The sequence below is a fragment of the Leptosomus discolor genome, chromosome 2 (genome assembly GCF_034619465.1).
Source record: "Leptosomus discolor isolate bLepDis1 chromosome 2, bLepDis1.hap2, whole genome shotgun sequence".
Lineage (NCBI taxonomy): Eukaryota > Metazoa > Chordata > Aves > Leptosomiformes > Leptosomidae > Leptosomus > Leptosomus discolor.
Genome location: NC_141392.1, coordinates 66,365,825 through 66,649,154, shown reverse-complemented (window position 1 = coordinate 66,649,154; position 283,330 = coordinate 66,365,825). Strand labels below are relative to the sequence as shown.

The window sequence follows — 283,330 nt, the reverse complement described above, 5'->3', positions numbered from 1 at the left end:
TCTTTGGTACATTTCACCTCCTAATGTGTGGTTATAATGCACAGGTCTTTGTTTTTATCGTATATTATTGTATACCAACTATTTATTGAATTTTTAAGTGTTCAGAGAATGCAAAGCACATTTCTTGACAGTTATTACACAGCAGACCTTGAGAGTTTAAGATCATCCAGATGCTTAATTAGTTTTTCATCTAGTTCTAGCCTAGTTTTTAACTTAAAAGAAATGTCATCCTTGTAAGTATATTGAAATTGCATACAAATAAAATGTAGAAAATTGTAAAGCAGTAACTTTAAGTTTCCCAGCCTCTAGAAAACATGTCACCCTAGTCCTTACTTCCAAAGGTAAGGATGTTGACAACTTAAATAAGTAATGAGGCATATCTGTTAAATATTTTTAAAATTTTAATTGTTTATGAATTAATACTAAATAAATTCCTACTCCAAATTGAAAAAATGCCCCTAAACATACAAGTTTCATAAAGCAACCACTATCTTATGATCAAATACTGTGTCTTTAAGAAAAGAGAAACACTATATACAGAATTATACAGAGAATGTATTTTTCCTAAGATAATTTGATAGTTATTTTTTTCATTCCATTTCAGCATCTTCATTTCTAAACTGAAGTTTCAGAAGCAATGGAGAAAAACCTGTTAGCTGTCACCTGATAAAGTTCATTAAATGCCTTGAGATCCTTTCAAGTGAACATATCTATGATCACATATCTCTGATCTTCTAAGATAGCTTCCTGAATTATGCAGACCCTAGGACTTGTATTCACTCCTACAGGTATAATGTAAAATTATGTTTCGAAGATTAATATGTTTTGGTAATAATAATAGTCTTGCTAGTGCAGAACACTTATTTTGTGATTTTTTTTCTGTGATAATATAATGACATTCCAGATGTTTATCTGGGCTTTTATTTTTTTAAAGGGAAATGTGGGACATCGGGACTAGACATCTCTATGCATCAAACTTGAGCAACTACTTTGGCAATATTGTGTGCTTGCTTAAGAAGATGAAACTGAAGATGTTTACTACAGTCAGTAGAGTGATGAGTAAAACCAGTTTTTCTTTTCTATAGACTCCAGATTGTCTTGCATTTTCTCATTCTAGCTAGTGCTTTATCATGTCATATTTCTCTTTCCCTCTTTCTTAACTTCTTTGTATCTTTCTAATTTCAATGGCCATTTTTTACTCCCAACTCTCTCTTTGTTGTTTCATTTTCTTCTCTGACAATTCCCTCCATCCTGCATCTTCAATTCTTTCCTTTCTTCTGAAAAAATATAGCTAGAAAGCAGTCATGAGAAAGACAGTGACTGTAAAGAGCATTGCTACCAGTTTCATACTGTCCATCTTTAATATTCTGTTACATGATGCTTTATAATGGAAGGATCTGTGGCTGCATTTTGCTTTTTGCTATTAAAGCATTCCAGTTTCTGTGTTGGGAGTAGACTGTTGTTATATGCTGGTAAAAGGAGCAGTCTAGGTACAACACATGTAATGAGTTAAGAATTTTCTTGCCCTTCCTCCAGTTTGGCTATCAAATATTTGAAAGTAGAAATGTGTGTTTAACTGACTCCCCTGGTAAGACCTCTATAGATCTCCAAACTATGATCCATTATGTACGAGTGATCCAAGTGGAACATAATTACTCTAGTAATTCCATTATTAAGTAAATACACTTGGACATGTAAATATGGGCCCTAACCCTGCACACTTTTGTGTGCCCTGCAAGATCCTATGCTGAATTTCCCCTGAGATCAATGGAGTTGAGCTGACAGCAGGTGAGTTTAGATGTTTTACAGGACTTCTTGCTATGTCAATCAAAAATAAATTTAAAATGGAAAAATGAAGACCAAGACTATGAAATATTCCCAATGCAGGTATTCATTCAAATGTAAATCCATGAAAAGTGGCCTTGCATAAACGAAGTGGTAAGACATAGAGGACTGGAGGCAATTTTTCACTGTATCAGATCGGCAAGCAGAGAGTATGGACTGCATATAGTGAAGCATTATATCAATGGAAAAGAAGACAGTGTTTACCTCTTTGAATGGTGACACCATATTCACAATGGGAATGAATTTTAGCGAAAATAGTAATAACTAATAGAGAAATAGGACTTGATTCTGAAGAAAGGTAAAAGGAATTATGTGCGTGTAGGCTGGTTACAGGACTGAGGTAGGGGAAATAATAATTGCATATTCATAACTAAAAAGAAAAAGGAATTATTTGGAGAACAACTAAGAATGAAACCAAAACCCAAATGTATACGATACTGCAAAGTTACCAAAAACATTTACATTTTGCAAAGTTTGAAAGAGACTTGCTCATTTTATTTATTTGCCTTTATTGAAGAATCTTTATCAAAACTGGTTATTGAGTGACCTTATCGTTGCTGTGGATTTTGAGGATAAAGTTGGATAATGTTCTTGACAAGTGATTCAAAATTAATAAAGAAAAAAATGAAAAGAAAATATATAGACTATTTTATAAGTCCCCATTTTTAAATTAAACTCAGTTGGCAGGTAAGATTGCAGTGAAAAATGTAAAACATAAGCCAGCTCTAAAGTACAATTTCCCTTTTGATCTAGTTTGTTATATGCTGGTAAAAGGAGCCCTTATTCAAAGAGGCAATGACTCTGAGAAGGGCTATAGATGAGCATTAGCTCATACTGGCTTGTTTTTATGAGCTTCTCTTGCAATATTGTGATATAAAACAAGCCCTTAAGGCTTTGGGTTTTAAGGTGGAAGAATATGAATAGAAATAAGGAAGAAGTATTGCCTCTAAACACAGCACTGGGAAGACAAAGTGGCATCCAGTACAGTGCCAGCGATTTTTAAAGTAAGTTAAGAAATTAAGGAAGTGCAGAGAAGAGCCACAAAATGGAGCTGATGGTCAGAATTTATCTTTTTTTTCATTAGTACTACAGTCCTAAAGAGGTCAATCTGTTTAGCTCTGAGGGCTGATTTGATTATGATGGATAAGTACCTTTGCAGGCAGAAAATACTAGGTACTTAAGGGCTCTTTAATCTGTCAGAAAAGCCACAAGAGGTAAACAGCTGCAAGTTATAGCTAGACAAATTCAAAAGATTCGTGAAGGACATTTTTAGCTGTACAGGCAATTAGCCAATGGAACAAACTGCCTTTGGAAATAATAGATCCTTCAAAGCAAAACCAGATGCCTCTCCGGATGAAGCTTTACTCAAACATCTCTAATGTTCACTTCTGGCCTTAGTTCTTTGAATGGTTGTGTGGGAGATAGCATATTTATGGAACCATCTGACATTGACGGAAGCATGGATCCTGTGAATTTAGCAAACTATGTATTTTTATATTGCTAAATATTGTAAAGTGCTAAACATTGAATAGTGCATCTATCCCCCACAAGGAGAGAGGTCAAGGAGCTTTAGTTTTTAGTGTGATAGGAGAGAAATCTATCATGCCTGTACAAACTGGTATTTGTCAATACGTAAATGTCCAGAACAGTCTTACTCTTTTCTTCTTTCCCTACATCAAAACAAAGCCAAGAAAATCTGAGGACAATTAATCTCTTCAGCCAGGTTGGTCTGAGGGCTAAATACAGCTTTCCCATGTCCATTGTCCTTAGTCTTATTCTACATGAAAATTGGCCTAATAACCCGTTTGATCCATTCTTTTCCACAGTGTACCACAGTGTCACTGTAATGTGAATTGACTACGATGTCACATGCAATTTTGACAGCCATACTACCTCCTACCCCCCTGCAAATATCTCTAAGGATTGGAAGTTTAGTCTTTGGCATGTTTTTGGTGGGAATAATTTTCATTTCATTGCTCTGAGCAGATGCACGTTTCCTGTAATTCTCCTTTATCTGCTGCCCCTCCTCTAGCAACTGCCTCCTTGAAGCCTTATCTGGTCTATATGTAGATTTGTATTGTAATAAAAGTGGTGAGACAGGACTGAAGTGAAAACAGAGCTGAAGGATGGCTGTGAGCCGATGCCCTGATGACCTCTAATTACAGTAGGTGAATTCCTAGCCTCTCTTCAAGTCAGCAACAAACTTTCATTGGCGTCAAAGGCCCAGGATTTTTCTCTTTGTACACAGAATATTCTTAGTTCCTGTCTTAGGGATGTAGTGATCTATTAGCTATAGCATTCTTTGCTCAGTCAAGTAAAGGTAAGGAAACGCATGAAGCTCAGTGCTAGGAATGTACTCTTAAAAGAATTACATGAAAATGAAAATCCTTTGAAAATTTTCCAGTTTTATCACGTTCTACTTCATTTTTTATTTGATCTTTCCACTGAAATGTAAACTTACATATTTTTAAAATATCAGAATACATTTTATTTTCAAAGTATTTTTTCCCTTTCTAACCCATCAAATATTTCAAAGCAAAAACCAGAAGTTAAAAACCACAGGGTTATTTATTATATTTTAAAACAACTTACAATATTTTAAGAATACACAGGTGTCATTAAATGTAGGATTTTATTAGATGCTTCCAAGAATTGTATTTCATAAATGGAACTACATCACATATTTTGAAATCCTTTTTACAAGGTGTACTTTGCAGTACTTACTACCAGCACTATAGTATAAGGTATAAGGTCCTTTTCAATTTGTTTTTTAGGAAGAGAACGTTGGAGAACACTCTTACTCTAAGGAGGAAAGCAACTGCTTTTTCAAGCCCCACAGTAGCTGTCTAATTCTCTAAATACTGTCCGGTGACATACAACACTATACAAACTCAATTCACTTTACCTTGGTTTCAGCAGTTTTGACCTTGAGAGCCATGGACACATGATGAGTGAAGAGAAGTGCTGTTGCTATATTCTGTATGCCAACATCAGCAGGAAGAAGCAGCTGGTTTTCACCCCAAAAAACATTCTTGTAGGTGAGTATAGGCCAGAGTGAGGTGAGTTGATTGGATTAAACTGAATTGAGACAGAAGCCATCTGCGAGCTGTCTCTAAGCTGCTGAAGAGCAAGAAGAAAATCCTACTAGCTCATTTAATGTTCATTCTTTTGGAGCTACAGTCAGCCAAAGCGTATCTATAATATAACTTGGCTATTTAGAGAAAACATTAATATTATTTTCTACCTTCTATTTGCTTTTTTCCGTATTCATTTGAACACAGTTCCTTGGGGTTATTATATTGACTATAGATGTGGAGTGGTACATTCTTCAAAATGCTCTTTGCTAACATTTTTCTTCTGACTATCACTTTATTACATCAAGTATAATTCACATAAAATTACGTATAATTAGTTTAAGAAATGCCAGACTTATGTTATGACTCTTCTGCTTTTCCTGAGCCATATTTTGTTCCTTCAGCAGAATGAAATTTAGCATGCTTTCGATCAGATCTGACTTCTACTGAGCAGTTCCTTAATGGATTCAGATTTGACTTTTTACAGACACACGATTCAGTATGCTGTGTTATTTGGAAAAAGGAGATCATACAAGGGAACACTTCTGAAATTGAACGAAGAATCAACTTACTTTCTTTTTTTGCTGTCACTGACATAATATGTGCAAGTTTAATTAGGGGTTTTTATGCCTTTTTAAACATGCAAAATAAATGATACCTGCTTTAAAATACAGTCTGCACTCAGCAAACAAGAGCTTTTGCTCATAGATTTGATAGCTCCAGACTGTGAACACTGCCAGGGAAATTACTGGTAGTATTGTGTGAAATTCCTTCCTGTGCAAAATGCTAGCACAAAAATCTGTACATCAGTGAAGTCCTATTTTGAGGGCTGAAGTGATGTCAAAAGGATAGACTGAAACAAAATTAAAAAAAAAAAAATAATTTGCTTAAATGGTTGTGATAGTCACAAGTAGCAAATTAATGAAGAAATATTTGCTTTAGTAATTAAAAAAATATTCGAAAGGGAACAAAAGGTTTCATTCAAAGAGCATCCTACTACCCCAGAGTATCAGCTGAAAACAGCCATGACCTAAAATTAATTCACAATAAACTTCGCAGTAACTCTAAGTAGCAAGATAATTGAAAGAGTAATGGATTGCATTAATCTAAGACCATTATTGAACATAACAAGAGTTTACATTAACTGACTGACTTCTTCACAAAGAGTCAATTTAACCAAAGACTGAGGATAGAACAAAAGTCACCGAGTTTGACTAAAATGTAATAGAAGCTGTAGGCATCGATTTGTTGGGGAGACTAAGAGGTTCCTTCCATTCCTATTGCACAGCTGAAAACTTTAAATATTGTAAGAGAAAGGATAATATATCTGTTGAATCCTTGCTTCGAGATTGGAAGGGCCAAAATTGTGGTTACCCAATGAACAGGAGCAAATCAAAATTGGGAGTGGTAGAATATATGTGACCCAAAATACTGACTAAACCACTCAATAATGAATATTAACAGAAGAGATGTTGTGTTGCAAAATGCCAAGATAATGGAATAATCACTTTTGGTATTTCTTATTTTCTTCAAATTCTTTCTTACTGTTCAGCTATAGGAAATATGACAACTATTCAGCAGAGGGAGACAGAAGACAAGTTTCAATAAAGGTTAAAACAAATGATCTATTTTGGTTTCAACAAGCCCCACTTTTAAATACAGACTATTTTCTGAAGCATTACGCTATGGAATTTTATTAAGGCTCTCAGGAAAAACAGAACTCCATTACTTTTGAATCCCTGGAGTTTGTGCTGGTTTGCCTTTCAGAAACACCCATGAAACAGTTACTTTGGCAGGATATCAATACCTTACCCTCACGTGTTTAAGAATAGTTAATAAATACTGTAAGCTGGAATTTGGCTGCACCCATGTACTTTGTTTATAGTGATATGCAATGGACAAGATTTAAGAGACAGTGACAAAAGCAGAAGTGCAGACAGTTGCAGAATGGAGAATAATTGAAGACACCTTTTAAAGTGAAATTAGGGATACTTCTACAGGGCAGTATCTCTTTTAAGAAACTTATAAATGGCACTTAATACTACCCAGGCAATACCTAGTGCCTATCTGCTACCCGGGCCAAAACAAAAAGTCAATTTGTAATAATGAACTGTGAGAAAATTTTTATAAAATCTTCCTCCTAGGTTTGCTTCCTAAGCTTGTTACTTATGCGTTTTTTTTAGAATATTCCCATTTAAGCCCACAATTTATAATGCTGTTGAATAGCATTGCAAAAATAATTAACAACAATCTGAAGAACTGTATCATAGAGCAATATTACATGAATATTTCTCGTAGAGGTTAACAGGTGATTTGTGTTGCTGTTATGCTGATTGTTTGCTCTGCAGCACACTGTGCCTTACGAAGTAGAGCTAGATGCAGAATCACGTTTCTTAGGTAATTCCAAAACCTGAAAAAACAGTCTTAGAATCAGAGAAACTACTAAACCTCAAGGTATATTGATTCATTATTCTGCAATCTTTAAGAAAATACAAAGATCAACAAAATGGATGCTGTCTTGGATGAGAAATTCTTAATTAACTGGATGATGACATCAAAACATGTGTACTCTGTCTCCATCTGCTGATAGGGAGGAACTATACTTACATGGTGTAGGAGGATAGAAGAGCTTGGAAAAAAAACCAGTGACCATTATTTTTGTTCTTTTACTGCAGTGACTGGAAGACTGTCAATGCAGTGAAGTGAACTTGATGAAAATGTATTTTTAAAACAAAAAACCCACTAAAATCTATTGACTTCCAATGTATTACAACTTTAGCAAATATACCTTAATTGTATCGTATGAAAGATAGCCCATACAGTTTGGTGTTGATAGCATATGCATTATCCAGCCTTAATATGACAGCTTGGCTCCCATATGGAAGCAGCTAGAATTGTGTGAGGTCTAGGCCCTACCTCCATGAGGATTAGGCAATTAGGTTCTTTCGTTCTTTAACCACAGTTGCAGATGGATAAATTTTGAGGGATGGGAAATCTGAGAATTAAGTGGAAGCAGGAATGTGCTTTGAATGCATCAGTCTATTATTAGTTCCAAAATTCGTTGGATTGCTTTTAACAATGCCTTCATTCCTGATAATACAATGTAAAAGAGCTTTCAAAATAATTGATTAAATAAGAGGTGAATTTTAGGGACTTTCATCTCCTGAAAAGTTGTCTCCTTGAATTTCAGTGTTAAAGCTCATGAACTCTAAAATGTTTATAGCAATGATAGAATTCAACTCAAAAAAGATTGCTATAATACTTTCTGATTTGCAAACTGCAAATGAACTGGATTCTTTTAGAGATAATTAACTCCAATGAGCTACTTGTATCTAAGGAGCTGGCTTAATTAATAGCAAAAATAGTAAACAACATCTTTTGTTTTGTTAACTGACACTGTTGGCTTTGTGAACAAATTCAACATAAAGCTTGAAAGTATTGGCAAAGAAACCAATTTAGTAGGCTTTATTTATTCAAACTAGAAATTAATTTTATTGTTTGTGAATGGTGTGGGATTGATAGAACTGAAAATGAAGTCTTCTGTTTATCCAGACGAAGCTATAACACAATTGCAGCAATGTAAACTTTCCACCCTGGCCCCACTGTATGTCTAAGAACCAAGTTTAATTGTCTGTATTTAAAAAAAATCAATATTTGGCCTTTCTGCTGAGAAGCTTAATGTGCTGATTACTACAAGCCTACGTTTTGAATATATTCTGGCATCTCCACTAGTGTTGGTGGGGATTTTTGGTAGTAGAGTGAAGCACTGAAAAATCTCTCTAGGACTAGACCCACAAAAACTGAGGAGTGGGCTGCAAAAGTGCTGCTACTGTTAGAGGAAAATATATCGTGCTGGATCAAGCAGTCTGAGAGAGGCAAGGATGCTTCAGCTCCAGGTCCAAACAGTAGAAAGGCTTATGACGTATTCCTGGTAAGCACACACATACAGAGCATACACATATGTCACATATATGCGTACATATACATATACACCACACAGATCACAGACAGGCACACAGAGTACTCGCATAGACACAGGCGCCAATGGTCTCATCCCGCTCCCCTCTCTGGCTGAGTAAGTTGGAGGCCCATTAGTGAAAATATATATTTATGCATAGGTATAAGGTATATCCCTCCAGTAGCTGGGCTCACTCAGTCTGCCCAGTACCGGGGCCCCTGGATCTTGGTCTCGCCCGTTGCTGGGACCTGATATATGAGCCCCTGAGGCTGCAGCCGCACTCCAGTTGCTGGTCCAGACTCTCACACACAAACACACCTTTCCATACTTGTTCCTCCCCAAATCACCCAAATCCCGCCTTTTCCAGCCTTTGGTTCCTCCCCAAAACATTTGGTAATATATCCTAGGCAATCCCCAAAACTCTCTTCCCCTGCATCCCACAATGTCTCCCACACCCCTAGGCAGCAGCCCCCTTAGCCTGAAAGGTGATCCAGAGAGCTGCTCCCAATGGCTCATCTTGATGGGTTTCATACGTGGACAACGCAGCTGAGGCTCTCCTGGTAAAAACCTGGAATGAGACCGGCCAAGGTGTTTCCTCCTCAGGAGGCTGTAATTTGGGTCCCACCTGCCACTGTGTGCCTGTGCTCCTCTGGGCTTGTGGAGATGGACCAATGGCTCTTCTTGACAAGAGATACCATCATGGTATTATTCGGGCTGCCCCTACAGCATTGTCTCTCTGTGCTCTTTCATGAGCATGCAGATGGGCTATTAACCACATAACCTAACAGCTACCAAGCCTGGTTTTACACCTTTTGAAAACACCAAAATCTAGCTGACAAGGTGCAATGGGTGATTTTGGAATAATTGAACTCTTTATGGGATTATCTGTTTTGTAATTGATTCAACTATAAATTGTATATGTTACATGAAAGCTTAACAAGTTAAAATACTCTATGTGTATGTTAGTACCATAAGAGCGCCAGGAAGGCTCCTGGGCCACGTGGTGTGACATGAGTGGTGTGTACTCTAGAGACAGGGTTGCTGTCCACAAGCTGCCCAGTAGCGTCACCCGGGCCTGCCGCAGCCTCCCCAGTTGTGCTCACTGACGTGGGCGAGAACCTTTTGCATCATCATTTAATTTAATATGCAGTCCCATTTCAGTGCCCAAGAATGTTCCCAGTCACTATTTTAATTTACTGGGGTAGATGAAACCTTAGAGTCTCTATGAAATGACCCAATGGTCTCATTTTTGTTCATTGCTGGCAGGTGTCCCCAGCGCAGTAATACATGGCACTAATTAGCCATCCTTTTCTGGCGCTCTAAGGAGAGATACCAGGATTGATTGGGCATGGAAACTGAACTCCTCGTTCATTTGCAGAAGTGTACCTCCTGATCAAAGGGCTGATTCAGGCACTGGCAAGGTAGTAGAAAGAAATTTGCACTGCCAACAGCTATCATAAATGTGTTAATACACAGCTGGGGAAGGACTATTGGGACACTTACACATTCACACATTTCCCTTCGCTCTCCACAGAGAGAGTTTAAATAAACCTGCCTCAGAGCTTTTGCACTGGGTTCTTAGAATTGCAATAAGTTATTCTGCAGGCATTTTGTCCTGTTCACGGAGCACACTTTCACTGTTTACCGATATTTGCAGAAAATGATTGTTTTAAAAACTGTAAGCTTGTGAGGAAGAGATGTCTGTATAGAGGAGTTAGGATGTATTTTCTTATTAGATTGAAAAGTGCCACAAAATCATGGTTTTTGTTAGTTTGCACTCGTCATTTTAATATCAGAAAATACAGAAGTTCTAAAACTGTAGAATATAGCATGTAGAATAAACCACATCCAGAGTGTATTTCCATCTACAAAATTTTCTCATTTATCTTTATTTTTCTACAGTCACTGGTACACTGCATTTGCCTAGAAAATAAAAATGTGTGCTGTTGAAATAATCAAGTTATTCACACTCTTGAGTTCAGCAGGTTTGAAAATGAGAGTACAGACGGCTCTGGGACATTGTCTATTTTCAGACCTGACATTTCTAGAGAAAAATTTCTTCCATTGACAAGTAAAAAAGTGTTTTTCCCAACTTTTCATTCCAAAAGCAATTTTGAATCGTCAAGTCAAGCACTTTAATACAACAGACAGCTTCTGCTCTCAGTTACACCTGTTGAACTTCATTATCTGCTGTTCTGCCCTAATTACATATAGATAAACTCATTCACTTGACCTTGTTGACCCTACCATTAGAACTTTAATTAACTCTTGTGATCACGATTCATGGCCCAGAACAGAATGCAAGTCACTTTATTGCAACTAGGTTGGCAATTGGGGCTAAAGTGTATTTTCAATGAATTGAGCATTTGTCTGTGATCACTGAATAGGAGGTTGAATACAGATACATTCAGTACCTTGGTGAAACAGCTATGTATATTTATATTTTTTACTACTACAGTGTAAGCAGTCATATCATTAAGCTCAGAAACCTGGTAAATTCTCTCATCTAAAGAATTTTTGCTCAGTTCTACTGCTCCTCTGACATTAGATCCAGCTATTTGTCAGAAAACAAACTAAAAAAATGGTATTTATGACATCTCCAAAATGTATTTCAACAGCTTTTTAGTACAGCTCCAGTTTAACAGAATTCATTATTAAATGGTTTTCTGCGGGATAATAGCTAATGACATCCTAATACAAATCTAGCAGCCTAGATCTTCTCTAAATCAAAATTTTCACATCACATTGCTCAAGTTTTCAGTGTTTGGGGGATTCCCCTGTCAATTAAGGATACTCGAAAATTGGAGGACTTGTGTTCATCTCTGACCTTTTGTCACCCTTTGGTTCCTGTCATTCACTGCTAGCTATTTGGCATGTCTTCTAGACTGACTGACATCAGTTGGCTCTCAAGTATTTAATCTCCATCATTATGGAATTGGGTCCCAGTAGAATTTAGACATGCAGGGCTCATAACATTTTACTATTTTAAAATCAGGTCTAGGGACACTGTATTCTGACATAGGGTTTAATATGTTTTAAGCTTCTTATGAAATTTATGGAATTCCTTGTACAGAAGGAAGGGCAGAAGTCTTTGCCATGCGGAGTTTGACACAATGAGACATTTATGTATATAATAAGCTAACAGCACTTCCCCATGTCAGATGCATTTCCTGTGTCACGATACACACGGTAATAATAGTAGAGCAATGAACAGTATAGTAACAAAGATCATTTAAGTACTACAAGTAGATAAATGTCCAGTTACTCTCAAGAATAGCTAAATTAGCATTAAAAGCAGGGAAAATAAACCCACTTACTTAAGTGCGTAAGTGCTACCAGGCCATCCACCACCAAAAAGTACATCTTTTTTGCATTTCCAGAGCAGATTCTGGTAGCCGCTTTGGGTTAGGAGGTATGACTAGTTGCGACTGGTCTCTCTATTAGTAACTCATAACCTTAACACAAAAAATCTGACTTGGCTATGACTTTGCTTTTCCCACAGATGCAGCTGCCACTCCAGTCACTGAAACTACTCAGATAAGGCGACAGTGGACTGTGTAAAAATTTTAAGTAATGCCATTTCTTTTAATCCCAGAGAGACTGGTGGAAGGGGGAGGTGAGTGAATTAAAAGCTGTCACATCATCAGTATTTTGTTCCATCTTTTTTCATGCAAAGTGCTACAGGTGATATACATCCAGCCACACTGTACAGAAAATATTAGCGCAATTGGAAGTGTTTTTGTGTTGGATAGTCTGCTTGAGTCAGGAAATTTTTCCTGTTTGAATGTACAATGCTGGGTATACATGCAGTTACCCTTTGAGGCTTTAAAATATTTTTTAGATGATAATGTAAGTTTTCATACACCTCAGATGATTTAATACACCCTGGTATTTAAAATAACAGCTAGTTTTAAATTACTGTCTGTATTCAAAATAGTTGCCACTAGATGGCAAACTGATTGTATGCATACATCCACACAAAGGGAATGTCTCTGCTGTGTGCTAGGTGACCAGGTGAACGTGTAGCCTCACATTTATCCTGCCCTCATTCCGTTGAAACCACTGGAATTATACCAGAGAAACAGATGGCTCTTTAACCTTAGGTACTGAAAGCACCTACAGTAAGTAAATACCATATTTGTTTCTATTTCCTTATCTAAATCAAGTCTGTTATAGTAAACCTTTTAAAATCACACAGGAAAAATGCAAGAGTTCAGGCCCTTCATTCAGTTTTAGGTACCAATTATGTTCCACGGTACTTCAGAGGTAGTGACTGGCACATGCTGACAGGGACAAAAGAGACCTGAAAATCAAAATCCCCAGTTGTACAGGACCCATGTAAATGCTCACATTTTACAGCACCCAGTCCTTCATGTACCACAGATTTCTGATTTAGAGAGTTTTGCATCCATCAGTTCACAGAGAGCCTCAGCTAGAGTCAGGACCTCTTATGATGTTATCTTTCCTTTTCTCTCACAGTACTGCAATAATGAAAGGCTTTCCTAAGTAGAGGCTGCACGTTTCCATTCACAAGTGCTATTTGTGGTCACTTATAAAAACACATTAACCTACTCAAGATCTTGTTTTTACCAGTTTCACACCAGTGCCACTTTACTGTTGCTATTATAATGCAAGAAGATATTTTATGGTCCTACGTTAAAACCAATTTGGCAGGCAATTGTCTGGCAATTGTCTGACAGTACACTCTTCTATTGTGCATTGATCTGACATCACCAGTCAGAAACAGATATTCCTTCTAAAAGCAGGAGTTAGCCAAAACCTATCTTGTTTGCTGTATTTTACTTTCTTACAGCAGCAGATGTGTATATATACAAATGTATACCTAAATATTATGTCTTTGCTCTGCCATTAATTGATGTTGGTATCCATCTTTCATTAGTTTCTATTTGAAATCTGAGTTTTCACCCACGTCATTTTGTGAGTTAGCTTGTTTAACAGTTCTTAAAGGCGAAGGATCAGCAGTTGTAGTGTTATTTTCTTATGGAAATAGGCTGGAAATTCTGACTTGGGATTTATTTTTAACACTAGTTTACCTTACTGGTGCTATGCTACCAAAAATAAAACTGGGCTTCTGATGTAATTTCTACTGGTGTGGCAAATTGACAGTATTTTAAAATGTGCAGAGGGTTTAGGACACATGTCAGCATCTCAAGTGAGATTCATTCTAAAAAGATTTGCTTTAATCCAGTTCCTGAGAAAAAGTGTAGTAGGTCCACTGGACAGACTGAATAGGTGTGCAGCTCCCTCTGGTTTTACTAAGTTTGTATCTAGTGAAGTGATGTTTATCTCCATCCTTCACAAGCCTCAGGGTTATTGTAGCACGCTTGTTAAATTACAGCAATCATTACAATCGGATCTCATGCATAGGCCATTAGTCATTCATCACCAAGAACCAGTCCGGTGTTTTTCTGCTTCATGAACAGTTAGCAACATGTAAGCAAATTATCCCAAGTTTTTTGATATACCTCTGAAGTACCAGAGATCAACCACACCTGGACATGGGACCTCACGCAGAAAGAATCCATGCTTTAAGGCTGTGCCAAGGATCTTTGCTTTTAGAGTCCTGCTTAATGTGTCCTCCTCATATATTCAGATTTTCACTCATTACCAGATTTGGAAGTGGAAAGGCCTAACCTCCACATTAGGTGTGCCAAGTACTTGAGAGGACTTTTTCTTCCTCCATAGTGCAAAGTGTGGTTGATCTTCTGAGATCACATCACCTACTGGGCCGTCAGCTCTTGCCGTGACCTTGAGCACAAGCGTCACCTTATGTGTCCTGTTTTCTGACAGCAGCTAACAAGTCTCTTATTCTTCTGGGCATTGAACCCTTACTCAGCTAACTTAATAGCTTAATTTTAAATGTTATAAAGTAACAGATCTGGCTGAAACCAAATAGTTTGTATTATATAGGAGGTAAGACTTTGGGGTCTAACACCTTCTTCTGGCTGTAGGCTCTGAAAATAAAAGGTCATACCCGCTGAAACTTGCAGGGTCACCTTATTGCGATGCCAAAACCAATGTTTTTATATTTTTTGGCCAAAATTCTGGACCATTGACCTGAGTATACAGTTATGACTTTTTTCTTGCAAAGTAATCTTGAAAATTTAGGCCCTTCATAGGCTTTTCTTTCATGTAGGAGGTAAGGGAATCCAGTTCTTACATTAAATCATCTCTTTTACAGTTTCAAGGGATTCTTTTAAATAAAACTAAATGAATGTTTAAAAAGTATTTAGTGTCTCAGATTATTATCTCATGAACTTGTTTTCAATACAAGACATTGTCTCACTCAAAGGAAAATTGCTTAGAGAAAACTCCTGCAATATTTTAGACCTGTAATCCAAATGCAGTAACACACTCACAGCCTGGAAGGCTAAAGTCATTTTTCTGTAAGAGATTGTTAACTTTTCCTATAAAAAGGAAATTTTTTTTGAGAAAGTGTGCATACATCCTCATACATGTTTAAAATAGCAAAGAACATTCATTATTTTTGAGTGACCTTTTTAGAAGGGAAAGGATTGTCTCTGTTGTGTTAAAACTTGTGTTAAGAAACAGAACAGGGTCTCAGGAGTTTGCGTATTTCTCCCATAGACTTCCCCTGTGGATTTTAGAAGGCCTGAGCCTTCATGTGCATCTGCCAGAAGTCTACAGTTATGTGGGAGAGTAGTATTTCCTCTGCTATAAAGTTATTTGGATGTTTGGTTCATGGGGAGGTGATATTAGACCTGTCAATGCAAGGCGTCACAGTGCGTATGTCCAAAATGGAAAAAAAAAATTAGAAAAAAAAAGAAAAAACATAGCACATACTTAGCAAATAACAGGTTCTGGTTTTAGTTTTCACCATTCAATACTCTGAGAAAAAACACATTTAAATTCTTCTGTGCTATCTCTAGTTCTGATGTTAGTGAATTTGGAGGGTTTTTTCTAATTACAAGATCATGAGCTGTAAACATCACTCCGGGATTGGGAGTGTACTGAGTTTGATTTCAGCTGAACCAAGCACACTTATGCTTTCCCTCACGTAACCCTTTGCTTTCAGTGCTCTAGCCTGAGAAGTTACATAGCAAGCTGTTCTGCTGTTAGGCACTCATCTGAGCATGTAATACCTGAGTCACTAAAAGATATAAAACACTCTTCTGAGCTTCATCCACCCACACTACTACAAAAAATGTTCCTTTTCTAACCCCAAGTTTTTGGCTTTGTATCTTCCTATATTAGCTGTCATTTAATAAACTCTACTTGGGTATGAAAGAATTACTGTCCGGGTTTCCTGAGTTTGAAAATAAAATGAATGCAACGCTTCAGACTATTGTTCCACTGAAATTAATTTGTCTACATGATATTTTACTGTAACTCCAAACGGTTCTCTGGTTTCTATCCAAAAGTGGATGTTCTATTTTAGTTACAAAGCTTAACCACATAGGTTTTTATTCAGTAAATGCAAGCTACAATGTTTTTCTCATTCCAGAACTATTGTTTTTTTCTTCCTATGTATTTGATTCAAGAACCTAGTTGACCCCTTGCATGATATGAATCACAAGCTAATGACAAAAGTGCCAAAAGCCCTGTAGGACTGAACTAAATGTTCAAATTGAAACAAAAAAATCCATGTAGTTTTGCATAAATAAGAGAGTTAATTATTGAGGTATCCAACTTGAAATCAATGTGGAATAACCAAATTAAAGTACGTTTCTCTGTTTGGAGGGACATCTAGACCCAAGGAACAGTTTGCAGTGAGAAGCATTAACTGCCATAGAATGGGAAAGCGAGAACTTAAAGTCAAAACTGTTTTGTAATATCGAGTGTCCAAGGTGCCAAGGGCCTGGCTTTTCAAGTCCTTATGTCTGAAGTGTCATTCCAGCAGAACTCAACTATGACTAGCCAATAGTATTTCAAACTAGATCTCAGATCTCCGTGTGGCTCTCTGAAAATGTGTCATTAGTGACTATCTGGAAAAGTTAGATTATAATTCTTGTTTAGTATCATATGAGAATTGTCAGAGGCAAAGAAGGAACCTAATTTTCAACATCTCCATGCAGGTGGCTTTCCTTCTAGCAATCCATTGCTTAATGCATTTCACACCTTCTGACTGCCAGAGCCAACGAAGCAGAAGTTTTGTAATCTTCAATTTATAACCTTGTGGAAACCCAGAGGAGATTTCTTATAATGGGGTTCCCTGACTAAGGCTGGGTTTCTGTAGAAGAAGTAGTCTGTCATCTGTCATCATGCCACAATAGTGTATCATGATGCTTGTGCCCAAGGGTTCAAATTAAAGTTTCAAAAGCGGTATCAATGTTGGCATTTCCTATGTGTTAAAAGTTTGCATTTAACCTTGCATTGCACCTTTAAAATGTTGTTTTAATGTTTTGCTTGACTCTTATTCACAGTCTTCTTTACGTCTTTTATATCACTGTCTTCTTACCTACCCAAATAATTTACCTTAACCACTGACCAGATCTCAAACTACCAGTTAGCCCTCTTGTGCTATCTAATCACTGGTTTAGCTGTTCATTTTCGACCCCAGTCCCTGAAATCCTCATCCAATTCTTTTCACATATTTGTCCTGGTCCCTTTGCTCAGCTAACATCAGTTCTCTTCCTTTGTCCCCCCTGGTTGGTTGTCATCCTCTAAACCTCATCTTCCACACAAGGTCCCGGTCCCCATCTCCTGCATATACACATGGCAATTCACAGTCCCACCCTCTCACTCATCATACTCCTTCCATTTCTTTCTCCATGTATATAGTCACTAACTCTTAAATTCCACTTTTGTCTACACTGCATTCAAATTCATTTGTTTTCTCCTCTGCATTCTGTCAACAGAAAGGTCCCCAAGAGGCACACATTTTGTGGTGCTTGGCTGTAATCACAGGAAGAATTATTTCTATGCAGCCCTGAGTAGGTCCACAGCAGATGCACTCTTCAGAGTTTTCATCTAAATCTCTAGCAAGTCTTTTCTGAACACTGGCAAAATGGGATTTTTCCAATGTGGATAGATTTTCAGAAGAACAATGCGAATATTACTCTAGCATAAAGCCCCTCCATTCCTGTCAAATTTAATATTTTTGCTTCAATGACTGGATGGAGTAAAACTTCTAAGGTAAAAACCCACAACATTTTCAACATGGGCAACATAACACATTTTTTGTCTAGCCCTGTTCTCATAAAGTCTTACATTATTTTATCCATGAACTGAGAAACAAACAAGAAAATAATCAGGCTAAGGAAAAGCATCTGGTAAGAAATTTTTCAGTCCAAAACCCATTTGGCAAAGTTCTAAGTAACTAAAAGAGGTGTCTTGAAGTGAGAATCTTTACTACAGATTGTGCTACCAGATCCAATCATAATATATACAGTTACAAACACTCTGTATTAATTGTCTCCAGTGGAATAACTTCCAAGGTGCCAAACCTCAAAGCAACTTCAAGCGTTGTGTTTATAAAGATGAAGAATATCCAAACAAAAATATGTGCATAAAAATGTTCTTCCAAATACATATTACCATCCTCACAGAATTACTTAAGCCTAAGGCCCACCTTTCCAACAGCGTGCAAAACTACATTGTATATGGTATATAGGAAAACTATGTTATGTATTCTTATACATATAATACTTACATGCATACTAATGACACGGTTGTACTCCTGTCTGTTTTAATTTGGACTGCTCCTCACTCAACTAGCTCCAGGTTCCTTAGTAGTTACTCAATTTCAGACAAGTGGAATTTGGGGAGTTTTTTTAAATTCAGCTTCTATACGTAGGAATGGAAAATTATGTTGAAAAAGTGAAATGTTTTCTCGCCTTGAAGATCAGAATTACCAATTTTTAAGCTCAGTATGACTTTCGTTTTTTAACTCGAGATACCTGAACAATTCAAATTTTCAAAGAAGCTAGTGATTCCCATACCAGTGGATGTTGTTGTAAAATGTCCTATGTGACTCCTTTGATACCTTTTCCTACATTAGCAGTGGAGAGCTGGCTGGAGGCTCACCAGGAAGAGCTCTCTGCTCAGGCTCTGCTGAGTCCAAGAGCACCAAGACTTCCTGTGCCTTGGATCTGTGGACATTGAGACTTTACTCTTTTTTTCCTGCTGGTAAAAGACCAAGTGATTCATATCCTCACAGTCAATGCAGCACGAGTTTGGATTGGCAGAGGGGCATGGGAGATGTTTGGGTTTGTTAGGAAGCAGTGATTCTTGTCAACTGGTTTATCAAAAACTACTTTCTTCTTTGTGACACTGCCTGCTGGGAGTAATTACTCAGCAGATGAACTGCAGTCAAAAGCTAGGTTCAGAAGTCAAAAAGGGAAACCTTTGAACAAGTTGCTTATATTCTCAATCCCAATGAGCTATCTGTGGCCCACAGAAGCTTTTATATGTGGATGACAGAGACGTCTTAAACTTGCCATCCGAGTCATCAGGATCTCTTCAGTTACACTGGGATTGGAGTGACTGGGGTGAATGAGTGGGGATGGGAGGTGCTGCTGGAGCTGGGTAAATCTCCCAGCTGTGCATTCCACACCTGGGTGAACCTCAGCTGCTCTCACGTGCTGTACAGTTGTGCAAAGTCACTTCAAGTTCAGTTCCCTGGGCTGGCATAACGCTATATCACACTGGGTGTGCTTCTAGGGATGACAAGCAAAGGAACATTTGAGCTGACATGGAGCCCCGGAACATTTGGAAGCTGAGAACAGATATGGCCAAGGAAATTAATTTTTTGTTATGTGATCTGCAACTTAATAACCCTGCGGTAAATGGCCATCCTTACAAAAAAAAACTTTGCAGACACCTATTTGAGACTTTGATTAAAGTTTGAGCAATTGAATTCCTCTCTTCTCCAATTTGAAAACTATGATTTAAAACAAAAGTTCCTGTTTTCCTGTTGCTGGATATGGGATTAATTGCAGGTAAAGTATAAATCAGTGCAGTGAAGAGTATACCCTGGTAAGCTGAATCTGTCGATACAAATCTCACTTTGCTTACAGGTCAGTTTTTGAAATGTTCCGTTTAGAAAGTTCTAAGTTAAGACCACAAAGCCATTGAGTCCAATAGGAAAGGTGTATATAAGATCAGATGAATCTGTACTGCTCACTGCAGTCCGTAGAGACGGCTACACTCAACAGTTTGATATAATTACTACTGACGCTTTGTTTAGTTGCTTAATTTACATAGTTTACTTTTGGTCACATAGATCAGTCTTTCCTGATGCCAAGCGTAGGTAAAACACAATGAATTTTCTTTTTTTCCTTAATGTTCTTAGTGTTAGAGGTATTTTCACATCCTGAAGTTTCAATGTGTAAACACAAGATCTGCTAACCCCATGAGGTTTTGGCTCCAGAAATATTCAGTTGGTTTTAGACGTGGGCAAAATTTTCAAAATGATCTAAAGGTTTTTGAGCCCAGTTCCCACTGCGAATTAATGTCCTATTAATTTCTGTCGGCTTTTGGCTGACCAGTCACCGAGTGGGTTTAAAAGTACATTTTATCATCTAACTTATGATTTTTACCTCATTTCAGATACAGATATAGTGACCACGCTGTTGCAATCTCACACGGATACATAGAGAACAAGGCTGTTACCTTGTTTGGGGGGTTGATGCCCTCTTGTCTATAATGTTGCCCTTTTTTCAAAATCAGCATTGCTACCCAACCCACTAAGCACCTGAAATATTGCCATGATTTCCTGGTATACAGTCCTGGTATCCGATCATACGTGCTAACTGGAGAATTCATCAGTTATTATGCAGATTTGATCTACTACATATTCTACTGATCTTGATCTACTGCAAATTTCTGCAGTGGATTTCTTTTCTAATTTGGTCCATCTTGGAACAGAAGCAAGAAAAAATTATTTTGATGGCTCTTCAACAACCAGTGCAAGATGACCTTGCAGTCTTGAGTAGTTTTTGGAGAACTGAGCTCTCTATCATGGAGAACTCTTAGTTTTTGCTCTTATTGACAGAATCAGCTGAAATACGTTTAGGTCTGCGCACGCTGAAATGGAGCTATCTTTCAGCTAAGCTTAGGTGGCAGCTGGAGCCTTAGTTTCCCTCAGGTGGCTACTTTTACATCTGTGTGAAGGCAGAGAGGCTAACCAGCATAGAAAAAAGAAATCCAGTTTTTGCCCTTTCTATGCTGTACTACATTGATTAGATTTATATATTATTGGTTAAGCAACCAGATTTTCTATGCTGCAGAAACATCCTCCCATTTATTATAAACTCTATACTAGAGCAAAAAAGAGGCACATGCAACAAGGTTAGAAATGGGTTTCATTCTAATTCCCTGTTTTCAGTTATTTTTTACTGAAAGAAATATTTTAGCCTGAAATTTTCCGTGCTTAGCTTCTACTAACATTTATTTTTCACCTATTAAAATATTAAGAAGAAAAACAGTCTCTGTTATGAAAGAATTCTTGCCTCATTAAAAAAAAAGAGTAATGTTATAGACAATAAAAATAAGAATTTTAGATAGAAATTGGCATGTAAATATTCATTATTTTGTGGTACATCGTGCTCTTACAGTGAGGAAAACTAATTCTGAGTTAACTAAGCTTTAAGGATTCCTAAGTTAGCTTTGAGCACCAGTAATGGTAGCTATAGTTAAAGAAAGGGGTTCTTATCGCACATAGTCTGTTGGTTTAGGAACAGATATTGCTTGGTAAAACTAGTCTGCGAGTACTGCGAAGTATTAAATATTCATAATTACCATGTTATACTTTCAGCTTTTAGCTTTGAAGAGAACTACAACTTAAATTATTTGGAATATACTGTGGCAGCTTGTGAATTTCCAAGCTGTGCAAGAGAGGGGTGGTGGCAGTAGTTGTAAACACGCATCGGTTTGAATTCCAGCGAAGCACCTACCTTGTCTGCGATGCACATATGCATGTGTCTGTTTCTATAAGCGTGTCTTGACATATCAGCTATTACAGCAGCAGAAGCAGCATGTGCAGTAAGTTTGTATAATGTTTCCTATCCTATTCAAATCTGCAGCTGCAGATTCCCTGATGTGTGCAGAACTCTGCTCGCTAGAGCCCTATTCTGATCAGTTGTAGTAGCGTAAACAAAACTGCACCCTACTGTGGGCTATTGCAGAAATAAAAAAACCCACTGAATATTTTTGTGTGCAGCATCTTCTGCTCAGACCATGTCATCTTACATCAATCTTCTGACACAAAGGCAGATCATGATACTCAGAAGTGGATGCTCATCTTCCCTGCAGAACGGCATTGCACCAGGAAGACAAACTGTTCATGTTTTGGCTCACATGCATGTAAACCATCCTATTGCAAAGCTCCATGAATGCCTAATATAGATCAAATACTACATGGCTTTCTTTATAGAAGTCCATTTATATAGGTGCTTTCTGCCTTCAGGAAATTATACAACAAATACAATTTCATTATAACGTGATCCCGTTGTTATAGATGTGGGTCAGTCTATTTTTATGTGTGCTTATATAACTCAGTTATTTGTTCCCAGCTGAAACTTGGCTTACATTCCATAGAGAAGACCAACCCTGTTACTTGCCAAAACATTAAGTATTTTAATATAAACAAATATATATAGAGAGAGTATATACTCTTTCTCATTCAGATATGTTTAGGAAATATCTCTTTTTCATTGAATTGGTGCTGAGAGCTATCTCATCCAAGACAGGTGAAATCAGAAATATTATGAATGGAAAGAGATCATCATCATCATCATGCAGGAGACAGTTTTTGACAAAAGTTTCGGGAATGGAATTGCAATTCAGATATTTGCATAGTCTATAACATTAGGTGTGTATGTGAATTCACTGTATAGTTACTTAAAAGCAATAAACTCTTAATGTCTATGTTTGAATTCCACACTAAGGAACATTCTTCACTCCGTTGACTTTATGGAAAGCCTTAGCTCCAAACTCAGCATGTAAGAGAGATGCCAGAAGTTAGCCGTTAAGAAGACTCCTGAGGTGAGGTTTGTGCACTAACAGTACCCCTGCACATCATCATCACTGTGATTACTTCTATGAGTAAAGAATACGCATGGTGCTCTCAGAATGATCAAATATTTATGAAATTGCTAGTTACATCCATGCTTACCCAGATGAGTCGTGAGAGGGGAAGACACTTTCTCTTTGGAGCCAGAAAAGTCCATCGTCAGTTCTTAGCCAGCCATCTCAAAGTTCTTCTGTGCTTTCTTGAATGCTTACAAGTTTTAAATGTTCCCTGGGAACCTGCCAACACCCCCAAATGCAGTATTTGTGCACTGCAAATGTAAAAGTCCTTCAATTTTAACTTAATTTTTTCAGTTTAAATATTTGGAGGTTAGGTAAAATAGGGTAGATATGCTTCCCAGTACAGTACTATAATGATTATATGGTTGATGTTCCCATACCGCATTGTCTTCTTTCTAAAATTTAAGGCACAAAGGATTTTTGGTTTGCAAAGAATTCCCAGGGGGGTAAGAAGCTAGGAGGACTCAATGTAAAATGTTAGGTGAAGCTTGCCTTGGAACATGTGAAAATGAACTAGTTTCAGCAAATGTATCTTTTCTGAAGTTCCGTTCCTCTTGAACGCTTAAGAGCACTCATCAGTTCTGTTATCACTGGTTACTGAAATCAAATCATGTTGTGGGAAACTGTAAATGTAAACCAACATGAGTAGATTCTTCCACAAATAGGCATCAGCCTGCACAGAATACTAACATATACAGTTCTGTACTCAAAGCAAAAAGAATATCCTGCCTGCTTTGTTGTGGTAGCCAGGAGACAGATCTCCATTAAAATGTGTTTGTCGAACCTTGAAATCTATAGCAAGCAGGTACTCCCACCTCTTACTACTGTGCATAATTATTTTTCTAAGAATATTACTTCACACTCGTCATTATTTTCTAGAATAATAAATGAGATTTTGGCAGATTAATTTCCTAGCATGAGGGGTTAGCACATGGCTTAAAAGTCCAGAATAAAAACTCTCTTTTACTTACTGAAGCCACTATTTACATTTACATATACCAATCCATGATAGCAGGCATATAGCCACAACTCCCGCTATTCCAGCCCAGGAACTGTAAGAGTTGACTCCACAAAGCCTCATGACTCAGGATCGGTGACAATGGAATATAAATTTCTCTGATTCTGAATAATCCGTTCGTTGTCGGTCTCAGAAACAGGCCCCATCAATATTCTCTGTCGCTTGTCAAGGAAGTGGATGCTATTGCTGCATGTCCACATGACATGATGTCACTGGAAAAATGCCATAAAGGACACACTTCTTGGTTTTGTACAAGTGATGTTGGGCCTAGCAGCAAACAGAAGATGCTTTGTCTATTGCTTCAATTGCAGTCACATTTGGTAGGCCTAGTGGATACCTGTTCTGCTGTAATCCTAATTCTGAATTCACAGGTGAGGAAAACCTATTACCAATGCCCAAACAAGCTTTATTCATTGTTTGCTACAGCCTAGCTGCATTTCTGTTTTCCTTCTACTGCCTTTAACCATTGGCATCAGGCTTTTGCCATAGCCACTTCAAGGAGAAAACTGTTTGCTCGGAGTAAACCCGTGCATTATCCCACATACATCAAGCATGTATTGCTGTTATATGCAATCTGTCTTACATCATCAATACCCTTTTAAAACACGGGGTTTTATTTACTTGTTGGAACACACTATTAGCAAAAAGGACTTAAATTAAAGCAAGAAGAGCCCGCATGAATACTTTGAGTCATCTGATCTTATGTCTAGTACAAGAAATATTTGGGATTCTTTCCTCTTCATCTACTGCTGGACCAATTTATATTCTACTAGGAATGTCCACACGTGGTTGTGAGTCACTAAGTCTGACACATGTTACTCTAAAAACTCTTCTATTGCTCTCCAGGGAGAGCAAGTTAGAGCAAGTTCTTACTCTGCCATTGTGTCTTAAGGACCTTGGATGGGACTTCCTCCTCCTCTTCCCATGCTGCCAGGCTTTGCCATCCAGTCAGACCCACAGGATGAGCTATTTATTCACTTCCAGATATTTTTCAGCAACAGTTATAGATCTAGAAATTCTACCAACAATTATTAAAATTACCCCTTCATTTGTTGCCTATTTCCCCAGAATTGTTTTCCATGTAAGGAGTGCAGGCTGCAACCCTTTCTTATTCAGATTCTCTTCCCAGTGGTGTTTGTTCCTGTGCTGCCTCATCCACTTGCCTTCTTTGTGCATATTTAAAAATACAGCCTTAGCTCTCAGAGTGACTACTAGCTTTTGGATGACAAGCCTGGAGTATCCAGCTTGAGCAGGCTTTCCAATGTAGTGCTCTGCTGCAAGGCTGCTGTAATGTTATGCATGGTTGGAGCCGAAGCCTTCTGCTAAGGGAAATGATAATGGCACTTATAGGCAGAGTGTGCCCACACACCTTAGGAAAGAGCATAGAGCTCCAAGTCAAAAAGAGCCCTGTGGTGGTTGCCCTTCTCCCCAGTCATAACCAATATTGTTCACTACTACCCCTTCAACTTCATCTAGTAAACTCCATTTTTAATGCCTGCAAATCTACTGCTGTTCCAGCTTTGCCTGACACAAGTTCCCTCCCTTCTCCCCCCCTTCCCTTCCTCATCCCCTCACACTCTATTTGCCGCTTTCCACACGACTTGTCCTCCTCTGTGATAAGTCTCTCTTTTACTACTCCCCACCTTTCCCATCTCACAGGACCTTTATTCTTATCTACTTCTTTTGGCCTATCATCCATTCCAGATCACACAGTCTCTGCCGTATCTTTGTACCCCTTCTCCCTACTGCTCGAAATGGTGTCCTCTCCTGCTTCCTTCAACTGATTCAAGATTTTGCCAGTGCTCCAAGCCCTTCCCTAATACCCAGCCCACATGTCCAAACTTACAACTTCAGTCTTTTCCTGGCTCAAGAGCCCTTGTCAATATTCCCAACAGAGGTCCTAATTTGCATTTGACCCACACTTACAAATTACTTTTTCTGCTTTTACGCCTCATTATTCTAGTCCAATGCTTCACAAACTTCCCATAGGCAATATTGCTCTGGATTCACTTCTGCACTGACAATCCCATAACTTCCATATCTGCCTTTGAATTTCTTCAAGATGAAGAACATCTCTGGAAATCTTTGTAGTCTTGCATCATTGATGAAATCTTTGAAACACTCCTAGTTTCTAGAAACAAGCTCTCCAAGGCTGCACATAGAGTGCATCCAGGTGTGTATTGGGCTGAAACCTGGCTGGAAAAGACTGCAGTTTCCTTCAAGTACTCATGCTCAAGTTTCCCTCCCAGGAAAAAAGACTGTTGTGCACCTGAGTCTCACTCTGGTATGAAGTTGGGATGCTGCCAGGGCACACACTCAGATTTGAAATCTCAGAAGTATTACTGGTTCTCCACTTTAGCGTAGCATCTGATTCAACTTTGATAATTATTCTGGGATTAGTGGCAAAAACCAGTGGATTCTATTGATAATGAGTTGGTTGTTATTTCTTCACATCTGTGGGGACATCAAGTTCCCTGGAGAGGGAGAGAGCACTGTTGAGGGGAACATGGACTGCAATTTGCCCGTTGTTCTTGCTAGACAGGCACATACACCATCTCTCTTCATCCCCAATTTCTTAAAGCTTTTACACTTCTATTTTCCTGGCCTAGAGTTTTACATAGTAACATGTAAAACACTTTTTTTGCCAGTGATTGCCCTCAAGCCCTCTTTCCTGTCCTCCTGGTTTGGCTTGGGAAAGAATCATGTGGCAGACTGGTGACTGCCACTGGTGAGAAGGGTCACAGAATGAGCTGCATAGGTTGCTAGAAGAAGGGTGATAAAATGTCACATGCAGGCTATTTTTGAGAAATAAGGCCTTTGTTAAGGCATCTTAGTCTGTATTGCAGAAATCAAGATCCCAGAAGCACCAAGTAACTTGGTAAAATGTAAATATTGATTCTCCTGCACTCAGTTTATGTTTAGGTATTTGCTGAGGAGCCGTTAGATCACATGATGGTATAAGCCCAACATGCAAACTGAAACGATACTGTACATTACTTTCCTCTCACCACCTTAAATGGTATTCAAGATTCGGGATTTGGAAGCCATCTATATAGATGTTCATGCGCATGCTCTTAGAAAAATAATCAGTATTTGGCTACAGCACAAACACCTATTCAACGAGTTACAAGAATACTCAGAGAGAGACCAAATTTAGCTACTCCAAAATCTGTCATTAAACATACTGCCAAAATCATATTAAACGCCATACTTACACACAGAAAACAAGTGTTCAAAATTCTCTGTCTTCAGAATACAGATGGAAGTCTAGTGTTAAATAAAATGGCAACAGAACTAATGTTTAAAGAGCGTATTTGAATAACATTTAATCTATTTTTATTCAGTAATTTTTTATTGATGAAATAATGGGTTTATTATACATCATGGGCTGCCCCAATATGATTAGGGCAAAGATCGAAGAAGAGACGGAGAACAGAAGGTATCTTTATTAATTTCCCAGGTCCTTTTACTTTAATCAAAGAGCTATCCATTTGAAACTACTGATCCAATAAAGCAGCTATGCTCTGGTTCTAATACTTGGATACAGTTCCAACTTCCAATATATATCCTTCCAGGAGCTCTTCCACCTGTGTCACCATTTTCTGTAAGGGGTTACACTCCTATGACTTCTGCAGGCAGATTAGATGGATTAGAATATAACAGGGTTTTACAAGTTCTATGTTTCTGTTTAAGATTTTCAAAGGAAAAGGGACAAAGTCTTTCAAGCATAAATAAAATAACTGCAGATAACTCATTATTTGTGTCCTTGGAAATGCATCTTCATAACAGGGTACGGTACACCCTCCCCCCAAACCTCAACATCTTCTCGAGAAATAATCAGTACAGGTCAAGCATTCTAAAGAGTTTTAAATAGTACCAAATTGTATCATTCTGTAAATGTTTTCTGCACAGCCGAGCTAATTTAATGCTACAATAGAATAATCTAGTTATTTGGCAACTATCTGCATAAAAACATTTCAATAACATTGGGAAATAATTTTCAGAAAAGCGCTGAATGACTTCAGTTGCAGTTTATTCTTTGTTTCTAACCCATAAATTTCCTCAACTAAGAGTTCACTGGTGGAAAGTAGGAATTTTCTCATCCTTTACTGTTTTTTGCATCTGTGTTTTAGAAGAGTTTAAATGTATGTTATCACTAATTATTACAATTAGGTTAATACTGTTTTCTGTAATTAGTTTCTAATGAACGTATGTTCATTGATGAAAACTGCAGCCTATATGCAATGCCATTTGAGCTGAAGGGGCGTGAGAAATGCTCATCGTAAAATAACTATCATGCACTGCACTTAGGCACCAATCCTGCAAACCCTCTAGACGTGAACCCCAATTTACTGCTGTGAGAAAAATTAATTCAAATAAATAGAAACTCTTAAGATAGTATGGTAAATGTCCCACGTCTAAATTGTTTGAGCGTCGGCACGGTTTAAGCGAGGAGAGTTGTCAGGTTTGATTCTTAAACATTTTAATAGACAGTCTAAAGTAAATATTCTACTGAACAGAAGCTGAGACTGGGAAGTCCTGTCAGAGAAGGGCCACCTCTGTCCTGTGTCCACTGCAATGCTGTCCCCATCGTGGGGATACTGCTGCAACACAGTATGTATCTATAATAGCAAAAAGGTTATATTTGGTTTTGTATAAACCATTTTATTAGTTATTCTGACTTTGTAGGTGAGCATTTTTGCCATGTATTTACTTCTATTAATATTTAATGCTGATATTTATTCCTGGATATTTATTAGTATTTCTGTTCTCCTAATTTGGGCCAAAGTTGTCACTGTAATTGTAGAAGGCAGCGTATTTAAATTCGAGAGAAGGTTTGGCCATTGATCATTGCTGGGATTAACAAAAGATATATTGAGATTCGAGAGTTATTTTAAGAGACACATAATAATATGCTAAACTATTAAAAACACAAAATTCACTTTGACAGTTTTTGCCAGTCACCTTAGGGAGATATTCTGCGGTCTGAAAAAATATTTAGGATTAGTATTATGTTGTGTTGTTTTACACTTTGCCTTAAACTATATACACACGCACACACACATTTTTTAAAGTATCATATATACAACTGATCGCAAGCCTCCATCCTCCCTCTTCCCCAGTCCAGTTAGGCCTCATGGAGGTCTATTTTGCTTAATGTTCTTTTTGCATAATGAACCTCCTTGGAGGTGATGGAAGTCCACCCTGGCCAACCTCATGAAATAACAAAGGCCTTCAGTTTTTACTGTTTTCCAAACAAGTGACAGAAAATAAATGCTGAAGACAGTATTTTTCTTTGGGAATACAATTCAGGCAGGTGGCACCCTGGGAACTACTTCTGATTTGCAGGCTGGCTAGTTTTCCAACGAGAGGAGGCCCACCGTGAGGAACGTCTCCGTGGGGAATGACCCCCGTGTTTCTGGGGGGCAGGAGGAGCGCTGCTCCACGCCGCCGGCCGCAGCGCTTCGTCCCGGTGACCCCTCACTGAAGCCGCGGAGGGCTGCCCCTCTCCCGCAGCCCCAGCGACCCCCGTACTGGTGCCCAACTGCCCCACCTCTGCCTCGGCGCTGGTTGATAGAGAGGACGGGGGGCCGAGAGCCGCAGAGAGGCTCTCCCCGGCCTGCCGGCGCCCACCGCCCAGCCTCACCGGCACCTGGCGGCACCGACGACGACCAGACACACACACACACACACCCCGCTCCGCCTCCCCGAAAAGCGCACGGCATTATTTTCGAAAGCGCCCAAAATAGCGCGCGGCTGCTGCACAAGTCTCCTTATTATTCCTCCAGCGTCGGCAGTCAATCAGGGGAGCTGATGCACCTCCGCCCGAGCCGTTGTTGGCGGCGGTATTTTTGGTGAGGGCGGCGATCGCCGCCGGTTGCCGGCTGCCGGCGGCCGGGGCGCAGCGGCAGCGCCGGCGGGGGGAGGAAGAGGAGCGGCGGCGGCGGCGGCGGCGGCGGCAGCGGCGGCGGCGGCGGCGGCAGTTCCCCCTCTCCCCAGCCCCGGCTCCGCGGGCGCATGCTCACTTGTGCCCGCAGCCCTGGACCATATTTGTCAGGACTACTCGAGAGACGGAGAAAGAGAGAGAATTTGGGGGGGTAAGGAGCGGCGGGTTCCGATCTGATCCGCAAGCCGTTTAGGGAGCTGCAGTGGCAAAGGCTGGTGATGGGTTTTAATTTTCCCCTTAGGTGAGGATGAAAGTTGGGGAGAGCGCGAGAGATAAAGGGAGAGGCGCACCTCCTCTCCCTCCCTTACGAAACGCATCGGGGGAAGGGGAGGGGGCTTCTCCCCCACCACCTCGAGCAGGAGGGATGGAAGTTAATGCCGGGGAAAGTGGGCAAGTGACTCGCAAGTGGCTGGGGAGCGGCTGGGGCCCCGGGGACCTCACTAAATCATAAGTGTACGAGTGTGAAAGAGGAACAAAAGAAAGAGAGAGGTGCTTGGTATTTCTTTTTCTCTTCCCAAACACATGAAGGGAGTACATGCAGATAGACAGGCGCTGTATATTTATATACATACACAGGCACGCACGCACGTATGTGTATGTACATATATATATACGGGGGAGGGAGCCGTGGAAATGTGTTTGGGGGCGCCTTTTTTTTTTTTTTGGGGGGGGGGGGGAGTGGGTTCCGAAGGGAGGGGGAAGGGAAGGGGAGAGACATTTTGCAGACTTGCCCCACCAATGAGCTTGTCAGTTGGCTCCATTTAATGACACTTACGGGGCACCGCCGCGCTGTTGGGAACAATGTGATGCGGGTGCAGCGGCGGGGCGGGGGGTGCGGGTGAGCGCCGGGCGTGGGGGGGGGGGGGGGGGGGGAGCGGAGGGTGGGGGCTCGCTGCCACCCGAGCCCCCCCCTCGCCAGCCCCGGCTCTTTGTTCACACAGGCTGAAGGACGGGGAGAAGTGCGGGCTGGGAGGGGGCGATGCGGAGCGGAGAGGGGTGTGAAAAAGCCCCGGGTTTTTTGGTCGGAAGCGGCGAGAGGTGGCGGCTGCCGGGATATACCGGTTGAATGTGCCGTGGGTCCCCGTGTGCGAAGGCCTCTTCAGCGCGCAGCGGAGAGAGTTTGTATTTTCCGTCGCTCCTGCACTTTGTGTGATTGTGTGCGAAAGATATTTAAAATATAATCATCTCCCAATTTCCGCCATTTTGGGGAAAGTTTGCACACACATACACATACCAAAAAAAAAAAAAAACCCACTGCTAGCAAATTTTTTTTTTTTTTTAAAGAGGCGAAAAAAAAAAGTCTTTTGCTCGAGTGCTCAGTTCCTGCCTCTGTGCGGTGCGTGCGCCGCGCTCGCTGCGGCAGACATGTGAGGCGGCGGCGGCGGCGGCGGCGGAACGGCCCCTGCCCGCTCCGGGCTGCGTGCGGCGGCGGGGGCCGGCGCCTGTCACCGCCGCCGGCCCCGCGGGCTGGCCTCGGGGTGTGCCGGGGGCCGGCCCCGGGGCGCCGGCGGTGTATGTGAGCGCACATACACGTGAGTGCGTATTTTGCTGAGGATGGGGGGGGGTGGGGGGGGTGGGGGGGGCGGGGAATAGGACACGGCTTTTCTGTGAAGTTGCGCGCTCTCGCCCCAAGTGCGGCCGGGGTGGGGGAGCGGCCCCCGCGCACACGCCCGGCTCTCCCTCCCCGTCTCTGCAGCCGGTGCATATAACAACAGGATATAGGCACACTTGTTCTCGCTAACGTGTGTGAGGCGGTGTTTTTTCGGCGGAGGGAAGGGGAAAAGCGATTTTGCGGGGGGCGGGGGGGGGGGGGGCGGCGGGCAGCGGCGGCCGACGGGAAGGCGCTCCCGCGGAGCGGCCGCCCGCCCCCGGCCTGGGCTGGGGAGAGGCCGGCGGGGCGGCAGCGCCCGGCGCGGGGGGCGCCGCGTAGGGGCCGCAGCGCCGCCCGCTCCCCACCGCCGTGTTGTTCCACCCCCCCCCCCCCCCCCCCCCCCCCGCCCGGCCCATTCCCCGTCGGAGCGGGCGCACACGAGAGCGTGAGAGAAAAAGTTGCAGCGCGGGGCCGGGCGCTGGAGGCTGCGGGGCCGGGCGGCGGCGGAGCCCTCCGGCGAGGCAGCGTGTGCCGGCCCCTCCCGCGGGAAGGGGGGGGACTTCTCCGCCGAAGGATGCCCGCTGATCGGCTGCGAGCGGCCGGGGAGCAAACGCGCGCAGTCCCCTAGGAAAAAAAAGAGCTCGCCCTCCTCCTCCTCCGCGCTGGGGGAGGGGAGGAGGGAGGAGAAGGTAACATTTTTTTATTTTTTTTTTCTTTCCACTCGGAGACAGCCTCCTTTTCCCGGATCCTGGTCTCGGGGGGTGGAGGGGAGGGTGGAAGGAAAAAAAGAGCAAAGGACCCGGTAAACAAGCAGAGTCCCTCTCTCGTTGTGCAACTTCCTCAGGAACACTTAACACCCAGTTCCTCTCCCACCCCCGCCCGCACCGCGCTCGCCCCCGCCGCCGCCCCCGCGCCGGGGCAGGGGGGCACTCTTCCCCCGCTCGGTTTAATTGCCCGGGGCGTGGGGAAAAAAAAAAAAAAAAAAAAGGCAAATTCAGGAGAGATACAGAGCGGCTTGAGAACCGCTTTCCCCGAGCGCCCCCCCGGAGGAGCCGGCCGGGGCGGGCGAACGGGCGCTTTTGTCTCGGTGGTTCTGCCCGAGCCTGATGAAGACGCGGACCTAAGCCCGGGTTTTCTCCAGAAAGTTTCAAGTGCAGCAAAAACACGCCGCAAAACTGGCCAAGGAGGGACCTCTGGTGGTAGGCCGCCGGCTGCCGGCGCCGGGGAGCGGCGGCGGCCGCGCCCGCCGGGCCTCGCCGCCGCGTTCCGGCTGCCGCGCCGCGCCGCTCCGCCGCGCCGGGCGGGAGGACGGGCGGGAGGGCCGGCCGCGGGGCGGCCGCTGCCGGGGCCCGCCGGCTCCCCGCTGCGCCGCCGGCGGCCCGCGGCCTGCGTGGGGAGCGCTGGGGGCGCGCCCGGCGGCCGTGCCACTTGTCCCACCCGGGAGCGCGGTTTGAGCCCCGCGGGGTAACTACCGCCTCTTGGCAGGGAGGCCCCCGGAGATGCGGCAGCCGCCCCGGGTGGCGAGGGTCCCAGCCTCTTCCGTTGCTTTTAATTACCTGTGCTGCGTAGCGTGGCGTGGGTGAGCTTTGCGGGGAAAGGCAGCGTGAGTTACATTTTCGGTTTTGTTCTATTTTGTTTTTAATTTCCCTCGTGGAGTCGAGTGGCGTTGGACTGACCGTTTGTGCTGTTTGTTTCTGCTCAGGGATGGATGCTCAGCGGCAGGCGCTAAAAATCAGGCGGTGAGCGTAAATAAAACTCAAGACACAAAAACTTCAGCTTGTGTTGTTTTAGGACATAGTCTACGTTCAGGATCGTAACAATTTTTTTTTTTTTTTTTTTTTTAAATCCAAGTTTAAAAGCTGTTCAGGAAACCAGTGCTTTTTACCAAGGAAGTTATCACATTCGCAGAAGTTTATGTGATGAACATCTGTAAGAGATGAAACTAGTGGCTCCCTGAAACTAGTGGCTGAGGGCAGTAGAGCACTCTACTTGAAGGCGGGTGGTGCCGGGTGCTTGTTCTTTCCTGGTGTGACTTCAGCAGCTTTGACTGTGGTCCAGTTGGTCTTGTCATGAGCTGGTGAAGGTGGCTGAAGCAATCATCTTCTGGGATGATTTTTGTTACCAGTTGGGCAATTGCAGTGAACCCAGTTTGTTTCCGGTGTGTGTTTCACCTTCAGTTTAATGACTTTTTCTAGAGTGTTGCTTTTAAAAGTTGTAATAAGAAAATTATTATGTGATGAGTTCTCTTCACCTGACTTGTTCAGTTTTGTTGGGCATCACCTGTTCCATGAAGAGAGATGGTTGACCTTTTGTGGGCTATTCCATTTAATCCTTGGGGTTTTTAGTACTGCTGGTAAGTAGGATGATGAATGGTGAGTGATTGTGAGGAACCAGTGAGTACCTGGCACAGGGCTTACTGAAGAAAGTGGTGGCATGTGTGTAGTTGTAGCTTATTAGTGCGCCAGTAGTAGGACTGCTCGTCACAGTGGGTGATAGAAGCTCTTTATGAATTGGAGAGAAGGGAAAGTCTGTAAATGCAGTAACCTGCCAAGTGTATTTAGAAGCTAGGAAAAGGTGAAGTAATTGTTAAGCACAGCAGAGCTCATGGAAGCCACTAAGAACCGGCAGAAGAGGAAGAAGAGGGAACAGGTCAGACAAAAGGAGTGTTCAGATGTATATTGAAATAACTTGGGGTAAGAAGTAACAATTTGGAATGGGTCAGGTGGTAGTGTGAAGATTTAGTGCGTAGCAGTTCTTCTCAAGGAGGTGTCTGCACAGGGGAGGGAAGAAGGCACAAATAAACAAAGGCAGAAGTTCTGTAACTTCCTGTGCCTGGTTCAAGGAATTAAGAGAAATTAAGACATAGGATTTCAGAGTTTTGTACTCAAGTCTTACTGTCTGAGTAGGTTAAACCTCCACTCAGGACTGCACAGACGAGCAGGAATGAAGGAGTCATGCAAACACTGCAGAGGTAATACTTTGGTGGGAGGTACAGGTTCTTTATAAACGGGGTAAAAGTTGTCAGTGGTAAGTTTCATTAGATGATGGTGTAGCTTTGGTATTGGGTAACTATTGTTATTATAGTGTTCTGTGGATATTTGAAAGTGAGGTAGTAGATGGAGTCTGTGTTACCCAGTTTCTAGCAATGATATGGTAATACTTGTGTTAGTTCGCTGACAGAGACCAGACTCAGGTGAGGACAGCATGAGCCTCCTTTAGTACTGGTGCAGACTCTGGCTTTACAACATTTCATAATGTGTCTGTAGCCAGATTCTTTCTGTGAGGAAAAAGATTTTAAGCCGAAGTATTGAGAATCAAGAACAAACATACACAGTACCTCTGGAGAATCTAGCAGGCAGAGGAGTAGCAACAGATAAAGGAAGAGGAAATAATGCTGAAGGGGCATCATCAATAGGAAAACTGGTCCATTTTCTATTACAAGTGTTCATAATGGTGAAGAATTTTAAGCTGTGGTCCCTTTGTGAATACATATATAAGCTATATCTCTCATCTTTAAAATAACTTACTTGTAATAAACTTCATGAGCAACAGGCGAAATAGTGACATTTACTTGAACAGCTCTTCAACACACAGGATAGAAACATGGCAGAACTGGTAAAGTATTCCGTAAACAACAAAAAAAGAGTCTTTGAAGAAAATGTGTAATCTGCAGATACTTCTTTTAATTAAATATTAAAATAATTGAATGATTAAACAGGTACAAAACAAAGCACGCATTAAAATGTGGTGGATAGCCTCAAAGCGTTTTACCATTTCCTGCGCTGTTCCTGTTGTGGTTGTTTTTCTTTAAGCAAAGAATCAGGTGCAAAAAGATGAAGGGTGAGAAAGAGACAAGTGTGGAGTGCACCCAGCTCAAAGCAAGGATTGTGAGAAGAAAAACAGGGCTCACCTTATTTGATTTACAGTCAGTTGTCTTTGCTTTTGCTGTCATTATGAAGCTAGCGTAATACAAAGTCTGAGATAGAGGGAGCTTACATTGCGAGGGGTAGTTCTGCTTCATGTGGCTTGGGCGGTGTAGCAAGTCAACCCTAGTAGTATTCACGTTCTTACACGTTAAATAAAGCTCAAGCTGAGTATCCACTTGTCTCCTGCTGTCTAGAAGTTAGTGCATTTGCAGCTCTGGTGCACTGAGTTCTCACCTTCTGATCTACCTCGTTTTCCTGATTTATTATGTAGGGAAAATGTCCCTTTAGCCCAGGGGTGCTATGCCAAGCAGCCTCCTCCTTGAAGATGCCCAAAATAACCATCTATGGTATTAGGACAAAAAACCTGACCTGTTGTCTTTGTTTCTGAATGTCCGTTAGCGCTGGTGTTACCCAGGCCTGTGTGGAAGAGGGACCATGGCTTGGCTCCATGAGGACATCACCTCCCTTGGGACTTCTGTTTGTCCCTTTGTCACGGATGAGTGATTTAGATCGCTTGAAGAATCACTGACAGAGGTATTAGCAAAAGTGATTTTAGTATGAGTTTGTAAAAGTGCAACTTGAGGATGGCAAGATTCACTTATTTCTTACTGCATGGAAGAAACATATAAAGGAAAATAGAATGGATTTAGAATGATGTACACAGCGACTGGAGATGCAGAAGGGTAAGGGAGACCCTTCTGTTGAGTTACAAGGTTCCAAATGGACCCCCTTGCTTTCTAAACTCCTGATGGAACTTAGGTGCAGCTAGATCCAGTCTTAGTCCCAGGCTTGGTCAATGGTTTATGTCTAATGAAATTAATACAAAGGGTAAAGAAAACCTCCCGTTGAGTCACGAGGTTCAGAACGGACCCGCTTGCTTTCTAAACTCCTTCTCAGAGACGAGTCTAGGTGCATCTGAATCCAAACTTAGTCCCAGACTTGGTCATCAGTTTGTATCTGAAGGATTTAGACACATGGTTTTCATTAGTATTAATTCAGCATGCTGTCAGTCACTAACTGAGGATCTGTTGCAAATAAGGGGTCTCACTGCCTTGAGTAAGGAAGGATCTCTTAGTCTCAGGTAAGGAATCTCAAGCCTTGAGAGGCATCCCTGGTCAAGGGGAGAGTCGCCCAGTGTGCAGTCCAGTTGCTGTCCAGGGGGAACTCAGATTTGGCTCCTCCAATGATCTGTCATTGGTGAAAGATCTCATTGCTTCAAGGAGCAACCTTGAGAGGTGTCCCAGCTGAAGGGGCAATCACAGCTGTGGAGCCACACTGCCTAGCAGGGACAGCTCAAGGAAGGCCCACTTTGGCTGTTGTATTTATAGGATAAAGTGGTTGGCTCATAGTCAAATTGCATACTATGGGAAAGGTATGCATGAGACTCCTTGTACCCGCAACTTTCTTTGTTCCTTGATAAATGAGCCTTGGAGGAGCCGCCTGATACTCACGCATTAATTGCATGATCGGTGTTCCAAGCTCATAGGCATTGGTGTTCACTACATCACTCTGCTCCTTTGTGGGTTTCCTAGAGGAATTCTTGGCCTGGTTACGACTCAGGCCTTCACCTCCTTTGGAGGTTTGTACCAAACTACTGTGAGTTTGGTTAAGGGGGGGGGGGGGTCGAGTGCATCCATCACGTGCTTGGACCTCACCCTTGGCGCCACTTGCTGAGATCTCCTGCGGTTCCACATGCCCAGTTTTGCCTCTCCTCGCAGGAGCTGTCAGCTGGGAAGAGGAGCAGCATGGGGCAAATCTGCTAGGCTATCCTGTCATGGGGGCTACAGAAATCCTTAGAAGTAAAAATAAAAATACACAAGGATGTATAAAACCAAAAGACACAGTATCACAGAGAGGTTGTGCCAATCTGGCAGTGCTGGCTGGTGGCTTTATTGCTGAAGTCTCCTCTCTCTGCTGCCTAGTGACCCAGTATTGAGTTGTCCCTGCTGGTTAGAAGTCATACGGACGTTTCACAGGTGACATCTTGGTTTTTCAAAATTTGGGTAGGTACCAGGTAGTCTTTTAAAGCACTGACTGAAAGAAAGAACTCTATTATTGCTTTTTGACATATTCAGTACATAACCCTGTAATTATTTCAAAAACTACTTGTAAGTTTAAATGGTATATTCTCTCCTATTTCTTTGCTTTACATCTTTAGAGAGTCTTTCACCAGATGAAACTGTCTCATTTTTAGTGCTGTTCTTCTCATTAAGTATCTCCTCTGCGAGTTACTCATTTGCTGCTGAACCAGTTGGTAAAAAAGAAGTTTTTTCTAAAGGATATGTCTGATCTTATTTTATATGCTTGCTTATTTGAATGAATTCATTGTGTATGTCTAAAACAAAAGCTAATGTTGGAATATTAACGTGCAACACACTCCTCGACAAATGTTACAGCTTATGGCAGTGAAGACTGAGATACAGTTACATCCCTAATAGTGGATTTTGGAGATGCTTTTGGAAGATGACTGTCACAAGTTCTTACTATTACGTCCTTTCCTTCACATCAGATGGCATTCAGTGATAGGCGTAGGGACAGTACTGTGGTTACTTTGCCCCTTATTCATCTAATGTTTTTACTGCTTTTCTGGAAGTGTAGCACAGAAATGATAGCAAATGAAATCATTACAGAAGAAGTTATACTAGTTCAAAGAACTACATCAGAACTTTAAAAACGAAGACAGATAAGACATTCTGTAGTTTTGTTTGCTCTGTGATTTAGATGTATATATTGCAATGATTTCATCCTTTTTTTAGTACCTCATTGCTGTAACAATTTAATTGGTCTCTATCTCCCTCCTTATTATCATTAGTAGAGGGATATAGCCCTATCTTTCATCTGTTCAAACTCAGCAAAGCTAGAAACAGATACTTTGTTAAATGTAATTCCTTTTGGTAAATTAATTTCTATCTGCATTGCCCTGTGACCTTTTCATCTTCACCAAGAACACTTCTGAAAGCTGCAGAATGTGAAAGTACAGATTGTGCCTTTGATGTTGAGTTAATTTTAAAAGGAAAACAATAATGAATACCTTATCAAACAATAGAATATATCATTATTGCTGAATGTTACCTGAGGAAACTTTGTTATGTGTAATTAAGTTAAAATCTCTGTGTTTTCTTGAGAGAAATATGCACTGAACATTTCTTACCAATTCTGTTTTTTTTACTTTCACAGTTTACGTGCTGCCTAAGTAGGCTAGGCTGTAAGACTTTTTTTTCCCCCATGTGTTTTTTTTCCAACTGTTTCTGTTACAAAGCCTGTCTGTAGCGAGAGTGGTACTATCAGCGATGCCAGCATCTGATGGAGCGGCTGTCCACTGTCTCCCAAGTCTCTTCCCGTCTTCTGTCATGCCTTATGCAGAAACCATTGGAACATGTTTTCTATGATAAATAAACCACAAGAGGGTTGAGTGAAGTGTCCTCTAAATAGGGTGGTAATTTAAGATTACTTAGAAACTTCAGTTAGTACAGAACACAGCTTTGTGTCTGCTTAGCCAGGCTAGTTGCGGGGAGCTCTTTACACCAGTGTGCTTAAACCAGCATATTTTGATTCCTTAAAATTTCATGGATTTCTGGATAGCTCCAATTTTTCAGCTACTCCTTGGCAGCTTGGGTCTTGTGTTCTTGAGAGAAGGCCTGTGCCTCTGCTGTTGTGCTGCAGTTCAGTTTGGTGGAAGCCTGCTTGAGCTGGTCTGTTGCGGTGTGGAAGGCTGGATGCTTGGTGGTCTTGAGCTCTGGGATGTACTGTGCTCTCAGATGAAACAGAGGTCATCCAAGTTGTATTGCAGGAGCTGCCCTGAGGTAGGGTGGTGCATTTTCCATGGGAGTGATTAGGAGATAAGGTCTGTGGCTTTGGGGAATTTCTCAGTTTGCACTGAATTTGTTTAGATTTATGACATATTTTAAAATTAATTGTTGTGCATTGATGGTATCGTTTTCCATACTTTCTCATAGAGGATTACTGAAATTAGAGATGGAAAAGACATATTGAATCATGTGGTTCTTCTTACTTCAAAGTGAGTGTGAAATAAGTGAAGTTTTCTCAAAGAGCCTTCTGTGAGCCTACCCATCATGTGAAATAAAGGGGAATGCAGAAGCTTTCACTCTAAGCAGTGGTTACTGACTGAGGTCCAGCTCCTGTTATCATGTTGATATTGTGTAGTGGCTGTAGTGTAACAAAGTACTCGTGGAGTAAGATGTTGCTGGGGGGGTTAAAGAATTCTGCTAGAAATGAGGAGGAAACCAAGGAGAAATACAAGGGAGTCAACATTGCAGACCCAAAAGCAGAGTAGGATGTGTCTGTAGTGGTGGTGTTACAGTGATTGGTACAATTTATCTGGTGAAAAAAATGTAAATCTGATTCTTTTTCATGCAACAGAGTTAACTAGCTAAGCATTTTTCTCCTCAAACTCTCAGTAAAAAGCTTTTAGATGACCTGAGTTTACTTCTGCTTGGTTTGCATCTTTTTCTGTTATCTGTGAGTAAATGAATACCGCTCAGTCTTTTTTTCTGTGGAAACTCCAGATTTCCAGAGAGCATTACTAGATATTTGCAGATTTTTGGGAGTGGGACCCGGATTAGAAATTAGATTTTAGAAAACAAGGTCGAGCACTGAGAAGTTCTCTACCTGTTTGAATTTCAAATACTAATACCTGCAGCAAAAGTTTGCAGTCTGCAGATGGAGTATGAGGCTTATAAAGTGTTTGTTAAAGACTTCAGAAAGTGTAGATTTGAAAAGGGGTGAGCTTTTGCTAATAGATCACAAACCAAAGATGGAGCTAATTTTGCTGCAGATTATTTCAACGGCTAGGTATAGTGCAGAAGTTCTTCAGAAAGAAAATGAATGAGTGAGATTTCACATTGAACAAATAGTAAATTAGGTGCCAGGCCACAGATTTAAAGACTGCTGGGTTTGCAAGAAGTGGAAAGGAGGAAGTTGATGGTAGTCACAACTGGCTGCTAGAAACATCTGCAGTTCAGCGCAACTGATGCCATCTTTATGGCAGTGACAAGTGGTGGGCCAAAGCTGGAGATCAGTGGCAAGTGCTACATACTTCTGTTGCTTGTGCAAATTATTTGGCATAAACTCTTACCTCAGAAGACGATGTCCAAATCCAAACTATTTCTGAAGATAAATATTCTCTCCTCTCCTTTCGCTGTTCTGAAACAGAGGGATCCAGTAAAATAAAGTCTTGCAAAGCAGTAGTTTTCTCTGGTGTATATGTGCTTCTGTAAACATAAATAAATTTTACAAATGCAAATCAAAATTTAGTGAAACTGTATGGAAACAGACAAGGAATATTTGGTTGTTCTGAGTCAGGTGGTGAAAATGAAAGGCAGTTTCAAGTTCATTTTGGAATTTTACTTTGAACTTGGGTGGAGCATTCACATCAGTGTGTTATCAGATATTACGGAAAACATTCTATTCGTTCTAACATTCTAAATGTTCTGTTACTCAGTGCTTAATGTATTTGTTGCAGGCATGCACTCATGTCTTGACTTCCCCAGAACAAATGTTTTTCTTAGGTGTACTTGAGGTATGTTTTCCCCATGTCAATTTATTTGCAGTTGGAAATATTTAATTTCTTTCCTATACAGCCTCATTAGTAGCCTTCTAGTGTATGAAACAGGTATTATTTTTCAAGGTTTTCCAAAAGATTTCCCCTTGCTTTTATTACATTAATTTATATTATCAGCATTGTCATCAGTTGTCTACATTGCCAGTGTGCTGAGGGAAGCATTTGATAGTAATCTATGAAGTGCATTTGAAGAAATGTCTGGTGATACACGCATTAAACCACTTATAGCATTTTCAGATAAAATCTTTTTTTTTTTTTTTTAGTACATGCATCATGAATGAATCTGCCTCTAGTGGAAATGGTCAAGAGTTTGATGTATTTAGTGCTATGGACTGGAAGGATGGCATAGGTACTTTGCCAGGAAGTGACCTAAAGGTAAGATATGTAATTTTTTTAATAAGTGAAACGAAAATGTTACATGTCAAAAGAAAGTATTTCACAAGCTGGTGTGTAGGTATCTGCTTTTATGAATAAAACATGAATCTGCAGCTCTGAGTTAAGAGACTGTAGCCTGTTAGCTTTTAGTTCTGGAGTTTCTTGATTCAGTTTCTGGTGCTGGCACAGACAGCCGTCATCCCTGTAGGAAGGCATAAATTAGCACTGCCTCACTATATAGACAGAAGTAATCAAGTGCACAAAATCCAAAAGAAATCGCAAAAGTTAAGTGTGAAAATTCAGTCCACTTAGAGGACTGTTATTACCATATCACTAAGAATCTTTACACTGTCATTGACTGTTACGGTCTCATATTCATAGTTCTTTTTATTTCTAAAAATAGTTTATTTTTGCTGTGCTTTTGTCATGTGGGTGTCTAGAAAAATGAATAAAGTGAGTATTTCTGAGCTTGGTATAGTTTAGAAATTTGAATGATATTGGAATAGTACTTTTATTTACATTTTTCACACTGGTTGTATTTACTGAACTAAATTATAACAATTTTGTTTTGTTTTCAAAATACTTTATGTATTTTTTTTATTTATCTGATACTTTTCACTCTGTCATCAGATGTCCTCTGCTGTGTTAGCTAAAAATATGGTTTCAGTATTAGAGACTTTCTTGCACCTATTTCCTGTTGATTATGGTGAATATTTTTGTGTCATTCCATTTAGACTAACATTGATGAGGTTTTCTTATATTTAATTTTTAAAAGGAATCTCACAAGAAAATGCATGTTTTTTGAAAACCATTATATTGCTTGTACCTGATAAAATTTCTGTTGTTAGAATTCAAAAAATGTTTGAAATTCAGGGCATACATGTTTCAAGTGTGGTTTTGTGTGTTTACATTTTTTTGTTTGTTTGTTTTATTTTGTTTTTTAAATCACAGAACCATAGAATAGAATCACAGAATAATTTTATTTGGAAAGGATCTCAGGACGCTGCCTCTGAGCACCCCAGACCTCATGCCGACTTAGATCAGGTTGCTTAGGGCCTTGTCCAGTACAGATTTGTTTATCTCTAGAGTTGGAGATACCACAATCTCTCTGGGTGACCTATTCCAGCATTTGACCACCCTCGTAGTAATTTTTTTCCTTTTACGGATATTTTGTTGGAATTTCCCCTGTTGCAGCTTATGCCTGTTACCTCTTGTCCTTTTACTGTGCGCATCTGAGAAGAACTTGGCTCCGTCCCCTCTATATCCTCCCATTAACCACTGGAAAACAGCAGTAAAATCTCTCCTTCCACTCTTAAGACTGAGCAAACAAGTTCGCTCAGCTTCTCCTTGCATGTCACCTGCTACAGCCCCTACTTGTTTTGGTGGACATCTGCTGGACTTGCTCCAGTATGTCAGTGTCTTTCTATAGTGGACACAGTGTTCCACATACGGTCTCATCAGTATTAAAATAGAGGGGAGTAATCAGTTCTCTCGACCTGCTGACTACTGTCTTGCTAAAGCAGCCCTGGATGCTTGTGGCCGCCTTTGTTGCCAGGACACATTGCTCACTTGTCGTTCAACTCGTAGGTCTTCTTCTCTTCTGCAAAGCTGCTTTCAAATAGTCGGCCCCCGGGCTATAGTAGTACAGGCAGCTCTTCCATCCAAGGTGCAAGGCCTTGCATGTGCTTTTGTCGACCTTCAGGAGATCTTGTTAGCCTATTGCTTCAGCCTGTCAAGGTCTTTCTGGGTAGCAACCCTGCCTTTCAGTTTATCAGCCACTCCCTCCAGTTTGGTAATTTGCTTTTGCTGCCTGTACACATACAGAAGCCTTTCTTGTTGCCTTAGCTAATTTCTTCTCCAGCTGAGCTTTGGGTTTCATAATTCCGTCATTGCACACTACAGCAATATCACACTATAATTTCTCTAAATAACATTTCCCGTTTCATGTTCTGCTGACTTCCTTTTCCATTTGAACTAGGTCAGGAGTCCCTAGTTCATTCATGTTGGCCTTCATTCACATTTGCTTAACTTCTTGTGCATTGGCATGCATCATTCTCCTGGTGTGAAGTCCCTGGAGAGATACCCAGATTTCCTGGGCCTGTTTACCCTTTAAAGCAGTGTCCTGTATGATCCTGCCAAGGAGATCTGTGAACAAGCCAAATTTTGCCTCTCCTGAAGTCCAGCGTTGCTGTTGCAGTATTTGTTTTGCTCGCTTGTTTCAGGATTTCAGACTTCACCATGTCACGGTTGCTGCTGCCAAGGTATCATCAGCCTCCACATCCCTGACCAGCTCTGTATTTTTTTTAAAAGTCTAGGCTTTTGAAATGCCTATGTATTTTAATAAGCAACATTGTGTGAAAGGCAAAGATAGTATTGAAATGTTTGAGGAATACAAAAGGGAGCAGTGCAGGAAAATATAATAATCTCTTATAAATCACTGGTACGTGCTTTCTTCAGTTCTGGTTACCCCATGTCAAAAGAAACAAAACCAAAGCAAAGGTTGGATCATTACTTAGTAGAGAAATGGGAAAACTTCCATACAAAGCGAGGGAAGGGCCTGGGAGGTGTAGCTGAGGGTAGCTTCAAGAAATCATGTAAAAAGATTCTTAACTGTGTCCTATTCAGGAAGGCATGAGCTTCATTTTAAGGTTGCTCTTCTGTTTTTATTTATTTACTTTGATTTGTAATCAAACAGGTATTTGATTTTTGGACAGAAAGTCTTTCTTTGGTCCAGGCACTAGGGAAGACGCAGTCAGAGGTGCGATGGTAATGTAAGCAGAATGATAAAAGATACCTGAGAGAATTGGCCAAGCGGCTGATTCTGGTCTTTTTTTTTTAAATGCAAAAGCAAGGGGTTACTGGATAAAATTGAAATACAGCCATTCTAACACTTCCTTCAGGAAGAATATTTTCTAACAATGCAGAATTACCTTGAGCTGGACCAGGGAGCATCAAGACTCATGAAAGACTAGGCATTGATATAGATACCAAAACAATTTAAGCTGTTAGTATAGTAATAATTTTTAAGCTTTCGAGATAATTGTAACAACTTATTTTTAAGAGCTACTTCTGAATACTGGTGGTTAAAAGAGTGACTGCTCCCTTGAAGCTGTAAATGTGATTGTGGAAGATAATGTTATGCTCTTTGTGGAATTCTCAGAATAGGATTAATGTGGATGGTTTACCTGAACTGTCCTGATAACAGAGCGTTTTAATTCTGTGTCCTGAACCTGAAGAAAATGCCCTTACATAGCAGTTGCTTCTTGTAAGCTTGCATGTGTCTTTCAAAAATTGTAATAGACTTGTTCCACTAGAGATACCAAACCATTGCCATGTGTTTATATTGAACTGCAATTGAAAAATCTGGTGAAAACACTGTAGTAGCAACGTGCACAGATCCAAAAAATATATTTTTAAAGCTTGGTAATGAATTAAGAGTGTTTGTTTATTTTTTTATAATAAATAATAAGCAATAATGGAACTATTCATTGCAGACAGTGTATTGCTTACATTCTCACACTGAGTCTTTCATAAAATGTTGGGGAAAATTGTCTTTGAACACTCAGATTTGGTAAACTATATTGTATGAGCATGTTTGTGTACCAAAATGTTGAAGTCCTGCTTTTTAATGTAGAAATTTTGAGGAGCTACCCACTTGAGGTCTTTATTTTTAGTCATATAAGTCATAGAATCACAGAATCATTCAGGTTGGAAAAGACCTTTGAGATCATTGAGTCCAACTGTTAACCTCGTACTGCCAAGTCCACCACTAAACCATCTCACTAAGCACCACATCTGTGCATCTTTTAAACACCTCCAGGGATGGTGACTCCACCACTTCCCTGGGCAGCCTTTTCCAATGCTTTACACCCCTTTCACTGAAGAAATTTTTCCTAATATCCAATCTAAACCTCCCCTGGCATTTGCTTCACTTTACTACTTGCATGATGAAGTTCCATGCTTATTTTTACATATGCACTTTTTAAGAAATCTCTTTTCTTGTGTTATATTAATATCCAGCCTCCTCAGATTATCAGGCAAGCATATCTGAGCAACCATTCTTTTCAAGAACCACTCCATATTCATGAATACAAGTTCCTCTATGACCAAAAGCTTGTAAAAAACTGTTGTAAGTAGTGTAAAATGCTTGAAACATTTACAAGTAACTTTTCTTAATATTTTCTTATTATTGCTAAAATTTAGCTTTTATTATTATATAGAAGAACAATTAATCAAAAATAAAAACTTGCATTATTTATTTTCGTTACAAAGTCCTATGAGCAGTTTCATGACTATGAAACTTTACTGAGATAGGCTGCACCAGTGGGCAGTCATATCCCAGTCTAATCAAAACAAGGGAGCCCAGTCAGATACCAAGCCTCTGTTCTCAGCCATGCCATAGTGTCTTATGTCTATGTCTATTTCCACACTGTTAAAATACTGAAAATGTTCTTTTTGTATGATTTTGGGCAGTGTTAGTTGTTAAGTTTTTGTCACCCGTAGGTGGAAAAGGCTGTAGGAATACATTGTTAAGACTCTTTAGCAAAAATAGTCATAAAATAGTTAATACTTCTTCAATGCTGCTTTGAGCGTGCTGTGTGACAGATAAATAGTGAGTGGTTGTCGAAAAACTCTAGAATTTCAAATTTTATAGGGGATAGGGAGAATTACAAATTGTACAGTATGATGCACCAAAGACTGAGAACAAAAATTTTAGCATTGTATATTAGTTTTTTCAAGATGTTTAAATAAAACAGAAAAGTTGAATTCCAGTAGAGTTTAAAATAGTTTATTAAAATTACAGAATGCGTTATGTGACAAGCTAAGTAATGTATGCTCATCTGAGAAACATCATTGCTTACCAGTAACTCTGCATGGTGTGAATGTAAATGTGAAATACTCTTCTTTTTTTCTCTTTTTTCTCTTTTTTTTTTTTAAATCTCTGCTGAGTGCAGGCAGTAACACCATCACTTGAAGATTTAAATGTACTCATTAAATTGGAAAAGCTGTAATAATTTACAGTCACTTCCTACTGCAGTGACAGAAGTTTACGAAGTACTTCGTAATGAGTTTTCTAGTGCTTGTGTTTGGAAAGTGAGCTGTTATATACTGCATGGACAGAATTTTGGTCATTATTTCCAGGTTACAAATTGTGCTTGAATGGAAAAAAGAAAAGTAAATAAATTTGATGAAGAAATTAACCTGTAAATAAAGTTGGGCAGCCAGTATTGTAGGAAACCAACTGTAATAGTGGAACATGAATGGTGGAATAGTGGTCAATGGTGCTTGTTATTTCCAGCTGTACTGTAAAGAAACTAACAATGATTCAGAGTGCTGTGTCTCTGGATGCATAGGTGCAGCAACTCAAGGCTGTAGAGCACATCCTTCCACCTGTCCGTTCTGAAATTGTGTTCAAGCTTGCTTGAGATAATTAACATTTTGAAAACAAGTTTGTTTTTTTCCTCACATGAATATATGTCAGAAATACTGGTAGTGTCTCAGGCAATGACTAAATACAGTGCAAAGCTATTTCTGTCCTCACGCAGTGGCACATGCTGCGCTTTGAATCTGGGAAGGCATTTCTCTCTCAGGGGAGAGTCCCTGAGAGTGTCCGTGGGAAACATCAGCTACCGGGAACTGGTTAAATCACTGCCTCCAGCGGGAAGGCATTATTCCAGAGAGAAGATAGATTCCCTTCAGGGAAACTGGTAAGGGGTGGCGCAGGGAGGAGAAAGCAAGGCAGAATAGACTTTCTCTGACCACGTGTGAGCCCCAGCAGATGTACCTAGTGGTCTGGTCTTCTGAGTGGAAGTAACTTTCTTCTGCTGTGACCTAATGTAATTAATTAGCTCATGCTGTTCTTCATCGCCATAGATTTCTGGTTAAGACTTTGCATTGTCATAGAATGATTTTACCTTATTTAAAAAAAGGAAAGACCGAAAAGGAAATTTCACTATTAACATTGCTAAAACTCCAAAGCCAGGAAATGCCAGAATTAGGTTTGCCTTTGGATCTTTAATTTGGCTTCCTCGTGTAGTCACAGTAGAGTCTTCACTGAAGTGATCACATGCTATTTTACCACAAATTCTACTGTGCCAGTTGCTGTAGATGCTGTTAGAATTGTAAATAACTGGGCAGAGGATTTCAGGAAGGAAAAGGAGTAGTTTGTGATTAATGCAGGTGAATCCCACACAGGAAAGCTTAGCCCTGCATTTGCTTCTACCACAGCCTTCCTGTGCAGTGCCGAACAACTCACTGGAACCAAAACTTTGGCAGGTAGCCATTCATTTTTATTTGTCACTCACTTGAGTTCCCCATGAGATACTAGCGTTTGATATTTAGAAATACTCTGGCCAAAATAATTTGGAGCCAGGGTTGCTTTGTAGGTCAACTTCTGGATCAATAAGCGTCATCTTGGCAGGCCTTGACTTCTGACTCTGTCACTGATTTATGTGTCACCTTAAGAAAGTCTGTTTAGCTGCAATTTCCTACTCAAGTGGAGATAATAAGGCAGGCTGAGTTTGCAGTGGAGAAAAATCATTGAGAAGCCCTCTGGTACTAAGATAATTCTTGAGCACTCAGGGCAGAGGAGGGGATTGGAAGAGCCTGAGGAGTGTCTAAGAATAAAATAGTTGAACGTTACTGCAGACAAGACTGAGGTATTGGTGGTTTGCTGGGGAAATGTCAGTCTCTTTTGCTAAAGGTATATGTTTTCTGATGGTACCTAAGCTTTCAGTTCAGAAGTGATGAGAGAATGTTCCTGTTATTTGGGTTTTTTTGGAAGGCTGTAATTTGATAGTAATCCTTTCCTGCTTGTGACTGCCCAGATAGGAAAAAACCTTTCCTTTTGGATGCAAATTGTTCTGTCTTCTTCTGTGCTTCAGGATTAGCCTATTTCAGTGTCACTGAAGCACCTTAAAATCAATTGAAGATTGCTTGAAGTGCTTGACTTTTTTCCTGACAGCATCATTCCAGTGAGAGGGGGTCTGGCCCAACCCTTTGGTCATGGTGTGGAGTTTAATCTCTGCTGATTATGATTTAGGGAGCCCTAAATAGCCTGGGATCCTGCTTAAGTTGTTTGTCGTTTGCTGTACTTGCAGAGCAGCAGTGTGCAGGCAGGATCCCTTCTCATCGTCAAAGGGGAATAGTGAGGTGCAAGGACACGTTCCCCTAGCTGTCTCTATCGCTGAAAGAGTCAAAATTTTGTGACCAGGCAAGCGTCAGGGGTCACGTGCTTACCGAGTGCTTTGAAATAGGCTGGGAGCACAGTACTCAGAAGGATGAAGAGCTAAGAAGAGATGTATATTTTTTTTTGTAAGTGGCTGAGAACAGAGGTTTTGTTTCAGGAATTACTTTGCACTGCATTGTAACAGTAATTGCTAGAGTGCCTAAAGCTTTTTTAGATACATGCTCTTTGTTATTTCAGTGTTGAGTTGGTTTTTTTTTGAGAAAATAAACAATCATTCTGCTTTCAAACTGTGTAGAGTAAATAAGACTGGCTTTACTGCTTGAAGAAAGAATATAAAAATACCCAACAGCTGCCTCATTTTCTGAATGCGGTTCAGACCTTGCCTGGAGCAGGGGTTCTGTGGAAAAAAATAGTATGTGATCGTGCACGTAAAGACTGTATCGCACACACAGAGAAGAGGAAAATAGTTGAGGGGACAAGTTGTGGCATTTACTAGCTTATTCAACTTAAGTAATATGTAAAAAAATAGTTTGGCATGTAGCAAGATGTGGTTGGACAGTAGAATGTCAATAGGCGATTCCTTTGCTTTAAAGAGAGGAAGAGCTGTGAGATGCCAGAAAGGCTCTGATTTATCTGAGCAGTCCCACTGCAATCACTGTGATTAAATGTTGATTAAAATGATAACTCTTTGCTAGCCAGAGATCTGAGTGCAGTTCTTTGGCTGGCATCACTGGAGTCCCAGGTGTCGGTCCTCTTGACAGACTGCTGTATAACTCTGATACTTTAAGTTTAGTTCATAGGCATAAAGAGTGTTTACTCAATTTACTTTTGTTTTGGATAGGATACATTTTGCAGGTTTCTTTTGAGCTGGTCCACAATCACACTGTTGTGGGGTCAAGATAAGTTTCGTTCCTGAAAGTTACTGTCAGACTGCAGCAACAATTGTCTTTATTGCAATGAACTCTTTGTCCTTATCTTGCCCAGTAGATGGTAGTGTTGGCTGTTTTTTCTAATTTATTTTAAAGCTGTGCATTAAGATGCATGGGGTTTCTTCCTTCTTTTTTTGCCCTTCAATTCTACTTCTTTTTGTTCCTTTTTATTTCTGCCAGTTGTCCCAAATAATATTTTTACCTTGTATGAAACAATAGCAGCTTTTATTCTGATTTGCTCTCTGCTAATGAGATCTTGTGCACGCTTAAAACGGCACAAGTAATAACAAACAGACATAGTCTGATCTTTGTTGCTGTGAATTAGACACCTGGAATAGCAGGAACTTAATTTGAAACTAGATTGTATGTATTTCTTCCCAGTAGGTTTGAGTTTCTAAGAATTAATGTGCAATATAATTTTGCATTGTTTTTTATCCGCACAGCAACAAATACGTAGAGTATTTTTATGAAATGTGGAGGAAGAGAACTGACAGACCTTTTAACAGAGAATTCACCCTACATAAAACTACAGAGTGCCTTCCAGCCTGCATGCTAAGGCAAAGAACTTCCATTGGAAATGGAAAGGTCCTAAACCCACTGGAGGGGGTACAGCAGAATTCCACCTGTGGTGTTATGCTTAGTCACATTCACTGAGAAAAAGTGAATTTCCATAGTTAAGCCCAGCATATGGTGGGCAAAGAATGATGGGCTGATCAAGAAGGTGGAGGACCATTTTCCGAAGAAGAACAGAAGGAGCTTGTGCTTAGCGTAATAAGATCAAGGTTGGGGGTACATAATTCCTTGCTTCAAATGTATATCCAGAGAGTAAGCGCCACAGTACTAGAACCATGTAATCCATAGGGTAATGCTGGGTTAAGAATAAATGGGTATAAACTGACTATGAATGGATTTAGGTGAAAAGTTAGAAGGTTTTTCAAGAAAGGAATTCAGGAACGGACTTTCAGTAGAGGCGCTGGTAGCAGAAAATCTGGCCACTTTTCCTTTGCAGCTGAAATATTGATGAAATACTTTGTGTGATGCTATTGCCTGCAACAGAAGAAGGCTCAGTGACTTACTGTACTCGTTCCAGTCCTGTGCAAATGTTAATGCAATTTTAATTTTTTTAAAAAATTTATAAATAGTGATTTTGATACCTGTAGAAAAACTTAGCATGTGGGCAGATAGAAATGGTTCAGAAAGTGTTTATGGTGTTTGATTATTGTTTATTTAAGCCTTGACTTCCCTAAATGTGTTCTTCATTGGTTGAATGAATATTAAAATGTTCCTGGTGATTAAATTAACAGTCGTAAAAGCTGAAGCCCTGGTGTATTGGGGCATCGTTTCCTGAGAATGTGAAAATGTATCTCGGCTCTGAGTGGAAGGAATCTCTAATGATGTTTAGATGGAAGCTGCTCTTTAATTCCCTATTGATCCTTGTGGAAACTGCTAAACAAGGCAGCTAAGTTAGTTCTGTGTTGTATACTTAACCGCTAACAGTTGGATCAGTGTATGATACATTTGTGTTAGAAGAACTGCAGTAACTTGAAAATGTGTATCTTTGACCTGTTGCTCACCTGTACATGAAACTTTGAAAGTTATGTTTTCTATCCAGATATTACATTTATTCCTATTCTTCTTTGCCCTCTGATCTTTTAAGACCATTGGCTCCATTGGGTGGGATAGAGAATTATCTTCTTAAGAGGTTACTTAAAGTTTGCAAACAGGCATTTGCCAAAAGTGAAGTGGATTAAATTCAAACCCAACAAGCTTTATAATTTATTCTCTTTTAAACACTGAAGTGACAAAAATCAGGTTTCTTTGTGAGGTTATTTAAAAAGTACTTGATAATGGACAACTTTGTTTCCATCAATGGGAATTTTACTGTTTGCTTTAATGAAGACAAGTTTAAGGAAAATTGCTTCATCCGATGCAAAGGAGTTTTGTGACTTAAAAACAAATTTTTACTTCTCAGAAAGCTATGGATCCATCTTCAGAAGTTAGTTCAATGGCACTGTTTCCTTTCCTCTGTATCACCTGCTGCAAACTTCCAGACTGTCAGGACACCCAGGGAAATATGTGGGAGAACTGCTCTGAGATATTTTAGCTTGGATCACCAAAACCAGAGGAAATACTATGACAGAACCTTTCAGGTTTTTTTTGTCACCTACTTTCTAAGTAGTAGAGGCTTACGAAAGTGTTGAATTTCTTCATAGACACATAAACCACCATTAATCAAGATCCTTTTTTGTCATGCTTCCAATGGTAGACACTAGTTGGCACATTGCTCTGGCAGCTCTTATCCTGTGATGGCTTTGTGCAGCCTGCTGCTCTGTACATCTCTTTAGCCCATTTTTAAGCAATTAACCCCTGTCACAAGTTTTTCATTGCTTTTCCTCCCCAGCTAAAACCAGAGTATGACTCCCCAGGTCTGAGGTGTTTTTCTGGTCAGCTACAGAGAGCTCAGCGTGCACAGCAAAGCTGAAGCTGTAGCTGGGGAAGCAGCGAGCGAAAGCAGATGTATCTCCTTCCAGTTTGCAACTGAACGGGAGCTGGAGGCCTCTGACACTGATGAAAGGGAGGCTGTGGGCAAAACAAGGGGATGCGGAGGTCAGATGAGGCAGCCTCCCAGAAGTGTTGTTGTGCCCTCCTGCCTGCTAAGGCAGTAGTAGCAAGTGGTTACTCTCCACCACTGAGCCCACCTTAGCGTGGTGGCCTGCCTGTTGAAGAGCTGCTTCCTTAATGGTTTGGCTCTCGCTGCTGTGAACAGCCTCCAGTGAAAGGGTAGCTGGGAGCAGCCTTCCCCACAGTCATCTGTCTTTCATTGTTTGATGCCTGTCAGTAAGCCCTCTGAAGCCAGAAAGGCTGGACGGTCACTGTACTCGCTAGGGTGACATCCTCGCATACCACAGGAGGCCCTGGTGGAGGAGGAACCTGTGTGTAGTTTCAGAGCTGACCGTCGGTCGGATCATGCAGAAATGTCCTAGGTATTAATTGGGCTGTTCAGAAATACCTTTGGCGTATGGATGTTCTGGCTGATACTGTATGAAGGTGCAGGAGAGTGTTGCCAGAAGCTGGTTCGTAACCTCCCTGTGACCTGTCAGTTGGTGGACCACAGCACCGTGTTTTGGTCTGTGCTCGCAGCCTGCTTGCTAAGCCAGCTGTTGCAGAGTTAGAAGGAAGGTTTTTCCCTCTGGCATGCATCTATTGCGGAAGCAGCAAAGCACCAATAGCAAAAATGAACTTAACCAGAATAAGAACCAGGCTGGGTGCGTAAGTCAGCCGTAAGACACAAGGATCCCCTTCTGAATGGTAACTCCACTGCTTTTCTTTGGGTGGAACAGCGTGAATGTCTGTCCACAAACTGGAGTATGAGCATGTGGTGTTACTGCATTTGATTGCCTTTCAAAGCTGAGCTCCTGGTCTTTCAGTCCAGATGGACTTACTGACAGTTTGTCCACACTTGCGCTTCTGTGTGAGCATAGCTGATTGCAAGTAAAAAATCTTGGCTCTAGAAGTCATACAACTGTGTGAGGTTCTTCTTCCTCTCCCTTCCCTCAGATTATTATTTCTGAGCTGCTCACATTACTTAGGACCTGGTGGCTCTTTGTAAATGCTGAGGCTGGAAGGACTGTGTTAGTGAAAGCACACTGTTGTGGTATGTACATGATTGGACTTACCTTTGCTTTCAGTCAGAATGGCTTATTTTCAGTACCATACCGTAGCAGGGTCCAAAGTGAGTGGACATGATTCATCCTGCAGCCTCTGGAGGCACAGGAAAGAGCAATGTAGTGCCAGGCAATTGTTCCCCTTCTCATTTTCCCAAGGTAAAGTTACCTGACCAGAGAAACAGAAATAGGCTTCATGCTACTGCCTTGAAGGAATATTATCTCAGGTGGTGCTGGGGAGCTTTGAGAGACTCTTTCAGGTGTAATTTTTCCTGTTGATCTCTGTTGGTGAGAGCACCTCACTGCTAGAGACCTGTCCTCTGTGGCAAAGCTCAGAGAGTTACACCCCTTCACTCTTCAGAGCAAATGATCAGGGACAAAACTCTGCCTTGAGTTCAACCTATGTAACCAGCTGGGCCTGCAAACCACATAGTGACTGGGAAGCTGAAGTTTATTTTCATCTGGTAGTGCTGTAATCATGACAGCATTTGGAAGATACTTTTCTGGCAGGAGGGTTATAACTCCTGGCGCTCCTGTGTAAGCACAGCATGTGGGATATTGTTGAGCCTTGCTTCTGGCTGACAGTAATATCACATTTAGTGTGTAATTAAGCAGCTCATAAACTGCCTTGAGGTGTTTGTTTATGTGCGCTTTACAGTGGAGAAGTACTGTGTTTTCGTAGGATGCTGAGATTTCTGCACTCTGTGAAGCATTTGTATTTGACGTTCAGTTCCCTTTTCCTCAACAAAAATACTTGGTGACAGGAGTGTGTTATTTTTGCTGGCAATAAAAAGTTTACAGTTAGGAGATTTTCTCATGAATTTCTGTTACTGATTTTTTGTTTCTTGTGTGTAAGTTAGATGTTGATCTGCATGTGGAGGCATCTGTATCAATAGCTATTGCAAATTAATATTTTTAGATAACAAAATGAGTTTGCATTTTGCTTGATAGAAACAAGAAAGGCTTGTTTCCAGTTCCTTGGGGATAAGTAGAAGCACACAGAAATTAGATAAAATGGTGAGGACATCGTGTAAAAACTGTCTTGATGCATAGAAGAAGATGCCATAGTAAATTTTTATTATATGCCATTTGTTTTATCTTACAGTTTAGAGTGAATGAATTTGGGGCCCTGGAAGTGATTACAGATGAAACTGAGATGGAAAGTGTTAAAAAGGCAACTGCTACTACAACCTGGATGGTTCCAACTGCTCAAGAAGGTCAGCTAAGAGACAGTAAACATTTTCTGTGGAGGACTGTGTTTTGTTTAATGTGTCAGTTTCTCTTAAAGATTGCCCCCAAAACAAAAAACAACCACCACAAACTTCCTTGTTTTAATGCACAGAGTACCTCTGATGATTTTACCTGTTTCTTGGGGTGTGAATAAGTATGAAGATAAATGCATTTTAAGTTAAAATGAAGTAATTCCACTGTTAAACATCTGAAGTTCAATTACAGCCACAATTTTTTCTAGCAGTAATTTTTTTCTAAGTTTAGAATCAGTATTTTCCCTGTATTTAGTTTGCAAAATAGTCAATTTCTGACTTTAAATGATTGAGAATTTTTTAGTTATTTTTGTTAGGCTAGTTCTCCAGGCTGTCCACAGACTGTACTAACTGCCTGCAGTTCATTTCTGACTGAAGTACCGCGCACTGTAAACTGCCTTCACATGATACTGGCTACTGCTCAGCTGCTACCACTGATGTCAATGTGTGTCTGCACTGTTGCTTTGCTCCTGCTGACTATACTTTTTTACAGTATTAAAATAAGTGTGTAGTAACCATTTATGTTTATCTTCATAAAATTCTAATAGTTGCAGTATCTGTCTACCAAATAAAGTGTTTCCTGGATTTAAAATAGTGATGTAAGGAAACACCTTTTTTGTTCAAGGGAAGTTGGTTTACATGGTCAAAAATTCTGAAAATCTTGGTACCCTGACTCCAGCAATGATGGAATAATGTGAAAGAGACTATTACAACTGGGTTTGTGGTTACTTATAACTACTTATGTTTTTTTCCCCTTGTTGATACTGTATTTTATCAATTATCTTTTAAAATATGCATTCTGTTAAGTCCTTTGAAAAGCAGACTTCACAACTTTGGTTTAATAATCATCAATATCAGCACGATAAGCAAACTCAATTAGTTTTCCATTGCTACTCCTCCACCATTAAGTCTTAATTGCATGTGACTTTTGTGAATAGGTGAAACATTTATGCCAGTGGGAAAGTAGTTCGAGCCTCAGCTGTGAAGTCTGAAGCTTCAGACCATAGCTACTGTGTTCTGTAGGTCTGTCTCCCAAGGCAATGATAGTTATTCAAATCTGTGATGAGAGTGGCAACAGTGTGATAGTGTAGTAGCACAACAGGTTCTCTCCTTAGACTGAGAGATCACAGTTACCTACAGTAAAGCCTACAATTTCACCCGCTATGGTCTGGTAAACCTGAAAAAAATAGAAAGTTGCTACTGAGTTAAAGTGTGTTTATGGACACATAAACATACCAAATAAGCATCCTACTACTACCTTACACTGTCCTTCATTAATTTAATGCTCCTCCAAAATAAAAATATTGCTAAAATTTTCCATTGTGAGAGGAAATAATTGTTTTGAACCACTAATGATGCTGGAGTGTAAATATAGCACATTAATTATATATTCTTCTAGTGGAGACAGTGTGCACACAAGAGTTCATTTGACTCCGCTTTCAAAGACAGTGCAGTGCTCAAGCAAAAGAAATAGTTTGTGACTTAAAATTTGCCTTATAGGAAGGTGCAAAGTTGACCTACTCTAGAAGCTGGAGAACTTGTCAGTGCTTCATACTTGCCTGTGAGAGAAAGAAACAGCATCCTCTCCTACACACCTCTTGTGGGGAAATTGTAGCTTAGGATGAGTGAGTAACTTAGTATTTCTGTGTTGCAAATTAGTCATTTTTTACTTCTGGTAGACCTCAGGCAGGTTGAGCAATAGCTACAGCTGTGAGAGACTGTAGAATGTAGTCAGTGATTTACTTCCAGAAATAAGTTCGCCTATTGAAAGGTAACTCTCCCCCAAACCTTTTTCCCAAATGACCCTATATATAGGTCAAAAATGAGGCACATCAGCAGGAGAGGAGGTGATGGACTCTGTGCAGTGGTAACTCTGTGTACAGTCAGCACGGTGCCTGTCACAAAATTCATTCCTTCCATGGATAGCCACAAAAACAGTGTCGATATGCCACTGATGACAGAGCCATGAAATCGCTGGAGTCCTCTCTCTTGTGTTGCAGTGTGAAAACCCAGCTTGCTTGTCAGGAATGCAGACCCCATACAGACACTAACTCCCAGTTTGTTCTAACAAGAGTGATGTGACTTTGTTTCTCTGTTTGCGTGGCAAGGCCTGCTGGGGATTGTTGGAAATGTATCACCTCTACCTAAGTGAAGTTACTTTTTTCATTGTACAGCCTTTTCAGAAAAGACAGGGATCCCCACAAGGTTGAAGGAAACTGCAAAAATGGATGGACTTGTTTTCTGTGAAAACTGTTACCGCTATGGTACCATAGAAGAATTTGTTCCTGAAGGGAAATTTTGCAGCCAGAAATGTGCCCAGCAAGTAAAAAACAAGTAGGTGCTATTGTAAAGCATAGAAACAAAGAATTTGGTATAAATGCAGCATGAGATAGAAGTGATGGGCTAAAACATTAATGGTGGGGCAAAGGGAGATGCCATGGTTTGGTGAGCCTGCATTGGTTTATAATGTTCTTTCACTGTTTTTCATGTAAGTGCTTTAACAACATTTGGTTTTGTCTAACGCTGATGTTGAAGGCAGTCTTTTTTTGCTCAATGTGCTGTGTTCTGCTGTCAGACGCAAGTGGTAAAACGAGTCTATGGGATGCATGAATCAGTGTCAGACTCCCACCCTGTCTCAAAATCATTGGGATTAAGATAATGAGTAATGAGATGGTTGGTGTGCTAAGTTAATTATAATTAAGTGCAAGAGCTGTGTTATAGATGACAGCGAGTGAAAACATGAGCATAGTGTAGTTCCTCTGTTCTTTTTCTTTCAGCTAGTGCAGTTCATCTCATCATGAAAGAAGGTTCGTGTTAGTATGTCCGTTCTGTATTGCATATTACTGCATTATGGCAGTTTTTAACATCTATGATTTTGTGCATTTTCCTTCATTTTTAGCTAATTGCTTCAAAGTTTTCTGTTCTGATTGCTTGTTTAGCAATTTGTACAGTCAAATACCAGCTTTTTCCAATTGGATTTGCCAGACTTAACAATTATCTTTGCTTTGCTTTCTGTAAAGTGCCCTGCAGTTCTAAACATTTCACAGTTTGCTTCTCTGTGAGACTTGATGGTACATGGGAAAAGACACACTGTGTAAAACATGCAGAACTTGTTCAGTGTAAGCTGACAGCTTTCGTTTTGCAGTTGCTATTGTGTGTCTTTCAGATTAATTCTTTTGACAGATGTAATTTTCAGTAGTATTTCTAAGAATATATTTGGTATAATACCCTGGGACCTACAAACACTTGACCTTCAGATTTACTCACTTTTTACTTGTTTTGTGAATATGAGAAGTGAAATAATATTGGCTTTGTGTCATTGTGTTACTCTTGTAATAGAGAACCAAAGGAGGAAAAGCCCAGCGTGGAATGCAATGGGGAAGATGATTCCAAAGGCATTCGGAAAAGAAAAGCAAAGTTACCTCTCAAAGAAGAGTCCAGGGATAATGGGGAGAAGAAAGAGAATCCCGATGAAACTGTCAGTATGCATCATAAACCCATTCCTGCAAGTATTTTGGTGGGAGTTTTGCCTTATATTGCAGTATCAGTAGCTTTGTCAGCCTGCAAAGAGAAGTGATGGCATCATTCTATCAGAGCCACAATAAGCAGTTGGTTCACTTACCAATTTAATTATACTTCATCAGTAAATTCTAATTATTGACAATGAACTGATAAGAGGTTTTATAAATCTCTTTTCCCTCCTTTTTTAAGAACAAACAGAACAAAAAGAATTTAAAGGAAAAATTATACTAACTTAGACTTTCTGTGTCTTCAGCACAGAAAAATTATCGCAGTACCTCCCTATAATGTTTGATTTCTTGTAATATTTGTTTTCTTGCCAATAGCTGTGACGCTACTGGGAGAAGCAGTTTTGAGGGGGAAGGGGAGAGCTCCACAACTGCTGAGTTGTCAAAACGCTGAAGACACTAGAGCTGTCAAAAGGGAATTTGTAGCTCTCTGTATAGAAGTATCCTAGGCAAAAGTCAGGGGACAGCTTTGCCTCCGTGCATCTGCCCTCCCAAATGAGTACTTACTCTGTTCATCTCTTCGGGTTAACAAAACTGTTAATACACAAACGATGGAATAAATGAAAAGGATCAGTGCCATTTTATATTTAGTAAAGCAATTGTACATTTGAAAAAAGGAGACTAAATCTGTAAGAGGTTTACCTTTAATTTGGAAGCATGAACGTATCAAAGATACTGCTATTTATCTCTGGCTTAGCCAGGCCTGCTGAAGGCTTTGTGATCTGTCCCTGGTTTAGGCAAGGCTGGCTGGCTGAGTGATGTGTGTTGAGAGTCCTTCTGCCTGTCATTTTCACTGTGTTTGATGTGATTTGTTGCTTTGATTTTATTAGACATCTGCAGGTTTGTTTGAGATAACAGAAAGCTATGTCAAAAACCACTTAAATGAAGTCACAGTTAAACCTTAGGTGTCTCCATTTTTACTGTACTGGACTTCTGAACTAATGAAGTTACTGTACTTTTTTTTTAATTTAGGAAGACAAACCTGAAGGAAGGATCTTGAGAGTCTCACAGAGAGCCAGGAGAAAAAGAAAAGGGGACATAACAGTTTTGAAACAAAGTAAGTGAGATCATGAAACAAAAATCTCAACTATCAGTTCTTTAGGTAATATCCATCTCTTGCTGTGAATTGTCAGCATTGTTTCACTGAGTTTGTATTCCCTGTTGAATACTTTTTTTTCAATTCTGTAAAAAGAGAGTGCAAATGATATTTATAGCAATTAAGTTTTAAGGGTTGAAGAACTGAGAGCCAAGTGAAAACTGGCGAAAAACCCCATCACTTGGAGACTGATTACTTTTTACAAAGACCCAGTGTATATACCCCTGGCAGCATGGAGGTGGATGTATAGTGAGTGTAAATGTAATTGATGTACATTTTAGGATTTTTTTTCGTCCCTCTAAAGAGTGCCAGTATTAAAGAGAATCAGGCCTGTTGAGTTCCCAGATGTTGAAAGACATGTATTAAGCAGAAGTGAAAGTTTACTTTTGTTTTCTCAGGGATCAATTTATCCCTGAGATTTATATCTACAGTATGTGCTGTATGTATAGGCACATTTATGGAACTGTTTAGGAATAATTGCTATAGTCAGTACAAAGGGACATACACTGCGTCGAGTGCTATAATAAAACATATTTTAAATTTTCAAGCTATTTGTATGATAGATAACTTTTAGGTTGAATCAGAGAATCAGCAACTATTATACCTCAGTGGTACACCAAGAACAAACCTACATCTTGCCCTCCAATGTGTTTCTTATGGTAGACTGGGACCCGTTACCAGAAGTTGCAGGGCCACTAATCAGCACAGAGCTCCAAGTAGCTCTGCTGCACACTTGGCAGATGAAATACTGATTGAAAACGCAACACATAAAAGTTACAGAAGATCCCCCTCCTGAGATAGAATTACTGCTGAAATGTAAATATTATTTCTACAGTTGGTTCCAAAGCTGAGGTGATAAGAAGTGCGTGAGATACAAGCACAAAGCCAATACTCTATGGAAATCACTGCTGTCCGCTGACAGAACAATGTGTACAGATTTCTTCTGGGTTTTTTTATTTGGGAAAATGTCAGTTCAGCACAAGAGATTTGGTATAAAAGACAAATTTATATTCAGAACCAAGCACATAACTGTGTATTACTTTGCTGAGCCACACATCTCTTAAATGGAATAGATAAAAACTGAGTAAATCACAAATAAAATGAATGTGCTTTAATAGTGTTGAGCAATCGCTGTCATTCTGAAATTTGTTATCTTTTGGTTACATTACCAGCTTTCTTCAGAAGAGTTTGGCATTGCTATTGTTATGGTTTGTGTTTTAATCATAAAAATGCTTAGCCAGACCATTACTTAAGGGACTTACTTCTCCTGTGAGTAGCCTACACTCAGGATCAGGCCAGAATCATGCTGTGGACTGTGAGGAATTCTGGCAGCATGAGCTGATGCTCTGAAATGCTAAGCTGCATGTGCAGAGGAGACATTTTAGGTGAAGTTCAACAGAGCAGAGTGGAGGTGTATGAAAGTAGGTCCATACATGGCCAGCCTCACAAGCCATCTGTTTCTAAAGTTCATGGCTTTTGCTAGTGCAATTAGTGCCTTATTTCACTGGTGTGACTGTAGCCAGTATTACCATTACTGTGCAAGTGTATGCAAGTGTTCATACTATATGGGCAAACCTGAAACTGGAGGTTTCTGTTGTATGCTAATGACATGATGGGGGGAAAAAGCACTGGTGACAGTTTTGATGGCTTGGAGAAATTACTGTTAAATCACTGCTTCTCAGCCCAAAACCATCAAACTAAAAGGTGACGGAATAGGTTAGAAACATTCTGAATACTGTTAAAGAATAAAGTATTTCAGCGGTGATTAAAAAAAAAATGTCATGAGTGCTATCCATTTGAAAATGCTTTCCAGGAACAGAAATTCTTGGGAAAAAAAAATTAAAATATTGAGCTACTTCATAATTTGAACTGATCTTTTTACACATTTGCAAATTGTATATCTTAGTGTTTCTTATGACCAATAAGGGAAAAGGAATTAAGGGGCAAGACTTCGTAAGTTGTTCTTTTCACCTTTTTCTTCTACTATTCGAGATTTGAACTTCTGGAAACTTCACAATACAAAGCAGGAACCTTCATGTTCCTGGTGCTTTTAAACATACAGAGCTACTTCTTTTCCTGAAATAAGTCCTGAGAAATACCGTGAATGCGTTTAATAAAATGTAGATTTGAGATAGATGTATTATAAACTTCAAAATGTTGATTTCAGTGGGTTTTTTCTTGATAAGTTAACAGTTGGAGAATTCTTTTGCTATTGTGTGCTTCTTTATAGCTGTACCCTCTAAAGGAAGGCAAGCATGGTGTTGGGCATCCTATCTGGAGGAAGAAAAGGCCATTGCAGTACCTACTAAGCTTTTTAAAGAGGTATGACCTTCTAAAGTTTGAATCAGTCAACCACCTAAGATCATGAAATTTCTAGGAAATCAGTTTATAAAAAAACTTGAAGATTTTACACTTCTCTGGGGGAAAACCTACATGATTAAAATAATGCTATCTATCAGCAATCATCAAGATAGTTGGAAAGTATGAAATTAGTTACCTTTCTCTGCTTTTTCAGAGAATTCTGTAGATGTAGATGGATGCTGTCAGCTGAGACTACAGAATGTACAGAAACTAGATGCTTTTCCAAAATCTACAAGTTCTAGCCTTTTCTTCTGATCTCTGAAGCTAAAAATCTGATACATACCCTCATTTTCATGCACAAAGATGATCAGGGGGCTGGAGCACTACTCCTGTGAGGACAGGCTGAGAGAGTTGGAGTTGTTCAGCCTGGAGAAGAGGAGGCTCCGGGGAGACCTTACAGTGGCCTTCCAGTACTTCAAGGGGGCCTACAGGGAAGGTGAGGAGGGACTCTTTACCAGGAAGTGTGGTGACAGGACGAGGGGTAATGGTTTCAAACGGCACGAGGGTAGATTGAGATTAGATATTAGGAAGAGATTCTTTCCTGTGAGGGTGATGAGACACTGGAACAGCTTGCCCAGAGAAGCTGTGGGTGCCCCCTCCCTGGCAGTGTTCAAGGCCAGGTTGGATGGGGCTTGGAGCAACCTGGTCTGGTGGAAGGTAACCCTGCCCATGTCAGGGGGGTTGGAACTAGGTGGTCTTTAAGGTCTTTTCCAACCCAAACCATTCTATGATTCTGTGATTCTGTGATTTTTTCATGCCATATCATTCTTTTTAAATATGTTTAGAAGAGTGGTACAAAGGTCATCTTTTGGCTTGTTGCTTTGATTATGTTACCTGTCTTTTTGCAGCTCCTGCTGACATTATGTTACTACATCAGATACTAGTTTGGCTTGTTTCCATTTTGCCTGTCATCTGATTGGATGTCACATCATCATCGCTTGCTTGTCCTTTGCCTGCTATGATAGTCTTTGTCATTTGTCATTTGAGTGCTTTCTCTAGTGACATCTCTCTTGCTTGGAAGAGAGCTCTGTATGCAAATCCACAAAGCTTCCATGCTCTTCTCTTCTCTTGCAAAACCTGACAAAACACGTGAACATGTCTCAGCTGCTGTACTTCTGCTATGTATATGTGGTATTAATTTTTTTATAATTCTGTTCTTACTTGTAGTCTGTTTCTTGCATCCATTTCGTTCTGTTTGCTTTATACTTCAACTAATCAATCTTTTGTCCAGGGATTAGCTTTTCAGGTTACATGTGTGTGTGATGCTGACCTTTAATTGATGCTTTTAGACGTTATTGAGGTACAAAAGTGAAGAACTAGGGTTGCACTGTAGAGAATCCGTAGATCTACAGGTGCAAGAACAAGAGTTACCTGACCATCTTTACTTATATTCCCCTGTGCTACATACTGGTTGAAAAATTAACAAGAAAAAAATCTGGTTAAGTAGTGGCTCTGAAAGGTAGATTTTCAGAGCGTTGCTTTGCCTGCGTAAAGGTCCATGAAATGCTCTTGTGTCACACAGGCATACACCAGCCTCTCTGGGCCCTGCACATGGTGGTAAAGTCTGGAGTTACGTGATGACGTACTGTTTCTTTTATTTTTCTCCAGTGTACCTTTTTCATTCAACGCATCTTATTTAATACTTTCTTTTAAAGTCTTTAGCCCCTGGGTAACTGTAGGGTTTTATTTAGTGTGCACTATTTAAAGCCTGTAGCGGAGAGAGAATTCTTAATAATACTCGGAAGTAGCAAGGTAGTATTTCTCCATTTTATGGGCAGACAAGTGAGCCACAGGAACAGTAAGGTTAAAAAAAACCCCAAACATCACCACTGATTTTGAATCCTTGTTTTCTGTTTGGATTGTGACAATTACTCTTTTTCTCTCTTATTTTTCCAGTCCAGAAGCAGTACTTTTCATTGTGTTTTTTCATATCCTTGATTGGGAACGGTAAAAATAATGGAGAGTCCTTGCCACTTCCTGGTACTTAAATCTTAGATTCATTTCCAGGCTGTGACTGACAAGCTGTTACTGCTTCAGTAAAACAAAATTATTGATCCTTGAATTTTATTTTTTTCAATTTCCAACTCCCCAAAGGTAATCTTTTGGGTCTTGTGTACGTTCTTGCACCATACATAAACATTTCTAATCCTCAGTCTGGCATCTGCTCTTTGACTCCTTTTACCCTTACTCTTATTTTGTTCTTGTATCTGTCCTTAACAAACTATCTTTAAATTTTTGTTGTGAAGATGTGTGATTACTAAGTTTCTCATAGCTTTGACTTGGGTGATGTTTTGAGAATAATGCACAAAATTGAAATTAATTAGTCTTCTAAAGTTGCCTGTTATTTTGTTGTAACAGAAATCAAACTAAAAATTGTGTTGCCTTAGAAGTTTTAGATTTGACAACGGGAAGAATAGTGAATAATTCATGTCTTAAATTTCAGGAAATACCTGTGTGATAATTGCTTAATTTTTAGTGTTTTGCTTGCCGAATTTTGTACTGTTTGTACAGTAATGTTTATTGTAAGAATGAAAGAATAAACAGCTCTGTGACTTTAGAATTGTTTCCTTTTGTTGTAATTTTATTTCTGCTTGGTTTTGCAAAATCTTAGTTACATTTTTGGCCACTGTTCCTCAATGTGGCAGTATTTCTAGCATTTCAGTTTCCTACTGAGATTTTTTTATCTGTAAGCTATTTATGATATTGATGGCATTAAATGCAAGTCCGTGCATCAAGATGAACTTTAAAAATTTCAGTTTATTGATTTAAAAAAAAAAAGCTCTGCTTTTACATTCTTCTTGCGGAAGTGTCTAGAATTATGCACAGTGTAACTTCATTAAACTTTCATTGATAATAAAAATGTTAAGTGAGGTGATGTTAGGATGAAATGACTTTTCAAATGCGTGTACTACAGTCAGATACTCTGATCCCTTAACTGAGGTCTACAAAATGATCTAAGCTATTTTTAGATAGGGACTTCAAGCTGTAGGTAGACATCTAGTAGCTGGCCACTTTAAGCTGATTTAAACTGGTCTGGTTCTCCATTTCCCTTCCCTTTGACTGTATATTCCTGCTCTTGTGCCATGCACTGCATTTTTTCTCTAGGGTTTATTATTCAGTTGTATCAGTTGCAGCTAAAGCTACTGAAGAGAGGATTCCTTCCCTTCCGGGTAGGTGAGAGCTCTCTGAGTACCTCCCTCAGTGCCCTTCCCTTTCCACTGGTGGCAGAGGTGCTGCAGATGGCGAGGGAGCATCTGTAGCTTTTAGACAGGAACAGAAGGAAGGGGGAACATATAACATGCTTCTCCTGTGTTTTGTCTGTATCCGTTTGGGACATAAAAGCTGTCTGTTTGTGAATTTGTTAACCTGGGGAAAATGCTCTTCAGTTTTAGTCAGTTATGTTTCTAATATTCCCTCTAATTTAACCTTAATATGTGTTAGCTTCCTTCCCTCTGTAACAGAGGGTAGGGAACATGAAAATGGGATGCTGATGCCTTCTGATTGAAAACATCGGTTCTGCTTAGCCTTGTTTTCACTTTCTGTTTTTTGAAAGATGTTCTTCTGGGTTCGTTGTAATGTGGTATGAGGGTAGTCATGTTCCTGTGATGCAAAAATATTCCTGGAAAACTAGCTGACCTGGACTCAGCATGTAAAGGAGAAAACTACATCAGAGGCCACTCCTTTGTACAAACAGTGTTTCCTATTTCTGCCTAACAGTTCATCTTTGGTGGCCTGAGGTGTGGAAATGAAAAGGCAAAAACAAAGTATCATTGTTGTAATTATTATAGGAATGATGGCCACCAGGAAGGTGCCAGAGTGTCACTGTACGGGCTGAAATAATTACATTATTAAAATGTTTTATTGACAATTAGTGAAAAATGTTGAGGGCAAATCATATCATCTTCTTTCGCTTGATTAACTTTTTTGCTAATTCATTATAAAGTTCTTACATACTCTTAAGTCATTCTAGTATCAACATGTTTTTCGAAAAATCATTAGTTTCTCTTTTCTGCTGTATGTTTTTAAAAATGTGAAACTTACTTTAAAGTGGTTTATTAGTTCTTTCAGAAACATGAAGAATAAATAATCATTGTTCTTTTCTTTATAAAGATAGCCTGCCTTTCTCTGGTATTCTTTCAGAAGTATTGAAACGATTCTTTTCTATTGCAGTATCAGTCTTTCCCATACAACAAAAACGGATTCAAAGTAGGGATGAAGCTGGAGGGCGTGGATCCCGAGCACCAGTCGATATACTGTGTCCTCACAGTGGCCGAGGTAAGGAGAGGCTGTGAGCAGCTGTGGTGTGAGATTACGGGAGAGACTGAACTCAAGCAGCAGCAGCTGAAAGTTCTTGCTCTTCCCTGACAAGCAGACAGAAATTATATGTAGGAAGATGGCTTTTACATTAATAACGCTGTATTAAATCTCCCTGACAGACATGTAAAGACTACATCCAGTGCCATGCAGCAGTGACTGTTTACATATATTTAACATATGCAGCTAGACAAAACAGTATTACGTTAGTTGGATATGTGCTTTTTTCTGTAATCCTGTAGTTCAATCTATATTTAAAAGAGAAAAAACGTAAGTATGACAACTGGTATATAGCAGTTTTATAGAAGTTCAATAGTATTTACAGTTGCTCCATTCACTGATAAAAATACCTAACACTTTTTTGTGTTTCAGTTGTGCTACAGTTTTGATAGCCTAGGCTTTTTGTTCCGATTTCTGGATCTTTTCATGGCCCGTAGCCATATCCCATTTCTGTGGATATCTCTTCCATTTTCTTGTGGGTGGTGTATCAGTGGTTGAGTATTTCCTGTGTACCTTGTGCTCGGCACTAAGTGATGGGTCACGTTTTACTGCAGGATGACCTGAATTCCACAGAATTCTGAGATGGCAAACTGAAAGCTATGTCAGAGTATAAATTGAATATAAATAGGGTGACCTTGATGTCAGGAGACTTTCACTGGTGACTGCAGGGAAGTTACGGCATTTGGCACTCAGGAAGATATGGAAAACTTTTGTACAGAGAGGGGGGTTGTGTCCTGTTTTTCTCTTCCTCTCGGAGGTTAACTTACTACTTCATGGAATAATGAAGTTCTGCAGGATACCTTCGCTGCATTCTCATCTTTAATAATAGTTCTCAGTATCTCTCTGGAGAGTCTGTTGAACATAGTTATTGTTGAGTGCTCTCTTGTATATTGATTAATGGGGATAGCTTGAGAGCATCATTATCTGTGCTTTGTCCATGATTGTATCAGACGTATTCATGCTCTTCTGTAGGGTTTCTGTTTCATTCTGGTGTTTGATTGAACAGTTTTTGAGTTTTTTAACACTAGTGACAATGTCCAGCTTTTAGTTAATTCTTTTCACCAGAAGAGGAGGCCCTCAGACTGAGAATTTTTATTCTTTCCTTTCTGTCAAATGCATTTATTCATCCAGTGTTCACTTGAGCAGAAGTAAAAGGCTGACTGAAAACACACTGTTATCATACATACTACTGAACAGAAGCTGTTACGTGTAGGGCAAACATCTTAAAGCACAGTGTTGTACATTTTACATTCTTGCTTTTAGGTTTGTGGCTACAGAATACGACTCCATTTTGATGGATACCCAGATTGCTATGATTTCTGGGTGAACGCTGATTCTTCAGACATTCATCCTGTTGGATGGTGTGAGAAAACAGGTCACAAGCTTCATCCACCTAAAGGTATTGTTTAGTTTGAAGCGTGTGCATTTTCTATAGCTCTGAGATCAAGATTATCTGTGTAGTGCTGCAATTATTTTTTTTGGCAGAAACATTTTTGTTCATTTAGTCAGAGTATTTGAACATGGCAAATTAAACTGTTCTTGAAGTCCTACTAAAATTTTGAGGTTGAAGAAATTTATTCAGTGGAAATTCAGAGAAAACAAGAAAACAAAATGAACCTTAGGAGTAATTCATAAGGCATTAGGAAAGAAAGAGGCAAACGTAGACCCCAAATGAATGCTTATTGCAAGTAAAATGGCAGCATACTGGTGACATGTATGCTTAAACTGAGGTCTCTCAGGCGGCTGAGCATCCTTTAGTGTAAGGTTTTAGAATATTTGCGTTACTAGGTATTGATCACTGTTGTTGTACATGTGTTGGCACAGACTAATAAAGATTGTGGTCCTGCCACAAAGAGTAAGCTTGAAAGGAATAAACGGATAGGGAGAAAAAAGTGTGAGATTACAAGCCTGAAAGTGTCATTTGTACATAGCTTATTTATAAAATGGTATACATGTGTTGAAATATCTGTAATTTGCTTACTTAATTATTCTACTTCAGATTATGTAACTCCTTTATTTTGGCAAGTGAAGTACAACTGCACTGAACTGTAGCATAAAAAAGGAATAGATGGACTCTCTTTTGGGGTAGGAAAGGGAATATGTAGGGATGAAGGGAGCAAGTCCTGAAGACAGGAGAGTGAGAAATAAATGAATATGGGATTTTGACATACAGAGTGAGGGTAGGATAATGTGGTTTTGAAAGGCTGCAAAATGGTGAGTGTACAGAGTCAAGAGGATGCATTAGGGAGAGTTATAAAACTGTGGCTCTAACTGCTGGGGTGTGGAAGGTGAGAGTAAAGCCACTGAACGGATACAGGTAGAGGGCCTGCCAGTGTGGGAGAGGGTGGCATTTCAGCAGCTGAGCCTTGGAGGTGTATGAAGGAGCATGTGCTGCTCTTCTGAATGCTCTGCAAGCTCCACTCTGGCTACAGGCAGGAGTGCTCTGTGCTGCTGCTGAAGAATGGGAGTTTCCATTGGGCATAGTTCTGCATAACTGGCTGTGCAGAAATAGCAGTTTCTTGAACATAAATCAGAATTTCTCAGAAGGCTGGCCTTCACCGAAGTAGTAAGTTACATGTAGCAAACTGATTGTCCCCAGTTATGGAGTTATTGACGTTATTACAGCATGCTTAGTAAAATTTATATATATGATGAAGGTTTGTCATCTTTTACATCTTAAATGCCTGGTTTAGAAAGCTTAAACTTTTGTTAATGAATCACTGCTACTGGAGAAAAGTTACTGTCTGTCTTTGAGTCACTTTCATGGAAAGTTTCTTCAGTTTCTCTTCTGGTTTTAATTTGGTGAGAAGATTGTTTATTTTTTTTCACCATACTGAAGCAGTGAGTAGGTCTCTTACTTAAGAAAAGTCATGGAGCCTATCAGAGGTGTCAAGGGAATATATGATGGTAATTCTCAGGGTTCTGGTTGTCAACCTAAACAGCTATGTATTCCTACCATCCCCAAGACAAATTCTTAATTTTGAATAGCAAGGCTGTTCTCTGGAATTTTTATCCAAGACCTGCAAAGTGCTGTGCCCTTTGCATTGCTTGGCTTTGTCACTGCACCTCGGTGGTAAACCGTTTCATCACTGATGAGGTATGGTGTGATTGGTGAAACCTGCTCTGGTGCTCGTAGGACTTCTTCCATTGTCCCAGTGCAAGTCTAGCTTGCACATGGGATGGAAGAGGAACAGGAAGGAACAAGCAGTATGGTAGAGTGATGCATTTAAAGGAGACTGAGGGCAAACAGCCATTCACCAGTTAAACATATTTTTTCTAGTTTTTCAGCACTACTTACATTTCACTGATATTTGTGGAGTTTGGTTATTCCGAGGGAAGGGAGGAGATGCCAGTCTTAGGTTCTTAGGGCTTTTTGTGCGTTTTTATTGGGTCAGACAGATTGCTTATGTTTTGCTGTGGTATGACATTTTAATAATGATTTCTTTTTAGTGCCCATTGCAAATCATACGGACACTAAAGCTGATGCTGCTAATGACATAGGGCACAGTATCTTATATAAAAATACCACCTCACAGAACTCGAAGTTTTGCATTAGTAGCCATTCATTTTCCAGATACAGTGCAAACTTACAAGCTTGATGGTGTAAAGCATAAACTGTTTGGAACGCAGTGGCCTGTGAAAGGCGCAGACTCTCATGCTGTCTTTCAGTGTAGCGCAGCCCTGGTTAATCGTTCCTGCAAGCCTGGGCAGAAGTGTCCTGCTTCACAAGGAGGGGGTTGTAAGGAGGGTGTGCTCCAGGGGGATTTTGGGGCCTGGTAACTGACTCCGTGTTTTCTGAGAAGGTTGAAGGCGGATAACTTTCCAAACAGGCCTACATCGATCTTTCCTTGTGAGAGATGGGAGGCTATTTATTCTGATGGGAGAGGGCTGTGGGGGATGTGAGGGACAGGAGAAAGAATATTGTTATAGGTATTTTCTGGTACATATTTGTGTTCTTGTTTATTAAAACAGGAGGAGCAGGTAATTCTCGGTTCCGCTGGGCCGGGCAGGCCTCACAGGGGGCTGTATCCCATCCCCATGGCAGCGGAGGCAATAGGCAGCTGCTGTTGGGCTTCCAGCAGACACAGGGGAACAGAGCTGCAAAACCAAACTGGGTGTCACGGGAGGAAAAAAAAAGATGGTGTTCCAGGACACTGTTCATTCTGTGTGCAAAGGACGTCACTTTTCCGTCTCTCAGAGGTGAAGCCTGCAGAGGGGGGATGGATGTGTGTTCCCAGAATTATCATGGACTCTGCCACGGTAGTACTGCTGGGGTTTTGCCTGGATTAAGCCAAGAATCATTTGGATACCAGAGGGAGAAGTTGGTGCAGCAGAGGCCGCCTGATCTTCTGAAATCACTTCAGAGGGCTCGCTCTGCAGTCATCAGAGAAGGGGAGCACCTTGAAAACTGTCTGTCACTGAAGGTCACAAAGTAAAAATTGCAATGTCTAATTTTTTTTAAAATAATACAGCTCTGCAGTGTTTCTTTTTAAACAAAAGCAAGTGTTAGTAAATCAACATAAATGAAAGCATGTAAAGAAAACAAAAGTGAATTTTAAAACTAAGACTTATGATCCTATCACTATCAAAACCAGGCATTAATGAGAAACATAAAGCATGAACTGTGTGTTGAGGTTCTGCTCCAGTAGCCCGTGTAGTCCTAATAATGGTGTCATTTCACGAACTCTTGAAAATAGAATTTCACCAACAAATCATTAAGAAGAAAGATCAAAGTGAGAAGCATATTCAGATTCACAAAAGATGAAAATGTATTGCTGTATTATAAAAAACCAAGACTCTTATCTACTCTCATCTGGAAAGCAGCCCTGCAGAAAGGGGTCTGGGGGTGCTGGTCAGCAGCAGACTCAATAGGAGTCAGCAGTGTGCCCTGGCAGCCCAGAGGGCAAACCACATCCTGGGGTGCATCAAACACACAGTAACCAGCTGGTCAAAAGAGGTGATTATCCTGCTGTGTCCAGCATTCGTGCATCCTCACCTTGAGTACTGTGTGCAGTTCTGGGCTGCACAATTTAAGAAGGGTATGAAGGTCCTTGAATCCATCCAGAGGAAGACAACAAAGCTGGTGAAGGGGCTGGAAGGCATGTCCTGTGAGGAGCAACTGAGGATTCTGGGCTTGTCTAGTTTGGAGAAAAAAGGAGGCTGAAGGGTGACCTCGTTGCTCTCTACAGCTTCCTAAGGAGGGGACTTGGAGAGGGAGATGCTGAGCTCTTCTCCTTGAGAGCCAGTGACAGGACATGTGGGAATGGTTCAAAGCTGCACCAGGGTAGGTTTAGACTGGACATGAGGAAACATTTCTTTACCGAGAGGGTGGTCAAACATTGGAACATACTTCTTAGAGAGGTGGTCGATGCCCCAAGCCTATCAGTGTTTAAGAGTCATTTGGACAATGCCCTTAACAGGCTGGCTTGGTCAGACCTGAATTGGTCAGGCAGTTGAACTAGATGATTGTTGTAGGTCCCTTCCAACTGAAATAGTCTAGTCTATTCTCTAGAAGAACAAATTACATAATTCCAGTTAGCCTTCACATTATGTGTTTGTAAATTCGCTGGAAATTAATGAAGCTGGTAGTTTTAGTTAGTGAATACTGTTCTATATCTACAGTGACTAAATCAAATTCACATTTGGTCCTTTCTTTGAGAGATGAGGAGGATCTAGACGTCTTCCTTTCTCAGTTGGTGACTGGAAGACCACTGCTGTCCAGAAACTGTTTCACATCTACTGAAACCATTTTTTTTTTCCCCCATGGACTTTGTCCCAGTACCAGTACCTGATCCCATCACACATGCAGTAGGTGGGAGTTTTGTGTTTTCAGCTGTGAGCTTTGAGCTAGGTTTGAATATCCTCTGGAATTTCAGAGGGAAAATTAAAGCCTCAATACCACATTCCTTTAAACATTATTTCAACTGGTCTACAGCTATAGTGTATCAAGACAAGAAGCAATTGGACTATAAAGAAAAGTCTCATTGTTCGGGCGTGGAGGTTAATTCATGTTAGTTGATATTTAAAATGAAAACTGAGAAAGGCAGATGTGGAGAAGGTGAAGTTAAAGGATTCTTTCCCTGTGGTTCCTTGGAAAATACGAGATTCTCAGGTTAAACAGAGTTGTTGTCTGTGACGTATTTGAGTAACACTTCAAATAGTCAAGAGGTGAGTCATTTCAGTAGTTAAGGCAATCACTCACTGAAATGGGTGGTGGTTTTGGTCATGTTTTACTGGGATTATAATGTATGAACTAAAATAGGATGTTCCTATAACTTACTTAACAGACGAATAAAGGAAAAAGACTACTTGCTTACAACTCTTAGCATTGTTTTATAGATTAGAAATACAAACAATTTCTTGTGGTTTTTTTTTATGCAGTTCAATATATTTTTTTGCTAAGAAACTAGAAGAGATGGACTATCAACAGAAATGTAGGTTTCTTTCCAAGTGCTATATGCATAGAATAAAAAATGCAGAAGGTCCATGCAGGGGACAGTTTACACTGTAAATGCGTAAGGAGTCCTAGGGCATTGATGGTGTAGGCAACAGTTTTGATATAACATATGGAGTTTGTTTTAAAGGTAGTAGTGATCATACTGTATTAGTGGTAGCCTGAGGACGTAGTAGGGTAAAGTCCGTGAAGGAGGGAATTTTTTTTATTAGGCTAACTGGCATAGTAGGAAGAGCTTTGGGGCCTGTAGGCCCTTTGCTGTTTCTGAAGTAGAAGCAACAGACTGAAAAGAAGCTGGAGAGCAATTGCCCTGAGCTTGTTGGTTTGTGTGTGTGTCAGACCACCAAAGGGAAATTAGTTGGTACCTACGAGGCAGAGAAGTGGTTTTCTTGGGGAGAAGCAGAGAGGTGATTTGTAGCCAGTGCTGCTTGGAGAGATTTGTTCAAAGGGAGGGAGATGATAGTACAAAACTGATAATCTTACCGAGACTTATTTTTGATACCTGGTAGAATTACAGATTTTAGTTTCTAGGCTCCCCTGAAACATCCTGCCTCTTGAGGACCTTCATTTCCTTGATGGTCAGAACTGCGAGGTCAGAGATCAGGAGTAGAGCAGTGATTTTGTAAGAAATGCTCCCCAATTTGTTTTGAAGGTGAAATTGAAACTGAGATGAAATGTCCTGAGTTCTTGCCTAGTGCTTCATTTATAAGACTGTTCGTTCTCCCAGGTGAAGTTTAGGAACAGTTCAAATGTCAGTCCTAGCCAACTATAAGAGACTCATAATGTGCAGCTCAAGAAAGCAGAGTATTTTGCTCAGTTAGTGTAAAGAAAGCTTGACATTTTGGTAAGGAAGCTCAGCCAGCCCTAAATAAAGAACATGATTCCTCTTTGTAATACCAGATGCCCAAATAAAAATAGAAAAGCTTCATCAACTTTCGTTTGAACTCTACAAGCTCTTCTAGAATGTGTCCTGCTAAAATTTCTAATAATCCAAGCCAGTACTCCCCAAGAGACTCATTGAGTTCATATTCAGTAGAATTAATAAATACTTTTAAAATAAATTTTCCCAGTGTAGTTTATATAAAAATAGAATGAACAGTTAACAGTGCATAATCTTTTCAGTTTTGAAGTTGTAAGAAACAGTTCAGAACTGGATGGAAAAAATAATTTCATCAGTTAAGATCAGATCACCTGCATGCACCTTGTGTCTCATGCCTGTCATTTGTTGCCCTTCTTTTATGACCCTCCTTTAGGATATAAGGAAGAAGAATTCAGCTGGCCGTCATACCTGAAAGCATGCAAGGCTCAAGCTGCTCCTAAATCACTGTTTGAAAATCAGAACACAGTAAGTACTCGCTTGTTGTTACTAATGGTGTGGAAGTTGCTAGTGTGCTCGTGCATGTGGCAGAGACTCACAGCGCATTTCAGTGATGGCAGACTTGAGACCTGAAATTTGAGATTAAAATGTTTGCAACAAATTCAGTAACAATCTCCACTTCAGTTTACCTCTGCATTTTGTTCCATTAATTTTTTACTAATCTGTTTAAATGTCTGATGTGGCACAGTCAGAAGTGGTATATTAAATGAAATTTAAGACTTGTTATTAGTACTGTGTCTTGCATCATAACATTGTGGAACAAGCATGGTCTTTCAGAGAGAGTATCTAAGACAGAGTTAAAACCAACATATTTAATTTTAGCAGCATGTTCAGGGCTTTTTTATTTCATAAACCGTGAGTCTCTGTGTTTGAGCATCTCTCATGTCAAGTAATTAGGCTGCTGCCACTCTGTTGGGGCAGCTAATTGGGAAACTTAGAGATGACGTGAACATATTGATTGTGGACACTGGGGAGATTTCTGGATTTATACTATTTATCTTCAATTAAATGTCTTTCTCTATGTAGACAGTGATCCCGTCGGGATTTCGAGTGGGGATGAAGCTGGAAGCTGTAGACAAGAAGAACCCGACTTTCATTTGTGTTGCTACGGTAACAGACATGGTGGACAATCGTTTTCTGGTTCATTTTGACAACTGGGATGAGAGTTATGACTACTGGTATGTGGTTTTTGTTTTGTATCCTAGTGAGACATAGCAGAAATGTGTTAGCTTTAAGGACTATTATCTGTGATACTTCTTGGACTGTTGATACAGTCACCTTTCCAACTTTTGCTAGCTTTGTAATCATGGCCACTGAGGTACATCTCAGTGGCAGACTAGAGGAACCAAGATTCCCATGTCAGGTTGTGCATAAAGAATTTCAAGGTTGTGCTAAATGAACGTTCGCGTGTGCTGTTACATCTGGAGTTGTGGATTAATTTCTCATTTCAATTACATAGTATCTCTGAGGTTGATATCTTTAGTGAAGAATAGGCACCATGGCAGTGAGACTAATTGTGCTTGGAATTAGGTTTACATATAGTTGTAAATTGAAAGAAAGGCTGCATTTCTTTTTCAGAAGGTTCTTGTTCTACTTATGTTTTGCAGACCAAACCTTAGCCATCTTCTATAAGGCATCAGGATATTGGCAAAACCTGGGTTTAGTCTTTTGTGTTCTACATTCCTCTGAAAACTGAGATTCTGACCTGTGTTAGAGATGACATTTCTGCATGTTTTATGGTGGAGGGGCTTTGTGTACCTATATAGAAAAGTCAGTGGATGGAGCAGGACATACTACAAGCATAAAGATACTGAGGGAAATTCAGGCTTTTGCTGTCACAGTGAAGGTTCGCATTTGCACTTGCATCTTTTGGCAGATCATTTAGAGCAAAGTAATATACCTTACATTCTTTGAAGAGTTAAATTACTGCAGAACAGGTAGAGCATTTTAAGCTTATGTCTTGCATTTGGCAGTGGCAACTTAATTGTATAGCTGAGCCTGTAAAATGACGTTTTCTTCATCTGTATTTGATGACTGCTTAGGCACTATGTCAATGAGAATGACGTGAAACTACTATGTAACTTCAAAACTTTGCGAGTCCATCTCTTGAAATAATAATTGTATGGTCTACATGACAAGTAAGCTGTAGGAGAACTAAATTACTGAAGCAGCAGTGAACAGGCAATTCAGTGAAGTCAAGAGCTGACTATCAAGATGATAGGCCGTATGAATTAAAGACCAGAAAGATTAGTGATTATTTCCATGAAGAAGTAACACAGCACATACATTTCCTCTACAAAGCAGCAGGAAACTGGGGTCTGGGAAAAGGTATTTTGAATTTCCTGATATCTGAAGGCTCACTAATAACAAATATGCCATTAATTAATAATGAAAACAGCAGTTAGACAAGGCTTTTAAGGCAAACACAGTGCAATATAACCTGTAGTTTGTTCAGAGGTAGCATAGATACCTCTCTAAAACATTGTACTGTGTATAGCAGACATACACTGAATTTCAAGCTTTTTAATATTCCCATGTCAACAGGAATTTTGTCCACCAATCTTCTCAGAAGAGGCAAAAGCAGTTTTTAAGTACATAACCAGGCTTTACATTTTTACAATCGTTGTATTCTGAAGTGAGTTCTCTGAATTTCATATGGAGAATACATGAAATAGTTCCTTCTTAAAGGATGAGGGAAAATTGGAGTGGAAAATGTATAGGTGTTTGAGAAATCACTGGAGCTGTATTTGTACTGAAGCCAAGCTGAAGATTTGTTCTTTTGGTGAAATTGTAAAATGCCTTTGTGGAAGGAGCAAGAAGACGCTGCTGGAAATACTGTGCATGGAAATTAAATTCTGAGTGGCATGGCCTACCTCTGCATTGCTGTGATTAAGAACAAGAGTGAATAGTGGAGGAAGGAAAAAAAAAATGGGAGAAAAGAACAGCAAATGAAAATAGCAGTGGAAGGTCTAACCAAAAGAGCCTGAAAATGCAGCCTGAATGCGTCCCACTTACATTTTTAATTTTAGATACCAGGTTTGTAGGGGCCTTAAAATATTTTAGGTGCATAAGTTTCACCAACTGGTGTCTGTAAATAAAATGAAAAGTTCTGTTGGGATTGCCCAGAGCAGAGCCTCACAGCTCCCCGCGCCTGCATATAAGTTTCAATCTCAGAATTATAATGAAGGAGAAATGATGCATTTAGTGCATGTAGTTGATTATTTCCAAACAAGAACCTTTTTTATTTTTTTTCCTGTATACCTTTTGTGATTTAGTTAGTTTGAGTAGATTGAACTTGTTCATTGAGGTAAAAATTCTTTCTCTTGTTTGCTAACTAGAAGACAGTTGACTTATTTTACTGGACTTCAGGCAACAGAAATCTATTACCATGGCCTAAGCATTTTTTATGCTTCAGGCTTTCAGCCTGAAGATACTCTTCCTGACTTTTACCTGAGAAATATGTCAATAGTTGAAAATAAATACCTTGGGTAGAATTAGTCGTTACTATAGCTCTTTAATGCATGATGACGGTACTTCCAGCGTATTAGAAATCCCATGAAATTGTCCTTTGACAGTAGCTTTTAGAGGGAGGAAAAGTGAAAAAAATTGAGAAATTTAAGACTTTCTTTCATGAAGCAGAATGTTGAGCTATATGACACAAGCCATCAGGTCCCTTCCGTCTGTCCTGTCTTTTTTGATGAAACGATATTTCTTTGAAAGCCAAAGCCGTTCCCTTTGAATGGAATTTCCAAATTTTCTTATGATAGTCTGAATCTAGAAATAGCATTTGGGAATCTTTGGGTATGTCTGAACTATGAATAACTACAGGTGCACTCTGGTTTTCAGTTCTCCATTCACGGAATCACAGAATGGCAGGGGTTGGAAGAGACCTCTGGAGATCATCTGGTCCAACTTCCCCGCCAAAGCAGGTTCAGCTACAGCAGGTCACACAGGAATACGTCCAGATGGCTTTTGCATATCTCTAGGGAAGGAGACTGCACAACCTCCCTGGGCAGCCTGTTCAGTGCTCTGCCACTCTTAATATAAAGAAGTTTTTCCTCATGTTCAGGTGGAATTTCCTGTGCTCCAGTTTGTGCCCGTTGCCCCTTGTCCTGTCACTGTCCTGTCGCCATTCTCTTGCATCCGTTCTGCTTACATACAGATTTACGTTGCCTCAGCTTCCTAATGTTTTTGTGACCAAACCCAAACACAGCCAGAGTTTGTGCAGGAGGTGAAGTTGTGCTAGCTTGTCGCTGCTTGCTCAACAGTGAGATGAGCAACGGCCATGCTGGACATGCTGCAGCCCGGACTCACTGGGTCAGAGGGCTCTGGCTGCCGTCATCCTTGGCTAGATCTGAACTTCCCCTGCAGAGAAGGTCCTGCAGTCAGCTTTTGGGATCAGCTTACCAGAGAGTTAGAAAATATGATGCCCCATGCTTCGCTCACCGTTCTTTTCCTGTCCATCTTGCATAGAAAAAACAATTTTTAAAGCGCCTTGTGAAGAAAAATCGGCTTTTGATTTTCTGAACTATTTTCTGATCTGTGTGAATTTTGGAACGGACAGGGTTTTGGTGTGAGGCTGAGTAATAGGCCATACTCTCCACAAGCATCTGCTACTTCGCTAACAGCCAGGTCCTTAAACATTGTGCTTTGCTGGTTTCATTTTTGAGATAATTGTCTTTGCTCCACTCTCTTTGAAAGGAACAGTCTTTTTGAAGGGGTTACATTAGATAAAACAATCCTAAAGAACCATGAGTCACAGTGCATGCTTTTAACTATTTAAATGGATAATGGACCGTTATCTGACCATAAAGCTCTAAAATTTCATGCAAATCACCATACAACTGTCTTAACAGACTTTAAATAGAAAATATGGTCATGTGGCTTGCTACACCACCTCCGGATGCATACCATAACCTCCATGTTTTGGGAATTCCTGACCTAAAGTTATACCAGCTTTACACTTGTCAATGGTGAAGTATTCTCACTTATGCACTAGATGGGGCTGCAGGATGGTTTCTATGGTTTTGTTTCTTTTTTTTCCTTCTTTTTTTATGTACGGTTAGGTGACTGACATCTTGCAATCAAGAAGTTGTGTAAGTAGCATTCTCGAGGGCCTATTATTATTTATGGATATAACGCATGTGTGTATGAGTGGTTTTTGATAGATAACATTTTCATTAGAGATTGTATCTACGTTTAATAAAGTGAAAATCAAAATAGCAAAAGGTTTGTGTTTCCCCAAAAGGGAAAACCAGAAATTATTTCAAAACATAAAATGACACGTTCAGCTTATTTTAAAGAAGATGCCGATTACTAAATAAAAACTCTGCCGAGATCTTCAGGTGAAGACCTATTTGTGAAAATAGTTTTCTAAATGAATTGAATATTCAGGTTTTTAACAGTGAGCTTTATCATCCATCCCTCTTGATCTGAATTTAATGATCTGTATATATGAAACAGATTTTTGGAAAAAATTGACAGGACAGCTGAAAGTGACCAATAGAAAAATATTAAGTCTTCTTTCATATCTGAGTCTTCCACTGGGATGTGCTCTCCTGCCATGAGTTAAGGATTGTTGAACTACACACATGTTCCTTTCATACAGAGTGCTGCAAGCACCAAGGGCTCACGTTGTCAGCTGCCCTCAGCTTTCCTTATTGCAGAACTTCTTCCTGGCCTTTTACATCATGTAGCTCTTCCCTGCTTTGGAGTCTTTTTCTAAGGTGTAGTTAAGCTGTCCATAACTCAGCAGAGTTGCCACTTGTTCCATCCCTCTGCGTGGTTCTCTAACAGGTTCAGCTGGCATGCTCTGCTGCTTTTGGCTTTGCTTCGGCTTCCTGGATTAGCTTCAGTTTCCAGTGTGGATAATAGATGTCTTTTTCTGTCTGCATGTTCTCACACAACAGAAAGAATGGATCACAAGTGGCATGAATTGTGTGGACATCATAGTCTTGCTTTATTAGTTGAACGTGCATGTGTCACCACTCCACTGCTTGATGGAAGGTGGTGGTGCTCTGCTGTGGTCCAGGGGTAGGTAGGTTTGGAGGTGCAAAATTCTTCAGCTCCTGCTAGTGGTGGTAACCTTTTTTTGGCCTAGCAAGCATCCTCACAATTTGTGGATCATTATGTTTTATGAAGCCTGTGAGCCGTGTGATCTGCCTTCTGTTTCGGAACAAAAGAGATAAAAAGCTGTGGGATGCGGCAAATTGATTGTGAAAAGTCAGAGTAGCCTTTAGCATTCCAGCTAAGTCTTGGGCTTAGTCTGATAGACTGTTGTTCTTCCAAAGTAGATAATATGTCCATGAAATAACACATATTAAAGCATAATAGTTTTACTTTGAATTGTATGTGACTTTTACTGATCTCTATTTTTTATTGTTAAATGGACTGTTAGAAGCTAAAGCTGTTTGAAATCTGTAGGTAAAGACAGACTGTGTGACCTGATTTTACTGGAACACAGATTTTTTTTTTCCTGAGGCCACTGCAGTTACAGAAGTTTCTTACAGGCTCATCTGTAATGTCTGGGTTTTACTTCTAAAGCAAATCAAAATGTTGTGTATGTTTTATAGTGCTATTTTGCAGTGCTGTGGTGTGTAGCACTCGTTGCTATGGGTTCCATGTTCACTCCCATTGCTGTAATGTCAGAGCATCTTCCAGGAGTGCATCTTTCATTGCAACATACTTTGGTCACTTGCTTCTTCTTGACTCTCCAAGGCAAGAAGTGCATGCAGTGGCATTTACTTTTCAGAGTTTTTAAAAAAAGGTGTGTTTAAAAAAAGATATGTTTAAAAAGGTATGCTTGAAAAAGCAAAACAGAACAAATACATTTAGAAGATTTGTCCTGATAAGTGTTTTTACACATCTACCTAATTTTAAGTATAATACTGATAATATCAGTGACTCATAAGCATGGGTCTTGTTCTCAAATTTAACTCAGGAGACTTATGAAAGTAATTTGCGGACTTTACTCCAAAACATTTGAAGAAGTAAGAGAATATGTCTTTCCAGTACAGCAGGTACCTCATCCATGTAAAATTCTGCCATGTAAAACTCCAACTTGAAAGGGATAGAAGAGAGAAAGGCAGCCCCCCTTGCTCATTAGCTTCTCTTCACAGTTACTGTAAAGAGAAAGGAGGAGGACAGAGGGAGCATGAAGACCTCACCTTTTCTCTGATTTGTTTGGGGCAAAGCATTTCTAGGAATCAGATGCTGAGTTTCAACAGTACAAAATTATCACAAAAGTTCTTTTGCTTCCTTTTATTGATGTCAGATTCAGTGATTTAGAGATTAGCTTGTGTGATACGATAAATACTAAATATATACAGTATAGCTTTATCTATTGTATTAGGACAAAAGGTTGGTATTCTTGAAGCGAGTTGAATCCTTGGCTATTGTCAGAGACATTAGAGTCTATCAAAGGTAGGTTTCATCTGCTAGAAATTGATCTGTTTGGCATCATTACAAAGAAATACTAGCAGAGCTGTTTCATATATAAAACCTCAAGATAATTGTAGTAGGTTGGCCAATATTTTTTGTCATCAGTGCTTGACTCTTTTTAGGTAGAAGGCTAGAGGAGTGCTTGTTGTGAGATAACGCTTCTGAGACACTCAACCTGCATGTCTGTTGTTGAAATACATCCATACTGAGTTTTAGATATGATTTTAGACATCATAAAATTACTTTGCAGATTTTTTTTTTTTAATTACCATTATTCTGTGTATTCCAAATATGATGTCCTCCTTCATTTTTATTTCATGCAGCACAGGTTCAAAACCGTGATGTGACAGTAGCCTGTCTACAGTCTTTTTTCTGTGCTGTGTTTCCTTTTGCAATCCTTAAAACATGTTTGTGTTCAAGATCTGCAGACCTAGCATTTTGATCTGAGCATTAAGACGTTAGGGTGCATGGTAATTTACCCTCAACTTCTTTTTCTGTCATGTGCAGTTCGTTGCACCCTCTTAGGTATTACAGATTATCAACGCAATAGTTTGAAAAAAATACATAAATTAGTACTGCTAATTAAGGGAACTTAATTAATAGGAACTTCCAGCATACTAATACTTCATGGGTAGATATAGATAATGATTCTATTCTAACAATCAGAGCATGAAGACCCACTGTTCAGATAGTTTGCAATAGTAACTCTTGGTTTGAGGGGAAAGGGAAAGAATACATATTACTCTCCATCCTAACCATTGAGACATTGACTTCAGTGGGGGATTAAATAGAAACTGGATCACCATGAGTGTTTCAATATTTTATACAATGATTATTATATATGAAGTACATGTCTTCATGTATGGATGCTCTCTGCTCATCTTCTTTTCTCATTAAATATTTGAGAAGTGTTGGGAAAGCAGCATTTCTTCAGCCGGAGGGAGAGAAAGTGTTTCTATCTAGCCTACTGTTTGGCTACTTAGGCTTGGTTTTTTGATCCCTCCGTGGGGAATGGGAGTGAAGGCCTTAGCTATTTCGGCTTACTCAGGCTGCAGTTTCTTGGCCTTGCTGGAGTAAGGCAGGCACCGGGCTCGTGGCCACTGGAGAGATGGAAATGCTGATGAGATTCTCCAGAAGAGAGGGGGCTTGTAGATGAAGCACCTTTAGTGTTAGGAAATAGTGGAAGAAAGAGATAGTGCACTGTAATATTGAATTTCTCTAACTAAAGAAGAAATTAGGTGGACAGGTTCCTAAGAGGAGCAATGGCCCGGAGGACAGATCTACATAGGGATTACATGGTGATATACGAGTTTCCAGCTAAACAGAGGCAAACAGTATGTTTGCATGGTTCAGTGCCATGCAGAGTAATGCTAGCTTTTTGTGTCAGCATGATGTTCCTTAGTCACCCTGACTACATAAGTACTATCAACTACTTTAAAAAATACTGTTAATTGTTCAGCCAACTCAAAAACAATCATTAAGTATTGATGCATACTTAATGCATATGATGCAGACATAGGGATGGTGCATGTTTCACAGCAGAGTCTGATGGCTTTTTACTTTCCTGTAGAACAGTCTTACTTTTTGCCTTTCCTAATAATACTGAATAATAATATAGTAATTGTAGTATATACATTATATACAGTATATGTTATATTGTACATAATGTATGTTATGAAATAATATAACAATATGTAGTAAAATTACATAGTTCTATATATAATAACTTAATTATACTGAATGTTTAAACACTTTTTCTCTCATCTGCTTTTATTTCAACTAGTGTGTGGGTTTTTTTGTATTGCTAACAGAACTTGATAGCCAGCACCCGGTGTCACTTGCTTCTAAGCAAAACGTAGCTGAACCAGTGAGCACAGTGAGAGCGACCTCTGCTTGCTTCAGACAGATGCCAGCACATGTCAAGTGTAGCCCCCCCTGCCCCTGTTAGTCTTCTGTGGTTCTTGTGGCATGCCACAGGCAACAGCATTAGTGCAAAATTTGAAGCACGTGACGGAAAATATGGAATGTTGTTAGTCTCTTGAGTGAGAGAATTCGATCAGTTTTTTTAGAGCAATTTGCAGTCATGAATCACTGATTAGTTCTGGATTCTTTCAGGAAATTTGGGACCTAAAATGCTATTTTACTCTCTTCTGCTGACAGTTTTTCTCAGATGCGCTTTGTTTATGTGATGCTGGGTTTTAACAACGTGTTTATAGTTCCATTCAGACCACTCAGAATCTGGGCTTGAATTTATACTTGTTATTGACAGGGCATTGCAGTTATGTATGATTTTCAGATCTGCCTCCAGATGCAACTTGGATCATTAATCAAGGTCTTTAAGCTTCTGGTTTAAAGTTTCTTTCTTGGCATTGCAAAACCCCTCCATCTTTGATGGGATTACTTGTGTTCTTGCAACCAGACAGTGTGTTTCTACCAAGAGTCTCTACTTCTGAATTTTTTAAGTCCAGCATTATAGCTTCTCAGTGGAGATCTCCCACTGACTTAAAGGCCTTGATTTTTTCGTCTTCCGGTAAAATTGTAAAAAAAGCCTTATGCTTCTTCAGGTGATAACAAGTCTGTGTTAAATGCAGTCATTATCTTCAGGTTATGTTTCCAGTTTAAGTGTAAGTTGAAGATGTTATAGGTTGTTTGGAATTTGTTAAATCTTTTTTGTATGTCTTGTTTTCTAAGCATAATAGGATTTCTGAAGAACTGCATTATCAATCCTGCTTTTTCTTCCCCTCCTCTAGGTGTGAGGCAGCTAGCCCACATATTCATCCTGTTGGATGGTGTAAAGAACATAAAAGAACTCTCATCACCCCACCAGGTTTGTATGTTATTACGCATCTCAAAGATTTAAGGAGGTTATAGTCAGCTAGCAACATTAAACTTACAATAAGCTTATTGTTACCTCTCCTGAATTTTTCTTTGTGTAATTAAGAAATGGTATTTGGGGAGTTCTAAAATTTTTCACAGGACGTAATATATTGAAAGTAGAGGTACAATAGACATTAGGTGTTAAGTATGCATGTGTATGCTGCTTTAGTAGAGACACATCTATCCACAAAAGATACCCCTTGGAATCTGAAGAAGTTTGTATTTTTGGCTGAATGTATTTACTTATTCTAAGACTTGTATTGTGGAGATGCTGATAAAAACCAAATTCCAGCTGTGTGAGATTGTTGTGTCAGAAACATGTCAACTAAATATGCAAGATAATGAGTTGATGAGAGGATTGCCTTACCATGATCAAGGTATCAGACTTGGAGGGGCTCTTTGGAAGGGAGGAAAACACAATGAAAGAGACGATATAGAAGAATGAAAAGTACAATACTAGTGTAAAACTGTTTTTCAGAAGTTGTGGATAACTGGGATCTGAATGCCCTGTTGCAGAAACTGTCATCTGTGGTCTGAGAATATGGAAAATTCTAGTTGGTTAAAACCAACTTTGACAGAAATTGTAATAGCCAGCAATCTTGAAAAGTCATAAGCAATCTGTCTGTCAGGAGGTTAATTACAGCCTATTATTCAGCGAAATCCCTTTATAAATCACTTTAAAAATGAATCAGAATTGCTTTCATTCTGTTCTAGATTATGAATCATAATGTTTAAACTTCAAATTAAACTTCTAATGAAGAGTAAAGGTGAAGGACAGGCACTGCCTTTTCTTTAAGAGCAAAGCTGTCTTTGTATTTCTTGCATAAAGTGGTTGTAAACATGACACTTTCTGAGAAAGGCAACATCTTCTTTGATGATGTCTGTAAATTATTCTCATAGTAAATGTCCAGGCTATTTTTATAGAAATTTAGTTAAAACAAAGTCACTAAAAGAATAGCAACTATTCAAGTGTGCTCTACTATGGTACAAAGCTATCACTGATTAGATTGTGTTGGCCAGTGAATTACTGTTTATAAAATAGAGGATTAGGCTTACAATACTTGAATTAATTTCTTGAATTAAGTGGACAGATTTTTCTGGTCCACCTGATTTATATTCTCATATCCAAAGTGATTGTGACTTTTTCTGCTAGCTACTCAGTATTGTGTCTGAGAAGGTTGTTGGGTTTTTTTAATGTACATGACGAATGTGTCAGAAACAATGGAGAATAGCCTTTCTTGTAAGTATTTTATAAATCTGAAGCATAAATCAGAATAGTATTATGAAAGTGTTAGGCATTCTGTAAATTAGACATAAATTTTATTTTTTGCACTGCTTTGTTTAACTTTGCTCGTATTTCTTCTGTGCCAGATTATCCACACGCTAAGCATTTTTCTTGGGAGAAGTATTTGGAAGAAACTAGTTCGTTACCTGCACCTGCAAGGGCTTTTAAAGTGGTGAGATAATGCTTATATTTTATTCATGCTTTTAAGTGCATATAATTAATTAGTTTGAGAAGACATACATGGTGTTCCTATGTTTCCAAATGTGTCCATTTAATTAGTTGCATAATAGGTGGTTTATTTTTATGCAAGTTTGCAGTTCACTGTTAGAAATCAGATGATTATTATTATAAATAACTATTACTTTATTATTTTAATCATTATAAATGGGATTAAATGCTACAAAATATTACTAATGAATGTAATTTGCTATGGGAAATTACTGCCTAGTTATTAGAAATAATGAGATAGCTACTGAGTCATCATAACATATTTTGAACATATGTATTTCTAGGCGTACATTTTAAATGATGCAATGAATAAAGTGAGAATGTAAAAATAATTGTAGGAGGTCAGTCTGGATGTCTTATGTAGTCCGCTGTCTCTGGCAGTAGCCAAGAGAGAGTTTGTATTTAATACCCTTCAGTAGACTTTCTCTTCTGCAAGCTAGTGACTAGGGCACACAGACAGCATCCAGAGGCAGCTCCCCAGCTTAACTACGGTGTTTGTGAGCAACATCCTGTTCTTGCAGCATTGTACTTGCTAGTTTGTTCGGTGACACCCGTTGTTCTTGAGCTCTTCGGATTTCAGTGAGGAAAGTGGACTGGTCAGTAGTGCAGAAAGGATTGCTGTTAGGAGCCAGCATCAGATGGCAGGTAGCTCCCAGGCTCTGGTCTCACAGTGTGCTGAAGCTGGTTTGCCTCGGCTTTTCAGATTAGGGTCACTAATTCTGAATAGCACTTTGCTAAGAGCTGGATTAACAAAAGCAGAAATGTGGTGCTTATAGCAGTTCCTGGCATCAGGAGATCACTAGAATTGACCTGCAGTTTGTCACCCCAAAATGCATCTGACTTAATAACGTGTCTCAATCGTACGTTCTCAGCAAGAATACTTGGAGCAACGATTAAGAAACTGTTTGGTTGTATCTGAGAGATACAATCCTTAGCAAAAGAGTGGAGGGCTGTGACCTTGAGTGCATCAAGCTAAAAGCAAACGTTTTCTTTTTCTCTCAGAGCACCCATGTTTTAATTTCCGGCCCTGTGTGTGTCCCCCCCCCGCCCCCGGGGTCAGGGAACAGCCATCCCGCAGGGCTGGGCAGTGGGAATGCCCCAGCAGTGGCCCACAGGATCCAGCTGGCTGTGTTTGCACTGGAAAACTGAAAAAGGACATGCCACAAGCATGCAGGTGTTGACAGCATTAAACTGGGAGAGCACTAGCTGTCATGGCTCAACACTGTTCCAGAAACCATACTAGCAGAGAGTGGCTGGGGATGGTGTAGGTCCCAAAAGGTAGCATAGACAAGGCCATCTGGCTTTGAGGATGGAGGGGAAGGAGAGCTTGACTGCGTGGGAGTCACCTGTGCTCTGCCTTTTGGTTTCACAGCCAGAGAAAATCCCCTCCCTGCTTTCTGTACTAATAAAGTGTTAACCATATTAATGCTAACTGTAATAAACAATAAGAAAGCAGATTTAACGGGAATAAAATGCTGATTGTGTTGGAGTTTGTGTGAAGTCTTCCTGAGACAGTCACAGTATTTTATCTTGTATTATGGGAGAAAATAGAGTTCTTAAGCTGCAGCTGAGGAAGAAGCACTGATGTTCTGGAAAGTCGTAAAGGGGCAGATACGTTATTTTCCTAGAAATCTAAAATAAAAAATATAACGTGTTGTACATATGTTCCTTTAAAATGGAAATATTTTTTGCTTTAAATTTCATAGCTGTAGATGGCAAAGATAAAATCTGATACTCCTAACAAAGATACCTTTTTTGCCAAAATAGTATTACAAAACAAGTGTTTGGTCCTGTTTGTTCTGAGTATTTACTCTTACGCTGTGGATTAGTTATGTTTTCAAGTAGGCGTCTGAAAAAAGTGTTTCATCCACAAAGCAAAAACACATACTAAAAAACACAAATATGTTTCCTGAGACAATTTCATGGACATTTCAGGCCACTGGTGTGCAATACTTCGTTCAGTACTCCGTTGAAACTGTTGGCCAGAATCTCTGGGAAAACTTTTCTAGACAATTTAGGAAAAAACCCAACTGATGTAAAATAAAGATCCCTACTTGCTCGGCAGGCTTGAATGGAGAACCTGAAATCCCAGAGTAGTTCCTTTATTTCTCTACTTCAGTAGCACAGGTTTGAATGATCTTTCTTTGCTTGTATTTCTTGGAGAGAGAGGGCAGATTTGAGAAAATGAAGGCAGAAAGTTTGCTATGTTTTTTATATACTTTACAATTGTGTGAGATTTTTGAGATTTTCTTGTTTCATGTAATATTGTTCTTCTTTTCTAGAAACCTTCTCATGGCTTTCAGAAAAACATGAAACTTGAAGTGGTTGATAAGAGAAATCCAGTATTTATCAGAGTAGCAACTATTGTAGATACTGATGACTATAGAATAAAAGTAAGTTTCTCTGTCTTACTTTACTGTCCTGCTTGAATGCCTCATGAGTGCTTTGTAAAACCAAAATCCTGTAGTTGTAAAATTAAACACAGGAAGAAATGAGTCACATTGCTGTGTCCTGCTAAGCTTTTCACTGATTAATGTGTGTATAATTCCTTTGGAAGGGGTAGTTCTATTATCCTCTTAGTTACATTTGCTGACGTAGGTAATTAGAGAGCAGAGTTGAATATGTTCAAAAATTGCTTTGGGAATAGTTGATATAAACCAGTAGTCTATTCTATCAAGAAATGTGATGATTTAATATCAAGTGTTGAAGGGCTGCTGTGATATTTGTATTAGGGCCCATAAAATATTTGGCCTAGGTTAATTGAATCTGTCTCTATAAACTTCCAGGGAGAGGAGAGAGATATAAGGGAGGTATAAAACAAAGAACCGTGATCTCTTGTGCCTTGTCAGTGACTTTTGCAATTCTGAAGTTTAGAGTAATTAGGGACTTTGGATTGGATTAGTCTCAGATAATGTATTTTTAAGAAATTGCAGTTTTCCAGAAATTGTATACCTATGTATTTTTAAATATAGTTAAATTTAAATTAAAAAATTAATTTTATATTATTTATATGTATAATATTTTATATTTAATTATAAATTTAAATATATTTTAAATATATTATTTTTCTTTTATTGCACAAAACCAGTTTATTCTCTGAAGTCCTTAACTGTTAGAAGGACTAGCATATTCCAGATATCCAGTTAGATGGATATGAACACTATTGTTTGCATATTGTGTTTGCATATTGTACAGATTTATTAGGCACACATGGTATTTCAAGCAGAAATGCAGCTGACATTTCATTTTGAATCTGAATTAACTGGTGGTAGAGAGTCATCAGACCTAGTATCTTCACACCTACACATTTTCTATCTAAACCTTAAGTTTGGCACGCAAAAACCAAAACCAAAACAAACAAAAAAACCCCATCTCCAGTCTCATTTATTAAAATGACAGGATTTGTAGCTTCCAGGGTGGTGATTTGTCTCTGTATATATCTGTGTGTACATGCATCTGCAGGTGCTCATGAGAGATCTGAGCTATTTACTAGTACAAAGGTCAAGTAAGATTTGAAGATATTTAGCTTTCACCTGAAAAAAATCCACGTACAGCCCATACTGGTAGTTTTCTGGGAAGTCACGTACTTCATTTTCTCTTCAGTTTCAGCTCCTTATCCTGTAAAGTCTGATCTTAGTAAAGTTGCTACATGTATGTTAGGGCTTTTTGTTTGTTATTTGTTATAGATAAATGCCATTTTTAAGGCCTTTACTTACTGTTCTGCTATTATTAAATCCTGCTCAAACAGGAGATTAAAAAATGTTTAGATTTTTGGGTTTTTTTGAGAGAGAAAAAAGGCAGAAATTCATGCTTAATGTAAGTAGTAATGTAAGAACTAAACTTGCCTGCTTTATTCCTAGGATTTGAACCTGATGATGCAACATACAGTAAACAACCAAATGACACCTCTCTCTTTACTTCAGTGAGAGTATGTCTGGGTCCAAAATCTAATGTACATGTATTCTCTGTGTAACATTGATAGTTCTGTTAAAGTGTCTTATCTAATGGATATGTCATTTTTGGAGATCACTTATGGAAACTGATTTTGTAGACAATTTTTCTGATCTAAAATGTTCTCCTTTTTTATTTTAGGTCCATTTTGATGGCTGGGATAGTATTTACGATTATTGGACTGATGTAGATAGCCCTGATATCCATCCTGCAGGCTGGTGTACAAAAACCGGACATCCTCTTCAGCCCCCACTTAGTAAGGGAAATCATCATTATAAAGTAATGATGTTAAAAGGCACATGTACCATGTTACATTCTTCCTTGCCAGTGCTGTCCAAGGAAGAGTAGCAACTAGGATATGCAAAATAATGTAAATGTGACAGCGCAAAATTAACCGTCAGTAATTAGTCAGTTTTTAGTGGCTAGCTTTATTGACCCTAACTGTAAAGGCAATACAATGTTTCTCTGTATGCATAAGAACCACAGTCAGAACCTGAAGTAATGGTAAAGATCTGTTGGATAAAATCCTGGCCCTCTCGAAGCTGTTGATGAAACTGCTGTGGCACTCAGTAGGGGTAGGGTGTCACTTAAAATCTTCTCTCCATGTCCTCTTGAAGGTTAGTGTGCTTTTCAGCTCGAAGGAGTGCAGACTGCACTCAGAAGGCACTCCTTTCAAATGCCTTGGCAAATCCTCAAAACCAGCTGACTTCCTTTTCTTGTTCAGCTGAGCAAAGACGGGTTAACGGTGCCCACGTTGAAGATAAATCTAACAGAAGCATGGTACCAATAATAATACTGTGTTTACTGGCTTGCCTTCTCTGGGCATTTGTTTTGCTTGTTGAAGTGGGAGGTCTGTCATAAATGAGACTGAAAGTTGCAGGGAGAAGAGACTTTTGTGGTAAAGGTACCCCTGCCTATGCCATTGTGTGGATAATGGTAGCGAAATCACTTTAGCCAAACTTTGAACAGGTGATTTTTAACTGAGTGCTCTTCTCTGGGATTGTTTTACACTGTGACTCTGAGGTATGGCTTGCACAAGTGCTCGCTGTTCACAGCTGTAACTGAGATCAGAAAGAGCTGTGCTTGGAAAATAAGAAATGCTGAGCAATGCCAAGTACTCTGAAAAAAAAGTAAGTGTAAAATAACTGGGATAAGGCACACACAGACTGTGTAAACGTGTTACCTGAAAATCTTAGTACCTCAATTCAGTGTCTCTAAAATGTCAAGAAGACATGTTTCCTATCAAGAGCGTGATCAGAGTACATTCATTAGTTTTCTGACCTGGTGATATAGCGATGACTGCCTGATAGGAAGTTAATCATTCTGCCTTGAAAGCAGAGTCAGAATAGAGTGCCCTAAGTGCCAAAGCACAAAGTGAATAATGAGGAGAAGATAGGAAGCTGCATATCGACTTCTTAATCTGAGATGTGCATCCTGTGTACTGAATGAAGGAGCACTCCAGTGGGAAAAAGTGGTCTGTGGCCACATAAATAAAAATTGTGTCCTATGGCAAAAGAGCGGAATAAGTTTGCAACATTTCTATCACCTGAGATTGAAAAAAAAACCAAAAAAACCCCAAAACCTTAGCCTAAGTGGGAGTATAAAAGACTTAAGTTAATTTTGTTTGAGACATTAAAAGAAACAAAATACAGATGCCCATCACATAAAACGTGTCATCTCCTCTAGGTAGTGGCGTAGGAGGCACTGTTCATTTCTTAGCATGCGACTGGTGGAAGTAACTTTTTGATACTAGTTAAGCTATGAAAACGAAGATGGACAATGTGACAGGAGGGCGCGTGACTGTCTGTTAAATAGGAAAAGAATAATGCATTGCACAAATACTATTAAAATAGGATGATTACTGAATAATATGTTCTTCCAACAATGCGACTTCCTATTATTATTGTAGAATATGGTATAGAATTTAGACTATTACAAAAATATTAATATTGTTTCCAAGTGAATTAAAGTGCATTTCAGGTTTTGTGAAAGGGTTTCAGAAGGAGGGAAGAAAATATTTTGCAAGACAGTGTTTTTTCCTCAGTCAGTAAGGTAGTCCTGTTAATGACGTGGTCCAGATCCCTGTCTTTTGATACTAGAAGCTTTGTGTGAATGCTGCACATTATTAGCAATATTAGTCTAGAGCAGTCATCGTGACAGTCTTATGTTCACAGAATTTATGTATTCATAGTGTTTTGTCTTCAGAGGTAATGAAGTAGTCATGATGGATTATCACCTTTTTGATAGCAGTTAGGGAATTGAGCCATGTATTGGTATTGATTTTAATATTGTTTCACAGTGACACAAGCAGCAGCTTCATGCATAAATATGGACAGCCAGTTGCAGCTCTTTTAAATTACATTTTGAGAGGGTTTGAATTTTTGAAGTGAAGGGAGAACATTTGTAGGGAGCTAGTTTTTACAAAACCAGACCATCAGTGGGGCAGGTCCTCCCTTTACAAAAGCATCCATATTAAATCAACTCTTCCTCCGAGTCCACTAACTTGTTATATTATAAGCATCAATTTTGCATAAAGGTAGAAAAGATAAAATTCTTTGTTCTCTCATCCATTGCACCATTTTAAAGCCTGTAGAAGTCTTTGGACTTCAGTGTAGTCATTGTGTTGTAACATTAGCATAGTTGCGATATTTGTTAAAAAATGCTTTTGGACTGTCCTAATTATGCATAATAATTCATCTTTCATTAACCATCTGTGAGAAAGGATCTATCTTTCATCTAGGAAAATGTATTTAAATAGACCTTTTAATGTCAGTATTGTTATCTGCAGGAGGAGATACTTGAAATGTACGTGAACTTGTAAAACCAGTACTAGAGGGACAGTGCATGTTTGCAGATGTGCAGGAGGTGTTCTCAGTTTCATATACTGCAGTAGGTCTGTCTCTCACTTGCTGTGAAACTATGGGTTATTTACTATGTTTGTTGACTGTCAAAGCTGGTTTTGACAGCTATGTACTTTAATGACTCTGCAGGCGACATTGTTACAGGTTGATGAGAATCAGCTAGACACGTAAGTTCAGATAAGTAAAAATGTCAGAAATCCCCCAATGGCTTGTTTTTTTTAGTAGTATTTTCAGCTTTTGTTTTCACATCTTGTTCACTGGAAAACTTGAGCTAAAAATGGAGGTCAGTACCCATTAAGAACAGATCCCTGTCTTCAGGAACAGCAGGGTAACTTACTTTATCTATGCTCTTACAAAACAACCAGGATCCAACTAGAGGTAGTTAACAGGAGAAAAATTCGAAATCCTACAGTTCCTCCAAGATTTATGTTCTTTATATAGATGTAGCTCTCCTGTAGAGATTTACTCACATAGAATAAAATGATTTCTCCAGTGGATTAGGTTGTTTGGATCTCCATCATGCATTTGCAGAATGCATTTTTAAAGTACTTCAGAATTAGGTTTTGTTTACTTATTTCTTCTTCATGTTTACTATGATACTCTAGTATTCCTGCATATTGGTATAACTTTTAAAGATTAAATACTTTTTAAAAATCTCATATGTAATTTCCCCTGACATGCAGGTCCCTTGGAATTGGTGGAAGCTTTAGAACATGGAGGGTGTCCCACAGCAGGATGTAAAGGAGTTGGGCACATTAAAAGAGCAAGACATATTGGCCATCATAGGTATGTGCCATGAAACTGTAATTTTATTCTTTCAATTCATGGTTTTTTTAATTGTTCACAAGAAAACATCCAAGCTGGAAAAAAACATGAAATCTCGTAAACCTAAATATGCAATGATTTCGGTTGCCATGGTGAGCATGCTGAAATAAACATTAGCAATCTGTAACTTCGTTTCACCAGGGTGTTCTGAGATAAGGTTTGTCAAACATCATTTTTTGTCACAATTGATAGATTCAACTACTCTGTATTTTGTTCTATGAGGATTCCCTGGCTTGCTGGTTGGATTGCAAAATGTTATAGACAGATATGTATAAAGCAATAACTTTTGAACCTTTTGAAATATGAGGCCACTAATTTTATTATGGCTTGGATGTTTTTGTTCTGCTTGGTTGGTAGGGGTGAGGATTTGCTTGTTAGCTTGGAAAAATGCTAAAAAGGAAATTCAAATTGATGTATTCCCAAATGACAGCCTGAACAACTTCCTGTTTGTACCTAGTGTTTCTCAAGATGCTTTTGTTGAACACCTGCTGAAATACAGAAATGTGGACATCCCAAGCTGTCCTAGAGCAGAGTTGACAAGGGAGAGTGTGGGAGAATGGAATGGGGGTGGAGACACAGTGACAGTAAATGGGAAACATTTACAAAGTCAAAATATTACTATTTTAAAAATACTTACAGTATGAGGTGAATCTTGAATATTTCAGTAAGGGATATACCGTTAATGTAACATGTTAAATTGAGAATTAAGTGTCATAAATTTTTTGCAAGTTAGAACTTCCAGAAGTTTTCTTGGAATTTTTCCATTGCACAGTTATACAATCCTCAAATGTGCTATCTCTTTGTGCTTTCTACTCTCATATGGTTAGAGGATTGATCTTTGGTTATTTGTCTATTCATGTTTTTAAAGTGTATTATTAAACTACTATGATCCAAGAGTTAGCTCTGCAATCCCTTCATGCTTTCGGTGGGAGAATTATGTCCCATTGGCTAGAATGATGTGACAAGGTTTTGATGGCGTATCAGCACTGGCTGAAGTCCTGACTCATCCCTAGCAAAGATACCTGCCAGCAAAACTCACTGTGCCGTTACATGTTTAGTGTGCAAAAGGCATCTTTTGCTACAAGAAGTTCTTTCCTATCTACAGCAGAGGCATTGTGTTTGTGTTGTTAGGAGGCAGAACTCCTGATGCTAGTACAAGCTCTTATCTCCAGGAAGGGATGTGGCTGGGTTAGCTCCAGTGACGAAACCTGTTGCAATATGAACTATGGTGGTGTTGTCATGACACAGTGTGCTGCACTGCTGTCTATCAGATTAGTCTCACCCGTTTCCTTTTGTCTTTTTCTGCCTGTGTTCTTGGTTTTGGCTTTTCTTCAGTTTTTCTGCCTTCACTTTTGAGAAGCTTTGTTGCACTCAATCAGCAGGATAATTCCTTAAACAGTCAAGTTAGTACTTAAAGAGGTTACCGTCCTTCAGTCAGCATATATGGTAACCTACTGCATTCATGTTCTTAGTCCACTGCAAATGTGAAGTAAACTAGACTGCACCTGATCTGTAGGGCAGTAACTTCCAACTCAGGGTATTATCTTCCTTACCATGTGTTATCCCAATTACTTAGACTCAGGTCACTATACCCATTCTTAGCCCAAGTCTGGAACAAAAAAGAAACCCCCCAAAAAAAGAACTGTAAGTGAATGTGTCAGAAAAAAGGTTTTAATTTATGATCTTCTCTAAATAAACTTTGGCACTAAAACTTCTAATGTTTCACAGGGAAGGGATGAGTAAGAGCTGTATGTCTAGTTAGTTCATGTAGCCTTTGCTTTTATAACTATATTTTCCGTGGTGTTTCAAGTTGTTATACCTACTCATTCTGAATATTAAGAAAAGAAATAAACTGATGGTAATTTATTCTGTTTTATTTTTACTGCGGCCTTAGCAATCCTATTATTTTCACATTAACTGATAGTTCGAGGGGATAAAAAAATATAACAAAAGAGATTTTGTTGATGATAAGACAGGTATGTGCTGTTTCATAGCAAATAAACACTGTTAAGTACCTTATTCACTAACTATATTGGTTTGCCCTCTGTGCTGATATTGTTGGTTTTTTTCTTGAACATTTCTGAGGAAAATGAAGAGATTTGTTATTTACCTGGAGTCTACAGACTTGAAGGTCCAGGTCACACCAAAAATTCATGCCATCACTTTTTTCCTGAATTAACAAAGACATTTTGAAATTGGTATAATTATCCACATCAGGTAGAAGTCCCTTAGCTCTTCTGTCTTGGCAACCTTGAAATGTATTTAACCATGCTTATCTTTTTTTTCATGATGAGGTACAACAGCTATCTACAGCATAAATGCCTGTGTGAAGAAAAGACGATAATTTAAAATGCTAAGTAGTTCTGAAATAATTTTGAGAGCTTGTTCCTTAGGAGTTAGATGAAAGCCTCAGTGATTAATTATGTAGTGGGTTTAAAGCATTTCCTTTTTTGAAAAGCTGATGTTAATAAGGACTTGCTGTCTATCACCAGTTGATCTAGGGGTTTTCTGCAGCACAGTTGAAGCTGAGACTGGTGCACAGGTTGGTAGCATTATGCAAATCACCTGCACATTTATTATTGTGAATTGTATGCTCTCTGTTTAATGCATGCAGTAATTTTCAAGTTCAAGCAGTAATGCAAAGCGGTCAGTTGTAAACAGGTCATTAGTGTTTTGGGTCAACTCTCCGTGAATAAGTATTTTTAACAGAAACTTTACATGTGTTATGTGTAAGTTGAAATGAAACTGAATGCGCCGTGGTGGAGGCCGTATCGTAAGAGAACCACAGCGCAGAGACAGGGCAAACCTCAGCTCAGCAGGATGTCGCATCTGTTCATTCAGTGTCTGCTGAAGTAGTTCTCATCTGATTTTGATGCCAGTCTCAAGTTTCATCTTAGCTTTTACGTAAGGTCGTTAGCCCCAGCCAAATCTTGAGCCAGGTTTAGACTGTTGAAGCAGCTTTCTCCTAAAACAGAATGTTTTGATGATAAACATGTGTTGCAAATTGTGAAAGGGGGCATTTGTGTCACTTGTTTCCAGACTAGTCAAAAGTGTTTCCGTAAAGTCAACTGAAGTAAAGACATCACTTAACAATAATCCAGCAGAAAAAAAGAATACACCCCCCAGATGTTGTCAGGACCTTTTTACTGGAGGTTTCTTGCTAATCACATGTCAGTACCAGCAGATGTGGTCATCTGGACATAGGCTGCTCTAGATAAAGTCTAATCCATCAGTTAGTTCTATCTGTTTGTTCAACCCATCAAGGAAGATAGTTTGAGCAAATCTGGGTGAATTTTCCTGGAGCTGCCGTACAACCTCATTCCCTGGCAGTGCTTGGCAATAACCTGCACTTGAAAGACAATGAGGAGCTGGGACTGGTAACATTTCCAACCAGTACAGCTAAACTAGAAGACCTATCTGTGGCTTCGCAGAGGTTTGTAAAGTATTCCAAGTAGTCATAAAGACTAATAATCTGTATTAAAAAATACTTTGTATTAACTTTCTTTTGCCAAACAGAGTACCACCTTACTCTTCTTCAGGTTAAGAGAGAATACTGCCTTATGTTCACTTCTGATGTTAGGTATAGCTGACATACTGGAGTAATCCAGTTGGACTCTGTGCTTCAGAAACTTTGTATGCTACTAGAAGACACGTGTCTGGTGAAGACTAAGGTCTGTGCCCAGCCATGAGTAGCGCAGTTTATCCTACTACCCTTGAACTTTAGAGAAAAAAAAGATATATCTACCTAGAGATAGATCATGAGAGTGATATAAGAGCAGTTGCAAAATAACCACAAATGGGATATGCTACTGTGATGTTTTTGTTCCATTGGACAGTTCTGGAAAGGGCTGGTTATGTAAAACCTCTGCTGACTTGAAAATCCCAGGCCTGTGATCCCAGGAACTCTTCAGAGGTCTTAATTGGTGCATTGAGTTTTTCCTTACTGATCTTTCCTGATCCCATAAAAACAGAAGCTTATTTTAATGCTCAATTTCTACTCAGCCTATAAAGGACTCTGGAAACGGTGTCTCCCTTTCCTCAGAAGACTGCGTTACGGGCACGTGTATTGCCAGCCACTCTGCTGCCGTTTCAGTAGGATGCAGTGTACAGCAGATAGCTAATGGCTGCGCTGTGTTGATCCTTCAACATTTAGAGATGGCTGATTGCTCTCCTGTGCGGGGAGGGGGCGTGAATATGAGGTGGTGTTAGCGTGAATATCTGTTTGCTAAAACATGGGTTGAGCCTACTGAAGTAGCTCCAGTGATAATTGAGTGTCTTTGTGTTGGACTGGTTTCAAAGCTGTGCAGCAGTGCTGGAGGGTGTACAGGCCTTTCAGATGTATAGTAGAGGTTTCAAATTGGGTACCTGCTACTGCTTCTGCTTCTTGCCGTGCTGCCTGTGCCTCTGGCAGACCTTGGTACACCCAAGTCAAGGATGTCGGATCATTTTGAGAACTGGCTTCTGAACTTCTGCTGCTTTAAAAATGGTGTGCTATGGCAAACTGCAAGCTGGAGCAGAAATCCAGGTTTAAGCTGACAGAAGAGTTAAAAATCCTAATTTAATATTAAATACCCTAAACATCAAGACTTCTGAACCCTTGAGATGAGTTGTCTCTTAAAACTTACAGTCCTGTATAAATCAATTACTTCTATTATGTAGAAATAACAAGATTAATTCTTTATTCTCTGATTAGACAAGTTAAATTGAACTTGTCTGAAGGCTGGAGGCATTTTGATTCAGGGGGGTTTGCTGATTGATCCAAAGCCATGTAACTCATAGACAGGTTCATTCCTGCCTTGTTTTGTTAAAACAAAGCTACCAGTGGAAACTTTGATGGTTCTTTTTGTTGCCCCAAGTAATAGTAACATCAAAGGACTGTCAAGGAGTTTTTAAAAAGTGATACAGCAACTCAAATGATTAATTACAAATAAAAACTGCTCTGAATCTAATGTTCTAAAGCATTGTTAATATTATAAATATTGTTGACTGAAGATGTCATTCAACTTCTGTTTTTCCAGAAAATACTAAAGGGAAAGGCAGTATATAAACAGGCAAATTCTAATGAAGGACTACATGTTGAGGCTTTTTCTTGTTTTTTAATTTAAAACATCTTAATGGTGTTTGTAAACAGAAGATGTGAACAGAGATGAAGTTGTATTGTCAGATTTCATTGTGGTGTAAGGCTTGTTTAATAATATACAACTGAAGTTAAATACCACATTGGTAGTGTTTAGTATTTCCTTGAGACAACCCTCTAACTGCTTAAAAATACGAAGCCTCAAAACACCCCTGTGAGCATAGGAAGCCAAAAGAAGATTACATGCTTTGCCTTATAGTAATGACAGAACTGAGATTAACAAATGTATTTCTGAGGTTCTGATAACTGTATTTCATCGCTGTGGTATTAGTTTGTCACAGCAAGAACTTATATTCCACTAGCATTTGCTCCTTAAAACCTTTTTTCTGAATAGAAGCCTGTGCCTTTCATCTTGTAGTTCATTTGAAAGGGAAAAAAAAAGACATCATTGTGGTAGATGCAGCAATGCAAAGAACTGAGAATATAAAACAACTTCCCCTCTTTCCTAGTGTCCTTTTTTTCTTCCTCATCTTTCAGTTCGTGTTTTTTTGTTCTTTTAAGATGTCTGGCAGAGGATAGTCCTAAGACAGACAAAACCAGTAGATTGAGAAATAAATGTAAGTAGAGGTATATAACTAAACCTAAATTAAAATGCCAAATTCTGCTGAGGAGAAATTAGAAATAAAACTTAAATACTCCAAGTTAAATTTTTCTTTGTATATTGTATTCCATGTCTTTAAAACATTTTCATTAACAAAAAAAATACCCTATTTCAAGTGTAGTGCTTTAGAGTCCAGCCATCCAGTTGGCTATATCTTACTCTGCCATGTAAACTTCTTTAAACAAAATTCTAGGACATGAGGTTTTTTACATTTTTACCTTTGTAGATGTCCTCATAATAATACAGGTGAGTAGGAAAGCATAGTTTTAGGTTTTAGTTAGTGTCATGGCTCATAAACCACAAATAGAGCATTATGTTTAGCACAGCCTCTCCTATATTTTAAATGGAGATTTGAAAACTGAGCATGCTGTTAATCACTGTGGTGGCATATATATACACTTTTCAGAATTTGTGATACTATATTTGAAGGGTGAGTATGTAGCCTGACTAATCGGTTGAACAGTGCATTGCGTTCTTGAAAACACAAAATCCTAGTTCAGCCCAGGGTGATTGTGTTGCTGTTCTTCCCTTTCCTACCCCTTGCAGGAGGTACGACTTTGATAGAGTAATATTTACAAGTCATTAGCAAAGCACACTGTCAAATTAGCTCTTTCTCTAGTTGGAGTGTAGTGAAATAGGGAGTGTTGAATGATAGGAGAGACTGTGGAAATATTGTGGTCTTTTAATGGAATATCACAAAACGATATTTGCAAAGATGGGGCGTTTGCTGCAGTAAGAGGATGTGCACCATTCCTCATACTATGCCCTTGCAATGCAGCTTCTATGCGGACATTATGTAATAGAAATACTCTGCTTTGCAGGAAAAATAACCATGGGAATGTGGTTTTGTTTGGAGAGGGGTGGGTATAGTCAAAGGCACCCTGTATATTATGTATAAAATACCATTAAAGGTATGAGAGAGCAGCCTAAACATTCATCAAGCAATTTTCCGGAATGTCTGCTGTAATATAAATTAATACAGTTTGTGTTACATAGGTTGCTGTCAAAAGAAAATGTGGAAAACATTCAGGTTGGGGTTTTTAATCAGTGGATTTATTAACATTTTAAAGTGTGGCTACTTACTGCATTTTTTTTCTAATCTTCTCTATATTAATGGATTGAATCTGCTTCTAGAGAAGTGGTCTCTGGTGTCATTTCACTTGAACTGAGTGAAGTCAGTAAGTGTCTGAGAATAAAGAGGCATTTCTCTTCTTCAAATTCTAGTGCAGTCAGCTGCCCGTATTCAGAGATGAACCTGCACAAAGAAAGCCTCTTACCTGACCGGTTGAGTGGGGAGATGCCTGCAGCCAGTCCTGTCCCCAGAAGCAGAAAAGTGGAAGCAAGCGAAAGATCCACCTCTCCTGTAATCAAGTAATTACCATTGAAGCGATGTCCGTGACTAGCAGCAGTACTTTATTTCACTGTTCTGCAATGTAATTTGTAGTTGTGTAATGACTGAATGGTTTCAGAAAGGCCTGCCTATTTATCTGCGTTTTCATTTACAGGGAAGAAACGGTTTCATCAGTGCTTATCGAAAAGGTCACTGAGTTGTCAAAGACTGATGGTGATTTTACTATGTGTGATTTAATAAGAGTTCAGTTTCATCTTCCGTGTAACTATCGACACTGCTAAGTGGTTAATTGGAATTTAAAATGGCTTGTTTGCCAGTTGGTTTCACTTAAGAAAATGAGTTATTTGTGTTTCTTTTGTTTGCTGGGGTGGCCTTATCAACGTGACTGTAAATTAATATTGCTCTTTGAAGAACAGCCGCTATAAATTCTGCTGTTATTGTGGGAGTGGGGAATCAAATCACTGGGAGTTTGCAAGAACAATGCTAAAGTCTGTAGCTGAAGCCTCTAGCAGGAGCACTGGGAAAAACCAAAGGGATGTGATACCAAGATGGTGATGATTTTCAGATGATGATTTTTTATCAGAAATGGTGGACATGGACTCCTGTGCGTATTTTGGGCTGTGGGGATACATAGAGAATTTAAGAAGGAAAGGAAAAGAAGAGAGGCTTTCCATTCTTTTCAAGGGCTACGTTAATGCAAATGTGAATGTTTGTAGGGAAGATTTCCAGTTCCCACTGTAATGACAATGTATTTTCAATAGATGGTATTTTAAATTACGTTCTCGGAGACAGTTTCAGCTTCACACTTTAAAAACCAAAATATTCAGCTGTCAAAGAGCACTCTCTGCTTCAATTGTTCTTATAAATGTAGGTTGTAGAAATCTGAAGTGACTTAATTACCCTCTAACAGGTAGCCTGGGTACCATCCCAGTGAAGCCAGTAACAATTTCAGCAGTGTTCTCTGTGGCAGGGACGGTGTCAAGTGCTGCCTTTTTCACTGTCGCAATTAAGAGACTGCATAACGTTTTTAAAGGGTCCTGGCTGCACAGCGGTATATCATGGAAGGGATAGGAGGAAAATGGTACTTGAAAGTTTTCTTGTGTTACAAATATTTGAAGTGGATAGCTTATTATCAAAAACGTTAGGCAAATTCTGTTCCTGTTGAATTGCCCAAACATTTTACCTTTGATTTCACGGGGAAGAGAATTCTGTATTGTGATTTCTGAAAATCTCAGGTATACAACGTTGTTGATGGCAGAAGAAAAGTTCTGTGTGTTTCTGAAAACAAACAAACAAAATCCTTGTGTATCTTCAGTTACACTGATGACTTTATCGGTAGAAAAAATAAGTTGAACAACTCAGCTGCTTTCAGTTTTAAACGTTTTGTTAATTTGTTTTAAACAGTGACAGAAAATGCCCCAGCCCTGGTCATGTAGGTATGAAATCTTCAGCTCACAATCGATCATCTGGGAAATGTATACCAGAAACAACTAAGCCGGAAGATGCAGAAAGTAAATCTCCTTGCAAGAAGCCCCTGTTATGTGATGTGAAAGAAAAGAAGGCACCTAGGTAACTATCAGTTCCTTTCCAAGTATGGGTTGTTCGGAGTCAGTCAGTTTAAAATGCACCTTGCCAGGCAATGCAGTACAGTGGTTTGTCTGTGGAACTCTTGGAAGCAGTGGGAAAGGAGATATAAGTTCTTCAGCTGTCTGTATATTGGAAATAGGGCGGAAAGGAAAGTCACAATATCTTTAAGAAATAAGAAATGCGTACTACAAGACACAGAAATTGCTGGAAGTTGAGACCCTTCTTTCATGCCTCCGTGTACAAATATGTTATTGTATATGTGCAAATAGGTACACATTTAAAAATGAAAAGTAATTCCTTAACTCTTAGGCTTTGGAGTATCTTTTTGACAAAAAATGACATGAGATAGTTTCCAAGCTTGCACTGGAAAATAATATTTATAGTATAAAAAGGCTACCTTTGAAACTAAAGAGATAGAATTCAGTGTTTTCATGGGGATATGTGAGGGAATAGGGTTCCGTACATATTTAATTAGTTACAGTATCAGTGCATTGTTTTATTGGCTGTTTTCATACAGAAATAGAAGGCACCCTGGAACAAGAAGTGTCATGTGTTATATATTTATCTCAGCTATGTTATCATGTGTTCATAATATATGAACTATTAGCAATAATAGCATCTTTAGAGACTTTGGAGAGTTAGTATTATTTGGTAAGTACCTCCCAGCTGATGATGGAAACTTAACTGTTTTATTAAGAACAAATTAAATCTTCTGAAACTCCTCTGCAAGATTTTTTTTTAAACTTTTTTTTCAAATTGGGTTGAAACCAGATCTGGCAGTGTTTTATGATTTGCCTTCCTTTTTCCACTAGATTTTTTTTTTTTTTCTTTTCTGAACTATTACTATTTGTTTTCTTTATTCCAAAAACCTATGCTAAATAAAAAAGAAAATAAAATTTAACCATGCAGCTTTTTGCATCTCTTAAAATTGGTCAGCTTTTCTTTAGAGCATTCTTTCACATTATTTCAATCAGGTGATGTTGTTCATATTGAACATATTGAGGTGATACTGTTTATATTGAAAACGATCGAATAGGAGCATCAAGCAGTGCTGATATAATTTCCATACCACAAATAAACAGCAAAAATACTCAAGAGAATTTAAACAGCAAAAAAAGACAGAAGATAGTTTCATGTGTAGTTTTGAAATAATCTGTGTTAAATAATAGTTGTCATTCATCACTTTTACCATAGTTGTAGTAAATCCATCTTTTTTTAGAAATAAACTTTGACTTTACAGACTACCTCTTAAAATAAATTGAAGAACAATTTCTTTTTTGTCTTTCACTTTTTTAGAGGATGTTATCTTTAGGAAGACCTAAAATAACAAATACGTCTGCTCTCTGTTCACTGTATTGAGTCGTTTTCATTAAGAGAGTATCAGCCTTGTGCCAACTTTCAACTACCCAGAGGCTTTGCAGTTTGTATTTGAACTGTTTGAATACGCTGATGACTATCTGCATTTTATCATCTATCTTCTTCATGTATCCAACGTAGTCAGAGAGGACTTTTAGTTGAGTAAACTTCCTTTGAAAAAGGCATGAAAAACAGTGTACACTACATTAGATATATATGAACTGCTAGACTTATAAAATACTGAGCATCTGGTTATTGCAGTACCCAGTGGATCTTTTTAGATATATATTCAAAGTACACATGCATAATTGAAGGCATAGATATGTATATTTGTGTGTTCCTTAGCTGCTGAGCTCATAGTGTGGATTTAATTATGTGTAACTTCAGTATGGTTGTGTATACCTTCATATTCCAGGTAATCTTTTGTTTTATAGAAGCCCTTGATTGAGGAACCAACCACATATGAAGCCAACCATGAGATTTATTTTGTTGTGTTAAATGTAAGTGGTACTCAGCTAATCTCCAGTTCCACTTACTCCTTTTCTTTCTTATTTTTTTAATTAGTAAGAGGTATCTGTGCATACAAACAGCTATACTAGAAAATTTTGGGTTGCAAAAATGTGTGTAAAAACTGCAGTCTGTCCCTCTGGAATGTTCCTGAGATTGAAATTCAAGATAAAAATTCAATGCCTATAGCATATTCGGTTTTAATTTGAAATTATCTTTATACTGTCTTCAGAGTAGCAGAATTTCACTGTAATAGGAATTACACTCTGGAAATATTTACAGCGAAGGAAGATGAATACTTAGGCTTGGAAATCAAATGGTACTACCTCTTAAAAGAAAATTCAGTTTTATCTTCCAGCCCCCCTTCCCCAAAACCTTCAATTCATTATACTATCTTTTATTTAACTAGAGAGATAAAATTTCTAGATGGATGTTGCTGTGAAAATTGTCCTCAAGAAGACAGGAAGATACATGTTTCCTCACAGGTTTTGGTGATCTCTCTTCCTTATGGTGAATTACAATGATCCTTTACTTTGGCTTTGGAATTAATTACACTACTTTATAGCATCTTACTTTAGAAGTTTTCTGTCTTTTTGCAGGTTAGGAAAGTAATTTTTAGGAAAATAAATGCAGGTGATATGTCAGAGGAAGATATTGTGGAGAAGTCCTTTGTGGCACAAGAAGGCATGCCTGCTGTATGCGTTCCACTGGCATTGCTTGTCATACTCGTTTGTGTCCTGCCGTACTACAAAGGCTGCATGTTCCAATTTGTTGTGTTCATTTTGCACCATTAATAGTGTGTTAAATATATTTCTGTTGATGTTGGTGAACTTGCAGCTCAGTGAACTTGCAGCTCCTAGCTGATTTGTTCTCCAATGCTTCCTTGTATTTAAAAGTGTAAATAGTATTTAATATATAAATTACATTTAATATTATAAATGTAAACAGTGGAATTAAACAGGTCTGTTTCTTCAGTGGATTTGTGTTTTGAGGTTAGCTAATCTTGATGTTCAACAAGGTGTTAGCTCTACTTCAGCTTTTTTCTGTGTTGGGCATGTGTAAGGGGGGTATTTTGACTGCTTCTCTGGTAGACAGTAAAGCTTATGTAGTGGGCTTTCTTGTAGTCTTGACTTTAAGATCATTCTGTCTGATGCCTATTTTTAGAAAATGTTTATTATGTACTTGTTGTCTCTGAGAGCTCTGCATCTGTGATGGTTTACTAAGAATTGGCCAAAGTATTCTCAAGTTCTTAAAAGCAGAAGGAAATAAAAACACACATAGTGTCAGAAAGCTCATGTAAGCTCCATTTCTGTAAGAGACCAGGCTGGAAATACCTTCTGAAGGCGGAGTTTGAAAAGGAACTTCCCAGGGGATGACTTTAAGATGCAAATGCACCCAGCCCTCTTTGACAATTTCTCATATTCCCACCCCTCTTGCCCCATTTTTCTCAACAGGGGGAAGACATTCCCTCTTGGCAAATATTTGAGGCTGGCAAAGCTGAGGGAGCAGCCACAGGCAGCAGGCAAAGAGCGGCTGTTTTAGCTGGATAAGATGTAATGCAAAAACAGTAAGAAATGAGTACAGGTATTTTCAGTGGCACCATTAACAGCTGCACAACAGTATGTCAGTATACTGCAGGAGTTGCGGTGGGGTGGAGATGAAGGCTGGGCAGAGAAAAAGGAGTAGATGTTGTTTCAGACAGCTGCTGAAAATGACCCGGCTAACCAGTAAGGCTTTGTAGGAGATGCAGCTATATATGTGTTCTTCACTCTTCCCATCTACTGCCGTGGACACATCCGCTGCCTTCGGTTGTATGTTTTCCAGTTTCAGTTGTGAAGTGTTCATATGATTTACATAATCTTAGTTTACACTGCTCTTGAGCCTTCATTGCAAAATTCATGTCAGTAGTCATGACATCTGTGTAAGTCAGAAATTAGATCCTCTCTTTTTTTTTTTATTTTATGATGGTACAACATCCTTTGTGCACGAATCCTGATGGGTTAATAGAATTGTTAGTGAGAGATGTCATCATGCTTAGCGATTTTTATGATGTATTAATAAAATGTGAACATCTTATTTTCCTCAGTGGAGTACTACAAACAAAGGACTCTATAAAGAACAAAGAGTGTGAAGAAGAGGAGACAGAAAATAAGCTGCTTATTTCAAATGAAATCCAAGGTAAATTGACAGTCCTTCATCTGTTTAATATTAAAAGCTGCAGAACTAAAGAAGTGTGGTATTCCTTGAAATTCTTCATGAAACTGCATTGCAACTTTTTTTCCACTGTCACTGTTTTGCGTCCAAGAATTTGTTGACAGCAACAATTTAACACTGTGTTTCTTTATCTTGTATTCATCAAAGGCTTTGCTAAGAACTTTATTACAGTTGTAAAGATGAGTGCAAAATTAATACTGGTAAAAAAAGGTTAATTTCAAGAATATTTTTCCACTGATTTTTAAAAATAGGTAATTAAACCAATCTGAGTTGTAAAGGTATAACATTCACTTATTGTTTCAAAAGTGTATTGAAAGATAGTTAAAGCATTTACATGTTACAGGCATAATGCAAAGTTAAGGTTACTCAACCCAACCTCAGTCTGTTGTGCAGTCTGATAATTTCCAGCATCCCATATGAGCTCTTTCTTTTTCATGAGTTTTAAAGAGGGATGGCTAAAATTTTTACTTCACTGAAAAACTGGAGACAGTCCAGTGGAGGGCCAAGATGATTAGGTGGTTGAAGGACTTGACATATAAAGAAAGGTTGAAGGAATTTGGGAAGGGAAGGCTTGGAGGAATCTGGTCACAGTAGCTAGTTATAGAGAAGATGGAGGTACCCTCTCCTCCAGGATGCAGTTGTGGGAAAAAAGGGAATGGACACAGGGTGCTTCAGCAGAAATTCTGTCTGAATATAGGGAAGAAATGTCTCACTGTGAGAACAATTGGAATATGTTGCCCAGAAAAGAGGTGGAATCTCCCTTGCTGGAAATATTTAGGACTTGGCTTGACAGGGCCCTGGAGAACTTAGTCTTATGCCCTACTCTTAACAGAAGGTTGCATCAGATGGTCTCCAAAGGTCCCTTCCTACATGGACTTTTCTTTGGTTCAGTGATTGTGTGGCTGTGTGTACCGCTGTTTCAAAACTCTTGGCTGTTCAGTGATCTAGTTGCACAGATTGAGGTAGCTGTTCATTATTCTTTTTTATCCTCATTGTTTAGAAAGAATACAGAATGTCACAGTCTTACATTTGATAATTATTTTGCGTGTGTGAAACCTAGTATGTCAGGCTAGTCATTGGACTGAGTCAGTGTATTGTTTCAGCGCAGCTTTTGCTGCAATAATTTTATTAACTCATGCAAGTTCAATGAGAAGCTAAATATCTTCATTTCATAATTTAATTCCTTAAATTTTTAGATTTTTTTCAGCAATTTGTTGTGCAACACAACATGTATAAGGCTTTTGGCAAAAATCTTGACACTTAAGCTACATTTCTTACCTTCTAAGTGAGCTCATCCTTATAAAACCCAAGAAATTCTTTGAGACTAGTAGAGCATTGTGTGAAGATAAAATTAAGGTACCTATTTTTAATTACTAACCTCTGATACATTTCTTTTATCTTAAAACATCATTTGTCTGCCAGCGTTTTTCAGATAGATCTAAGAGGCAGTCTAAAGAGCGTGTGAAGTATGAAAGATTCCATCTATTACAAGAGCTGTGCAAAAGGTGTAAAAAATCAAGGTTGTTACAGTGTTTTGAAACATGATACAGCTCAGAATTTTGGAGAAAAGGAAGCATTAAAAGAAGAACCTCTCTAAAGCAGGTGAAAGAAAGAGGGTTTGATCATTTGAAGTCTTTTTTTCCAATAGAATGGAAACAGACTCTTTTGATGTTGACTTTGCATTATATAACATAATACAAAAGATTTAAAATCAAATATTTCAGAGAATTTGTTTGTCTGCAATTCTTTTTTTATTCTAAGAAAAATGGCCTGAATTTGTGAAGCATTTTGAGCTTGACAGAGTTGACTTTGGATATTCAGATTTTTATCCACCAATACCCCAAGTCCTTCTCTGCAGGGCTGCTCTTTATCCACTCATCCCCCAGCCTGTATCTGTGCTTGGGGTTTGCTTCGACCCAAGTGCAGGACCTTGCACTTGGCCTTGTTGAACTCCATGAGGTTTGCATGGGCCCACATCTCCAGCCTGTCAAGGTCCCTCTGGATGGCCTGCCTTCCCTCCAGCGTGTAGGCTGCACCACACAGCTTGGTATTACTGGCAAACTTGCTGAGGGCACACTCAATCCCACTGTCCACAGTACCAGCAAATAGCACCAGTCCCAGTACCAACACCTGAGTAAGGCCAGTCGTCACTGGTTTCCACTTGGACATCAAGCCATTGACTGCAACTTTTTGAGAGAACACTTTCTTACGTTATTGTTTAATAAAGTTGTTTAACTTTGTTGTTAACAAAGTTGTTAAAAGTTTAACGAAGGTAGAAGCCTCCTTTTTATACACATCATTTTGTGCCATTATTTGTTTAAATGTGCCATAATACTTAAACTTAGGATGAAAGTGGATCATTGAGTTCTTGCTAGCATAGTTATGGAAAGCTCAAGCTGAAATAGTTGCAGTTGTCCAGACTTTCGTGAACTGTGACTACAGTTACCTGTGCTTGTTGCTCAGTTTTTTCTGCATGTCACTTACGTTATTATTCTTCAGCCTATTTTTGCCATACTCGCTTGGCCAGTTCTCTACTGCTACTTTATAAAACGTGTACTGCTGTCTTCCCTGTTCTGGAGAAATACTGTTTGGAGCTAAAGAACTCCACTGGAATCATGGCCCCTTCATACGAGCTTTTGTTACAGACACAGATTCTGTGTTTAAAAACCTGATACATGGTACGAACTAGAACATGCAAGAGGGAATGGACAGTGTTAATGGTCAGATTAACACCAGAATTGACGCCAGAAAGTGTTTGCCATTTAGCTTCTTGGAAACATTAGGTTGTATTTTGTTGGGTGGTAACTCAGACGGAAGTTAGAGATTAATTAAGGAAGATACGGTTCAGGGACAAGGGTAACAAGGTGGCATTAAGTATGAAGAAGAAGATGGAGGCAGGTGGGCTGATGCTGAACCAAAATGTCAGCAAAGAACGATGTTCAGGGCTAAAAGTGTGAACTTACTGCATCTGGCTCTGCTACCTCACATGGAGCTGACAGACATTTTATTTCTTCACTTACGTGATTCAAGGAGCTCTTTGTTGCTCTGTGATGAAACTGGCTAACCCATGGTGCACCTCCAGTTACAGTTCTCCTAAATGTCCAAATTGAGGCATAAATTGGAGTACATCATGTATTTTCTCCGGCCCACAAACGCAGTTTGTCTCTTTATGGGAAGCAGGGCTTGCAAAGTGAGGAATACCAGAGCATGAGAGTAGGGAGAACGTTCAGATGTCTGGTATTACATAGATTGTAGCCAAAAAAAAAATACCGTGCTTTGCGCTGTCTTTTGCAAGAAGTTACCCACACTAAACCTAAGCTTCCTTTTGTCAGGGATGTGGTTATACCTGCAGCAGGGTTGGGGAGTGTTGGTTTTTTTTTTTTTTTTCTTTTCCTCCATCTAGTTGGATAAATTGGCACTTTACATGCTCCTTTTGTGCTGTTCATCTTGCCTGTGAGGCAGATAACAACACAGGCTGAGAGAGAGAGGCATGTTTGCCCACCTCCTCAAAGGCATTGGGCACTGCATTGCTTTCCATGTCAGTAAATAGAGCTCTTGAATGTGAATAGATGGAGTACAAGGTTTGGCGTTATGCAGTGTCACGTTAGTGAACTTATTTTCTGTCAACCTCATTCGTAACAAGCTGACCTGTGATTGCTTGAATTTTTCAAAAAAAACCACAGCATGGACAGATGCTCAGCAGAGATTTTTCATCTGGAACTGTTAGAATGTGATACAGCTGTAAACTATTGAAACTAGTGGGGTGGATCGGTAACCTTAGCTATCATTGCTGCTACTCACTATGCATGTGCCTATGTGTTCTTATGTATACACATGTTTAAACATGTGCAAAAATGGAGTGCAATTTGCTTGGAATTTTCTTCACACAGTGTTGTTGTCTGCTATTTAAGTTACAGTATCAATGTTTTGTGAATGGAAAACAAAAAAAAAGATCTGAATACTTATGTTTTCAATTCTTAAGAGCCCTTTTTTAGAAAGAAAAAATCGGGTGGTAAGGATGGGGAGGGGCTTCAAGGGAACAATGAGAAAGATACTATTTGGTAAAACAGGCTTTACATTCAGCATGCTTCCTGCCTTGCAAGGCTCCTTTCTCCCTGAGATTTTTAGTAGTCATAGAAGCTCTAAGGAACATTTGAGGAACAACAGTGAAGTGTAAACAGACATTTAGGGAACTCTCACTTCCAAGAGTATGATGCTAGGAAAAAATTAAGGAGTCTAAAAATTTAATCAGTGGGCTGACAATACTGACTAAATGGCTTAAGAGTCAACTTCTGAATAATCAACATTGGTATAAAATGAGGATAAGTCTTGAAAGTAACAAAAATTTAAGCTAGAGGAGCAGAACACAAGCAAATGTAATCACATCCTGTATTGGCCACATTATAGGTTCTAGACTAGTCCCACTGTGCCGGCAAAGTCTGTAATAGGAATTTGTGCCCTAGTTGTTGGGCACAAATATATGAAAACTAGAACAGTAAGGATAAAGAGAACTGTGAATAATAGCAGTTTCTCAAAACTGGAAATAGAACGGACCTGTAATAAAGTGAGTGATCCAAACAAAAATAGCACAGGGATTTGGGAACGATTGTGTGAAGCCATGTCAGTAAGGAATATTAGGCATAGGTTCTCTGTTGGCTGTTTCATTCAGAAATGGATTCCAGAGGTTTTCCACAATTTTACCCGGCAGTTGGGAAGCATTCGGGCCTGAGTTCATAGTAGGCATGTTGCTTTTGCATTTGCAATGGATCTAAACGAACGTAGATGTCTTACGCAGTTTGACATCACTCTTTCCTCCTACACACATCTGCAGCTGCTGCTGCTCTCCAGACAGCAGCAGCGACAGCAGCATGTAGCTGAAGCCACCCTCCCACCAGTACATTACCTTAGAGGCTGGTGGGATGGGGAAGCTCATTCCTTCCATTATGGGTGAGATAAAAAGGGAAGTGACCTTGTCAAAAACGCCATAGCAGCACAGAGGAGTTGGATGTTATTTTCCAAATAAAACATTCAGTTAAAGTGGGAGCAGGGAATTTGCAGACATTTGTGTTTTTTCCTCAGAAGAACTTAAAAACATTTTGTTGTGGATGAGGCATAAATGTTGTGTGGGCTGGAACTGTACAACTGATTCACTTGGAATTTTATAGCAGTGTAGTGCTGCTTTTGTTGGAAGTTAAAACAGCTCAGCCCTGGAATTAAGTTAGTTCTTGTGCTGCTATACAACTATTAAATGTGGGTGTGATTTATGTATCAAATATTTAAAATTATTTGACCTATTATTTGACATTTATGTAGAGCCAATATAATCACAGTCATACTAGAGGAACAGTCATGGTACTCCTCTAATTCTAGTGTAAGCTAAACTGTACAGCTTGTGTAGGGAGGCCCATATATATATATATATATATACTCACTCTGTATACTGTGACTGGTCTCATCACTGACTGAGGGATTTAATGCTTGTTTGTTGCTTCCTGTTGTTGAAGACGTTGAAGAACCCAATGCACAGAGGCTTCTTTCTCAACCAGTTATTGTGTCTTCCAAGTTGCAAATCCCTGGCCTACCCTTGCGCTGGGAACAGCAGAGCAAGCTCCTTCCAAGTGTAGCTGGGATTCCAGCCAGTAAAGTTTCCAAGTGGAGTACAGATGAGGTAGGTTTCCCCTGTATCTTCTCTCTCACTGCCACTGCCCTCGAAGTCTCGGTTGATTCAGAGCTTTAGAGTAGCCCCCTAGATAAACTGTAATGCCTTAGTACTCAGAGGATTAGAGTCAGCCAGGCCTAATGTAACATCCCCAAAATGCCCATTCAGTTGCCATCCAGCCCTGGAAGCAGTAAGTATTAATTCATTTGTGTGTAGATAGGTATAGATATAGATAAATCTGTATGTGTGTGTATATATATATATATTCACTGGGGTTAAAAAGGGAAAGAAAAGTGCTGAATGTATGGCCCAGCAGATCAGGTGTTCAAGCTGTACACCAATAACATTTAGTACTCACTCAAACATTGTGGAGGAGTGGTTTAGGGGTCAGCATGGACCGAGGAGCTATTCCTGGTGTGTAGTTTAGATGTGGCACGCTGTTTTGGAGGGTGAGAATATAGTGCAGAGAGGAACAGTATAGATACGGGCAGGCCATGACACCCGATTTTAAGATTGGAGCCCTGTCACTGTTCAAATATGTAGTAATGCTTGGACAGACAGGGTCTAGTCCCTGCTTTCAAAAATACCTGTGACTAAGGCAGTCTTCTGCAGCTGGGACAGTCATATCTCCTCTAATCAGAGAAAACAGAAGCATGAACTTTGAAAAAAGGATTTGCTAACCTCTGTGCTGTAAAGAATAAAGAGGAGTAAGGCAGCAACAGTTTTGCTTGAAGTGATTCACCAAGAGAGGATTCATGGTTCTGGGTCTTCATGGGTAGAATAACCTGAGTAATTTTGAGGGAGTAGGCATATCCCACTCTTAGATGTCTTGTGGACAAGAGTGGCACATGTCTTTCAGGTCACAGATTTTGTGAATCCTGGTCTTAAACTTCTAGCTGCATCACTCCATGCACTTATAGACGAAGGTGGAACACCTAATACGAGGCTGTAAAAACAGTAGCTAAAAATCTTTAATGATTGTCAACCTTTAAGACTATTCTGAGAAAACACTGGTCTTACTAAATCTTTTGGTTTGTACTTTGGTGGCAGGTCTCTGAATTTATACGGAGTTTACCAGGATGTGAAGAACATGGCAAAGTGTTTAAAGATGAGGTGGGTGAATTTTGTTTCAAAGAGTACAAAGCTTGGTGGAAAGATTAATTTTATGTCATCATTGAAAATACATACAAAGCAGTAGGATGAAAGTGTATGTTTAAACTCAGATGCAAATGTATGGAAGATTAGGTTGGTTTGCAGGTCACGGAGTGGGAAGGAAGTAAAGAAGATTAACTTAAGTGTCAAGCCAGGTCTCTCGTGCTTCTCTAGCTTTGTTACTGCAACTGAAACTACTTAGAACTAGTGGTAGAAGAGGAGGAACTTTGTGATTTACTACTGGTCTCTCTTGATCTGGTTTGAGGGAATTTAATAATAAGTAAAATAAAGGAGAGCAGTAGTTCAAGATAAACACCTCTTAAATTTCTTTGCATCTTTTTTAATCACACTTAGCTCTTGATGCTCTTTCTCCTGGTGTAGCCAGTTTACGAATGTGATTTGAGTGAGCAAAAAGTGAGAAGGTCTGAAGGCTTCTGATGAGGTTCAAAGGAGTGTATGCTCCCTTTGTGAGCACGACAGGTGTGCATTTCTGGTACCTGAGAAGATGTTGTGCCAAAGTTGTCATTAGGAAGTGATAGGGCCTTTAGGTACAATAGGCCTTTATAAGCTAGGTTGGCTTTTTGTTTTCTTCTCCAAGGTTTATTACTCCTGTTGGTGCTTATGAAACTGAGCTGTTTGATCACAAATTGACTGACTGAATAGCGAGGTGCTTATCCCAACCTGAATGGGCAGAGTCTGATACTGTAATATCCCAAGTCAGCCAGCCTTTCAAGTGAAGAATAGCTGTGGTTCTTAGATTTGAGAAGGCACCCCCTGAGGGGAATGCATAGAGATGGCTCTGCTAATCTGCGGCAAAAGTTTTCAGGCTGTGCTGTAGATAGTGATGACTATTACAGCTGCATATCAAAGGACTAACAGGCTGCATCTCTGGGCATTTTGCACTTGCTTAGATGTTAGGCATTTTACAGTTGTAGCAGGTATGCAGACCTAGATCATCCCCGGTGTCACTTGAGGTGTCTCAGCAATGAATTTAAGATCAATAAAAGCTGGCGTGTTGCTAATCAAGGCAGCAGGTGGGAAGTGCCACAGAGATGGATGGATCCTAAACAGTTTCATTCTTAGAGGTGTAAGAAAATACTTCCCCTCTTTAGGATTCAGCCTCTCAGCCTTTGTGAGTAGTAAATCAAACCTCTCCCAGTGAGGCCAACCAGCATGGACTGGCTGGCATCAGTAGGTCTTTCAGTAGGTAGAAGGTGCTGGTTCAGACTTCTGCAGTGGAAATGAACCCTCATCGTGCTTATATTAAGATGCTGCAAAAAGCTGGGCACCCCCATGTTTGCACACTTCTGGTTCTGAGCCCACCCAGTCTGGTTTTCTGCTCAAAATGTGTAGAAAGTAACTGTGGTAACTGCATGATGCTGTTCTCACTGCAGTGTTCCTCAATTTACAATGCTGGGGTGTACCTTGCAGGCTTCCTTTACACCGTCTGATTCATAAGGCTTGTCTCCGGTCCTACAGAAACTTAATTTCACTGGTTTTATCTCAAATTAATGTCTTTCAAGCCTAAGCAGCGCTCCTGATTTAACCACAGTTGGCTTTTAGGCCTAGCTACTCTGCTTAAGTTACACTGAAAACTTAAGATAGGTACCTGAGTGACCTGAAATTTACAAAAGAAGTGTTGGCCCCATTGAAGCCCTTGGAAGTGAGGTCCTTGAGGCTCTTCATGTTTAGATTTAGCACTCTGCTGACAGAGCGATTTGCTTACAGGATAATACTGACTTTGTAACATTTGTTAAAATAGCAACACTACAAAGCTGGCAAAAAAAAATATGCAGTGTTTTGAAAAGCTGTGTTTGTGTCAAGGAGGCATTTTTGTGTAGCCTGGCCCCTGTTTACATCTGGGACGAAATTCATCTTAATTTGCTATTTAATGAACAGAAAGGGGTGGCCTGAAGGGGCTAGTTGGGAGTGAAATTCAGAAGCTTTCTTATGCAGGCTTGCATAAAAGGAGTAGCTAAGATGTTTAAAAGCATTGCTGTGCTGCAGAGCAGTTGAATTCTACTTCATTTACCCATTTTACTTTTCAATAGCTTTTACTTCATACTGTCAGTGTGAAAATAAGAACTGGTTAGCTAAAAATTAGCCAGACAGTTGTTTTCAAGCAGAAATAAGGTAATCATTCTTTTCTTTTGGACTAGCCGATGTGTCTGAAAGGTTGAAATGAAAGCTATCATGAAAGCATTTGAAACTGTTTGTATTCAGCCATTCCTTTACACTGTCTGAAATTGCTGGGAATTTTCTTTTCATGTTTTCTGAAACGTCTATACTGCTGCACTGTCAGACCTATTAATAGTTTTGTGTGTTTTTTTCTTTTAAAGCAAATTGATGGAGAAGCATTTCTGCTAATGACCCAATCAGACATAGTGAAAATAATGAGCATTAAACTGGGACCAGCCCTAAAAATCTTTAATTCCATTCTGATGTTCAAAGCTGCAGAGAAGAACTCACACAATGAACTTTGAAGATAATGAAAAATGTGTACAAGCCAGCTTTCTCCACTGGAGCTCATGTTTTATTCAAAGCACAAAGACTCGCTAGAACTGTTGAGTAAGGACTCTCAGAAAGGAAGAAACATACGTTCAGCACTGGTGGACTATTTATATTCTCCTAGAGCCAGTACACCTCTGAATCCTTCTGGGAGTTGTTCAAGCTTTGGGAAGGTACTGCGTAACAAGGGAGTCAGCTAGTCTTATTTACCAAACTAATGGCGCTAATTCTCTACGGATGGTTAGGATCCCTAACTTTCTCTGGACATCAAGAAAACCTTCATTAATTATTTATGCTGTATTATATAAGGGAACATTAATATTTTCTAAGAATTCTTGAATTCCACTTCATGTACCCATTTTACTTTTCAGAAGCTTTTACTGCATACTATCAAAATAAAAACTGATTAGCCAAAAATTAGGCTACAGGTAGCCAGATGAGACTGTTATGGCTAATACATATTTGTGCCATAGTTTAAAAATGAAACAATGTTACATATGTGGCACTTTATGCTACAGCATATAACTTTACAGATTATAAAACTGTCTGTTTGCTTGTAACAAAACAAAACAAACCTTGTTGGGGTTGAAATGATAATGCTTTTTTGATAACTGAATGTTTTTACTTTTGCACGATTACAAAAATGTTATGTGAGTTTTTCCACCAGCATCTTTAATGTATTCTACCAAAAGATCAGTATAGAGAAGGCTGCAACTGAAAAATAAAAGTTTGACTTCATAGAAGACTTTTTGTTTATGCTGCACAATAGTCCCAGCCTTTTACATGGGAGCCTGTTACAGTCCTTCAGCACATGAAGGAAAGTATGTGTATTTTGAGGTAAGGACATTAGCAAAAAGAGAAAATGTATTCATTCATGTCTGCACATGCCAGTCTCCTGTATAGTCACCACAACGTGTGCTAAAGCTAGGACTACTTTTCTGGCTTCATGTTCAACATAGGTTTGTTTTTCCAATGGTGGGAGAATTATTTCACCCACCACTTTCTAGTTGGAAAGTCTGATTTATAAGTGAATAAGGCACAAGGGGGAAAGACCAAGCACGGAGGAAAAGGATACTTAAACGCATACGGTGCACCCGCACATCCTAGGTGTAAAATGCATGCGTTTCACTGGGTCGTTAGCAGGCTGCAGATGCCACCAGCAGGTACTTCGGTGAGGCAACCTTCTTTCTCGGAGGATTATTATAACGATTTGTCAGGGAAAGTTGTTGCACTTGGTATATATACGTAAGATGTAAACCAGATGCACTTTAAATGGGAGAAAGCCTGGCTACCTGTATACTGAGGACTGTTCTAGAACGTTACTTTTGCAACAAGAGAAGAGTTTGATCAAGATTTTTGGCAGCCCTCTTCTTAGCGCTGTGGTGGGCAGTTGCTCAGCCTTTAGAGCTGAGAACAAACAGAGCATTTCCGTTTCACAGAGCTGGGAGAATTTTACATCTTCCCACAGATTTTGCTAGGCTCTTCTTTGGCTGGAGTTCCTTAAGATTTCAAGAGCTCCCTGTGCCCCTTCCAGATCATGTAGGTGACTGGTACCTGCCATAATATGAGGTGAAACAGGGTCAGTACGAAGTAAGTTGCATTGCTCTGTTAATTTCCTTCCATAGCATTGCATAAATAATATTTTTACATTATGTTCGATATTTGTACATTCAAATTGCACTCTTATTGTACTACAATACAAATAAAACCTAAACTGGAGCTGTCTGTTACATTTGTGTGTGCCCAGGATTCTCAGATGAACCCAGCTGTTCCCAAGGGTGGCGTGGAGTAGTTCCTCACCGTAACTCAATGTGGCCATGAGTTTGAAAGAGCACCTTGGCTACTGCTGTCTGCCCTCTCTCTAAACACTTACTCCTAAGGCTCACGGGCCACTTGCTGTCACAACCAGAATCCCATTTATGGACCTGGATTTTGTCACTGGCGGCAGCTGGAGTTGCCCAAGCAGATCAGTAAAATGCCGAATTCTTCTGTTTTCTTTCCTTCTGTCCTTCCACGTAGCTTATTTTCCCTCACCTTCTGTGTCTCTGGTGTGCCAACTCTGTAGCCTGCGGTGTGAACCAATGAAGACATTTGCTGCTTGGCAGAGATTACTTGGGGATGTTAACAGCTCCCTGAATTTTTGTATACGTACTTACAAAGTACTGTGGTTTAAGAAATGGGTTTGAATTAATACTGTTTACAAGATGTAGAATAAACCTCACCTAAATGATACAGAGCCCAGCTTTTTGTTCATGCATCTATCACAAAAGTGAGGACATGCATAGTCCTTACTTTTGTATTCCATGTGATGAGGTAGTGGGATGCAGCCACCTCTGTTACAAAAACTACACCAAACAAATTCACGCAGAAACTAAAAACACTCAGGAGACCTACTGAGTCTTTAAAACAGCAGTTGTTACTGTTTTGTATCTTGTGTTGGAGGTAGCCCAGCCCTCACACAGGTAAGGGTTGTCCCCTAGTTTCCATGGGAGCCACATGAAATGGCCATTAAATGCAGTGATCTCCCTTCATACTGCAGGGTCTGCCACTGTAACCTCTGCAGTCACCCCTGCATTGCCAGGCTTTAACAAAACTTCTGTGGTCTTCCAAGCTGCGTGTGTTTGAGTGTTTAAAGAATCCTGGTGACCACAAATGCTGCTTTGCCTACACAGTCATTTTTTAGAACTGGTGGGATATTGATCTCTTTAGTAGAAAGCAGTGTTTTAATAAAAAGCCATTTTAATTTCTAATTAATACCATGGGTCTTGTTTGCTGGCTGCTGCTACTGTCCATCACTAGGTGCTTGTCCGAAGCCTTGCCTGTCAGGCAGTAACCCAAGGGATTTCCAGACATGCAAGAGTTAAGAGGAGCATGTTAGGGAGAAGAGGAGGCTGTGGAAGAGGAGAGGAGAGGGCCTCCATTCTGCGGGGACAGACAGGAGAGTCACCATGTGGAGAGGGACGATTTGTTCTGGGGAATAAATTCAGAAAGAAAATGAGACATTCTCTCCCTGGTGCCAAAGCTGTGGTTACAAATGCACATGGCAGCATCCCAGATAAGTCATTCTTGGTACTCTGAGAGCTCCTGTCAGAATCCCTACTTAGCAAATTCTGGATTAATGTTAAAAAAGAAAAGAAGGTTTCATGCATGGAGAAAATAGTGAAAACTCATCATCCTGCAAATTAAAAATCAGGCCCACCATTTTAAAACACAAAAATTATTATAGTAGGCTTTCAATTATCATAACATAATGAAATTATGATAATAAGTAAATCTTTAATTTGTGCTACTTCAAGATGTTAACTATATTAGCATCTGAAGCAGCAAAGTGCTCACATTAGCTCACAGAGGGTTTTTATAAATTCTGACAGTCAAAATATTATCCAAGTTTGTTAAATGCTTCATATTTAAAAATACGACACGTGCAGTAATCTAGAAAATTTTATTAATTCTAATGCTGCTAGACCGCTCTAGAATTTCCATTTAAAATAATGAAAATGCTTAAGTTTTAAATTTTTAAAAAAGTAGCCAGTACAATTAAAAAAAAGCATTATTAAACATAACTGCTATAAATATACATACACTTTCACCAGAAAGAATGGGACTGATTTATTGTCACAACAAAGGGGTTTATTTTGACAGAATGTCAAATGCTCCGGAGAGGAGTGCTGTGTACACCATCAGGTACTGGGGTACTCGGGTGCCTCCAGCCCTCTCTTTACCTGGGTCGGCAGGGATGCTGGGCTCCTCACCTCAAAGACCAGGGACTCCAGGAAGTTCAGCGTCCTGTGGATTCTCTTTGGGCACGGGATATTGAACACATGAAATGCAGCCACCAGTGCAGCCAGGGCCATGGTGCAGTCATCGAGCTGGGCTAGCTCTTCTCTTTCTACGTACAGTGCAAACTCACATGAATTCACATTGAAGGGATTTTTTACTTCCAACACTGGTGTCACTGCCTTTACCTAAGGTAAAAAAAAGGATATTTCAAATGATGCCACATCACCAGGTGGACAGGTCAGAGAATTAAGTAAGCCTAATAACACTGCTTCAAATTTAGCTAGTATTTCTATGAATATTTGCCTTCTACCCAAAAGGCAGGCCAATGTCACCCTTTTCCAGGAACTAAGCTGAGCCACGAAAAGGCCAGGTAATGTGCCAAGGGAGCTGATACAAGGAAGAGTATCAGCTGGTGCTCCGTCTCCTACCTCCTCGTTCACTGCAGCAAACAGACTGGAGTCATCTCCAAAGACATCTGGTAGGAGTAAACATGCAGCAGTCATTTTCATATCTGTCAAAGGCAAGGATTTCTACTAAATTACAAATGAAAACATTCTGGCACTGCAGTATCATCCTGGAAAAGCAGGTTGCAGCCTATGTAATAGTTAACAGCTCAGCAGTGGAACTGTTGTTTAGTCCATTCTGAAGAGCAGTTTGTACCACAGCGAAGGCTTAGGCACCTCAGCTGGCAATGGTATTCAAGTAATTCATGACAATATTATGATTAAATTTCTCTCACAATAAGTGAGTAGGTCTTTGGGTTGCTTCTAGTGGAGTTGGTGAGTAATCCTCCTACCTCGCTGTCTATCCCCAAGCTCCTCTCTCCCCAGTAAATCAGATGTTTCTGGGGAGTCCTGTTGCCAGAGGACTCCACTTTGAAGGCTGCGGTACATGCTGGTGCTGCAGGACCTCCTGGGACACGGTACCTGCTACCCCTCTGGTTCAGTTATTATTGACTAACATCTTTTTGTTTGCAGGTCAGGCTTCTGGTGTCATGTGTTTCACTGATCCTATCTTGTCAGGCATTTATTATCTAGGGGCCAGGTCAAGTTGTTTGTGAAAAACAAGAAAGTAAAGGCCTTGGGACTTTATACTAACGTACGAGTCAAAAATCTTTGTGGCGTTTTGTACAAGAAAAGGGGAAATTGACTTAAAACATCCACAGCTTTCTAAGGCCGAAGGTATGAGTCAAAAGTTCATAAAGACTTTCTGGATTAGGCTGTTTGTTGACACTTTTTAATCAATCATGAGCTGTTATTGAGTACTCCTGGTTTTGAGCTTAAAGAAAGAAAACCCCAGTATTTTAACTTACTCTGCCTGCATCTTTAAGAAGTGGCCACATAATAAAAGGAGTGAAACTGCGATAGGAAACACGCGTGTTCATACTGTGTCACCATTGATTTGATAACCTGCTTATGCCCGTTTGATAGAAAATGACAGACCAAGGAGCACTTCTTACAGAGCTAAGCTTAGGCATAGGCATCGACAGCTGCAGTTTGGGAAGAAAAATGATTCTGAGTAACTGCTTCAAAGGTTTTGTCCCTGCAGAACCGCACTCCCCAGACTTCTCAGACTGAAAGAAGTTGAGTGGCAGCAGATGCTTGCTCTCTCACAGCCAGCAAGCCAAACACGTTGAGGTACATGGACCTCTTCACGTGGCTGAGGCACCTGCTTGCCAGAGGTACCAGTTTGTGCGCTTATTCCTGCAGTGGGTCTCTGCAGAGACGAGGTACTTGAAACACAGTTAGTGGTAACCGCTTCTTTTATTTCACTGGCATGAGGACTATAGAAGCAGTACCTCTCCTTCTAAAGGAAATTGTCTCTTTTTTATGGGATTATTTCTAAACCAGAAAATTAGTTTTCTGCATGTATTTTTAGAAAATAATAAGCACTCTTTTACATATCTACATAATTCTGCTCATCTAGCAGTACTTATTTTAAGGCAGTTGCTAACTTTATCAAACCTGCAGTCTTTTATTCGGTAGAAAAAAAAAACCACCTTCCAATACCTGACTGACTTAATTTTCTTAGTAATTTATTAGCTTTTATTCTTAATGCTTCCCCATTACTATGTATTTTTCAAGCAATTGTGACATTTTTAAAATGTTTTTGCAGTAAAATTGGAACTGGTTTAGTTACATAAGTAAGAACAATTAGCTACAACAACACTCTCATATTCAGAGCATAGAAGATTTGTACTGACATTTCAGAATGTCTTCTTCTGTGTGCCGCTTCAGATTTTCTTGCAGCATAATGTTAATTGGATTATTCCTCACCACATACAAAGATAATATGTTTTCTGAATAAATCTCCAGAATCTCAACTGTTTTCTTATAAATGTCCATATGTGTGAGAAGCTGGAACTCCCTAAAAAGCTAAAAGAAAAATATTTTGTATTATTGCAATCCTCAAAACCAAAACTGAAAACAACACATGAGCTGCACACTTTGAAGAAGGATAAAACTAGCTCAGTAAAATAAATTTATAAACTGGAGGGGACGGTTTCATTTCTTTTCAAAGCAGGGAAGAAATACATCAAGTAACACCAAAACACTTCAAATAACCCACTAGTGTTGTGTGTGGCACATTTAATACAGGACTGCTGAATCTTTTAACACAGGGTTAGCAGCAAAAATACAAGTTAAAGAGAACAATATTGATGGATACTTCACTGGAAATGTCCAGTAAATTATGTGGCTATGGTCATATCACATCTCTAACACAGAATTCAATATCATTATTAATAATAGCTCTGTTACCTGATAAGGGCATCTTAAGAATGGAAATAGTCTAAGAATATCTTTTAAAGGTGCCTTATCGCTGATCATCTTTCTCCGTATTTCTATTGTCACATTCATTCTGTTATCCACCTCTTTCCAGTTCCTCTGAGTTTTCATATATTCTTGCTTAAGCCAATTAATATGTACATCCATTGCACTGCCTTCAAGATGAACAGGTTCCTCCTATCAAGAAATGAAGAACAGAATTGTAACAAATCAGCTAGCCTTTTATCTGACGCAGCTTTTGCGTGATTTGAATTTAGCCAAAGTGTAGTCAAGCCCAGCAGAAAGTACCTGTAGTGTGGTTTCGGTACCAGCTCTATGAACCCACCCTAATATCCTAATAGTTATATTAAGATCTGTTTTCATGTAATACTATAGCAATCAGCCAAGTCTCCCAAGCTCAAATTACATATTTGAGGATATTCATGAAATTCCTGTGCTTGTGTCTGGCTTGCCTAATTGTGGTTTATTGGAAATTAGTAGGCAGTTCTAATGATGACTCAGTGTTCAGCAATATTAGCTCTGTGTTACCAAGAGAAATAGTATTTTCTTCTTACTCATACAGGTCCTAAAAGCAGGACAACTAACTTTCACATTGATGGAACTGAAGTATTTACCCCGAAGGAGACCAGCCAAACTAATAAAACTCTTAAGGGAAAGCATTATTTGAGCAGTATGACTGTTAGTTTTTTCAAAAAGTTATTTTGTACTGGAAGATAGTTAAGAGTCTTCCTCAAAATTACAGTTATTGTCCCTGCTGTAATTCCAAACCCAGTAATTACTAAGAGGAGTGGCTATCCAAAGCAGGACATCAGTGGCAATAGCCTGGGGCTGTTTAGTTTCTATTAGAGGATGCAGTGAATTTGTTCATTGAAACAAGCTGAGACGACGCACAGATACACTGTTAGTACGGTTACCACTCTCAGGCTACATTCACACTGGCTTTTCTCTCATCAGTATAGTCACTGATGCAGCTGCTGTCTGTGTCAATGGTGGCCTGTGGGTCAGCACCAGAGGGAGTTGAGACACTTTATCCTGTTCCCTAGAACACTTAAGACACAGAGCTGTGAAACACAACATCCAAAACTGCTTCGCAGTGCTCTGTATATGCAATTAAACTTTCCAGTTTAATTAACATCCTTTTTTACATTGTGCATGTGATATTCTAAGAATGGTTGTGCAAGGCACACAATTGAAAAGCTGGCTCCCTCCTAGTATACATCCATGGGTTTCAACAGCCACTGGGATCACAGAAGAAAATCAGCCCTGCATGCAGGAGAGGTACCTACTGTGACCCCTGCGAGTACTCCGCTGGCCCTTGCTGGGATGTTGTGTTAGCACAGTCTGCACTCTTTCTAAGAGAGGATTTTAGTTTTAATTGTAAATTGTATTACAACAGTAATGTTTGTTGGTGACCAGCTTGCTAGGCATTCCTGTCATCTTCCTCACTGCACAGGAACAGAGGTGGTGGGACAGACGATGGTAGTCCCATACCCTCCTTTACCTGGCTGAGAAGGGTGCTGGGAAAAAGTGTAAAGTAAGGATGAGTAGTGAGTGTAGTGGTATGTCCCCTGAGTTCTGACAAGACTCCATTGAGATGGGGTTTGTGGACTCCCACAGGTTATGTCTTTATATTTAATAGCCTTCAGTGGATTTTTTCCTTCCATTATTTCTCCCAATCACTTTTCCAAGTCTCATAAAAATGTACCTTCAAAAAACATCCTGTGTTAAATTTGGCAGTTTAACTATGCATGGTCAGAAGAAACGCATTCTTTTGTTTGTTTTCTCCTGCTGCTTCTGCCTTCTAATTATCGTACTGGGTTCAAAACCTATTCACCATCTCGTTGCCACTGTGCTTTTATAGATATGTTATATTCTGTCTGCAGCCACCTCTTTTCCAGCCAAGACTGTCCTAAGCTATTTAATCATTCCATGTATAAAAGCTGGTCCTTACTTTCAATTATCCTTGTTACTGTCTTTGCATATTTTCTAATTTCACTACAGCCTTTATGAAATGGGCACAGTAAAACTTAAAATGCTCATTGAAATGCTGGGACATTGCAGGTGCATACAGCGGAATAATGCACTCCCTTTTGTTTCTTTCTTCAGTAACTGAGCATTCAATATACTTTTTTGGATTGTTGCTTAGAATTGTGCCAAATTTTCTTTGGCATAATATAAAAATATCATTTATGAATGCTACAATAAGGTCAGAGCCCATCACTGTAAATGTGTTTAGGGCTGGGGTTTTCTCCTTGTGCCTTATTTTTCATCTATCACTATTGAATTTTATCTGCTGTTTTTTTGCCTTGTAACTTAGTAGCATGTGGTCCTTCTTCACTAACACTTTGTCTTTAGTACCCTTAGTAACATCACCAAACGGGGTTAGACAACTATTCTCCCTTTTCCACGTCATTCAGAAATATATTGAACAGCATAAACTAAGCAATAATGGTATTATCTGCTGTAAAAACCAACTACTTCTGCCTAGCTTTCTTTGTTCCATCTTTTAACTGTTCATCCATGCAAGGACCTTCCTGCTTATCCCCTCAGATTATATCCTGTAAGAGCCTTTGAAAGGCATGTGGTGAAATCTCTTCTGAAGTTAAACTAAACTGTATTAGCTGGATTTCCTGTGTCCCCAGGGTTGTTGAATACTTCAAAGAACTAGTGAATTTATGAAGAATTACTTCTGTTTACAGCAACTTTGTTGATTCCTTCCCAACATGTTCATCTCTTGGGTCTGCATTACAGTTCTTGCCAGGTTGGCCAATAAATACATTAATGCAACCCTCTATTGAAACTCTAGAAACTGGCATCAAATTAGCTACCTCCAATTTTCTTTTTTCTGTTTCATGAGAGAAATTGCACATCACAATTAGAAAATTACTTATTTCATCCGTGGATATATCTGAAAATTTTGCACGGATACTTGGGCCTGGGAATGTGTTACTGCTCGTTTTAGTGTATCATTCTGTAACCTCTTCACTGACACTGATCTAAGGCAGGTGCCTTGACACTGTCTATGTGAAGAATGGTCCCAGTAATACAATTGCCTGAACTCCTCTTCTGAGAACCCTCGGAAGTATGTCTAGTTTTTCTGGTATGGTTTTATATTCTACAAGCCCTCCTGCACCTAGAGTGCACCCTGAGCGCTCTTGTCCCTTAGCAGCATGAGGCTTCCTGCTTCTCATCTGGTTGAAAAAGCCTTTATAATCAGTGCAGAAAAGGCAGGAAACCACAAAAACAATTCTGTGTAAATCTCCAGCGGATCGTTAACAGTCATCAGAGTCCCATTTGCTGCTAGCATGTGATCTATGCAAGCTCCCTGCACCAGCGTTTGCCATTTTCTGGTAGCTAATTTATATTGGTTACTGACTGTGAATACCATTCTAGTATTCACACATCCCCAAGTTGGCCATTCAGCTTTTCCTCAACCTGCTAACTTGCACTATGTTGGATGGACTGTCTCTTGCTTCAGCATGAATGCTGCACAAAACCAAAAGGATTGGTCCACTCGTGTCAGTCTCAAGATGCTCATGCTTTCTCACGCATGCAAACACACACACACACACAAACATGGACAGTTGTTTGGAGTTTTACAGTTATATTTATGTTTTTTACTCTGGGCAAGAGCTCGTTTTAAGTCTCTGACTCCAAACAGCTGTGTTACTACTGGCTTCTCCCGTCGGTCTGCTTCCAAGCCTCCTGCCCGTAAAGCAGGAGCTTTTTCAGCCACCTGATGAGGAGCACAGCGGGTCATTTCCAGAGGGGCTGTCACCTTCAGTGCCTTACTTGCAGAGGGAGGAAAGCAAAACAAACTCAACCCAGTGTGCTGTAACCACTGGCTGGGTTGCTTAGAAACAAACATTGAGGAGAACAAGTTGTGACCTTTACTCCAGCTTATCCCCATCCTCTTGTCAAGGTAAACACCGCTTGAGTTGATGGACTTTCCACGTAGTCAGGTCTGTCCTTGAAAGCTAGTTTAGCTAATGATATTATTAATTAGCTAAATGAGGCCATTTGACACTTTTGTAAGCATCAATGGCAAGCCACTAACAGAAATATAGTAGTAGTATGAGGAAGAATTGCTGTCATACACATCTACAAGGAAAAAAAACGTGATGGAAGGCCAAACTACAAGGACGAAACACAATGGATTGTGTAAATCATCCATTACACAAGCAGAAGAGAGTGTTAGAACTGCTTTTCTTTCAGTGTTCATCCTGCTTGGAGCAATCACCAGCTGTGATCTTTTCATCTTTTTAAGCTGCACTTCCAGACGGAAGAAAGGTAGTTCCAAACTTTGAGCTCTTCAACATCGCTTGTTTAGACTAGTAGCGTATGTAATAGATATACTTACCCCACCATTAAACACAGCTTAAAACTTCAGTCAAGTAACAGAGCTCCAGAAATGCACCAAATCTGTGGTAGCACTGTTTGGATACCAATTAATGACAGGTTGCTGCTGCCCTTAGTAGCCGTTGCTGTTTCAGAGATTACTTCTTAGTTTTTAAAGTGCAGTGGAAACGTAACAAATAAAGCTTATGTACCTTGAGGATGGCCAATGGTAAGTGTGAGGTAAAACACTTGAGGTGGTGTAAAACTATGCTGCATGCAGTGAAACAGCAAGTGAATACGGAGTTCTAGGGTTGCTATGATTTTGGGGATTCTTTGGCTATATACAGTAGCAGGCCTGTGCCTTTTGAATCCAATTGCTTCATTTCATTTTGTCTCTGGACAGTTTCATTCCTGCTGGGGAATACAAACAATATATTGTTGTATATAGTACTATGTAAATATAGATTAGCAGATGATTGGGAGGTTAGATTTATTGCTTCATTGCACATTTCCAGTTCCAACTGATTTAGTGCAAGTGGTGTACGTAAGAACAGAACAAAGCAATGGGACCTCACCAGTACATTAAGTCGAATGGCAGTGACTGTCTTTAGCAGAATCAGTGTGGAAGTACAGAACAATGAATTTTGATGTTTGTGGATGAGTAGCTGTTTTCAGTTTCAACCTAGCTGAAAATCTAAAGGGCAAAAGCATTCTGATATATATTGTTCATTATTTCTAAGCATAGTTTCATTGACATAAAATCTGAAGTTTTTTGACAGAACAGGAAAGTTTGGCATCATTTGAATTTTACACAAATTATTTCAGACCTCAGGATCTATTAGACTCTAACATCAAAAAAGGTTTTGTTTTTATTAAAAAATTACAAAATACCATGTTTACAGCAGAATGTGTTTGGTGTGTAACTTGTTTTATAACTCAATTTCCATTATCTTCAGCCCTTCTTGCTATTTTGAAAATTTCCCTTTTTTCTAGTAAAGTGCAGTGAATGAATATTAACTCAGTCACACCTAAATGCAGGATTCACTTAAAATGTTTTCATTTTTTTCTTTTAGTTTTTAGTTCGTGAACAAGTTGATTTTCAAGGTAAGTGGAAAGGTAACTGAGTGGTGGCTTTCTTTTGGGGGAAAGAAGTTATGTCAGGAGGACACCATTTAGCAAAGTATTTTAAATTTTATTGGAGAATAATTCCGAGTGTGATTTAAAACCTTTTATAGTTAACTTTAACAGTGCTGGTATGAACAGGAAGAATCCGGGTTTGGAAACCTGGTTACTGAACCGGTCTATCAGCCTATCACATGCCAGTTTAGGGAGGACTTTAGATCCTCTCCACTTTAACATGAAAGTGAGAAAGCTAGTTACAGCACAGCAATATTCCAGTAAAATTTTGACAATAATGTTAAAGCTCAGTTTCAGCACTGCAGAAAAGCAAACCTATGTAGACCAAAGCCAGGATCTTCTGTCTCAATGTCTGAAGAAAAGAAGCCAAAGCAAACAGTTCAGCATATATGCAGGACAGAACTAAAAAAATAGCCTCTTTAAATGAGGAATCCTTCATTCTTGAGGTCATCCAACCTCCTCTGGCCAGATTTTCAGTTGTGTCACCAGTAACATCTGTTTCCCTTGCAGCAATAAGGAGAGTGTTAATTGGTGATTTTTAATTATATTATCTTATTTAGCAATGTACATACTTGGTTTATAATGCAAAGAATTTATTTTCTTCTTAAATAATAAAAAGTTTTTTTATTAAAAAAAAAGAAATATCTTTCTGGAACAAATGAGAATTTACCTCAATGTCTTTAAAAACCAATCTGCCTTTTCGTCACAAGCTCATGAGAAGTGCAGCAAAATAGAAAAAAAGGTCAAAAGGATGCAGAAAATAATTTAATGAGGTAAGCAGAGGTTATCCAGTACTTGTATGTCAGTGTAACCTAGACCTTGCCTGAGGGATGGTCCTGCCAAGGCTCTTCGCCCTTCTGTTGGATTCACACGCAAAGAGTGACAGCAACAGGGAGCCCATGCCCCAGTGCCCATGCCCGAGTGCCCATGCCAGCAACCACCCTTAACCTCCCGGCATCTCAGATATCTGTGACTAAAGCCACTAGATCTAGGAGCCACACTGGTTGTAAGGCTCTTTGCCCACTCTCCAGATGCCTTTTGGCAGTGACTCCCAATTGATATTCATAGTTCTACTTGGAACCATATACAAGTAGATTTGTGTTAAGATGCTCACATTAAAGCAAGAAAACATACATACATAAAACAACTCTACTCCAAATCCCTCATGTCTCCCACCTCCTGAAGCAAGAGGATAGTTAGTCATTTGGTTGGAGATAGGTTTTTAAATAAATGCCCAATTCCTTAATGTCCTTTTGATGGATCTTGATTTTTCCCAAGATACAAGATTATATTACCATATTCTCATAAAAAGCCCCAGCTAGCGGGGCACTTTTATGAGTCAGTGCCACAGCCAAGGAGTGAAGCTGCTATATCTCTTTGTGGGGAGGAAGGGAGCAATTCTTATGCATGGTGTGTATCTCCAAGGTCTAAACATTCAGTTACTGTTGGAAGCCAGCATCATAAATCCTAAAAGTCATTAATGTCAACACCAGAGTAACATGACTGCCTAACCACAGCAATGAAAGCTCCTCTGGTGAGGACAGCAGGCACCCCTTGCTCTTTACAAGGGTTTACACCAGTTCCTGAATGGTAAATGTAGCTTAGCTGTTGCTAACAACAAAGATCAAGATCTCTTTTTTGAAGAATGCCAACAGGACCTACTGACTCCTCAGCTAGAGAAACTGAATTCAAATAGGACCAGTAGAGTTAAAGGGATGGATATGAGGACACTGCACTGCATGCTGTTGGTCTGTTCGCTGCCAACTGTGAATTCAGGTTAACTCACCTGGGATGCTTTGGGAATATTCCTTTGAGGGATTTCCTTTGGATGGAGACTAATCTGCTTGCTGGAAAGCGTAGAAACCATGCAAGGGTAACGAGAACCATCTCCTGGCACAGCAGTGCCATGTAGACAGGTTCAGTAATGCCAGCACTGAATGGGAGCTCCTTTTACACCATACCTTGGGACTGGGTTGCTGATAAGCAGCAGTGTTGGTACAGTGGTCACATTGCCTTTCATTATTGCTGCTCTTTGTCAGCTCCCAGCAGCAGCTAATAATTTTTCCTTTGAAAAAAACATTTCAGATTTTCCTTGCTAGATGCCAATGCATACTCCAAGCCATGTTATTGCTTAGAGCATTGAAGCTTCTAACACTTCTTGATTGCTGAGTCTACCTGCATCAGAGCTGGCATCAATGCCAAGGTAAAGGTACTTATGCAAGAATGCCTGACAGTAGCAGTTTCAGTGTCTTCTCTGTATCTAAACAAAGAAAATGTGCTTGCGTACTAACACTGGGAGTATGGTGGGACCCTTGTTTGGGACAATCTTTTCCATTAACTGGGTTTTGTAACTTCTTCAGGATGAGAAACAGTTTTCACAGGTAGTTAATTCAGCATAATCTGAATCTTGTGTCTGCATTTTTGAATACTGAAAAGTAGGTCTTGCTATTGTGTCTAAAATTCATACAGACACAAGGTGTCATAAACTCAGTGTCCAGACCAGTTTTTAATACTACTATTGTAAGGGACAACCCTTTTTCTACAGTGACTTTCAGGTTCACCATAATGACATTTAGTATACTGAACACTGGAGCATTTTATATCGGGAGGAACGCTCAAACCAGGTTATGACCATTAGAAAGTGAAGATTTGCTCAAAAACAAACAAACAAAAAAGAACAAAACAAAACCCCTAGACACCCCAGACTGATCTGGAACAACTCTGAATCTGTAAGGTAGGCAGTAAGCTGGGCATCGCTCAGGGCCCATTTTCTTGCCCCGGAGGGTGGGAAAGAACTGAGAAGGCATCACAGCTGTGCCAGCTCTCGTGTCCAAATCTGAAGACAAAGACAGGTGAATCTGCATGGGAAGATTGCTTTCATGCAAAATAAGCATGTAACCTACTGCAGGATCCATGATGACTTGTACTCAAATGAGATGTTTAATTAAAGCAGACTCTGCTTTAATTACACATAATCACCCTTTTGAGCCAGGCAGACACTTTCAGAGCAAGTCTTACATGCCAATGCTAACTGCAAACTTTCAAAGCCACATAAGTCAGTTTATTTCTGATCACAACTGCTTTCTGACTTGTAAGCTGCCAAACACACAGCATAAGCAAAATGGGTGAAATCTGTTTTCCTCTGCCAAGCGACAACCTGTATTTCATTCTTTATGTTAACTCACAGAACAATGGAGATACTGAATGAAATAAATAAGAAGGTGGAGCAAAAGATGTGTACCAGGAATTTGTGTTTAAAGGTTTTGCTTTGACTCTGAAAGCTTTTTAAAATACTACCTAAGCAACACCACACACTATATATGCACATCAAAGTTTTAGCGGAAAAATCACATTACAACAGTACAGCTGTTGAATAATCATTGCATCATATAAGCACACTCACATTCTGGCTGTGCAGACATTCGAGCACTTGATTTGGAGACTTTTAATCTTAGAGGACAAGGGGCTATCACCCCTGCTTCATTTGTGTACAGCATTCACAGTACAGATGATACCTAACGCTGTACCTGCCAGTAGCGCCCCTCAACCACAAGACTGAGCCAGGAGAGTTTCTACATCTCATGCACAAGCTGTTCAAACTTTGAGAGTTTTACAGACATTTGAGTAGTTTGGTTTACTTTTTCCCTTGCTGATGCCTTTTTTCCTCCTCATTCCTCCCTTTTTCTCCAGCCATCGTCTCCTAAATCCTATTCTTTCCACACTCCTTGAAGCCTTGTTTCAAGTTTTTAATTCCTGCAGTGGCAAAATCTCATTGACAAACACGATGTTAGTTATCACCTCAAAGAAAAGCATACCCCTAGGAAATGTCTAACTTGCCTAATTTACCTAATTCGAGGTAAAAAACTCCAGCTCTCAGGACAGCCATCACTCAATCCTGATTCCTTCTTTTATCAGAAAAGACAATTTCCAGATCATGATGAACATAAAGCCAAGAGGGTAAACTTCTGTGAAGCACCCAAAAGCGGAAACTTTTGCATCATCATTTTTCTCCTCACAGCACTAAGACTACCCCAAGACCCACCTCCCAGCTTCAGTATCAGTATGACTTTGGCAAAAGATTGTGCAGGCTGAGGAAGGGTAAAGGCAAAAGAGACAGTGTAGATCATCTGCTTTACCCCATTAAATGTCTGGCTTCCTTTGACAATCAGCTCCCTCGTGTTGGCTGGTTCAGGGACTGTCTTCTACATCTGCCCTGAACCAGGTACTTTGTGCAGGTTAAGCCTTCCAGGCCTCATCATTAAATCCAGCTCCAAGCACCCAAGGCGATCTTAATATGGATTTTGGCAAAACTCAGGAAGCCCATCACACATGTTTTTCAACAACCCTTCTCCTGTTTAAAGCCAGGAGGCCCATCCATCCTCTCTGAGATAAGCTCACTGTCTGGGTCTCATTTTTAAGGGGAAGCCTCAGCCTTACGGCAAGGATGTTCTTACCAGCTTCACCGCTCTTGTACTGCATGATACCACCAAAGGAAGCACATACGGTGCCCAGCTTCTACCTGGATGCCTTCTGGGCTAGAGGTCTTCTCTGATTTTCATCTGGTCCTCTTGACAGAGGATCTGCACATTCACCACTTTCAACATTCCTGCTTATCTCCCCTGTACAGGAATAATATCGGCAGTTGTCCAACTTCACGAGTTTCAGTTTCTGCAGAATCCTTCTGCCTCTCCCAGTCTAAGTACTCATCAAAACATTTCTTATCTCTATCACATAGACACAGAAAGGAGATGGCCTGCTAGTGCCTCCTTTGTAAACTGTTTTCATTATGTCATTCCCAGCTCTGCTGGGTGTGGTAGATACACCCAGTTATCTGCAAACCTCTCGCACTATCCTGAACAGATGTCAGAGCCTATTTTTCTTTTTCACTCCCAACTCCAAATTTACTTGTGTGAGAGTTTCAGATAAGCCCTGATGACCCCACAAAGAGGCTGCCATAGGATGTAAGAAATTGTAGTCATTAGAAGAGGGACTGTACTCTCTCTCCTGTTTAAGATCATGAACTACTAACAGTCTCTAGCCTATTATATTGCCTAAAAATTCAAGCAACTTGATATATCTTTGAATAGTCCCTTTGCTGAGAGTTTTTCTCATACAATGTCTGGGATGGGTTGAAGGAGTTTGATTCAGTCACACAGATATAGCTATTTGGGATGTCATAAGGGTATCACGGAAACCTCTGGAAGTAGTGGAATATGACACAGGACCCACGCATTTCTGGATCGGCAGGTGGAGCCATGCAGGATATATGTGGGCATTTTTATGTGTATATTCAGCTAACTGAATTGATGATGAAGTCACACTTCCATGGACAGCACTGTTCAAGAGTGACAAGATTTCAAAACTTGAAGTTCTGAAAGGGACGATTTGCTTTTTGGTCACCACCCCTGTGATGACTAAGCTAGTATTTGAACCACATGTTTTCATCATATGGAAGCAAATCACTGGTTCTTATTGCACTTCCCTCTCCATCACTTTTTGCCTTTTGATAATCCTCTGGCCAAAGATGCACACCAAGAGTGTCCTACCTTCCAATTCCTTCTGGCTCCCCCAAGTCCCCTCCAGTTACCACTGTCAGGAGATGATTTCTCTCTAGCCTGAAGAATCATAAACCAAGTAATTCCTCAGGGCAGAGCTTTTATGGTGCCACTTTGATGCTAAGAAAAAGAATATGGAGATCAGTCAGAACAAGCCACTAGATAGCTGCTTCAGCAGTAATCCCAACCTGGCTACAGAGGAGAGACTGGCTTGCCTTTCTTATTTATTTTCACAGTGTGATCACCCCTCTCACGGAAAGTATCTTCCATTTGGAGCACATGAAGGTCATTATCATTACAAAGCACTCTCCCCTGGATAAGTGCAGCTCCAGAGTATTTGCATGACTGTGGAAAATGACTGAGGAGGATTCTCACTGCATAGTCAGAAAATTTGTTAATTAAGGAGGATTTCCTGATCAAGTTCTGAATATCCCTCAGACATGGAGGCTCATATTAATTTTTATGTCAGGCACAGTCCAAGCCTCTTCCCAATGGTGGCTCAACCTGATCTGTAGGGAGCATCATTTTAAGCAAAACCTTCAGCGACATCTCCAGCATGGGTTTACGTGCTTACCATCATCTTATAGCCCTGAACTCTGTACTTGCTCAAGACCTTTCCTGTGATGCTAGTCACTCTAAAATCAGTGTACTCTTCAATCTTGCTTGAATATAATGCTCTATAATGAGGAACACATCAGCAGATGTTTTAAAGACACTGTGGGAGAATGCCAGATGCTGCATCTGGAAGCAATGCCCTGCATGGGAGGCCAATTAATGCTCATGCATGTTTTTGGAGAAGGAATGCCTGCTGGCAGGTAACTGGGCTTGGACAGACGTCATCTGTGGCTCTGAACACATCCCAGAGCATCACAGGAAGCTTGTCCTTGCAAGCAACTGTTTTTTCACATGACAAAATAGAAAGAGTGGTTAAGGCTTTTATTAGTAATAGCTTTATTACTCTTTTTATATAAAAAGAAATGCCAGGTATACCAGTGAGGCATTTCCTATTAGTATATAATCTTTTTATCAGTTTCGTGCCATTAACAATCCAAGATTATATTGACACAAAACACATTTGACAGAGTTACATCTTACAAATGCTCAGAAACTGAAGCTCAATATAGAAGTCAGCTGTGTGGCTGGTAAGTAGGTCATCTGTTGGGAACAGATGTGCTCTTTCATCTGCACTGCTTGCCAGTCAGCTTTGACCTGTAATGCCCTAAATGTCCTACTCTGCCTGTCTAAGGGAGAGTGTGGTGGCACAAAGGGGCTAGGAATCCTTCACTGATTATTCTCCAAAGGTCTCCTTAACCTGGAATTAATTTCCTACCCTTTTACCTTAAATAATCTTAATGTATAGGCTTCTAGTCCACACAAGGCTGATCTGTTCTTCCAGACTTGGAAAAGGGATGAAGGCAGGGTGATCTGGCTAATGATAATTTGAGTATCATTTGGTTTTGCCTGTGGTATTGGCTTCTAGACTAAAAATTTATCTTTTGATGTTAAGACTCTTTGTTTAGCAGTTTAAATTTATCACAAAGTACTTAGTGGCAAGGATTGGCAGAAAGGTGCTTTTATGTGTGTTTCTAAATACACAGAAAAAACCCCCACACTGCATTTGTTTAAAAGAATATTAAACAAACATCTTGTTCAGCTGTGCACATTTATAGTGACAGAATTTAGGACCTCAGAACCAGACACACCTGCTTTCAATGTAGAAACAGATTTAAAACTAAGAAAGTTATGTTTCCCTCAGTTTGACGGGACTCATTCTTAAGCCTCAATAGGCTCCACAAGTGTTAATTCTTGCATTTATATTTATATTTTATTTATATATATATTCGGGATACAGGAAAAATGAGAGAAAGAAAGGAAAAGTTGTTTAGGGATACTCAGCATCCTCTCATCTCCTTCCAGTTTAACCCTTATTTGCTTACAACATTAAGGCTAGCAGAAAATGACTAGGACTTCAGAAGAGATGGAATTTACTTTCTTCTTCAATTTCTAAAGTAAAGAAGAGATGATCAGCAATGGCCTTGGGCAATGCAGTTGAAAAGAGTGGTGATTCCTAGTTTACAGGTACACAGCACAGTGCAGTTACACCTTCTCTACAGAAAAATGAAGTTGAGCGTACAGTCCCTACAGGATCACTGCAAAGCCCTTCTCAGCTAGCTGGTGTGACAAAAAAGACCTACATTTGCCCTTTCCAAGCATTAGTGGATAAAGGATGGCTAACCCTTAATGCATGCACAAAACCAGGAGCCTGTAATTTCTCTTCTACTGCATGCGAGACTGTTTATTGTATTGCACCCAAATTAAAGGTTTCTTACTTCACACATTCTGCAAACATTTCTAAGCAGGCAAAAGGAGGGAAGTGTTTATTCCTGCAACATTAATCAAAAGGAGATAAACAGAAATTACTGAAGCTTCTAAAAACTAAAAAACCGAAATGAACCAAAAAACAACCCCAAAACCAAACCAAAAAACCCAAACTTATCTGCGTTTTGGATAGACGTTTTAGAGCTGCCTTCAAATACAAGGGCTATTTATGCAGAAATGCATCCAGTAAACCGCTCTTGCTCCCCTAAATACATGTGTCTGGTAAATTGAAGTCAAATTTCTGCTTACATCTCTTTAACACATTCTTACAATTGTTTAAACTTTACCACCTTTTAATTGCAGCACTGAAGGAAGTGTGAGGAGCATTGGCAAAGCATAACTGAAACCTTAATGTATTTATGAAGCTATATAAATGAATTAGTATCCTTCAAACACTTACCGGACAGTGATAGCTCTCCAAATTCTCTAACTAAAGGGATAAACTGCAACTGCATCCATACAGTCATAAGCATCCCTATGTATATCACATATCAATACAAAAAGCTTTCATATAAAAAAGTGCAACGTGACAATAGGATATGGGCATTTGCTACCAGCTCAAATATCACTTCACATTTTTATTTGTACAGAGGTTTCAGCTCTTAGACCTAAGCCTCTACGGTTTTTCACTCTAACTGGAGGTGTACAACCTGAAGCAGAATGGGAATATCACATTTAAAAGGACAGACAGAATTTTCTGTCCAATTGGCAACAACTCTAAATGATGACAAAAGTGCAGGGCATCCAGTATTGGGTTTAGCTCTGCTGTTGTTACTTAATTCCCGCAGAAATGGAAAAAAAAAGTCAAGGGTCTGACTATAGGACAAACTCTGTACAAAATGAGTTTAAATAGGATGAGACCACTTCATTCTCCCCTTTGGTGGGGGAGAGTTGGTGGCCTTACCATCAGCAGAGGAGCTGAAAAACACAGAACTCAGTTAAACACCAAAAATCTTACCTCTCTCTGTACCTGGACGTCATGAGGTTTGTGTTCAGCAAATGAAGATTTCTTGGTCTGTCCTCGCCTGTGGCCAAACTTGCATTTGTTCCTCAGGACTTGCTCATCGTCTTCAATGGGTCTCCGCACATATTTGAAACGATCTTTAAGGGCCCGTTTCCATAGCAACTGCATGGAGGAAAAAAAAAATCTGTCATTACCTGTATTTTTCAAAAATGTGCCTCGTTCCTAAAGCAGGTCACTTTGTTTTATCTAACTATTTTATAAAAAAGTGCTTGCCACTAAGGAGAAAAAGACTGATTGGGTGGTATCAGCATACTGGTGGCTTCAGGACTGAAGGCAGCACAAGCGCCTGTAGTACATGACTGTATGGCAACTATACAGCAGGGCTACCCGCACTGGCACGGTTCGTTAAGGACGACAGTAGTTCAACATAAGGGTTAGATTTACCCAATATAACCAGGGATGTCAGTGAAACTGCAGTTTGCTTTCCTTTCCTCAGCGATACTTCCGGATGCTCCGTTGATGATACCTGGCCATGAAACTACATGGTGGATCAGATCACTGATGCCACAGAAAAATAATGGGGGTTTTTCTGAGTGGATTATTTTTTCTCTGCCTCTGTCTGATTTTGCAGTTTTATGATCATCACACAAGGGAGCAGAAAAGACACGGTGCGATGCTCCCTTTTGGAGGAAGCCTACAGTTACACTGGATCAAGTGTATTATTAAACTGAACTCGAAATTGCTGAATTTCAAGGATCATTTAAGTAGGTCCTAGCATTTGTGAGACTCCTCAAGGCATGCAAATTGCAACTTAAAGATAGTTCTGTGTTGTGAGTGGATGCAATCCCTGTTTGATGGAGCCACTCGTCACTGCTTGGCAGCTGAACTTCCTTGTGCATCCTTACAAACAGACGGCTGTTCACCCGCAATCCCCAGCTGGGCGTCCCACAGCAGGACCCAGCCATGCTAACTGCTGACACACAGGGAAGTTATTACTAAGTCAAGGTTGCTAAATATGTCTGCAGGCAAACGCTGGAGTTATGAATACTGAAAATGTTTTGTCAGATCCTCAAAAGCAACAGTTTATTCCAGTTATTGAGGGGTTTTCAACAGCCAGAGGGAAAAAAAATTAGTCAGAAAAATGACTGTAAGTGACAGGACATGGCAAGAGAGATTCAAATAGCTGTTACCTTGTTTTCTAAAATTGACTCCAATACTATACTCATTTAATGCTATACTCAAGCCTGTACTCACTGACATACTAAAAGACGATATAAACAGAAGAATGATTAACCCAGATTTCTTACCAAAATTCTGTCCTTTATAATCAAGGTCATATGGCTTTATGGGTTAATTTTGGTGTAAACCAGAGTTCAGTAAAAGTAGACTTAGTACAATATCTTTCTTTGCAGTGAGTCTGACATGCCTGCCTTTCTCACCCGCGGTATATGGGTGAGAGCATCTCTTAAAAGATGGTGGTGAATGGAGTGTGACCTCGCCTTTCTCCTGCTGAAAATACCACTCCCACCTCCCATGGGTACTAGCTGACTTACAGTTCCTCAATCCTAAAAGCAAGAGCTCCATGAATGGTGAAAAGTGAGAACAAAAGAGCTATGAGAATACAGCCCCTGTAGCGTCTACTTCAGCTCTTCTTGGGCAAACCTGGGCCAGCCAGGGCAGGTGAGCCCTTCCCAGGGGGACATTTTCTGCCACGCACCCACAGGTTCTTACAGAAGCATTCTCTCACTACCAGTCACATGTGAACATCTGAGAACTGGAAAGAAAACAAACCCATCTGCATTTCTAGTATGTAAGCTTCAAACTTATGATTCTGTCAGAACAGGAGTCACATCGTTACCAACCTAAATGTAACAACTAGTAACAGAGCACAACTGTTCACCCAGTTTTCTCACAAGGCTTATTTACAGCCTCAGTTTGACTATTACACCCCAGCACTGTTTTCAAAAGCAGTAGCGTGACTGCATGCCTCGAAAATCCCACATGGTATCTGCCTGAACCATTGAGGTTCCTAAATACATTTACAATTCTGGCCCAATGCATTTACATTTTGGTGCAAATACCCCAGTGTTATATGCCTAGAAAAATTTATTTGCAACATTGTTATTTTGAGGCTATGTGTTATGTTAAGAGGCAAGCAAACAAAAACCTTAGCTTAACATGTCTCTGAAGTGTTTAACAGATGTTAAAATATTTTAAAACATGATCATCCCAGAACATATTAGCAGCTGACAATTTAAATATATCCTTAGTTGAATTTTGTGCAGTTTCTTTCTTTTGAAAACCTTTGTTTGGCTAGGAGGCATTTTCACTTATTCTTTCACATGAAAGAATATGCTGACACCTATACAGTTCAAGTTCAAAATATTCAGCTGTTTCATCCTCCTGTCCTCAGATAAAGCAAGAGTTTTAACTAAATCTATTTCTGTAATAGGATTCTCATAAGCTTAGCCACATCCCTTTTCACATACCTATTTCATGAATGAGACTGTCAGCACATACATTTATGCGGTTTCCCTAGTGGGTAATGCATCTTCTGAAAAAGAATCTATTGTTAACATTTGAGCTGATAACTATTTTCTATTAATTCTGCCCCCCAAAAAAGCCCAAGCCACCTCAGAAAGGTTTATAGTGCTTGCAAGGGAGCAGAAGGATTAAACTGTGTCTATCTGACATAGGAGGGAAAGGATTACACGCAGATTAAAAGCAGTAATTTACTAGCGAATAATCATTTTGTGCGCAGCGGTTACATAAACCAGGCGTGTCAGCACTGGGATACCGGGTTTCACTGGCATCACAGCACTGCTCGGCTGCCCCGACCTCAAGGGAGCCGCTTACGTGAAGCCCACAGGCAAGCAGTGCGGATGAGAGAGCCCTCTCTCTTCCTTCCTCATGTACGGTTGTCTTGAAATCATACAATTTGTAATTGTTGGCTAGAATGAAATGAAATAAGGGCAGTGACTCTTTCCAAATGCTTGGTTGTAGCCCTTGTAAAAGGTATAAATACAAATAGAATAATATCTTGCAAGTGGTCAAGAAACAGTGTCATGCCAATTTTCTTTTGACAGCTGCAATTATGACCTTGGTTTTTTTGATACAGCCTATTTGTTACTACTTACAAATATTGCATTGGTTACATTATAAATCAGAAATCTGAAGATATATTCCATGATTAAATGGAGGTTATTTTTTTAAAACGTTTTATGTGTTACTTTAGGATAACATTTTTCTTTAAGTAGAAGAAAACATCACAGGAAAGATTCCTTAGGTAATCACTTTAAAGCACTTTTTCCAAAACGTAATCTTGGAACAGGGTGGGCAAATTAATTTCATTCCAAGTGCTACATAGACATCTTTAATGAGTTTTGCCCTTAGTATAAAACTGGGGTTTTTATTATTTAGATTTTCAGAGAGTTCTTTCTTAATTCCTGTTTCTAGAGTGACCTAGTAAATAACCTTATTTTTAAATTCATATTACATAAGTAGCTTATTCATAACTTTATTTGTAAAGTTATTCGTTTAGGATCATTATCGTCATCCTGACTATATTGCATTGGACATCCTTTACAAAAGGACTGATGGCACACAAGCTTATTTTTCCCTACTGCTAAATGAAATGGGAAACCTTTTAACCAAGAAAATAGAATTATGGATAATCTACTAATAAATCTTGAAACACCAAACCTTGAATGACCTCTCATTGCAACAGTACAAGATTGAAAATATAGACTGTTTCTACATAATGCACATATTGTTTAAATTACTTGTTTAGCGTATTTTTGAGTTGTAAATAACAAGTGTCCATTATTTTGGGGGGGGGGGGGGGGGAAAGAAGAAAAAAAAAGGAAAAGGAATGTTCAGTTTTGCAAGTACATTTTTTTTCCTGAAAATACTGGTGTGAATTTAGGTGCTTTTAGGTTTGTTATTTTTCGTTGTTGTTCCTCTATGTTTCCCAGCAGATCTTTCCCCTTTCCAATTTTCCAAACCATTTCATTTCCACGACAATATTGCAACAAAAGTGCTGACATTTCCAATTCAAAGATTCTCCAAGTTTTTCATTACATCAAGTTCTTTATGTTCTGATTTTCTCTTCTTGATCAGAAAAAAAAAGCCAATTCTGGAACGTCAAGATCCCTCACAGGATAAGCTTTCTGTTTTCTCAGCCAGAAAGCCCAACTGCCTGCCCCTGCCCACCCACACCATGCACAGACATGCATACTGGCCGTGGAAGAACCCAGAACAGTCTCCACTGCATCCTTCCAGCAGCCAAGACACAACCATTTCTGGTGGAGGGCTCCAAACCATGAAACTTGTAAGTTAAAAATAAAATCACACCACTGACAGATCTTCTCAGGACATCTCATTAAGAACTATGGCAGCCTTCTGCAGACCCCAGCAGAAGCTGTGGCAGCGCCTCCACCCCAAAGGATAAGCAATTGCTTTCTTTTTAAAGAATTTAGAATTTAACTGAATCTAGGCACTGAGACACAGGACAGCAAAAAATAAAGAGCAATAAATTAACATCGTTACCAATACAGTGGGATAGAGCATTTTGCATGGCAGAAAGGAAAACACCCGATAGCAGAAGTGACCTCCAGCATGCCAGAGGGAACACAAGACCTGGTACTCCAAACTATGTTCAGCCTTTTCATTTTTTGATATGCATGCAACTATTTCTTTTTCCTGGTCCAAATACTTGAAAAGCTGTTTGTTGGTATTCTAAGTAAACTCAAATAACTTTATGAATCTACCAGTCCTGGAAACCATTATTCTCAGAGGCCTGCCCCGCTGAAATTGCCATATGTGGTGTGTCCCTTTATCCAGCCTTACAAGACACCAAAAGGAGGGGGTCATTTATCAGGGACAGACACCTGTGCACAGCTGGTCACCTGAGGCTCCCTTTGGAATCCAGAGAAGGAAACAAGAACTTCCACATTGCTATTCCCCTCTTCCTAAGCACATCATATGAATAGCATCTCCAGAAGTTATATAAAAATGTTATTAAATAACTAATGTAACTAGCATTTTTGTTTAAAATACTACTCTCATCTTACAGTTTTCCTTTCCTACATTTGTCTATCAGTCTCCAAATAAAAAGCTTTCTGCGTTACCTCCATTATTTTATTGATGATTTTTTTTCTTAAGTGCTTTCAATGTATTATTCAAAAACTGTCTAATTTTTATAAACAACTTTAACGTATTCAAAACCTCTCAGTAAGCAATATTTTACATCTTACAAGACCTGTAATTCAATCCTGTTATCAGGAACAGCAAGCAGCAATTCTTACAGTACCGTGCTAGCCTGAGGAAATTCAAAAAAAAAAAAACCACAAGAACTTCACTTTTTTGAGCTGCTGAAGACACTTTCTCTGAGAAAAGACAAAAGAATTGTGGTTACCCATTTTTTTCTGTTATTAATTTATTTCTCAAAGGTATATGATTCAGTTTTACTGCAAGCCTCATACTAAATAGCTATGCATATGTTGTAGGGTTTGTTTTAAGCCGTTGCTCTTGTAACACACAACTATCTCGGATCAAGAAAAAAGTATTTATAACTTATGATCATGAAGGAAGAAAAGAATGCCTAATAGTAGGGCCAATAAAAATAGTAATTCATTCTCACCCCCTCCTCCAAACTTAAGTGTACAGACGTACACCTTTAGTGCAGTTTTTCCTTCCTCAAGCAATGGAGAGGGGCTGGCTCAGAAGCATTAGACTGGCAATATTTCAAACTGCTAATTCCAGCTTCCTTGCTTACTTATGGTGGCTTCTTCCAGATATGCTTTCTAGTAAGCATGACAGAGATATCAAAAGATAAAGAACAACAATTCTGAAGTCTCTGCCCCATCATGTAACTTCTGCACCAATTCTGGGACAGACCTGAGAAGTGATCAGCCATTTCCCAAAGAATGGAGTTATAAGTAGTTTCACTTGGTCTATGGTCCTGCTGCAAAGAAAGCCCTTTGAAAATCTAGCTTAAGAACTTCTGTTTAAAAAGAGTTTTTAAAAGATAAAGGCTGTAAAAAGCTCTTCAGACCAGTCTGGAACGTTATTCTGGCTCCCCTTCACAAAGGGAGCCAGATGAAGATGTAGCACTATCCAGGACCCCAACTGGGGACCCCCACTGGAGTATTCAGAGAGGAATCCTGATTAAAAATAAGCATGGACCATCACTCTCTGATCCTCCTGCTCCCTCTCTCCTTTCTAGGATGTGACTATTTTCTTTAATCCCTTCCGTCCTACAATGCCTGGGCTCAGGGGAGAACTGGAATAGCCACCCCTTAATCCTCACATGGTTTTTTTATTCTCAGAATTATTTTGCTTTCTGCAGTAACTGTACACGAGATATATATTTATATACATTTAAAGCTACCAATCCCCAATGACTCTCGCAAGCTTTTACAAGATGCTGTAAAAGTATCACATGACAAAGCAATGATGTGAAGTCAAAAGGTGAACACTGTCCTCTGGGACAACAGATATGTGTTCTAGGTCACAAGAGCGAAAAAAATGTGGTTCAAATTCAAGTCATCTCCTTCCACTGCTTTCTGTTATGTCCCTACTGAGATCCCAACCAGTGTTTCTAAATAACTTTTTTAAAATTAGCCCTAGATTCCCAACATACTTGAACCAGTAGTATCACTACATGCTGTAACACACAAATAATTATAGTGCATTGCAAAAGCATCAGTCATGTGTTGGTCCTCACACAGACAATTTTCTAAAGGCTTGGCTTCTTTGTTTTTAGAAACAAAAATAAGTAATATTTACTTAAATTCATCCTTTGAGGGAAATCAATCCAGAAAGAAACCATACCCAACAAGCAGGGATTTCACAAACAGGCCTGCATGATCTCACAGGGGCTTTGAGGAATGGCTGTAGCTGGAATAATCTTTAATTAATATAATGAAGTAAGAATGTGATTTGCCAAACGCATCAAAGTAAAGCTTACAGCTTTGAATACAGCCAGTATATAAGAGATTTATATTGATTTCCTCTGAACTAGGTTATTTTCTTGTGATCAATTATGTGGAAAAAAGTTATTTCTGTATTTTTCAAGACGGAGTACTATTTACAATACTCACAAAGCCATTCCCATCTTCATTGAGGAACGGGTATGTCTGCAGCAGAGCATTGACAACAATGTTATATTGCTGACTGTTTGGATACCTGTGCAAACAAGATAGAGACGTAAAAGAAATAGTTGGTATCCTAGGAAGTATTAGACACTGCCTGGAGTCTATACTGATACACATTAAACTGTCTGTTTCTTAGACCATTGATTCCCCTCCAAATAACAAAGGGAACAGCTTTAAGGTTTGCATGAAACCTCCCTGTTGGCTTCAACAGTTTTCAGGCCCTTAGTCTCCTTTATTTAAGCAAGCATATTAAAGAGAATGGCTTTACAACCATTTGAAAATTTACTTCTGCAGCCAATAGGTAATGCCCCCAGGTAAATCTAATGACGTTACTCACAGTGATCCTTCCAGGTATTTTGTCATGTCTGCTTGTAAAAATTCAATAATCCTTATTCTCATACTGTGATCAGGGCATTTTTTTTCTGACAATATGCACTTGACATCGTAAGGGAAGTCTGGCAAAGCATAAGAACTTGTCCACTGCAACGTCTTGTATCTTGCAAAAAATGATTTCAGATTTTTTCTGTAAAAGAAAAGATTATGCCATCATGATTACATCCTTCTTCTATGGTAAAGCACACAAGAAGGAGAGAAAAATACAAGCAAAAAAATCAACACAAAGAAGAGTTATTGCTACAGAAATTCAAAGCTTGCTCTCTTGGTTTCTACATAAAGAATACACACAAAAGCTGCAATCAAAACATATAGGGTTAAATTGGACGTCAACTGTGAAATGTTTTAATCAGCGAATGCTAGAAGGCGGTCACTAACAGAAAGCAGAAGGCAGAATGGAGAAAGCCACTGGGGACTTGCTACTGTGGCAAAATAAGTCCATCTTTCATCATTTATAATGTTTCCTACCAGTTCTGTGAACTTACTTGTGAAAGTAAGCTGAACAGCTTAATCGAATAAAATACTATACGTGACATTTGCTAAGACTGTCCCCCCAAAGGAGAAAGCATCAAAGGGATGAAAGTAGTTATCAGCAGCACAATATCTGGAAACAAAGCTGACACAGCCCACAAGTACCCACAGCTCCTGTCCCAAGACCATCAGCACTATTTACAGATGTCACACCCCAGCTGGAGTAAACCTGAGGCAGGATACCACCACTGGCTGCCCAAGTGCTTCCCGCTTCCATAGAGCCTGTCAAACCCTAATACTGAAGGAACCTGGGGAAAAGTAGAGATAAATTGTCAGCCAGGAAGCCACCTAAAAGGTGGAGTGGTTCTAGCAGCCCTAGACTGCTTCCCAGTCATAGTAGTCCAGACCCAATAAAGAAATTTCAAATGAGAGGTGCCAAAGACATCTATAGAGTCCTGTTATATACGTGGTATGACTGCAATTTACGTGGTTTTTTTACCTTGGTTTTTTTGTTTTTTTTTTGTTTGTTTGGTTTTTTTGTTTTTTTGTTTTTTTTTACTTTAACTTAAATTGCTCTCTGCAATCTGGAAACAACTATCAGACTTTTAGAAGAATTTTTAAAATGAAATGCTGTCATTATAGATGATAAATGTAGATGCTTAAATGGTATAAATAAACAGATATCTATAGCTGAATTAATTATCTGCACTTTCTTTATATTCACTGAGGAGGCAGAAGCTCTGCTGAAGGATGACAGAACAACCAGAAGACATCTAAATAAGAACAGATGTTCTCTCTCATCTATTTCTCTTCACTAATTATGAAGGAAATTAAGATAGTTACCATAGATGTTGAAATCTATACTGTACATGTCTCAAGTCAGGAACACCCCACTCGGTAAGTGAAAGCTCCCGCACAAAGACGTGGGGCTGCACTAGGCATGCTCTGGTGTCCCTTCCAAACTGAGCTAGTGTTTGAGTCTGTGAAAGTTACAGAGGAAAATATTGCTAGACTTCAGTCCACTCAACATACCTAAGTTTTCACTCCTAAAAGTCTCTATGGTAGCCTAGACTCTTGAAGTAGTGAAGAGTTTTAGCAAGGTCTTCATTGGGAGGTTTTGCTATCCAGCCTCTTTCAGATAAGGATGTAAAAAAAAAAATCCCATGGTAACCAATATCAACTGCAAGACCAATGGATGAGCATTTGCAATAGCTTAGTTTATACCACTTTGAAAGTTTACTATATATCTGAGAGGAAGATTATTTTGGGCACCTATAGCATTAGTTGTAGCCTCAATACCTTCTTGAGTAGGTTAGCTTATAACTCTTATAACCTTGTTGACCTAGTTATGCTGCCACACCATCTTGGCATTTTTTAATGTAGGTTGGTAGCTTGAAGGCTAGTAAAAGCCCTACAGCCATGATGTAACTTTGCCAATACCAATACTACTGCAAATTGCAATGCAGTGTTGGAAAAAAAAAAAAAATTGTTACTGTCATCTCGTCCTTGTAGATAAGTTAACAGCAGTAGCAATACTCACAGCACCACTGTTTCCCCATGCAAAATGGGTACAAAGTGGCCAGGTCTGCTGTCTCTCCAAGCTCACCAGATTTTATGTGACACATGTTTAACAGTAGATGCAAACTGTTGTGAACTTCTATTAGTACTTTCAGTCTCAAAAGACGGAAAAGCCGTGTAAGAAGCGACAAATATACCCATGCAGACACATTCATGTCCTTTTTTGGTGATAAATTAATACACAAGTGGGAAAATAAAATCCAACCCAGATTGTGAAATCACTTGGAAATCCCTCCTATGCAAATGAAGTGCAGATGTTAAATGTAGCAGCAATGAGGAGCCTCTAAGTTTGAATCCTGTACTTTCACCGACTTTACTGAGGAGTGTGATGTAGCAGACAGGCTGCAAGTTACCACATACTATTTTCAACATGCTATCATTTAGACTAGCTCAAGAATGTAAAGAAGTTTAAAACGTGCAGTAATTCGTAGTTGAGCAGCATTGATATTCCTGTTGTTGCCCATACCAGTGACACTGAATTTTGGAAAGTGAATGGTTTAGCAGGTTCAGTTCAGGCAGACTAAACTGCACTCATTTCCTTGAAGAAAATGAAATTTTCCTGGAGTTGGGATAGCTAATAACCATGAAGGGACGGTAACTCCCCTCCACCAGTCCCTTCACCTCCGTCAGTACAACAAAAATACTCAAAATTCCATTTCTCTTCAGCCCTACCAATACAGAAAATACTTCCTTTGCTATCCAAACAAGATCCAAAAATTCCTTTAGTCTCCACAGTGCAATAGATGAAATATTTTACTAGCTTTTGCTGAAATCATTGCTATTAGGCAGTCATGTTAAATACGTGCAGTAATATTTTACAATTAAATACAGGTTTGTTTGAAAAGGGACACAACTCCACACTAAACTTTATCCCCAGAAAGGCTCACATGCAAACTTGTTTAACTAAAAGAACAGTTCAGGTAAACTGTACGTGCACTGGGATTTATGCATATAGCCAAGGCCTTCCTTGATTGTGGAGAACAGCATTACAGTTAGAGATTTATGTACAAACAAATATAGCCTGTTTCTAACCATCCCTCTCACTTCTTCCAGCCAATCTGAGACACAGATATAAGATCAAGATCCTAAAGTACAAATTCCTACATCTTTTCTCTTCTCTCAGTTCTTAAGACATTCGATGCTGCAGCTACATCAGTCCAATGTCGACCTGCTGCCAAGTGTCAGTTCCCCTCTCCCCCCACTGCCACATATCTCTACCCCTTTCATGCTGGTACTGGGAAGCCTCTGATCCTGTAGCAAGTTACTTCAAGGAACTACGGTGATGAAATTCTTCACTTCTTGGTTTAGTCTTCTCACTGTTCAGATCCCCAAAATGGCTCCCCATAAGGTGAAACAAATAGCAGTGCAGATGAAGTAAGCTGGTCTTGTTTATCATAGAATACCAGGTTGAGAAGTTTATGTTTAGCTGCAATGTAGAACTGTGTCTTAAGAAGCATATCCTCAGCAAGGACACAACTAATCACACAGCTTTTGACCACTCAGTTTTTGTAGATGACCACTTTGCTTACTGTACTAAGTCACAGCACTGTTTCACACAGCTATTTCTTTCTTTGGCTCCATTACAGCCATACACTGCTCATGCACAGCATGTTTACTGAGACACAGAACTATAAAATAACATCATTTTGGGAGGAGCTGCTTGTCTCCTTCAGCTGGGAACCTCCCGACCCCCTCCCCCCCCCCCCAAAAAAAAAAAAAAAACAAACACAAAAAAACCCTACCCCCAACCCCCCCATCTATTTGAATTATATAACCCTGGAATCCCTAATCCCAGGGAATATCTTGTTTTACTGCCAAAAAGGCAAGGATTTTACACACTTGCATCAGATCATTCAATGAAGCTTTTAGCCTGCACAGGAGTGAAGAGTGGTGAGAGAACATAGCATCACAGTCTCCAAGCTCAGCGTCTTGTGCAACATCACACGGAGACAGAGCTGACTGAATTAGCTGTAAAAATTGTCATCAATATAGACAGCTCAATTAAGATAGATGTGCAAAGTGCAGCAGATACCTAGAAATAGGTTCAAATACTAGATCACATAATTTCATAATTTTTAAGCTTCTGATCATACTGGTAAGAAGGATCAGTTTCCTGCATCTATTTAGTTCATTTAGGGAAAAAAGTGACTTAAAGGCCAACTAAGCACATCCGTAAACAGGCTGTGTGCCACTTTGTCTACTTTACCTGAAGTCCATGAGTCTATGGCACCCATTGCTACATCTTGTACCAGGTCAGGCCCCAGTAACTGAGAGGACATCATGGCTGAGCAGAACCTTGCTGGCATCAATGGGTTTCCATTCATCCAGACAGAGCTCAGCACATGGGTGGTGCCTCAATAGAGTCTTGTTTTTCACAGGTGGAGGTCTAGCCTTTCATGTGTCTACACTGAACATCAGCAAGAGACTCCTGTCTGAATATTTGTAGGCTGGGAAAAAAGTCCACGTCTACAAAGCCAAGGAAGAAACAGAAGAGGAAAGAAAACCTGGACCTTGCAGATGGGAAGGAAGAAAAAGGCTATGGCTGTAGAAAATGTTCCTTTTCCCCAACACATTTATAATATGCTTTCAACTGTATGACACTATTTAAGATTGTAAAGGTTGTTTCCATCAAAAGGAAGAAATGGTGACAGATTATTAAATATCAAAAGAAACTCTTTTCCCCCTCTCAATAGTAGGATAAAATAGGGCTCTCTTTTCTATTCACAGTTCAGAGATCTGTGCCTGAAAGATTCTCATGCCTTTCTCTTCATGTGCTTCACTGACTTTTGCTACTTTCCAGCACAAATGCACAATTTCCTAGTTATTCGCTAGAGCCTGGGATTTGCAGTCTACCTGGTGCTTGATGATGTCTTTTACTTTTTCAGTTCCCACTAAATGTAGGGGCAGGTATCCTTTAGACTGAACAAGAAGTTACTCGCAGCAGTGTTAGCTTCAGCAGGGCTAGGACGTGGGAGCTGACAGACACCATAGCTACCCATTTCCCAGAGCAGCTCCTGTTTCAGCTTTCCCTGCAGTACCCTTGCTATAGAAATCACCGGGGTCAGCATAAGCATGAAGCTATAGACAAAATTAATCAGCTTTAAAAAAGTTTGTGAGATGCAGACACAACCTTCTTCCAGAGGGAGTCAAGACTTTTTTGACAGTTTCCATTCTGAGGAGCTGCGTCACATAAGTGAAGGCTCTGCACTCCCATCTCATGCAAGGGCAGCAGCTGTAGGTTACAGGCGAGGGGGAGCAAAAACACCCCTTGGGGAATCTGACTGACAGAACTGCCAGCTAAATCAGGCCATTTTAAAGAAACAGGGTTTATTTGCATTCACCCGTGTAAGATGTGTTATACTGTATCCAAGGGATTTTATATATTTAGGGTTTTTGTTCCTGTTGTTTTTATGACTTTGCTAGACCTTAACAAGGCAACGCAGTTAGTATCTCCTGCAAGTTATTTGTGTGACTTGGCTTATTTCTAGTGTGGGAGAAAGGAGATTTAACAATTATTTTTTTTCCTTGCAAACTTTTGTGGGAGTCTCACAGCACCATGTCAGTAAATTCAGCTCTGCTGACCTCAAGTGCTCCAAAACCATAAGTCCAGTTGCCTTGACTTCCAAAACATTGAAGCAACAAGCACAGAGAACATAATATTGAGAGTCTTCTAGTTTTTATTCAATTTAAATTGGTAATCTTAAGCTTCCTGATGCAATGACAGAGACACGAAATACTGACTTAAAAAAAAGTGGCAGAAATTCTTGCAACCTTATAAATTGAAAACCTAAATTTGAAGAATCTCCCCCAAACCCTATAAAAAATAATCAAAACCCCACAGATATAACAGTTTTTATGAAGATGGAATAACAATTGTAGTGAAATTATCAGGAATTATTAAAACAAAAAAGCAATTATTTTTCCGTTATGATACATCATTCAACAGGTGTATGTACTATTGAAACAATAGATTCAGAAGTATTGAGATAAATTTATAGAAGAAAGATTCAATCAATCGCTGTTAAAATTAATGGGCTAGATGCAATTTATGGTTTTGGAATCCCCAAACATTAGTTGTTGAAAAAGTATAACCAAAGGAAGCAATCGGTGTCAGTACTTCTGAACAAAACAGACAGACAGTACTTCTTTTCACCTACTGTTGACCACCATCAAAGACTTAACATGCTTTTTAATCGATGCTTTTCATCCCCATATGAACTAACTGAAAAAAAGATCATCACATCTACTAGAAACAATTCTGATGATATCAAAAAATAAGGTTTGTGCATAGAAACTAAGAAACTCTTCAGTTACATGTAAAAATGCACAGTCTAGCTGAGATGTTCTTCATAGGACTATAGCTGCATAGTGTACATATGTACACATATAAAAGTAGTATTTCCTCTCTTATGTAAAGGGAGCGAGATTGTCTGAAATAGTTGACTAAGTGAAAATTTTTCAGGCTAGTTACTCTCTCATTCCCCACCCCCCGCCTTTTCTTCTTTTTAAAGCACAAGCATAAGCGTGTTTCTGATAAAACACAGTAAACACAGACCAACAACACTGATGAATGGGTAACAGGGATACAAGCTGCCTGCAGTCCGACCAAACCAGATGCGAGGCTACCCTAGCTAAGGAGTTGTACAGCATTGTGCTCTGCTCGCCTCCAGTTCCGATCAGTGGGGTGTCACTACTTCAAACACTGCACTAGGGCACACTGGTGGGTGCCCGACCTTGAGAGGGCTTGCAGCAGGCAAGCCGGCTCCGCTGAGGAAATGAACGAACAGCTGTTTGCAACCATGCAGGCCAGCATGGCCATCTTGGAGATGGGAGCCAAGTTTATTTTCAAATAAATTTTCCAATTCATTGTCCCTGCTATCAGTCCCAACTTATATGGGCACCAGCACCAATATACTCTCAATGCTGGCAATGACTTTACTGGTATATGAACAATTAGGAGGCCCAGGTTTATTTGAGCACTGACCACATCTTCCGAATTCACAGCAAATACAGAAGTTTAAGGCTGTCAAGGCTGGCCAGAAGATCTGTTATCCTGCTTGTGCACACAACCCTGCTCTGAGCAAATTACTTCAAGGCGTTCAGACAGTAAATCTGTTACACAACACTCAAGAGCTACAGAACACGTTTTTATAGAAAGAATAAAAGTACAAATAAACTTGTATCAGGACGTCACTCTTGAAGGAAAACAGCTGGACCATCATATTGGAAACAGTGAAAAAAGGATACATTAGAGATGTCATTTGATAAACAAACACCTTGAGGAAAGGCAGACAGAACGTATAAACCAACCAATAAAAGGTTGGTTTTTCACAGCAGTATCAGGTATTTACAAGTAATGACAGCCTCTATCTTAGCAACAAGATAAACACCAGGCTGCCAGGAGCCATCAAACTGCTGGTACTCTGATACAGAAAAGCAGGTGTAGGGGAAATATATTTATTGAATCGTCCTCTGCAGTTATCTTACAGTTTTCACAGAAAAGCATTGCTGTAAGATTAATCTTTTTGGGAGACTAACAAAAAGACTGGCTGCTTTTACTTCTGTAGGTGCTGTCAAAAACTTATTCCCACAAACCCCATCTGGTTATATATATGCACAATTTCTATACGAGAAAAATAAAATTATACTATTGCTGCATCCACTTACTGTTTATTTTTGTGTTTAAACAGTTGTCTTTTATATTTTTGTAATATTTAGTAATAAAGAAGAATGTATTTAACACAGTTGTCAGGACTATCTACAAGGAAACATACAGAGAAATTTCGAGCAAATTCACCAGCACTAATAATCTATAAAAGCACTCACAAATTCACTTCGAGCAGAACCATGACAGTTATTGAAGCTGTATAGTTGCATGTGTCTTTGGGGGAAAAAACAACAGGAAAAAAACCCTAACCCACCCACAGACACACAAAAACAACCCAAAACAAAACAAACCCACAAAGTTTTAAGTTCTTCTTTTTCAGATTGGATGAAATAAATGAGAAGACAGAGGCTACAAGCCTAACCCTGGCCAAATATTGATCATTTGAACTGTACATGTACACCAACCTCACTGAATTAAATTAACCCCTGGCAGAACTGACTATAGAAGTGCTTATATGAACTGCTCTGCTGCCAAATCTGTGGGTGAGATGGAAAGATCCGTCAAGGAAAAGTGGAAGCTGTCAATTGCTCTTACCTGCTTTTCCAAAATCTAGCCTGGCTGATGAGAAAAGAGAAACCTCCTTTTTACTCAGAATAAGACAGCCTAGAGTGTTTTATTTGCAGAACCACCTCCTTACATAACTACAGCTTCCCTTTGATCAAACAAATATTGATTAACATTATGCCAAAATATGAGAAATGACCACCACTAATCTGAGGTGAAAAAACACACTTTTCACCACGGCACATAAATGCATAGACTGGAACTTGAGTGAAAAACAAACCAGCCAACCCACCTAGCCAGCTGAGAGAGCAAGTATATTAGCAGAATAGACAGGGAAGTTACTTTTACACTGTAGGCTAAGAATCTATCATATTATAGTCAAAGCAACTTTTTCTGTTCCCATAATCAAATTTCTGAAACAAATATCTTGTTCAACCCTTCACAACCTGCTTATAGCTGTCATAATCCCCTCAAGCATATAAAATATTAAAATTCTCTATCATGGTTGAAAATGCAATAAGTGAGTACTATAGGGAGAGGAAGGCAGGAAGAAGAAAAAAAAATATCGATTCAAACCTAACCTCTATAATACCATATTTATCTCTGTGGATCACGCCATAGACATATCTAAACAATGGCATTTACCTCCAGAAATAGCATTTAGCTTGGGACGAACCTAGTGCTACAGCTTTTGGATGCAAGAGCTATTAGTTGCATTATTAGTCTTAGTCTGTTAAAATAGCTGTTTCTGAGAAAGACATTTGCCAGCTTCTCAACTGACCTTTAAAGATAAGCCCTCATAAAATTTACTCTGGTCTTCAAGACTACAAATCATCACAGCTCCACTGACTTTTAGGGCATCTACAAGTTCACCAAGGAGGAGCAGCAAACTACACTACTCTTCTGCTCCTTTGCCCCACGGTGAATTGGCACTATTCTTTTGCAGTCCCTTTCCCTTAACAGGCCATTACGGGCCTTCAAAAGCTACTACTGACAGGAGTTGCTGGGAACATATCCTAAAGCCAGCCTATTCTGGGTTATGCTGATTCACACAGCACATGTAAAACTCTTTATACAGCCCAAGGCAAATTACTCATCATTAATTAAAAATAAGCATCCTTTAGAAGTACAGGCTAAAACCCACTATTGCAAGATCATTTTAATGGTTTATTCAGAGGGTTTAAGTGATTTGGGTTGGTTTCATTGGTAACAATGCTGACAGAGTCTTTGGGTTTGGTTTTTTGTTTTGTTTTGTTCTTTTGAAGCTCCTAATGGGATTTTATTTTAAAAGCATTAACTATGTGATTCACTAAGCCCTCTCCTCTGTTCCCAGACAGCCTATCCCTAACTCCTTGTTACTTTTTTAAAGTGACAAAATACACATTGCAAGAAGACCTTCTCTTATCGCAGAATGGTGAAGCACATCCAGAGCAGAGAACAGTAACATGGTGGGGAGAAATTATAGCAGGTGGGAATAAAGGGGGCTAACAAGCAGACAAAGCTTTGCAAACAAGAAAACAATTGCCTTGAAAGAGGAACAGGACTCCCTTCCAACACTAACTGCCCATCTCAAAGTAGGAAAGCATATATAGGGGAAAAAAAAAAAAGAAAAAAAAAAAAGAAAAAGAAAAAACCCCATCCATCTTGCCTCCAGTTTTTAGGGAGACTCATTTTGACAGCAAAGGAAAAAATGAGCATGCGAATGGGATCAGCATGCCTGCCTTCTGAAGTGCTGTATTTAAGGTGCCTCAAGCACACGATTTTCATAGCCATATTCCATCCTGTAATGATTAATTTACCAGATTGCTATTGAAAACGCATCTGCAAAAAGGGATTTTTAAAAACTAGACAAGACAAACCTGTGTCTTGCCCTCTGCATGAGGTAACATATGAGATAGTGAGCAAGGACTGAGGATGGAGGGCAGAAAAAACACCATTAAACTATTTCATTCCATCAAATCTCAATAAATTTCTGCTCCTGCTGTTTTCTAAATATACTTGGATATACCTGAGCCTGGCCTCCAATAATTAGGATCACTTTTTAGAAAGTATCTGTTTAGTCTTAACGAAGCAAAAAGAAATGGTTATGTCATCTTCAAAAGGTAAGGAAAATTTAGTAAACGCATTATACACTCACTTTTGTTTTAGCACTCTGTGATCAATTAGTCCTTCTTCATTTTCATTTGAGTACAGGTATTTTTTCTGCTCCACAGGACCAGGCAAATTTAACATTTGTCTGTCAGTAGCCCTGAAAGAAGAAAAAAAAAAAAAAAAAGAGAGAGAAAGAAAAAAAGAAAAGCGGTGTCTTAGGGTTCTAAAGCACCAGTGGCAGAAATATGAAAGGAGAAAAATTAACATATTGAATAGTCATGATTTTACTGATGCTGACATCTTTTAACCATTCTCAGTTCAATTATCAAACTCTGAGAAGTTAAAGGAAAACTGTAAGCAATACTGCCTAGTGATATTCTAATTACCACACAGTCACAAAACCCAAGAAAATAATTCTTCTCAGGGTTGCACTGTAACTGCCATCTTCATAGCCTGGGATTTCCTAATCTCTGGGAATAACCAGCCATTACAATATGCAAGGGGTGGGGTGAAAGAGCAATTTACACAATATTGTAAGGCTGTTTCTATTCAACTAGAACCTTGAATACTTGTTTTTTTATCTGGAGGCTAAATCCATCTTGAACCTTCAAGTCAGTTTTGCATTACTCCAACCACTCTAGAAGATCCCCAAATGCCACCTGGTCTCACACCCCACTGTTCCAGGTTATTTGCTCCAACTCTAGCCTGTCACTAGCACCAAAGGCTCCAGAGTTTGCTGTCTATGTGCTAGTCCAAACCACTGTTTTCCGTTTAACCTTTGCATCCAGCTCTCTCCATCCTCATTTTCCTGTTATTTGTTCTCCTTTGGTTGGTATAAGCCAACATCAACAGTTTTACCCTGCACTGAGGGAAAGGCAGAGCTAAGATAGGAGCTACTGTTGTGCTGTCAGACTTCATGGCAGTCACCAACCTTTTTTTTTCAGTGGGAGGTGGGGGGGGGGGGGAGGGGGGGGTGGGCAGCACAGTAGGGATAGCTTCCTTTCTGTACCTCATCTTCTCAGAACCTCTGAACTCCAAAGTTGCTTTATAAACTCTTCCAGCCTCAGATGCACTCACATATGAAAGGCTATTATTGGAAGTGACATTAACATTTGCCAAGTTCATAAGAGGAGATTCCCCTTTTCATGAATCAATACATCTTTTTTCAGCTATCCAGTTAAAACCAGAAAAATCCAGTATGTTCTCTACGTGGCTCTTAGAAACATCAATCCAGGAATTGGAAAGCATCTTGATGTTTACCTGGTAACATCTGTGTGAGCTCTTATATACACATAAACACAGTTTCTACTGCATGACCCATAAGGTTTCCACCTTACCAGTAAGAAACACAAGATGCTATTTTTGTGTCCGAATCCAAACTGCTGAAGATGTAAGTCACATTTGGTGTCCTTTCACAAGTCCATTATTTCCACACAGAAAGTGTTCACCTACCTTACTCAAAACTCCATGTCCAACCAATGACTTGTGTTCTGTTCCCAGCAGAGGGGTGAGCAGAGCACAATTCACACACAGTTAGAAGATGCGCTAAGGACAGCAGGATAAAGAGGTAGCCAGCCAGGAGTGCCCCAATAAGCACTGGGGATAGCATTCATGTGATAAATACAACAGGGAAATACTGCTGACAGCTCTTGGAGGCTCCACAGCTGTTTCAGCTGACCCAGAAGGAGGTGGCTATGGTGCTGCTTTCTCCCCTGCCCTGTGGCTGAGCAATGCCTTCTCCACCTGGTGCTCACAGGGTGAGCTAGTTCTAGGAACTGCCCTGACTGAGAAATAATTCTGCAAAAGAGAAAAGGTGGTCGGTTTTCACCTGGGATCAAGCACTACAGGAGAAGGGCTAGGAACACGCAAACTCAGTTTTCACAGTTGTCCCCTGCCGCTGTGGGACCACACCCTCAGCTACAGATGCTGCTAACAGTGAACCTCAGTGCGGTGAGTTTGCTCATGCGACCAAGACTGTAATTCAGCATAACATCACTGAGCAACAGAGAAAACATGAGTTCACTTCACATATGATGTGGATCTATGAATTTTTGTTTTTGTCACATACTTTGTTCCTCTGTGTCAAAGCAGCTTACAAAGAACATAATTTTATTACATTACTTCAAAAGTGTCTCATACACTTTATTCTAGTCTTGAGTCCCCAAATTAGGTCAAAAGAAAATATTCTTAGGGGACTTTGTTCAAGATGTACTGAACAGAAAAAATAATTTCAAACTACATCACTAAGACAAGCAGTCCAGAGTCAAGAAGTAAGTTACAGCTACCTGCATATGAGCACGGAGATTTTAGTTTTATAATGAAATACTATTTTTACTGCAGGAGCTTTTCATCATTCTATGCGCCAAACTGCATAGAATGTCTTGATTTTGTAGTCATCCTAAAATATATGACTGATGGCATTTCTTAAATGAGTTTAAGTTTTATTCTGTGGTCCTTGACTCTGACACACAAAATGTTTCAGAATCAGCAGGATATTTACCTAACTTCCCTGTAAATAGAGGAATACCAGCATCTTATTTTCCAAGCAAGAAGACTAGGTAAGGAAAGATTTTAAGGTAAATTATATCCACTAGTATTTAATATTTCCAGCATTTTTTTTTTTTCTGGGGGGGGGGGTCTGCAGAACTTCACAGAAAAGCTGTGCCCTCACACTACTGCAACTGCATGCTCTTTGTGAGACAGTAAGGCCTGACTTGCAGGACTTGAAAAGTACACAGGGAACAGTCACACCTGAGAAGCAGTCTAGCCAAACATCCCTACTAAAGTCAAGAATGAAACCCTGAATTTCCAAAGCAGCATTCAAACTGCCCTAAACATAAGAACAAGTTTTCCTCTTCTGAAATTCCCTGCTGAAATCACTATGTATCTACCACACTTTGGATGAAGTACAGAGCCCACATACAGTAGTTGTCTTCACAGTAGACACTTGCTCTACCTCCAAAGAGGGAGCTTCCTGTAAATCAAGTGAGGCAGGACCCTCGTGCAGAGAACAGAGACTGGCTGCGATTGCACACTTCAGGCCTATGATAAATCATACATGCCGTGGCACTGTCTTCTTCCTGAACACTCTCTTCCCTCCAACGATGCAGGACCATTTACCCAAGAGGTTTCATAAATACTTCCACAAGGGCAAGAGGATGTATCTATGTGAGCAGTATAGTCCTGCTCATGAGTGCAATTTTGTTGGAAATAATGCGACCAGCACATTTACCACACTTTGGTTTGCACTGTGGAGTCACCTCAGAGTGCACAACCTGGGCTCCTTTTGCATGAAGACAAATGCCACAGATCTGCTCCTACTGGGCTACTACTGTGTACCAATGCAGGCTTAGTGCTAGAGTCCTTTCCTTCGAAAAAGAGCATTTTGCATCTGTCACAAGACGTTCTCTACTGTCAGGATTCTTGGACTTAGAAGAGACCACTCTGAGAGCTCAGGATGTCTCTCCTCAGCCAAGACATCCAGCAAAAATAATCCTGCAAGACTTACAATAGATCAGAATGGAGAGGACAGATAGGGGGAACAAAACAAATCAACCCACCCAAAACCCCCCAAACAACTGACACCAAAACTCCCAACCAAAAAAAAAAAACCTAACCAAAAACCAAGCCACAACCAACCAACCTCCACCCCTACAAAAGAAACCCCGAACAAAAAAAGAAACTCCACTCAACAAGGAGCCAGAACATGATCAGTGAAGACAATCTCTGTGGAATTTGTTTTCTAAAAATCTATCTAGTTCCACAGTGGGATTATTAAATGTTTACACCTAGATCAAATTCAGAGCTTCCTTTGAGATATTGAAATTAAATACACCTGTGACACAAACACTGTCTCTGGCCAAATCATGATTTTACTCTACGGCTTGCAAACATTTAAAACTCAGTGCTTCAAAAGCTTAATATCGGAAATACAGAAAATTTTAGCTATGCCGAAAGTTTGATGATCCAAATGAAAACTAGGTCCTAGAACTGGAAATGAAAAGCAGTTTAAATTAATTAATGGTGGTGTTCAGGAATGTCGATGCCCTGTTTAAAACCACAGGGTAATAACCTTAATTTGTGTTTGACATGCTGTTAGAGATATTAAAAGTATAAAAAGCAGTTACAACTTACAGCTGTAGAGCTAGTGAACGCCAGTTTTACAGAACTATGAAAAGAATACAACTATACCCAGACTGGCATTTTCTGTGCCGTGTACTCACTCACCCACTGACTACTTCTGGAAATTTTGGAGAAGCTGTTTCATAACAGTGTGTAAGGGATTCCAGCCCACTGTTTTGTTGCTGGTATTTATTGATCAGGTCCATCAGCACTGCCTGGTGCCCAATCTTCTTCACCAGCTGTTGCACCATACGATCATTAAGAGCCAGAAGAGCTGCTCCACTTACTTCTTCTTCTGCAGATTGAAAGGGATTAAAGAATTACTGTAAAATAACTTCATAATTACAGTAACATTCTGTATGCCTAAAAACATTATGATAGAGGACAGATCAAAGACAAGGTTGCTTTCTGCTGCTGCCTGTCTTCTTCAACTGCTAAAAAGATGATATTTTAGCTACTGTCCTTTTGCAAGCAGTCCCAGGAGCTCTAGTCACTGGCCCGATACCTTCCCCTGACAAAAAGCCAAGTCTGAAACACACAGAAGCAGTGAGATGACTCTTCTAACACTTTAAATCAGGCCCTGCTTAGACCACAGCAGACTGTTAATGAAGGAAAGCAAGCCTTTTAAGAGTGCACACAACAAATAGCCTGTTCATATAATGGTTTCCGAGATGCTCTTTTGTGGAGTGTTTATATACTCAGATGTAAAACGTTTACACAGTACAGTTGCGTTATTTCAAAAGATCTATACAATATAAAATAGGCCCTGTCAAGCCTGTTAAACTGCCAGTTCTGATTCAAGAAGGTGTATCTATATACAGGCTTAATCTCACCCCCCAGCATTTCACAGAGACTTCAGTATAAATCTACCCACTATTTTGATTTATCAGATCTATGTCAGTTCTCACCCTAATAAATTTCTATAAAAGTCTGAAGTTAGCATATATATACACATGCCCCAAAAAAGGTAGTCAGTGCCAATGAAAAGAACAGAAAGAAATACTGAACAAACGCCACATAAACAACAAAAATTCTTACCACGAAACTTAGGAACTAGTTCTTCTAAATTTCTCTGTCTCAACCAGTTGCAGACTTGATCAACTGACCAATTTTCCATCTTCAAGTGTTGCAAAGCTAAATTTTTGCTGTGAAATTAAAAGAGAGGATTATTTTCATACCAAAATCCAACATTTCATAGGAAAAAAACGGACTCAGCAAATAACGTTACATTTGCATGCTCCAAATAAAAATAGTGCGAAATAATCCAGCTCATGCCTGTTGCAAGTGGCAGTTTCCTTGGATCCCTTTCTTCACCTCCTCTCCCTTTCCTGCTTTCACTCTGCTCTGAGACAGCCTCATTCCTTATAAAACACGACCTGCTCCAGTGCCATTAACACCCAGGTTTCCACACAGAGAAGAAAAAAGGTGTGAAATTCACCACCACCTCGCTCATCAGGAAATGGCTGACATTTTACAGAAAGAAAAAAACCACACCACCATCAGATAGGAGTCTGTCACATATGTTTATAGTAAATCAAGCACCTTAACCCTCTCTGCACCACCAAGCAGGTACTCAAGCAAATACTTAACCCTCAGTTACCAACAATTAGGGGCCTTAAAGCTCCTGGACAACGGAGGGGGGTGACTAACTCGCCCTGTTTTTTGCCAGTCCCACCCTCCATGCTCCAACCCTCCCTGGGAAGATGCGGTGGGCGCCCCGGGAAGGAGGGAGGCGATCCCCGGGTGGATCAGCCCGCGCTTACTGTGTGCCCCCTCCCCAAAGGGCTGGCCTGAATCGCGAGGGGGATATATCGCACAGCAAGATCAACAGCAACCCCACCGAGAGGAGGTTACTTATGAAGACAAAGCCTGTCCTACTCTGCCAACTCTTTGACAGCAGAAAACTCTCTCCGAGGGTGATTTTCATGTTAATGTGTTTTAGCTCTGCTACATAAAGGCGCACCAAGTGGTCCATGGCCATGCTTGCAATCCACAGCAGACATTAAGAGGAAATTATTCAAGAAAGCTTTTCAGATGAGAACGCGAGTGTCTGGCATCATTGGCCAAGATTTGCTTGCTTAAAAGACATCTATGCACATACCCTGAGCCTGCAGCAAGCTCCAGGATAACACAAGGATTCACCCGCACAAACCTCATCAGGATCTGTTCCACTGCACAAAAAAAACCCTGCGCACCATCTTTGAATAAAAACGGTTCTGTTTCCATCCTTTAACAGTACAGACCTCCAAATAGAAACACTTCAGATTATGCTCTTGTGCCAGTAGACTTCAGCAACTTAAAAGGGTTAAGTTTAAGAGGAATGTCTTTCTGAATTACATGAGTGGATTTAATTTGAGATGACAACAGTAGCCATACAACTCCTCCCCCAGGCTAAGCAGCAATAACAGGGTGTGAAAAGTCATTATTTGTTGAGAACTTTGGTGTAAATTAAAAATCACACCTTCCTGTCACACTTCTTACTTCCTTGCAAAGTGTAGGGCAAAAAAAAAAAGGCTCCAAAATCTTGAAAGATAAATCCGAATGCAAAGCAGAAAGATACTTGCCTTCTCAACCAAGCGGTGTAAAAGTAGAGAGATACATTAAAACGGTCGAATGGTCACTGCTTCATCCAATAAGAAGCCTAGTATCCTAGAACAGCCCTAAAGCAGACAGACAGATACCGTTTCAGAGTGTCAAGCGAACTACAACCTGGCACAACACCATGTACATTTAGCCCTGTGCAGCTAACTCTACAGAAAACTGTCCATTTGCACATGAAAATGCAGGCTGTATACTTTAGGGGTGGAAGGAATTTATGACAGTTTAGAGACTGTTTTAAAAAAACAGATTGTATGTATTAAGGGTCACTACACAAAAATACTTTGAAATACTTCTCAAAAGTGATTTCACTTACTTGCATATACTGTAGATAAAGGAGCTAGGAAAAGAGCGTACCAGTCTTCTAGCAGTATTGTGGAGGCTATGAGAAAGACTAAGCATGGATGCTGATATTTGTCTATTAATGATTCTATTTCTTACAGTAGCACCACAAGACTATCCAGTGAAGGGTTCCCTGTGCTCAGCGTGGTAAAACAAATTAATACTTATATTCTTCAATCAACTCCTAAAAGTCAGAACAACAAACAAACATTTTAAAGACAGACAGTATTTTACCGATTTATAGCATAACTTCAAGTCACATTCAGAACAGTTCCAAGTGTGAGCGATCCCTGTTTGTTAATAAACAGAGTCAATCACTGTGACCCATTTTTTCAAACACCCAGGCTGAATGTCTGTCAATAGGACTTAACCAGTCCTGGTTAACAAAATTAAGTAATGAAATTAATGAAAATTAAATTTCCCTAGGATGAGTGAGGACAACATGTGCTTCAACTGCAAAATCCTTCAAGACCAAAGGATGAAAATCTTGGTTTTAATCAGAAAGAGCTGAAGACCTACCTATGGTACAGATTTCTGCTGAAGTAAGCAGCTACACAATAGCAAGAGATGAGGTTCCTAACCAGCATGCCAGTTCTGGCAGATCCATACCACCAGTGCAGTAATTTACCATGCAGCTTGTTTTATGAGGAGATATAACGAGTTATTTGAAGTGACACTATATGAATAAACCTGTGTGTTGAAACATTTTAGACAGGAAAAGTGAGTTATTATATTTACATCTTGACTTGTGAGATAGTCTATGGCATCACAGATTCAAACACAACAGCCTTTAACAGGCTTCTACGTGGATGTCACTGAGGTTGGAATTAGGGTCAATTTTAGTACATTTTAGTATAAGAGTGAGGAATGTCATGCATGCACATCTATACATCACAGCTGTGTGGTGCATTTTGTACAGGGCCAGGTCTCAACGTTGCAAGCATGATGAGCAGGAATTGGTGCATACCAAAGATAAAAGCAAAGTACCCTGTGTGAATTTTTTAATGCTCTCCTAATTTGATTTTATCTTTGTATGCATCACAGAGACTTTTTATTTTCTTTCCACTTACTATAAATCTATTTTAAAAATAATTAAAATTATATTCAAGCAACTTTATAGAAGGCAGAATTTGTCATCTTGGATCCAGTGCTGAGCTATCATGAAAAGAACATCAGTTGTCCACAAACCTTTTCAATAACGTATAGAGAACGATTCCAAGAGAGTAATTCTGTCATCCTTACCACTCTCCGAAGCAAATGCCACCAACTTATTGCTGACATTTGTCAGGCACATGCTATCATGAAGCATTGCACTGAAAGCTCATAGAGATGGCTAAAAGAAGAAATGTGAGGGAAGGGAAAGAAAATTTGAATACCAATGTAGGAGCAAATCTTAAAGTGGACCTTTTGATTCTTATTTCTATGCTAGCAGAGTAAGACACATGCAGCTGCAAGAACAGGAGATACACAGCTGTACAGCAGATGCAAGAGAAAACATGTATCACCTAAAGAGTAAGGCTATATAAGAAGATCTAGGAAGAAAACATGCACAACGATTACTTAGCTGTAGATAAAGCCGAACAAGCCAGACAGCCCTTCTAAACCTTGATCAGAGTTAAGGAGAGTATCAAGAGTTCTGAACATGCCCATCTATTAAGCTTATCAAGCAGACAAATTCCTGTTCTGGAGGAATTAACTCTGAAGAGTATTATAGAAAAATAAAATCAACTCTTTCCTTAATACATGTGTTTCTGATTAAATATGGCATTTCTAGTATCCAAGTTTTTAGTAGATGAAGTTTAAAAATATTTTCATCTGTACTATCTACAATGCTACTTGAAAAATGAGCTGTCTCACTTCAACAACAGAATTCAACCCAAGTACTAAGTTCTACTCTCTGTTACAGCTGTACAAGTTATTTGGTAATTTGAAAGGAAGAAAAGGAAGTTAATTTGACTGTGTTTTAAGGTGATTTAGTAGTCATGCAGATGAGACTGTCGTTGCTATCAGTGGCAACAGTGCACAAGCTGTGAAATAATACATTTAGCTGTAGAAGAAAATGCCTATATATATTTTTTTTTAAGAACACAACTTCTAGAAATTAAGCCCCTGTAAAATCAAACCTTTTAATATTCAATTTTAAGAAAACTGTGTCAAATTAAAAATATAAAGTTACTGGATATTGAGAACAGGAAAAAAAAGTCAAGTAAAGGTTAAAAATTCATGAATCACAAAAATGAAATCTCATATACCACAAAGAAAGAAATCAGACTGAAGATCTTCAGTACAACACGGAGACTGCTTCAGAAAACTAAAGAAAAAAGTGTAACTTCTTCTAAGCGATATCACAGTGACTTTTCTTTCTCCCAGAAGTACAAATTTCTCATCAGAACCTTAACTCTCTCATCAGAAAGAACTTTTCTTTCTCCCAGAAGTACAAAGTTCTCATCAGAACCATCAGTAGTGTCGATCATGTCACTGTTTGCTGGCTTAGCAAAGAACTCCAGCTCCTGTCACTAAGCAGTGCAGAGACCTCTGACACTTAAGCCCTGCAGTGCAATTCCGCAGTAGCCTAAATCACAGCAGTCGTAATCTAGCCCTCTTCTTTGCAGCTGTCTATGTGGTCGTGCAATCAGCAGTGCAGGCTAAGCTGAAAACATGATTTTTTTGGTATGGTGTGTTTCGGAGGGATCAGTGCCTTTAACCAATTCCCTGGCCAATTGGGTGAAAAAAGACAGTGGAACCATATCCTTAGATTCATCAAGGCACAGATTGATCATTGTTAACATGCATTATAACAATGAAGATTTCTGTCTTAATGGAGCATTGATTTGTACAGTTACGCCAGAAACCCAAACTGTGAGCAGCAACTATTCCACCTCCAAAAAAACCATAGGAAATATACCCATCTCTTTTCCCTCAAATCATTTTGTTGGAATTATACTGGCTCTGCTTCTTGCAAGGTTACTTTTGCTCCTATTCAAAGCCCATTCAACCTTCCTTGGTGAATAAGACTAATAAGATGTAGAATACGTGTAATAACAAGGCTAACCTATTAATTACCGAGAAGGATGGGTGCAAGGTTCTATTATTTGCCTGCTCCATTCTTGATTTAAAATCATACACCAGTTCAGAGAACTGGACCAGCAGTCAGTCAGAGTGACCTTGCAAAAAATGGTTAACTGAAAATAACAGCTTACCAAATCTGTTCTGATGAAAAAGACTTCGTGGCAATTTGTAAGTGGTTCAGTTGGCAGATCCTCAAAGGTGCTAATGTTTGACAAAGCTGCTCTCTTTTGTTCCTAAGGGATGGACACAGAAACCTTTTTAGCCTAGGTAACATCTAGAAAGTGATGTATATTCTTAAGCGAGTCTGCATAGCTCAACTATGACATAAATTTGGGCTCCTATCTGGAACCACACAGATACACGGCATTTACATGCTTTTCCCAGCAAGTAAGTGATCTACACAACACTTACACCTTTGATACACAGGAAGTGTTCTGAAATACATCATTTGAATTTCATTCACATGCTTTAATTATTCTTATTCTGTATTACACCCTGCCCTCAAAGTAAGATGTTTCAGTCATGTTTAAACAGTGAAACAACACACCAGTACAGTTGGAATAAATACATTTTAAAGTGGAAAAAGTATGTAGGAAGATTTGTCCCAGATTCACAGGGACTGCAACAAACAATTGCACTTCTCTTTAAAACAAGTCTTGTATCAACGCAAGATTTTGTCAGTGTCTGACTCAACCATGCCCAATGTCCAGGTTTGACCTCTCACTGAGAAGGGCCTCCACTAGTGTCTCTGAAATGTACCATCATCAGGCATGTTCACATATCTGAGATAGCCTGACCTCAAAAAGAGCTACTAGCTAAATCCAGAAATGTTTATCAGGCAGCAAAGAAATAAGAATCTCAACAAAGTTCTTGGATTCTCCTAGCACTTGACAAGTTAGGTGAATCAGCCAGGTAGAGGAGTGAGAGTTATTGGGAAGATGTACAAGGAAACCCTGAAACTGAACAAACTGCCCTCATTGGTAAAGACAGGCGAGTACGTGCAATCAGTTTTGTGCAGCCAGTAAGAACCTCTCCAGAGGTCCCTTTTCAGGTGGTCACTGCATGACTGAGAAAACTAGAGCTTGCTACACCATATGAATAGTTAGTAGGATGCTCGCAGCTCATCAGCACTTTGAAAGAGTAAAGCAAGGGAACGTGTTTGAAGCACAGGAACCAGGTCTGACTAGCACAGGCAAAGACACCTCTGGGTTCTCTGGCTTGTGCTGAAGACAGATGGCCATGGGGGTGGCTGGGGAGTCGTTCTTCCTTCCTCCCTCAGCAAGCTTGGCATGATACCCCTGGGCAGGAGGAGTTGCGCATCTCCTTGGTATACTGATACCAAGGATACTGATTTCTTTTAGGAATCACTGATTCAAAGGGCAGAGCACTGCTGATAAGCAGTGTACAAAGCCACCTAGCACTCCTGGATTGCTGTTTTAGCATGATTGAGGATTACTGAATTGTATGCTTACTAACCACTGACAACACGTCTCCAGTTTATCCACCAGATGAATACGGAGACAATGATGAATAACTAAGTTAACACATTCCACGATGCACATTTTTTGGTTTATATTATTAAATCCTAATGATGGATCCAGTTAGTCATAGATTTTTTCTTAAGGAATTGTGTTGGCATATGAAGCCAGGTGAGGTGGGTATGATTGAGCTAGATAGTAAAACCAAAACAGGCTGTCTCATGGGCCTATTTTGTACACTAGAAGCAGCGGTTTAACTAATTTGGCATCCATTGGGATAAGGTCTTTATGCACAGGGTATTCTAAAGGATGAACTAAGTAATGCCGTATTAATCCGAAATAGATGTCCCCACAGGGTGAATGCATTTATTTAGTTCATTAATGTTTAGGGCATACACAGTCCACTTCTTACAATATTGCCACACCAAACTCGTCGTTACTGCCCCACAGCCTGTGTGTTACTGTCTATTTGTCATACTCAGATGAAGAAATCTTATAAACACTCCACATCCAATACAAGAATGTTAGTTGAAAACACCAATGGAAAGATAATCAATAATCTCTATCCACATGGTGGAGATAGGGAACTGGAAAGTTCAAACATCTGTACATTTCTATTTTGTTGTGATAGTATAATTATGACATAAGCAAAAGAATTCATAAACCCATTTCAGAAGACTGTTCCATCCTGCTTTTTGCCCCTCTCTCAGCTATGTTAATTTATGATGCCTTGCAGAAAACCCTACCCCAACACATAAGGACCAGTATATGTATAACCATTTGTTCTAGTGACAAGGGTGTAAGTCCATTTCCGAGTCTAAGGATCTACTGTGACTGTAGCCTTAGACAGTTTATCACTTAGGCAGCCACATTCCAGTTGATTGCTGTAATCTGCACTTTTCAGGACTTCCAAATTATTTATGTAAAGAGTAACCCCTCAGTTTCAGAGATTCACTGTGGATTGCCCCAGAGCCTCTTGGTTAGCAGGTAGGATACAAGAAACCTGCTCTTAAATCCCTGTTTCAGATTAGGCTGAGCAGGGATTTGGGAATATACTTTACACCTTCAGGCTGTCAACCATTACAGAATAGGGTGGGACAGTCATTTGGAGGGGAGGGCATGTCAGAAAAGGCTTGATCTCAGTTTAAACGCCTTCTTCAGGAGAGGGGTCAAGGGCAAGGATCTCAAGGGAAAGGAAACATGTTGCTCCAGACTGAAGATAGGTAGATATAGTGCATTCAAAAACAGCCACACAATGTTCATGCGGTGCTTGTATGGTGAATTAATGAAGTTAAACTTCTTTTCTAAAGTAGCTAAAAGAAATCAGCTTTGTGATTTAGTCTCAGACAGTTACAATATATGTGGGAACATGTAAGGGTTCACTGGTTTCACTTTGTTTCATTTGTTCTGTAGCTCCTAAACCTACGCATTTTATAAATAAATCTTTTCTGACTGTAGGCCTTGTTTGCATTGCAGTCAGACTGATGCACTACAACACCAAAAGAGGTGCGAAATTTTTCTGCACATCTTAAGCAGAGTGTTAGTGTCAAAACATCATTTTACTGTTAAAATGCTAATAATTTTAAGCAATCACATATCCCAAACAGCTATGCGCAGTGCGAATTACTTGTCTTTAGTTATATACACTGGCCAAATACAATGAAACATACTTTGGTATACATGGTCCAGCAGTCACAGATAAGCAGCATACCAAGATCTTTTTCCCCCGAAGTCACATTGGCTGGCTTTAACAAAACCAGGAATGAAGGCACTTTTCTACCCAGCAAATGGCACAAGGGTGCTTCTGCGACAGTCAATGTTGCCATATTCCGCATTTCATCCTTCTCTGACAAATAGCAGGAAAATTTTATTTTTAAATATTTTTTCTTTCCATAAATACCTAACAATAGTGTTGTCTTGATGTTTCCAGTCGTTGTTTTCTCATTTGCATTATCCTTGGGAGCATATCAAAAGAGAGCACACACAGCCAGCATATATATACACATTCACAGGTATATTAGTAAGCTTTTATGGATGCAGTCATATAAAGATAGGCATGTACACTCAAATAAGTATTTATGAACAGCATAAAATCATAGCACTTGTGATCACAATGCAAGAAAACCAATTAAAATTATTTTCCTTTTTAATGGAAGAGCAGAAAAATAATTTCCTCAAACATCTAAGGTCTAATTAAATATAAATACACTGTATCAACCTCATGTAAGTAAACTGCTTAGAATTCGTTACTCCTGTGTTTCACTGTATCTGTTACTAGTTATATTACTTTTCAGGGATACATTGAAAGATTTGACTAATGCAGCTGTCAAATACAGCCTAGTTGAATACTTAAAACTGGGCATTTATGAGAGACACTGTGATGTGAAAACCATGCTCTGTATAGAATCAAAAAACTTTCAGAGGTAAACATGGGGTTTGGTCCAAAACTTCATACTAATTAATGTCATTAAAAAATATGACATTTTCTTCCTCCCTTTTCTCATTGTTTGATTAAAGAAAAAGCTCCACGCAATCCCCTTGCCTGGCAGCTCCCTTCTGGATGCTCTGTTGCTTAGCTGATGTAAGCATCAGGGGTGCTGTTGAAAAACAAGCCACTGAAAGAAGCTGTCCGTGTCCCCTCATTTTCCTGTCCACACTGCTCCCATCCCTCCTGCCAGCACAAATGCTCTGTGGCCACATGAGCCAGATCAGGGGACCGACACCATTGAAAACCGAGAAGATGGTTAGTTTTCTATCACATCTTGTCCCCCATCTGGTTCATCATACCAATACTTGTACTGAAGAAAGGGAGACAGCAGCACAAAGATGGCAATGAGCTGTCAGGGGTTTATGGGGGAGGGCATTTTGGTAACAGTGTGTCTACATTTAGCCACACCTGGGGCTAAACTATAGCAGTTGCTCCGTCACCTAACAACCCCTCACCAGTCAGGGAAGGGAACTGGGAAGAGGAGACCAGACCCATGGGTTAAAGTGAAAACAAATTTGATAAAACAGCACTAATACCAACAGCAGTACACAAAGTTATACTCAGCCAAATGAATGTGCAGCTGTCACAATCAACAAGAGAGCAGCCCTCAGGAGCAGGGAGAAGCCAGAGAAGGAGCAGGAGGAACCACAGGAGAAACCCCATAGGAGCTCTCTTTCCTCAGCCAACCTTCCCCCTTTACAATGACCATGACACTATGGTAGGGGCTACCCCTGTAGCTAACTCAGGTCAGCTGCCCTGGCTGATTTGAAACTGCTAATGGCCTGCCTGGGCTGTGGTTCCATCTCAGCAAAACCAGGACACAGCGTTGGCTTAAAATATCTATTGAACTAGTGCCTGATTTAAATAAGGATGTAGGCAAACAGTCATTCTGGAAAGAGCTGTGCTGATACAAGGCGTTACTCCAGCTCCTCATTGTTTCTCATCTGGAAAGCTGTTAAAGCCAAGCTGTTTGGGTACTCCTGTATGCCAGTTTAACTATGCAGTAGGTAATCACTTGGCACAGTAGGCATGATACCTTAGATTACCATAGCTGCTTTTCACAACAAGTTTACGAAACTTCAGATGCCAAGTGAGTGAGTTTTATCATGTTTAGAGCCATGCTGATCTCTGTATTTGCAGCTGTTCTTCTAAATTATATTGGTAGGAATGTCTGGAAAGGGGCAAATGAGGGAAAGTAGGATTTCCTGCAGATTAGGGGCTAGCTTGCCTCTGGAATTCTCCAGACGTTTCATTTCATCTATGCCTTATTGCTCCTGGAGCCCTGGGCAATGGCTAGTACTGTGTTTTCTCTGTTTTTCTGAGGGTGCTATTGCTGTTGCTGTTCACTCAGGCTCAGTCTTCTGAAAACTGAGTGTTCATCACATCCAAATTCAGTGCAGAACAGATTCAGTCTCTGAGCTTGATGCGAGCCTGTGGGGCTCCGTTTACATGTTTGCAGCAGAAATGGCTGGGGCAGACACTTAGGAAGTCAGTGCTTCGGCCACGTCTTACTGCTGCTGGGCAGCTTGTTACTCCCTGGCCTCAAACAGTCAATGGAAGAGAACGCATTTGTGGCCACTTTAATATAAAGCCAGGGCTTGAATTCTCTTTGTTGGTTTAATTCAAGTTGTGGGACTCTGACGGGCAGATATGTTTCATTGCCATTTTGATGTGGATGAGATAATCTTTAGCAATAGATGAGGGGTGAAGGAGAAAATCAGAATTACTAGATTAAATCATCTTAAATTTTTTAAGACTGTTGGTATTTGGAATTTTCTTGCGTTGTACTCGCAAATCTTGTATTCCTTATAAGAGCAGACAGATACTTCTTTTTTCATATCTTCTTGCCTAAGTATAGTTGGGAGTTTAGAATCTTTAATAATATCCTCAAAATCTTGAGTCCTCCTCCCGTGATAGCATGAGGTCTGGGGTGCTGCAGTGCTGCAGATGATCTGTTGTAGCTCATACCGTTCCAGCACCATGCAAGGCTATGCCTAGAGCACAGCATAGCACAGGACAGGCTCTCCGTGTCCTTAGAAACGTTGTATGTGCCTCTGCAGAACATGGAAGTGGGTTGCTCTTCATTCAGTATGACCCAGAGACACCATGGTTCACCCTCCAGCCCATGCTCTGTGGTCCTGGGTGAGCCTGGGGAGAGCTCAGCCATGCTTTCATCCTGCTACCTGGTGCAGAGTGGGGAGATGGTAGGGAAAGCACAGCTGCACAAGTAGCTGCAAAATGGGTCCTAACAATTATTTGTGCTTTTTTTTTTTTTTTTCATTGAGAAATTTGACATCTGCAGGATTGCTTTGCCCTTCACATTGCCTTGTCCTACATCAGCTAAGGGTTGTCCATATTCTTAATTGCAAGTGATATACAGATGTTAAGATTAGATGGTTGAATCTATCTTTACAGACATAAAGTTTATGAAGTACCTAAAACTCAGCTATATCTTAGAGGGCTAAAAATAATCAATGCTGGCTGTTACAACTCAGGTAATTAAAAATGTAATTAAGGCAATCAAAGTGTAGCACAGTGACTGCTAAATGAAGTTTCAAATGCTATCATACAGCAATACTTCTATTACACTTATTCTATCATTTTTATAAAGCTTGTAAAGATACAAGGTATATTATCAATTATGTTTTGTAAAGGGGTCTGCAAATCCAGTTTTACTGAAAGGAAATAATTAGCTACATTCCTAGTTTTGACTATTAGGATCTCTTGACATTAAAGAATTACATCAAACTGCTCCAAAGAGATTAACAGTTTTTCATCAGTATTTCTATAATGCGTGTCCCTGCTAGGGTAATGAATCATGAAAGCAAGCCACAGCTAATTCTGCATTACTTTAAAATATCAAGTTATAAACTGAGTTAGTTTAAGAATTGTTTCACAACCACCTCAACCTTCTTTGCTGTACAGACAGCAAATTTCAGAAAAGAGACCCATGAAAGTCCCTCCAGCTGCCTGTGTTTATATGTGTGTATGTAATATCGTTACACAATCTTATTTACAGTATTTTTGGAAACAACTGGCTATTGTTCCTTATGTGGAAGGACAAAGTAAAGGAATTGAAGTCAAAGGAAATTTTGTGGCTGAGAATGTGAATTTTGAACCTAGCATATGAGCTGAAATAGCACAAATGAAACTCTTGTGGCTGGGGACAACAGGAATGAAAGGAATAATGCCAAATGTTCAGAAACTACAAGAACAATGCAGAATAAAACTGTTTTAAAAAGTTTATAGCCAAGAATGTCAACGTGCTCCTTTGTGCTGAGAATGTCTTAGATGTATTGTTGGTTTTGACCAAACAGTGATGAAATTTTATAGAATTTCAGCATGGTAAAAAGTATCATAGAACACTGTTAGAGCTAATAGCCTTATTCAACATAAGCAGGTGGTAACAAAACAGGGGTTTTATTTTATTTTTTATTGACAGTGAATTCTTGCTAGCTATTTTCCTGCAGTTGTGCTATTGTGTGGTTGAAGAGCACTCTTACGTCTTTGAAAGTGACAGCAACAACAAACTGCTGGGTTCCACAGACTTCCAAGCAAAAAATTAAACTATCTTCTTGTACCTGCCTGCTGGATCCTCTCCTGGTAGAAAACCAGGCCTTATTTTATAAATATTTTTAAAAATACAATGTGTAATTGCTCTGGTGAAATTTCCCTTGTTACTGCCGCTGTCAATTAGCAAAAATGTTTTGCATTCGGCTCTTGTCAAAGCAAGTGAAAAAGCCATGTTCTGTTACGCTGGTTTCAGACTAAGCTGTGTTAGAGAAGGAAGCAAAGGACTGGCAGTGTCATGTTAGCCCCTGTACTGTGTGTAGCCAACGGTTCTTACTTAACAAAATACTACTATCATGGGCTATTTTTGATTACAGCTGAGACTGTGTGGCAACACTGAAGTAAAACCATGTAGTCTTCATGACACAGGTAAGACTATATCTACATTGCTCTGTTAAGCAAGTCCTTGGGACTGTCCATATGTGCATGCCTCATGCACTAAGTGGAACAGTTCTGTATTCCCATCTCTCTGGTTTGGCTCCTCACTGTTTCTGGACTATGGGCTCCTGCAGCCTGACTGCAGGCTCAGTGCCTGCTCAGAAAGGGCCAGGCTGGTTTCTGCTGCTTGGTCCGAGCCAGTAGTGATTGCACATTGTAGCTGGTGAGGAATGAAATGGCATTAGTCTTGCCTATACATGCAACCTTGGTGTCAAGGCATCTTGTCTGCGGCTCTGATGCTGGTAGTTGCTATGCAAAATTGGTGGTTTCTGCCTTGCAGACGCTTGCCTGAGACCCCAAGACATCTCTGAAGATGTACATTTAGATGCCTTTGATCTGGAGGAAGAGAAGAGAAAGGAAGACTCTGCTGTAAGACAGACTGCGGCAGTTTCCAGGGCCAGGAACAGATAAATTGCTTGAAAGGATGTTCTCGTCTGGCCAGGAGCAGTATGAACGTGATGTTTTTAATTTGCTGACAGCTGCCTGTGCATATCCCCTCACTTCATACCCAGCATGGTATAGGGAACCTGGATATCTCTCTCATAACTAGGGATTTTATGTCACGGTAATTTATCTAGGAGTCAAGTGCGTAACACCTTGAAGTGGTGGTGAATTGGTGCACCTCGGTGTGAAACCATGGCAGTTGATAACAACATTTCCATGGGGATAGATTTTTTTATTTTTCTTTAGAAAGTTCAACCCACACTAAAATAATCTCTATCACAGCAAATCCAATATTTCAATGGCAGAAACAGTGTCTGGTGCCCTGATAATTACGCTACTGGTAAGCGTAGGTAGGTAGAGAGAGAGGAAAGATCTAACTCTTATAATACAGATGCTTCAAATATTCCCAAAGTAGAACTTTCTTTTAAGTCATTTAAGTTATGCTCCTCCAATAAAAGACATATAAGCTGTTGCTTGAAAGAACGGAGATTTGTTTGATAGCTTTATCAGTAGCTATAGTTAAAGCTATACATGAAACAATAGTTTTAGTTACTCTTACTGTCAACATACATGGGGGTCATCGGAACTAGTCCATTAGGCTGGTAAAAGAAAATGTTAACTAAGCCATCTGTCAACTTGCTCAGGCTTTGATGTGGGACTCTTGCCAGTTTTCCTTTCTATGACTGACATTTTCCTAATTCCACGCAAAATTATGCATTACTGTTTTTCCTATAATCTCACTGGGCTGCTGTTATTTATTTATTTATTTATATGCATACTAAGATATCAACTGCAGTCAAAATAATTTGTTACTAGCCCAGACTTCCTAGTGCTCCTGGGTTTTTAAAGCTTTGAGTCATTAATTTATCAGAAATTGTGATTCACCTTCAACCCAAGGATAGCATATTTAATTAGCATTTCAAACCTTTTCCAGTAACTCTATATCTGGAAAAAAATGTACACATTTAATATCTACCCCCAAATATTCCTTATGTTAATATCAGCCAAGGGATTAAATTTATTTCAAGTAAAAAAAAAACCCAACCCAAAAACTTTTGTAAACCCCTGATGGCTACTTCAGAAAATAAACTTGAAACACAGAATCACAGAAAATTCTGAGTTGGAAGGGATCTAGGAGGATCATCAAGTTCAACTCCTGACTCCACACAGGGCAACCTGAAAGTTAAACCATGCATCTGACAGTGTTGTCCAAATGCTTCTTGGACACTGAAAGCTTGGAGCCATAACCGCTTCCCGGGGGGCTTCTTTCAGTGCTTGCAAAGAAGTAGACATTAAAAGAAGATGATCTGAAATTTGACAGGATGGTAGTCTTGGTATTTAAGGTTTGCTTTATCCATCTCAGTAACAAAATGACTGCATTGGCAAAGTTACAAATTGCCTACAAATATCTGTTTGGGTTTTTTTTTCTTTTCTTTTCCCCTCTTGATAGTACAATTAATATTGCTTTTAGTCCTCTCATCATAGGCATATTAAGGAATTCATTACTAAATTTAAAGCAAAAATAGTCAGATGACAAATTGTGTTAAGCCTTGATTTTTCAGCTTGCACATAGCATACTCTTTCAAGTCAAACCCAGCCAGTATGGAGATACTAGAAGAGTAGGTGCTTAAACCAAAAGCATCTACCTTGTTTTCTTTGTCTTTGTAAAACATTTTATTTTGCTGGTGACAACCATAATTGTGCCTCTTTTACAGACATTTTATTACAAAGAGGTTTCTAAATTTATGACTTGGTTCTGTAGAAAATTTCTCATTCTTCTAAGCTTTATTATCAGGTTTTGCTCTCTGCATTTGTTACCAAACTTGTGCAAAATCTCAAAAATGATTACAAAATATTAACTGGTGAAAGGTATCCACTAGTCTCACACCTCGGAAGCAACTTCTGCTATTTAACATATCAGCTATGACATCTCTTTTAGCATGATGAGGAAAGATCATTAGAATCTAAGGCTTTGATTTTTTTTATCAGTTTTCATGGTTTAAATGTGCTTTAACCCATGAAGTTAAATTCTTCTGGGCAGAGCAGAAGTTACTGGTGTAGAACTTTGATATCATAGAGTATAATCGACTTTACAACTGGATATGACAGGAGGAGCATCGAAAATCATAACACACACCAAGAAGAAAATCTTTTTGTTGAAAAATAAAACCCCACTTACTGGATCCAGTGCTTATAAGCTTTCTGATTAGTATGCCCTTAAAAATCTTCTTGATACTTTGAACCCTCTAATTCCGTGGCACTGTTAAGTGGCTTTATGAGGACTAAGAGCAGCTGTCATAATCCTGTTTTAAGTACACTGTACCATTATTGGTCAATAGCTGCAAGCAACTTGCATGAAATAAAACCACCCAAATTTATACATTATGGAGAAAAAAAAAATCAATAAATAGAACCCACAACTTTATTTGCAGGACATATTCACATGAGAACGTTCAAGCTATGGGATCTAAACAGATCCTTGCATGGATATTTCTCTTCCCATTGCCCCTGCTGGTATCCCTGGTGCAGGGAAGAGAGGATCGTGGTAGTCTGGAATTAGATCAGTTTAAACAGATCTGGAACAGTCTCCTTGCTTGCACTGGGCACTGTTTCTTCTCACTGCTTGGATGACCCATTTCTGAGCATCGGGTAAGAAAGTACAGACCTTTGAAGGAATACAAACTTCACAGCATATTAAGTTCACATGCACTTATGTTCACTTGCAGTGCCTGCTGTTTTGGCAGCCTTGCATCCTCACGTGGCTGGCTGGTTAGTTTATCCGTGTGGCACCTACTGTCCTGGGGCTGACTAGATACCGTCTCCTGCTGAAAGCTTTCTCTGCAGTTGAAAGCACTTTAAATTTGAGGGTACATCACCCTCAAAATGTGCCTTAGAGCAATATACCTCTGGTCTCCTTGTTTTTTGGGAAGAGGTGATGATTTCTTCTTTTAAACAAACTTCATAGCAATGGTCTTTACAAAGCTGTCGCTACAGTGTTTGCTTAGCAAAGACATGTCTGCCCAGCAATGTGGGACCACAGGAAAAAAATCCAACACAGTCTCACAAGAATGAAAAGAAAAACGTGGTCCTCCAGCACTAGTTGCTCTTTGTTTATTATTATGTGGGGCTGGACTAGGCATTATTTGCCAGACACTTCTGCCTGGTTGTGGTTTTGAAAAGCGTACTGAGATACTGCAGTATGGAGATGATGCCAGCATCAGCATTGAGTTTGATAACAGTCACTTAAAAACCAGAGCTTCCTTGTTATGTAAAGCTCTCCAAGATGATTACAGACAAGACTCCTTGGTCTGCCAGATTTCTGGATGGGATTGCTTCTTTTTTGGGATGGGAATCTGGTAAGATTTGGTTTTTGTTATAAACATTTTGTTTCACTTTCTATTACAGACATTGAGTCCTTTTTACTCATAACCAGAATATCACTTATGTCAGGGAGGGATCATTCTTGCCTGTGCATTTAAAGATTTTCTGTACCTAATCAGGTGACCAGACAGAAACCATTCCTTTCTTGTTCTGCACTTACTCTTGCTTATGGGGAGCTGGATGTATGGTTGTTCTGTACTCACAACAGTGACCTCTTCTTCCTGCCTGCCCCATGTACAGTGCAGACCTTGAATTAAAATAATTATTTTATCTCAAAACTTGGTCAATGCTCTTCTAAAACTGCGTAGAAAGTTATAGAATACATTGTAAAGTGCTGTGGAAGAGTATGGTGAGAGGCCTTTCAGGTTTCATAGTGCAAAAGCACAGCATTTCAGCAGGACAACTGGATGGTTTTATGTGTCTGGGGGGGTAGTGGTGTCTCACACAAAACTCGGCAATTCTAGTGTTCTGCTTATTGAATGCCTAAGTGTGCACAAATAATAAGGCACTGGTAAGGTGACAGGCTCAGGTCACCGCACCTTCTAATAATTTCAGAAGTGGTGTAACTCCATTCATGTCACTGAAAACTTTGTGCATGTCTGCAAGGGGTACAAAATGTAACTTTTGTGCATAAAAATACACTGTTGTAGCTCCAGCATCAGAAGGAGAGTTGCTATATTTTTCGTTTCAGAACAGGTAGCTCTGGCCTTTCAAACGCGAAGGATGTCAGGTGGGACCATGCTGCTGAATGATGTCAGTGTGCACCTTGCTGTGCTCCTTTAGGCCTTTTGAAATAGGTATTTATTCTGATTCTTCATCAGTGATGTCTCTTCTGACATAAGGACTGCCTGCAGAGCTATAAAAATGCAGCCGCTAAATGCTTCTCCCTCCCACCTCACTGCCCATGACTTGTGATGATAACATGACCCTTATTAAGCATCCAGCATCTGGTAAAAGACAGGAGCAGAGTGTAAAATGAGGGTTATTTGGTGAGCTACTAAAAGATTGGATAGCACAGAAGTGTCTGAGGATTCTTAAGGCTGAGAAGGGGAAGAGCAGAAAGGTACCATGACCACGTTGCTGGCAACATGCAATATCCAAGGAGACTGGACAGAAGGGTTCACAGTTAGGGAATGAAGAAATGTGATTTGTGGGAAGTGTGAATAGCCTGAGAACCTTCTGGAAAACATGTAATGCTCCCCCATTTTTTCCTCTGAAACCGCTCCCCTGCCTTATGTGGTTCCATCTGATGTGGCACTGAATACCTCTTACTCACGTAAGTTTTGTTAACCACAGGTCCTCCTACCCAGAAATTTCACTTAAATAATGACACATCTGAGCTGCTATACCAATGCTGATTTCTGCTGTCTTTCTATCTCTCCAGTGTAATCGAGAGAAAACTTGCAATGATATCTCCCTGAGCTCTGTGGCCCAAAGACCTTCTCCTTCTTCTTTCTCTCAGAATAGTAGCATTGGACCTACATTACCAGATACCTCTGGCAAAAGTTGCTTTTAGGAACTGGGGTAGGACTACTTAGAAATAGTAATATGGCTTGGATTCAGATTACATGCTTTCACCAGAGAAGGAGTAGCCTTCTTTCTGCCTCAGTTTACTTGCCCTTCAGCCTCCTCTGTGCATTTGCAGTGTAGAAAGGATTCTGTGAGGTCTGACTGATTCTGTGATCTCATATGATTGACTATTCTCCCTTTTCATTCCTTCAGAGGAATCTGCAGAAATGCCACCTGAATTATATCATTAGGTAACTATGTGACTGGCACCTTCAGGGTGACAAGCATATCTTTGTACTGTACCAGAATCTCCATCGAAATGTCACTAAAACTTTACCACCAACAACACAAACGTCTCACCCAGACAAGACTCATCTTTCTTCAGGACTTTATACTTGCAGTACCTCCAGCAGTCACCTGCTCCTGCTGCTGGGCTGCCAAATGTTGACCAAATGTTGTTGTTGATTCTGGAGGTGGTCTTGATCATATTTTTGGAACATTAAAAAAAGACACCAGCTTTATGCAGCAATGTGGCTTGATACTGTTAGAGCAAGATCATTTTACATATCACTAATTATGTATTTCAAGGAAACTGATAATGTGGCCAAGTGTGAGCACTATCCATAGGAATTATGCCCCTGCAGAACTGCATGTCACAGAAAATGTCTGTGTAAGACATCACTGTTAATAAAATAACATTACTGTGGATGCATTCTGAAGTAGCTCACAGTCAATTGAGACATCAGGGGATGTGGCATAACTTAGGCTTTCTGCTTGGCTATTGCTGCTAATTAATAGCTTTTCGAAGTACAAAAGTAGCTCTAAACTCTCTGTAAAGCAGGAGATGAATGTCATACTGTATGGGATTATTATAAACCATGTCTTTGGTTCACAGGATGTCATATAATCCTGCATTTAGGATTACATACCGCATTCTGCTACTGATTTACCAGAAATAAAAGCAGATAATTGCCTACTGGAAAGTGGCAGGTCTAGAAGAGCTTGCATTATGTACTGAAGGTTCCCAAATGTTTGACAAACTACATAAGAATTGCTCATTCTCCTATTCCTGTTTTTAGCTTCCTTGAATAGAAAAGAGCAGCCTTTGTTCGCAGGAGCCTTTCTTCAATATTTCTTAATACCATAGCTACTCTTTATCAGCAATAGATGAAAAATAACTCTACCAGTTGATACCTTTGTTAGTATAAATTCTAGGATATAATGATTAGTAACAACTCTTACAAAGAATGAACTGCAAAGTGCTTTAAAGACTACAGTGCTCAAGATCTCCATTTTGCATCCAATCTGGAAAATCAAATGCTCTTCAGACTTAGTGAGACAAAGGTGCATTGTCTGGCTATGCCCTGTGCCTCATCAGTGCAGCCTGAACTGGCTTCTCATTCAGCTCCATTTCCAATTATTTTTGCCTGGAGGGCTGCGGGTTGGTCTAAGCGCCAGCAGCTGGAGCAGGACCATGGGTCATAGGGCCATGTGTCTGGGTGCCAGCAGGGCAAGTGGCTTGGGAGCCAGAGGGAGGTGTGTGTGTCCATGTCTGCGTGCATGACACAAACAGGGAGAGCAACGATCCGGGTGTACGACTGAGTGCATGATGCACCAGCTAAGCTCAGTTATTGGAGGCATCCACGGCGTGTGTGTGAGTACCTGTGTGTGTAAAGGGGTCCCATGCACAGGTCCCAGCAGCTGGGGAGACTGAGGATCCAACGCCAGGTGGACTGTGCCCAAGCCCAGCTACCAGAGGGATCCCCGCTGCATATGTACGTAAGTATTTCCCACTAGCAGACCGACACCTGGATCAGCCAGAGAGGGGAACAGGATGAGGCTGATGGTGCTTGTGCGAGTGCTGTGGTCTCTGTGTCAATCTGTGTGGCTGTCAGTGTGTTTATGTGTATATGTGTGTATGTGCATGTGTGCACACTTACTGGGGACGTGTGTATGCCTGTGCCTACAGGGGACGTGCTACTGGTCAGTCCTGGGTGCACGGAGCTGTAGTAGCCTTGCTGCTGTTGGGCTGCTGGATTTGGCAACCCTGCACATGTTCTTTTGCAACTGATGACATTTACTACTGAGCTGCATGACTGCTACGATCAACCCAAAGCAAAGTTGACCATTTAGTCTAACTCCTGCTATCACCACTGCCAGCCAAATATTCCAGAAACTTCAGCACCCAAAATAGTCTGCTTCCCTAAAAATCTGGCCCTAATGGAAAGTTTTAAGCACTCAGATTTGGGTCCAGTAGTGCTACTTGTGGATAACACAGCCCTAAGACTAATCAAACATCTCTGGTTATGTAGAAGCACTTAGATTAGTATAGTGAGAATTTATTTAGGAAATAAAACACAGGGGCAAAAATATTGGATCAGCTTCTGTCAATCTAAATTTCATATAAAGTGCAATCTTACTCAGGCTTCAGACTGTTAAATCTCAGGCTGGCTTACACTCCCCCATTTCTGAGTGCTAACTTACTGTAGGCATGCTTGCAGTACTTATAGATTATATATGCATCTCCAACATGAAATGCTTTTATTGTGAGCCACAGATGTGTCTACACTGATGTATGCTTTGATGAAACTTGGTCTGGGGAGCTACACACCTGAACTCTACCTACTAGGATTATGAGATGAGTCAATGACATCCAAATTTGTATTAACCTTCCAGCATTTTAGACCTGTTCACCCTATTCCTTGTTCATTCATAGAATCATATAGAATCATAGAATAGTTGTGATTCTGATAGTCCTTTATTAAATGAAAAACATAGATTGACAGTGTGCAATGACTTATCTAGGAAGCAGATAACCTGGATTTAGACCATCTTCAATCTGAGGGTGGTGGGACTACCAGATTGTGGAACAGCCTGATGTGAGACTCTTCCAAGACACGTCAGCTCCAGCTTCAGTGGCCGGAGTGGACTGCTCTGTGCAAAGTGGAACGCAATTTTATGGAGACAAAGAGCAAACGAGGCAACCCTAACCACAGGCTGGAAACAAGAAAATTGGCCCTGAAACAAATGTATATTAAACACTCCTATGATCAACCATTTGACTTTATTTTTGTAGGCTTATTTTGATATGGTATAGGGAGAATAAGCATATGGGTGAGTTTCAGGACATATTTCTAGGATTTGAATAGGCATTAGAATTGCACAGGTGCTATGTAATTATTCACTTATCTGGGAAAGACTCTAAATGTTAGAAGACAAGGGGTTATGCCATGGATTTCCTTATGGAATGCTAATTACTGTTAGCAAGAATTGATTTCACTATGGACCAGCTGCTGTTGTTTCCCAGTAATAATCATTTTACTCAGCATTTTCCTGTACTAAGATGCACAGCAGACAAAAAAAAAAAATCCAAGCCTGCTGAATATGTGATTTTCTTAGATGAAATCCAAGCAGTCTTTCTTCCTTAAAAAATTGTTTGCAAATAGGGGCTGATATGCTTCTTGGGCAGATGATTTCTATTAAAAACAGTTTGGCAAACATATGGATTAAGTCTTGCAGCTACAGAAGAACCCAGTTCAATTAAAGTAAATGGCAAGCGCATTGATTTTAGTTGTGTAGGAACAAACCCAGGACAGGCAGTAAAATGGTGACGTTTTAACCATTAGAGAGAACACAAGATTGAAAGCAGATGCTTACAAGTACAGTGGCCTTAGACTTTATTACGATTTTTTTGAATTTTGTAGAATGATCCTACAAGAAAAGGATATTTAACGACTAACAACAATGCCCCAGCTCAAAGCACTAGCATTATAGAATAGTTGTTTCTGGCTATTTTAAACCAAATTTTAAAGAAAACTGTAATACATTTTATAAATTTCTAGCCTCTTATTTTATTGAACCACTTATTAAAACAAAGCTTTTTCTGCCCTCCAAAAAAGGAGTTAAATCCCTTTATGAACAGTATTACCAGAGACAGTACAGTTTCACTAGGTGGCAGCATAGTTAGCAATTTTCTGAAAAATCTACCTCGTATTCCATGTATGTTTTAGGTACTTCTTGGCCAAGATGGATATGAAAACAGGTAGAAAAATAGTCTCTTAGAAAGCTAATATTAATAAAGCAAAACAAAATTATGGTAATATGCCATTCTTTCAGAACATGTATTAATTTAAGGCTATGCTCTGTATCTGAGATAAATGACATACATGTACTATGGTGTGGTAAAGATCCAGAATAGAACATAAAAAAATGAAATTCCTAAAAAAGTGTTCAACCATAGCTTTTAATCAAGCCTATAGCAGATGAAATCTGAATTGCAGCTTCAGAATGGAAAAAAAAAAAAAAAAAAACAAGAAAAAAAGAAAAAAGGAAAAGGTATTATTCATCTGTTAAAAGGTATTAGAAGTAATCAGAGTTGGCCCTAACGAAGAGAGAAATCTAGTTAAAATTGCACCTCAGGAGATATAACCACTGTCTGTGCTTTCCAGAACCAGGGCAAATGCCATGGTGCCAAACAGAACAAAATGAGCAGAGAAGGAAACTTACCTCTGTGGCTGACCATTTTACAAGCTATGCTGATGCTGTGAACTTTTAGCTGAAGTTGCCTGGTTGGATATGAGACTGCAAATGGATCTTATCTCACTGCAAGATCCTCTCTGATTTCATGGTTTTACTGTAAATGACAGCTTTTTTTCCTTCTCTTTAGAGGAAAAACTAGGTTAAAACCTTCTCAGGAGGGAAAATGGATATGAAAATACATTGGTAAATGAACTGAAATAATTCAGTCTTCTCAACTTCAAAGATTCAGATGAACCAATTGGCCCTTCTCACCTCCATACACACCTTACAATCGACAGTCATAAATTCAGAATGGATAACGATGATTTACTAAAATGTTCTGTAAGCAAGCTCTTTCCTGGTACAAATCAACACTATTATCCAATAGTCTCTGTTCTGCAACGCTGCTCTCAGCCAGTTATGCTTAATGCGTGTTTGCAGCGTTGATGCTGCTAACTCATGGGGAACCCAGCCATGCAGTACTCAGTCAGGCAACGTTTTCTTTGTCTGTTTAATTTCCCCTCGTTAATGATTGCGAGGTCAGTTACTTTATATCTCAAACTTTAGGACTAATACCTGCCCTGCTCAGTCAAGCATTTTTTTCTTACCAGTTTCTCTAAGGTAACTTTGCAGTGTAGTTCAGGGCTGTTTCTTGTGCCTTTGGTAACTTTTTTCCCCTAGGAAAGGAATAAGCGTGGTGGATGACAGACAGCAATGCAGTCCTGAGCTAAATTCCAGTGCTGGTATTTAATCACAGGGATTGGCTACCATCCACAAACTGCTTCAGCTGTGCACTTGCTGTTTAGGATCTCAGCATCATCCCCTGATGAAACTACAGTTGTGTTCAATCCGGATTGACGCATGCTTTTAGACTTTTGGCAAGCAGAAGATCTATGGCTCAGAAATTACATGTAACAAGTTGTAGATGTTGCTGTTTATAATGAAATGGAACAGATTTTGTAGTTTTATAGTGCTTGTATATATTTCAAGGGACAGCAGTAACAGAAAATACTGTACTCACAGAAACTCTAGTAACTTTAATTCAAATTAAGCATAACACAGCCTAGTAACTAGCATAATCATTTCTGAAGTCCAGTAGGATGAAGATAAAATATAACATCTAAATATGTGTATTTATTTCTAGAAACTGTACATGTTGGTGTATGATATACAAACACCTATTCATTTGTTCGATGCAGTTTTCTTGGGGACAATCTTCAGCCTTTTTTCCTGAGTATGGACTAGAGGATCAGCTGCCAGAATTTTAGGCCTTGACGATACTCTCACTGAAGTGCATGAAAGTCTTGTTACTGTTGTTCCATGGGCATGAAGTTTCTCTAGCTTCTTTGAGTGTTCTCTCAGTCATCAGGACTTAGACATCACCTTGCCTTCTGCATCTCACAAGACGATATTCTGAGATGTCTGTGTTTTAGCCGTAGAACTGATGTTTCCTTTCCGGCAAGGCTAATAGGGATTAGGACAGGACTAGTGGTGCACATTCCCTATCATGTCAGGTGTCAAACCTAAGTGTGCTTTAAGGCAGCAGAACCCAAATTGTGCTGAAAACTAGACTGGAACCATACTGAAGTCTTCTGCCTTGGAGAGGGGAGAATCAAGGAAACATGATTTCTCTATCAGCTGCTGTGAAAGCAGAATAACAGCATGCCATCCGCCTTGCAAAAGGCTTGCCATCCTCTAAAACTGTATAAACAATTTGGATTAAGAAACATTAAACACATTCACACCTGCTTTCAAGCTCTAAACCTGTAGCTCTGCAACATGTCATCTCTTTGAAGAAAAGCAGATATTTTTCTTTCAGCAAGGAAAGGATAAACTTATTTTCTGCTATTAGTTTTCCTGTCTCCATTACCCATTTATCTTCCTGTTACTTGAAATATATCTCATTGATTACCCACTGCACAATAGCCATAAATAACAATATTAAGTTATTCCCTTCTTTGCCTCCTCTCCTTGGCCTATAAACTGAAGGCTTTTCAGATAATTCTACATACTATTGCAGAACTTTAAAACACAAACAAACTGAAAACAAACAACAATCTGCTACTAAGTATTGAGAACTGGAAAATATATTATTCTGCTTTACTGTTAAATACAAGAGACTTTCAGTTTCATTCAAACTCAAAAAGTGAAGGAAAGGCAAATCCTTTTTTAAATTGCTTACATGATTTAGAGACCAATGAAAAACAATCCACTGGACAAGAGTATTTGAAGTAAGATTTGATTCTACAAGTTATTCAGTTATAGGTAAAGTACTACAGGCTTGATTTGAATCTATCTGTAATTTAGAAGTCCCAAAGATTACAAAAAACTGAGTTCATTCAAACATTCACATGAGGAAAATATCAGGTGTTCCTTTAGAAAAGAGTGGACAGGGTAGGAAATCAATGAGGCATTCAACCTGTTAATATTTGACGTGTACTTCAAACGTAAGGTTGTGATCCTGGCAACATGTTCCAATTCAAGTAACATTTCTGAAGTCAAGGGAGTTGTTCGTACAAATAAAGGTACTTGATCAAGTGTTAGGTTCTGTATTGTTATATGCACAGCCATTGGGATTGGAAGTTGTACTTAAACCTTCGTAAGGTATATTTAATGGAATGTAGAATTTTCCTGTTGAAGTTCCTGCAAAACCATCAGTGGTGCGGAAAGTGCTAGACGGTATTCCATAACCGTTCTTACGTACACACATATGCAATAAGCCAGTGAAAGTGGTGTACAGGTTTTGAAGGAACCTGAGAAAACAATAAGGCAAGAGATAATAGAAGATAAGAGGAATATGATAATTAAGCTTAGAAAGCAATGGAAAGGCAAATGGGTGTATCAGTAAGGTGGATGCAACTGCATTGTTATAAATGCATTATATATTGATAAAGTTCACTTAGGGAACTTGGTGCATCCATTCTGAGTACTTGACATTAACATCACTTGATATAAAAATGTGTGTAGGCCAGCCTGTTGGAAAACAGATCGAGTTCAATTTACCTTCAATGTTTTTCCCTAGCTTTTGCAAAGAATAAACTCTGGCTTGCTAACTCAAGATGAAAAGCCTTAGCTAATATATGTTAAGAAAAGCATCAGCCTTGCTCTGTAACAAAATTTAGTTCTACCCTCCTACCATCTGATAAATCCTCCTGCAACGAATAGCCCAAAATTTACTACAAGTCATAGCTATAGAATCACAGAATGGTTGACATTTGAAGTGACTTTCAGAGGTCATCTGGTTCAACTGTCTTGCTCAAGCAGGGCCACTGAGAGCCAGTTGCCCAAGACAATGGCTTTTGCATATCTCCAAGGATGGAGATTCCACAACCTCCCTAGGCAACCTGTGCCAGTGCTCCACGATCCTCTAAAAAAGTGTTTCCTGATGTTCAGAGGGACCCTCCTGTGTGTCAGTTTGTGCCCATTGCCTCTGGTCCCATCACTGGGCACCACTGAAAAGGGACACCACAATCAATATATGTTTTGCAGTAGCTCTCCATGTTGACACCCTACAGTGAATTCAGAATAGCCTTCCTTTAGAAGAGGATTAAGCCGAATGCTATAGAGGTCCTAAATCCAAATAAATTTGTTTATCGGGGACTGTCCTTAAAACAGCAAATGAATTTTAAATTCATGCCCTACCCTGTTTCACATCAGCTTTTCTATGGACATGTGCCCTGCGACTGGTTTCTTGGCGAGTTATTTTGATGTTATAGAGATAAGACTTCAGATTGCTCCACAGGTCAACAAACCAGAGTTGTTTAAAGGAATCCAGTGTTTTAAATGTCTTCCAGAATGTCTTTCACCAAAAGGCTTTCCTACTTTCAGAATTTGCATGTCTATAGAGTTCATACACATCAGTACAGGACTAAAGTCAGGTACTTTGCCAGTATTTCTAACATCCCCTTTTTGACACATTACGGGCCTGAAAAACACATTTGTAAAGAATAGCTTTGTTATTTTTCTATTATTAGAAACATTGTAAGAGCAGTTTCAAATTGGAATGACACAGATGTTGGAGACTCAATAAGCCTGAGGGAGTGGCCATCAAACTCCTGTTGTCTGTGGCATTATGCTGCACAGACTGCTGAGCTATTCTTCTGTGGAGCTTGTGCTCCTGTGAGTCTCTTTTCTGCACTGCACCGCCATTTCTTATCTAAAATTTGCACTGATAATGCCATGGGAGGTTCATTGCCCTTAAATAAATGAGTTCCTCTATTTACGTAGTAATTTTTACTCCAATGCATTTTCATAAAATTGGCATATTTCCTATACCAGCAAACCGCTAACAACCGTTGTTGTTCCCTGTTGTGATACTCTGAGCAACTGAGGGCAAACATAATTCTGCTGCACCCATTGTAATGCTTTTATGTTTAGTACTGCATTTTCAAGCATTGCCTTTTCATTACCTTTCATTCCAGAATGCTCATTTTCAACCCAACCCCCTTCTAATTAACAGTATGTGTGAAGAACTTACACTTGGACTAACAAACTCCTACATTTTGGTAATGAAAGTTTATTACTCCACATGGTCCTGAGCGAGCATGCTTGAACCCTTCCTCTGTCATGAGACTGTGTCCCCTAATGTAGGGAGAAAAAGGCCCTGACAATGAACAAGAAAGCATACTCATGAAATCATACTCTACTATGTTCTTCCACCGATGAGAGTCCCTGACTCCAGAGGATCACAGCCTAACCTCACAGGGAAAGACACCGATTAGGAAGTAATACGAAACATGCCTGGTCAGCATGCCTGGCATTGATCTCAGAATTGTCAGGTGCTTTCAAAGACATCACATGGCAGCTAAGGGGATTTTAGTTGAATTAAACTGGTTACCAGCAAAGTTTATAACAGAATAGATTTTAAAATTTATTGCAAATCAGAAGTATTTTTTTTCCCACTGAAGATATGGATTTAAGCTTCCCTCGATGGAAGAAACTCTACAGGACTAGTAAGATGCTTCAGATCCCACAGTAAATAAACTATAGAGCTGAAACACAACTGGTGACTAAATGAAAAATGGAGGCTCCCACGTTTCAGTCAGCAGTGTACAACCATGCTATTTAACAGCTCTGGCAAGAATAGGAGTGCTGTGACAATTGGAAACAGTAGAGGGAAATTAAATTTAAATTAAAAAAAAAAAAAGAGGAAAATATTCATGTTGGAATGTAACTGGGAGACCAAGGTTAACATCAGTAGTCTTCTTGGGATGAAGAAAATACCAGAAAGAAAATGTTGTTGCCCTGTGCATTTACATGATGGCTTTCACTAAGAGATAAAACGAAAGTAAGTACTAGGCAGTACCTCCCTCTGCCATCCGGTGCACTAAATTCACACTGAAGTTAATAAGAATTTGAGTGCAGATGGGTACATAACAAACTGTCTGGTTATGTATAAATAACTGTAACAGAACTGCTCTCCTGAGGAAGATGTTACGCAGCTTTGGTCAAGCTGTGAAGAAAAAAGATATTTTCGGAAGAGACAGTGAAATAAACAAACGGATACTGACAAAGCTCCTTGTGCTTCATTTCAGCACAAAGAATGAATTGATATTTTGGCAAACTTCATCAACGGAGGCCCCAGCCAGCCTGCTGTGTGCTCGTCTGCAGATGTGCTGAAGCAATTAGCAATATGCTAAGGCAGTCAAGCTCATTCTGCAGAGCATTTTGTTCCAGAGTATCTCCTTTAACTTAAATACGTTTGGAAAATTGCTTAAAAGTATCTTTAAAAGAAAGTTCTGAAGAATTTTTCTCCTAGTATCATGTTTTGGCATGATCCCTTTCCATCTTTAGCACCTCAGTGAAGGTATCAATACTTCCCTGAAAGTAATTCTGCTGTACTTAGGATTTTGATATAATGAATCCTGGGAGACATACGGAAATAATGAATAACAGGCTCCCCTTTATCAAGCTTCTATGTTAATTAGCATTTAAGCAAATCTGATATTCAGAAATAACTATTCAGTTATAACCCACTCATAAATGAGATTTCAGACAATATTGTGATAAAATATGATGAATGGTAGATTGATATGATTGTTACATAATATTAATAATGGAAATTTAAAACATTAATGAATGTCTCCACCGCTATTTTTCTTGCCCTCTTAAGCATCTTACAGCAATAATTTACTGGAAATAGGCAACTGGTTACATGTTCATATCTAAATGATCCCTAATAAGCATTTACAATTCTTTAAACAGAAGAGAGACCATTAAAAACATAAATAATATCCTTTAATGTTACCTTTGTATAGAGGTTTTCCCTATCCCCTAATTTTTCCTTTTACATTTTAGCATAGCAGCTACCTCAACAGTCTCTTCTAAGACAATTTCCTGATATAAACTATGCTGAGAATCTGCTATGTTCTGGGTTACTGGTTCAGAAATGAAAGTGTTGTTTACAGGCTTCTCGCACATGACTAGAAAAATAATAGTAGAATGCACTTTTAAAATGGGCTCAACATTTCAAGGGTTTCTTTCAATTTAATTTTTTTAGATAGGACATATCTTTCCATTTGATTTGCTTTAGTATACAGTCCTCTAAAAGTAATGTACCTCCCAGTATGTCTTGATTCTTGTGGGAAAACTTAAACCCCTGAGCATTGCAAAATTTCTGTGGAAGGAGGGAAACCTGAATGTAATGCGTTTTTTCCAAGCAGTAATTATAATATATATAATATATAATATATATTTATATATATATATAAAAAATATATTTATATATATATAATATAATATAAAATATGTATGTATGTATGCATTAAAAATCCACTATTTTTAAGTACAAGTTCCACTCCAGAAAAAACCAACAAAACGTTTTCTAAGGAGCTGGGGAAAAGAAGTTATTGCAACACATTACCATGCATGTGTTGAGGGGACACGGGAGTACAGAAATAGCTCTCATGTAAACCCAAATGAAAAAGTCATGAAGTCACTCTGTCTTCTTTCCTTCAGGGCTTAGGATATTTCTCCACTGTTTCAGAGCACCTCCTGAGGAGGACAAGCAGAATATCTGAAGACCTTACTGCTGAGCTAAACAGAACTCTGAAAATTACATTTTTTATCTAATACTTACATTTTAGTAAAACTCCAGTACGGATTAAGACTCCAATCTTATTCTTTTTATCGCATGAAGACCCCATAATCGTCACGGAGTCAGTTTAGCAGGACACTGAGAACACTGTCCAACAGCAATATATGGGTTTTTCAGTTGCATTTTTCATGTTTAAAGTTAAATACGTCTTGAAATGTTTTACTTTACAGAGGCAGAATACCCTGCATCTCAAGGAGGCTCAAATCACACTTCGCTAAGAGAAGTATTTGGGGTACTGAATTTAAAGAGAGTATTGCTGTTATTTTAAGCAGAAATGGGATCATTCCCTTAATGCAACTTATACACATTTATTTACATTTATTCCCTTATTTATGCTTAGTTTCATCCTATTGCTCCAGTTTTAATCAAAGAAAATCACTCTCTGACTCCATACTCTAGCTTCTAACACCACTGAAATGTAAAAATCAAAATCAGAGCAATCTCTCTTCTCCAAAAATCTGCCTCAGGATTCAAGCAGTAAAATGACAGTCCCTTCTTAAATCTTCACTGGAATTTAAAAAAAGAGTGAGCAGTGGCTAAAACTGGACAAGAGGACTGCTGAGACAAAATCTACAGGGACTAATCATTTATGCAGGGTTAAGTCCTTGAAATCCCAGGTAACATAGACTATAGATTTGTGTTGTGTGGAAACCAAAATGTTGGATTAGGCATAAATACAATTTTCATAGTTATTCTCATAGTAAATGTTAATTTCCTGATGTCATCAATTAGTCTTCTTTAATTGCCTTTATTACAGAATTATTCAGCATTTGCCATTCAGAAACAGGCATAAAAAGTTACAGAGCAACAAATCCCAATCTATTTCTCAAAAGCTCAGAAGTGATGACTGACATTTTAAAGTACATTCTCATGAAGACCTGATGCTTAAGATTGTGTGCACCTTCTTAAACTATTTGAATAAAAGCCAACTTCTATCTAGACTCTCAGTGGGACACAGTTTCTCAGGGGACTTGCATAATCACGTCACACAGGAAGACCCTCATGACATCAGACTAGACTTAATGAAAATGCACTTTTTCCCTCCAGAATATGTTCCAGCGCTCCACTATAATGTGGCATCCTAAAAACCCATCCTGACAATCTTTAAGCAGAACGGAAATCTATAAAGATGATTTTTGCGCCAGTTTTCTATGCTGAAGATGTTTTAGCTACTTTCCCTGGAACATCAATATTTTTCTAAAGTATTTCCTATAATTTAAGCATTAAGATAGAGCTCTTTAATCAAGGATAGGCAGTAATGGCACATGATTATGGTGGATAGAACGCTAATGACTACGGAAGAGGCGCACTTTCTTTGAGGCACCTGTCGCTTTGTAAAATTCATGCTTTAGCAAAACGTGCATATCTGGTCATGTCACAGGAGGTTTTTAGCACCCTCATGCTTTCTAATGAAGCAAGCTATTGTTCAGTTCTAGTTTCGCTTTTGTCTAGAAATAATAATATTTAGGAAGCTCATTGGTAGCACTTGTAGGTAATGAATTACATGTTTTACATAATAAGATTGAATTTATACATAGACATGGGTTTTTTTCTACGTAAGTAGCCAACAGAAGGAATAATTGATACTTCCCTTAATGATGCATTTTGATAAGGATATAAGTATTCAAATAAGAGTAATCTATTCACTTTTCCTAGTACTTCATAGTTTTTTCCCTACAATGATAGTGAGAAAGGCATGAAGTCTGAACTCACTATCACCACAACTGAAACGCTCAAATTACAATGTGACATATAAAATACTTCAGTGACACCATTCAAAATTGTGACATTATATTTTCTCCATGATTTAGATTTTCATTCAGAAGAGCAACAATACTTTCCTCAAAGGTAGTTCTGCTTCACTTGCTTCTAATTTCTTGTAAGTCCCCAGTGGAATTTTATACAGAGGTAGTATGACTGCTGCTCACGACAGCACTTGCATGGGAAACTTGTTATGAAACTAGAACCTTAAATCACACAGGAAGTTGCTTTTTGTTGTCATCCTGGAGATACATGATGAAAAGATGGCAGTTCTATAAGCCATCTTCTCTTTCGCTGGTGCTACTGTCGGCATTTAAGATGCAGAGACAAGTCCTTATGCAAACAAGGAAATACTACCTGTGGTCCCGGCATCTTGCCTACCTGTCTTGAAACAGCCCACACAGAAGAGCTGTGTTTTTTGATTCATGATGGAGTGTCAGGAAACCTTACATGGAGAGAAGAAAAAGTGTCTGCTGCAAACCATTCAGTAATCTGAGAAAAGACTACATTTTCTATACAGTTGTTAATTTAAAAAAAATATTCCACTGGTATTTTATTTATTGAGGGCTTCTGCTATAATGGACATAAAAGCTACATATTACTCTGCACCTTCCTTTCAAGATGGTGCTGCTATTTAAAGACACCAACTCAAGAAAGTCTTGCAGACATAGGCCAAAGCTCTTAAACTGCACTGACTTAAATAATAAACTGAAAAGAAAAAAACCACACCTTTCTGGAAGAATTTCTTCTTCGCTATCCTGTGCATTAAACAAGAGTCCCAGTTCATATGTACTTTCTTTATTCAGTTTGTTGTTCAGAGTCTCTTCACCTACATGTGCACAATAAATAAAGGATTTATTTCTAGGTGAGGATTTCTGTGGGTTTTATTAGATACCAACATTATACATTCCAATATATCCAGGTATTCATAACATATAATAACACTTTCTTCAGACAAACATTTCAAATAAAGGCATAACAAAATTTTATTATGCCAGTGGAACACATTCAAAGAAGCTTGATTTCTTAAACCACTTCAAGACAGATTAAAACCTACCAAACACTTGTTTCATACTTTGGTTGTTAACAAGAGAATAGCTATTCCAGCAAATACTTTACATACAAAAAGCCATATATTCTCTGAAATGCTGAGCAGAGAGAAAAAGTTGACTTTCTGTTTACAGAAACTACGAATGAATGATTTTCAAAGGTTTATTTTTAATATACATACATTTTCATCATACTTGGAGAACTGCGTGTTCATTCTTTTTCAAAAAGTTAGACTGTAGGAAAGTATGAAAGGATTAAGTTAAATCAGAATTTTAAGTATTGTTGACAGCTCATAAATCATTTGGAAGCAGACATTTCTATCTGTATTCTCACTAGCTTCAGAAACTGTTCAAGGTGAAGCTCAAGCCAATAAACAGTAAATTACACAGTATTCCATGCTGTTTATTGTTAAGATCACTAGTGATACATAACAGTATCCTTTTGCATGACTCTGACGTTTTCTTGTCCCTGTGTTTCTTGGCTTACATTGCTGTTATCAAATATTTGCACCATAATTCTGCTGAACAGGATCTCACTGATTTCTCTTGGTGGCGTACAGATGCAAACTAAAAAGGTGCTATCTGCCATGAAAAGATTCCAGCTGAGTAAAGATGGTGTGTAACAGATGAGTAGCAGGAACTGAACTGGTCAGAGTCAGTGGGTTTTGGCATTGCAGCAGCCTAGCCGCTTTCAAGATTTTTCTAGGCAATATAGAAAGGAGCTTCACACCCGTGTTACAAGGAGACAAGTGAAGTAGCTCTACTGATACTTATGGCGAGTTCCTGGTAGGACTACTGTGCAAGGCACCATAGAGAAAAGAATTAATTGCTTGTTAAACATCTTGTCAGTTGGCTAATGGATGGTGGCATAAGCGGCTAGGAGCTGACCTATCAGTATAGCATGGGATAAGAAAAGGAGGTAAAGATGCCTCTTCTAGACCTCAGATGGTGAGGAAAGGTGGCCTTTGTTTGAAGAGACTGACAGTGGGAAGCAGTGATAGAGTCACAAGTTAAAACAGCAGCCTTTGTGGCATGATTCCTCTCTAATACGAATTTCACTGCCTCAGTTCAAGGCAAAATACAGTAAAGCACACAACACCATTTTATCTGCCCTAGAAGTATATTATAAAAATACCTACACTGTTAACTCCATTTCCTGCTGGAAAACACTGGGATGATTCAGATCTTTTTATGACTGAATTTTGGTTACTAGCTTGTACCTCCTGATTACATGCAACAGGCTTGCTATTTAGTATTTAGGCACTATTCAGGTCTTCGATTGCTTAAGCACTTTCTCATGTACAGATTAAAGATCTTAGATTTTGCACTTTTAGGGGCAGAAACCAGCCATTAAGCCAGTTGCATAGACATATTTTGCAGTTACATGTTTATTATTTATTGACTAACATATCATTTATTATCACCAATCAACTCTTGATACCCTTATTCACTGCTCATGGAGACCAAATTCTTACTGATTACAGTGTAAAAAAATGAGTATGAACAAATCAATATGAACCAATGATGTATTGAAGATTTATTTTATGTATTAATCTGAATTAAAGGGAAAACAGCTTTAGGCTAATTTTTTAGTTTAATATAACGTGGAAAGTAAGCTATGTAAGATAACTGATTCACAGTACTATTCACATTAACTCTTAGCAAAAATAAAAACTTATAGTGCCATTTATTCTCACTGTAATGGTCCAGACTTGACTACAGCTCTTCACCTCTAGTAGGGATCCTTTCAACCTTCAATTCCATTTGTGTTCCAAATTCAGGAACTTTCACACTTCTCTCCCTATTGCACAGGATAGTTAAGTGTCACAAATTCTAGCCAAAATCAAAGTAGAAGTGAGTCTGGATCTTAGAAAAAGTTCCTGTCCAAAGGTGATGCCAGGCTTCTTTCTAATTGCAATAAATTTACAGTTTAATTCATCCACTGCCTTGCTTATTACAGGAAATTACTGACTTTTCATGCTATGAACTGAAAGGTGTAGGTTGGAAGGGAAACTAGCATAATACTGCTAACATCCCAGCTTTCAAATAAAGTATTCCATGCCTTTAAATAAATTAAAAGGGAGGATCTCACTCATGAGGCTAATTACTGATTCTTGCTATAATCTCAGAAGCAACCACCTTCATAATTAATGCATTAAAATGTTTGTTTTACGGAGCATTAGCAATATCAGTGTTGACTTTTAAAGCCTGGAATATTGGTCTTGACATTGGCTGACTCTCCAGAGATGTGCAGATGACTGAGATTTGAAGAGCCTCAGGGCCTTATTCTCTTCTTTCTTTCCTACTGCAGATCAATGGTGTTAAGACAAGTATGAAACTGTTGTTAAGTAGGAAAAGCAGGAGGCGCTACCCCTCTTCAAGAATGCACTGACAGGATTTTAGAAGAATCCAGGCAACACAGGTAAGAAGCAAAGACAAATGTCATCTGCTTGCAAGACACATCTCCCAAATGTCTCTCACTAGGACGGGCAGCCTTTGTTGTACTATAATCCACAGCAATCACACAAAATGTGTTGCCTACAATCATTTAAATTGATTGTCACTTTTTCCTACATATAACAACAAGCCTGTGGTTCAGTGGCAGTGTGGGTTTTGCAAATACAGCAAATGCAAGGGTAAGTCTGTCCCAGAGCTGCTCCTCACTTAGTAGCACTACTGAAATTAGTCCTCCAACCTATTCACTCTATCCCCAAAACCACACTGGCTCTTACTGTCACCTGCCTAGGATCTTTTTTTTTTTGGGGGGAGGGGGGCTGCTTGAGAGCGTAAATCATCTGAGGATTTATTTTAAATGCCAGCACTTTCAAAAGGACAATAGGTGTCTGAGAAGCATCTTACGGCACAAAAATCTGAACAGAGAAGAAGGATACAGTGACACTGTACTTGGTCCAGTGTTGGAGGGAAAACAGAGGTCACTAGCAAGAACTGATCATTTTCCTTGTACATTTATAAGCCCCAGCCTTTCCAGAGAGAGCACAAGAGCAGTGGTGAAACTGGTGCTGGTTCACATTACAAGCTTGGTCCACATTTCATCATCTACTGACAGCACTGGAGGGTGAAGTTTCCATATCTCTTCCACAGTGACATTTTCCATAAATTTGAGAAAAGATGTCTATATTTTCACTTGTAGAGACATTGCATCTAAAAGGGATTTGGTGGGCATATATAAAGCTTTCATCCATTCCCTCTGTGATGCACAGCTGGGTCTTACAGAATTTGACACCTGCCTGCAGACCTGTCCTCTCACTAGCTGACATCAAATACATGTTACATCACGCACAAACCAAATTACAGATCTAGTAATATCTGAACGAACAGACAGAAATCTGACACTTGAAAGTGATGCTTTGCTCCTTGAATCAAAACATGCTGCACAGCGGGAAATGCAATGTTTCAAACTTCTGAGGAACATTACTCTTCTCTTTGCTAGTCCAGAGTTGCTGGCATGTGCGTCTCCTTGCTAGAGGAAGGTGATAATGGAGGATATATTTAATGTGGTAGCCACTGCAGCCATCAGGCAGGAACATAATGATTATAACATGTATACTGAGAACTGACTGTTGTACAACCACAAGAAAATGTACGCACTTAGGATCTGAGGTCCTATTGCAAGGTGGATGGAAGCTCCTAAGTCACTCCGTCTTGAGGAGAGCACTACCTGCGATAAATTTATATATGCTTATGCCAAGTTCAGCATTTTTCTCTCTTTTTGGGAGCTGCATTATGTAGAATTATGGTAAGTCACCTAAAAGGCAATAGCAACGTGGAAGTACAATCAGGTTTTGAAAATGAAATAAAACCAGCTAACAACTCGAAACAAGTGCAGATTTTTTTTTTTTCCCCCAAAAAAGATATGTTGAGCTCCCATTCAGGCTGGAGTCTCTCCCTCTCCCAAGCCCATCTGCCGGATTCCCTCGCCCGATTGGAAGGGGCGAGCAGCAGGTAGCTCAACCCTCCGTCCCCGCTGGACACGAGGAGTGGGCGGGCGGCCACAAAACCACCCCAAAATACGCGAAAAAAGAAAAAAAGAAAAAAAAAAAAAAAGAAAAGAAGAAGAGCTGACGCATAAAACTGTAATTGCCTCCGAGGTAAAAACCTCTACATTTCAGTGAATCACTCCGCGCTCCCACGGCCCCCGTCCGGCTTTCACACGGGGGAAGGCACCCGGCGCCCCCGCCGCCCCCAGCCCCGCGGGAAAAGGCCGCCCCCGGCCGCGAGCCCCCTCGCCGCGCCAACGGCCCCGCCACCGCCACCGGCGCGCCCGCGCCCCCCTCCCTCCCTCGCCGACTCCCCCCGGCAGCCCCCGCCGGTGACTCCTCCCTCGCGGCCGCGGCCCCTCAGCCCGCCGGGGCGGAACCGGGCGCCCTACAAATCCGTCGCTCCGGCGGGGCCGGCGGCAGAGCGGCGCCGGGAGGCCCCCGCGGAGGGGAGGCGACCCGGCCGGCTGGTCCTGGCGCGGGGGCGCGGCTCCCGGCGCTCTGCCCCGGCGAGAGGGGAAACTTCCCCGGCGGGCGGGAGGTAGAGAAGGAGCCGCGTTCCCGTCCCGCTCCGCCTGCCCCTTCCCCCGACCGCCGTCCAGCCCCGCCGTCGCGGCGGCCGCCTGCGGCTAGAGCTGCCCAGCGCCCGCCGGGCTCGTCCCGGCTGCCTCTCTGGGCTCCGGCTGCCGCCTCCGCGGGCGAGGGGGCCGCCCCGGCTCCCGCCCGCCGCCCTCCTCCGCCTCCTCTCGGCCGCGTCCCGTGGGGAGCGGCGGGGAATGGGGGGGTCGTTGCCATGGAGACGGGGCCGCAGCCGGGAGGTTTCGGAGTGAAACTTTGCCGCGGGCGGGCAGGGGGGCCCGGCGAGCCCCGGCGGCGCTGAGGGGAGCGGGTGGTGGGGCGGCCGTGAGGGTGGGGGTCCGGCTCGGGGCGGCGCCGGGGGCGAGCGGCGCCCGGGCGCCTCCCTAAGGAGCTGGGAAAGTTTTGCGCTGCGGAGCCGCCGCCCGCCCACTCGCCCCTCGGTGGCTTCCTGGCGGCCGTTCCCCCCCCTCTGCAGCTCCCGGCGGCCCGCAGAGACCGCTGCTATGGCATCCGCCCGTCGCCGCGGGGCGAGCAGGGGGAGGCCGCCTCCGGCTGGTCGTGCGGCGGCGGGGGGACGCGCAGCCCCCGGTCGGCGGGCGACCTCCTCCGGCCGCCAGTGACCGCCCCGGCCCCGCTCCCTGTCTGCTCGCCATGCCTCCCCCCGCCCGCGTCTCGCCGAGGACGGTGCCGGGGAAGGGCGAGGGGAGCCGCCGCCCTGTCACTCCCTGAGCCAGCAGCCGTCTCACCGGAGAAGCCCCATGTCCTCCGGGCGCCGCGCAGTCCCGCAGCTCGCTGCGCCGTGAGGGCGGCGGACACCTCGCACCTCCCCACAGGTAAGCGGCGGGGCGCGTGTGGCGGGGGTCTCCCCTTTGCCCCCAAACTTCAACCCGCCCGCAGCTGTTACCCCTCCCGGGCAGCGGCGGGGCCGGGCCATGGCCGTTTCTGCCGCCGGCGGCGGCGGGGGGCACGGGGAGCCGCGCCCTTGCCCTCGGCGGCGAGGGGCCGGGTGGGTGGGTTTTCCCCTGCCTGAAACGGAGTTTCTGCCCGCCGGGAGGAGCGGGCTGGCGTGCCGGCGGCTGCCGCGCTCCGTGCAGCTGCTACACACCCTCTTTTGTCTGCTCTCCGGTCCGGAATACTTTGCGTGCTGCCGCCGCCCGCCCCGCCGGCCGGCAGCCCTGCCCTGCCCTGCCCTGCCCTGCCCTGTCGAGCGGCTGCCCCGGGCTTCGCCCCCCTCGTCGCTCCCGCCCCCGGCAAGTTTCCCCTTTGCCTTTATTATCGCAGAAGTTGGGCTTTCCTTAACCTTTGTTTGAGGGGAAAAATGGTGGTGTGGTGGTTATCTGGAAGGATGAGGGGCAAATGGGGGCGGCGAGGGGGTTGCCCTGTTCCCTTGCGTGCAAGCATAAGTCACTGCTAAACAAATCGTTCACCGGGTAGGCATGAGCTTACTAGTGAGGTAGAATTTGAAACAAAAGTACTGCTCGGTCGCATGGTAGATACTCCTCGTATCTTACTAACATAACCATTGTTAGTGCTTGCGCTTGGGTTCAATACGCGTGCAGCTGTTCTGCAGATTTGGAACTGCAATAGCTCTACTTGACACTTAAGGCTAATTGTCATTAACCACTGCAAGTCTGTTCTGTGCGGTGGTTGTAAAAAAACGGGTTTCACTGTTTAAAGGCAAAAGTATTCAGCCAAAAGTATTCCTTTAGTGTAGCATTCTGTCTTAACATGAATTACAAAATAACCTGTAGCAATGTAGTGGACTTGCACTTCATAATGCTTCTAGGACATGAGGACTATCTTGTTCAATAAAATTCTGTCAGCAAAGATTATGTCTTTTCTGGCTTACCCTGGTGCCAGATCAATACACCAGCAACTATTCTGTTATTTTTCTCTAAGTAGATGGTGTTTCCAGTCCATGTGATGAAAATCAAGTAAGTGTCCAGATAGAAGGAAGCAGCATATTTTTTTCCTTTAGTTGTTTCTGTGCTGCTTTGTAGAAAGTGGGGGGGAAAAAAAGCCCATTTAAACCGAAAATTATATTTCCATTGAATGTAACTTAAATTACTTGATAATGAAGCCAAAAGGTCTTTCAAGGTAGGAACATTTTAATGTGCTTCTCATGTTGCCAGTAGATGTACTTGTAGCAAAATACTTGTTAGAACATAATTATAAGACAATTTTTAGTAATTTGAAACATGAGTTACAATTAGATTTTTGTCCTGAGCACAGAAAAACACCCTCATGGAAAAAGATATGTGGTACTAAGATAGTAATTTGGAAAATAAAATCATATATAATTTATATTTTGTTGGCATAGAAACATATTTTATTTGCTGCTCCTTTGTTGGATTACAACAATGATCCAAATGAAAATTGGAAAAGGAGTACTGATGCAAGAGTTCAGCATACTAGAATTATTTTATTCCATGTACAGAAATGGTTTTGCCCAATAACAACCTTGCTGGAATTGGAACAGAGCTTCATTTTTATGGAAGCTCTGTAGTCAGATTATAAAAGGTGGGCTGTCCGAATTTAATCCTGTGAAGTATGGACTAAGCAAGCCCTTCTCTGACAAAGCACTGAAATGTATGCTGACCCTCAAGCGGGTAAGTAGTTCCAACCTCCATCCCTAATGATCACCTAGCGTGCGACTTCACCGCACATAGCAGTAGGTCCTAGGAACTTGAGTGAAACTGTTCACTGGCTTAACTGCATTGCTGGACCTTTCCTGGACCAAGCCCCCTTTCAGCGTGTTCTGCTTCCGTTGCCTTGAATGCTGGGCATATGACACAAAATACCTGGGCCACTCACAGGTGCTGACCTCAGCCGCATCTCACGGGTTGGGTGGTCTCAATTGACTTGGACCTCTCTGGGGGCGAAAGAGGAAAATAAAAAGTGAAAATGGGTTAAGGGGTAAAGTACATGTATGGTGCAGCAGGAGGAGACTGCTACTACTTGTGCCTTGTTCAATGCATTTTAGGAGGCAAAAATCTGAAATGTTGAAAATCAGTGAAAACTCCCACTAAAATTATCAAAACCAGACAAAGTTATGATATAAAAAATAGGAAACTTAAAGGTTGCTGTCATGAATAGTTTCTTTTTTTTCTTTTACAAAGGAATACTGTCAGTCTTGTCTATGATAGTGGTAAAGAGTGTAGTGGAAATAAGAGGAGATTGATATTGTAGCTAGTGATGATGCCTCCGTTTGATCTGGTGCCATTATGCTTTATAAACAGCTCTATTACTTTTAGTCTATGTTTTTCATCTTGTGATACCAGAACAAAGGGAAAATTGCAAATAATTTTCTAGTGTGCAAAATTAGAAACGAAAAGTAGGATTAATTTGTGAAAACATAGGCATCTTGTGCCAGTTTAGACACCCTAAGGTGCTTCAGACCTGTGAAGGCTGGAGCCTGGCAAACAGGGTCTAAGGAGAACCTGAACACTTCTAGAAAGGCAGCTGAAGATCAGGTAGGATATCCTATTAGGTAATGTCTGTACTACAGTTCTCATAAAGACCTTTAAGGGAGCTTGAACCTGTTCCCTGAAACCTTGTCATTAAGATTTCTGATGCTGCAGTATGATGAATGTGGGAAGACATCCCAAATATGACCTTACTGTTGGGATTTAGGGAGGTCCCTTCTTGATGCCTGTTTACCAGCAGAATCTTTATATTACTTCCTGTGCTGCTAACTGGTGACTGCCTTTGAGTTACTTGGAGATTCTAATCAATAGTTCAAGAATTAGAAAACTTCTTAGAGAAGTTTGATACGTATTTTAAAACACAAAGCTGTGTACACTCTCCAAGCCCCCTAGAAATGAAAGGAAATTGCAGACAGTGCTTGAGTTAGTACTTTAGTTTGAAAGTAAAAATATTGTAAGGAAAAGTTTCTGGGTTTCTTCTTTACTGGGTAACACATAACCCACACAATCTCTGGGTAATTAGGTACTGAATAAGTGGACTGTAGGATAAAATGGAAGGATAAAATGCTGACAACATCAGTGAATTAAGCTACTGAACAGATGTTTTGCACAGCTGTTATCCTGCCCACTAGTTTTACTATCTCCTGGGTGTCCACCTTTTGTGGAGTTTGTGAGAATAAAAGCTGCTCTAAACTTCCATGTTGGGACTTCAGTCTAACTGTACAGCAAGAAGTTGTTCCACCATTAACCATTCCCATGTAACACAATTCTGTACCAGGTGTATATATGTAACTGCTTTTTGGTGTATATATGTAACTGCTTTTTGTACAGGTGAATCTTGCCAGGAGCAGCTCAAGTGGACACAATGACTGAACTTAGTACTGAAATATTCGGATTATACTGGTCTCTTCATATAAATAAAATTACATTCTCCTTCCTGAACTTTATTGCAGGATTAGTGATTTTAAACTTACTGATTTTTTCCCCTGTGCCTTTTTTTTTTTTTTTTTTTTCTTTTTTGCATAGCTAGCCAAATGAGATGGACATCCTGTAATACAGAGCTACCTGAAACCTTTTATCTGCAGCAGTAGCAGAACATGTTTGTACCACTTAGTTTTCTTATTTCGGTCTTTTGGTGACAGAAATACTACAGAGTGCATTTGGTGTTTTTTGAAAATAATTCAATGACTGGAAGACCTGAGAAAGAAGGATGTTTTTCTCAGTCATCTACTCTGTTCTTCTGTGTTTAATGTTGGGGAAAGTTATTGTTCTTTTTTTTCCTCCATATTTCAATACCTAAAAATGAGTGACAGGGTGGTGCAGGGCCACCTAACCAAAACTGGGCATCTGAGGAATATTGTCAATGAGATGTAATGATGTAGCAGAGATTTTTCAGGAAAACAGACTTGTGGAAAATGAAGCAATGAACTACCTTTTTGTGTATAAAGTCTCTGAAAAGTCTTATGAGGACTCTAAAGACAGTTGTCACTTTACTCTCTTGTGTCCATTTATATCAACATCTTGTTATTATTTATATCCCACTGGAATTTTAGTCAATTGTTCCTTTTGTTGGAAGTGTGACCATTTTCCTCCAATTAAAATAAGTAGAAACAAAGGACATACTTTCCTACATTGTTTTTTAATTCTACCCCACTGAGCTAAATGATGAAACTCTTACTGAATCAGAGAAACTAGGATTTTGTCACTTCAACAAAATATGCTTTAGATACATACAATAACCAAACAAATCTTAAAAATCGCAGGAGATGTAAAATATAGCATTGGTTGCTTTTCTAGTAACTAGTTTAAAGATGAAGACCTAGAGAGGAAGAGGAAAAATCTCTTTATATGAATTTGTTTTTTCTTTGCCGTTTCACAAAGACAGTTGGACGGAGTGTCCCAGTGCTATGGTTTTAAAACCCATCAACAAAAAGTGCTAAAATTGGAGCCTGTTGAAACTGCTTACTTCTGTAACTCACTCTGGCCATAAAATAGGCAGGACATTTTCATTGAAGTGTTGGTACAGTTGGGTGCTAATAGCCTATGAGTTCTGGCAGTTGGTTAGTGGCCCTTAATTCTTTAACTCAAAATAGTAGAGGTTTGTGCTTTGATGCCTGTGACCTATGCTTCTGAGCATTAGCTCAGAGAGTGGATATGAAAATCAAACCAAGCTTTTGAGCTTTCCAGTGATAGTCACACTATTTTCTCCCAACAAAGGTGGGAATTTCAAAAGTAATTTTAATTTTTGTCAATTTAAACCTCTATCAAAGCAGATTAATTAGGAGGCAGTTAAAAAACTTCACTTGTTATATTGAATTTGGTGTGATAGTGGTAACTGTAATAGAGTTTGATTTCCCCCCCCCCCCCATTCTCCATCTGAATGTGACTGAATAAATGGCTCTGCCTATCTGTAATTAGTTGCCTATTGTTGAAGAACAAGTTTGTATCTAATTAATTTTATTACTTACATTTTGCTGTCTATTAAATGGGGAAAAAAGTGCCATTACTTGTCCATCCATCTAGTTGCATGTGTAAAATTGCAGCTCAAAGCACTGGAGTTTTCTCTCTCCTTTGTGTAATTCAAAATAACAAAGGCATGTCGCATATTAAAATACAGAGGAAATATACAAAAAGGTATGTTGTAATTAAAAGAAGTTCCAGTCACTCAATCTTTGTTTGCCTTTACTGAAAAGCTTTTACTTACAGTTTGCTAGGGTGCAGCATGTGAGAAACTACAGATAAATTAATACTTCTCAGGGTTGTTAGGATACTAAACCATTTTCATGTGTACTGGAAAACTCATAATCAAGAATTACACTATATTGGTAGTGCTTGCCCTTCTTCATACAAGTTGGCAGGATCGTCAAGGATTGTCTAGCTTAGCAATTGACTTGATCCCAGAATCTCTATTTTTAGGTATGTTTCTCTCTCCACATAGACACTATCTATTTTGAAATTTGGCATGTATTGACATTGTAATGAGATGTACATTTAACACATTCCTTCATGAAGAGGGCTGAGAGCAGCATCTTGTCTTGGGGCAGCGTTTTGCTGCAGCAAACAAGCTTTCCTGAGGAAGTGTTCCTTGGAGCACGCAAGGTGTACATAACTTAGCTGCTATAGGTTCTCGCTTTTGCATGATGTTCTGCTAGATGGACTTGGTGCATAAGGTATGAGGCAGCCCGCCGGACTCAAAAAAAGAGATGCACCGTGGAACTCTGCTGTTCTGGAGACATGGATGTCATGGTAGGGTTGTTGGAGGTCAACTGAATAAACCTTATACAGGGTCTGAGACTTGGCAGATGTGTACTTCTTGCTATAAATTACTGTGTGTTTAACAGTTGGCTTGTTTCACCTGAGGTATGACTATATTTTTATGGGAAGGAGAAGTTAAATGACAGATAACAGATTAAAAAAAAAAACAACAAAGAAGCAAGCAGGGGAGAAGGGAAAGTGGAAAAAAAAGAGCAAATCACAAAAGAGAAATACTGAAGAAAGAAAAAAAGATGGAAGACAAAAAAAAGGATGAGATCTAGTCAGCTGCATTTTTAAAGATGAATGATGCTACATTCAGTGTTATAAACAGAGATAAACTCCAGTAATGAATAGACCAGTAAGACCAAAAGATATGGTGGTTCGTTTTTGAAGCATTCACATTTTCTGACTCTGGAAAATGAAGAGATTAATTCTTGTCTCCCTAAGATGCATTTTAAATGATGTGTCTTTGTTGTGTATCAAAGTACGATGCTCTGCAAAAATGATGTTAAACACTTCTTACAGAAGACATATGGTAAGCAAATCAGTTCAAAGAGTCATATGAAAGGAGAGGGCGCTATGGAGAACGGTTTGCTTACAAAGACAGAAACTGCATTTTGAAGTACTTGCAAGTTAGGTGAACTGTTGTTTCTGTTTGCAGACTAATACTGTGAACCCAAAAGTTACCCCCATGCAGATCTACATAAGCTGTCATTGTCTCACAGAAGACTAGTGAGAACAATAAGCACAATGGGGACTTCCTTCAAAATGTTAGATAATTAAGTGGTATTTGTGAAGTGAATACTTAGCTACCATATAGATTTTTCTTTCTGATACATTTTTGTGGTGTCTGTGTTAGGAGACTAATGAGGCAAAGACCTGTTCTCTGGCCAGGAGGCCAGCCAGAGTGGTCTGACTACATGCGGGTGTTAAACTGTCTTCAAGATGGTTGCATCCAAACTACCTGGTTGGAAGGAGCCTCTGGACTGAACTATCTAAATGCCTGAGGGCTAAATGCTAGCTGACCTCATCCACAAATGCCCTCAGCATCCTTCGGGTAGCGTGAAAGGGACATGGTGGAGTCCCACTGCCTGGGCCGGTGCCCAGGCACAGGAGCCAGTAGTGGGCACTAGATCCATGACTTGTTAAAATGTTTTTTCCATCTCAGCCCAAACAATCTCATTACAAAGATCCTAATATACATAGATTTGAAATACAAGTAAGATACTAAAAGTCATCTTTGGAGGCCATTGTCTGCTCTAATTACCTTAAAAGAAATCTGATGTCAGTTTGCTATCATAGTAGTAACTTTAGTATTATGGAAACTGGAATTTGGAACATTGTGTTTGGATACACAAAGTATTTGGAATTGGTGGGACATACTGGGACACTGGACTCTCAAAGGGATTACAAGAGATTTACTAAACAAGCACGAACTTGTACACAAAATAAATCTGTATCTGGCAGTGCCTTAATGTCAATTATTGGCCTGGTAATAATAGCCTGGTACAAAAATGGCTAGCAAATATTAATAATAAACATCCAGAGGCCTAACAGACTCTTCTTGGGAAGTAATGTCTTGGCCGTTAATACAGTTCATAGACTTTAGAGCAGTAGAATCACTTTGCATTAATTCAGTGCCAAAGTGCTTTCCCCAGACCCTTCTTATGACCCCTACAAAGTATTTGCTTTGCTCTTTGCCAGGAGGAAATTTCTTTTCAAATTACTTTGCAGACGCCTATTCTGAATTTATTGCCATTCTTTTTCTAATTCAATTTTATTCTCCTAGGGCATGGCCTCATTAGCTGATGCCCATGGTGGAATATCTGCAAGGTCCTACATACGTTGCTGGAACATAGTTCAATAGGCTATATTATGTTAGAAAGACACAAGTTGCTGTTTTCCAATCCAAGCTTGCAAACAATATGCATACCAATGCAATTACACACAGAAGCATTTACTGGTTAAGGATAAGCAATGTCATGTTTGGCAGAACTCTGGATTGTCATTTTCCTATTGGCCGTAGAGTTGAAAAGGTAATGGGGAATAGGTTATAGCTGAGACTGTGGTTCTTTTTATTTTAGTTCTTCATGTTGTGAATTTTTTCATTGTTAGACTTTTTTTTTTTTTTTTTTTTTTTTGCTGTGGAATCTGGAGATCATGACTGGATGGCATTGTATACATTATATAACTCCTGTAAAAGAGGTAAGATTATTGCAGAGTCAGAATTAGACTATGAGAGGCTGGGCCCAGGTGAAGTAGTATATCTTTCTGTTAATGTTTTCTAGATAATTTTACCAATGTATTCTTTGTGCTGCCTTCATAGCATAGAAATTATTATTACAACCATTTTCGTCAGTGTGCATGTTACTAGGTGTTTACCCTGTGTTAGGAAAGGCAAAGTCCAAAGAGAGAACCTGGAGCAGGAAATGGCCTGTATGATCCTTTGTTTCTGGAGTCCTTCCTTCCAGAGTTTAGACCTGGTCTCAGGGAAAACTCTTTCTCTCTTACACAGAATATTCTAATTGTTACTAGACCCAGCTTCACTTTGAATAAGGTGTGTCATCTGTGGTTTTCATGTTTGGGCGTAGGCTTTTCAGCCCAGAGTATTAAGTACTTTGGAAATAGGCCTAACGCATTGCTTAAAACTCCTCGAGAAGCCAGTATCAGCGTCACCCTTGGGTTAAATATGCTTTTGTTAAACCTTGTGGCTGATGAGATGGACTTCAGAATTCAGTTCTAAGCTTTCTTTCCTAATCTACCTATTCTCACTTTACAGTTGAAGAAGCATCCACTGGGGAAAATGGGGAGGAAAAAGAAAAAAACAAGGAAGGAACGTCCCCTGCAGCAAGCTGTTAATTCAGATGGAGAGAGAGAGGGAGGGAGGCTGGTTAAACCAGTCTGGAACAGAGATGGCCCTTGGAGAGGGCACTGATGTTGTGGAAGTTTGGACTGGGAGATGTTTCTGATGAGTCATTTGCTCTGGGATTAGTTGAGGATGTTGCCTTTCAACAGCGAGACTGTGTCTGGGAAGACCCATATTGCCAAGAGCATGTGGCTGAAACTCTTCTAGTACTCAGGGCTTGGTGCTTCTTGGGTTAGACCTGGTGCTTGGAGGTCTAGGTAATGTTTATTACATAGATTCTTCTGTTGCTTTGTACTAATAATCTTGTTGTGTTGTGCCTAACTGCCCGCATTTGATTCAGTTGCACACATTCAGTAGTTCTGTGCTGTACACAAAACTCACAGATACTCTGACAGAGTTTATTACCCTTTCGTAAAAAATGTAGACAAACACAGTTCACTCCTTGACAATTGCAGGACTGTGAATATAACCATATTATGAAGGCAGAATGTAGACAGAGAGGAAGATAGATCAGTAGTATAGCAGCAACCACAGACATTGATTATTCTACAGGGGAAGGACTATTTTTGCGAGTAGTAGGGAGACTGAATAACTGGGAATATGAGAAGTGGGTCTTATCATGTAGTGTCACTATCACTAGAAGTATGTGCAACATTAATATCGTAACACTGTTTTTCTTCTTGACTTTCAGTAAATCCACAAGGAATACTGAGGCCAGGTGTTGGGGTTTGCTGTGGTTAGCAATTTAGAAAACACATGGTAGGAGTAACGCACAGGTCTCCAGCAGTGACAGCAGACACTTTTACATATAGCACTAAAAGGGCCCTAGAAAAGGGGTCTGATCTGCTTTTGTCCCTGCTGTTCTCTAGAAGTTTGTGGCTTTTGAACTCTCTGCAAACACTCAAAAGCTTCTCTAGCTACAACTGCATTGCGCTGAAAGATTGCCCTTAGCATGGTCATGCGCATGTTTCTACTGCTTCTTGTCTGCCTTCTGACCATACTTCTGCCTTTTAGACTGTGATGAACTCTGTGATGTGCTGGGGGTAAGTTCCAGCCAAGCTCCAGCCCACATATGCTGGTTCACAGTATGGAAGGTAGATGGAGGAGGAAGGAGTGAGTATTCACAGAGGTTATTGAGATGAGCACTAAGTTCAAGTTTTCAAGATTTTTCTTCAAGATCATGAGGCAGTCTGTTTTCAGAAGCTGGGATTTTGAGCATGTAATCGCATGGGCCTTGAAGTTAAGGTGCTGGGCGGGTTTCTACAATTCTTGTGCTTAAAATCCCGACTTGATAGGAAATTATCTTCTCAAACAGAAACATCAATTAAAAGAATGAGACAGAAAATGTCTACAGATCCTACTTGATACATTTCTTACTGTTTTAGATGCAGTGAGGTTTTCCTGGAAAAAAAAAAAAAAAAAAAAGAATTTGAGATTTGGTCAAAACAATAGAAATTATTTAAAAAGCATTTAAAATCACTTTCACGTACATCATGTGCAAACCCATATGGCTGTGATTAAACAAGCTCACTGTGTGCAAAAGCTAGAGGATGATTGTTGCTGAGTATAACTTGCTTTATACAAATTTTTCAGAAGAACTATCAGTCATTATGATCAGACTGTAAAAACAGAAAATATGAGCCACAGCTGAGATTTGAAAAACAGCCAGAGAAACCATCCTGCATTTCATCAGAAACCAAAAGATTATATGACTTTATGTCATGGCTTTGGGAGAATGATAAAATTGAAGCTGATGAATGGCTTGTGTTAATAATTTTAAATTTGGCTTGTGTTTTAGATTTCAGGATACTTTATTATCAAGCTTTTTTATTGTTCATTCTCAGTATGGGTTTTGTTTGTTTTTACTGAGACAGACTGTGCGTATTTATAGCGCAGCGATGCTCTCCATTCTGTCTGGATAGTTCATGAAGAGGGAGCATGAAAAAAGCATGACTATGTAGCCAAGCTAGCATTGCATTATTTGAATATTTATCTGAATCTACTTTGGCTGTTCTGTCTGATCGGGCAGTAATTTCTGTTTTTCTCAAGCAAACCTGACTTTTCCATGTATATATCTATATATAAAATCTTGAGAGGAGAGTGGAAGTTTATGGAACTATTTCCCCATTTTTGTAAAAAAAAAAAAAAAAAAAAAAAGAATCAGGTAGTGGATTTGCCTCATATGGAGGGTTGTAGGGTCTAGTTTTATTGTGTGCTTCAAAGAATAGCAGCAGAAGCACCGAAACGCTGTAGCCCTACTTTATGATGTGAACCCAAGCCCCCTGTGTGTATAGGTACAGACAAGATATCAGAGTGTAGTACAACATGTAAGAATCTTGTGGACATGATGTTATGTGAAAGGTTTGATGACAGCTGACTTGCTCCATTCTTCTTTGAAGCAGTCCTTTAAATCCTTCAGTTCTTTTGTGTCCCTGCAATGCTCTCTCCTCTCTTTATTTATGTTGTAGGAGATCCATCCTCTCCTCCTTTGCTTCACTTCTCCCTTTTTGCTTTTTTCCCTACATCAGAGCAGCAAATGTTTCGGAAGCAAATGGTAGTTAGATTTGCTTGTATCTAGGGTGTGCATAGCCAGGAACTGGATACTGGACCACTGAATGACTCCTTCAAAGTTAATTTTTAGAGTTGTTATAAATTACACAGGTCAGCAAAGACATAAGAATTTGGATTCTCTGCTGTTGTTACTCATATTTTACATCAATATAAATCCTTGATTTTAATGGAAGTTTTAATATATGTCACAAAACTGGTGGAGTGTTAGATATTATGGACTGAGAATTGGATGGTGCAAGTTAAAAATTGTCTTTTCCTGCAGTGATCTCAAGAACACTGTAAAAAGATTGTATTGTTCTTATTTGCTTACTGTTACTCTGGTAGTGTGGTGAGATCCTGACTGTGTGAAATCAAAGGCAGAATCCCTATGTATTTCAACAAGGTTAGGTTTACATTCAGTATGTTAGCTAGTCATGGACCTAGTGCTGGTTCTTACATGGCCCAAAAATGTCAAAGATGTTTTCTGTGAATCATGCCTTTATTACACAAGCAAGCCAAAACAGCTCTCAGGAGCTAGAAGGGTTTTAGTTCAAAGCCATGACAATCAGTTTCAGCTAATAAGCTGCCATCCTGGAAACCCCCAAAGCCTTCCAGAATGTGCTTTCTGCAAAGACTTTCTAGCTTATCTAAGCAATGTTAAGTTAAGGCGGTATTTTTGTTGTTCTTTTAACATTCCTAAACATACGCTTTTATCAGCTGGATTTTAGAATGTCTGTCTTCTAAATTTCTAAATTATATATCTAACATGGCTGAGTAGAATGAACTTTGGAAGTAGGAGAGATTTTTTCCATCTAATTTCTTTGATTATAATAGGATATTATGAAAGTGTATTTCAGGTTAATTAAGTTAATCAATATATGTAGTAATGTTCAGTTTTCTTATTAGTGGTACTCAGACTCTGAGTAGAAACATAGTGGGGAAGATGTCTCCTCCAGTGCATGAGAAACACTTTTTGAAGAACTTTTAGAAATGCCTTAACTGAGATATGAAAGACTTTCTGAGGCCAGTAAATCTCAGGAGGTCAGATGTTCATTCTGCAAAAAGTTGGCTGTTCATGAAAGCCTCTATCCCTCACTTCAAAAATAGTAGTAAAATCTCAGTAACCTTTATGTTCCAGTGTGCTTGAGCAATAAGATTGGAGCTGTAGGAAAGGTTATATAAATGTGCTGAGAATTTACTTTCTTTCCCCTGGTTCTTCAATCCCATCTGCTGGGATGGGAAACACTATAATTTTCTGCCTCTTACTATGGTGTAGCCTGCTTCTTCATATGACATAAGGCTGTGAGACTAAGAGGTCTGTGCCTAATAAGGCTCTTCTCAGTATACACTCTGATAGCTATTAGCTGCATTTTGGAGAAAACCTATTAAGTTCTTTCATCTATTCAGTAGTGTTCATTGATCCAGAAAAAAACCTTCCTCCCAGGTTCAGATGTGAAAAGAAGCAACTGTGTGCGTGCTTCCATTGACACAGAGTCACTGGGGGCTGAACTGCCGGGCTGAGGTCTTCATTGTCTCTGCCATGGGTCAGAGTTTCAGCAGCTGCCAAGGTGAATTTGCTGCGAATATTGGTGTTTGTAATTCATTAGACTGAAAGTGTCTTGTTGCATGAAATGGAGTAAGAATAGAGTTGCTTAAGCAGTGTAAAAACTGTTACGTTCCTGTGCTGGACAGTTTGTACCGTTAATGTAATTGAAACATCAGTATTAAATTTATAGTACATTTCTGACCTGTTTTAAATGCAGAGTTGTAGACCTAAACTTAGAACAATACAACAATATCTAGAAATAATGTATTCAAATAGTAGTGGTCTTGCTAGAGAAGGACAGGCATAAGAAGCTAACTATGAGGGTTTTGTTCTTGGCTTTGCCAGAGGTAGTCTTTGGAGAGCTTGCTTGACCCTCCCTTCCCGGAAATGCATAGGCACTTTGTTCATATGTTATTTTCATTCCTTTTGGAGAATATGATCTTTAGTGTCTTTTCCTTCAGTTTGCCTGTCTGCAAAATAGAAATATTTTCTATAGGAGGCTTAGCACTCATAAGTACTCACGAGGAATTTTTCGGCTATTTGAATGAAAGGTGCTACGCAAAATCAAATCAACATCATATACCCTGAGTGAAGAGCCCTGTGAATGTTGATGGCTGAGCAGAATTGTTATTGGTAGAAGGCATCTTAATGCACCAAAATGTATTGGAAATTAAAGTAGTGACACTGAAAATAAAGTAACAATTGAAATTGGAAACATTTCTAACAGTGAGAAGAATGAATTCATAAAGTATCTTCTCAAAGCTAAATTGACTCTCTTAAAATTAAGTTCAGCAAGGCCGAGTGCAAGGTCCTACGCCTGTGTTGGGGCAATCCCAAGCACAGATACAGGCTGGGCCATGAGTGGATCGAGAGCAGCCCTGCAGAGAAGGACTTGGGGTTGTTGGTGGATGAAAGACTGAATATGAGCCTGCAGTGTGCACTCGGAGCCCAGAAAGCTGATCACATCATGAGCTACACCCAGAGCAGTGTGGCCAGCTGGTTGAGGGAGGTGATTCTCCCCTTCTATCCTGCTCTAGTGAGACCCCACCTGCAGTACTGTGTTCAGCTCTGGGGCCCTCAGCATAAGAAGGACATGGAGCTGCTTGAGCAGGTCCAGAGGAGAGCCATGAAGGTGATGATCAAGGGGCTGGAGCACCTCCCCAACGAGGACGGGCTGAGAGAGTTGGGGTTGTTCAGCCTGGAGAGGAGGAGGTTCCAGGGCGACCTTATAGTGGCTTTGCAGTACTTAAAGGGGGCCTACAGGGAAGATGGGGAGGGACTCCTTACCAGGGGGTGTAGTGACAAGACAAGGGGTAACGGTTTCAAACTGAAAGAGGGTAGGTTTAGGTTAGGTATCAGGAAGAAATTCTTTCCTGTGAGGGTGGTGAGACACTGGAACAGGTTGCTCAGAGAAGCTATGGCTGCCCCCACCCTGGCAGTGTTGAAGACTAGGCTGGATGGGGCTTTGAGCAACCTGGTCTAGTGGAAGATGTCCCTGCCCATGGCAGGGGAGTTGGAACTAGATGGTCTTTGAGGTTCCGTCCAACCGAAACCATTCTATAAGGAAAATCAAGACTACCTTTCTGAAACACCTAGCTTGAGGAGGAGATATAGGCTTGATACAGATATCAGAGGTGAATTTCCTTGGTTAGTGTGCAGCATGCAAATGACAACGATCTTTTCTGGCCTAAAATATCCATGCATATGTATATTTTTTTGGTGGAACAGTCATATGTTTGTGGCTAAATAGTGCTTTACTCTAGAGGGATTTAAATTCCATCAAAGATATTACTTTGAAATGTATAATGTAAGCTCATTATTTAGACAAACATAATGGCCTAGAGGTTTATTTTAGGCAACTCACTCCAGCTGTATTGATAAATAAATGTTGGAGAGGTTGGTTGTGGTTCTCTAGCATGCAGCTCCTTGGATAAAGTTTAGATTGCACATGCTCAATGTAGCGAATGGAACAAACGTGTCTGAGTAGGAGTAAAATTCTGCAGAAACACCATGCCTTCAATGCATTATTTGTCTGTGGCAAAAGTAGGGTTGGTATTGATAAGCCTGCCTAACAAAATTCAGAACCTTGTGGTGATGCCTGACCTAATGTGGGCACCACACATAGGTTGGCTGTTACATGTGTGCTCCAGATGAGCTGGTCCAGATGCCTCCATGTAGGACTGGATAGTTTACACAAGCCCTGTGTGTTCAGGATAAGTTGTCATGCTATGAGTTGTAAAGAGCAAGGTTTAATGTACAATACTGCATACAAACAATTTGGTAATATTCTTGATGGGTTGAAAACAGACATGAATCACGTGTATTATATGGCACACACGACTAGGTAATTTCAGCACTTTCTGAACTGTTTCTAAGTGGAAATAACAGTCTTTCTTTTGTCTTGCTTTAGGAAAATATGTGATCTAACTAAGCGTGCATACGTGATCTAACTTTGGAGTTTGTGGTGGAGGTCTCTTCCAGCCTAAATTATTCTACAGTTCAGTGATTTAAGAATATGTTTTTGCTTTGTATGCATGTAAGAATGAGTCTGCACACTTCAGGGCCACATAGTTAGACAGATATATGTAGTTGGAGCCATTCTAGATGTGGAGGAGTCTGTAGACACCCTTATGGACTGTGAAGATGAGGTCCACTTTCTGTGTCACGCTTCTGTGAAGGTTATGACTTTTGCCCTGTGAAATTTCCTGCTTGAATTCCTGGTTGTCCATTGCCTCAGCAGTTCATCAGAAAAGCCTGAGCCTTACTTCTGGGAATTGAAGTAGCAACAGCACAAAGGTGGGCACTCCTTTTGCATCTGTTTATGGAATACAGTTTTTTCCATGCCCAGTGTTACTGAGTATTGCAAGAAGTCCACCAGGGCTACCTTTCAGATAGATTTCTGACAGATGGAGCATCATGTGTGGTCTTTGTATTAATTCCGTATCCTGGCTTGACTTCTGACTATCAGGAGACATCTGCCAGTAAGAGGCAACAGTTAACCGCTTGTCTTGTTTAGAAAACAGTATTGGTCAGTAAAACAGTTGGTTGCTAGTGCTGGGGCCATTGCATGACTAACTACCAGGCTAGCTTTTAATGAAATAAATCTGTGGTGAAATATTTAAGAGTCTATTTTAGCATCACATTACCAAGTGTCTGAGATTTTGGGTGACAAAGTCCTGTGTTTTCATGAAATTTTGGTGGCAAGGCGGACTAGGGAGGCAGGGAGATACCCTGTCTGCTATAGGGCTAGATGGGAAGTTTGCCCTGGAGGGGAGGATGTCACATGTCAGTGAGGAGGCTCTTTACTTCCCTGGGGAAATTGCTTTCCGAGTTGGCTAGCACCCTTGATAGCTCTGTGCCTGGATGGGCACTCAAAAGGAAGAAACGTCACCTAAGAGACTGCCTTTCCTCCTGCCTGTGCTTCTTATAGGCAGCTTCTATTGGCTTAGTTGCAGTTAGCTTTGTCTCTTGGTAAGCCTCAGGTGTGCGATTTGGAGATTCTGTCCAAGGCACTGATGAGGATGGATCATATTTTTTGGAAGAAGGGCATTTTGGCATCTGTGTTTTGTTCTTGATGAGGTGTTGGACTGTTCCGGTTGGTGGACTTGGGGGAAGGAAGGTTAGTCATGCCAGTTTTTCTGAAACAGAAACAAATTAGATGACAAAGTGCCCTGGATAACTACGAATAAAATATTATTTTTAAACATACCTAACACCTCTAGTATCTCATGCAGATACTATCTCAAATAAGTAGTTTAAGGAGAAATAAATACTTTCATAAGCAAAATAACGCTTTGGCTATTTTAACAAAGGTCGTGAAAAGTACAAGCCACAGTGTTTGTGAAGAAATTGGTCTGGCATGTTTATGGGATAATTGAAAACCAGTTGAAAAAGTTTGCAGCTGGTACTACGAAGGAGAATTACTGTGTTGCTTGCATGTTTGCAAGGTTAGACCAAAGTGTGGGTAATATCTTTCACTTCATATTTGTCCATGTCATAAAGCAACACATGATGTGGTGATCTCAAAGAGTCATTGAGAGTTTCCCTGTTAATTTCAGTGAGACCAGAATTTCAGATGCGTAATTAAACAGTATAAATTATTTGTTAATTCTAAAATTCTCATTTGCTACCCAAAACTCTTATGGACTTCATCAAAGCCTTTGTATTTGCAAAGAGTCTAGAGCCAGGCCCAAAGTCTAATTTTCACAATTCAACACGAGCAAACTTTGCTATTGTTCAGATTGATAACTCAATATAATCGAACAGGGTTTTTTCTGACATATCTTTTTTTTTGAAGAAAAATCACTTATATGAGAAAGGTTGACAGAATGTTATGTGAAACATTCAAGATCACCCCCATTCTTATTTAGGTGGGTTGGTTAATAATGGAGAACTTAGGTTATTAGTCTGCAAAATCTGTATCGTATAAAGAAAGATTTTGTGGTCTTTTTCTTTAAATAGTATTTTATAATTCTGGGCAGAAAAGATCATTATTCTTTTTGTGTGTGTGTATCCTGTTCTTTCACATTATTTCAGAGTCTAAACAAAAATTGTCATCACAGAACTGATGTCCCATTATATTATACCAACAGTCTGTGTAGAATTTATATGTATGTAAGGAGTTGCAGATTTTCAAATAACCAATTAAAAATATGAATATCACCATTACTATATATTTTCCTCTAATCTTATTTGGAAGTCAAGTGACCAGTTTTTGGTGAAGTTTTCACAAAAACATCAGATGCAGGACTGCCCTTTTCCATAAAAGCCTTAAGCTACTAAATTCTGGCAAAATTACAAATAAGAATTTACAAAGAAAATAATGAGGTGACTGGTTAACTTGGCAGCATTTTAAATGGACTTTGGAAAAGGTAACCATTTCCTTTTCAATGATAGAAAACATAATGTATCACAGACAGGAAGGGCCATTGACAATTATCATTTTATAATTTCTTGCGGTCCATGGCAGAATCAACTGGAACTGCTGGGTGAGATACTGTCAAGCCATCATGTTTCATTCTCATACCCAGCATGTAGTTAAAAGACCCGTGCACTTTTAAGCGTTATAAATTGCAGGCTCAGATTATCTTTTAAGGCAAAATACTTGAAAATAATTTAGATCTACCCAGTTAGTTATAAATTTCATCTTTACTGCAAACCAAAGATGTCAGTGCAGAGTGAGGTACTACGAGAATACTGAGGGAGCATAATATCTCTGGTGGTTAATCTTGAAAAAAATCAGCAGGGAGAGCACAAGAATTGGAAAAGAATGACAGATTTTCATAGCAATTTCTTCATCGTAATGCTTAGGGAAAGGAAGGCGAGTCATACTCTGTATGCTTTTTTTTCAGTGAACTATGGGAGGTTTCATTATGCTCAGTTTGACTTTAACTGCAAAAGCTCTTCATCTGGAGTGTATGTAACTGCAGCTATTGTTAACAATGGTTACATTTTAAATTGAGATACTGATAGCAGAGAAAGCAGGAGATTTTACAGAGAGGACATCAAGCAGCCTTAATATGGAGACTTCCAAATTTTTCATAATAATTTAAAAATATGCATTTGAGGTCTAGTTTTGTGTAGGTTTCCTGAAAATCTAAGAATTTATGTTTAATGCACATAATTTAAATATTTTGATAATTGTATACTCTCTTTCATTTATCTGTTAGTGAATTTCAAGGCTTTGCAGTCAGAGATACTTTGACTTAATACACTTTCTCAAAATCTAAGTTAATATCAAATCACTACAAAATAGTAAGTGGCCTGCAGTGAACCTTGCATAAAGATTTTCCCCTAAAACTGTTCATTTCATATTCAACTTGATAATATGTGTTTATAAGGAATTAGCCTCTGTCAATCAGACAGACCCATGCTAAAAGATGACTCCCTTTGGATTACTGTGGAGAAGGAGAAGCACTGGCTCTCAAAATGTGAGGACAGACATAAGGACTAATTTTCTCTTGCACTTTCTTTAGGATGGAGCTACCACAGATGAATGGCAAACCTTTATACCACTGCGTGAAGGGCAGGGCTATTAGTTTTCATGAGAGCCCTTCAGCTAGTAGCTAGCTGTTCAAAACAAAGTTGGTTGTGTCTACAGATGGCAATACCAGAAATCAACCAGCATCATGCCATCTGGAGAAAGTTGCACCTCTGCAGAAAGAAGTAGAAAAGTGATGTTTCATCCAAGGCAGTAGGAGGTGCTTTCAAAGCCAAAGCTAGCACTGTTGCACAGTGCTTTGTTTTGGATTTTGTTAAACTTAGCTCAGAGTTCACTTTACTGAACTTCATTGTGTGGTGTAAGTATGCCCAGTGGCTGCAATTCTGGCTGGTAATGAAAGACTCTTTATGGTCTGTGCAAAAGATCCTGCATTTCTATTCAATCGGACAGCAAAGAGTGTCCGATGATTGTTGTAAAAATGCTATTTATGTTGTAAACCCAAATATTCTGTAATACAGGTTAGCTTTATCTGTAAAGCTTCTGGTTTTACCTGAAAGTAACAATTTCGTCACTGTTTTTTATTTATTGAGATCTCTACATTCACTGAATATTAGTATATCTGTAGTAATGTACATGTACACTAAATAAAGTAAGTTTTATGTATTTCCACTTCTGTGAAAGTTATACCACTGCATGCTTACAGCATACATTAATTCAGTATAGCCTCTTTATTATTTAAAGGTACTAATGATTATGATTTATCTTTACCAAAAAATTTGTCGGGTGCTGTGCTGAGTGAAATTCTTAAGGTCCTGGAACAAATGAGTGAGTCGTGAAATAAAAGACAAAGAGAAGCAGGGAGAGCTAAGGAGAGCAATGAGAATCCAAAGTGAGCTAGAGTTTTCATTAAGTCCTTGTTCTCCCTCTAATGCAATCACCTTTTACTCAGTTGTATTTTTTTTTCTTGTGTGGTCTGCTTTATGCTGCACACACACAGTGGACTTCAGTGGATGCTTTGTCTTAAGGTTGCTTTGGATGAGGCCTTTATCGTCACTCTGAAACAGAGTGTTTCTGAAGGAAGATGAGGCAAGGGTAGGCATTCACTAGAAATGTCAGAATATCATTCGAATAGTCATCATTTTAGAGTGACTTTGATAAAAACTAGCACATGAGTTTTCCTGGTTCCTCTACAGCAGTGAGGAACTAACCAGCCTATTTCCATGAGCTGAACATGCACGCTAACATACGGTACTGAGAAGTAATTTACCAAAGAGAGACCAGGCTTTGTTTCAAGAGAAGGCTGGGAGCAAGCCAAAATAAGGTTTTTAGTGTACAGAAGCATGACAAGCCTAGATTAAAAAGATATTAAAATATTTTTCTCTGTGGTCATACTATGCTTAACTGCAGTCAGCTTACTGAGCATGAAAATATACTGCTGAATGCACCTTTCAATTAATTTTAATATGAGGAAGAACTTCTCAGGATATTTGATGGACTGTAATAGGAAGTGAAAATCTTGGGGAAGTTCAGGGAAGCTAAAGTAATATTATGTTTGGTGGAAGCATATATACAGATGTACCTTTAGGAAGGAAGGGGCTTGTTCTCTGCAGTCACCAGAGTTGGGTGAGGTAAAGGCAATGGGGAAGTCATTGTCGTTTGTTTTTGTTTTTGTTTTTTTTTTTTAAATGGAACTTATTAGAAAAATTAAAAGTGTAAGGTAAGGAAAATTAATGCATGCAAGGTGTAAGAAGCAAATACTTTTCTTTGAGGTGTGGACTACTGTGTAAAAGGTACTGAAAGGTTCTGGTTGGTCAAGGAGCTCATAGATGCTGTTGTTACTGTGTATGACCTGCTGCTAGTAAGAGCTGAACTATTTTCATAAGTTAAAAATGGAAGAAACTTTACACAGCAGGACTACTTTTATAAATAGTTTTCCAGCTTTTTGGCCTATTAATTCATTTTGACTGGTCAAAGCGTCAGTCTTTCAAATAAACTAAAATACAAGCGTAGAAAAATCATACAGCTCGTGTTTTGTTGATAAGCAAAACCATATGAAATTTCACATATGATTAGATATGTCAGTTTTTGTGGAATGACAGAATTTTTCCCCGCTTGCCAAACAGCAAGATGGAAAGCTGTAGTCCTTTGGCCTCAGCTCTACAAACTCTTGCCAGTTCTAGCAGCCATTAGTCGCAAGAAAAATCACACTGATTTTAATGAAGGGAATTTCAGGATTTAGGTGCACTAAAGACATTTTCTTTCTGATCAAATTTTGCATCCAACTTGAAAGATGATAATGTTATTTTGCATATGAGGTGCAATAACTGAAGAATTTACTGTAAAAGTTTTGTGACGTTAAAATGAAGGAAGAAAGTTAATGTGGGTAAGCAGATGTTTACAAATCAGGCTCTCTGTAGAAGTTTGTGCTAAATTTGTAAACATAAAGCATACTTTTGTCACTATAGAAATAATAATTTAAGTTCCCATAATTCCTGTGGGTACATTAAAATGAGTCTTTTCAGGGTTATGAAAAGATCAGCATTTTTAAGTTTCACAGTAATTATAATCATATTGTTTAATAAGCCAATTTAATGCTGAAGCATGAATGTTTAAGAATGAATAACGAGATCAGATCTCTTAAGATTTGAGATGGACAACCTCCAAAGACTCCTAAGCGTATAAATAATAAACCATAGTAGCAATTATTTTGAAAAGGCAGCAAGGCACACATCAAGAATTACTGAGAAGAAAAAAAAAAATTCTGAATCACATATAACATTCTGATCCCGTTTAAACTGATAGCAACCTCTTGTTGCTTGAACTTAAGATTTAACCTTTTGTCTTGTTACATGCTTTCAAAGCACATATGTGGGCATTCAGATACCTAATTGATGAGACAAATGACTAGAAAATTATGCCGATCGTGGGGAAATATAGATGAAGGCGAGACGGAAAACCTAGAATTAACCCTAGGATTTGCTCATTTCCATACCTCTTCCTCACAAAACTTTTTTCTCAACTAAAGATTAAGGTGTATAACACTTGACTAAACAAAATGTGGACTTATCTTCATCTTCATGGCATACCTTTACTTACCACTGTCTTTCTGCTGGGATGGATAAGATGGATTGCTTTTGTATTCTATTCCAAAATCCTTAGCATTATTCCAGGAGCAGTGAGCTAGGACCTTTAAGCATGGATTAAATTTTTTTTTGTGCTGGGAGGCTGTAATATGAGGCATATAAAGAAGACATTACTGTTACTTAAGAAATGTTGATCTGACCGTAAGATTGAAGGCTATCTATACATCAGCTTTAAGCAAACAGTTAAGGGATGTTATAAGCAGCTGTTGCCTCCAGCAGCTCCATAGCCTGGCAGTTCCACCTACAAGCCCAGCCCATGGTGCCTTGAAACCTAGAGGTCTCCATCCCAGGCCGATGGATACGGCTACTGCTTTCCCATTTACAGGTTCAACCGGTAGCAAGGTTAAACATGTACCCCAGAGACACACACAGAGGGTGTGTGCATGGCTGGCCACATAGACTGCCATAGGCAAGGCACTTCCTTCAGCAGCACCCACACGTAATGCTTCCAGGAGTGACACATAACAGCCGAGTCCCTTTTCTCTTCTTTGCTGGTAAGGATTAACATTCTCTAGTGAAAGCACAAACACATTTGTGGATCCCCCAAGCACAGATGTGGCCTCTCTGTCTGCCCAGCACCTGTGCCCAGATCCTGGACCCCCTTACCCACGCCATGGCTGCTTTTGTTTATTGCTTCCCTCTTTGCTTATTATCCCCTTTTGTACTGAAAAGCTCCTCAATTGGATAATGTTAATGAAGCAGATACTCTCACTTCCACATGCCCTTACACAAACAGGCTTTGGTGTTGGTAGGGGTGACAACTTGAGCTCAGTAACCTGTACTCAACCTACCCAAAGGCTGTGCAGGCATCTGTCCAGTTAGACAATGCTTCTGGCCTCTGATCACAGTTTAGCAGCAGGTTTAGCTGCAGTGATTTAAGAGGTTACTCCTGCAACTGTGCATCGCTGTGCTTATCAGAGGCTTCCTCCATTGCCGAGCAGCAGGTGTGAATACATGACAACTCCTCGGTTGCCACAGCTCATATTTTAACATTTTAACGTGAATAATTAGTGAAGATTAACAAAGTGCTCGTGTAGTCCATTGCAACTTGCAGTAACTTTGGCCCTGGCTCATCTGATTCGGCTGTTTTGCAGGGGCACCGCAAGACTGAACTGAGAAGTTCTGGAGCTGGATGCAGCAGGGCAAAGCCCTTAATCCAGTGCATCAGGGCACTTCTGCTGGTAGCACCACCCAACCCTGCTGAGCTAAAGCTGGCCCAGCTTAATTAATAAGAGCTCCAGTCACTGTTGTAGTAGCCTTGTGAACAGACCCTATCTATCTATGTATTTCTTAATCTTCAGAGTTTTATCTTGGAAATTTTGGGGGTTTTTTAATGTTTTTGTTCTGTTTCCTAGATCTCCGCTTGCCCATTGTGCACAGATGAGAGTGTGGGAAACGTGTTACAGTAGGTCAAAGAGCTGGTTGGTGCCTGCTCCTAGCTTTTTTTGGCCTAACAGAGCTCTTATCTCAGATCTCATGATCCTTCCAGTAAAACTGACATCCGGAACAGTTCATCTGCTAAATAGGAAAAAAATTTGGAAGGTCAAATAACGTGAATGAAGAAAGCATGTTGTGCAGGTGGAATAGAGAAGACCTAGAGGCATACAGACCCAAGTACCAAGTTATTGGGAAAGGGGATATGTGTAGCACCCCAGCTTTCCTGCAAGGGGAGAGCAAGGAAGTCTAGCAGTATGATTTGAGGGATCCTTGGTGACCAAGCGCGAGACAGTCAGATCCTTCCTGAGGAAGGAGGGATGTGTTGGCAGGTCCTGATGAGAAAGTGGCACGTAGGAAAGTTTAGGACTGGGAGTGGAGTAAGGAGACGCCGCCTTCTACAGAAGCACCGAAGGTATTCAAAGGGAACACTGGAGGTGTACTAGTTGTATGACCTGTTCTTAAACTTTCTCAAGGATTTTATAATCTGCAAGTATAATCTGCATTATATAGGAAATGCATTTTTGTTATGAAATGTAAAGGCCCAGCTCTTGCATCCGTACTGACGGTAAATAGAATCTTACTCAAATGAGTAGCCCCAGTCAGTTCCACTTGAACTGTTTGTAATAGAACAAGTAAGGTACTACTTGGCATCTGTAAGGGCCCCAGAACAATTTCTGTGAGCTGCTGTAATACTCCTACGTTGAACAGACTGTAGATCGCAGCAGGATTTCTCCTGCAGCGTGGTGGTATCCCAGATGAGTCACAGCAACAGCATCTAGTCCCAGCCAGCAAAGTACTGTTTGTGGCAAGAATGGCTGCAACTATGGGTGGCAAATCTCTACGCCGTGTTGAAGAATATGGCCAAATTTCAGCTCTGTGTTGATGCCATGTCTGTCTTAATATCTTTATTACAGGGGGAAGTGTTTTTAGACCCTCTTCCTTTGTTGGGTTAGAGTTCTTTTCTCCCATCTGAGCAGATGTCCTGAGAGAATGTAGGTGGCCTGTAATGCAGCTGTGGATTTTTGTGACAACAGGGAGGCAGACGTTCTGTATTTGAATTCATCTTCAGATGTTACTACTTTGATAAACAGCATTCAGGGACTTTTTACTTTGTTGCCTAAGTGTTTTTCCATTTGGCATTTGTGGAGTGGAATGTTGAATTCTGAGACTATTGAAAATGATAAATCAGTTATGATGGCTTAATCACTAACACAGATGAATAATAAGTGACCAGTGTGAACGTTTGTGCAAAAATAACTGTATATTTATATATTTCAAAAATTCCATGAACACCATGAAAACTAATCTTTTTAGGGACAGACATTAACTCATTTTTTTCCCTAGTTTTTAGGGCTAATCCAAGGCTAATATATGGATGCTGCATGCTAGGCTTTTTGTTTCTTCTGATTTTTTCTAATTTCTTCTGATCGGGTATACTTTATTCTTATATTGCAGAGATCTTACTTAATTTGTCATAGCACTCCCCATGTTTACGTGTGTATGAAACACCTTTTGGCTGAAGGAAATCAGCTGTCTCAGAAACTGCCAGGGGTTTCCTAGCAGGGACTATAGGGAGCACACCATTCAGTCAGCGTCAGCATGGAGGGCTTAGACCCATCTGTGTGGAAGATCTGCTTCATAGTACAAGGGTGCCTGTTTAAGACATCAGGCTGTTAAAATAACAGTTTGCCACAAAGATTTAAGGAGTTACTTGATGGAGACATAGCAGGCTTGGAGAGAGATTTGATCACTCCCCAGTTCTGCCACTTGGAAGTCAGTCAACATGAGACTTGACCATTGACTTTCAGTAGCAGTCCATTAAGGCCCTAAGAGATTTGGAGATCTGAACTTGCAGGGTTTGGCCTTGAGAAGTTAAAAATTTGTTTGCTACAATATCTGGACACCTCTGTCGAATCTTTCTGACATAAAATAGAGAAGTTTTATGTATGTATTTTGGTTTGGTTTAGGTTTTTCACTGTAATTTTTCCTCACAAAGCTGTCTTCTTAAACTGTAATTATTTTTATTTTTAAAAGGTCGTTCATTTGGTTGCTGAATTTCTAATTGTGACTTTCAGCATGTGATCTTTGGACTCCATGAAGAGTGGAAGGGGGTGGGTCTGTGAACAACTTCTGAGACACAGAAGATGACTGAGGAAAAAAAGTTCACATATATTAATTCTACAGGAGGTTACAGTGGAAACTTTTTAGGTGTTTACAAACATCAGAAGTTTGAAAATCGCTGATCTAGAATATGAATGTTTTGCTAGCTGAATTACAGGTGCTAAGGTTTCCCCTCTTCTTTGCTTTTAGTCTTTCCTAGGCGTTTTGGCTCTGGAAACTGGAATTTGGTATTTGCCTTTTGGCTGGTGGCATCATGCAGTTATCTTGAAGACTTTCCGTGGAAGACATATACATTTTATTTTCCATTGCCAGTTTTATGGCTGGGTGTTATGACCGGTGCAAGTAATTCTAAAAGGCTTCTAGCTTAAATACTCATTACCTGTGTATTACAGAATCTTAAAGGAGACAACATGCATTAGAAATCAGTACCTAATGTACATTTCACATGCTAGACTTCTGAGTGCTCTGAAGATGTTAATGCTTTTTATTTTTCTATATTGCCATGTAAAAAACTCTTGCAAGTAACAGTCTAAATGACCATATAAGAAAGATAAGCTCACTGTACAAAAAATATTGACAAATATAAAAAATTAAGAAAAGGTAAAATGTGTTCTTTTTCTAGTTGCTCCCAGTTGTTACTGCAACAAGTAAAACAAGCAGTAGAAAATATTTAAAGTTGTTTTTATTTTAATTAACTATTTTTAAATTTTAACCATGGAGTCAAGGCCTCATCAAGGTATTGGCCTTGCTCTGGTTTGGAAGGTTCCTGTGTGGGTCTGAGGGTGTGGTGTAACCAACTTCCTCTCCTGATGATGTGTCTCAGGTAGAAATTTATTTCAGAGCACTTAAGAGCCAGAGTGCTCAGTACCTTGCAATATTGATTCCTGGCAACTTGCAGGCTGATCCTGCACCCAAAATTATAGTAATTTTGCTGGTGCGTTCCATTGGAGGTCATACAGGAGCCTTACCAGTGAATGATACCTCAATTCTAAATGATATTTTATGTGTTAATATTTATCCAATGCCAGCTATATACAGTTACACACATGATACTTTATGCAAATTGAATAGAAGTAATTTTAATGCTGAATTTAGTCATGAAGCTGAATATTATAATCAGTGTTAAAGTTGGAAAATGGAACTGCATGGAAGTTAGGAGTTACTTCTGGGGTGGGTGACAGAGGACTACTGCCAGTGCCAAAGCGTATTTGTGACAATATGTAGGGTGGGAGGGGCTGAGGGAAAGATGGGATCGTGAATTTAACCACGGCCTTTCACCCGTGTTGAGAAATAGCATCTGTTGCCACCATCTGTTTGACTTCTCTGCTTATCTTTCCATGTATGATACCAGGCTGGGAGCCCAAAAAAGGGGGCAAAGGGGACACTTTAGTGAAAGTTTGATGAATGCTGCTCTGAAGTCCCCAGGCAGCAATCAGAGCTTCTGTGGATATGTGCGGTCTGTTGCCTGGCAGGGAGGAAGATGCAACAGGGCTGCCACAAGTGTGATTAATATCCTGTGAGGAAGTTTTCCTGACTGAGCTTCTATCTAGGATAAGTAGTATGTTGTCTGACAAAAAACTGTTGTGAAAATAAAGTTCAGGAAGTCGGTTACCCTTACAGAATATCCATTTGGTGGATTTAGGGTTATGAAAAGATCAGTGTTTTTAAGTTCCACAGTAATTATCATCAGCTCTGCAGCTACTGTTTAAAAGTCCATTCTTCACAAAATGCAGCAAGTAGGAGTATGTAAAAATTTTGGCAACCAAGAGTAGCTTTCAGTGAGTGAACAATGGGATACATTAAGGGAAAATAACTGGTCATTGCCATAAACATCTTCAGCTCTTCTAATAAATCTACTGTATTTGAGCAGCAACTTTTCAGCTCTTGGCAAGCCTGTAGGGTGTTCCATAGCAAAGACAAGAATTTGGAAAACCTCTGGGGGCAAGGCTGGCTGCAGTCTGTGACAGCTGGTAATGTATGAATCTGAAAATGGTGAACGTATTGTATAAAACTTTCTTACAAGCAGCATGATTTGTGGAGATCAAAACCACATTTCATAAAAACAGATAGGGTTTTTTTAACCAGATGAATGTCAGTTCTATGTGAAGTGTTTCTTTCTTTTGACAGGAATTTTGTGATTTATAATATGACTCATTCTGTACATGCAATATTTTGGTTAAAAAAATCACTTTTACGTGCGAAACATTTCACTCCGACTTAGTGTTGACAATAATATGCAAGAGGAGCTGCTGTAAAGTTTCTTTTCATCATCTTTTTTATTTAATCATTGTCAAAACTTTGAAATAGGATGGAGCTAAAATTGAGGATTCACTACATGGATATACAAACAGCATTTTTGCTAATTAAATCTGCCAAAAATGCCATATAGATTAAAAAAACCCAAACCCAGTATGGGCATCCACACTACATTCAGCAGGTGGTTTTGCCTTAAAATAATAACAATTGAAAACAAAAGTTGAAGCAGCCAAAATATTTTCTAAGTGTTCTGAAAAGGAAACTTGTTTTTTTCCTCTCAAGAGGATGTTTTTAGACAAAATTCATCCTAAAAATAACTATTTTTAAACTGGTAATGACACACAGAAAAAAACGTGTTGTTTGACCCAGAACTAGTTTTGCTTGGTTAAGATATTGGTAAGAAAGCTGAAAGCTATTTATGTTCATGTCCAAACAATTTTCCAAATTATTTTCCAGGATCACTGCAAGAGTATTGGGCCTAAGATTTCTCAGCATATGGGCAACTAAAAATTACAAATGCTGAGTTGTCGCATATGTTACTGAATATCCTCTAGAAATAAACATAATTTGGTTTTGAAAAACTAGCGCTGTTAGAAAAATTTCATTCTTGCATGCTACATTTTTTCATTTCCTGTGTAGTGTTGCCCATATTTGTGTAACTTCCAAATTATGACAGTGTGTGTGAAAGGAATGCTTCAGAATATCCACAAAATAAACTTCTAATTTACAAGTGAAGGTCTATCCTTGTTTAGGTCAATGCAAATTTTGCAGCTGATGTTACTAATTAGGTTTTCACCCAGTAATGTCATGGCCATCTTGATTCTTGTGACTCAGCCATCATACCTGATTTAGTATTTTTCAATAATGTCTCAGAATTCAAGATTCCATTGTGCAAATGTGGAATGGAAAAACACTTTGTCAATGATGTGAGAAGTTTCTGAATGCTGTTTAAAACAATTAGAAATTGACCTAAAATACCTTTATTCTACATTGAGAGAGCACATTTGTAAATTTGTGTTCTCAAAATTCAAGAGACCTCATCACCAGTGTCTTTTGACCACAGTGTAGTTATTAGGTGTTCATAATCCTATTTTGTGTTAGAGGAGCAGCTTAATATTCTTTGATATCGTGTTGTGTTCATTGCACATTCAAAACTTCCATAAAAGCCAATCATAATTTTATATGGACTTAGAAAAGTAGGACCAGGCCTCTAATTGTAGATGAATTGTTTTTCTAATTTAGTTTAAATAAATTACACTGAGCATAATCCTAACAGGTATTTCCAGATCAAATTTTATTTGTTAATGAAAGCTTCCTGTTGAGAATTGGCCACCAATAACAGTAGCATTTGCTTAACCATAAATATTTGAAAAATCTTCTGATACACAGTAGGTAATTTCAGATATAAAGAAAGAGAAAAAGAGAGAGTAAAATCAGATCTATTACTCTGCCTTGTATTTGGAGATAATTAACTTCAGAGGTTCTGAAGCAACATTGACTGTGTTACAGGATGTCCTCCACACCAGAAGATGAAATTAATCAGTCATTGCTGTATTAAGTGAAAACGAATTAGTTGCAGACAAACCAATGTACTTTCATTAGTCATGTCAAGATGCAAATGTGAAGATATATATCTTCGCATAAGTGTTCACAGATAAACAAAATAATTAAATTCACTGTTGAAACAAAATAATTAAATTCACTGTTGTTATGCAACAAATATTCTCTTAAGTATATGATACTTGGTTTATGAGAGTACATAGTAGGTTCTTTATCTGTATTTTGTCTATGATGATAGGGGAATTTAATTTTTGTTAATCTAGGGTGCCTGGATTCAGACAGTGATTCAGGAAAACATCTGTGTTTATGCTTAGTACAAACAGGCCATCTAAATCTCACTGGCTGCAAGTTTATCTTTGTTTTAATAATGTTCCACTGAGGAGTATAGTAAACAATCTGAACTCAAAATTTTGCAAGTGTCCATTGGGATGGTTCCAATGACGCCACTTTTGTCCAATGACTAGAGCTGAAATGAAAGTGTTACTTCATATATTTTCAAAGGATTTCATTAATTAGTGTCAAAGCAAACTTCGTTCTGAGGATTTGCATTAATTTCTGATTCTGAAATGTTTCTAGCAACAGGAAACACCTAAAAATCATCTGTTAATTAAGAATTATTCAAAATTTAATTGACTTAGTTTTTTTGCTATCAGCTTGAGGGAATGCAAAGCGGGAAGGGGTGCCCTGCCACATTCGAGTGGTAGTGATGTACACAACCTGCTGTGCATAGGTGTGAACTGCACATCTTGGAAGGTAACAAAGGGTCACGTTCAGCGTATCTGCCCCATAGAGTTTACAGTCTAACGTGTACGTCTTCAGCTTCTCTTTACTCATGCTGATGGATGGCACCTAGGATTGGAGGACTATGGGAAGACTACGAGAAACACGATTTACAGTTGCAGTAGGAGAAATTTTGTAAGAACTGGTCTCATAAAGGACAAAATTCTTGGAAGAAACTAGACTGAAAGGGTTGGACCTTAGGTAAGGGTTCTGTGACAGGAGTGTTGGAATGGAAGAATACAGGCTCTTTAGGAAGGGCAGGCAGGGGAGACAAGAAGAGGGTGTTGCCCTCTATGTCAATGACCAACTGGAGTGCGTGGAGCTCTGCTGCCTGGGGATAGATGAGGAGCTGACCATGAGGTTATGGGTCAGGATTAAAGGGAGGGCAGGGACAGGTCACATTATAGTGGAGATCTGCTACAGGCCACCTGACCAGGAAGACCAGGTGGATGAAGCCCTCTATATACAGATAGGAGCAGCCTCACATTCATAAGCCCAAGTCCTCATGGGTGACTTCAACCACCCTAATATCTGTTGGAGGGACCATACAGCAGGGCATAAGCAATCCAAGAGGTTCTGGAATGTGTGGGTGATAACTTCTCTCTCAAGTGACAGAGGAGCCAATAAGAAGAGGTGCTGTGCTGGTCCTTGTTCTCACCAACAAGGAGAGAGTGGTGAATAATGTGAAACTCAAGCACAGCCTTGGCTGCAGTAACCATGAAATGGTGAAATTCAAGGTCCTTATGGCAGCGAGGAGAGCGCACAGCAAGTTTGCTGCCGTGGACTTCAGGAGAGCAGACTTTGGCCTCTTCAGGGAACTGCTTGGTAGAGTACCATGGGATACAGGTCTGGAAGGAAGAGGGGCCCAAGATAGCTGGTTAATATTCAAGGATCACCTCCTCCAAGCTCAGGAGCGATGCATCCCAATGAAGAGAAAGTCAGACAAAAAAGCCAGAAGGCCTGCATGGATGAACAAGGAGCTCCTGGACAAATTCAAACACAAAAAGGAAGCCTAGAGAGGGTGGAAGCAAGGTAGCCTGGGGGAATATAGAGAAATTGTCCGAGCAGCCAGGGGTCAGGATAGGAAAACCAAAGCCCTGATAGAATGAAATCTGGCCAGAGTCATCAAGGCAACAAGAAAAAATTCAATAGGTACATCGGTGATAAAAGGAAGACTATGGAAAATGTGCGTCCTCTCCGGAAGGAAACAGGAGACCTGGTTCCCTGGAATGTGGAGAAGGCTGAGGTACTCAACAACTTTATTTCCTCCCTCTTCACCGGCAAGTGCTCCAGCCATACCGCCCAAGTTGCAGAAGGCAAAGGCAGGGACTGGCAGAATGGAGAACCGCCCACTATAGGAGATCAGGTTCGAGACCACCTAAGGAACCTTGAAGGTGCACAAGTCCATGGGATGTGATGAGATGTATCTACAGGTCCTGAGGAAACTGGTGGATGAAGTTGCTACACCATATCCACCATATGGCGATCCCAAGCACAGATACAGGCTGAGCAATGAGTGGATCAAGAGCAGCCCTGCAGAGAAGGACATGGGGGTGCTGGTGGATGAAGAACTGAATAAGAGACAGCAATGTGCGCTTGCAGCCCAGAAAGCCAACCACATCCCAGGCTGCATCAAGAGAAATGTGGCCAGCAGGTTGAGGGAGGTGATTCTCCCCCTCTGCTCTGCTCTGGTGAGACCCCACCTGCAGTGCTGTGTCCAGCTCTGGGGCCCTCAGCATAAGAAGGACATGGACCTGCTTGAGCAGGTCCAGAGGAGAGCCATGAAGGTGATGATCAGGGGGCTGGATCACCTCCCCGATGAGGACAGGCTGAGAGAGTTGGGGTTGTTCAGCCTTATAGTGGCTTTGCAGTACTTACAGGGGGCCTACAGGGAAGGTGGGGAGGGACTCCTTACCAGGAGGTGTAGTGACAAGACAAGGGGTAATGGTTTCAAACTGAAAGAGGGTAGGTTTAGGTTAGGTATCAGGAAGAAATTCTTTCCTGTGAGGGTGGTGAGACACTGGAACAGGTTGCCTGGAGAAGCTGTGGCTGCCCCCTCCCTGGGAGTGATGAAGGCCAGGTTGGATGGGGCTTTGAGCAACCTGGTCTAGTGGAAGGTGTCCCTGCCCATGGCAGGGGGGTTGGAACTAGATGATCTTTAAGGTCCCTTCCAACCCAAACTGTTCTATGATTCAATGGAAGACAAGCTGAAGGTGTACAAATCAATGAGTATAATGAATAGGGGTGTTTCCTCTTCACCCATGTGAGAACTGAGCTGCATTCAACAAAGAAAAAAAAAAACTAATCAAAGGAAACAAGACTTCAGATTTCATATTTGAAATCAAAAGCTTTGTAAGCTTCAAAATATTAAATATTTGCTGACAGTGTTTCAGGCAATAATAATGAAAAATAAAACAAAGTGTCTTTTTGTTATAATAAAGGTAATTAGGAAGAAATTTGTTTTCTGTGGTTGGTGTGCCTTGCAACTGGCAACGCAGGGCTTGTTGCATGTGTTACCAGACAGAGGGAATATACCAGATTAGGTGCTCCAGTGCCGTGTTTCACTAGAATGATTTTTACAAATAAAGTTTAGGGAAACAATCAAGATTCTGTCTGCATTATAGTAAAGTTGGGATCACTGTTATAACTGAATAATTGTTCTGAAGCCAGGTTTTAGAAGTATTTTTATACAGTGAATATATATGCTTTCATCATTTTATTATCAGCTGATAGTCTGGAATATAAAATGTTGCATAGTCTCTGTTACTGAGGAATTAGCCCTCTATGGTTAGAAAAAGACTTCAAGCACTTCAGCATTTGCTGAAGACATCAGTATGTTCTCCCTCCAGCTCACGTTAGCTGGGTAACAGTGTCTTCAGGATCTGGGAAGAACAATTTTTTTTTTTTTTTTAATATTTTCTTCACAGTTGTCAAACATGTTAGTTTTGAATAGAAAAAACCCCAAGTAATCAAAACCTGCAACAACCCAGAAGCAAGCAAAGGGGAAAAAGGTATGAAAAATGTAGCCTGACTTCAACTGTACGTTGCAGGATCAATAACAGGGATTTGCACAAATATCTTTATATGGATTAAAGTCCCCTAGCAGTAAAAAAGTAAACTGCAGATTCTTCTAAGTCAGAAGACAGTAGCAGTGCTGAAACTGTAGAAATCTTAAAGCCTACAGTTCATTTGAAAGAACTACCCTGATCCAGCAGCACTTACTTGTGTGAGCTCCTCCAGCATCTGTGTGAATCCTTTACATAAAAACTTCAGCAGGATTACAGCTCAGGAAAGAGCTGCGGGAACAGGAGGGTGTTAGGACCTCACCCCGGTTTGTGCAACTGGGAAACATCCACCACTGTGCAACACTGAGTGTTTGATCCTGCATTTGTTTGTCAGAACGTCAGTTTCCATGTTTCTTCACAGTGGTTGATGGCACCAAAAGCTACAGCCCACCTCTTACTGCCTTTACTGTGGTTATTTCACAGAATCACAGCACAGCAGGGGTTGGAAGGGACCTCTGGAGATCGTCTAGTCCAACCCTACTGCTAAAGCGGGTTCACCTACAGCAGGTCACACAGGAACATGTCCAGGCAGGTTTTGAATATCTCCAGGGAAGGAAACTCCACAACCTCCCTGGGCAGCCTGTTCCAGTGCGCTGTCACCCTTAATGTAAAGAAGTTTTTCCTCACGTTGAGGCGGAATCTCCTGTGCTTTAAATGTCAGAAAGAGGGAAGCCTATGTTTAGAATCTGGAAAAGCGGGAAAAGGAGGAGATAGCATGATACTTGAATGTTTGCTTTGTATTGCATGAGTGCACAAACAGAGTTTAATACTTAAGGTCTACACTGTAAAATAGGGCATTTTTCAATCTATAATATATGATGATGTTTCACAAATAGTATTTTTACGTTTATTCCTTGTGATAGACTTAAGCTTAAAAATGGCTTTCCTTGAAACATTTTAGCTACTTTACAAAAAGAAACCCTTCATCACTGATGTCAGGTAGAGTACATTTTTCTTTTTTGATTTCTGATTCATCATATGTATCGTATGTGAATACGGTATAGATTAAGAGTAGTGTTATTAGGTATGATCTTAAAGAAATAAGAATTACTTTGTTAAAAGTGAATAACAACCCCCCAAAATGTTTTACCCTAGGTTTTTCTTGATGCACAAACTTGTCCTCACTGTATCTGCTCTTGTGCCTGTTCTTTGTATTGGCTACCTCAGATCCTGATCTCGTGCTCCCTTGGCCTCAGTCTACAACTCATGGAGCATATTGCTTCAAACCATCAATGTACAGAGCATTTTAGCTTAAAAAATGTGAAGCACACTTGTAGTGCTGTCAAGGACAGCTGCAATATTCATATTCTGAAAGTTTAGCATACATTTAAACATATTGATGGATCAAACAAGTGCTGTGAGAATGTAAGAAGTGATGAATCTGGCCTGCTTAATGCTACAGGGAATTCTGAAGGTAGTGTAACAAATTATTTCATTAGAGAGAGAAATAGCAATGTGCTGTTTCAACAGCAGAGATGCAGCTTAACTCAAAAATACAGTTGCCTTCAACTATCTCAGAATATGTAGCACAAAACCAAATGAACATAAAATGAGCATAATCCAGAAATAAAATGGAGCTGGTAGTGAGAAGAACATTTCTAGACATCGGGGTAAAGCAATCCCAGTGGGAGGGTGGGAACAAATACTTCACTTTTAAAATGGGGGCTGTAGATTTATTGAAAGAGATTATAAAGGGGTTTTGATTATGAAGTAATGAACCGGACATCTCTCCCAGTCTTGTATTTTTAAAACAATATCTAGTGCTATCTTTGCCATTGGTAAAAGGACTAAGCTATTTGTTCTCTCACTAGATTTTAGTTTGATTTTAAGAGCAGAGTCGAAGAGAGTATTTAAAAAATAACCAAAGAAACATTTTCACCTAATTGGCAAGAGTTTGTATAAGTTATTCTGGATGTTAAAGTGCTTTAGTTGACATGGTACAAAGCATGGGTTTCTTTTTAATTTTATGTAGAAAAAGAACACAGTTAATGTTTACTGAGCAGTTGAATGTTAAATGTAAAATGTGAAGTGATCCCTATCAAGACAACTGTGTCTAGGGGCCAGCTTCAATGTTTCAGTAAGGCAGGCTGTATGGGGAAAAATAAAGCCTTATGTAATTTGTTTATTCTGTTAATATGTTTATTTTCTGTTTGTGTAAACAAATCAATTTTGAGTGTGTGGTGTGCTCAATAATGTAGCCCTTGTGTAATCATTTGTACAACAACAGAAAGATGCACAATTTTGAGTTTACATATTTTTTCAGTATTCTTGTCACTAAGTATGTTAATAATATGATGCTAAGTCCCCAGGTTAAATACTCAACTGACAGAGAGCATTTGAAGAACCTATTGCTGCTGCCCATGTGTCAGTAATATTTTATAATAAATACATTTATGATATATTATTCTTTTTCCCACTCCGCTGTAATTTTCTACAGGATAGCTTTTCACGAGTTCACAGGTGGGCAGTGAACTACAAGGAAGCATGTTTTCAAAAAGCAAAATTGAAAGACTATAATTAGAAAGGTCCTTTCAGCAAAACATTAGTAAATCTTTGATAGTAACTTTGCTAACGCCTTCTGAATTGACAGGATTTTATTTTTTATACACACAAACACACATCCTGTATTTTGTTGCTATATAAAGCCTATTGTAATTTAAAGGAGGAATTACTGAATCTAGGCATCATTTAACGTATTTTAAATCTGCTTTTTATGTACAACTCAAAACCCCAAGCAGACTGGACTGCTGAAATAAAGAGTGGAAAAGGCAAATATTTTGTCTCAAAATAAGGACAGACATCACCCTATAAACACATCAGGGAAGTGAACGATAAGGCCGGTGTATTCTTGCTTGAAATAGTTTTCCTCCTTTTCCTGTTACCAAAGACTGTTAGACCGTTAGGCTATACAGACCTACGGACAGCAAGATGTGAACTCATCAGTTGAAAGCTTGCCTGAAAGTCTTGAAACACGGTTTTTGTAAGGTTGATGCATGTGGAGAGTAAGGCAGAAACATGTAAGGAATAGCTGTCTAGGGGAACAGTTATAACTTAGTTACTTGATGATTAGTAAATAGGAATTGGAAGAGGGTGTTGTAGGGTCAGAGGAAAAGAGCCATGACTCAGTTAACAGAAGGAAACCGGGAAGTTCTAATGCTCAAATGCTTAAAGATGAACCTTTCTGTATTTGCAGATTCAGACCCTAAGGGTAAAAGTGTCAAAAACTTCTAAGTAATTTGGGAACTCAATTTCTATTTTGAATGAGGATTCTCAGGTAACTTCTGAAAGAGGTTCTGAATCACTCCTCAGAATTTTGCCCTAAGCTTTTTTATGCATTAGGTGTTCCATGAAGAGGAAATGGATATTAAACTTTTTAAAGTGTTTTAAATTCTACTGTTGATAATCTCCTGATGACATAATTTTTATAGCTATATTCCAGACATCCTGGACACGACTTTATTGTGTTATTAACTAAGAGAAAGTTCCAGTGTTCTGGACTCTGATTGTGATTTTGTAGGTAAGAAACATGAACGAGGACTTTTTAGCTTGGTACAGCATCTCTTCCTTACCCCTTTCAAGAGCCAGTAGAGTAAACAAGTATTTGCCATTATCCCACAGCTGACATCGGTCCTCAAGAGTTGGCACTGGGTGGGTATAATCTGCTTACATTATCAGTGAAATAAAGGTTCTTAAAAACTGAGCTGTAATACAACCACACGTGCTGTCGAAAGGAAAAGATAGGGATAATGTAGGTGAATAAAGATGTTCTGAATAATATATGCCTCTTGCAGCCTATACAAATCTAAATCTGTAAATTCCTCTCCAAAACACACGTTGAGTTCCTTTCTGCCCTTCCTTTGTCTTGTTCTTACTGCCCTTGTTCTTTTTAAAGCAGTAGGTTTCTGTGACAACTGTTTCAACGAAGTACAAGAAGCTGATGTGGGGCATATGGTTAATCAGTGCTGAATCAGGGATGCAAATGGTGGACAGCATTCATTGTGAAGGGGTGGGAACAGATAAATGTAGCCTGCACTGCAGAAAATCAGAACAGGATTGGATTAATCAGCACAGTGTGTATTAGGAGGAGGCAAGGGCAAGCCCAATTCAATTGAATTTCAGCATGTCACAGCTCTCCAAGCCAGAGTGTCCATAATTAAATTCAAAAATCAATGTTAATGCTCAGCTGGGTCACACAGCTCAAATCAGAAGATAATCAGGAAGTGCTAGAAAATTGAGGGTTTCATAGAAATATTCTGTTGGCCGTACTGCACTTCATCAATGTTCTGAAAAAGCGTTACTGAAGAACAAGTACTACACGGTGGTGTAATGCAATTAGGACTCTATGACACTCACCAAGGACAGGCGTCACTGCGCTTATTCATGATTATAACAACAGTACAATAGAATAGGGGAGGAGTAGGGTGCTGCACTATGCATGGGTTGCAAGTTTCCAAGCTAGAAAAAGATGGCACATTTTTATCTCAACTTTTGGCCACCTCTCAGAGCTCGCAGGACTTGAGGCTTTTAGAGTGACATGAATGTCCCAGCAGTTCTGAAAGCAGTTTAGGTGATACCGTGGTCCTGCTTCAGGAATTGTATGATCTATATCATACCTCAGATGGAAAGAAAATTAGAATCTTCTTACATATGCTGATCCTCTGTGAGCAGGTGTGGTGGGTTGACCCTGGCCAAAATGCCAGGTGCCCACCAAAGCCACTCTATCACTCTCCCTCCTTAACTGGACAGGGGAGAGGAAAAAAAAATAACAAGAGGCTTGTGGGGTTGAGATAAGGACAGGGAGATCACTCAACATTTACCGTCACGGGCAAACCAGACTCGAATAAAGGAAAATATAATTTATTACCAATTAACTCAGAGAGGAGTAATGAGAAATAAACCCAAATCTTAAAACACCTTCCCCCCACCCCTCCCTTCTTTCCTGGGCTTAATTTTGATCCAGATTTCTCTCCCTCCTCCCCCCACGTGGCACAGGGTGGTCAAACAGGGAATGGGGGTTGGGGTCAGTTCATCACACTGTTGTTTTCTGCCGCTTCTTCCTCCTCAGGGGGAGGACTCCTCACACGTTTCCCCTGCTCCAGTGTGGGGTCCCCCTCACAGGAGGAAGTCCTCCATGACTTCTCCAGCGTGAGTCCTCCCACGGGTTCAGTCCTTCATGAACTGCTCCAACGTGGGTCTCCTCCATGGTGTGCAGTCCTTCAGGAACCGACTGCTCCAGCGTGAGCCCACCTCATGGGGTCACCGCAGCAAACCTGCTCCAGCGTGGGCTTCTCTCTCTCCACGGGCCACAGGTCCTGCCAGGAGCCTGCTCCGGTGCAGGCTTCCCACGGGGTCACAGCTGCCTTCAGGTATCCACCTACTCCGGCGTGGGGGCCCTCCACGGGGTGTAGGCAGTCATCTGCTCCACCGCCCATGGGCTGCAGGGGGACAGCCTGCCTCACCATGGTCTTCACCACAGGCCGCAGGGGAATCGCTGCTCCGGCGCCTGGAGCATCTCCTCCCCCTCCTTCTTCACTGACCTTGGTGTCTGCGGGATGTTTCTCTCACACATTCTCACTCCTCTCACTCGCTGCAATTACTGCTGCGCAACAACTTTTTCACTCTCCTAAATACGTTATCCCAGAGGCGAAAAACGCTGTCGCTGATGGGCTCGGCCTTGGCCAGCGGCGGGTCCGTCTTAAAGCCGGCTGGCGTTGGCTATATCCGACCTAGGGGGAACTTCTAGCAACTTCATACAGAAGCCACCCCTGTAACACCGCCCCCCCCTGCCCCCCCCGCTACCAAAACCTTGCCATGCAGACCTGTTACAGCAGGATCACATGAGATGGTATTTATGGCACCAGAGGACAATGATGTCATTAACACTAGCACTCTTTAGTGACATTTTTGTAACGATTTCAGTGTGAGTGAGAATATTTCGTCTAGAAAGGTTCTGCATGTATACTGCATGCAAGGGAGTCTTGTTTGGTAAGACCTATGGTCTGGAGAAGCAATAATTCCTTCCAGGCTAATTTAGGGATTATTTAGGAATCTATCCCACTGGTCCCAAAGCAGGCTGACTCATCTGGGTTTTTCTTGTTTCACAATCCGCTAAGGTTCTGCCCTGGCTGCGTATAATGTGCGCACGCAAGCTTCCTGTAAAATGGGTTATTTTTTTGCTTCTCAGATGTGGAGTTTTCAGGCTGCATTTGTGGATCTACATATGGATTATGAACTGAAAAGTTAGGAAAAGAGTGCACAGCTGGGTTTCTGTTTGCAGATTTAAGTCAGCTTAAATAAAGCAGACAAATATTGAGCACTAAGATCCTAATACCGTGTCCTTGCTTTCAGCGTGTCTGGCAGCGATGAGCTGTATGTTGTGCTTCTGTTATGGCAAAGGCATGTATTAACAGTCCTTGGGAGACTATCAGCTTCAGTATTTTCACTGACTGTTCCTAGGTATATGGAAGGCTACTTCTGTGTAAGTGGCACAGAAAGGCTGCCACGTATTATCAGGAAGCAGGTAATAGAGGTCTGCTATACAAGCATCTCTCCGTGACTTGGAAAATGTGACTTGGAATGGTACAGAGATGGACTGTCCAAGTGAAAAAATCTAAATACAGCTTTCAGACAATCTGAAATGCTGGGGATATTCATGGTTACAATCTGCAGCTGTCCAGGAGTCCTTCAAAGATCCTGGATAAAACATTACAACAAATAGAAATGTGCCAACAAGAGCAACAACAAAAATACCAACATGATCTATCCTATTTTCTGATAGTACAGGAATTCTACTTCTAATTATGTAGTAGACATCTTATCTTTGGATCTTTCTCTTCTGAATTTAGCTTTCGAGGGCTACAGGAGAGATGTTGCGAGTGCCCTCTGTTCTGACCTGTTCTTTCACCCACTCAGCAACTCAGCCGTGAAAATTTGCAGAAGGCTTGTGTTAAACCTTTTGTCAAATTCTCAGCTATTTAAGAGGCAGAAGCATCAGAGTTGGCTGGAATTTGGAACGCTCTCAGTTGGGATGTGCCTCCTTTAGAACCACACCCTGGGATGTCAAGGCAGCGTGAAAAGCTGCATGCATGTACCAGGCCAACGTAGGCACATTTCCAAGGGAGGCAGCTGGGCATAAGTGTCTGAGGCTGAGGTGCTTATGAACTGCTCAGAGTGCTGCATACTCCTCTGTCCGATGGTGGCTATGCTAGTTGGCTGTACTGAATGAGTGTGGAGCAGTCCGTGAGTTCTGTGAAGACTGTAGCAAGTTTTTTTGTTTCTTGTGTGTGCCCTAGCAGTGCTCTAGGATAAGGAAAACTGGAGAGTAAATGAGAAGCCTAACTGAAGCACCTGTGAGGTGGTCATTTCAGCTTTTGGGCAGGTGATGGTTGATCCTTTCTGTAGAGGAAAAACAGCAGTGTGATGTGAAAGGAAAAGGAGGTTCTTGTTCTGTAAAATCTTGTCCTCCAGCTGAACCTGGAGGATGTGATCAGCTTCCAAATCTGGCAGCAGCTCCAAGTGTATCTGACTAGTTAACTCCCACAGACCCTACACATTTCCTACAAATCACACAGTTCTCATAACCAGATGCTTTTTACCTTCCCTTTTGGTTTCATTCTCATCTGTCATGTTTTTTCAATGCTTGCGTAGGTCTCTTTCTTGATTTGATTTTTCCTTGCCTCCTAGTGTGTTCTCATTTGTTATCTTTTTGGCATTTGCATTGGTTAAATTACATTCTATCTCTGACTGTTTGCACATAGTTGCATGATCTGGTTCATCTCTCTGCATGCTCCTCTACCTCTTTATTCATGCTGGGTGGTCCTCAGTGTTTGCAGCTCTATCGGCCACTCTTTCAAATGTCAAGCTCAGTTCATGTTCTGTACAACGTTGTACAGAACTTTTTCCTTCTAATATTTGTTCTGCTAATTTTTGGGCACATTTTTAGAAAAAATAACAGTTGTCTCGTTACTCTCTCGTTGTCTTGCTTACTGTGTCATTGCTGCAGTAGTTTCGTTGCCTTGAACAAATAGTAATAACTTTATTCCCATTTTAGTCCCATAATGAACCTGGACTCATATATATATATATATATATATACACACACTAATCCAGCTGTCTAACCCATTTACTTTACCTGTGGCTTTCTAGGAGGTGCCTTTTCTGCAGAATCGAAGCCCTCAAGGCTTCCACCAGGAAGTGAAAGAGCTAGCTTAGTACCCATTAAGACAATATCTCACAAAACTGAAGACTGGTTACACTTCAGGCACGCTCTCATTCGTGTAATTGCACTGGTCTGGATAGTCCCAACTGTCCCATACTGTCTGTTGTATTTTAATGCTGGTTGCCTCTTACTCCATACTTACATTAGCATTGCTGCTGTCTTTCCACTAGGAGGAACAAGCATTGAACAGTGACCTTTAAACACAGCTGTGAGAAAATAGGTATCATAAATGAACATTTGTTAAAAAGTATTCTGTATATTTTATATGAATTTTAGTGAATACCTTCAATTATGCATGGATAATTTTAATTTCATTGCTAGCCTTCTACTGAAAGAATAATGAACTGATGACATTGTATTTAACTCTTTCCCCTACACTCTGAACTGAAAACTTTTAGATGGAGTGCTGGCAGCTTCCTGCTGCTCAACTGTAACTACATTTTCAGCTTATCTTTTTCTCCCCATTTCTTCATCCTGCTTTTCTTACACACAGCTGGTAATTTTGCAGTAGTTTCTTAAAGGAAAAAGGAGTAAACCACACTGTATCTGTTGGTACTCAGTAGTCTACTGAGTTTTACTGACCTTTGCTTTCTTTTCTCCTCAGCTATTCGTTCAGAAATTGGGCTAAAGATTTAGACATACCAGACTGACTGATACCTACAAATGCTCTGATGAGCTGAAAAGACCCTAAAGCCATAAGACATAAATGTAAATTTTACTCTAACTGGAAAAGCTTGACTCTGTAGTTTACTCTAACTGGAAAAGCTTGACTCTGTAGTTTCTATCTCCTTGACTTTTAACTCCTTTTTGAAATAATCGCTTAGTTGTTTATGCTGTCTATATTTGCATCACAGATCAACAGTTTTTAACAAGATGCCTCAAACAACTTTGGTCATGTATTCATACTTATAAGTGCTTGATTCTGAACATTATGCTGACTTTGTGTAAGTCAGGAAGATATTAATTAAAGTGAACTAATATTTAGCTTTGTAATTAACAGTGACCATATCCAGCCTGAAGAAAAGTAAGTAAAATATTAGTAGCATAAGATGATGTAGCACTAGCAATGTAAGTGAGGACCTCAAGGAACTAAAACAAAATACTGCAAGTTGTTTGTGAATAAATTGCAACCTATAATATGTGCTAATAAAAGTTGACATCTGCTAAAATTAAAATGTTGCCTAGTATCAGTCAGTGTTGACATCTGTCCTGATCATACGGGTCAACTGAGATTATGTTTTAAATTACACAGGGTAGCTCAAGTATGTTAAAGCACAGATGTACAGACTTTATGAATGGAGGGCATTGAAGTTGCGCACCGCACTAGGTAAGCTAGCACGCGACTGGCAATGTGTCCAAATAGGTCTTTATCTAGGGCAACATGCTTTAGCTAGCAGTGCCATTTATCATTCCTTATGTGTTGGGAATATTCTCATTTTCCTCAGGCCTGGCAGCCTGCTGTTCCACAAACTCTCTATTAGGGACTCAGTCTGACTGGATGGAACTGGTTTCCTCTAAAATAGCAGGACAGGCGTATTCATATCTGTAGATGCAAAAGGAAGTAACAGCAACTCTGCCATATTTCAGAGGCCTTGGTCCCCTGGAAAAGCTGTGTATATTTGAAATGTAGAGCAACAGGGTGGAGTGTAGATGTCTGAGGTGAGGGAGGCAGACCTTTTAAAGGTCATGGAAGAAAGTTTTGTGGTAGATGTGAAGTCCCCTGTGTGAACAACAGCAGGGTATTCTGGAAGCAAATAGAAGCGAAGAGGTAGCAGTTCTGCTCTGTTTAACTGGCCTTGCTTTATGTCCTACCAAGGAATTGTTCATGGTAAAAGAAAAAAAGGATTTACTAAGCAAATTGTCTAACTGTATAAGTGAATTCTTCTACCAAAGCTTAAGATACAATGCCATAAATGTGACGCACAGTATTTCAGCATGTCTTTCTCCTAGCATCTCACTACTCGTAGTTTACTTGGCTCCCTGTGGGTTCGTCCTTTTTCCAGTATCCTTACTTTTGAGTGTTGCAGAACAAAGAGAGTGGTTATTATAATGCAGGTGATAATGGAGTTGATTAAAAGTACAAAAGAAATTGTTTGTGAGGGATAATTTATGTAATGAGAATGATCTTAAGGCTTCATATTGACATTTCTGTTGTTTTATACATGTGAAATATTCATTGTGTCTTGAAACTGCTGCTCTTATGCGTACCTTGTAACTTGTGTTTACCAGTCAACAAGCTGAGTAGCAGCGTGGATGCTTACAGGTTCTACTGATGCCCCCATGTGGATATCTGGCTGGATCACTCCAGACTGAAGTTGAAGACATGGTTGAGTTTTACTGTTAATTTAATAATAATTTATTTCTATGACATCCATTAATGGTCAAAAAGTTTGACTATGTGGGATACCAGAAGTATTTTTGAACTATGCTTTCCATTCTCTATGAAATAGCACTTGACTATCCCTTTCTTGTATCTAGCATTTGAAACTACTGCTGGCATATTTAGAATAGCATCACACTAACCAGTTTACTTATTTTTGTGGGATTACTGAGACCCAAGAAAATTTTAATTCCATTATTAATGTTCTAATAATAGCGATGATATAACAATGGCCTAACCGGTTTGCCAACATAGAATAACCTAAACCTCATACTCTGGTTTTTCTGCCCCTGTGGATGAATGTAATTATATTGTAACTGTCTGAGAGCCCACTTGCACCCCTGGGTCACTGGAGGTTAGTGTACAGGTAGAACTGTCTTTAAATGTGACGGCTCAGATACCTGTGACCTTGCTAGTTGTGGCAACAAAAGCCTTAGAAAGGGCTGATTTGTCTTGCTGCTTGGCAGGATAAGTTAAGTCACACAAAGGTCTTCAGTGTAAAAGACATCCTAATGCTGACCCATGACCTAGCATTCATTAGATCATAGTCATCAAAGAAGATTTCAGAAGGCAATGACGGACCAGATGAGCATAACGATAGCATAGGGCCACAGCTGTGCTGAAGCAGCTGTTCCTATTGGCCACATAAACACTCTCACCTTGTGGCTGGGGCACTCAGGGAACCCAAATTCCAGGTGTTCTTCCAAAAACCCCTTGCGTGGACTTTTCTAATGACATGGAAAAAGGTCTCCTGCCAGTGGAGGGACCTGGCACCCAGGTTGCCCCACTTTCCAGGCAGATGTCTTGGCCGCTAATTTAAAACCGTGTTGCCACAGTTAATGGACAGGTAGCAGGGTTAAGTTTGTGGCTTGCACAGTTACTTTTAGGTCCTTAAGTTCTGCTAAGTGGAGCACTTAACATCTTTTTTGTACCTCTGTCACACCCCAAGATTTTCAAATACAACTACCCAGTGTACATATCTAAGTACTTTTCAGAGTTAGGCTCTTGCATTATTCGAGTGTGTTTGAAAAATTGGTCCTAGGTCTCTGACAGTAAACAGAGAATGCTAACTCCTACTCCTTTGAGTTTGTATGTTTTGTAGAACAAGAAGTGTTTTCTAGGTCAGAGGGAAAGCTTTGCTCAGATGTCTTAGTTGTGGAGCAAATAGATTTGATTTCATATCTAATATGTATTTTACTTAAGCCTTCTTTGAAATACGTGCTACATTTTGTTCCTGATATTATTTGATCTTGCAATCATTGGACTTGTACGCGGTGGGAAATTACATAGTAATTAACAGGATTAACTGAGCATGTAGTACAGATAAGGACATTTGTTTGATCTCATGACAGCTGGTCACTGCCTACATTAAGTGTGTGTCTAGGCTGGATATTTCACCTCTGACTAAATCAAGTAACAGATTGCTAGTTAAGCTAGATGACGGGAGTTTAAATGGTAGCCAAAGCATCCAGCATTGTTACTGCTTATATACCTCCACACCAAGTGCCTGCCACTATTTTATTTGAAATTTTGTGCCTAAGAACTGCAGAACCAGCAATCATAGTGCTTGTAAATGAAGATATTTCCTAACATTTTCAGTCTTGTTTCATGTTTGGTTTTTATTAAGAAACTGAATTTCTGTAGCACACTGAGCCCTGGAGTGTTTAAGTCATGCCTTTCCTTTGCAGTAAATGACAGAGAACATACCTTCTACTCTTCTTTTACACATTCAGTCTTTTGGAAACATCTAGAGACCTTTCTAAAATTGTTTCATGACTTGTGGTTGATAGCTGATCAATACTTTAATCTGCATTGTGTGAGCTTGCTTCAGAATTCCCATTGGTTCTGTGTGTTTCGGATTTCAGTTCTAGGGTTGCTGGGCTATAGTATTATCTCACAGTTTTCACTTTCTTACTTTGAAAGGACGCTCCTGCTTTTTGTTCTTTGTAATGTCTAAAAGATAAAAACTGAAAAAAAAAGCAAACTAGAATAAATGCATAAAGATCCACATGCTTTTTTAATATATTTTAAATTATATTGTGCTCATAAAGTGTTTTCAATAAAAACCTTTACTTTCTGTTTATACTGAAAGCAGATAGATTTCCTGGCATAAATGATTTAAAATAGTCTACTTATTTCATCTGTAAACATAGATAAGCCAGGATCTTTTGTAATTACTGAATATGAACACTAATAATGTGAATAGACGAATGTGTCTAAAATAATTATGACTATTTGGCTTAATAGCCAATATCTGCTTCCATTTCTAGTACTGATTTTCACTAGAAAATGGATTTAGCAAACTAAGGTGCTAAAATAGCTTAGAAACAGATTTTGTCACTTTAGTCGTAAAGGACAGTTACCACCTTACTCAATTTAGGCTAAAAAAAACCCTAGCTGATTTTTAGTAGAAAAGCTCAAGACAAACTGAAGAATGCAAGCAAATAAAAACAAAAGTAAAGCCTAGTGTATCCAGCTTTTGTTTTCCTCTGTGCGTATTCTATTTTTTTCTTCTAGGAAGAAACTGAAGTTTTATTAATCAATCACCTTTTAAACACCTTTTCTTCAAATCTTATAAAGCTTCTTACCATTTTGTTTCCCCAGTCTTCTTTTAGCTTCCTCTTGCTTTTTGTTGTAGTTCTGTAATAGATTTTGGAACAGGGCGTGAAGTATCTGTGCATAAGAAGAGAAAATTTCTGCACGTCAGTGAAGAAGTTATCGGTGCACACTTCTGAAAGCAAGTTACAGCTCTCAATTTATTGATAATTTAATGCAGTAGACATTCCACAAACAAATACATCCAGTGCCTAAGAGCTTATGTTTCTTTACTCTGTCATCTAGGACCTGAGCTAAGCTGGTACAGCTACAGAGCTACATCATGCATGATGATGGTGGGGCAAGTGGGTTTATGCTGCACGGGACAGGTGTTTTGTAGCCTGAGAAAATGTTTGGTTCAGTGTATGATGACTGGGAAGCTGTTACAGACATGAAAGACCTGGTTATGTGAGTTTTACATTAGTAAAATCCATGAACTTCTGTATAGACCCACACCTGATTTACCGCAGTGTGCCAGTAGATGTACTTGAGGATGGAACAAATTTGAAAGTGAGTCCAACTGGGCCAGGCAAAAGCTTGTAGATTAAATCTAGGCCAAGTCATAGAGAGTGTCTTGAAAGCAAAATATAGAAACTCAGGTTCCTTCTTTCTCTCTTTGATGTGTGCTCTGTGCTTTTGTGAGTGGCTAACAAGCTGTGTAATGCTGCCGGTATTGAATGTTGCTGATTTTGCACAGAATTTACGATATATGACCCACTGAAAGGAGCAGGCTGCAGAAGAAGTAATAGCAAAGAGGATAAGCAGCTCAGGCATTCATCTTTGTGCAGTATTGCTGGGTGTTCACCTTACTTTGACCTTGGCATAATAGTTGAACTAATTAATATATATGGCAGATACTCTAAGTGTTGAAGTGATGAAGGCATTCAAAAGGGCTTTTTGTTTGGCGTGATTTAAAGAATGCACTTGTGACATTTCCTGATTCTGGGCAACAGACAACCTCGCTTAGCTTACAATTATATTTATCAGCATTTCTGAGTTTGTAAGTTTTAGTTCAAATTCCATAGTTACTGGTTGATTATTTCAAGTTAGTTTAGAGCCAAATAAAATCCCAGGTGATTTCAAAAAAGGAATTTCATATCAATAAAATGTGAAGAAGGACATTTGCAGACTGGAGCAAGTTCAGTGTGGGGCCCCCAGGGAGGTCAGGGGCTGACGCTCTTGCCCTGCAAACAGACTGAGCAAGTGGGACTGATTCAGTCCTGGAGAAGAGACAGCTCTAGGAGGACCTGACAACAGCCCCCCAGTACCTACAGGGGGGGCTTCACAGTGCCACATGGTGTTAGGACATGAGACAACAGACAGAAGCTACAAGAGAGGTTCAGACTGGATATAGGGAGGAACTTTCTCCCCCAGGGGCAGAGGCGCAGGTGCAGGCTCTGTCCTGAGGGGTTTTGCAGACCAATTGGACACAGCCCTGAGCAACCTGGTCTGACCATGCAGCTCGCCCTGCTATGAAGAGGAGGTTAGACTAGAGACCTTCTGAGCTCCTGCTTAGCTTGGATTATCTAATGATCATATGATCCTATATCCACTTTGTGTATGTGAACCAGGGCTCTGACCTGCCGAGGCTGCTGTCTTGGACAGTAGTCCCAAAATTTCATTTGAAAAATAAAATGATGCTCTTCAAGGTCACTTCCATGTGCTTTCTCAAGGAAGGAGAGGCTTGCATCACTGAGGACACAAACTGATGAGCTGTGAAAGTTTGAGTATTGATCACTTGTACCTTTGTAACTAAGTTCTATTCCTTGTCCAGTTGAGAGGTTCACCCAATATTGATGAAGTATAATCTTATAAGACTAGTTTGCTGCGTTTGGGTTTTGGTTTTTTTTTCTGGATTGGGGTTTTAGTTTTCCCTCTCCAAATAATAGTAGAGGGTTAAAGATTTTTTTTGTTGTAATTTTTGTGAATTGGGGTAGTTTTATAACCTTTCCACTTAGTCATTATGCAGACACTTGGTGTAACAGCTTGAGCAAGGCTAGATTAGGAAGCTGGGTTACTCACAGTCATACTTGGACCTTCCCAGCTGTGACAGTCCTGCTTTAACACAAGGCAGTGGCAGTGGACAGTCATAAAGGTCAGGATAGGGAATGCCATGGCCCAGGCTTGGTAATGAAATAGGGTGAATGTGAGTCCAAACGGAGATTTGATATATTCATTGTGGATTCAGTGTGGCTCCTTCAGCTACTTGCCACACCTAAAAATTGCATCAAAGGCACTTTGATAAAAGGGAAATGTGCCCCTTTGTACAATATTAAGGTACCTTTGCATGTGTTTCAAACCAGTGTGACACAGTATAGTTATAGAAATATGTATAAAAATGAGCTCTTGTAACTCTGATTAAAGCCTGAATTTGTTTTTAAAAAAATCATTTTCCCATCTTAGTTTGTTTCGGTATCCAACTTTTTATAGTAGAACAATGAGCTGCTTCTCTTTTGTTCTCAATGCGTGTTCATCCATCCTCTACATCCACTCTAAATCAGTGATTTTCTGTCCTTCACAATTTGTGGACCCCCTGTATTCCTTAAAGCAGTAGAAATTTTAGGGTTTTTTTCAGAAAGTTCTGATGTGCCATACCTAGTTATCTTTCACAGATTCTGCAGAGGTAACTGCTGGACCCCTGTGGTCTTGCTTGGACCAGTACAGTGCAGATTTGAAAACCACTGCCAGATCTAGATTTTTTAAATAAATGGATCACTGTCGGCCTTCAAATTTCAGATTTTGACGTGTCCTTAATACCAAGCTTTTATTTTCCACTTATGAGTGCAAAGATTTTAATATTTAGCCTGGTACTATTGTAGATCAAACACAGACCATTTGATACAGCTTCATGGTCTACCAATATCCAGGGAAGCTCAGCTTTTAATCTCTGCAATGGACCTTCTGCCTACTGTTGCCACTCAGACACCCTGGTGCTCTTGCATTGCCCAACCCACATGCAGCTTGCCTTCTTGTTTTTGTGCTGTGAAACTACTTGCATGATTTGGCCTGCTTCCATAATCTGACTGACAACCAGGAGGTTGAAAGGACATGATTAGTCCCTCAGCTTATCCCTTTAGAGCCTGAAAGAGGCACCATTAAAGGGAATTTGAACCCAAAGGGTTTGTTTCAGCTGGAAATTTCAAAGCTTTAATGTTTTAAATAGGCATACAGTTTCCTATCCTTGGCTTTTGCTAGCATGGCTTTAAAATCCCAGCTGAGGTTATGAAGATTTTTAATACCACATTTCATGTGCTTTCTTCTCACCTATTGTCAATTAGAGTTCACTTAAAATACCCCATAATCATGAATACAAAAGATGTCTTCTGCTTGCTTGCTTTTCTTTTTTAGTCTGTTCAATCAAGTCATTTCTTGAGGAATGGATATGAGAAGAGAGTTGCATCGTAAGGTAGTCCCATTGGTGTGCTAGGCACTTGGAGGAGGCGGCTTGTTAAACTGCTAAATAAAAATCTAATTTGAGATTATTTTTTTATGCTTCTTGTGGAACTACCCTCTATTTGGCTATTGCTGTATTATCTCTGCCGGAATGATTAATCCCTTTGGGCCTATGAAGTTGCATGTTTTTACCTTTAGAATGGAACAGATTGTACCAGATGCATAACCTCTATGCATAGATAACATATTGATTTGTACATCAGGAGAAAAGTATAGATGTGTTAAATACAGCTTAATATTGATTTGTTTACTCAGTTATCAGCCCTCTTATTACTTTATAATTTGCATTCTTGATTATGAGAAGTATTTTATGATTAAACAGTCTTTTGCATACCTGAATTTCTAGGACTTCAGGTTTATCAAAGGTAAAATGATGATAGAATTTGTTCTTTTGTTAAAATTTGAAATTGAGTCACTTAAATGATAACAAACCAAGTACTAATGGGAAATAGATTTCCTGATCAGCTGAAATAGTAAGATAGGAAATGCTACGGTAATATAAATCAGATTCTGTCACACACTACTTCTTACTGCAGTGACGTTTAATTCTTTGCTGAAACACAACAGCTGTACTTCTCACAAAGTTTTACATAAAGTTAAACTCCAGGGAAATAGCATGTGCCGTTCTGATAATTTTACATAATTAAGTTTCAATAATTTTTCAAACAGTTAATGAGAAAAAAAATATTTATGCAAACAACAGATTGTAAGTGGTAAGGGACACTGAAATATATCTGGAATAAATGAAATAATATTAAAGAAATAAACTTCTAGTATTCTTTAGTTTGCTTCCCATCTTAGCTCCTAGTACACATTTAAAATTAAGTGTAAGATCTCAGTATAATTCAAATGACTATGTATGTATTCAAAAGACTAAGTTGTAGGTAGAAGTAATAACTTTTATAGTAGCAAAAATTGTTGAATAAATTAGATAAGCTTTCAGGCACCTAAAATAGAAGCCCCAAGCTTTAAAGCTTACTACAACTTGAGAACAATTGCTAAGAGATTAGTTAGATTTTGAATAGTTAGACCATCTCTGAAAAAAAGTTAGTTGATAGCAGTACAGTTAAGGTGATGCTAGTCATTAGGGAGAAAAGAAGGGTATTAAGGAGGCGGCCTCTTAGGTAAAAGAGAGAAATATAGTTTCTAGTTTGTGGAACTAGAAGTTAGTTGGAGCCATTAGAACATGCTATGAAGTCAGTTCCTTCCATTGAATCTGTACTCTTGCACACATACCTATCAGATTTTCCTAGGCTGCCTGGCATTAGAGCCATTGTCGAAATAGCAGCTCTTGCCTCAGTTGCTCTTAAAACAGAAATGTGCAGTCTGTAATAGGTTCTTGCAGTTGGCACATCTCTTGTATCTGGGATAATCAATTAGTGAGTCAACTGGACTCAAATCTTGTGACACCCTATCCCACCCATTTTGCCATTTGCTTAGCTTCCAGAGGATAACTGGGTATTACTGTGTAGACAGTTCCTAGCTTCAGGGGGAGACTGAGTCACTTCTCTTACCTGTCATACCCCCTGTGAAGGTTCCAGGCTGTTCAAGTTGCTCTGTGCTCTGCAGCTACTCTAGTGAGTTCCCAAGTCATCTGCCTCCCTTCCTTTCTCTAGCCTGGCAAAGTCGGGTATGGGTAGTGCTAGTGGCATAAATGCACCATACTTCTGTTGGATCATCAGTGATAGCTTGATGTACTGGTAGTATAGAGGGATCCTTGTCTACCTGTGCTATATTACAATTTGTCTATGATAATTTTCCTATGCCTTACCTTTGTATCACAGAGTGTATCAACTGTTTCTTTGTTGATTTGAGTTGTTTGACCTCCTGACTTGGTTAGGAAAATAATTCATTCTTTGCTTGGCAAATGCAAGTCTAGTGGTTACTCACAACAAACTGTTTTGTGAAAGCTGATTTTACCTTCTTTCTTAATTTTCCCTTATGAAAGCTTTTCCTTGAGCATCTGAGCAACCCCTCCCCATATAGAAAAGTCAAAAAGGAGAATCCCTTTCAATGTGTCTGGCAGCCTTGGCTTGGGTAGCCAGTGTAATGTAAGGAAAAAGAAGATGTCACTCCACATCCCAGGGTGATGCTTCTTTTATCATTACCCAATTTGCATCACATCTGCAAACCTTTCCTGTGTGAATTCATTCCTCTGGCTCTAGTATTCTCTTCTTAGATGATCTGCAGCCCATCTCATGGCTCCTTACTCACCCATACTTTTGCAGGTGTTATTGTATTGGGTTTGCATGGCAAGGTTTTGGTAGTGGGAGAGCTACAGGGGTGGCTTCTGTAGGAAGCTGCGAGAAGCTTCCTCTGCATGCGACAGAGCTAATGCCAGCTGGCTCCAAGACGGACCCACCACTGGCCAAGACCAAGCGCATCAGCGATGGTGGTAGAGCCTCTGGGATAACATATTTAAGAATGGGAAAAAGAAAACTACACAACAGACTACTCTACAGACACCAAGATCAGTGAAGAAGGAGGGGGAGGAGGTGCTCCAGGCGCCGGAGCAGAGATTGATTCCCCTGCAGGCCCTGGTGAAGACCATGGTGAGGCAGGCTGGCCCCCTGCAGCCCATGGAGGACCCCACGCCAGAGCAGGTAGATGCCTGAAGGAGGCTGTGTGACCCTGTGGGAAGCCCACACTGGAGCAAGCTCCTGGCAGGACCTGTGGAGAGAGAGAAGAGGCCACACTGGATCAGGTTTGCTGGTCAGACTTGTGACCCCATGGGGGACCCATGCTGGAGCAGTCTGTTCCTGAGGGACTGCACCCCATGGAAGGGACCCATGCTGGAGCCGTTTGTGAAGAACTGCAGCCTGTGGGAAGGACTCACGTTGGAGAAGTTTGTGGAGAGCTGTCTCCTGTGGGAGGGACCCCACGCTGGAGCAGCAGAAGAGTGTGAGGAGTCCTCCCGCTGAGGAGGAAGGAGTGGCAGAGTCATAGTGTGGTGAACTGACTGCAATGCCCATTCCCCATCCCCCCGTGCTGCTCCAGGGGAGAAGGTAGAGAAATCAGGAGCAAAGTTTAGCCTGGGAAGAAGGGAGGGGTGGAGGTGAGGTGTTTTAAGATTTGGTTTTATTTCTCGTTACCCTACTCTGATTTGATGGGTAATTAAGCTGGTTTCCCCAAGTTGAGTCTGTTTTGCCCGTGACAGTAGTGTCTGAGTGATCTCTCCCTGTCCTTATCTCAACCCATGAGCCTTTCGTATTACTTTATTTCCCCTGTCCAGCTGAGGAGGAGAGTGAAAGAGTGGCTTTGGTGGGCACCGGTGTCCAGCCAGGGTCAACCCACCACAGTTATCCAGGTCTTACCCTTTGTCTCCGTTTCTCTGTCCTTGCTGCATGGCCCTGCTGAGGCTACTACCAGTAGTATCTGCTGAGGAGTCCATCATTTCCACATATTAAGGGGACACATAACAACCAGTTACTCCATTTGCTGCTGGGGTTTTTTAAGGCATCTCCTGGAAAGAGTGCCAGATGCAAAGGACTGGGTTTAGCCTGCAGCCTGGATGAAAGGTGAAGTACATCTTGCTAATGGCCACTGAAGAGGTTAGAACTGAAGCATCAAGAGCCGAGGTCATTCTCCTCTGTGCGAACAATGCAAAGAGAGAGCAAGAGCGAGATCGAGCGGGAGCTGCTTTACAGGATCTCTACCAAGACAGGCTTTTCTTGAGTCATCTTTGGGTGGCTGACAGGGCTTGGTGTCAGGGCCACTTTGCAACAACAGCACAATGCAAAGCAAAGCTAAATGGAGAGGTAAATCTGGGCCACTTCTTCTTTCAAGACTAAAACCCTAAGCTGTCCAGACCTTTGGACATGATCTTCCTGCTGAAGATGAAACAGAGCAGCTACAAGGTTAGAGTCACTCAACATTTGTTCTTCAAAAGGAGCGTGGCAGCTGTGGTGCTTTTGTATCAGCAAGACGGTTGCGTTTTATAAAATTTGTTGCGGGCCTGTCTCTTTCTTTTTGTTCTGTATTCCACATCCATTTTGCCATTATTAGATTCATTTTAGAGCCAGCCTGTGTCATTCACAGTGCCACCTAAGAGATGCTGTCTGAGCTCTTAGTGTAATCTTTATTTACCTCTGAGTCAAAGCCTTCTAACTCTTTGCTTATTCAGAAGTTTGAGTTCAGACTTCAGGGTAAAACTAAATGTAGTCACCATACTAAGTTAAATAAGAGAAGCAGCATTTGTCACTGGCACTCAATATGGCTGTTTTGTGCTGAAACTAAGCAGATTAGCAGAATAAATCGAATGTATCTACAATGTCACTTTATTCTAAATATAGTATTTTCTAAAAAAGGTTTCCATCTTAATATGCACTTCCTTGTAACTGGTTTCTGAAAAGCTGTCAGCATGAAGTGAAATCATCTCATACCAATATGGCTGTCAATACCCTTGATTTTATTAGATGTAGAAGAGATCAAAATTCAGCTGTTAATGTTAAGTAGCTTATAAGCCTTAACAACATTATGGCTTATTAGAAATTATTATTTACAAACCTGGTTGTGATTTTTTTCATGAAAGAAGATTTAATAATATTGATGTAAACTCCAGAAATAGGAAAGAGACTCTTTCTGTGTATGAAATATGTTTGGATCTTGTTGCAGCCAGACTTCCTGTCCCCTGTGCCCAAGTTCTGCTGCAGGTAAAGTGAAAAGAAGAACAACATGTTCCCCTGAAATGCTGGGAGGAAGCCAGCCATGTGGTTTGAGAGATCTCACTTTCTCTCTCACTATCACTTTAAGAGATCTCAATTTCCGTCTTTCCTTGCAAGTTACTGGAGACCAATTAATAATGAAATTGAGGTGTGGTCTTCCTGCAATCTTTGAAGAATCTGCAAATGAGAACTTTCTATAGAAAGACACCCCAAGATATGATCTTTAAGAGCGTTTTTATTTGCTCTACTTTTCAGAGTTAGAGAGGAGCTCTTGCTAGAGGTATTTAAAATGTTTAGCAAGCAGATGTGAGCTTACTCTGTTCACCCTTCGGTGCAATCCAGGTAGCTGTGATAAGCACACTACGTACACAAAATAACAAATCCTGCCAACAGGCAGGGTGTGGATTTAGCACTGGTCTGCCATACCTATGCAGTTCCTGTGCAGCCCTGAGAATGGACAGAGTGAGTTGATGTGTGCCTGTAAAGTACCACATGAATATGGAAATTCCTTGTCCCCTCCAAAGGTCTGGGATCTGGAAAAGAATAATGGAACAAACTAGATTACAGCTAAATGATTATTCATTTCAGTAAAGCTATGCTGTAATTATCTTAATTTATTTTATAGAGAAAACTAATTACATTTAATTGAGTCATGACAAAATACAACAGCTTTTGTAATGGATAAGTCCTATTTATTTCTGTCTAGAGATTTGAAACATTGTTTTACAGAATAATGATCTTTTGTTTTGGCAGAAACCCTGAAACACATAGGCATATGAGAAAGTCTTGGTTTAATTTTTAAAGACTGTCTATGTCAAATAACTTTCGGGGGGGGAATTTTTAAATTGTTACATTAAAAAAAAGAGGCTTTTGAACTATTGAAATTGCCCAGAAAGCATAGAAATGGAAGTGAATTGCAAAGAGTGAGAATTTCCTGAGAGATTAGGAACATGAAAGCTGACACTACAAGTGAAATTTCTGATTTTTTTTTGAATAATGCTATGAATGCCTCTTTCTGAAATTCAGAAAATTCTGTATACTTAACACCCTAGGACTTTTTTCAGGTGTTTCCTTTGTAAAAAAAAAAGGTTTCTCACCGAGAGGGAGGAAGTGCTCTGTCCTTTAATAATGATGGTGCAGGGAGGGAGTTCAGGTGGTTACTATTTCTGTCTGTCATCTGAGTTGCTGCTGAACAGATAATAATGAACACTGGATAATTTTTTTTTCTGGATTAGTCCTTCCACTTGGCCACCTATCTCAAATTCTCTCTTAATTTTATAATCAAGTTCTTAATTGGTGGTTTGGACCTGTTTCTGTTTGTAGATATGCTTGTGTGACACCTGCTTGCAGTGTTGGAAATCTATGATAGTGTCCAAATACAGAGTCTGTGTTTGTTTCTCATAGCATGATAGATCTAATATTTTTTTTCATGGGTGCACTACTAAGATTTTTTTAAAACACATGACTATTTTAAGATACCTGGTGAAAATTACTGCCTGTAAATTGCAAGCAGTCACTGGTTTGCTTTGCTTCTGCTTTTCAGCCTCTCACGTTATTTATCCAGTCCAACTTTAGCTTTGTCTGCTTGTTAAACCATCCCCAGCTTTGACACGGAGCCTTTTCCTCTGCAGCAGACTGGCAGCCTTCCTTTATCTCTGAGCCTAGTAAGGCCACCAAAGAGAATTAAAGAGATCTTAATTTTGCTCTATAAAATTATCTAGTATTCATTCTAATATTCATTAATTAAGCTCAGAAACTATTTTTTAGTCTGATTAGAAGATGCCTTGTAAAATAAAATACAATTATCCTGAACTGTGTTGTTTCATTTGTTACTCTTGCTAATAAAAAACTATGAAACATGGCTTTCTCTTTTTAAACCCATACTGGCTAATTTTTCTCATGTAATAGACAGCCAGGTATGAAAGTAAGTCTAAAATGAAAAAACTTCCTCATAAAATGATGAAGCTTTGCATTGATGAACTTGAAATTTATGAAGATTTCTTACCTGATAAACTAAACTGAGCTACTTAGTTTGTAGTCCATGAGGAATCAAGAAAGGGAGAAAAAAGGTCTAGATATGCATAAAAGAGAGCGGCTTTATTAGGAAAGGCAAAAATATTTCTGTAGTTGAGACTCAGGTAATCTCAATAGACTTAATAAAAGCTTCTTTAAATGATGGAATAAATATGCATTAATATATGGTGAAATGATCATATGTAGAATGATCGGTATTCATAGTCATTGTGTGTCATAGAAGATTTTAAAAGAACTACTGGCTAAAGTGCTAAAAATGCATACAAGGTAATAATATATTATTGACTTTGCTGCAGACCAGTCCAGAGATGAAGCAGCTATTAAGACTCCTGAATATTTTTATCTTTAATCCTGATATATCACCACTAAGAGCACTAGCTTTCTGCTACTGTTTGCATCACTGATGGAAGATTTATTACCTAAATTTCCAGCAATAAAAGACTTTTGGAAATTTTTTTAAGATGTGATGTGAATCTCAAAACTGCTGCTATGTAGTAACTGGATTAGGATATACTAGCTTTTTTAAAGTCATGAATATTTTGATTATCAAGAAATATCTACAGATGAACAAAGTGCTATTTATATTTGCAGACACAACCTTTGCTTGTCTCAATGTTTTTTATTTATTTGTTTGTTTGTTTGTTTTGTTTTCTTTTTCCCCAGGGCACAATATAGAACTATGATAGCAACCGGAGGAGTCATAACAGGACTGGCTGCCTTAAAAAGGCAAGACTCTGCCAGATCTCAGCAACATGTAAATCTTGCCACAGCACCAGCTTCTGAGGAGAAGAAACCAGTTAGACGCCGGCCCAGGGCAGATGTAGTAATTGTCAGGGGCAAAATCCGCCTGTATTCTCCGTCGGGATTCTTCCTTGTTTTGGGAGTGCTTATTGCATTCTTTGGAATTGCAATGGCCATCCTTGGATACTGGCCCCAAAAGGAACAGCTTTTAGGATCTGAAGATAATCTATCTGTGAATGAAACCCAGGTCCTCAGAAGCCAAGGAAGTATTTTACTTCGTTTCTTTGAACAGCATGTGCACTCAGATAAGATGAAAATGCTGGGACCTTTTACTATGGGCATTGGAATCTTCATTTTTATTTGTGCAAATGCCATTCTGCATGAAAACCGTGATAAGGAAACAAAAATCATACACATGCGAGACATATACTCCACAGTAATAGACATCCACACCCTGAGGATCAAAGAACAAAAGCAGCTGAGTGGTGCCTTCACTGGCCTGTTGGGGGAAGGAGAACTCAGGCACAGCGGGAGCTCGTGTGCATCACAGCTGGCTGCGAACACGGTTGCGCCTTTCTCTGGCTTCAAGGGTAATTTTAGAATGGATAGTTCTGCTGAAGAAGATGAGATTACCCTAAACGAAGATAGGACCACTGATAGCCTCCTGCCACCTCTGCTGACTGAGCAACCTGGTGCAGTCTTTGGACTTTACCCTCACTGCAGCAAGGCTTCAGATGACAAAAACACTAGCTCTATAAAGTGTGAAACAAAATCCATTGTATCATCTTCCATTAGTGCTTTCACACTGCCAGTAATAAAACTGAATAACTGTGTTATTGATGAGCCCAGTATAGACAACATAACCGAGGACTCGGAGATCACTAGGAGTCGGTCTAGAAATCTTTCGATGGATTCTCTGTCTATTCCACTAACTGATACCAATGAATCCTACAGACCAGCAGCTACCATGCTGCCACGACACAATTCATTTGTGGACGCTCCATCTGATCAGTTCAAATCTTCTATGACTCTCGGACCAAGCACAGGAAAGCTTTTATCCCCTGGTGCTGCCAGGAAACAGTTTGGGTCCAACACGTCTTTACATCTTCTGTCTTCACATTCGAAGTCCCTGGACTTGGACAGGGGTCCATCTACGCTCACTGTCCAAGCTGAACAAAGGAAACACCCCAGCTGGCCCAGACTGGATCGCAGCAACAGTAAAGGATATATGAAACTAGAAAACAAGGAGGACCCAATGGATAGGTTACTTGTCCCACAAGCAGCAGTCAAGAAAGACTTTACTAATAAGGAAAAGCTTCTTATGATATCACGATCTCATAATAATTTGAGTTTTGAACATGATGAGTTTTTGAGTAACAACCTGAAGCGAGGAACTTCTGAAACAAGATTTTAATGTTTAAATTGCAATTTAGAAGATGTCATACAGTATTTTTTAAGAAAACATTTTGACAAGTGTTTCCTTTTCAGTGAGACTAGTACAAGCCTGTTTTTAACCAAATGCTTAATAGCCCATTAAAATTGGCTTGTGTGAACAGAGATCTTCATCTTTGTAATGCCAACAGTTTTTTGTCTTAGTAACATACAGCTGCAATACTGTACGTTATCATTGCTCAGAGGGTTTTGGTACAATTTGATTCCAGTTTTTCCCAAGTCATTATTTCTTTTGTTCTATATAAGCATGTTACTTTTATCAATTTGACTCCAGAAGCCTGCATTAGAAGAAAAGCTCCATTTTCCTGTAAGTTCTGTTTATTTCATGACTGCAAGAGTCTAAAAATGGTGCTTGCGGTCTAGAATGGGAAATGAGCAGAAACATATACTGGAATTGTCAAATCCAGGCCTCTATCCTAGGTGTTGTCTTTCACATATGGTACATCTCGGTGACTGATGTCTTGCCATTGTCATTGTGAGAAACTTATGTACGTATTGGGGTGGGTGGATGGAAAAGAGTAGGTGTAATTAAAACCATTTTTGTGAATTCATTGTAATTGGTCAAGTTAAATACCAGTGTTGTGAATTATTAACTATGCTTTGTGCAATAATCTTTCTACATCCATGGTAATTTAATCCTGTAATTCTGAGAAAACATTTATAAAGTAAGAAATCTGAAAATTCTTCTGGGATTAGTTCTCTAAACCACTTTGATTGGCAGCAGTTTTAAAATCAAAATATACAGATTCAATTAAAATCATAGGAACATGATGAATGCCAACAGGATTAGAAACATGGTGTATAATAAGATGATATTGTGACATGCATCTGAAGAGAATAATGGAAAATGAATATATTGCCTCTCATTACAGTAGCAAGAAGCTAAATAACTAGATCTCTGTATTCGAGATGCTGATACAAAGCATATGATTCAGTATGTATACTAATGTAGTATGAAAGCCACTTGCCTAAATTTTGATGTATATATTTCACATAATTATCGATGTGATAGTTCACTGGGGGCTTAGCTGTGGCAATTTGCATTACAAGATTTTGCAAAAGGAAGTGACATTTAAAACAATGTTTTTCTCAGCAAAGCAGGCTTCACAGTTGACAGTTGTAGGCAATTGCTAAAGAAAATGAGAATTTGAATGTGCATACCAGAAGGTTTTTGTGTATTTCATTAAGGTATTTAGGCCCTGACCTGCCATGACAGCCATGCTAGAGAATGTCACTTTAAGCTGCAAGGCTCACCTAACAGGATGTTGGTCTTAATTGGTTGGTTTTGATATATTCACTTAACCTTAATACTCAGGAATTATTTTTAATGGCTTTTCCCAAAAAGAATCAGACCTGTTAAAATGTCGTAGTTCTTCAATTACTTTGAATATAAAAGATCAAAGATAAAAATACCCTATCTTTTTTTTTTAAATATTCAGCTGCATATTTCAACTGCACGGTGTTTATTTATCAGGAGCATTACTTGCTCAGTGAATTGAGGCATAGTGTTAACTGTTAGAACCTCAAGCCTATATATTGTAACAGAGTTGGCTAAATATTTTGCTATGAAGCTTTTAATAACTTTCTGGTTTGTGTTCTTAAGACATTTGCTATTTTTTGAAATAAAATGTCTATCTACATATATCTGTTGTAAGACCTGTTTTTCCTCCATGATCTCAAATCTTCCATATGAAAGTATAATTAGGTATCGTAACATGGCATATAGCATTGTACTTAATATATTCTTTTGCCATTGGATATTTGGCTATGACTAATTGATTTCAGCGATGTCCCTACACGTGTAAAGGCTGAATATTTTTTCCATGTAATGTGAAATGTATTCAAAGTGGGTTTGATACAAGGAAATTTTGTAAAAAAGAACATCATGTCCTTTTAGTTTGGCAGTAAGTATTCTTATAAAAATGGAAAACACTATTAAAGACATGAATGATGTAAGCTTTTATTTCCTTAATAGCTACATTAAATCATAGCTTAAAAGGCTGTTCTTTGGGTACCATCATATGTGGGAATAGTGGTCCTTTTGTAAGTATAGCAGGGCATGATCTTTTAATTTTTACATAGGTATGTGGTACTGAAAAATGTATTGACTTTGGAAGAATTTACCTGTGCACGAGACTGAGGTAAAGCTACTGACTTAAAGCAAGAAATCAAAATAGCACCATACAAAGAAACTGTGGTTGACAGACCAACTACAAAAATATTCCCAGGTTACTACAAAATGGAATATTTCATTCAGATAATCACAGGACGGTTGAGGTTGAAAAGGACCTCTGCAGGTCATCTGGTCCAACCCCTCTACTCAAGCAGAGCCACCTAGAGCTGGTTGCCCAGGACCATGTCCAGACAGTTTCTGAATAACCTCAAGGAAAGAGATCTCACAACCTCCCTGGGCAACCTGTGCCAGTGCTTGGTCACCCTCACAGTAAGAGAGTATTTTCTGATGCTCAGCGGGACCCTTCTGTGTCTCAGTTTGTGCCCGTTGCCCCTTGTCCTGTCACTGGGCAGCAGGCTCTTTTCAGAGCCTGGCTCCTTCTTTTTTGCACCTTCCTTTAGGTATTTATACATGTTGGTGAGATCTCCCCGAGCCTTCTCTTCTCCAGGCTAAACAGTCCCAGCTCTCTCAGCCATTCCACATAGGAGAGATGCTCCTGTCCCTTCATTATCTTTGTGGCCCTTCACAGGACTGGCTTCATACGTCCATATCTCTCTTGTACTGAGGAGCCCAGAACTGGACACAGCTCTCCAGGTGTGGCCTCACTAGTGCCATGTGGAGGGGAAGGATCCCCTCCCTCAAGGGTAATGTAGGACGTTGCATCCTTCCGTATTCCTTTGGCAGTTCCAACTCAAGATCAAGTCCGGAAAACTTGTAGACGTTCAAAAGGCCTGAACACCAGTCTTCATATATAGAAGTCAGAAGCTGCAGTAGGGCAAAGATGTCTGAACCCTTTGCAATATATGGGGAGAGTTAGGATCCTTACGGTGGCCAAAATGGGAGCCGTGTACAGTTGACAAGTAAGGAACTGGTGAAAACAAGAGCAAGTCTTAAATTGTTTCTTTATGGCATAAGTATCATATTCAATCTGTTGCTGATCCTGTTCACAGACTATTTTTTTAATTTCATTTCCGTTACTGATGCTCTGTGCAGCCCCACAGCTAGTTGCCCTGGTACAAATGCAGGGTGAAAAAGAAGCCAAAGACAGGAAGTTTTAAACTAGTGTTATCATCAAAGAAAATAATTGTATAGCTACACCACAAGCCTTTTCATGGAATAAGAAGCTAAACCTTAAGTCTAGCCAGAGGAAATGTTACGGTACTGCTTCCTTTGTGTGTAATAACTCTAAAAAGAAATAATTTAGATCGTGCAAGCAATGAGTTTGCTCCTTCCTCTGCCTAAGACTATTAAAAAAGAAAAATTTTCTACCTCTCAGGTAAGCATCTTTATCACTACCTATGGGTTAGACTGATGTTAATGTCTGTCCCTCCCTCCTGGACAAAGCTGTTTCACTCTGCTCATTTACTGGGCAAGTTTCATCAGGAAATAAAGAGCATGACTCTGCAGTGACAGAGCAGAAATGCTGGGTTACATTGTCTCATCCATGATCACTTCTGTATTTTACATGAAATGGTCACTTGATGAAATCCTTCACACAGGGACTGTATTCTTGCCAGGCTGATGTTTTAACTGCTCCCCTGGGGAGCTCAGTTTACTCCCCCTGTGAGCCCATGAACCTAACCCTTCCACGCAGAGCAGCACAGAGTCCAGCAGGAGGGACTGGCAAATGCTCCAGCTGCTCAATCGCACAGGGCTTAACGGATGGGAAGGCATAGGTTTCCTCAGCAGCAAAAGGACTTTGGCATGGTGTCATCTGCCCTGATGGCTGCTCTAAGGCCCTGATGGCTGCTCTAAGGCTTGGGCTGTGTAAAGGATGGAAAGGTGAACTGGCCCCACCACTCTGGTTTCGAAAGAAAGTGAAATTTAATGTTACAACTGAGCAGAATTTTTGAGGCAGACAGTTTTGGAGGTAGGCATCTACATCTGTCTCACTTCATACATTAGAGAGCTAAATAATTCTTTTGCAACTCTGTCACAGTGCCTTTCTCAGACCTAGAGCTGATTTTACTTATCCTTAAAATACAGCATTACTAGTCCTTTAGTTTCTGCTGAGTGAAATTTGGGAAATAGTGTTAACCCACAGCAGCCATTTTCTCTCTGAAAAGCTTCTTAGGCAGCTTGTAGAGTTCCTGGATTGCTTTAGTCTTATGCCTTCGAGGTCTTTCTTTCTATGAGTCTTTTTCTGACCCTTTCCAGGAACTTCTGACTTCATCTTCCCAGCACTACCTTTTTTTTTTTTTTTTTTGTTAGTTTTCCTACCAAATATGACATTATGATGAGCAAGTAGAAATCTTTTAGCAAGACTCTGTGCATGTATATATGAGAATGTAAATGAAATAAGTGGTCTATTATAATGTAGGAGTGCTTCAATTAGTATGATTTAACTACTCAAGGGCAAGTTCATGTCCTTTGGTTAAACCTTTTCAAATTAAACTCAGGAGTAAATTAACAGCAGTTATCACAGCTATCACATGTTTAAGGTTTCAGGTCACATGTATTAACTCTTCCATTAATGTTCTATGTATGGTGATGTTCTGTTGTTTTGTATTTTAGGACTCAATATTTCAAATTAACCTCACTGAAGTATTTTACGCATTCAGTAAAGCCCAGGTTTTAATACTCATCTGAATGAGTTCGTAGAATTACAGCCCTGAGTCTCATAAAGAATGGAAATCTGATGGTTACAATACTTTTGGTTTAGAATAGTTTGTTGACATTGAAATAAAAGAACCCACTGCATTAAACAAAAAGTTGTATGTCTACTCTGTTGTCTTGATTCTAATTCAGGTAGATAATGCTTTAGAGGGGAGTGATTTACAATCACTGTGAATTGTCCGTAGGAAGAATCATAAAACCATTGTTGTCCCTTATCAGTTTTTATTCCAGCTAGTGTAATTATTCAGGATGGCATTCACAGAAACATCTAATCCATTTCTGAATCCCACTAAGCCCTTCAGTTTACTAATATTGTTTTTGCAAACTACTGCAGATTAATTATGAGTTGCCAATAAATACATTTCCCTTATCAGCTGGAAATTCTTATCAGCACTTTAATTTCATTGCAGCAGCCAACTGCTCTCCTATTAAAAAAATGTACAAGGAATAACCTGATATCTATGGTAAATTTATTAATATTTCCAGGGGATTGTTTTTTATATTTTTAAAGAAATTAATCACTCGTTGCTCAGAGTTATCCTGTGATTCACTGTACAACCAGTTTAGCACTTAGATGTTTTTTTTCTCAGAATAGGTTCCTACTTTGTAGACCATACTGTATTTGTTTTGGCCTCTAGTTACATATTTTTTTCACTTTTAATATTGAATTCCATTTCATTGCAGCCCATTAAGACAATTCAGTTTTCCTTCTGATCTCTTTCATATTGATAATACTTACCTACTCAGCCTTTATGGGCAGTCAGTGCAGCCCAACAGGAGTAGGTCTGTGCTTGGTGCCAAGGACCCGTTGTCTATACTGGCTGCGTTTCAGAGGGTCTATTTGACTAGCTCCTGCCTGGGCCGGTTGGAATGAACATCCACAGGTGACTGGAACGTGTTGTATGCTCCTGGAGAACATCTCCCCATTTATTTTCCTCTGAAAGGAGTCCAGTGTGTGCTATGAGAATGCTCTTTGACATGAACTGGAGTGTGGTATGTGAAGCCAACTTGGAGATTTGTTTCAAAGGAACACTACTGACCTGGAAAAAACCTGCTTGTTTAGCCACACCCTTAGTGATTTCTGAGAATTGCATCAGCACAAATGTACATTTTTCTTAAATCTGATAATAAATGTCATTTGGTAAGATTGTCAGATTGTAGTTAGATCCTTGAAAAACTCCACTGATTACCTCCCTGAAGCCTTATACAGTATATCCCATACCAACTTGTCACGTCCTCGTTTGATGGTTAATACTCAGCATATTTTTCCTCCTAATTCTCTTCTTCAGTTTAGCTAATGATTTCACATGTGCTACTGTATGAAATGCTTTGCTGAAGTCAGAGCAGATGAGATCTACTGCATATGTGGTCTAGAAAATTATTATTTCAAAAAGAGATACGAGTTTAGTGTGGTACAATCTATCTTCGGCACACCTACTCAGCATCTTATCCTGTTTCCCATTTTCATTCTTTTCTTTACTGCCCTGAAATTTTTTTTCTGAAGCCTTCTGTACTATACCCAGATCTTACTGACAGGTTTGCAAGTGGACAGACAACTCCTCCTTTCCCTCTTTCTGCCATTTCATACAGTACAGTTTAAAAGATTACTTCTTTTAATACACATTGCCTTCCCTTTCTCTGTCAATCCAGTAGATTTATTGAAGGTCCTTGCTATGATGTGTTTCACGTGCCAATTTTTTCAGCCTACTGTAATGGAGATTATGTGCCCCCACACTGTGAGAGCGTTCAGGGCTTGAATTTGGCTTTCTCACAGGTGAGGATTTACACAGCTTCCATTTTCACACTTTCTTTCTTCCATTTTCCACACTTTCCTATCTCCCATTTCCAGATTTTTTTTTCCATACTAGTCACCTTTCCCCTGTTTCTAATACGGTTAACCTAGCTGAAAAATGAGGCAAAGTATTTACTTAGTGTACAGGCTTAATCTGGAACAAACCTGTCACTTCTAGTGGTTTTCAGAGGTTTGTTTAATTTTAAAATGGATTAAAGGGTGGCTGAATGTGACACTTCACACTTCATGGTGTGTTCCCACACTCACTGTCTGCTCCATTACATGCGTTTCCCCACTATCTTTCCTCGCTTGTGGATTTTTTTTTTTAGTTTCATTTTGGTGATGCTGTCATTAATCTATCTGGGTCTGGAATTATCTCCACAAGCTTCCTACAGTTGAAGTACATGTTTGTGTGCTGATGATTTAAAAAAAGGTCTGCCTTACCTCAGAGTCAAATCTCCACCCTACCTGCCTGGCTGATCTCAATACATTTCTTCTGAGATTATCAAAATTTGTTCAGCTAAAATCAGCATTTTACTTGATATCCCACTGCAGTTTATCCTTTTTGTTTAACATTGATTGGATCAGCTCATGACCACTTTTCTGGGAGCGTCTTGTCTATGGCACACACAGTGCTTAACAAAAGCCAGTCGGTATTTGCGACAGCGATTGTTTGTGGTAGGCATCTGTTGGCTCTTCTGCCTAGGGATATCTCTGCTCAGTTGTCACAACCACCATTTGTTCACAATCTTTTTTTTTTTTCTGGGAAATTAAGTTTTCTACAAGGCAAAGGTAAGAATTCACGGTAAAGACAATATTTACCTTGGTTAGCAATGATCGATACGCTTTTGCTTTTTAACTCGGCCATCACAGGGAAAATATTCCCGTGCCTTCTAGCTACTTATCTTGACTGGAGGTCTTAAATATTTGTGCAATATAATTTTGAAAACAGTGAGCCAAAACTGACTGTCCAAGATGAGAGTATAACATTGTTATTTGGACTTAACGGAATAGATTTAATGGAATATAATATTTAGAGTATTAACCTCTATAGTTTCCTTAGTATAGTCGCAAAATTTCATTTTTTAGTCTGACTATTGAACATGTGTTTCAACTGAGCTGCCTTCACTGAGAATTGGCTTGCTTTTCTGTGTAAATGCAGTTTTGAAATGATCATTGCACAGAAGCACTTCACGTAATGCTTTCCAGGGTGAATTTCTTCACATTTTTCAGAAATAATTATGGATGTAGGCATGTTCTGTTCTGCCTTGAAGGAATGTTGCTCCGATTTGTTGTGATTACTGTCTTATTGCAGTTACTAGTTTTTCAAAGGTCTCAGGGTCTCGATGGATTAAAATAAAAATATGTCAATGAAGAATATGGAAAAGATCAGTTACTGTCACACAGAAGGTATAATATAGTTAAACACATCTTGCACCTGTAGAGAATTCATTATCATTTTAACAGACAGGAAGCACTCCAATATATGTTGTGAGCATATTGTGTTATCTCCAGCAAACAAGTGTTCTATATTATCTCTTTATGTGGACTAGGAAGAGGATTAAGCTTATAACTTAATTAAATGGCAGTACCCTTTGATTCTTGTGTAGAGGAGTCAGGTCGATACAGTAGATTATGAGGGTTAGGAATTAATAAAACAGACATTAGCTTCTCATACTTTCTAAATCTGTATGCCTTATAACTAACACTGAAATGGAGGACTCTTGCTTATTGTCACAGAAAACAGTCCTGGTCATTGTCCTAAGGAAGAAAATACAGCTATTTCTTGTCCACTGACTTTTTGAATGAATGTTTGTATTCTTATAACATTGATACCTATCCCACTGTTATCTAGATTGGCAGTTTTGCAAAGTTTTAATGCCTTTATTTTACTCTGCATTTTCCTTTTGCAGGTAGGATAGATTAGAGCATTTCTGGAAGTCATTAAGAACTCCCTTATGTTTACAGTTGCACCTGTTCCCTTTTATAGTGATTCTTTAGTCTCTGGTCTCATAATTGGCGTAAAATGGCTAAATCTTGTGTGCCAACGTAAGGGGCAGATTCCCACGCCCTTCCTTCTTCCCACCCTTTCCTCCAGGATCCTACTCCCTAAGCAGCTGTGGTCAAATGGGTCAGGAACTGAAAAAAAAAACCACCAAGAACAGCTACAGCAGCAACTCATTGCAACAGGCAACGAACAGTAGCAAACAGGTGTGGATCAGAGAGCTGGCTTGCTTCTTCAAGCTTTCGGCTGGAACAGAGAGCCAGTCTGCCTCAAGACTTACCTGTGTAAGCGCAGAGAAAGAGCCAGACTGCCATAGTGGCAGATTGGTTTCAGCTGATTGTGAACCTCACTCTCACTTCATAATATCATAGTGTCTCAGATGGATTGTGATTTTGAATGGCACAACAGTCTAGTGTTTTCTAGAGAATATTTATGGTTTCTAATATCCGTTCTGATAATTAACCCCTGTGAATCTATGGAAATATCTGTCTATGATTTTTTGTCTGTGTTTATTCTTGCCATCTTTCAAGCATCCAGTTTCTTGGGGATTGTCTATGAATGAGCACTTGCAGAAATCAAAATCCATTCCTGAAAAGAGAAAAGAACAAAGTTTATTTGATATACATTATTGGTAAATCATTATTCAGCTTCTGCCCTATTGCTAAAGCATTCTGCTTTCATTGTTCAGCAGAGATAAACAATGTGACGCAAAGTGGGTGAGGAGAGGAAGATGCCTGTGTCCAAAATGCTGGGCTGCTTTGTCCATACCCTGTGGATTTATATAAGTGCAATATAAATCATTAAAGCAAAGACTCAGAAAAGCGAGAAAAATATTAATGAGATTAAAGAGTCATAAAACAGGAGGCTATGGCACTTGTAGACATGATTTAGTGGGCATGGTAGTATTACGTCAACGGTTGGACTTGATGATCTTAGAGGTATATTCCAACCTAATGATTCTATGATTCTATGATGCAGCCTAATAGATCACCAAATTGAGTCTGGAAGGATTCAGGCTACTACATTCTCTAATTTTTTAAAAATAAGGTGATATCTCTGATTTTTATCATTGTTGGAGAATGCCAGAAAGATTAAAAGGTTAGTGCACTGAGTCAGAAAGAAATCTGTACCTGGCAGCAGACTTGCATAGTCCATTACAAACACACTTCTGCTGTTATCCCACACTATTAACAAAAAATCTTTAAGAACCTTAGGAAGGAATGACCTCCTTAGTATGTGGTGTAAAGCACTATTAAGGTACATGTTTCCAGATTCCTCATGGGAGAAGAAATCATCGCTCTTTCCTTTTTACATCCTGGAGCTGAAACTTGTGTGCTGACTCGAAACCAGTAAGGGCTACTGGACTCTATGACACGCATTTGCAGCCTCTTTGAGGCAGGTCTCTGAGAAGGTCAGGGGCTGAGACTCCTTGCAGAGTTAATACCCATTAATGTAAACAGTAAGTTCTGTGCAATCACATGCCCTTTCTAGTTTTTTTTCTTCCCTTTCCTGACATCAGGAATGTGTATCGTGGTAAAGAAACTGTATATTTTCAGACATGCTGATACTGGTCTTTGCCAGCATATTTAGGCTTTGGCAGCTTGAAAAACATTTAAATGCACCCATATTGTAATAGAACAACGACTAGCAACATAAAAATTGGAATTTATGTAAGAAATAGCCACGTAAGCCTCAGGGATAGTCCTTACTTTCAAATGTGATCTGCAGATGCAGATATCAGGTAAGGACGAGATATCAGCTTCATCTGATACAGTCCAGGTAAGTGGCTGGCAAAACTCTGTGGCATGCAACTTACTAGCCTGGATCATGGCTATAAACTTGGTCTGGGGAAAGAAAGACTGTGCTTTTCACTGAACAGAACAAATCGTTGATTAATCATAGCTGACCTTATTTGCAAGTGTGTTATTCACATTTGCTTTTGATAATATCAACGCTTAAAATTGCTTTCACCACAGGTGCCAACATAAGCAATGCATGAATATTTGTGGCAAACACATACACAGATCATGACCACAGTCCAACTGACCTTAATTTTCGAATTAGTATCTACAGAAAAGAAACACCACCTTTCATTCGGTTTAGATTTCTTCACGTTATCTATTAAGAAAAGCTTTTGTATTTCATAAAATATAAATTCGGCATAAAAAAGCACGGGCAATGGGAGACAAAAGGATCTGTGTTATTTAAAACCTGAGCACAGTGAGAAGTGAAGAGGATACTGGCTTTCTTGAGGGGGGAAATTCAATCTGCTGAAGTTGATAAATTCTCTGCAGCTACTTAAGATCATCCAGGTTGAGTGCTATCAGAAGGACAATGGATCTTTTCTGGGCTTCCAGAAAGCTCAGCTCAGCTATAAGCTGCAAAAATGTTTACCTGAATGTCTTCCTAAGGGGCCCAGGGCCTGTTTTAGTGAAGTGCTTTGCTTTTGTTGTCTATAGATGGCTTTCTTCCTGAATGAGTAGCAGTGTCTGCTAGTATAAAAATGTAAGTTATAAGTCAATTTAAAACTGTAGACACTTGGAGGACAAACATGGTCATGTTTTCATTGCCTTTCCTCATTTCTTCCTTAAGCTAGTGTAGTGTTTTGTCTTACTTTTTCAAGAGTGTAGAAGCAAATGATGTCATACAGAAATGAGGAATGTAGAAATTGAATGAAAATAGTTTCAAAAGACTCGCTTCTTGTAAAAAACACAATCCTGAATGAACTCTGAATAGACTGAGTATAGTAGAAAGACATAAATATCACCAGCTGACAGAGTTAGATGCATGCCATTTTACAGAGTGGATAAATTATATGGACAAGTTTGAAATAAGGATTTTTCTCCTTTTGCTGTTTATAGAACAGAAGCTGTTGAAGAAATGTGTCCTGGCCAACTCTTGGCTGCATACAACTCACTGAAATATATTTCTTTTTAGGTTTTTGGAGCTGGTCAGGAGAGCTAGAATGGCTGTATCTCTTCATAAAAATGTAGGCTTCTCCGTATCTGTTCATCAATAGGCATCTGCTCTATTTAAAAGAAGACAATAAATATAAAGACAATCAAAGTGTTCTATTTTTTCAATGTCTCTCTAATAGCAGGAAAAAAAATAATGTCTAAAGTTAGCGATAATGTCAGTGTAATAAGAAAGATCTAGAACAGGTTGAAGGCCCCTTAGTTATTTCATATATGCTGCTAAACTGTAAGGGGTAATAACATTTCATTATCTTAGGAACACGAGGTACATTGGGAATTTTGCCAAGGTGAAAGAAGCTTCTATTCAGTATCAGTTTTTTTGGATGATAAAGCTTGCATCAGTATTGGGTGCAGGTCTTCCTGTAGTCAGTCATATCTCCTGCAAATTTAGTAGCTGATACTACAAATGATTCAGCTATTTTAAAATGACAGTGTCTAGCAGAATTGATGAAAATGTCAGTTTCTGGACTTCCAGCTAATAACATAGGAAAAGCTGAACAGTATCAGAAAAGGCAATCAGCAGCAGGACTAGCAGGATCCAGACCCTGGAACTATCGTTGTTTCCACTGAAGCTTGCCTCTCTTTGAATCAGCATAGTTCAATTTACAATAATTTCCTTTAGGATTCCTTTGTTACTCAAGCCTGTGGGCATCATCCTAAAGCTCAGAATGTAGTACTTGCCTTTTTCAGCATGAAGGAACCATCTGTTTTTTCTCCTACACAAGTAATACTGACAAAGGACATATATAACTGCTGTAATCTTCTCTAAAAGGAAAACAACATTTGCTTCCTCCAAGGAACATAAATAACATATTGAAAAGTGTATGAACATCCACAGCATGTATGTGGTTAGATATAGCAGAAATGTAACTAGTTATAGTAACAAAAATTCAATTTCTATTGGTAGAAATTAAGGTTTATATTGCCTTTTCTCTTAGCCCTGTCACCACTCTTGTGTTTCCTGTCACAGAGAATGCTGGCTTTAACAGATAAGAAAAATGAGAGGAAATCGTTTTGCCCAGCAGACTGTCTAAATACTTCATATTTCAGCCACTTGCCATTCCAATTTCTACCCTCAAATTAACTGACTTTTTTCTCCTGACTTTGTCCACCCTTTTCAAACTGTGGCTGTTTTTGGTAGGAACAGCAGCATCCTTAGTTGCTCACGGGGAGAAAGGATTTACTGGGTACTTAAGGGAATGCAGCAAAATCAGGGTCACAGCATCAAACTCAGTCAGAGCAGTGTGCCTGACGCTCCTTCATGCAGTGAAGAGCGTATGTCCACTTCACTCTCTTTTCTCCATTAAACATTTTCCCATTAAAGATTTCCTCATTTCACCCACATACAGACTCAAAAGAAGGGTGGAAAAAGCAGATTCGGTGTCCTTAAGCAATATTGCTTCCTATTATACAGTGCACTTCACATCCCAGCATTACTTTATGCAGATACTAGAGTTTCCATTCTACTTCTAGTATTTGCTGTCGTCTTCATACCTCTGCAGACTCTTTCTTTCCTGCAGTCTTTCCATTGCAAGAACTCCTAAGTTTATGTTTTTCTATGCCATTCTACCTCTGTTGCAGGATATCTGCTTACCCTTCATAGCCTGCACCTTACAACAGTGAGATCACAAGCCTCAGGTGATCTTAGCTCAAAGGTGCCACCTTAGCTCGAAGGTTCCACCAATGACAACGCGTGCTGGAAAATACATTAGTCCCTGTTAAAGATCTCTTTGTAGTATCCCAAATATAAGTCCATTTTGCTCTTAGAGGAATGAGCAAAGGAAGAAATGTGACTTCATAGCACCTCTAGAAAGTTAAACCAAATACTTGAGCTGTATTACTGTGAACGCTCATGAAACCAAAAACTGATGTTATTTGGAATATTTCTAAAGCAGCCACAAAAAGAAATCTTGTGTGCACACGACAGGGTGTTGCTCACGTTTGAGATTAAAAAGATAGAATTCTCTTCAGTTAATTTTCTTTTATTTTACTTGCTTGGTTAAATGTTGCATGTGGGATGGAAAGCAGTTTGCTTAGTGTTTATGTCCCTTGCAGATACCTGCCTGGCACTGATTTATTTCCTGAAAGAAAAATGTAACCCAAACCTCAGTAACAGTCATGAGGAAGGTGGCCACAGAACAGCCTTCTCTCCTCCATGGAGAGTCCTGGCAGTGCAAGGCAGGGGCCACAATCTGACCTCAATTTCATCATCAAGCCTTGGTTATAAGTATAACAAAGATCAGATAGAAAAAAAAAAAAAGGAAAATGTACTGCATTGTTTGGAGTGTGACCACAGCTCTGAATATTCCTGCATCAGGAGACAGAGAGAGGCTGGTACCTTCAGTAGTGGGTTTACTACTTGGTGGAATCATCCTTGCTTCCTCCACAAGATATATGTTTGTTCTCCTTTCACTCCTTTGATGAAAATAAGACAACAATAATACATTGAATAAGAGTGAAAGTAAGAGAAATGAATTATAAAATCTCAAAATGGAGTAACTGAAAAGTAGAAGTTTCTCTGAAAGAGAAAAGAATGGTGGTGAATTTCTATTTCTAGTTCCACACAAAGTTATTAAATAAAGGGATACTTAGCATTTTTTTGCTTTTCTTTCCCATTTTGAAGGAGCACAGGAGCTGCACTCTTCTTGTCTCTCACTGGTCTTCTTCACTTCAGCTGATGCATTTGCTTAGTTCAATACACATTTTTCTATAAATGCCATAGCAGGTGACAAACAGAGCTGGCCATGAAGTGATGTGGCAGCCAGCCGAGGAGCAAGAAGCTTGTGTGGGGAGAGTGCCAAGGAAAATGGAGGGAAAATTGCCAGAAAGGATCAGAAGTAATGGAAAAAAGAACAGATCAACCAACAAAAGGTCCATTTTTTTTTCATTTAAAGGTAGGTGGCATCCTTCAAGAGAGAAAACAGGCAACTGAGAAAAAAAGGAAGGTAAGATAGCCCTCTTCCTGGCCCTTGTGTCACAGCTTAGTGACAAACATTAACAACAACTGTGTCTGTGTTTTGGACACCAAGAAATGGGCTTTAAGGAAAGAGTGCCTGATAGCATGTTTTTGCAAATACTCGGGAGTTGTTTTGCCTCAAAGTCTTGCATAGAGGAAATCCCCCACCACTCAGTTTGTCTAATCTTTCTTGAACTCGAGAGGGCTGAAGCTCCGTATGCTGTTGTTTCAGTTCTTCGTCCAAACCTGAGTGGCAGAGCTATGGTTCCCCCACCCAGGCAGCAAGCCTGGGGAATCAGCAAAGATACAACAGATTATTGCAGAAGCTTAGCCTGAAAATATCAGCGTCAGCAGACGATTTCAAGCCCAGAGATAGCAGAAGTGCCTGAGGTCTTGGCTGCCCTAGATTATGAACTGGGTAGGAGTCTGGTGACAATAAACTGGACAGGTTGTTGAGCAAGCAAGAAAGCTGTCAGAGGAGTGGCTCTCCACAGAAGCGGTACAAGCTGGCCCAGAACAGAGCTAAAGGGGCTCTGTCAAAGACAGTGACCCAGTAGAAAGTTGGAAATTGCATATTTTGGGAACTGTGGGGGTCGAGGGCCCCTGGAAAAAGTCCTGGAAAGGGCCCCTGGAAAGCAGAAAGCAGTAGGAGCCAAATAACTGTCTGCAGTAACCAGCCTTACCATATTGCTATTTGTCATGGTTTGATCATAAATCTTGCACTATTTGGAGATTAATTTTCTTTCTTGTTTCTTGCTGGGAATATATGTTCTCATTTGAGGGGAAAACAAACCCTAGACAACCCCTCCATTCTTTACCCTCCATCCTGCAAAAACTCCTGGAAGTGTGGCTTGAGCATATTCTGCATACTCAGAAGTCAGAAAATTATGGAAAAGGCTTAAATTTGTAAATTTAAGAAGTGATTTGTAAAATATCTGAAATGTTTGAGAGGGAGGCTCTTGGTTCTTTTTGTCTTAGCCTGGTTTTAAAGACCTGGGCCTGAAGAGAATTGGGGCTAGCTATAAGAGGTCAGCTTTGGGAGGTTAGCTCCTTGCAGAAACGGAATTCATTGTAGGGCTGTGTGCACCCAAAGAAAACGTACATGTTCATCTGCTCTGGAAAAGGTTATAGATGGCCCAGCAGCAAGTCTGAATCTGTCTTGTGGCTGCACATGCAGCTGACAAGTGGGATTTGTAATGTCTAACTGCGTGGATGAGTTTATACCCCTTGATTAACCACACAACTGCAGGCGTATGTGGAGAGAATCTACTCTAATACCTTTTCCCTAGTTGTTGTTTTTTTTTTCTTTAGTGTCCTTACAAAAGAACATGGGAGAGTGAGCAGAAGAGAAGAGAGAAGAGAAAGCTCATTTCAAAATGTACTTTCTGTGCTTTTGTGTAGGGATACGAAAAAAGTGATGTTTCTCATGACACTATATTTATTTCAGGACTGGATTTCAGAATGATCCAATTCTTTACTCTGAAGTGACTGATGACAGGATTTGGCAGGAAAGGAGACCTGTACTAAGAACCATTTAATTCAGTGAGTGCCAGATCAAAACACAGAGCTGGAGAACAGAAGAAGGTGAAAGCTTAGAATTTCCTAGATGTGTAAGGTTTTCTCATTCTCTTTCTTTGACTTCTTGATCCCTTATTTATGGAACCTCTTTTTGAAACAAAGCAGTGTGAAAAGGGATCATTTGACTTGTGAGCTAGGAAAAGGGAATAACATTCACTTCCCAGGTGTAGGTCTGTTTGCATTACTCCAAAGATCAGCAGAAACATTTAAGTATCTATAGACCGTTGGCTCACCAGATTTTTCAAACAAGGTGGCTCAATATTTGGTTTAGCACCATCTGGTATGCAGGAACCTGCAGGAACCCTATGGGCTCATATTCCTACAACATTTTGTGGGGCAAATTCTTCCTGGGACCAGACATGTGACCCTTGGAGGCTGCTGTAATGCATTATTGATGCACACACCAGATATGCACAAGCACACCAGCCTGCAAAGGGGCCACATCCTGAGGAAACAAGAGGCTCTGTTCTGCTTCTGTCCTAGCTCACAAGTCAAATGTCTGCTTTAGCTGGTGCCGGTGACTGGAGGCTGATGCGAGTGGAGTAAGCACCCTTAAATAGATGCAATCGCTGCCATTTCTGTCTACACTGCCCTGAAACCTGGCCCTCCTTTGCACTTGACAGACAGAGTGGCTCCTAAACAACTGCTGCTTGATGGCTAAATATACATTCTTACCCACACAGAGTGCCATCCCACCCCGCAGACTTCAGCAGAGTTTTCAACCCCCTGTGGACGGGGAAAACAACACCACACAGAGACATCACATAGATGGTAAAAATAGTTGAGTGACCCTGGGGCAGAGAGGATTATGTACGTGCTGACTCTTGGGGCAACCAACGTTGGAAAGGATGTCTCTTATGCAAGAAGCGTATCTTACAGGATTAGTGAATTTGTATTTTGATTTCCCCTGCAAATACAGACTGCAAGAAAGCACCATTCGCAGAAGGAGTCTACTGTCATCATTTGGGGAGTGTAACAGCAAACACATCTAAAAGCAAGGCACAGAATGGGGTCTCCTTTCCTGCATGGCAGAGCCCTGCGAGGCTCCTATGCTCTTGCAGGACCCAGAGGCAACCTGCCCTCCCTGCCCCAGAGCAGTGTTCCCTGCAAGCAGTCACCTACCTGGGGCTGATTCTCCTGCAGGCTGGAGAAGCAAAAGTCATAAGAATGAGGGCAAAACATAAATATTATTTTTTTTTAAATGAATGGAAGATTAAAAGGTGAAGAGAAAGCATGCTTTAACCAGCTAAAATGGGCAGTTGTTTTCTGTCAGGCATATGCATGCCTTTGATGTCTTGTTCTCACGACTAAGGCAAGCAAGGAATTCTGGTGAGATCTTAAAAACTTCAAGGAAGAAACCAGCTTCAGCCTGTCAGTCAAGGCAGAAGTCTATTTAAAAGGTCATATTTGAGATCTGGGTAAGGAATGGTAAAATTAGCTGATTGATAGCATATTGATCAGCCATTCCCTTGGTGAATTGCCTTTCTGCCTTTTGGGAATGGAGACACTGGGTTCCTTTCTCAAAGACTTTCTCTCACTGCTGTTGTTCAACATTTGCATGTGGTTCTCCATCAGCGACCTCATAGCTTAGCTGGATGTATGTGCTGATCTGCTATCTAATCGCTGATCCTATTTGCCAATTTTCCTAACTATGACTAGACAGCATCTATAGTATCCTAACCACTAATCACAAGCAACAAGGAAAAAAGTATTATCCCTTTCTTTCTCTGTGTTTTCTCAAACAAAGGAACATTTTATGCCACTTCTGCAACCTCTGTGAACATGAGAATTTTAGTGGCTAAGACACAAAGATTTATGCTGATAAGACAAAGACTTGGGGCTATACTTTTGTTATTCCCAGCAGAGGACAAATATCTGTTCTTAGCCCATGCAAGGATGTTTGATGTGGAAGTGCTACAGCACAACTGCAATGGAATCTTTTCCATTTTATCAGCAGTTTTTATCAGAAGCCTTTCTACAGTACTGAGCCTCTGGGAATACAGCTGGAAATTACAGACATACCACTGGAAATGTGCCCACAAATCTGATGTCATGTAAGCGCAGGAAACAAAATTGCCTGTATATGGGTGAAGCGAAATCTACACTGTGCACTGTAGGTTTTTTTAAGGCAGCAATGGGAGATAGGCATCTAAATACCTTAAAAAAATTAGCTCTTGGTCAAATTTTCCTATTTCAACCATGCTCCAGAATTTGAGCAAAAAGATCTGCAAGAGCAGGTGGGAAGATTTCCTCTGACTCTTTAGCCAGGATGCCTGTGTACTAAAGACAGTATTAATGACACTTCTGCTCCTGAGCAAGAATTTTTTTGGTTTATACCTAACCAATATTACAGGCTGCTGCAACCACCTAGGCAAGAGTATGGTCTTACATCTTTACACTCACGTCAGAGGTAGCATGAGCTTGATGCAGTTCTCATACATCCAAACATTGTGCATGAACAGCATGAAATGTTGTCACCCACCTTTGCTTGTTGCTACAGAGTCTATTGTGCTGGGAAGGTATGTTTCTTTCCTGGCCAGCTGTTTGGCATCTCCCAAAGGCAGAAAGGTGGGTTTTGCTGAGAAAAGTTTGCCTTCTTTTTTTGTCTTTTACTTGTTTGAACTCAAAAATTCTTTTACATCTGATTAAAGAATAAGAAAAAGTGGAGGAAAACCTGGTTATAATGCCATTTGCCAATGTTTTTCTGTCCTGTAGGGCTACATATTTCTTCAGGTGGTTAGAGGAGGCAAAATACAATGCAGAGGAGTGCATCATGAGACATGTCCCCTGCTCCTCCTCCTGCCCATACAGCACAAGCTATTCCTTCTTGGGGCTCCTAGCTTTGTGTTCTAGGTATTTGTTTAGTTTTGTTCCATCCCTCTTTCTTTCTTCTGGGTGAAAGTTTGTATTGGTGAGTAATACTATATAGTATACAGCTGAGAGCAGTATCAGCTGCCAGTGGCCTCTAAGGCTATAAGGTGCAGGGATACTGATAAAGTGATACAGAACTGAGAGAGTTGCATTGGTAGTGTTCCTCAGGGCTCAGTATTGGGGCCAATTCTGTTTAATAACTTTATAGAATCATAGAATGATTTGGGTTTGAAGGGATCTTATAGATCAACTAGTTCCAACCTCCCTTCCATCAACGATCTGTATGAGGGGATTGAGTGCTCCCTCAGTAAGTTTGCAGATGACACTAAATTGGGTGGGGGTGTTGATCTTCTCGAGGGCAGGAAGGCTCTGCAGAGGGACCTGGACAGACTGGATGGATGGGCTGAGGCCAATGCTATGAGGTTCAACAAGGCCAAGTGCTGGATCCTGCACTTGGGTCACAATAGCCCATGCAGCGCTGCAGGCTTGGGGATGAGTGGTTGGAGAGCTGCGTGGCGGAAAAGGATCTGGGGGTGCTGGTTGAAAGCTGGCTGAACATGAGCCAGCAGTGTGCCCAGGTGGCCAAGAAGGCCAACAGCATCCTGGCCTGTGTCAGAAATAGTGTGGCCAGCAAGAGCAGGGAGGTGATCGTGCCCCTGTACTCAGCGCTAGTGAGGCCGCACCTTGAATCCTGTGTGAAGTTTTGGGCCCCTCACTACAAGAAGGACATTGAGGTGCTGGAGTGTGTCCAGAGAAGGGCAATGAAGCTGGTGAAGGGTCTGAAGAACAGGTCTTACAAGGAGCGGCTGAGGGAACTGGGGCTGTTTAGTCTGGAGAAGAGAAGGCTGAGGGAGACCTTATGGCTCTCTACAACTACCTGAAAGGAGGTTGTAGTGAGGTGGGGGTTGGTCTCTTCTCCCATGTCATAAGCAATAGGACAAGGGGAAATGACCTCAAATTGTATTAAGAGAGGTTTAGACTGGGCATCAGGAAAAATTTCTTCATCAAAAGGGCTTTCAAGCATTGGAACAGGCTGCCCAGGGAAGTGGTTAAGCCATCATCCCTGGAGGTATTTGAGAGATGTGTAGACATGGTGCTTAGTGACATGGTTTAGTGGTGGACTTGGCAGGGTTAGGTTTATGGTTGGACTCGATGATCTTAAGGGTCTTTTCCACTCTAAATGATTCTGTGATTCTATCTGATAGTATAAAGAACACTGGAACTCACTGGTTTGCAGCAGAGATTCACTGTTGCTTCTGAAATTAGTTTATTGTTGATAACATACTTACTAAAAAATGAAAAGCACCATGCTGAGGCAGAATTTTAAAGAAAGCTGGAAGGATCATACACTGCTGGATGGATTTTGCCACTCAAGCTACATGTGGGTAACAGTTGGCAGTGGGTATTACGCAGCAATTGACTTTTACATAAATGAATACTGTACCAGAATGTTGTTTGGTGAGAGCTGTACTCCCATTAAGCAGTAGGAAATGTTTCTTGCTCTTTTGGGCAAAAAAGGTTTTATATAATTAGAGTTGTAATTGGAAATGCCAGACCTGATGTTCTGTTGCCTTACTTTGGTTTGAGGAGTATGGAAGAATATTCACTTCTCATAGAAGTTTGCATCTACTAATTACTTGGGAAAAGATTTGGATGGAAAGCGGAGTCTCAGTCTTTCAGTAAAAGGAAAAGCAATTAAAAGAAGAAGCGAGCCATTATGTTATTAATTTCTCTGGATGATCTGTGCCATTACTGCATTGTTATCACTCTGACAACATTCCCTTATTAGTAGCGTTCAGTCTGACTTTTATTTATTCTAATGTCCCTGAACATAGCTCTGTCGTAAGTGCTGAAATGTGAGAATAAATTATATTAAAATGAAAATAAGACTTGGCTCTCAACTGACCAAGAATTCTGTCCATCTTTGCACAAATGATCCATGTGGGTTAGAAAAGACAGATTTGATGGTCACTTTTCTTGACAAACATTCACATGTTTGCCATTTGCTCTTGAATCAACAGCTCTTACTGAGAGCTTCAGAAGTTAGTTAACACACACTGTCATACAAAACTATGGCAACTTATTAGTTATGCAAAGGAAACCTTTGAAACCTTTTCCTTTCCCTTTCGTGTAAACATACACACATGTATTAGCTATACTTGAAACAAACTTGAAAGTGAGATTAAGTTGCCCAATGCCTTCTTTACATTTGATAAATAACTGAAAAAAAAAAATCTCTGCAATATGTGATCCAGCATACCTAAAACCCCAATAACCTTCTGGAGGAGCCTATTTCTCTCTGCTGGTAAGGAAGGGAACCTCGGGGAATATCCCTCCCTAATTAGGCAGTGCAGGAATCTAAAACTTATAATTAGTCAGAGCATATGTGACATAGTCTAACTGTTGAGGATAGCACTGAGGCAAGAGTTCTGTCCATCTAACAGCAATATCACATTGGCTTTATCCATCTCTAAGTGTAGCAACATACTGTATATAGGCCACAGCACTGTGTTTTTTTACTAGGATTTAGAGTGAGCTACACTGCAACAGTGACAGTGGAAGCAGCTTTCTTCAGCTGTGACCTGGCTTCTTCCATTGCTACATCTGGTTACACCTTCACTGAAAAAATGTACGAAATTAAGCTAGCTATATATGACTGATTATTAGGATACAACCTTAAGTTATAAGCCAGTGTACGTAAGGCTGATATTGATAATAAACCAATATGCTAAAATTAATAATGAAATTTATCATGATATTTTAAATTTATTTGACAAATTCTTTGAGTTCTTTCCTCAAACAGCAGCACACTGCTGTTCGAAAAATTAGTCCTGGAAGGTAAGCCTTGCACAAGACTTTCCAGGAGAAATTTTGCCCAGCCCTCTTCTCCTTCCAAAAGGCAAGGGTGAGTGAGATAGATACAACCTTACGTTTTGCATAAGGTCAAATAAATCTCTAAACTTGCTGATGTTAATACACGACCTGTTCACCTGCAGAAGTGCTTCACAGGCTACAATCTTCTGCAGCTTCATATCGTTACAGAGGGTGCAGGCATTGTTGCCGAGGTGGTTGCATGAAGAGCTGGGCCCTGTTAGGCACATCCTCAGGAAGCACCTGTGTCAGGCGAAGCAGGCAGTTGAATTCACCAGGCTGTCTTCAGTTTCATTTTTCTGCTTTGTCAAATTGACATGCATTGTAATGCAATGCTGGTCTTTGCTGAGAACAGTGAATGATGCATTCCTGTGGATGAAAGAAATCAGAATGAAAGACTGATATCTGAGCTGTCTCACTGCACGTGCAGAGAATTTAATGTTTTTATTTTTATTTCTAACATCGTTGCTTATGGTGCGGTTAATTTTTCGTTTGGTGCTTTTTCAGCACAGTTTCACTTAGGGAGCTGAAATGACATATCCATCTACCTTTTCAGTTCTTGGGTGTTAAAAATACAATACAAAAAGCAAATCTTATGTGAATTTTCTGTCATGAACAGCTAGGCTAAAGCATAACTCCTCCTTCCCCTCCCATCAGAAGCCCTGTACTCATGCAAACACTAACTACAGGCTTTCTGACAGGATTTAAATAACATTTCACTTTCTTTTCCCAAATTTTCAGCTTTTATCTTTAAAATCTGCTTCCTGCAATGAGGTATATTAGCTGTTTCATAAAATATGATTTTATTATAAAATATTGATTTGGAAAAGAAATACCCAGAGAAATACTCAAACTTATGGCAGGCAGTTATTCAACTAGTTAGCCACTACTAATCTAAAAGTAGGCTAGTCCCAATTAAATTGTGTTTATACCTTTGTGTGTAGCCACAAAAGGGTTTTTGCAGCCTGATTTTTCTTTATGTCACTGGTTGCTATACAGTAGCTGAGACACTTGAATGCTCATCCAAGCTGGCATTCTTTACAGAGCTCATAAGGGTTTGCAGATTCCTGTGTCAGTCAAATAGTTAACTGCTGAGATGTCTTTGGAAACTGCAGCCCTACATTTCATGTTTCCTTTGTTGTCTGCCTAGGTGACAGAAGCTTTTTAAACAGAAGAGCAATGAAAAGCAAATAATGAATAATCTTATTTATACACAAGAGTTTTTCTGTATGTGGACATACTGGCATTTATGAAGAACTGTAACTCCCAAACATGCATTGATGCAACCACAACCTAATTTTTGCCAATATTTGCCTGGTGTCACTGCATTAGCCACCAGAACAGATTTCAAATGTCTGTACAAAATTTCATAGTTATCACACAGTCCTAGTTTTGCTATTAATGTGCTACAGTGTCCCCTGTGTGAGCTGCAGGAGGGCCAGTTGACTATCTCTGTAGATAACAGAGGAAAGAAAGTGTACCTGGTTGCAGAAACTGAACTGCCCTGTTATCATTAAAGATGTTTTTTCTGAGAAACAAGGCACACTGCCAGATCTCTGTGGGGAAGTTTGGCCATACCTATGACGCAGGTAGACAGTTCTGAAGACTTTTTCATCTGATACATTTCACAAGTACTAAATTCATTATGAAAGGATTAAGCAGCTTAGCTATCATCCCCTTCACAGCAGCTTCTTTCCCTGAAGAAGTCCCAGGAAAAGGGTGCTTTTCATGAGGCTGCCTTGCATGAGTGATGCACAGAGAGTGGTCACACCCTGTGGACTACATGAATTTTAAAAAAGTGTTGTGACACCAGGACTGCCTTTATTTCACAATTACTTCCAAACTAGACAGAGCTAGTGCTTCTCTAAGGAACAAGAGCTAATTTCAGTCTCATCGTTATTCATGTAATATGCTCTTTCATTTTTGATGAGGAAGGATATCCTCTTAAATGAGTTTTGAATCTCTGTGAGTATTTTACTGAACACATGCATAAAATATGGTAGGTTGAGCAGAGAATAACCCAAATTCCTAATTCGTATTGTGTGGCATCTGCTCAGAGAAACTTGAAAATTAGTTTGTTTTTCTTTTTAACTTTTGCTTTGATTTATGGCATGCTCCGAGTGACTAAGGATCTTAATTAATTCTATCTTGATCATATCTACACATCTGACTAGCATGCTGTGTCTAAATTTAAAGTAGCTACAACTGGGCTGAAGTACTGATGTTGAGAATACATTGGTATAAACCTTGAGAATACGTTGGTGTAAACCTTCGACATTTCTTTGGTATATGCAATTAAGCACCGAGCTGTTGGTAGCACAAAGTTCAGTGAATTGTGACTATGAGGACGCCTTGCCTTCTCAGATTAGGAATGTCAGAAGTTCTAATCTGTTATATTTGAAGTGAGGTGCAGCATGCCAGAACATTAGATTAATGATTGGACTAGGTCAGGAACTTTGGATTAGGTATGTGCCTTTGTGGCTATTGTTCTTTTTGTCTTTGGAAAGCTCTTTCTCCAAGGAATAAGGCAAATGGTGTCAAACTGGTTTTGATAAAAGTCTATTTTAATGGAAAAGAAAAAAAAGAAAGATTACAATTGTGAATGTTTGACATTATAAAATAATTTTCTTGATAAGTATTTCATCAGAGTAAAAACAACCTCTGTAATATGAGGCAGAGATAACTGGAGAAGTGTAAATTACGTGCTTAGAAACTCCATAACGTTGCCTACTCCTGGTAACAGACCTATGGTTTTGACGATAATTTATTTCAGTTCTCTGTGATATGCAAAGAAGCAATATTCTCAGAACTCTGATAGTATTTATTGGCTTTTCAAATAATGTAAAAGTTTCTGTGGCCAATATTTTCGTCAATTAATTAACCACTTATTTTTTTTGAGTCTCTGAAATTATAAATGGTTATGTTTTTTTCTGTGATGCTACAAAGTTGATGTAAACATTTGCAGTGATTCTTACTGAGTGTCACTTCACATATTTTAGCATTAAAATATTCAGAAAGGTGTGGCAGAATGGAGAGACTTTTTGTGCTAAATTTTCAATATCAGATTCTTTGATGAATTTAACCTTTGTTAAGAAACTGAAAGTTTTATTCCGCTTTGCCTAGAAGTGATCTCCTTGAGAGGAACCCAGACTCTGCCTCCTAGCTTGTCCTCCTCAGCTCCTGTGTGTTGTTCTCTTATTTCTTTTGCTGTCCTGTTAGAGGTCTAGACTACTCTCTAGTATTATCACTAAGGCCCCATTCCTGCAAAAAACCTTCATAATTAGCCACCTGAATGTCTCCTGTTCTTGGCTCAGATCAAACAAAAGACTGGAGTAAGGCTTAGATATGGATGCTGAAACAGGCCTTTTAAAGGAAAAACAGAAGAGAAAAAAAGAGAAGGGGTAGGGTGGTTGGAACTTCTCCAGGACAAGCATGTCTTTGTAGAAAAAAAAGAAGTATATGAACACCAGGTACTGTGATACCACCATACGATTGCGATAAAGGTGCAATAAACTCTTTGAGAGTTTATATTGCTTCATAGCAAAGTGAGATCAGATTTTCTGCATGTTTCAAGTGGAACTGACTTTATAAGGGCTGTCCGCTTCCCTCCTGTCAAAATAAAAAGGGAAGCAAAGCATGGCATCTACATAGAGGAAAGATAACCACTGAAACAGGAAAATTAAATGCTCTCTAGCTAGCTCTCTGCTTTCCCTTCCCCTCCTCCGATTACATTTTCAATAATTCATCCAGGTTTTTGTGCAATATCTTCTTTAGCACAGAGTCAAGGATCACAAGATTTTTTCCAGGATGATAAATTTGGGGGTTACTGGGACATTTTAGGATGTTTCTCCCCTCTTTTTCCCTTGCCTTCCCACTCCTGGGACAATCAGCTCAACTTTTGCTCTTCTGCATTGGGTTTGATGGGATCTAACAAATCTCAGGCACTTTCTTCATGATTGGAGCATGATGAACCCCCCCTGGAGTCAGCAGGACCACCTGGAGCACTGCTGGGGTTGCCCCTGAGGGGGTACGCAGGGTGGTGGGGGCCTGTGTGGGGTGCAGGATGGCCTGTGCTTCTCCACGATGGGTGGTAAGGGCAGAGCCAGGTCTCACTCGGTGCTGGGAGAAGACAAGGGTGCTAGAGCTGGTCCAAGCACTCACTTGTAGTTTCACACACTCTTTATTAACCACAGAAATTCTCTGGAGCAGCTGGAGAACAGAAATTAATTAAACAAGAGGGAACAATCTCTCTGAGTCAAGCCTGCATTCAGTACAATCCACCTTTTTTCAATAAATATTTCTAAAAGTCACAGGAAAAAGGGAATGGCAAGGAGTTTACATATTTTTGAAAGAAGAGCTTAGCGAGTGAAAAAATTGTTTTCTTTCCTTGACAAAATCCAAAAGGGTTTAAGCAGCTTGGTTGCAAAAGGGCAGGTTTAGCATAGACAACCTTTCCCATCTGAACACAGAGTAGGATTTATTAATTAGTAATTATTTCTGTAAAGGACAGATTCATACTGACAGCAGTAATGAAAAATTCATCACGGAGACTTAACATTTCTAATCTGCTGGATTACTATAAGGAGGCTGCCAAACTTGGGCGACCAGCCAGTGCTAAGAACACAAACAAATATCATAGTTCCCATAGTAACTGGGATCACCTTGGAGATGATTAATACCAGTCTGACTTACAACGGGTGTTCCAGAGATATCATTCTCTGCTGATTTAATTATGACCTGGTGTAATGTAGCTGAGCATCTCTGAAGAAAAATAACTCTATAATTCTGGAGTTCTTCCTCCTACCCCTTGATGGTGGTCCAAGAAGGATATTCTTTTTTATTTTTTTTTTTTATTGCTATTAAAAGAAAACCGAAAACCATATAGCATACATCCCAGAGTCATGCATGCCACACTGGAATGTAAACAGATATACTGAAGACTCTTTAGGAACATTTAGAAATGTCTTTTTGTTTGTTTGGTTGGTTGGTTTTAGTCTTGTAAAACATATATTGCACATATCTGCTGTACTCTGAGCATAACAAACTATCAACAGTTTTCATACTTAATCAGAGTATATCAGCTGGTACTAGGAGAATTTTTACAATCCATTAAAAAAATTGAGCTTTATGAACAAAATCCAGTTGCAAGGTTTTACAGTTTTAGCCAGAGTAAAAGTCTGTGAAAAAAAACCCTCAAAAATTAAAAAAATATTTAGATCTTGTTAGTACTACCATCAGAGAATTTAGGTATTCTATGAATAAAACACTTTTTGTGCATCAGTCACCATTCTAACACTTAAGATGTCATTCAGTATCTCAGTTTCTCCTTGACTAAATGGTGAATATCAGATCTTGTATATTAACATGTTTATCTAAAACACAGAAATTGCCTGAAAGTGCTAGATCTGTACAAAGAACTTTACTATTATCATTGAACCAGCATAAAATTCAGTTTTCCTTCAATTTGTTCTTGAGGATCCGTTTTTCATGTGCTTTCCTGATACATGAAATGTTTAAAATGTAACAGTGACTTGTAAGACGTTTGACATGTTTACCAAAATGAGCTCTTATATTTACATAAAGCATTGTTATTGACACCGGTAGCCAATTTGGTTCAAAATACTGTAAACTTTTCTTCAGTGCTGAGCAAAATAAATAACTTCAGTGGTTTTAGGTAAATATTCACAATGTATTTTATTCTTTTTTTAATGTGGAAAATGTTTCCATGCTTACCTGTTTTTAGAAAACTGAAAAGAATGAAAATATTTCTCCTCGTTCCCGAGTGCAATTAGAGCATGTTTCCCCATCCAGAACGAGAAGTATAATAGCCTTGGTTTTCCTCCACCTCTGGATGCGATCTTAAATGTGTCAAGTGAAAACAAAACGGTGGAGAAGGATTACAATACCAGAATATCTATGATGACTTTCAGCTTCTATTCTTTATGACTGAAGCTGCTGGATAGACCGAATTCTGGGAAACTTCCAAAAAAGCAGTAACACCAGTACTGCAAATACTAACTGTTCCAATAAGAGGAGCAATACAAAGGTACTAGAAGACTAGGCTAACTATACCAATAACTCTCCAACAGCCCCACAGGAAAAAAGAGAAAGTGTAGATAAAGCAGAAAACCTGTCAGATTTGAAAGACGCATTTAGAATATAAATGCTTGTAGCATACAAAGGAAAAACAGAAGGATATGAAAGAGTATGCAAAGAGAAAGGCTGAGAG

General features: G+C 39.8%; 3 protein-coding genes across 4 annotated transcripts; 2 read left to right on the top strand and 1 right to left on the bottom strand.

Moving 5' to 3' along the window:
• Positions 1–41,216: 41,216 nt before the first annotated feature.
• On the top strand, positions 41,217–114,516 carry L3MBTL3 (L3MBTL histone methyl-lysine binding protein 3). Of its 2 annotated transcripts, none has more exons than XM_086461235.1 (21): positions 41,217–41,328; positions 54,217–54,328; positions 56,548–56,707; positions 57,713–57,851; positions 58,873–58,957; positions 61,227–61,318; positions 65,528–65,632; positions 66,935–67,070; positions 73,379–73,470; positions 74,029–74,180; positions 83,193–83,269; positions 84,691–84,776; positions 87,115–87,225; positions 88,925–89,039; positions 92,328–92,430; positions 99,432–99,578; positions 100,963–101,127; positions 105,095–105,186; positions 110,727–110,890; positions 111,932–111,994; positions 114,373–114,516. In XM_086461235.1, exons 1-21 carry the CDS (start codon positions 41,227–41,229, stop codon positions 114,514–114,516), a joined length of 2,442 nt encoding a protein of 813 aa, XP_086317361.1. In that variant the 5' UTR covers positions 41,217–41,226. The 2 variants fall into 2 exon arrangements, with proteins under 2 accessions (XP_086317361.1, XP_086317360.1); XM_086461234.1 differs by lacking the exon at positions 100,963–101,127 and adding an exon at positions 102,033–102,053 and having other exon boundaries at positions 41,227–41,328; positions 99,432–99,570; positions 105,114–105,186.
• A 3,705-nt stretch (positions 114,517–118,221) lies between these two features.
• Positions 118,222–158,581, bottom strand: SAMD3 (sterile alpha motif domain containing 3). Its single transcript, XM_086460445.1, has 10 exons — positions 158,503–158,581; positions 157,570–157,759; positions 153,389–153,499; positions 142,975–143,160; positions 142,584–142,668; positions 135,487–135,642; positions 121,081–121,284; positions 120,525–120,696; positions 118,750–118,832; positions 118,222–118,506 (listed from the first exon to the last, which is right to left on the bottom strand). The coding sequence occupies exons 1-10, from the start codon at positions 158,579–158,581 to the stop codon at positions 118,222–118,224; spliced, it is 1,551 nt and encodes a 516-aa protein (XP_086316571.1).
• A 95,169-nt stretch (positions 158,582–253,750) lies between these two features.
• Positions 253,751–255,226, top strand: TMEM200A (transmembrane protein 200A). The gene has a single exon (XM_009961768.1). The coding sequence runs from the start codon at positions 253,751–253,753 to the stop codon at positions 255,224–255,226; it is 1,476 nt and encodes a 491-aa protein (XP_009960070.1).
• Positions 255,227–283,330: the final 28,104 nt, after the last annotated feature.

Coding starts and splice junctions, on each gene's coding strand:
- SAMD3 (XM_086460445.1), bottom strand. CDS start 158,581: ATGGAAAATTGGTCAGTTGATCAAGTCTGCAACTGGTTGAGACAGAGA. Junction 153,500..157,569: donor TTTCCAGAAGTAGTCAGTGG/GTGAGTGAGTAC, acceptor TTCTTCTTTCAG/GGCTACTGACAGACAAATGT. Junction 118,833..120,524: donor AGAAGAAGACATTCTGAAAT/GTCAGTACAAAT, acceptor TGCCTTTGACAG/ATATGAAAATGACTGCTGCA.
- L3MBTL3 (XM_086461235.1), top strand. CDS start 41,227: ATGAATGAATCTGCCTCTAGTGGAAATGGTCAAGAGTTTGATGTATTT. Junction 58,958..61,226: donor CATAACAGTTTTGAAACAAA/GTAAGTGAGATC, acceptor GCTTCTTTATAG/CTGTACCCTCTAAAGGAAGG. Junction 84,777..87,114: donor CTGCAAGGGCTTTTAAAGTG/GTGAGATAATGC, acceptor CTTCTTTTCTAG/AAACCTTCTCATGGCTTTCA.
- TMEM200A (XM_009961768.1), top strand. CDS start 253,751: ATGATAGCAACCGGAGGAGTCATAACAGGACTGGCTGCCTTAAAAAGG.